We start from the raw sequence: 250,418 nt of genomic DNA, 5'->3' as shown, positions 1-250,418 counted from the left end.
TATCCCACCCTGTAATTCAGTGAACAGTTTGGAAGGTGTATTGACCTTGGAGTGAGAGAAGCAGATTTACTAAAAGGATGCACAGTCAATGGTTAAGGCCACGTGACAGATTACATTGCCTCTCTAGTAAAATGACTTGTTTTAAATTTTCAAGATATTAAGGGGAGCTGGCAAACAATCTGGGATTAGCTCGAGAGCCACAAAAGTTTCTAGACTTGTTCAGATATGTTTTTTTTAAAAGGTGAGAGAGATTTGGATCATTTCTGCAAAAGCAATTGATGCTTGGTCAATTGTATATTTTAATTTGAAGATTGATAGTTCATCCAAAAGTTTGCATGGTCAATCAAAGGCAAATACATGTAGACAGTAGACAAGCTATAATAATCTCATAAACAATGAAACAGACACGAAGAGCTAATTAGCATTAATTCCAGTTCTGATACATTTTACCTGAAAAAATAAGGTTTGTTATGCTGCAATTTTTTGCTGAGGTCTTATTAAAAAATGAGTTAATCCCTTTTTAACAGGGCAGCGAAAACTAATAAAATGGTTTAATGTGTCACATAAGAAATTGCATCTGTGCATAGCATTTGACCCCATTAATACCTTTTGGGGTCTTGTAACAAGAGGTTATTTCTTGCATTTTTCCCCAGGCTTACAGCATGCTGAATCCCGCCTGAAAAGAATTATTTATCTTGAGGCATCCTGCCCATGACCGATTCCTAACCAAAAGCAAGTCTCACACAAATGAGGTTATAACTTAGCAGTTAGCTGATCCAAAAACTGAGCCACGCTTGCACTGCAGAAAAAGCAGGACCCCAATACATTCAATTCATTTATTGTTAAAGGTCATTCAACAAATTATTTTTCTTGTGACTTTATCCTCCTCAATTCGGATAGATGGCCAGGTTGAATTGTTAGTGATAGCTTATTATTCTTCTTGGGCCCCACAGGTTAAAATCTGACTTATTCCACTCTAGTTTTGTGAGTTCTGGGATGGCCAGTGGATATTTCAGTAGATTTTTGGTTATTCTGCTGTTTAAGAGAAGTTTTTGTCTAGGTCAATTAGGAATCCAATTTGAGTTTTAGTATCAAATGTGAGAGACTATTAAGCTTGTAGTTAACTGTCAGCATCAGACTGCACTCTGAAAAGCCTCATGTGATATTATTTTGGAATTTTAAATTATTTTCCACACTTACTTAAAATCAGTTCATTTTTAACATGTTTGTACAAAGTTGTAAAATGGTTCAAAAGAACAAACCTCAAAGCAGCACTTCAAACACACCCAAATCTAACCATTCTTGACTGCTACCAATATTTAGGTGATATTTGCAACATAAAACAGTCTATTTAGGTTTAATGAAGTTTGAGTGCTTGAAGGCATTTGTTGCTGTGTCTGTACTTGTTTTATTTCCCTTTTCAACTTGCAAATATGATGGGCCATTCTGACTGCAGAAATGCAAGAACTGCACATGGTGTAAAAAGAGAACAAAGAGAAGTTAGAGGAGCTAAGCAGAACAGACAGCGTCAACAGATCAAAATAGTCAGACAATATTTCAGGTTTCAACAAAGGGTCCTGTAGTTCACAGACCATTTTTTTCCCTCATTTATGCTGGCTGCCCTGCTGAGTTCCTCCAGCTTCTCTTTGTTCACAGAAGTCATTATGACTGTTCTTTCTCTAGAACTATTCTCTGCATTGTTCATCAACCTTCCTTTGATAAATTTCGTCCAATCTAAATTGCATTTTTGAGCCTTTGGTTGTTGTCCTTGTATGCTTGAACGCCTCATGTTCTTTATAAATGGCTCCCAGGCCCATAAATTTCTTCATAGACTGAAACTCTTCCAATCTAAAGTTTCACGTCTTCCGCATAAAACCACAGACAGACTAACCAACCTTTGGTGAGACCTGACACAAATCAAGGTGGATTTATTTGGTGGACTTCAAAGCTATCTTATTCATGCTTTATCCAGCTATTTATAATTTAATTTTATAACTTAGACATGCAGTAACAGGACCTTCCAGCCCACGAGCCCAAGCCGCCCAATTACACCCAGTTGACCTACAGACCACAGTACGTTTTTGCATGGTGGGAGGAAACCCACGCAGACATAGGGAGAACATACAAACTCCTTTCAGACAGTTTTAGATTCGAGCCCTGCTCGCTAGTGCAGTACCGGCATTGTGCTAACCATGCTGCAAAGCATGCCTAAAAAAGTATGTCTTCTTTCTTTTCCCAAACCCCCCACTAAGAAACGGGTACTGTGGAAGATGGATTAAAATCCAAATGTGTATTTGTAAAAAAATTTTATATTCTTAACTTCAAGGTCAAATACACATACATCAGAGATGGGTGGATTCTTTTGTGGATGATAAAGCAAGAACCGTGAGGTACACTATTTCATTTTGATATATTAGTGAAGAGTCAATCCTGTTCCAAGCTAAAGGATACAAATGTTACAATGAATGTGTAGTTCATTGCCTGGGATCAACTGCTGTTACCAGAAATAATACACGGAATCAGACTGGCTGAATTGAAATTGCTGGTGTGCAGGTGCTTCCGGTTAAGTCAGTTCCAGGCTTATGGGGTAGGCTAAGGATTTGCTGACTGACAGGTGCTAGCAGATCTAAGACCAATTCCATGACTATACTCCAAGCTCAGGAGCATTTACCCCATAGATTTGAATGGGGATTCTCAGCATAGATTATATTGTGTGTGTGGGGGTGGGGGGGGGGGGGGGGGGAGTTGGAATTAGTGACATTATCTTCCATTTAAATCCTTTTTTAATTTTTAATTGTTCTTTGATGTTTCAATTATTCTATTCCTTTTATCTATTTGACTCATTTAATTAAATCTTAAGTTTTATATTCTTAACTCCTATGTCTCTGAACATAGGAGATATAAAACTGTGATGAAGCCAAGTGAGGTTCTACCCCCTCATCAGAATCAGAATTTATTGTCACAAGTAAGTCACAAAATTTGGTGTTTTGAAGCAGCATCATAATGTAAACATTCATATAAACCACCTTACAGCAATAAATTTTTTAAAATAGAGTACGAAAAAGTAAGGCAGTGTCTTTGGTTCATTGATTATTCAGGAATCTGATGGCAGAGGGGAAGAAACTGTCCTTGCATCACTGAGTGCTCGTCTTTAGGCTCCTGTACCTTTTCCCCAATGGTTGCAGAGCGAAGAGGGCATGGACTGGCTGGTGGGGGTCTTTGAAGATGGAGACTGCTTTTTTAAGACACCACCACTTAAAGATGTCCTCTTTAAGTGAGATCTGGTGCCTCTCCCTTCTTTTAAATGCCAACAAGCTATTGTGGAGATGTGGCCTCGGTTTGCCACCTGAAGGTTGCTTGCCATTGAAAGACACAATGCCTCACAAGATTCCTTCTCGGTGTGAAGGTTCTGTTCATTCACCCCAGATACTTGAAGGCAAATGAGGAGCATCATTGGCAAGTCTTGGTTACAGGCAGAATCTGCTTGATTCCACCTATTATTTTATTTCATTATTGAAATTGGGGGTTAGCTAGTGCTTGTTCTTCAATCGTGGAGACCTGAAGTGGGCTTGCAATATATCCTGCAAACTTGGTGCACCAGTGTTGTGTACAACATCAGTGAATAAAAACAAAACCTCATATATTGGGGTGGTTATTGCTAAGGAGCATGAAGGAAATTAGTTAAATGTCAAAAACATTCATTAGTATGCTTTCTCATAACTCGGCAAGTGAGTCTTTGAATTAATGCTTGTTGTACAGACACATTTAATTTGGGTACATGTCCTGTTATTGTTCCTGCTGGCCAGGCTTCTGATCTGTAAAAAGAAGGGAAGAAAAGTTTCTCACCAAGATTAGTTCTCACAATTTCTACTTGCTGCACTCAGTCTTCCTAAAACATTGACACGACTCAATCCAGCTAATTAATTCAAGAGATGGAGAAGCATGAAAGGCAACTACCTCTTCATTTCAGGTGCCCTGGTTCTTTTATTTATTTCATCTGCAGTGGAATGTGTTAGTGAATTAACATGCCCTTAATTATTTTCAGTTCTGCTACTTTCTTTTACATCTCAGAGACACGGCTTCATTTCCAGCTGTTATGGGTTTCCAACCGTACATGCTCTGAAGTCTGCATTGCACGGCTGAATATGTACTAGACCCCTGGAGCTTTTTTGAAAATGATCCTTTTTGTATTCATTCCTGTAACAATTATTTACAGAGAAGACAGGTAAATTCATTTGAGTTACATGACATGTGATTGATTTACATCAGCCTTTTAGATTTGGATCCAGACTTCTGTTGTGTGTTATTAGTGGTCATTGTATGAATAGGTAATTTTTATGATCATTTAAAATAACACACTCTTTCACTTAGCTCCAAGAGATTATTGTGTTCTACAAAAACTTTAATTTCCAACAAATATTCTTTGAAAAATTATTTGTTTTTCATTGTTAATAATTTTGTTTCTTGAACTAATATTTAATGAAAAGCATCTTCAAACCATGTGAACTTTACTCTCTATATAAAACAAGCAACTTCACACTTCTGCCCTGACTTGATCAAAATAAACTGACAACGCCAATGAGTAGTGATGCTTGTGAAATTGGCCACAAATTTTGCTGCCAAGAGGAATTTCCCTCCCCATCATCCAATTTCAGACCCAACACTTTCAAATCTCTTTGCTATCTAGTGAGAGGTAATGTACACAGCCCCATCTTGACTCTGATGAGAGCATATTGCCTTATTTTTGCTTCCTGCAGCTTCACGGTTAAATACACTAACAAAATAAGAATTAAAATTTCAGATTTATTGTCAGGGTACATACACGACATCACACATGACCCTGAGATTCCTGTGGGTGAGACAGAATTGCCACTTATTGGTAGTGCAAAAATATGCTATTCAATATATGTATGTAAACAAACTGCAAAACAGGGAGAAAAAAAAATCATTAATGCAAAAGTAAGAGTCTTTAAAAAGAGTCCCTGATTGAGTTTGTGGTTGGGGAGTCTGATGGTGGAGGGGGAGCAGCTGTTCTTGAATCTGGTAGTCCAAGTCTTGTGGCCCCTATACCTCTTTCCTGATGGTAGCAGTGAGAACAGACCATGTGCTGGGTGATGCGAATCCTTGATGATTGCTGCAGCTCTCCAATGGCAGTGTTCCATTTAAATTTTCTCGATGGTGGAAAAGGTTTTGCCTGTGATGTCCTGGGCTGTATCCACTACCTTTTGCAGGGCTTTTGACTCAGGGGTACTTATGTCCCTATATCAGACCGTCATGCAGGCAGTCAGCACACTTTCCACCACACATCTGTAGAAATGATGCTATTAGTGTGCTAGGACTAGGAAAGATCCTCCAAGGTAGTGACTCCCAAGAACTTAAATTTGCTCACCCTTCTGCTTCTGATCTCCAAAGATCATGAGATCATATACCTCTGGTTTTTCCTTCCTGAAGTCAACAATCAACTCCATGGTCTTGATGACATTTGAGTGTCAGGTTATTGTTGATGTACCATTCAGCCAAATTTTCGATCTCCATCCTATATGCTGATTCATCACCCCTTTTTATACACCCACTACCATGATATTGTTAACAAATTTGCAGATGTTGTTGTACTGAACCACACAGTCATAGGTGTATAGCAAGTAAAGCAGGGGGCTAAGAATGCAGCCTTGTGATGTTCCGGTACTGATGGAGATTGTGGAGAAGATGTCCTTACCAATCCTCACTGATTGTGGACTGGAAGGGAGGAAATCCAGGATCCTATTACACAGTGGGGAGTTGAGTCCTAGATCTTGGAATTTGCTGATCAATTTTGAGGGGATGATGGTCTTAAATGCTGAACTGTAGTCAATAAAGTGCAACCTGATGAATGTGTCTTTGCTGTCCAGGTGTTCCAGAGCTTTGTGTAGAGATAGCATTAGCCATAGACTTGTTGCTGTGATAGGTGATATGTTTCCACACCTTTCAAACACTTCATTGTTGTTGATGTGAATGCCATTGGTTAGTGATCATTTTGGCAGATTACCACACTCTTGGATTTTAGGAAGGGAAGACTGGGAAACCAAGATGGAGAGGGTTTGTACCTTCAAGTTCCTGGGAGTCAACATGTCGGAGGATCTCTCCTGAAGCCAGCACATTGTGGTAACTAAAGAATGTCCAGCAATGCCTCTACTTTCAAAAAAGTTTGAAGAGGGTTTGGCATGTCAGAAAATACACTATTGAACATATATTGGTGTACTATGATAAGTATACTGACTGGTTACATCCTGGCCTAGTTTGGAAACTTGAGTGGCTGGGAACACAAGAGGATGCAGAAGATGGTAAACCTAGCCAAGTCCATCCTGAGCACTGACCTCCCATCCATCGAAAACATGAGGTTTTATGAGGAAGATGTGAGATGTTGTCTCAAGAAGTCAGCCAACATCATAAAGGAGCCCCATCATCCGGGTCACAATCTCTTCTCGCTGCTCCCTTCAGCAAAAGGTACAGAATCCTACACCTCCATTCAGCAACATTGTCTTTCCACCTGCCATCAACCTCTTGAACCTCCCTATGCTACCTTAATTCTAAACATAAGCTATTCTAGGACCACCAAAATATTTCATTGCACGATTGAAATGTCATTTTTTTTTCATGCTACAGTGAATATTTATATTTTTAACCTTTGATATTTGCCATCTTTTTTTCTGTCTCAGCACATTGTAGTTATTTAATTATTACCATTGTAGTTGGTGTATCTTGCATACCTATTCAGTAAGTAAAACATTTTGTACACAAGTACATAGTACTTGTGTAGGTATATGACAATAAAGTCACGCTGACATTGGAAGTGGGATTGCACCTGTCAGGTAATGGATGACTTGGAGAAATCCACTTGCATATGCATAAATCACCAAATACTCTGATCAATGCTAACAAATGAGGCTCAACACATTTTGGCATGGTGTTAACTGCATCTTTTAAGGATATCATTTATTATTGTCCAAGGAGTTAGGCAATGACCTGTCAAGATCTGTTATTGCTGTCCAAGGTTCTGATCTGTATAAACTTATAAAGTCGATCATTTACATGAGTCAGCCACTATCTAAACCTACCAGACTGGTGATAAGTCAGCTGATAATATTAATGTGATCATTTTTCTCAGCAAATAATTATTTTGATCTGAAATGCCAGATATTTATTGATTAAATACTTGAAAAGCATAAGTATGATTGTTGCATATCCTAATTCTCTAGTTCCCTACTTTCTAATTAGCATAGAAAGGAAGTCTCCATTGGCTAATTGTCTAAATATTGGAATTTATATCTTGTTTCAGTCTGGTTCAAAGTTTTACACAAAAATATAAAAATGCTAATGAATTCTCCATCAATCCACAGAACCAGATCAAGGAAAACAAGTCCATCTACACTGTGGCAAGTTCATCTCTCTTTATAGGGAAGGGACAGTCAATGTTTCAGAACAGTAATATAACTGTGTCAGCTGTGGTTCAGATATTAGTGATCTTTCCTAAGTTAGAGGTTTGTGGGTTTGAGTCCCACTCTGGAAACTCGAGCACAAAAATGTAATGATTCCACGTGCAGTCTGTCAAATTAGGCCCTAAACTGAGCATTTTATGGTCACTACAATAGATACCCTGACAGTATCTTGGAGGGAAATGGGAGATCTTCCAGGTATTCTGGAAAATATGTATCCCTCAAATCAACACAGTGAAAAGAGATTGAACAAAGAGAAGCTGAAATAACACTCTAGGTCAGGCAGCATCCACAGAGATAAATGGTCTGTCAAATGTTTCAGGTCAGGGCCCTTTATCAAGGCTAAAGTAGGAAGAGGTGACATTAAGCATAATGTTGAGAGGGAGCAAGGGTGGCATGGTTGGTGCAGTGGTTAGTGTGATGCCTTAACAGCACCACCAATCGGGACAGGTCCATATTTCAAATCCCATGTTGACTGTAATGAGTTTGTATGTTCTCCCTGTGTTTGCTTGTAATTTTTCTGGGGGCTCTGATTTCCTCCAACCATTCAAAAATGTACTGAGTGTGTAGGTTAATTGGGGGTAACATTTGGCCTGTTACCATGCTGTATGAATAAATAAATAAATAGATAAATAGAATTTGACGGGTCCTTGCACAGAAGGTGAGCGAGGTGAAGAGCCACAAAGAAAGTGAGAGAGAACTGGGGTGGGTGTAGGGTGAGAGAAAAAAATGGAAGTAAAAGAAGAAATAATGGAATAAATCTGGGGTTTACATAAAATTGGAAAAATTAATGTTCAAGCCATTGAGTTTAACGTTGTTCTTTAAGCTTATGTTTAGCCTCACCCTGGCAAAGGATGAGGGCCAGGACAAACACGTCTGTGTTGGAATTATTTGGAGAATTAAAATGGTTAGCAACCATTCTAGTTTGGAGACTGTTTCTCTTTCTATTTTTCTGTTTGTCTCAAACAGGTTATCTGGACATTTATCACACTGCTTTTGTGACAATTTGGTATGCTCAATTTGGTTGTTGTACACCCTTAGAAAATAATCCTCAAAAGGTATGCAGTTGGATGTAAAACATTTTGGAATGTCCAATATAAATGTTCTTTCACTGTGTAATGGGTGTGTACAATAAGTGGACATTAATAAAAACTTATGAGGCTGAAATTACAGAATATGCATTCTAGATTCCCTCCATCAGTAGTAGTACTGGGCATTTCTTTTTTTAGTTATTAATGATGCTTGTTCAAAATACTAGATTTCTGTCCCTTTTTCCTTGATGTTTGTGAATCAATGTCCTTAATTTTAATGCATTTTTTTTTACTTGTAAATTGTTGTTGGAAGGCTTTATGCATTTATTCCAAGGGATACGTGAAGGGAAATATCTAACCTTTGCAAGGTAACAAGATAGTAATTCAGGCAACAGCTTTGACTGACCAGATATATTTTTTAAAAATGGCGAAGAAATGGAAATCAGAGGGAAATCTAAACGAAAACTGCATAAATGAGAAAACTGTATAAATGAAAGCAAAAATTGTGATGTACATTCTGCAGATTGTTGTACTGCCGTCACGGTTTGTTACACTGAAGCCAGTGCAGAGAATCACAGAATGAAGGAATTGCTCTTGCTAAAAATATTAAACAGGAAGGAATTTACAGCCATTGTTACACATTCAAATCATGTTAAGAATTGAATGAAAGTAGCAATGTTTTTAATAAAGGAAAAATACCAAGGAAATGCAATTTACAAGGAACCACATTCCAAGATCGCAAACTAGTTGCTAAAGATGCAAAATGAAAGATGCTCCACATCCTTCTTGAGTGATAAAGTTGAAATTGGTGAGGTGGATAAAGTCTGCGTATATGGTTGAATGTTGCTATTTGCATTGTGTTGGAGTTGTGAGCAATGAAGACCATAATTATTATGTTTCTCTTTAGGTGGGATCTACATTGTGGTTCAGGGAGCAACATTTAAACCACTTGGAGGGCACAGTTGAAGAGGGCCCTGCCAATGACTTTCCCTGCTACAGCCATCAAGTACTCACCTCTGTAATCACCATATCTGGACATTTCCTTTCTTGAAGGTGAAGGTTTGAGATTCCCTCATGTGTCCTCTGTTGTAATCTGAGAAATTAGATTTGTATCTGAACTACCTCCACATGTTTTAGTCCATAACCAGGGAAATAATTTGCTGCCAAATACTTGTTTTTTAGATGACATATGACCCTCTCAGCTCTGGTTCAGATTTCAGATCTACCATCAGAGTACATACATGACATCACATACCACCCTGAGATTCTTTTTTCTGTGGGTGAGGCTGAATTACTACTTATTGGTAGTGCAAAAAAAAAATGACAGTGTATACACGTAAACAAATAAAGAACTAAACAGATAACAAATGTAAGCAAACTGACTGCAATAGGGAGAATTTAAAAAATCAATAAAGTGCACAATTAAGAGTCCTTAAATGAGTCCCTGATCGAGTTTGTTGCTGAGGGGTCAGGTGGGAGAGGGGTAGCAGCTGTTCCTGAACCTGGTGGTGTGAGTCTTGTGACACCTATACCTCTTTCCTGATGGTAGCAGGAAGAACAGTGTGCTGGATGATGTGGATCTGCATTTCCTGTCGATATTCTTGATGGACTACCTTTTGCAGTGCTTTACGCTCTGGGGTTTCGTGTCCACGTACCAAACCATGAAGCAGCCAGTCATCGCACTTTCCACTGCACCTCTGTAGAAACTTGCCAGGGTTTCCAGTGACATACCAAACCTCTGCAACTCCTGAGGAAGTAGAGGTGATTATGTGCTTTCTTCACTATGTCATTAGTGTTTTGGGTCCAGGAAAGATTCTCTGAGGTAGTGACTCCCAAGAACTTAAATTTACTCACCCACTTTACCTCTGATCCACCAATGATCACTGGATTGCAAACCTCTGGCTTTCCATTCCTGAAGTCAACAATCAGCTCCTTAGTTTTGGTGATATTAGATGCAAGGTTTCTGTCGGTGCAACATTCAGCCAAGTTTTCAATCTCTATCCTGACTCTTCACCTTTATACATCTCACTATCATGGTATAGTCAGCAAATTTGTAGATGGTGTTATTGTCGTACCGTGCCACACAGATGTAGGTGTCAAGTGAGTAGAGCAGCCCTGTTGTGCTCCGGTACTGATGGAGATTGGGGAGGAGATGTTCTTACCAATCCTCACTGATTGTGGTCTGAAGGTGAGGAAATTCCTGCTTCAATTGCACAGTGGGGAGTTGAATCCTAGGTCTTGGAGTTTGCTGATCAGTTTTGAGGGGATGATCATGTTAAATGCAGAACTTGGTTGATAAAGGTCATCCTGATGAATGCATCTTTACTGACCTGGTGTTCCAGGGTGTGTACAGCCAGTGAAACATCATCCTCCATAGACATGTTGCTACGATAGGCAAACTGGAATGTAACCATGTTATTGCTCAGACAGGAGCTGATATGCTTCAGTACCAGCCTTTCAAAACAATTCATCACTGTTGACGTAAGTGCCACTGATCAGGAGTCATTAAGGACAGGTTACTACACTCTTCTTGGGCACCTGTATGATTGATGCTTGTTTTAAAGAGGTGGATACTATGGCCTGCTGGAGTGAGACATTGAAGATATCAGTGAATACATGGGTAAGTTGGTCAGCACTGATTTTTAATATCTGCCAGGTACTCTGGATGCTTTCCTTGGATTTCCTCTCCTGAAGGCAACAGACATATTATCTTTAGGCATGGAGTGGATGTGGTCATCAAGAGACGTAGAGGTGTGGAAGGGTAGTTCTTTGCTGTTACTGTCATAAAATCCAGTGTAGAAGGCATTGCGTTCCTCTGGGAGCGAAGCTTTACCACCTGCTACTTCACCAGATTTGGTTTTGTAGCAGGTTATGGGATTTAGGCCCTGCCACTGCTATCAGGTGTCCCTTGTTGTTTCCATTTTCATCCGGAATCACCACTTCACCTGGGAGAAAGCTTTTCACAAGTCATACCTCCTCCTTCTATATTGATCCGGATCTCCAGGGTTAAATGCCTGTGATCTGGCTCTCAGCAGGTTCTGGATTTCATTGTTCATCCAGGGTATCTGGTTGGGGAAAACCATGAACAATTTGGTGAGGACACACTCATCCACAGCAGTTTTGATAAAGTCTGTGACGGCCCTGGTTTAATCATTCAGATTCTCAGCTGAGTCCTTGAACACTGCTAACTCAAGGAAGTCCAGCAGTGTAGCCGCCAAAGGAGCTATTGTGACCCCACCCCCCAACCCATGCTAGGGTGGCCAGATGTCCAGTATTAGGTCAGACTCTGGCTTTTGAGTAATCTGACCTCCGTCTGGCACCACCTCGAACTGGACATTAATTTGTCCTCCATTTGGAGGTGTAGGGGCAGAAAGGGGGCACTTAGTGTGGTGTCACACGCTCCATAGGTTGTGTGAAACCATGTTTCTTCTTGAGCGCATGCACTAGTGCCGGCTGGCACATGCGCAATGGATTGGAGTACCAGGGTCACTAGGGTCCCTTGCGTCAGAGGGAGGGGGAAGTGATGCTAGGCCCCGGTACTCCAATCCATTGTGCAAGTGCCAGCCAGCACTAGCGTATGCGCGCAAGAAGAAACATGGTCACACATGGCTTGCGGATCCTGGGATGCAGCATTTAACATGGTAAGTGACCCCTTTCTGCCCACCCCCCACTGAGCATCAGATTATGTACTCTGTGGTTACCCTAATGCCCCCCACTAAGACTTGTTCTGGCACCAATCCTGAAGTCATGTTACTGTTCTTCAGCCTCCTGTGACCACCTTCTAGCTGTCCTGATCTCTTGTTGATCTGGTATAATGGTAAAGTTGGATGTTGGTGGAGTCAAAGGCACTCGTGCCAAGGACAGAGTTCTACCTGGGAAGTTCTTCGAAGTGCTCCAACTTGCAATCTGCCTTTTTTGGTTCTCAGCAAAATAGGCCTTAAGGTTGTAGATGGTCTTGACAATGAGGAAGAAGCCGCATCATGGGTAGCAAAAGTGCTGGACCTCCTATACTCTTTCCACGCACTGTCTATTCCTTGGTTCGTTGGTTTTCTGATGGATCTTGGGCTTCATGTGCCCATAGAACTGTTTCTTTTCTCATGGTGTGTGTGAACTACCAATCCACCAATATCTTGCTTTTGCATTTTATGTCAGACCATATCAAAGAGCTAGGTTCCAAGGACAATGTTCCACATTTGACTGACATTGGTATGAATTTTAACATCTCAAAGGCTTGAAGGAATTGGGTAATTAGCCCGTGAGCATATTCAATTTACACACCAACAGTCCCCATCCATGTGCATTGTTTTATGTCAGAGAAAATAACATCTCAGAAAGCAGCTAATTCAAGGGATCTTTTTAAAATATTAAAGTAGTGGGAAAGTTGTGTTTCAAAAATTCAAGTGTGACATGAAGAAATGTGATGATTTTAACATTATTAAGTACAATCAAAGAAATATTTGTAAAAAGATAAAAGATACTGACTGCTTAGCTGTGTTAAATCTTCTGTAGTGTCTTTCAAAATAGTAAAAGGTGTTAAAAACAAATGTATGAAATGATACAAATATTTTCAAGGGAGCAATTAGCTATGTTTTTTTCACTGAAGAAATCTCAACCTCCTTTCCACAACCTTTTGATAAGGTATATGATCCACAGCTTATGGCATCATTGCCAATGTTTGCATGAGGAGTGTAATGTCACTCGAAAGAATCACATTGCTGGAATCATGTCTGGTGCCTTAAAAGGAAAACATGCAACTTGTGTATTGATGACATTGAGGTGCTCTCATGCCTTCATCAAACACAAATATGCTGTAAATGGTGAAATGACATCATCAAGATGAAATGGGAATTGTTATTTTTGCTAAAGATATAAATGACAACTCTAGATCGCATTTTCATTTTGATATAGAATTGAAATAGTCAAATATGAAAGAATTAATATGAAGCAAACTCCTCCTAAATTCATTCGGGTTTCCTTTGTAATTTAATCAGCCTCCTGTTTAATCTGTTGCTTATGTTTTATAAATACAGGAGTGACGGATAAGAATTTACTGTGGTTTATGCAATTTGCATCTGTGGAATCATTTTTATTATTAACTATCCAGCCCCATCTGGACTCTTGCACTATACCTACTTAAATCTTCATTTTGTGAGATTGAGGCTCAGAATTCAGAATTTGTGCTTGCTCCATTCTGGTTTCTCCTTCATCCAAGATGTCAACAGAACAGGTGCACACATTATAGAGAGCCTGATTTTGTGACTAGCACTGAAGTTCTGCCTTTATGAATTCCTTTTTCGCTTTTCCCTCCCCCTATTTTTCACTCAATGAATGATAACTCTTCACCATCAAGGGAAGAACGACTGGCAGTGCCAACATTCACTCCTCCAATATTTTGAAAACAATATGCTTTTATTGCAAGAACCACTTGTATTAATGAAATACAACCATAGAACTGTAGAACACCATAGAGCAGAAACTGGCCCTTCAGCCCATCTAGTCTGTGCTGAACTTGTATTCTGCCTGATCCCAATGATCTGCATTGCACCATAGCCCTCCCATCCATGTACCTAGTCTGCATTCATCAGAAGAACTGGCAGCTCATTCTACACTTACCATTATTTTCTCTCAATGTTCCTTTTAGATATTTCACCTTTCATCCTTCACCCATGTCCTTTAATTCTTGTCTTACTTAACCTCCAATAGAAAGTGGAAGTTTTCCTGAGCACAAACTTTTATCGACTTGCGTTATTATTCACGAGATTATTTATTTTTATTTTTATCCCTATACGTCAAATTCACATGCATTACACTGTCCCACAAGTCCTGGTTGGGCAAAAAAATCTCTTGAGATTTGTACTAGACTCGGCAAATTTTGCTAGTGAGGGAACTGAGTTAGACGGGAGTGGCTAGGGCCAGCAGTCAATTTCATTGATTTAGCACCAGAGAGTTGTGTAGCTTTTCCAAGGTACTGGCTATTAGACCTTGGAAATTAACCAAAAACAAGAGTTAGAAAGTGGGGGGAAAAAACTGCCAGAAGAATTCAGAAAGTGAAGCAGCATTTGTGGAGGGAAATGGAGGGATGGCATTTCAGGTCAAGTACTTTCATCAGTTACAAGGAGATCTGGCTTTGTGGAACAATGTTCATTATCTACCTGCAACACAGTTAATGTAAATACCATGGAGGCTTTACGTGAAATATTCAGAGACAAGCTGGAAATCAGGTTTATTTCTGGATTCCTTTTTCTTTCTATATTTTTTTTCCTTATGCAGATTACGATAGTGTCCTTTCTAAGTGTAACACAAAATAATGATAATTAAGATTTGACATGCAGGGAAATCTGCAACGTATCATTACTTTATTTGTGTTATGAAGCAAATGGGCAGCTCTGAGCCAAACCACCAGAATCCATGAACTGAGGAAACCCCCAACATTTCCATTAATTTCTTGCTATCTACCAGTACTATGTTAACAATGGTTGTTGATGGGGACTGGTAGATGCCAGATAAATGAATGTTCTGGTTGTTTGACATTGCATGTTGCATGATTTCTGAACTAATAGTGAGGCACACCAATTTTAAACTTCAGTATTTTTAACTATTTATTTTCTGCTTTTTTTCCCATTTGCTTGAGGTTGCCAGTTGCTTGAATTCCAGATAACAGGGGTTTTACTGTATTCTCCTTTATACTATTCTGCTTACGACCTTTGGTACTCATGCAGACATCACTTCCCAACTAGAAATGACCTTCAGGGGCTGTTACAGAACTATTTACCAGGAGCTGTATAGCTGTAAACATGATTGACTGAAGCCAGCCATACTTGCGCAACAGAGAGAGAGGAATGCATTAGCCACTGCCTGTCTTCTACAAGCAGGAAGTGGAAGACCTCCAGCCTGGAGCATCTGACAGGCGTGGCACTTCTGATGCAAATATCATTACTCATTTAGACTTTCATCAGCACCCATGGTTGCAAAATGTAACTGCATTTGGGATAGTGCAAAAGTGCAGAGGCTGGTGATGCAGGGGCCAACAGAACAGTGTGATAACCTCATATGACATGGCTATATTTGAGTCTTTTTCACAGATGTACTTGGGATGTTCTACCCAGCTGATTCCTTTGTTTATATGTCTTTGTTTTGCCGGTTACTGTGGTATACGTGGCATCTGACCCGCCTACACACCTAGAAAAGCCTCAAACCCCTGGTACAATGTCCAGGTGACAAATTCCAGTTTCACCTGATTGTTTTAAACTATCTCCTTCTTTTGGTTCACTTCTCCTATCCTTGCCAACACCTGGTTCCATCTGCCTGTTGTTTTCTTGTATTTCCACTTATCACCTACCAACATATTTCTCAACACTTCCACTTCCTTATTTGGCTTCATCATTCAAGATTCTTTTATTGTCGTGTAATGAAAGAGAACATTTAATATACATGAAATTTCCTTTAGTCACCATCAGCAGAAATTGCCTGGCATCCCTTACAGTCAGAGAAAGAGAAGCAAGAGTGAGCCCCCCCAACCTTCAGTCCAAACCATTGGCAACCTGAGCACCAGATCAGGAAACCCTTAGCATCTTCTCGCATCTCTGTTTCAATACCTCATACCCCTTCAATCTTGAGCCAGTCTCCAGCAGTCCACAGCCTGGTGTGAGTCCCTTGACCACATATGGCCAGCAGCATGCTGCCTACGTGTTCTTAGCCTCATAGTCCCCCGCTCGTACGTGGCCACCATCCCCGGGTCAACTCCTCTGGTTCTCCTCTTCAAATAGGGGGTGATCTCCCCATTTTCTGCTTCCCCTGAGTCTCCAACGCCTCGAGGCTGATGCCGAACATAGGTGACGCCATTTTGGGCCCAGATCCTATGGTTGCAGGATTTTAAAATAAATAATAAGCTGTTTAGAGCCTGTACAGAGCCAACAGCTGTCAGACTGGCTGGTTGAACTCAATCTGGTTCCACCTATCAGCCTCTGTTGCATTTCTCCTACTGTAAGACAGGGGCATTCTTGCGGATTTCAAAATCATTTTAAAATAACGGTTCCTTTAAGCCCGCCCAAGTTGCGCTGCTGACTTCCTGCCATCTCTTCCTCCCCATCTGAGTCACTGCCATCTCTTCCCCCCCCCTCCACCGAGTCACACTGCCATCTTTCTTCCTCGCGCTCACTCACCCAAGTTGCACTTCTGTCTCTTCCCCCCTCGCCTGCCTGCTCAAGTCGCACTGTCATTTCTCTCCCCAACACTGTGCCAGTGCAGGGGAACCGAGAAGGGGACAGTTCTCCTGGCACTGGTTCAGTGGTTTCAGCTGCGTGGTGGATTGTAGGTAGCAACAAGACCATTGATCCAGCATTGAGCTGCTGTCGGGCTGACAGAGCACTGGAATGCTGGATAGGTGACAGTATAGGCGATTTGGAGGTGCTGTAAAGTAGCAAAATGACAAGGGATACTCCAACACGAGTTGAGCAAGGGTCATGACATCACTAACTAGTGACACGGAATGCGACGGGATCCTCATGAGTTGAGCAAACGTCATATTGGGTCATGTTTGGTGTCAAATTCCATCTACCTAAAAAAAAATGCCAGATTTTGGAGGTTGCTAGAATTCGGAATCCCAGATGAAAGGTTAGGCATCTGTATACAAGTTTTCATCCCTCAACACTCTCAGTCCTAATGCAGGGTCTTGACCCAAAATTATGACTATCTCTTTGTCTCCACACATGCTGCTTCACCCACTTAATTTATCCAACAACTTATTTTCCAGGGTCTATAGTCTCTTGTGTCCCAAAATTGGCTTTTTTGTCTCAACACCTCTCTCATTTTTACAGCTCTACTTTAAAAACTGTTCAAATTCACTCTCCCAAATTCGAAGGAAGGACTCCTGACCTAAAATATGAACTGGTTTCTCTTTCCACAGACTTAGCTGGATTGGTTGAGTTCTACCAGTATTAGTTACTGTTTTAGATTCCATCATCAACACTTTTATTTATTTTCTATAAATATGGATTCTTTCAGAATACTTTAAATTTGTGTGTATTGAACTGAGACAAGTAAGTTCAAGGCAGGCTTGGATCAGTATATTTACACAAATGCCATGCTTTCTACTTGATGGAATGGATGAGAGATATTGTCCTGTGTGTTGTAACATAAAGTTTGGTATTGGATAATTAGACAAAGAGCAGAACATTGTTGCAGCCTACTTCACACTTCAAATTGACATGAACTCCATAATACCCTTCTCTCTGACTTGCCTTTCCAGTTTTTTTTCTCTGCAGCTGTAGTGAAATTTCAAAGTCTTCTGTCAATCAGTTCTACTAATGTCAGCTGTACCTGAAGTCTAACACACTTGCTCAGTAACCATCCCGCTTCTATTCAAAATATGACACAAATTATTCTCAGTTATCTTAACAAGTAAAAGCTTGTTTTGTTAGTTTTGCTTTGTACAGAAACGGCTCTTGAAAATATTCCATCCCAGTTTTCTTTTACAATTTCTCCTTGAATTATCTGTGGTTTATTGTTAAATGATCATTCACATAAATACATCAGATAACAGTACAACACAGGAACAGACCCTTCAGCCCATGTATCTGTGCCAGAATTCAACAAAATCTCTTCTGCCTGCACACAATCCCTATCCCTCGGTTCCCTACATAGTCATTTCCATCTAAAAGCCTGTTAAACATTACAATTGCATTTGCTTCCACGTCTACCCTTGCCAGCCAGTTGCAAGTACCTATGGTCGACGTAGTAGTTAGTGCAAAGCCCTTACAGCACCAGCAATTGGTTTCAGAGTTTTGTAAGGAGTTTGTACACTCTCCCTGTGTACGTATGGATTTTCCCTGGGGGGGGGGGAGCGAGCCCTCTGTTTTTTTTCCACCATTCGAAATGTACAAGGTGTTGTAGGTTAATGGGGTGTACATTGAGAAGCACAGACTCGTGGGTCTAAATGGCCTGTTACTGTGCTGTACATCTTTTAAAAAATTTAAATTATCACTCCCTTTTACTCGCTGTGGGAGAAAAAGACTTGCCTTGCACATCTCTTACAACTTTCTTACTCTCCCCTTAAAATCAGATCTTATAGCACTTGACATTTTTTACCTGAGGAACAAGATTCTGACTGTTTACTCTCTCTGCCTCTCATAATTTGATAAATTTCTGTAATTCTCTCTGACGTTCCAGAGAAAGTAACCCCCGTTTGTCCAAGCTCTCCTTATAGTTTGTACCCTTTAATCCAAGCAGCATCCTGGTAAATTTCTTCACTGCATTTTTCAAAGCTGAGTGAGTTGTTCTTTTTTTTTATCTCAGAACAATGGTTAAGTGAAGAGTTGGTTAAATAATTTGATTATTGCTTTCCAGTTTCATCCATTTTTGTTTGTATGTATCTCTCATTTTGTGCAGATCTGTTAGAGTTCTCCGGGAATCCCGCAGGGTTTATTTCTCTCCTCTCCAACTCATTTTTCTCCTTTAGTGAGTATAAAGCTGTTCTTACAATGTAACAGCTGGTTAAATGAGCATGGGAATAAAAGCAATGTTTTAAGGCATGTAGAAACAGTACCATTGTTCATTATTTTGCATTTTTCTGATTTGGGGACATGGAAGGACACACGCCATTCCTGGAATCAATTTGGTGAGCCTTTGGTGCTCTCCCTATATGACTCCTTTGTTTTCATTCTTGAAAATAATCTTTATTTGATCAGAGTCATTTGTAACCTGTAAAATAAGAGGAATGATCACTACCAACAAGGAAATCAGTATTTCTTTGCTTTATAGAACTGCACATTGCAATAGATTGCAATGATGACACGCTATCATGACTTCAACCCTGCAAACAGAGAACTCTCCCTTTCCCTGTGTGCTCATGCACTTACACACAGAAACTTTGTCTCCCTATCTCTGCTCAATTGTTATTGTCCAGCAGAAAAATGAAAAGTTTTGCAAAACATTACCCCCACAAAAATACTAAAAAAATCATGGTCATGGCAGAAAATGTTGTTAACAAGCATCATCTGCAGTGAGAGTTGCAGGTTTGGATTTGCAGTTCTTTGTTTTTCTATAACTGTCTAAAAAGCATGGCTAACTGTTCAAACAGCTTGCAAATACAATTATAGCCTAAGGAATGAAATGTATTCTGCTCAGACTGCATGTTGGGACATCCTCTCTCCTCTCCTGTGAGTTGCAGGTCACTGACGTCTCCGACTGAACTCCTTCAATGAACGAATAATAATTGTGGCGAGAATAATTACTGTTGGTCAAAGATCTTGAAGAAAAGCACAGAGGCTTCATGGAAAAAAGTTTAATTGTACCATTTTAGAAAGTATGCTTATCTTCAAGTGTCTGAAATGGAGGATTACTTTGAATTTCTCCAGAAAACACATTTTCCAAAAGCCCATTGAAAAATATTGGCTTAATTTTTTTTCAATTATGTTTTTTTTTTAGTAGTCAATTTTTCTTTTTATTTTGTTCATTATCTTGACTTTTTTTGAGCGATTTGGTGCATTTTCCTCATGAAAACCAAATTTCAGTTATTGTTCTATGAAATTAGTAAAGGCCAGTCCAATGCTTGGTGCTGAGGCATATTACAATTATAAAGAACAAAGCTGCATCTTGCTTCCACTTTTTAGTTTTTCTGACATCTGTCCATTAATCTTGACTGCTGACTAGCTTCTCAGCTGACAATAGGAGGTGTAGATACAGATCTCAGAGTCCTCCACCCTCTGCATTTTGTTCCATGTGGAATGTGGTAGAGCATTGTTGACAGGAGAATGGAGCAGGCAAGTGATTTGGAGTCTCTTTGCCTTTGCTTTGTGGATGAAGATTTATGGACAGGTAATGTCCACGTCAGCTGCAGGCTCGTTTGTGGCTGACAAGTCCGATGCGGGACAGGCAGACACGGTTGCAGCGGTTGCAAGGAAAAATTGGTTGGTTGGGGTTGGGTGTTGAGTTTTTCCTCCTTTGTCTTTTGACAGTGAGGTTGGCTCTATGGTCTTCTTCAAAGGAGGTTGCTGCCCGCCGAACTGTGAGGCGCCAAGATGCACGGTTTGAGGCGATATCAGCCCACTGGTGATGGTCAATGTGGCAGGCAGCAAGAGATTTCTTTAGGCAGTCATTGTACCTCTTCTTTGGCGCACCTCTGTCTTGGTGGCCAGTGGAGAGCTCGCCATATAACACGATTTTGGGAAGGCGATGGTCCTCCATTCTGGAGACGTGACCTACCCAGCGCAGTTTGATCTTCAGCAGCGTGGATTCGATGCTGTCGCCCTCTGCCATCTCAAGTACTTCGATGTTGGAGATGAAGTCGCTCCAATGAATGTTGAGGATGAAGCGGAGACAACGCTGGTGGAAGCGTTCTAGGAGTCGTAGGTGATGCCGGTAAAGGACCCATGATTCGGAGCCGAACAGGAGTGTGGGTATGACAACGGCTCTGGAAACGCTAATCTTTGTGAGGTTTCTCACATGCAAGGATAATGGATGGTCTTGTCTTTCACCTGCTATAGGTGCACGATAAGATGGCAGAAGAAGACTGCTGCACTTCTCACTCAGTCATGGTAAATGCTGACTAAATGCTTAAGGGAGCATTTTGTGCACGTGAGCAGTAAAAGGCAAGTAAAACAGGCAAAAATTTGGGTAGTAATTCTTCGAAGACTTATTTTGATACGTATTTAAGATCTTTTGTCATGAATCTGATGGTTAAGAACCAGCTGCAGTACTAATTAGCTAGTATTAACTTTGATTCTCTTTCAGCAGGTTTCAAACTCCATGTTCGTTGTCTGTTCAGCAGCATTTGAGTTATTCTGATCTGTTTCAGGGCACTTTTCTGACTCCAGCATGAGAAATACTTGGAAGAAGATGGGATAAAGCTCAGTATTGTGATACCATTCACAAGACAAGGAAGAAGACTAAAACAGTTTATGGAATCTTCCCATGTCAGCCAATCCAAATCTACAGTTAAAAAAGAATTCAACAATGTAGATGTGCCTCAAGGTATTGTATAATTAGCACCAGTCTTGGTTAGATCTCTCACAATTTTACACATTTCACAATTGAACAAACTACAGTTTAATTCAAAGATTTTTTTTAAAGCCTATTTAAATTTTCAGATCTATAAGATCTGTAATCTTTATTTCATGGGACATTAATTATTTAAATGATATATATGATGGACTATATCTTGGACATGCTGCTTATTTTGTGTGCACACTTTCAAGTCATGCACATTTTAAAAAAATCATCTTTCCTTGCATGACACGGTGCAACCTAATTAAATAGAACAAGGTCAAGAGTGAATTGTATGGACCGAGTACTCTTCTTACCAAAGAAATCTTCCTGTGGGAGCAAAGAAGTGGTTATCACAGGTGAAATCATAATTCCTCTTGTTCTCTTGACTAGTAACTGTGCACCTCCTATGGCTTTGATCATTTTAACTTATTTCTACACCAAGCACAGGGACTCTTCATATATGAACTCATGAGTAGAGGACATCCGAACATAATGTCTTAACTTTATTAACGTTTCTTGAAAGGCTCGATCAATGATATCATCACCTCCTAATCATAATGTTGAAGTGTGAGATTGGCTAGCTGACAGAAAACAGGACTTGGAATAAATGGGTGATCAAGTTGGCCAGGTGCCACAGGGATCAGTGCCAGGATTTTAACTAATTGCTAATTACATTAGGTAAGGGTTGAATGCATTATAGCAAAATTTCATATTCCAGTTTCTTGTCACAGTGAGAAGGGATCTTACACAGTCTAGCAAACTAGCATTAGCATTCATGCAGCCATCTAAATTAGTAGGGTACAAGCACAGTTGTGGAACATGGTTATAATCAAAAAGATCAATTCAGATACAAGGTGATTAAAGAGAGTGATATTAGAGATGCAGAAAGTGTTGGAGAGCAGAGTGTAACAAGGTGAGGCATCAATTGCTCAACCTCTTGAAAATGTGTGATCCAGCAGTGCCTTTGTTGGATACTTCAGTGAGAATTTAAGAGTTAACCATCAAAAAAAAACTGCAGGTGCTGAAAATGAGTATTTCCAGCTTTTTCTGTTTTAATTTGAATCAACCACATTTGTAGGTGTAGAATCACCTATGGGCCACAACTGACAAGGGCAACAGGTTTCTTTAACTAAAGGACACCAGTTTTTAAATCAATCTACCAGCTTAACAACCCCTTCAATTATAACCTATTTTTATTTTCAGGATTTCTTTTCAAAACTGAAGGTTGATGAACATGGTACAACATCTTTGCAAATAGAAGCCAAAAGCCAGGGTGTTTGGATTTTGGAAAGCAGATCGAAGTGAAACTTGAAAGGATTTTCCACAGGCTAACACAGACGCAGAGGTTTAAGAGTGGAAACAATGTGAGGAGAATAATGTGAAAGACGAATAAGGAAAGAGAGCTTGAAATGGGTGATGAGATGAAATCATTTAGGTGCAAAAGGAGGAAAATAGTTGTGAGATAAAGTTTATTGTCATTTCACAAGTACAGGTATGCACAAATGCACCAAAACTTTTTCTTACTATAGCCAAATAAGTACATAAGATACACCAGCTACAATAGTATAAATTAAGTTACCACAATGTGCCAAGAAAAAACAAATGATAAATATATAGGATAGATAATTAAATACTCACAGTTGCAGTTAGTGCAAGAAAAAATGTTTTAATTGTGCAGGCAGATTGTTTGGTGGTCTTGGGATAGAATGTGAAGGTTCAAGAACCTAATAGCTGTTGGGGGGTGGGGGGGGGGGAAACTATTCTTGTACTTGGATATGTTGACTTACATTCTGCCCAAAGTAACAGTGAAAGAGAGCATGAATGGGACGAAGGGGATCATACTGCCAACCAGTCAGTTTGTTTCCCACAGTACACCTGTGGAAGTCTGTCAAAAGTAATTGATGATGTCAATTCTCCTCAAGACTTTTTAGAATGTAAAAGAATCGATGTACCTTCTTCAAAGATGCCTTGATGTACTGCTTCCAGGAGAGATTGCCCGATAGGTGGGATCCCAGAAACTTGAAGTTTGTAACGCTCTCCACTACTATTCCATCATTGAAGACAGATGTGTGGCTCCTCAGTTTTCCTTTCCCAAAGTCCACAGTAAGCTCTGTAGTCTCGCTAACAATGAGAGCGAGACTTGTTGTTCTGGCAACACATATCTCAATGTGAAAATATTAAAGATATTTGGATGGCTGATAAAGAATAAGGATTTTTACCGCTGCCAGAGTGAAGCCAAGTGAAATGCCCAAAGAGGAAGAAAGTGCTAGTGAAGAAGAGAAAGGTAGTAAAATGTGAAACCAGGCACAATGCTCCATGTGGTGGTCAGGTCTGGTTATTTGATAATGCATCATTTAGAGAAAAGATACCAGGTAATAATCACTGCAATATTAATTGCATGAAATATCCTGAGGTGATACTGCATAAAGATGACATTTATCATTATCCACACTCTGAATAGGGAGGAGCTAACAAGTTTGGTCAAGTAGAAGAGAGCCAGCTTAATCAGTCTGATCTGGTTATCTTTATAATGCTAGGAATCTGAAATAAAAACAAAAAGTGCTGGAGATACTCAGCAGATCAGGCAGCATCTGTAGATTGAGAAACATGGTTATCTTTTCAGGTCGATGACTTTCCATTGGAGTTGAATGGTGAAAGATTGCCAACATGAGATATAGTCTTTTTCTTTAAATATGCCACATATTTCTGTTCTTTTCCACTATCAGTAATATTGTGTACAAAAATTTAAATAGACAGCATATGATGGGCACCAGATGTATGTATAGTATACACGTACAAGCAAATGTGTCATTGTTTTTAAAGATGAGGAGAATGAGTTTCAAACTACGGTCATGCTCACCTCATCCCCCAAACCCCATCCCATTGTTTGATTTGCAATTAACTAAACATTCCATTACACAAGATTGCTTTGGTTATAGAGTTAAAAATTATGATTCCATAGTTTTGAGAGCCAATGTATCCATTTTCTATAAGTCATGCATCACCAAGCAGGTCCTACCTGTGTCTGGTTATTAAATCAATGAGCTTCACATTCTTTTGTCGTTTCTGTCAGAGTTAACAATCATTCTCCTTTTTGGAAGGGTGCAGAGGAAGTTGCTTTGAGACTTGTGCTTTCATTGTTGCTCCAGAGAAAAATCTTTGGAGGGCTCACAATGGCCATTGTGTTACATGGCACATGGTGAACATGGGACCACAAATACAGTGGCAACAGTAGAGCAGAAAGCTAAGTTGTGAGGGAGATAACAGGACATGAAGCAAGAATGAAAGGTTGTTGTTGCAGCAGCCTGGGTGCAGAATGCACTGATCCTTTGTTCCGCCAGTCATGTCACTTTTCACACCTTTTTTTCCTTTCTTTCCAGTCTGTTTTTTTTTAAAGCAGCAGACACGTTGTCCCAATAGTGAATTAGACTAGAAGCATTAGCTTGCAGAATATATACCCATGAGCTAATGATTCTGACACGTTGACAATACTAGCCTTACAACAATGTACCCACACAGCAAAGCCTGTTTTTGTATCTCATTTTTTTTAATGGCAAAATGTTTGTCAGAAAGAAAGGGATTTACTTTCTGTCAATCCATTCTACAATATCAGGAGTTATCCGGTTCCGGTCCTCAGGGCTTCAGACAACGAACAAAACACATCTTATTTCTGCTCCAATAGTTCCCTGTTATGCCTTTCAGATACAGGAAAAGTAAAAGCATAAAGCAGTTGAATGTGGCAGGGTCGGCTGCCATTCATGGCTTATGAAGAGCCACGTGATATGCTTTCATTTTCAAACAAAACCAAAGAGAAACTGCAAAAATGGGAATAACAAATTTTTAAAAGTTAGAGGTACCTGATTATTTGCAAGTATATAAAAAAATATCAAATAGAAAAGTATTCTCTGAAAATATCCACTTAGATGGGCTTCCAAATAGAAGGAAGACACATTGCTGAAGAGCAAAACTTATCACCCAAAGTGCTGTTCATTAAGCAAGCTCCTGTGCATTAGCAGAATGCTGGAATCTCTCTTGGTTAGTCTATATGTGGTACTGAACTAATCATGAAAATTAAATGTTTGAATGTAAGCGGTTTAATAATTCATATCCACATCTTTTCTTAAAAATATCCAAAAGGAACCATGCCCCATTAAGCAATTAAACTGATTAGGATGATTCACATTTCATTCTCAAGGGTTCCAGTTTATAATATGAATGTTTTACCTACAGTAGGAGACAATCCATACCCTTGGTTATTTTAATTAAGAATAGTTGCTTGATATAATTGTATTCTTAAAGCAGAATATTTGTTTCATATTCTTTATACTAAATATATTTATCAATGCTTTATTGCACTATTTTTGTTCAGTGATATATGGGCCACGACACAACTATTTCCCAAACCTAGAAAATGTTCTCTAAAGGATGAAATTAGGATGATATGCACATGTTTCTTTTCCCCTCTCCTGAATTGGCAAAGTAATGTCTTTGGTTCTTTCAAACTGATGCCACAGCTATTAACAATAGTGCATTGTGCGATTAAGGATGTAATTGAGACACTATATTGAAGGAGAGTCACATTCATTTTGTTCTTGTGTGTAGAGATTTGCAGTTAGAGCAAGAAAAGTTTTGTTCAGCTGATGAATGGGCACCTGTATGCAACATTGTCCAGAGCAGCTACAGGATACTAATGTCCAGTGACCCACCTCCTTGATCTGGTAATCCACCTTCCATGGTATACAAAACCCCTGTTCACTTTGCTACCACTGCTCCCAGGCTAAATGCATGGAAAACTTTTTAGAGCCTTGTCGAAAGAGTACAGCTGTCCCCCACAACTTATCAACCAAAGTCTCCACAGTCACTTTAGGAAATCAGGGGGCCTGTTCTTATCTATGACCAGCTAGATCTTTGCAAAAGCTCCTGAAAGCTGTCGAGTAATTCTCTCCCATCACCCTCCGAGACATGAAGTTGTATCTTTTAATAAATGGAGGATGGTTTTCATTCAGCATTCACTTGGTTCAATTCATGCACATGAAAGGATGTGGTCAGAATTACGACGGCACATGGGGTTAGTGCCACCGACCGGGAATGGGGTTTGAATCCCGCGCTATCTGTGAGGAGTTTGCGCATTCTGCATGGGTTTTCATTGGGGGCTCTGGTTCCTCCAACCATACAAAACCTAGGGGAATTGTGGGTCAATTCAGTGTCATTGGACAGGACAGGCTCATGACCCAAACGGGCCTGTTACTGTGCTCTCTGTCTATTTTTTTTTTAAATTGCAGGGTTATGAACTGGTCCAACTTTCCCACATGATGAATAGTCATTAGCAAATATTTTGACAATCCTAATAATATTTTTGTATAATGTTACATTGACAGGTCTCTCTTATTAAAACAGTTTAAAGTGGACTACTACTTTCACATTCCCACTGGACGCTGACATAGATTTATTGCACTTTTTCTTTCTCCTGTGTCAAAAATAATTGTAATCTTAAAAAATGAAAAATATTCAGATGTAAATTGTTATTGGATATATTATAGTTATTAATATCTAAAAAGTACTTGGGTCAGAAGAGTTGAAGCCTCTGTGAAAATGAACAATAATTTTATGCACTGGAGAGAGTTGGATGTGAATTTGTATTAAAGCTGAATCTTAATTTAATCTGAGCATTCATGTTTGTTTGCCATCCATCTATTCTTTTCAATGGGGAAAAAGTAGAAACACAGTTTACTTCACTAGGGAAGCACAGTTGGTGTAGCCTTTTCAGCCAAGCAGTCGGGACTGGGGTTCAAATCCTGCGCTGACTATAATGAGTTTGTATTGTTCTCTGCGTGTCTGCTTGGGTTTTCCCTGGTGGCTTCGGTTTCCTCTCACCGTTCGAAACATACTGGGGGTGTAGATTAATTGGGTGTAAATTGGGCGGCACAGACTCGTGGGCCGAAATGGCCTGTTACCGTGCTGTATGTCTAAATTAATTCTCTCTTTGGCCAATATATATGAAATAATTGTAAAGATTTTCCAGAAGCAAATTAACTTTGTTATTAAGTGGGAAAATATTGTCAAGGAAAAGCTGTTGCCTTGATGAGGAGATTTGCTATTGGTCTGGCTGGACTTAGACTGCTGAGGGCCACCTGACTGAACTGTTCATTCCGCTAGAAATATTAGCTCCCTCTCTTTGAGAGATCATGGTTCATCTGGAATATGCTTTAGGTATTTTATATCCACTCCTAATGAACCATTTCTCAGACACCAATTGTAATTTTTTTTTTAATGGGCCTGTTGAACTAGGATGTTCAGTTGCAATCCAAGCTGGGATGTCAGATCTCAATGCATTAACAGCACACGTGAAATGGAGTTACATTATCCATGTCCCAACTTTGATCAGACAGCTATCCTGTCTGTCTGTAACTGATAATCAAGGAGCACCACGCACTGAATCCTCAAGGTGACACAAATTAAAGGGTCTCCATTCTGCCATTGATGCTTTGATCACCTGATCCACAGCTAGTGTCTGCTTTGCAGCCCATTTTAATAGGTCCTTGGAAAAGTTTGGAAATCATGCAATAAACTCTTTAGTTAACTTTGAATGATACTGAAGTCAATTGTTCTGCCATGATATGTCACCCTCGACTAGATGAAAGCAAGCTTCAAAATGGATGGAACCAGAGAAAATAAGATGAAAGGACAGTTATTTGGAAATCGAGCTTGCATGATGCAAATGGTTGGTCTTTCCAAATTATTCTATTGTGTAAAAACTTGAGACATCCAGAGAGGAGGAATTGTTGCCAGATACTTCACTTGATGACAATTGTTATATCTTAACGTCATCCCTCAGACCTCCTATTAGATGTAGCAGGGGTCCCTAGTGCTTTGCTGTGCAGCAGTTGATTTCCCAGAGGGCAGTGTTCAATTACCAGCCTTAATTTGACTTCTCGACTCTTAAGATTTCATTTGGGGAATTCCAGGGTTTTTTAAAGCACTCCAGCAGAGGCGTGGCACTTCAAGCATTCCATCGGCAGTAAGATAGGACCCATCAGATTGTCTGCCTTAGCCTAAGTCATGCTAGCCTCCCACTAGGCAAACCTGAAACCCCATTTTCCAGATAAGGAAGGTAACAGTTACCATGGTGAGATGGAGGGAAATCTATTGCATCAAAATTAAAATTTTGCCTGAATTTGTTTAAAAAGATGTGCAGAACTTCAGAACCCAAGGTGTGATTGAATTGTTTGCCCCAATGATGGACCTCAATTTGACAGGCACACAAAATAACACATTTTGCACCACAGAAATAAAAAATAAACAGCTACTGCATCTCTAAATGCATAATGTTTAACTTAATGTTCCAAGCAGAGATGCAAAGCTACATATAGACAAACCAAATGGAAATTGCATTACTGATATTTAGTGAAATATAATACTTGTATTGCAAAAACCAACAGGGCATAATTTCAGCCAGAATCACCTTTTCTAGCATGTCTCCATTCTGCAAATGTAAAATGATACAAGACAACTGAAGAAGCAATACAAATCAAATTAAGTACCAATGCATTGTCCTGGGGTCATAACATTTCCTTAACTATAAAAACATTACTTTTTAATCAATAATTATTGTCAGCCATACCTGTAGCATTTTATGTCCCTTTGTCCCAGCATTCAGGAACTTCCTTTCAAAATAAATTAATATTTTAAAGAGTATTCAAAACAATGAATAGCTTGATATAAATGTTAGAATTTAAACTGTTCATGTATCCCTCAATATCATTCTAGCCACACTTTTTGTTAAACTATCAAGGTGTAAGCAGATTAGTGTCAGAGAAACATTTGGAGAAATATCCAAATTAATGCATTATAGGTCAGGAAATAATCTAACAGGCTTACATTTTAAAAAATTACATTATTGCTACCCGTTAGTGCTTAGATTTGTTCATTCTATAACATAAATAAACTTTTTTTCTAGTATCCAAGTAGCTCCAGTGAGACTGGACAAGATATATATTTAGTCAGTTTCAAACAAAAAAAGCAGATGAATCTGCCCATCTTCCTCCTCTACTCTGGTCCTCTGCTTGTCACTTGGGCAATACAGCCAACATATTTCCAGTCCTGAACAGCTCTGAACAACTGTTTTGTTTCTTCACCATTTGATGACTCCTTTAGTACCCACTTTGTGCTTCACCATTTCTTGTTTTTTTTGTGTGGAAAAAATATTGTTTTTGTTTTCTCAATGTATGATTGTGCTGCGATTGAGCAGAATTTCTTGCACAGATGGTGAAAGTGAGGTGAGATTGTCAAGTGCATGGCATTCTGGAATTGGAGCTTGTTTGCCCATCACTTGCCATACAGATGTCAACTAATACTGCCCGTAGAATGGACTGCAGCTCCCGAGCTCACTGCAACAGTTGTCAGTTTGCACCTACACCAGTTATATCAGACTACAACCAACTCGCGTTTTATTATGATCATGGTGTAGAAACATAAACCAATTAACTTGTGATATGTTTCAAGCAGAGAGGGTTTTTGTAAGTAGATGCTGTGGTGAGTTGATTTTCAATTCCACTCAAATGTTTTGTCGACTCCTCCTTGTTTCTTTCTTCTCATTTCTCTTTTGCTAGGATTCTCCACCCCAAGGACGGAGTATCGATCTGTTTTTCTGTTGGGGTAACTTCCTCACTTACAGGTGAAGACTTCAGTCCTCTCGCTGCATGTGTTGCATTTGACGAAGCAACACCAGTGGAATTTGCAGTTGCATTGCCACTCTTTGGTATACTGGTGTGTATTGTAACCTCGACCGCAGCACATCAGGTCACAGCCATCTCCGTGATGGGATGTGCGATTACATAATCGTCCCTGTGTGCCCACACTCCCTGTGGTGCTGTCCTCCTCACAGTAGTTTGGCGATCGCTCAATATAAACTAGATCTGTGTCCATTGGCTTTCGATAGGTCCTGGGCTTCTTGATTTTAAGGAAAGTGGGCTGGCGCAATCTGCTGGCCCTTACTGCTTCAACATGAACGGCCTCACCGTACTTTTCTTTCAAAATGTATCCGATTTCTCGGAATTTGGGAAGAGTTGTCCAACATGTCTTGGTTGTACATGAGCCAGAGACACCGTGACACTTGCATTCCAACTTCATTCTTTCCTCCAGAATCTATTAGTCAAAGAATAACAGCTGTAACAAATTAGTTCATTGCATCTTGTTCCTTTTCAATGCCTTATTTCAGTTTTGGATTCTTTCAAACTGAAGCTCATGTAGGGAGAATGCAAATAGTTTCAAAATCATAAACTGAATAGTCATAGTTTTTCCTCCACCTTAGGAGAATCTAAAATAGGAGGGCATAAGTTTAAGATGAGGGGCAAACTTTTCATGGAGAGGGGTAGTGTGCATGTGGGCATGTACATGGATAGGAAAGAATCAGAGAGATATTGGCCAAGTGCAGGTAAAAGAGACTTGCTAAGATAGGCAACTTGGATGAGATTGGCTGAAGGGTATGTTTCTATGCTGTTTTAGTTCTATGACTCTTTTTGACTATTCCTTGATGTGGAGGAAATGTGGATCATTTTGCTTGTTTATAGTGGTTGAGAAAAAAAAAGTACAGAATGAGCAGGCCCAGACTGCCACTGAATCTGTTGCTTTGATTTTTAATGAAATTGCCTTTCCATAAACTTAAGTTCTGCTTGCATTTCCAAGAAATACCATGGAAACAGAAGGAAGCTAACCTATGAGATGGTTGGAAAGGTAAGCAGTTTTGCTATTGACTGTGCGGTGGGAGAGAGAACTGCCCACTGCCACAATGTTAAACTGGTTCTGATAATCCTGATTGCTTTCAATTTCAATAAGATTCCTCCTGCATTGAATTCGCCCATCGTTATTGAATGAAGATCTACTGGGACCAATGCCTGAAGAGGGCGCACAAAATCAGTGAACCGGTGCGGACTCGAAAGGCCAACATTGCCTGTTTCCGCTCCGTAAATGGTTATATGTTTATATGGAATGTTCCATTTTAACACACGAGATTGTGTTGAACCCAAGTTTTCAGTAATGTTGACTCTAATCACAGTGATTTGGAAGTTTGTATTGACCAATTTGGTTTCATTTTTGTGTCAATTTGGTGTCTTGTGAAGTTGTCTGACTTGTGATCTGAGGAGCTACATCCAGCATTCCTGAGGCTGAGATACCCTGGCTCTGCTGGAGAGAAAAGCTTAATCTCCAAATACCAGATCTGTGTACAGCAAGTCCCCCGCTTGAGAGCGGAAATGGTTCACTTATTCTGATGCTTGAGGTACTTGTTGACTAACTATTACAAAGCTTGTATTCTGGAGGACCACCTTCTATCCACCTGCTGCTAAATTATATCCATCTATTCCTCCACAGAACCAAGAATCTCAAAAGCAATTAAAGAGAGGTTTTGCCAATTTCCCAGAATATGAATTGAACAAGCTCCCCAAATCATCTTCTGAAAAACTATGTGATGCTGAGACTAAGCCGTCAAAACACAGGTATGTCTGAAGTAAATGACAAAATTATGTAGGCGTCGTGGTTGAAGTAAAAAAAACACACCATGCCGGAGAAGCTCAGCAAGTCAGTCTCCTTAATGTAGCAAAGGTAAAGATACAGAACCGACGTTTCTGGCTTGAGCTCTTCATCAAAGCATGAGAAAATGCAGGAGATGATAGGTGGAGATGATAGGGAGGGGACAGCAGCAATGAGGGGAGGAGGGATGACTAGGTGGATGGAGAAACTGGAAAAACAGGAAAGGGGGAGGGGAAATAAATGTACCCGCTTGGGTCCCAACTATGTCTGCCTGTTTGTGGGCTTTGTGGAGCAATCCATGCTGCAAGCCTACACAGGCAAGACCCCTCAACTCTTCCACCGCTATATTGATGACTATATCAGGGCTGCCTCAGCCCTGGATAGACGATGAGCTTATCAACTTTATCCATTTCGCAGACAGCTTCCACCTTGATCTCCAACTCACCTGGTCTATCTCTGAAAACTTTCTGGATCTCTGTCTCCCTCTCGGGAGACAAGCTGGTCACCGACATACACTAAAAACCCTCCAACTCCCACAACTACCTCGACTACACCTCCTCACACCCTGTTCCATGCAAGGATTCCATCCCCTTCTCCCAATTTCTCTGTCTCTAATGTATCTGTTCCCAAGATGAGACCTTCCAAAATGTCTGCCTTTTTCCATAAGCATAGCTTCCCCTCCAACACCATCAACTCAGCACTCACTAGCATTTCCTTCATTTCCTGCTCATCTGCCCTGGCCCCCGCTGTCCCCACTTGCAACAAACATACAATCCCCATCATCATCCGCTGGAATTTCCAGAACTTAGTACAGGGGACACATTTTCTCCTCCCTTGTCCTTCCATAGGGACTGCACTCATTCCACCCCCCCTCCCACCCCATTGCACCTCCAGCACCTTCCCCTGTGCCCACAGGAGGTGTAACACTTGCACCACACCTCCTCCCTCACCATGATCTAGGGCCACAAACAGGCCTTTCAAGTGAAGCAACATGCCACTTGTACATTCAGAGGACTTATTTACTGCATCTAGTCCACTCTTTGTGGCATTCTCTACATTGGAGCAACCGGCCACAGATTGGGAGATTGCCTTGCTCAGGACCTCCGCTCTGTTCATAACCACAGTGACTTCCCAGTGGCCAACCACTTCAATTCCAAGTCACACTCCCACACTCACATGTCTGTCCACTATCCCACTCTGACCACCTGCAGACTGGTGGAACAACACCTTATTTTTGGACTGGGCAATCTCCAGCAACATGCCATTAACATTTCCTTTACTGCTTTCCACTAAACCTACTCGCCTTTTCTTTCCCCTCCACTTTTCCTGTTTTTCCAGTTCCTACAGCCATCCCTCCTTTCTCCACCTATCGTCAAACACCCCCCCCCCCCCCCTCCACATTTTTTTTTTGTTCGGATGCTTTCCAGCACTTTCTCATATTTCAATGAAGGGCTCAACCCCGAAACATCACTTATGTATCTTTGCCTTTGCTACATAAAGGTCACTGTTTGACCTGCTGAGCTTCTCCAGCACTTTTGTGTTTTCTACAGGTATGTCTGAGATACTTTACAATCAGGGAGAATCTTGTAAGTGTTTCACAGATCCACAAACATTGAGACCACAGTAAAGTTCTGTAAACTAATTAACGGTGTTTTAATCAGAACAACTTCTTCTCACATTCAAACTGGGCCTTGAATTCAAGGTTCATGATAATACAAAAGTGCTGGAGAAATTCAGCAGGTTATGCTGTATCTATATGATGAGATGCTTTCTCAATTAATTCAGCTAAATCGTTTCTATTTCCTGCTTTAAACAGAGTTCCAGTTGGTCATCAGAATGTTACTTTTTTTGTTTTTTTCATTTTGAGGGGTACGTACCGAGGGAACAGTCCCTGAAGAGAAGGGAAAATGTGCCTGGTGGTGGGATAATTTAATTTTAATTTAGATATACAGCACAGTAACAGGCCCTTCCAGCCCACAAGCCTGTACCACCCAAATACCCAGATCAACCTACGATCCCCATATGTTCTGAAGATTGCAAAGGACAATGTGTTGGATGAGGACAAGGGGAATCCTGTCCTTGTTGCATCTTGGTGCAGATGTTCAGGAAATAGAGGAGACATGGGAAATTGCTGCACTGATGGCATTAGAGCAGAAGCCATTTTTGTTTTGAAGGAAACCATCTCAGAGATTCTGGAATGGAAGTTCTCACCCCTGTGACCACAGGAATTGCTACACATGGCCAAATTTCCTACCTCACCACCATTAGGAGCCCCAAAAAGTCCTTCCAATTGAAGCAAAATTCACCTGTGAATCTACAGGGATCATCTACTACCCCTGGTGCTCCCATTATAGCCTCCTCTACAAGGGGCAGCATGGTTGGCATAGCAATTAGCACAAAGTCTTTATAGCACCAGTGATTGGGACTGGGGTTTGGATTCCACACTGTCCATAAGGAGTTTGTACGTTCTCCACGTACATGTGTGGGTTTTCCCCAGGGGCTGTGGTTTTCTCCTATTTTTCAAAACTTCCAGGGGGGTGTAGGTTAATTGGGTGTAAATTGGGCAGCATGGACGTGGTCCAAAATGGTCTGTTGCCATGATGTAGGTCTAAATAATAACATTTAATTCATAAGAGAGACTGAACACAGACTGGGAGATCATTTTGTTGAGCATTTCTGTCTGTTCCAATAGCAGGTCCTCCCAGTGGCCAACCATTTCAATTCACCACCCCATTCCCACACTGATATGTCTGTCCATGACCTCATGCAAACGAAGACCACTTGTAAACTGGAGGAACAGCACCTAATATTCTGCTGGGCCTTCTTCAATCAGATGGCATTAATATAGACTTCTCCAGTTTGCATTAGGCCCCTCCCCTATCCTTCTGCCTTCTTTTCTCCAGCTCCCCGCCCCTTCTCTCTCCATTCAGAGAGATACCCCTCATCCTATCACTTGTCAGCTCTTTTCCCTTCTGTCCTCCCACACATATCCCCTGTGACCTCTTGTTTGTTGGCCTGTGCTCCTCCCCCTGCCCATTGTTCCCTTGTCTCCCTCCCTCCTTTTTATGAAGGGCTCAGGCCTGAAAAGTTGTTCTATCTTTTTCTTTCTTATAGATCCTGCATGACCTGCTGAGTTTCTCCAGTAGCTTTGTTTATTAAACTACAATCACAGAGTCTGCAGACTGTTTAAATACTTGAGATGAATGTGGAGTGAAAAGATAAAAAGAAATCCATTGTTTTGCAAATCCTTGATATGCACACAAACATTTACACAGAAGTGAAACAATCTACATATTCATCACATGGATTAGTATTGAAGTCTCCCTGTTCACTATTCTTGACACAGATACCTTTCTCCCCGCCTCGTTGTTATGCAGATTCATCAGCCTCCTGGCATTTTTTTTGATCTCCCTTGCATCTACGAATTTCCTTGAGAACTCGATTCCATACTTGATGTCTGCAGAGCAGCCTCCCCACTTCCAGCCCTCCTCCTGGTTGTAGTAGCCCTGCTTCTCTCGATCACAGCCACAGTTGCTTAGGTTCCCTTGACTGCAGGCAGCAGTCACTGCATGAGCTACCCCAGCTGCAGTGATGGCATAAGTGAATGCTGCTTCTCGGCTACCTGCACACACAGAACAACAACCATTATGTTAAGAGTACATCCAAGGAATTTTTAAAAATAAAAGTTATTGATTGAAAGACTTTTACAGCATCAATGACACAGTTCATTAAACCAACAGATAAACATAATGACAATAGGAAATTTTTGTCCGTTCTCCCAGAAATTCTTGAAATAAGCCACCTAAAATGAAAATAAGCTCACTCATCACTAAATACACGAGAAGGCTTTTAATCACTGTTCCTTCTAATCTGTGCGTTGTTTTGCAACCAGCACACAAAGGAAATTAATGCACAAAAGGTTCGTTACCTAAAATACTGTAGTAATAATTATACTGAAAATAATCTCTTAGCTAATTGTTTCTGTTAATGCAATCATACCTGTATTATATTTAAAACATGCCAATATAGTTTTATTAGCCCTGAAAGATAGGCTGTGCCAAAATGATCTTGAAACAATTTCAAGTTTATATTTGCCAAAGCATTCAGTGCGCACATACTTTTGTCAGAGGGGGGAAAAAATCTGCACCACATCAGATTTTTGCGCACACTGGCTACTAAAAATTAGAGGGAACATTGCATTTAATCAAAGAGTAAGAAGTGGTTCTTGAGAAGAGCAGAGCATGACCTCTGATCCTTCATAATTATAATGATTCCTGGGTATCTGGTGAAGTTGTCAAGAGGGCCATTGTCAATTGGAAATGTAGAGTTAAATCAATATTTTCACTTGTTCTCTTTCTAAACCAAAGAGATATATTGATTCATTTGGTTAAGACACAGGATGTTAAGGAGGGAAGGTTGGTGAACATATGATGTAATGAGGGAAATCAGAAGTGGTATCATTCAAAACAAGTCTGTTTACAATTCTTTGATCATAACTGATAACCTCAGTCATGTTTAGGCATTCTCTTCTGTCCTGACTGACAGTACAATGTTCATGATTGGCGCTGAAAATTGCAGATGCTGGAGCTCTGAAACAAACAGCAGGTCCATAAACATCAGTGGGGAGAGAAACAGATTTGATATTTCATGTCAAAACTGGAAAAGTGAGAAAAAAATTCTGTTTGAAGTTGCGGATGGAAGAGAGGTGCAGAAAGTAGAGGGAATGCCAGTGATAAGCTGTTGTCATGGTAACAATCACTTTAAAACAAGCAGTTGATAGCAGTAAAGGGAAAAGAGGTACTGGAGTCAAAAAAGGCATAGCCATCCATGTTGATGTACCACCAATAATCCACAAAAGGCTGAGTAGTGAAACAATCAAGCTTTTACTAGCTAAAGACCAGAACATTATCAAACAGCCATCCACCTGCTTGACTGAGCAGAGCAAAAGTAAAAGGGTGGCATGCAAGGGGCTCTGGTAGGATGGGTCTCGGGAGGTGTATCTAGTCAGTAGCAGCCAATCACGGTATAACAGTGATTTACCACATTCACCCCTCCTTTTTATGAAGAACCCTGTGGGGTGAGAAAAAGAGTGAACAACTGGACATAGATACACATTTACAGATTAAGTTTAACAAGGAGCGACCTCCATTGCAGCAAGTGGTGTGGCAAAAGTTTGGGGGGGTGGGGGTATGGGGGCTGCCGTAACATTGTGATCAGGTTGAGAGGTTGCCCTCTTAACAGATCGCTGAGGAACGGGAACAGGTGAGGATGTAAGGGAGTGTGGTGCTGGTATATCATTGGCTGCAATAGTAGATCGAGAGTGTCTCTGGAAAGTCAGTGGTGGTCGGGGGGGGATCCTGATGGTGCCAGATCTCAGAGTGAGACCGTGTCTTCTCGCCTATCAGGGAAGACAATGTAGGCATACAGGGGGTTGACATGGAGGAGGGGGATCCTTTCGACCAGTGGGTCAGTCTTAGATTGCCTGACATGCTTTGTGGAGCAGGACAGGTCCCAGTGAGGTAAGCCAGGTGGGCAGCATAGTCCCTAAAGCTGACTTCCGAGGGAAATGACTGAACGGAGTGAAGTGCATCTGGGAGGGCTTTTTGCCAATGGGAGATGTTGAGACCCCCCCGTGACATCATTCCCAAGAGAATGGGTTTCCAGACCAAGGCATTTTCTCTTTCCACTTGCCCATTACCCCGGGATTGTAACTGCTCATGACCGTGCCCCCAGCCAACAGATTCTGCCGCAGTTCATCGCTCATGAATGATGTACCTTGGTCGCTGTGGATGAAGCTGGGGTACCCAAAGATACTACGAAGAGCCTTGATAACAGTGGCTGTGGTAATGTCAGGGCATATGATGACGAAGGGGAAAACAGGAATCTTCATTGATAACAGTAAGGAAATAAACATTCTGGTTGGAGGAGGTTGAATTTGATGCTGAGGCACTCGAAGAGGTGTGTTGCCTTAATGAGCTGTGCTTTGTCTGGCTGGTAGAACAGCAGCTTGCATTCGGCACAGATCTGACATTTTCTAGACATTGTCCGAATCTCCTTGACAAAGTAAGGTAGATTCCAAGATTGACAAAATGGAAAAAACTGGTAACTCCGGGATGACAGAGGTTATTGTGAAGAGTCTGTAGTCCATCCATTTAAAGACTAACACAGGTTCCACGGGATAGTGCATCTGAGGGTTTGTTAAGTTTGCCGGGTCTGTGGAGGATATCATCATTGTAAGTAGACAGTTCGATTCTCCACCTGAGGATTTTATCATTTTTGATTTTTCCCCTTTGCTTATTATTAAACATGAATGCGACCCTTTGCAGGTCTGTGAGAAGAGTGATCCATTTCCCAGCGAGGCAGTGCCTCCACAATAGCCTGGGCCCACTCCTCTGTCGAGGAGTGGAGAATCTCAAGGCCTTGAGAAAAAGGCAAAGGGCCTGCCCATCTGGTTGAGAGTGGCTGCCAGGGCAAAGTCAGACGCATTTCTGGAATGGTGTTGACTCATCTATGGCATGCATGTTTGCCTTGCCGAAGTCCCCTTTGACCCAGTCGAATGCCTTCTGGGCTTCTCTTGTCAGAGAAACATTGAGGCTTTGAGCAGTGGCTTGTCAACATAGTTGGGGGCTCATTGAGCATAGTAAGAGAAGAGCCCAAGGCATCGCTTCAGTGCTTTTAGGGTATGCAGGAGGAGCAGCTCCGTCAATGGATGCATGCGGTCTGGGTCGAGGCCAATGATGCCATTCTCAACAACACAGCCAAGGATGACCACTCGTGCTGTCTGGAAGACACATTTACCCTTGTTATAAGTCTGGTTCATGCATTTTGCTGATTGAAGGAACTTGTTGAGATTAGCATCATGGTCCTGTGGCTCATGGCTGCAAATGGTAACATTATCTAGGAAGGGAAAAGTGGCCTGTAGATTGGAGCGGTCCACTGTGTGGTCCATTCCCCATTAGAAAGCGGAGACCCCATTTGTGAATCCGAAAGAGACCTGGAGGAACTGATAGAGATGGCTGTCCATCTTGAATGCCATATACTGGCAGTCGGCCAACTTCAAGTCAATCATGGAAAACACTGGTTGACCATATCAGATATGCGGGAAAGGGAGTACGCATCAAGCTGTGTGTACCAGTTGATAGTTTGGCTGTAGTCAATGACCATCCTATTCTTTTCCCCATTCTTGACCATGACAACCTGGGCCCTCCAAGGATAATTACTGACCTCGATGATGCCCTCACCCAATAACCGCTGGACCTCGATTTGATATACACCCAATCAGCAGGCACAGTATTGTCTACTCCTGATGGATACCAGCTTCCAATCGGGAGTGAGGTTGGTGAATAGTGGAGGGGGTAATTTGAGGGTTGCGAGGCCATACATTGCCTGAGGGGGATCATCCAAGAACTGTTTGTCACAGACAGTAAGGAGGGGAAAGGGCCAATCGAATTGCAAGGTGGCCTGCTCCAATTGGCACTGAAAGTCCAGCCCCAATAACGAGGCGGCACAAAGCCGAGGCATGACGAGCACTCTGAAGTGTTTGTACAATGCGTCTCCAACAGTCAGGGTCACCATACAGGACCCATGGATGGCCACGGAGTACGACTTGGATGTGAGAGATATCCTGTGTTTGGCGGGCCAAACTTTAAGGATCTGACCTTTTGCGGTATCGGGATGGATAAAACTTTCTGTACTCCCGTTTTCAGATAAACATTTGATAACATGCCCATTTACCTGGATGTCCATCATGGATCCAGTGAGTTCATGCAGTGTTTCCTGATTCAGTGTGCTGGATGCTATTGTGGATTCAGTGATTGTGTTGGATGCTCCTGCTCCCAAAATGGCTGCCCACAGCCCCAAGATGGCCAGCCTCGACCCCTTCCAATGTTGTTTGCCAGGGAAGATGGCATTTGGTCCACAGCCCAAAATGGCATCACCTATGATTCACAAGTGGCGTCAATGGAGTGACAAGCCCTGCCCACAAAAGAAACAACTGGAGAGATTGCCCATGCCAACAGCCGAGGTCAGGACATTAGAGTAGTGGGTCTGTGTAGTGGGTCACTCGTAGGAGTGCCATCCCAGGATGGCAGTGCTCGTGGTGACCAAACAGTAATCAGAGTTCTGGATGGCCACTTCCAGTGCCTCCGTCAGCTTGACTACCCTCATCAAATCGAGTAACGTTTACTCCAGTAATTGCTGGCTTATGTACCCGGAGTGGAGGCCGGCAACGTAGGTGTCCTTAATAAGGTTCTCAGCACTCTGGGCAGAGGACACAGACTTACAATCACAGGCTCTGCACAGAACCGGAGGGCCCGCAGGAACTCAGCAATAGACTTGTCAAGGCATTGTTTTCTGGTGGCCAGGAGATGCCTGGTGTAGACATCGTTAACCTTTGAGTGATACTGGGCCTTGAGGATCTCCTTCACTGCCTGGTATGAGCTAGCATCGAAGATCATGGGGAAATCCTGAGGCCCAACCTGCGAGAGGAGCAGTCTCAGCTGATTTGCGTCCATGGTGGTGGCATCCGCCGCCAAGTTTTCAAAGCATTGCAGCCACAGGTCAAAGGTGTTTGGGGTGTCCATGACCAGGGGTCGATGTCAAGTTTCTCTGATTTTAGATACTGTTCCATACGCCTTTGAAAATTTTTAGGCTGAGTAGTGAAACAATCAGACTTTTAATAGCTAAAAACTGGAACATTATTAAACAACCATCCACCTCCTTGACTGATCAGAGCAAAAGATGTTTGGCTTCACTTTGTAGGGTGTAATGGCCTGCAATCTGACTGTATCTAGCTTCCCTCAAAATTGCCTCTTTGCTGATAAGACAGCCTTCTGTAGGTCATACCTGGACTTCCTGTAGAGATATGGATCACCAATCTTAAATGCTATCGATCTCACCCTCAGCAGATTGCGAATCTTTTGATTCATCCACAGCTTGATTGAGGTACTCGTATATGTGAGCGTGGGCACACACTCATCCATGCAGGTCTTGATGAAGTCAGTGACAGCCAATGACATAATCCTGCTGTGAAACCTTAGGGTCACTGAGACCCAAATGATGAGCGTCAACTGCCAGTCAAGTGTTATTCTGCTCCCGTCACATCCTCTGAGCTCACTGGCTTTGCCAGTTTTAAGATGAATCCTTGAATATTATCCAGTCCACTGATTCAAAACCGTTCTGCAGGCACTTCTGCTCCTCTCTCGACCATACTTTGGTTGTCTTCACCACCGGTGCAGTCGTCCTCAGTTTCTGCTTATACGCTGGGAGTAGAAGTACAGCCAGGTGATCAGACTTTCCGAAGCTCTGTCTTGGGATGGCTCGGTAGGTGTTCTTCAGGGTGGTGTAAAAGTTGCCAAGTATGATGGCTCCTCTGGTTTCACAGATAATGTGTTGGTGAGTTTGTTAGAGATTTCTTCAGGTTAGCCTGGTTGAAAACATTAATGATGATCAGGATGTGCTGTCTCATGGCTCCTGATCACAGTACTCAACCCCTCCAGTGCTAGTCCAATGTTAGCCTGAGGCAGAATGTACACTGCTACCAGGATGATGGCAATGAACGACACCTGATCACCAGATGTTCCAGGGGAGCAGGACTGGGACATAACAGTCATGTTTGTGCACCACGATGAATTGATGATGAAACAAACACCACTTCTTCTAGTATTTCATGATGCCAGTGTCTGGTCCACGTGGTGGAATGTGAAGCCCTTAACCTGTAGCACGTCCAGAATGCCCACGTTCAGCTGTGCCTCAGTGAAATGATAAAGGACTCAAGCCCGAATCGTCAGTTTTGTGTTTTTACTTCAACCTCGGTGTCTACGGATTTTTGTGTTTTAATCCTGTTCTTGCATGTTAATTTATTAATTTTACTATCCCTTCATTAACAATATTGAAATAATCAACATATCCAACCACATTGCATTGCAATAATCAACCAACTCAGTGATGTAATTAAAACCACAGAGCAATTTATACAAAATTAAGGTCAAACTGTACAATGATCAAGCTGTAATCAGGCCACATGTAGAAAACTAGGCTCTCCTCTGGTCAAGAACTAAGAGATGCATTGAACTAGAACATTACTACACAAGGCTTAGCTCTTTAAAGATCAATGACAGTCAAAATTTGGCTTTTTAATCTGGAGCAGGTTCATACATCATAATGGTTTAGAGATACAAGTGGTGGTTTCTGGAATGGAAAAATAAGTCTGGAAATGTTACTTCATAAATAACATTACTTAATAAATCCTGAGTGATAGAAGGAAATGGAAGTTCAAACTAACAAGAAATTTTTAAAGGTATTAGTTTGGATGCTCTTTCACAGAAAAAAATTATTACAGATTTAAAGATGAAGGTCTCAAATTAATTGACATTTGAATGACTGCTGCAAAAGGGCTGATATTTAGGATCAATTGGTAACTTAGCTTGATCCGCACGACTTTCCTTATCTCTATTTTTAAAACAAAATTGTATATTGCTTCAAAAGCAGGTTCCAGTACCTTCGGTAGACAATTTCTTGTAAAATGCATTAGTCAATAAAATGAAGGATCTGAAGTATTACAAAAAGTTGAGGACAATAATGCAGAACATCAATGAGCAAAATCCTCTTTCAGGTCCACTGACACCACCAGCCAGATGCAACCCAATGACTCACCTGAAGAGAATATCTTCTGATTTGAAACACTAACTTTGTTTTCCTCTCTCCTGAGACTTACTGCCTGACTTCTAAATATTTCCAGCATTTTCTGTTTTATTTCTGTTTATTCAGCAGAGGACATTGAAAAAATAATCTATCCTTATTCTCTGATCTTTCCTTAACACCACAAAGCTCCCTTGTTTCTTGCCGATGAGAACTAGAAATAGTGAAAACATGCTCTGATCAGATCAGAAGTTTGATTTCCACCTCCTCTTATTTATGCTCAACTTATACTGGACTCCTGAATAAATGAGACAGAGGATTGATCAGCTCATGATCAATTATTGTCCCTTTACTGCCTTTTTATTCCCTTTTATTTCATGAGACTAATAGCTGGCTAGTGTTGCAACAGGGTTTGGGGCCAAAAGTTCCGGTCTGGGACTCTTTGAAAGAAAGCAACTGTAAGGATGCCAGCTGGCTCTGTGAGCTATTTTACAGTGAGCTATGTGATTCAATTGAGAGAGCATACAATTGAACAAATAAAACTGCCTGAGCTTCTGGATTTCCAAGGAAGTGAAAACAGGTACGTTGTTTGGTCCTAGGATGTATTCCCAGGAACCAGAACATGAGTGGAATCAGCATTAAACAACGCAATCAAATTTCTTTATTTTTAAATACATACCAGTGAGTGTTTGTGGACTGGAGGACCACACTAAGCAAGGTGGCAGTGTTGAGAGCAGAAAGAAGAGTTTACACAGATCTCGCTATCACAAACCTGAGCAGATATTGTCTCTTATTGGATCACACTGGAAAGGTTTGTATCAGATGCTGAAGGTGTATTTGAGGCACTGAAAACATATTACAAGCCTTGCATTTTTACTTGCAGCCAGGAGCAGTAAGAATTGTTTGAGAGTTTCTTAACTAAAGCACAATGAAGAGATAGTAAAGTTTCATGTCCAAGGTAAACTGCACAAGGACAGAAATAGTTAGATTCAGTTCCAGTTAAAACTATGTACCTCGTGCCAATCCAAAATAATACTGTGAAAAGAGCATCCATTGGATGTATTGACACAAAGAGCAAATTCAACTCATTTCTGGAACAATGTATCATTGTCCTCCTAAAGCAAGACACTGATATCAAGGCAGTGCATTAAGAATAACCAATCCTACACGCTTCATGTACACAAGGTGTAAGAATGTGGCAAACCTAAATCATACTGTTGTACAGCATAGAAACATGCCCTTCAGCCACCTCATTCATGCTGACCTTTTTGTTCACCAACACCAACCTAATAGAAATCAGGGAACTATTGGCATTGATGACAAGGCCACCATGTTTGCCCTTCAGAAGATTTTGATGAGCCATTTTCTTGAACAGTTGCAGTGTAGACATTGCTGGAAATGCCAACATCTGTTGCCAATGTTTATAGTTCTGTACTGCAAAGCAATTAAGAGTTGACCACATTAATGGGTTAAGGAGACAATGATGGAAGAGTCCTTTCCTGAAGGACATTAGATAATTAGATAAACCAATTTTTTAAAAATCATCACTGAGCAATTGATAGAAGAGATCGAGGATATGCTGCCAGATGAGATTGTACAAAATAACCCTTAAAGTGAGTGATTTGGGCAGGAAGGAAAGAGGCAGGGTGTGAGGTTGAACCTGTTCTGCGAAATACTTCTCTGTGACTGAGAGAAGACCTGGGTATTCATGTGTCATAATCAAACAGCATTGCAGAGATCATTATACTAAAGTGTTGAGGCAAGCATGTAGATACAGGACTAAATGAGCTCTTTTCCAACTATGGAGACTCCGTCTAAACCAAAGTATGAGATACCAGGTTGGACGAAACCAAGCCAGTCCCAGTCGAGCAGCCAGTGCACAAAGGCAGGCTTGCCAAAGCAGCAGGGTGCCGCTGGTGCCAGTTTCAGGGTGGGGGGTGATGGTGGGGTTGTGTGGTGACGCACGGTCAGCGGGTGAGTCATGGCAAAGATGGCAATGCGCATCCAACTCTTCCAATCCAGACTGGAAGTTGGCATGGACGCTTGCGTCAGTGTGACGCAAGCCGCAGGATGTACACACGGTCTAACTGGCAGCCTAATAACGGAGCGCGTGACGTTTAAATAAACATTTTGTTGTGATACCAGAGCTAGCAGCCGGCATCTCCAGTCTGTACAAACACTCTCACAATGTGCTATGATACCCTAAATTTGCAGCAAATAGTACTTTTACACTCCATTCTACTAAAGCATCCTGATGTAGTTTTTGATGCGGTTAATAAATAGGAATAATAATTCTGTTACTCTTACTGACCATTCAAAAATAACAAGACTACAAAGATTATTCTGTGCAAATGTATAATTAATCCCCACCCTAAGGTGAAGAATAGTCTTCATCCAAGACCAGTGTGAATTTTTGGTGAAAAATACCAGAGTGACCAACATGCGATTCCGAGGCACAGCAGGCGTGAACACACAATTCAGTTCACTGACCTGATCCTTTCGGCAGAATACACAATACTTTCAATGTCTAAAGGCGGCGACGATGTACAAACTCAATTTCTCAAAAAATTTAACGATGTTAATCAATAGGATCCTTTATTTTTAAAGAAATTGGTTATTATTTAGGGATTGTGTGCATGTATCTTGTCCACAGTTTCAATAAGTACAGCTTGCTGCTCAGAAATACAAACTAAATATTGAAAATAAGAATATTTCATGCATGCAAAAGAGATGGACAATATAATGGCAACAATTAAAGCAAAAAGTATCTTCAGCGACATAGCACAATGTCAGACCTGGACTGAGGCATCAGCCAAGTTAATGTGAGATTGTGGAATCAAATTGAACTCACAAATTTTCCACTCAAACATGATACTCCAAAGAGAGCAAAGACAACAATTAACAATCTGCACATTTTTAAATGTAAATCAGGTGATGTTTGTCCTCTCTGATGTTGTAGCTGATTTCAAGAAAGTCATACATTCAGACTAATTACCTTATTTTAAAAGTTCATCTTACAAAATGAGGCTTTCAGAAACATCACTCATCGGAAAGGTAGTTTTGAAAATTATGATGTTATTAACGGACTTGTCTCTTTAGGTATTGAGTGAAGTAGGTCTGTCCTGTGAAACAGCATTCTCTGGCGGGAGTTTTTTGCAGTTGTCATGGTAACATGTTCAGTGTCAGACAGGAATGACAGCAGAGAGATCAAATCTGATGTGACTGAATAGACTAGACAATAGGATCTTACAGTAATGTAGTGGAGACTGTGACTGTTCTCAGCAGAATTCTTGTCAACTCAACTAAATTTGTGCCAAATTTTGTATTGTGATTAGCTCTCTTCTAAATGCTCATTAAAATTACCACAATGCCCCTGAGGAAGTGACTGGCCCAACAACGTTTTCAGCCTAACTTGAAGTCACCATCTTTAAAATCGACGACAGATATAGTTTTTGTTTTGTTGAAGGGTCTTTATCCTTGTAAAGGTGTAATCACACTGCAACTCTATGTTTTATGTGCTAATTCCAAGTGATTCAGATGAATCAAAGTTTGACTTCTGTTTTTTTATAATCCAATCAAGCATCTATTCCACATAGTGATCACAGACTTGGATAGATCATGGTGAACTTGATCTGTCCCAGCACCTGTGAGTGTAGTTATTGATCACAATGGGACATGGTCTGTCCCAAAGCCCAAGGGCACATTCTGTTGGATTACTTAGATCATAGTCTGAGTCTATGTTTTAAAATCATAATGGTTTCTGTCTATCGGCAAATAATAGGCGTGATCTAGCAAATGGAAGTCAATTTCTTGGGCAAATCATCTTTTCACCAATTGACAGTAATTTATGGTTATGTTGATCCTTCTATTTTTGCAGTGGATGGTTGGAAGTACAGAGGTGGAAATATCCTGAGGGGTGAGGAGTCTGATCTTGTATTCTGTCTCCATGCACTTTCATTCAGGAATCAACAATGAGTAGATGGGAGGTTCTTAACACGGAGAAGGGGGAGTGTTGTAGAACATCACAATTGGCACACTTGGACATGAAGGTTTCGGAGCAACTTGGGATCATTCAGGCAATAATTCCTGTGATAAGAAGAGTGTTCAGATGTTGGGTTTATGGCAAATAACTGCCATTGAATCTTTACCATTCAAATTCAGTACAAATGACCAGCTGTTGATACAAGGATACAGTCAAAGCTCAAAGAGATTTTAGGCACATGAAAAGGATTAATTTTAAAGAATTATTCAAAGGGCAAAATGGAGTTGGTGAGGTATACAGATTTGGTGAGCATTCAGGAGTTTAGGATCTTGTAGACAGTCTGGGTGAGCACTATTGGAATAAAAACACAGAAATGCTGGTCTCACAGCATCCACAGGAAGTAAAGATATATCACTGGCATTTCAAGTCTGAGCCCTTCAAGTAGCATCCTGAATTAAAAGGTTAGGGAGAAGGAAAGAATAGGCAGGGAAAGGACAACAGACCAACAGGTAAAAGGCGTTAATTGTACGGATAGGAGGACAGGAGAGAGGAAAGATGAGAATTGATTGGAGGACAGTTGGGGGGAAGGGTGGGTGGGGTTGCCCATGTGAATGCAGAGTTGAAGGCAAGGAGACAGAGGGCCAAGGAAAGAGAGAAAGAGACAGGGCTAGAGGAAAGGAGACATAGGGATATATGGGGTGAGGTGGGGGGGGGGGGGGTGGTGGCGAGGTGCTAACAGAAACCATTTTCTGTTTGGATGATGTCCAGATAGAATACAAGGTGTTGTTCCATTAATTTGCTGATTGTCTCAGTCTGGCAGTGCATGAGACCAGGGATAGACATGTTGGCAAGGGAATGGGGGTGGGGAAATTGAAATGGGTGGCCAATAGGTGCACTATTTGCAGCACTTATATTTTGGAGAATTAGATGGAATCAAAAACAGGAATGAGAAATTTAAATTGAAGACATTGCTTAATGGTCACCAAGTCAACAAATACAAAACAGATGGATGAAATGATTCAGAGATAGGATCTGGTCAGTAGAATTTCAGATGAAAGCAAAATGAAGGGTGCGAGCTAGTACTAAATTAGAATACTTTATTCAGAGAAAACAAAGTGATGAATAGCAAAATTATATTGCTTGTGCTTTAAATTTGTGTGTAAAATAGGTGGACAGAAGTGATCTGATCAGGAGGTGATTTGTGACACAGATAATTATAGCATGTGAATATCCAGCTAAGAAGGTGGAAATTTTCCTAGCAACTACAAACAACAGGAGTTGTAACTCCAGTTAGAGTTATTACTGTAGTCAAAGATTCAAGCACTAATCTCTTTCTCTTATTACCTTCTGGTTTCTTCTTTAGAACTGCATTGCATCTGGTCATTTAACAGAGGTGTGCTCTCCTCAAACTTTGCTATGTCATTTCTTCCTCCTTCTTAGGATTTGGTAAACAATTACTTTCACACAATTTGCTTTAAATTTCACACAAAGGCTTTAAATTAAATGAAAACATTGGGCTACCATTAAATAGGGTCTGCACTCATTGTTATTGCAGCTGAAGTCAGGTCAGCTTTACAGTGGATGAACACACAGAAAATGACATGCTCAGATAGGGTATGTTTGGAAAGCCTATGGAGATTAGCTGGCGACTGTATTTAATGTGTCGCTGCAACAGGCGGTAGTCTTCACTTGCTTCAGGAAGACCACCATCATACCGCTACTGAATAAAAGTGCAATAATGGATCTAAATTACTACCAGCTGGTTGTTCTGACATCCACCATCATGAAGTGCTTTGAGAGTCAGATCATGTGGACTTGCTTCAATTTGCCTATCAACCAAACAGGTGCTATATCCCTGGTCCTCCACTCATCCCTGGAATACATGAAACTCAAGGTCATGCCAGATTACTGTACATTGACCACAACTCTACCTTCAATACTTGAGACCCTGTCAAACCCATCCCCAATCTTTGGCATCCAGGCCTCTGCATAATGCTGTGCAACAGGACACTTGACTTCCAATTTGACAGAGCACAATTGGTGAAGATGGGCAATAACATCTTCTCCAGCATCACACTCAATACCAGCACTTCACCAGGATGTGTATTTAGTCCTACTATTATACCCCTCTACACCAACAACTGTAGAGCCAAATACTATTCCAACTCCACATTCAAATTCACTGATACCTCCACAGTCATAGGCCAAGTATTAAATAATGGTGAGACTGAAAACAGAAAGGAGATTGAAAATCTAGTGGCATGGAGTCAAGATACAAACTCTCTCAACACCAATAAGATGAAGGTGATCCAAGACTTCAGAAGAGGAAATGGAGACCCCTACCTCTGCCCACATCAATGGTGCTGAAGCAGAGGGAATAGATATCTGGCTGTAAACATTTCTAGTGACCTGACGTGGACCAATCACGTTGATGTAATGGTCAAGACGACACGGCCACACCTTCATTTTCTTGGATTAAAAAAGTTTGATCTATACCCCATGTCTTTCAACAACATCTGCAAGTGCACCATCAAAGGCAAATTTTCTAGATGCATCACAGCAGTGTATGGGAGTTGCTGCTCAAGATTGGTAGTTTAGAGCATCACGTAGACTTCCAAGTTGTGTAGACTTCCATGGGCTCCATCGATATCACCCACTGCCTCAAGGGGCACTCAATAAAATAAAAAGACCCACCACATCCTGCTTATATTCTCGTTTCTTTCTTCCCCTTAGGCAGAAGGCTCTAAAAATCGTGCACCAACTGGCTTAAAGATAGTTTCTTTCCTGCTGTCATCAAGGCTCTTGAATGAACCCCCACAATAGTGCTCTCATGCTGCGCTTGCTAAAGTGATTTTCCTTTCCCAGTGTAACACTACTCTGTGATTGTGCTCTTGCCCCATCTACTTTATATGGCTGCAATTCGAAGGAATAAGAAGGGATTTGGGGAGTATTGAGTGGGACAGGATATTTTCAGGTGAGGGTGTAAATGAAAAATGGAGGATAAGCAAAAAAGAAATTTTGAGAGTACAGAGTAGTTATGTCCCAGTGAGGATCAAAGGAAAGGCTGGAAGTCATAGGGAGGCTTGGTTTTCGAGGAATATTGGAAATTTGATTAGGAGAAAAAGGGAGGTGTTCAAGAGGTATAAAGAACAGGGAGCTGACAATTTGAAGGAGGACTACAAGGAGTGTAGAAGGAATCTTAAGAAAGAAATTAGAAAGGCCAAAAAAAGCACGAAGAGGCTTTGGCAGACAGAGTAAAAATAAATCCAAAAGGTTTCTATAAGTACATTAAAAGTAAAAGATTAGTGAGGGATAAAAATGGACCCCTTGTAGATAGTGAGATAGTGAGGGTAGGCTGAGTGAGAAGTCAGAGGAAATGTGGGAAATTTTGAATGATTTCTTTGCCTCGGTATTCACTAGGGAAAAAAAATATTGAACCAGTTGAGGTAAAGAAAAATAGTGGGGAGGTAATGAAGCATATAAGGATAACCAAGGAGGTAGTTATGGCTGTGTTGAAAAATATAAAGGTGGATAAATCTCCGGGACCGGACAAAATATTCCCAAGGACTCACAGGGAGGCTACTGGACAGATAGTGGGGCCATTAACAGAGATATTTAGGATGCCACTGGCCATGGGGGTAGTGCCAAGGGATTGGAGGGTGGCGCATGTGGTTCCGCTGTTTAAGAAAGGGTCTAAATGTAAACCTGGAAATTATAGGCCCGTGAGCCTGACAACTGTGGTGGGCAAGTTTTTGGAAAGTGTTCTGAGGGATGGTATTTACAAATATTTGGAGGTACAGGGATTGCTAGTGTAAGGTAAAACATCATGAGATGGGAATGTGTAAGGAGTTACCCTGTACAGGGCTGTAACAAGATGTGAATGCATCCTTGTACTTGCAAGATAAGAGAGACATTGATGGATTGAGAGGCAGGAAGCTAGCAGGGAAAGGATAGCAACAGTTTTAGTCATTGGACAAGTAATGATATGATGATGTTCTAAGCACGTATCCAAGGGTATAAAAAATCACCATTTTGCTGATAACGGCAGAATGCATTCTCCGACTAACATGGTTAGTTGCAAGTGTTACAATCCGGTAATAAAGAACAAAGAACCCTGATTTCGACTCAGTCTGGTGTTTGTCTCACTCATTCATGAACAAAGCAGACCTAACACTAGGGAGTAATCAGCATGGTTTTGTCAGGGGTAGATCATGCTTGACAAACCTGATTGAGTTTTTCGAGGGGGTTACAAAAAAAGTTGACGAAGGGAAAGCTGTGGATGTTGTCTATTTAGACTTTAGTAAAGCTTTTGACAAAGTTCCCTACAGGAGGTTAGGAAAAAAGGTGGAGGCATTAGGTATAAATGAGGAGGTAGTGAAATGGATTCAGCAATGGTTGGATGGGAGGTGGTCAGAGAGTAGTGATAGAAAATTGTTTGTCCAATTGGAGGCCAGTGACTAGTGGAGTTCCTCAGGGATCGGTCCTCAGTCCACTATTGTTTGTTATATATATTAACGATCTGGAAGTAGGGGTGGAGAATTGGATAAGCAAGTTTGCAGATGATACAAAGATTGGTGGTGTTGTGGAAAGTGAGGAAGATTACCGTAGATTAAAAGGTGATTTAGGAAGGCTGGAGGTGTGGGCTGAGAAATGGCTGATGGAATTTAATACAGATAAGTGTGAGGTGCTACATTTTGGAAAGGCAAATCTAAATAGGTCATATGCATTAAATGGTAGGCTATTGAGATGTGCAGAGCAACAAAGGGATTTAGGAGTTGTGGTAAATAGTACCCTCAAGGCTGATACTCAGGTAGATGGTGTGGTGAAGAAGGCATTTGGAATGTTGGCCTTCATAAATCGGAGTATTGAATTCAAGAGTAGGGAGGTTATGATGAAATTGAAGGCGGCTCACCAGCAACTGTACTTCATTGGGAGTATGGAGAGATTTGGTACATCACCAAAAACTCCGATATTTTTACAGATATACCGTGGAGCGCATCCTGACTGGTTGAATCACTGTATAGAGATGGCAATGCACAGGACAGGAAAAAGAGTTTTTAACTTGGCCAGCGACATCACAGGCACCAGACTTCACTCCATCGAGGACATACAAGAGGTGATGTCTTAAGAAAACAGCTTCTATCTTCAAGGATCCCTTCCACCAAGGCCACACCCTCTTCCCACTGCTACCATCAGGAAGGAGGTAAAAGAGCCTGAAGATGAACACTCAACGGCACAAGGACAGCCTCTTTCCCTCTGTCATCAGATTTCTGAATGGACAATAAACCACAGACTCTACTTTATTTTCTCTTATTTTTTGCACTACTTAATTATTTTGAAATGGAACTATGTTGCTACTGCAAAACAACAGATTTTGTGACAGATTCATGACCATAAATTCTGATTCAGAGTTGACCTGTTAGACTGCTGGCAGAAGAACCCTTCTCACAGTACAGTACCAGGTATAATGTGACAAATTTAAAAACTTTCAACAAACTTTAAAACTGGACTTAATATATTAGAAATAAAAATCCACCCATGTAGTCTGCACAAATGAGCACATTGGGATTTCAGTGAAAGAACAACTTAGAACTAACAGCTCATTATATTTAAATGTTAAAGAAAGCATTTTTTTTTTTAAAAAACTTGGCATCTGACACCAAAACAATGACAAAGCTAACTTCATGCTGCAAATTACTTGCTTGCACCTGGGAAGTAATTTTTATTGCTGTTTATATGCACCAGGATATCTTCAAATTCCAAACTGGAATGCAAGTCGTTTCTAGTTGGGACAGAAGTAAAAGATCTGCAAATCTTTCACTGTGACATCTAATAATTCTGGAATGCAAACACAAGCAATAGATCAACACTAAAACGATCACCCCAGGCTTTATACAAAGTGAAAGATTGCAGATTGTGCTAGCTTGCAAAGCATATTCAATTTTTAAATTCTAAAAGTTACCCCAAATGATCAAAATTTTAAAAAAATCATATCTCAGAGTTGATTGTTAAGGAAATGTCTTACATGAATAATTTAACTGATTATGAGAAATTCACATAATAAAGATCAAAAAAGGAATCTTATATATTTTGGTAAAATGACATGTTATGAAAATCTAAAAGGTGAGTTAAGTGATGCAGGTATAACAATGGTAAAAAAGCAAACAATTTGGGTTAATGGAATCCTGATGATAAGGCCCCAAAGGATATATAAAGGATATATATTTTGCAAAAATATCATGGAACTATGTCAAGTTTCAATGCTCTTCTGGACTTGACCTTTAGTTTTATTAAAATATATTTGTGTTAAAATAAACAGATGTATATAGATGACGCAGAGAAAGATAATATGTTCAAAGATTACCTCCTATCAACCCCTACCTCCATTTCTTTGTTTAAGGAATAAAGCTTGGATTTTTTTGGAGATGTCATTTTTATTAAGATTTATCTCAATTCAAAGCATTACTTTTACACCAATGACCAGTTCTGGTGATGTAAGTTTTCTGATGTGACATTGAGGAATTATACCTGTTCAAATCTGCCCAGGTGCCACAAATTCTCACTCTTCAATGGTGGTGAGGGGTGAGCATTAGCAAATCTCTCTATTTTTCCATAAAATTTGTACATTCCTCGTTGGATTGCCCTTATATTTTCTGTCAACGAGTCTTGGCCTGAATGAGTTCTATCTCTCAATGCTGCACATTATAAAACATCTGCCTGTTATCAGCATCACATAACAGTAAACTAGTCATCTCAGACATGTTGTGAGTACAGCAAATAAAGGAAATTGCATGGTCAGATAGGAGGCGGCTAAATTGATCTGCAAGGCACAGGTATTTTCACCACTACAAGAACTCATTTGCTTTTCATTCCAATTATGAGGCATCAGGGCACATTTTAGCACAGCTTAAACTACTTAGCAAACCTGCAGTAAAATAGCGGGCACAGATTGAAATTGGGCAGTGGGTGCCAGTCCACTTGCAGAGATGACTTGATGCATGTGTGTCAACACAAGTCTCAATGATACAGCTGGTGGTACATGTTGAGGGTGTTGGAGGAGAGGTCGCAGTATTGCAGTGACTTGCATAAAGCATTACGGCGGCCTCTGTCCCTGCATGCCTAATTCTGAGCTTCTAATTCAGCACTCAAACTTTGACTAGTTTCTGCTGAGCTACATTGGATGCTTAAGGTTTTGACCATTAGACACAGCCTTGTGGTTGGATCTGCTGCACCTTGCATCTTTCTGGAAATTTCACACAACCATTCTAGTTGGCCAGCCAACATGCCAAGTATTTCACTGTTCAACAGAACTGCTCAGCGTCAGTCCCACTGAAATCCTTTTTTGGCCTTCTCTGAAGAATTAGCTGCAGAAATGCCTTGCCTTCTGGACTCAGCTGATGCCTGAGGATTCATCAGTTGCAGATTCTGCCCCAAGTCAACCAGCAGTCAGCACCTGTGCTATCGATGAAAGTGATTGAGTGGCTTGTGGTTCTTTGGTTTGCAGCTGGCTTCACCTGGCCAGGTTTGGGGCATGAAATGGACTATCTATGAGGAATAAAAGTACAGAGGTAAGTTGTGTGAGAAATGTTTGGCAAAGATGGAGAGGTAGGAGTTGTAGGTGCAGTTTTTAAATTAGGAGAGATTGTGGGATGGATGTAAATGGAACTTACAACATTATCCAAGTTAGAGCATCACCTCCAGCTACGCTTTCTCCAATTGCAACTTCAAAACTCCAATTAATTTAATAGATACCCAAGAATTAAAGGATGGAATATGAAAGAGGGATGCAAGAGTTTTATTATAATAATGGATACACAAATTTAAGTTTCAGATTCATGGCCAGTATAATTTTAGATATCCAAGTTGTTTTAGGGTCAAAGGGCTCTAATAACTTATTCATAAAATAATAAACTCTTGGTAGAGAATTGCTAGCTGGAATATGATCAAAGGAATTAGATGCAATTTGATATTTATGACTGTATATCTTCAAAATAGATACCTAAATGTTGTTGGTGAATTTAATTGAAGAATTCAGACAGTTTTAATTCGGAATCATATTAGTGAGATACTGGCTGGAATTTGCATTATACTGTAGTTATAAAGGTATTGATGAGAATTGCAAGATTGTCAAAATTATAGTGAAGAGACAATGCATTCTATCACATCCATGTTGCAGCAAGTTTTAGAATTGGTGGTAGCCTTAAATCTGAAGCGGTTTTCTGTAAATCCATTGTCTTGCTCCTTTCCAATTGTCTCTTTGGTTGTTTCTTGTGAAATAGCTCATTTAATTTTATTTGAATTCCATCTGCATCTCTGCTTCACTGCAAAAGACTTTGACCACAGGAGAAAATATATTTTACTGCAAATAGAGAGTGGCTTGGTGAGACCACATCTATAGTGGCATGCATAGTTTTGGTCTTCTCACTGAAAAGTTTGCTCTCGGTTTTAGTCCCATTACTTTTAGTCCCATTGTATATATATATATATATATATATATATATATATATATATATACATATCCAAGAAAAGCTAAGGGCTCTAAAAACAGAACATGTTTCTTATTTATTTATTCACTCCTATGGGACCTGCCATTGAGCAAGAAGCTGCACATCAGAAGTAATTTATTGGTTGAAAAGTACAAGCATATAACTCATGTTTTTGTAAATGAATGGGCAATGGAAAGTGAATGCTACACCACAGCCGCCTTCAGCAAGAGGTCCTCTTGGTCTCCTCACCCTCTATCCCACCAACCATCCTGCATGCTCAGTCTCCACCACTGTTGCCATCAATAGCATGCCCAGAGATAAACACAGCTTCCCTTCTCTCCTCATTTCTTTGTTTTACCAAAGCAAAATAACGTGTAGCTTAGATTTGTGTATGTGTATCATAAACTAAAGTGGACAGTAATTTGTAAGCAAAGGTAACTAAGGAATTAAAACAGGAATAAAGTGCACAACGTTTGTAAATGAGGAAAACAACCCCAAAACATGAGAGACTGTAAAAATAGACATTGTTTTCCATTAAATGATATGAAAGGGTAATGGGAATTGTTGTAAAATGCCAGAAGATTCAGGTTGTGCAAGTAAATGAAAGGAGAAATTCAGAGACTTTGAAAAGTTTGTAGAGCAAAAAGCAGCCTTTACATCAGAAGTGAAATTATTTAAAAATTGAGTTCTTTGGCAAATAACAATAGAATGATGGGAAATTTTAAACAGGTTCTTTAGTTTTAATTTAAGTAAAACTGATACAGAGACCAAAGTTAATGTCTGAAAAGCTGTTTGAAATGAAATTTATGGAATTAATTTGACAATAACAAAAAAAATTGAAAATCTGAAATGAAAGTAAAATTGGTAGAAATTTTCAGTAAGTCAGTTAATTGCAAAGTTAAATAGCAAATTATAATGATTCATACTTTAATACTAAAATCAGAATTATATATGATGTTAGTAAACCAGGAAGAAAAAATGGCTATTTAAAAAAAAGACATTTATTGTTGAAAAGTAAATTTTATTAAAATGGTCACGGAGAGCTCAGAAAAGAGAGAAAATGGGAGAAGTAGTAGCAAGGCGGAGTCTCCGTTCTAAGGGGGAGAATGGCGCCCGAGAGGAGTATCTATAAAAGATGGTACTAAAGGGAGGGGTTCTTCGAGAGAGAGATTCCGCAGGCTTTTTTCATGGGCTTTCAGGGCTTCCTGTTTACATCACCATCAGGGCAGCAGCATCGTATGTGTTTTTAAAGGGGAATGATCTCTGTTATTTAAATAATCAAAAAGGTTTTATTGTTAAACAATATTTGATTGAAAAATCAATATGGTTAGAATATTAAAATGTATTAGTTTTAATGTTAATGAGATAAACAGAACATTGAAGAGGAGGTGGGACTTGGCACACCTAAAACAATTAAAGGAAGATATAGTCTTTCTACAAGAAATGCATCATACCAAATAAGAACAAGCTAAATTAAAAAGAGGATGGGTGAGACAAGTAATATTATCTTCATTTGGCTCAAAAGCAAGAGGAGTAGTGATTCTAAATAATAAAAATAATCCAATAATAATAGAAGAGACACTGACCAAGCGGGAATATTTGTAATGGCAGATTGTAAAATTTATGCAGGATCATGGACATTTATGAACATCTATGCACCAAATAATGAGGATGAAACCTTAATAAAAGATATATTTTTAAAAACAGCAGAGGGGAAGACAAAATATACTGGATGGAGGACACATCAATTTCTGTCGAGATCCAATAATGGAGAAATCAGCCAAAACAGTGACAACGGCAAAAGCTGCAAAAATGACATGATCATTTATGAAGGATTTAACTTTGATCGATGTATTAACAGAATGGAGAGAAGTTTGAGCTCAGCAGCTTTACATTCAGATGATATTTAATGGAGCATTAACTACAGATAAACTAGGTTTTTTATTGGAATAGCTGAGCGACATCGATAAGGTTATCTTGTGGAGTGCAAAGAAGAGAACACATTGCAGCAGCTAGGTGGAGCTATGTCTTTCAGCACGAGTTGACTCTTACAATAGCAAGAAAATATTGGAAGTCAAATGACAGAATACTGAGTCTGTGCAGCGTGGAAGTTATCGAATAGATTGAGGATGGCAATGCGGACAGGAGGATGTTCCATTGAAGTTCATCGTATAGTGAAAAAAAACTGCAAGCCCACTATTCAGAGTCTTTTGAGGAATTCCAAGGAATCTAATGAATTGCTGGAGGTGTCTGGATAGCATAAAGAGTCCTCAAATTACAAGAGAGACACTGAGGGTCACACAGAAATTACAAAGACCCTGGAATACATGAAGCAAAAAGAGGACAAACAAGGAAGTTTTGAAAGGGTGACCAAGAATCCACTGGAGCCACAATTTGTGACGGGCCAAATGGCCTCATTCTGTATGATCAGAAATATACAATAACAAATTGAAACTTTGTTACCTTGAGTTTATCTGCCATGAATGATAATAGAGAGGTTACAGATATTGCACAAAGTAAAGTAAGACAGAAATGTTCAGAGCACAACTAATGATATTATATATAAAAATTAAAATTGTGAGCAGTTTTCCTTTTCATTCATCCTCTCTCCCATTTCATGGTATCTATTTGAGCAATATAGTTGATATTACAAATTATTGAGATCTCAGCATTATTTTTCCCAACTTGTTTCTTCTCCCTAGTTTCAGAAGAATATAAATTGTCGAATTCTATATGTATTTATTCTTGAAACTCTATTTTCACTTGTTAAATATTCATATCTTTAGTAGGGATGATAACCATTAATGCTTTTCATTTTTGTTGGAAGGTCATTGACGAAACATCAACTACATTTCCTGATTTGCTGAGTATCTCTAGCATTTTGAGTATCAGGATGGATTCATACGTCTACCTGCCAAAAGACTTTGGCCTTGATCAATTTTTGTTCAATGCATTTATTGTAATTATCAATTTTCTTGACAACACTTTCCAAACTTTACTTTGTTTTTAAACACCTTATTACTAGAATGATATCACCTCTAAAATTGTAATTAATAAGGCAGGTGGCTTAAAAGGAATGAGGGAAAAGTTAAAGTAGATGGACGGAAACTATGGACACTGAAGATTAGGCCTAAGATGCTGAATAATCATGCAGAAATTATGGGACTTTTTCTCCCTAAAGATGTTGAGGCCAAGTTAATTGCAAAATCCAAACTGAAGTAGATAGAATTCAGCAAGGCAAAGGTATTGGAGGAATGGAACCAACTGTAATAAATGCACTGAGTGTAGACTTAAGATCAAGATCATCCAACATCTAATTGAATACCTGTATCCTGGATTTACAACACCTCCTCATGAGTCAGGAAGGCAAAGCAGGGCCCACATTTCCTAAGGAGGCAAGGCTACTGGCCCCAGCTTGATAAGCTTTTACAGGAGAACAAATGAGAGTGTCCTGTTTGGCTGCATCTGTGATTGGACATTTTGTAACATCCAAATGGAATTGCGTCCGGTCTTATTTGTGTTCACTGCTTGTTGTTTGAAATCTGGTTTTTGTAGCACAGTTGTTCATTTGAAATTGGGAAGTTATTCATTGCTGTGATCTGGAGGAATGGGTTAGGGTTTAAATAATTAATGTTCTAATTGGACAGTTTAAGTAAAAAGATGGCTGCGCCGGTGTATTTTGGCTGCCTGTCATTGTTTAGATAGTAATCAATTTATTTTTAATTGTATATTCAGCATTTTTGATCATAGACTGGAGGGACATATGTACAATCAGATGCTAATGAACTTGAACTTAAAGGTGCCATTAGGCCTGTTCTGAATGTTTACATCTAAAAACATTGGCCTTTCTAGCATCCTGTTTCCTACTGCACCTTGGACCACTGGATCAGGATGACAAATCTCCATTCTTTTTCCATTTTCATACTTATATAATTCACAAACACAAATAACAACATCATGGCTGGTTTTATTTGGCTTCTGTGAGAACATCAACACCTTGGGTGTTCAGTGCTGCCTTTAGTGACTTGTGGTAATGTGGCTCCACATTAGGGATCACATTTAAGGCCCCAGAGACACGATATGAGCTGATACACTATGCTGCTTGGTATCAATTTCATGCTGGAGATAATTTTCAGCTGATTTGATAGAAATGCTGAAAATTATGAAGGCATGAGGTAGGTTGAATTGAATTAAGTGGTTGGGGTTTTAACGATGAGACATAGCCCCTTTTTCACTAATTCTTGTCCTTAGAATTAACGGTCAATTTACTGGTTAAGGATCCAGTGGAAAAGTGAATCAATTGGCATGCCGGCATCAAATCACGAAAATCACACTGGGGATTTTCGTCCTCGACCCCTACTCACATCCCCGGTGTCAGCTGACACCAGCATTCCGATTAACCCAATGAAAGGACAAGTTGCATCCTGAGACATCCTGGTTGAAGGTCGAGTCTCCTATCCCCAGGGATGGCTTGTGGTCAATGTGAAAGCAGGTAGTGTCAGAGTTAAAAGTGGCCCAGAGGGAACAGCAAAAACAGACACTGAACAGGCAATTAACTGGAATGCCAGTAAAAAAAAGGGGTATAGATTTAATATTATAAGAAAAAGATCAAGGACAAAAACAGCTGAAACTTTTCTATGTAGAAAGTTATAAATATACTGAGTTGTTAAATGAAACAATAAACACAGGAATAGGTTAGATATGCAAATAATAAATGGTGTATGAAGTATTATTGGAACAAATCATACAACAATTCCAACGCTGCTGAGATTCAGAGTAAATAACTACATCGAAGTAAAAAAACCAAAGTCTGCAAACACTGTGATTGAAGTAAAAACACAATGCTGGAGAACCTCAGCAGGTCAGACAGTGTACTTTATATTCCAAAAATAAAGATAAATAACCAATGTTTTGGGCTTGAGCTCTTCATCGAGATAGGAGCAAAATGTAGGCAGGTGTCTGAACTAAATGGTGGGGGAGAGGGGCAGGGGAGGAACACAGGCAGGAACACAGGCAGGAGGCAATGGGTGAATAAGGAAAGGAGGGTACACCAGCAAACAGGAGGAGGGGGGTGGCTCTGTGAATGGAGAGAGAAGGGGATGGGGAGCTGGAAGAAAGAAGGCAGAGGATAGGGAAGAGAGGGAGAAGGGGCTGTAGGTTAGCGGAAACCGGATATGTTAAATGACATCTGGTTGGAGATGATGTTGCTCCTCCAATTTACGGATGGTCTTTGTCTGGCAGCATGAGGACAAAAACAGGATTCCCCTTGTCCTCACATACCTTGTCCACCAGCCTCCACAACCAACACATTATCTATCCTCCGTAATTTCCATCACCCACAGTGGGCTAGCAGCATCAGACACCCACCGCCTTCTGTAGGAACTACTCCCTCCATGACTCCATCGTCTACTCATCTCTTCCCATTAATCACCCCCTTGGTACCTTCTCCTGTGGCTGCAGGAAGTGCCACACTTCCACCCATATCTTCTCTCTCACCAACTTTCAAGGCCCCAAACAGTCCTTCCAGGTAAAGCAACACTTCACTTGTGAGTCTGGTGGAGTCAACTACGGCATCTAGTACTCCTGTTGTGGCCTTCTCTTTTTTAAAATTTTTTATTAATATATTAGAGGTAAACAATGCATGAGAACAGGAGTACATAATCAAAAAGGGGGGAAAAAAATCACTATATGACATCATATAACATTCATATGCATTACAGCACAATTAACAAATATGTTCTCATTTCCTCAAACTGAAATCTTCAAAAAAAAATTATAGAAAAGCCCACCTAATCTAAGAAAAAAAAGTAAAAGATTTGGTAGCCAATCCTGAGAATTTATTAATAAAAATTAATCATCTGGTCTTCACCAACAGAAAGAAACAAAGTAAAATTAAATATAGTCCGGAAGGTAAAATAATTACACTAAGTCATGTGGAAATAATTTATAAAAGGTTGCCAAGTCTCTTCATATTTAACAGAAGTATCAAATGTATGACTCCTAATTTTCTCTAAACTTAAACATGACATAATTTGAGAGCCACTGAATCAAAGTTGGTGGATTAGAATCTTTCCATTTTAATAAGATAGCTCTTCTAGCCAACAATGTTGAAAAGGCTAAAACCCAATGTGAACTCTTCCTACTTCTGGAAATATAATTTCAAAAAGAGCACTCAAAGGGTTAGGATGCAAATTCACAAAGTCTTAAAAATATCTATCCTATACCTCTCCAAAATATGAATTAAAGAGGCCTTCTCCACATCAAAGGTCATGGACGCTGACTGGGAGATCACTTCGCTGAGCTCCTTCGCTCTGTCCACATTAGTGACAGGGATCTCCCAATGACCAATGATTCCAATTCTGTGCTCCACGGACACATCTGTCCATGGCCTCATGTACCGTCAAACAAAGATAATCTGTAAATTGTAGAATCCACACTTAATTTTCTGTCTGGACACTCTCCAACCAGGTGGTATTAACATGGACTTCTCTGGTTTCTGCTAGCTTTCTTCCCATTCTTCCTCTCTTTGCCATCTTTTGGAATTCTTTCCTCCAGCTCTTCACCCCTTACTTCTCTATTCATCGAGCCATCTCCCTCCTGTTTGCTGGTGTGTCTTCCCTCCCTTATCCACCTATTACCTCCTGTCCCCACACCACCCCCCCCACACCATTTTGTTCAGGCATCTGCCCACATTTTGCTCATACCTTGATGAAGGGATAAAGCCCGAAACGTTGGTTATGTATCTTTATCTTTGCTATATAAAGTACACTCTTTAACCGGCTTGGTTTTTCAGCCTTGTGTTTTTACTTAAAAAAAAAATCATTTTACATCTGTTGGGTTAAAAAGATTATTTCTGCATTGCATTGTACTGTTGTTGTGCATTGCAGATCAACAGCAATTTGCATCGAAGCAATACGTGTCACATTGTGCACTAAACCAAGGTGTTTCAATGAATTATAATCTGGGAAAAAAATAACACCAAGCTAAAGAAAGAAAAAATGTGACAGGTGACTAAAAAGTTGCCTGATTTTAAGTGATGTTGTAAGAGGCAAGGAACTTGAAGACAAAATTCCAAAGTGTAGAATCTAGACATCAGAAGACATGTAGATCAATGGCTCAAAATACAGAATTTTTGAAGAATTTAAGGGCTTGATTAGGTTTTAAACATAAGAGCAAGTTGGACTCCAAAGGGAGGATGAAGAAATGATGGACCAGCAGTCACTGAAGGACTGATTTTTTATTTTTATTTTTTTTTAATTTAAATTTTTTTATTTTTCACACCATAAATCACATTAGCCATGATATACACTTTCTTTTTCACACATATACAGTGACTTTTTCCCCCCCCCCTCCCTCCTCCCAACCCCCCCCCCCCCCACCCCCCCCCCCATCCATTTTAGGTATACAATCTAGGTTGCATTAATTCAGTCAGACAACGTTGTCATTCAACAAAAATACACCAGAAATTCTACAGAGTCCATTCTTTTCTTTCATTCTCCTTCCATCAACTTAGGTAATGTTTGTCCCCGGTAGGTTTTCGCTATTGTATTTAATGTAAGGCTCCCATACTTGTTCGAATATTTCAATATTATTTCTTAAACTACATGTTATTTTTTCTAATGGAATACATTTATTAATTTCTATATACCATTGTTGTATTTTCAAATTATCTTCCAATTTCCAGGTTGACATAATACATTTTTTAGCTACGGCTAGGGCGATCTTAACAAATCTTTTTTGTGCATCCTCCAAATCAATTCCAAATTCTTTGTTTTTTATGTTACTTAGGAGAAAGATCTGAAGGACTGATTGAAGGAGATGATGATACAAGTTAAAACATGCACACCAGAATTTTGGTCAAATTTATAAGTATTTGAAGGTGTGAGAATGGGGATTATGGATTACAGAAAAACTTTACAGTAAAGAATGAACCACAGCTATTGTTATTGGGTAGTCACCTTAAATGGGGTGAGCAGGGTAAACCCTCTGTAATCAGCTGTATTATCTAAGATACTAGCATTCCATGCAGCCAGCAAGTATGAAAGTGAAATGACCATGTATATCACCATAGCTACCGTAGTAAGCCACACAATTCTCACTTCTGGCACCTTCACCACCAAAGAAAGTGACCTTTACAAGAGTGGTCTGAGACATCTATGTGGCTTACACCATCAATTCCACCATCAGGCTTCCGAGTTTCTATGCAATAGGAACAAGGAAAGAGATACACTTTGAAATATAAATATTGTCTGTTGACTGAGAATGTTCAACTTCTCGTCACAAAAAAGCACTGGACACTTTGAGGCTGGAAAGGTTATTGTTCAAGTTCTTCTTCATGTTTTATGTGAAATTGCAAAGTTAAGTTGGAACCCAAATGAAACATGCAAGGACTAATTGTAAATGTGTTTTTCACAGTGATGAATAAAACTCTTCTCTAATATGGTGGGAGGTGTATCAGTATAAACAAAGATATACTTCTAAATATCGGTGATAGCACTTATGATTCAGGTTCATCATTTCCACCCTTGCACTGCATCACCTAAGATGACACCAAGCCATTGCTTAGGGACATCTGCATTCCACGACTACACATGTCAGAGTAAGGCCTACCTGCCACTTCCAAAGACAGAAAAGATTATATATGACAATTTTATGTACATACTTTATTCAAGATCCATCCCCTTATTTATAATTATTCATTTTCCAAGATCCAGGTACCAGAAGCAAGACCATCATGAATTCCCAATGAGAAGGTGCTGATGAGACACTCTCAAATTGAAGTCAACCTTATCAAGATGATTTGGAGTTCTACTTTAGCCAGACATGTATTGCAGATGCTATCCCTTGAAGGAAACAGAACAATGGAAAGACACAAGTTTAACACTAGAGACCAAAAGACTGGTGAGTCAATTAACTCAGACTTCAGTGATTTGAAAATCAGGGCAAAGACTTGTAACTTTGAAGTGCTCTGTAAATAATTAATTAAAGACAAGATGGTCTGTGCCATTCGTGACGACAGTATGAGGAAGGCACTTCTGCACGACAATGACTTAATACTAGCAAATGCTATCTTCAGCTGTTTGGCTTATGAAACCATGGAGGAGAATAGTAGGGAGCTAGCCCCTCCACAGCATCATGTCATGAGTGTTGATGCAGTCCAGGCAGGACCTGTGAACAGACAATGGCTGGAGGCAGGAGGAAAAACCAGCCAGGCCACGTCACACTCTCATCCAGGACTGAGTGTGACAACTGCAGAGGCGACCATGTGGCAAGACAAGAAATGTGCCCAGCATTCAGCCAGGAGTGTAGAGCCTGCAGAAAATGGAACCATTTCAGCAGATCCTGCAGAGCTAGGCAGAAAACCAAAGCTCGGCCCAGACCTAGGAGGATGATTGACCAGCTGGAGCCGAAGCAAGGGGAAAGCAACCCAGATGATGAGTACTACGTCAATGGGCTGACTCTGCAGAAGGTAGAGAACTCAGTGTAAATGCAATTCAGAGGAAACAACAAAGCCTTTAAAAGTATGAAAGCCAATGGCAAGATGGCAGAAATGAAGATCGACACAGGAGCAAAATGCAACATTATATCGCAGAAGACATTCAGTCGGCTGAGGAAAATGGAACAGATTAAGACATGTTAGGTCAACGAGTCTAATGGCATCTGGAGGCAGAGGATCAGAATCAACGGCACGGATTGGCTGCAGTGCTACATATAGGGACAGTTACACATACTAATGTTCTTCGTAGTCCACAAAAATGTCCCACATCTGTTGGACCCCTGAGCACATGTCTTGTTTAGCAGAGAAGTATACCAAATAAGCCCCTCCAAAGATGATTTGTCCCAGAGAATTTTTTCAGGATATGGCAACATTTTTTTGTAGACAAGCTGGGGAAGTTGCTAGTAATGTACTCCATGCTGCTTGATGCAAAAGTGAGACTAGTGGTTTGTCCGGCACACCATATACCAGTGGCAATGAAAGACAAGGTCAAGGCCGAGCTGGACAGTCTCTGAGCCAACAAGAAGAAAGATGGACAAGAGATCCGGATATGTATAAACCTGCAAGACCTAAATACAGCCCTGAAGCGTCTGCACCATCCGCTGGACACCGTGGAGGAAGTTGCTGCTCAAATAGATGGTGCAACTGTGTTCTCATTTCTAGATGCAAAAAACTCCTTCTGGCAGATCAAGCTCGACTACAAATCATCTCTATTGACCACATTCAGCACTGGGTTCAGTCGATACAGATTTCTGCAGATGGCATTTGGGATTAATTCAGCCAGTAAAATATTCCAGAGATCTATGGAGCAAATTTTTGCCAGTTACCCCTGTGCCATCATAGTCATGGACGACAAGAATTTAGAGGTACACAGCTCAAATTTAAAGAAGACACTTGACCAAGTCAGAAAGCTCCTATTGTCTATTGACCCCTCAAAAAGCCAAGGCAATCAGTGAGGTGCCAGTGCCGGTGGATGTGACAGCCCCAAAGATTCCTTGATATGGTAATCTACCTGGACAAGTTCATCCTGAACTCAAGCGAACTCACAGCTCCACTACGACAGCCGACGCATAAAGATGTGGTGTGGACGTGGCACGAGTAGCAACAGAATGCATTCAATGCTTTAAAGAGGCACATGTCAAGCCCCCCAGTTTTGTTGTTCTACGACATACGAAGACTAGTGCTGCTGACCTGTGATGCATCGCAGCATGCCTGCAATATGGGACACCCGTAGCCTATGCATCAAGGTCACTCACTGACACGGAAACCAGGTATGTGCAGATCGAAAAGGAGTTATTAGCAGTGGATTTTGCCTGTTCCAGGTTCAATGACTAGGTCTATAGTATACCAGTGACCATAGAGACCAACCACCTACCCCTGGTCACGATATTGAAGAAGCCGATACGCCCACCTTCCCCTGGTCACGATATTGAAGAAGCTGATACGCGCAGCACCAGCAAGGTTGCAAAGAATGATGGATACTCAGACTTCAGAAGCGCAATATCACTTTGGTATACAAGTGTGGAAAAGAGATGCACCCAGCCAATGGGCTATCCCGTGCCTCCAGAACATGCACAGTACAACAGGTCAAGGAAGTGAACGGTCATGCACATTTCCTCGTCCCAGTTGGAGGAACTAAGGCACTTTAAGGATCCTAAGTGCTTTTACAAGCAACGCAGCCTGCCACCCCTACTTCCCAATCCGGGATGAGCTACTTATCAATGAAGGAATTGTAATGAAGGGCCAAAGAGTGGTAATCCTGAGTTCACTGCTCCCTCTCCTCTGTGTACAAAGTAAACAGTTTGTTTAATATTACTCTCAGTAATAGTCTTGTTATTCAGCACACAATAACAAACATATCCCATAACAACAGTCAGGCCTTTATAAGTACAAGAACCCCATGAGTGTTTTGCAAAGTTAACCAATGGATGAGAACTTTTATAATGCAGGTAAATGGAAGAACATTGGAAAAGAGAATGGCTTTCACCTGCTAGATGTCACCAGTACACTTAATGAGCATACTGGACCATTAAGATATGATTATCTGTGGAAATATTGAGTACATAATATGACTTCACCATCAGAATGTCTAACACAAGAGTGAAATTATAGCACATACCAAGCAGTTTGATTTCTCCATTGCTAGGGAAACTGCAATTAATGTGTGCCGTAGCAGAACTTTACAGAAAATGCATGGTTTCTTTATCATAGAGTTTTTGATGAAATCATTGTGTGATTACACTATTCACCACAATATGCTAATTCAGTGATGGGCACAATTTAGTTTTGTTTGTGAGAGCATTGCACTAAGCAACTTTTACAAGGCTCTCCTGCAGTGCTTCTCCAAAATGCTCCATGATATAGACTGTGTCTGCAATTTGCAATGTGTTAAGTTATTCTGAGCAGAGGCTAAGCACTTAACCCCATTAACAAAGTAAGGAAAGTAATAACAAGCTCCAAAATTAGTTGTATAAATGGAATGATTTATCTTAGGTTGTAATGATGTGAGTCTTTCATATGCCATCTGGGTGATTTTATTTCTTTGTTTTATCTGCCAGAAGAATAAGAGGGGAAAGAGCAGCAATGATTTTACTTCTGGTGCTATCAAACAGGCTGGCTGCAGAAAATCCCGCCAAACCCTGTCAAAGAGCACAGGACGGGAGAGAGAGACAGTAGAAATGTAGCTGTAAATGAATCAAAGGTCCCATTGTGAGTGCTACTGCAATAATTATTTTGCTTCCCTGACTTTCACATACTCACTCTCCCCTCTCACACGAGGGATATGGGAACAGTTCTAAGGATTAAAGACTGCTCAGTTAAAGGTTAAGACTGATTTTTACAAACAGAATACAACTGTTTGTTTAAAGGATCTTTTTAGAATCCAGATACCTTTTTTCTATTTAAAAAAAAACAGAATTCTAAAAATATTTGCAGAAAACCCTAATTAATATAAAAAATTATTTAACTATACGATTGCAGTGACTCAGACCTTTTGTTTGCTTTTCAGGGTGTCAGTTAATGATCACCACTGGAGGAAACACAACAGCAACCCCACTGCACCCAAACAATTGATTGATAGCTCTTTATGTATACAAACACAGGAAACTGAACTGCAATGCAACCAAATGTACAAAAAAATGGAGAGAATAAGTAAGTGGAGGCTGGATGCCCTGAAAGCTATCCTTTGCCATCTCTTAATCCACTGATCAGGTGCAGAGATTTTTCCAAACAGTTATTATGCTCACATTATATTCCAGAATTGATCTAAAATAGGATTTATTTTCATCTATTGAAAATAGAATCCACTCATACATTTCCAGGGAGATTTCAGTGGAACGAAACACTGAAGTCTCCTGGACCGACCTTCTCAGGCCCAGTTGTTGCAGTATTGAGAATTCCTTTTCTTTTTAAAATATTTTTATTAGTATTTCAAATATGAACAATTGAACAATACAATTATACATAATTAAAATAAAAGGAAAAAATGAATACAATTCAAAAATCAAAGCACATTAGTATTAGTATATCAAAGCATAACATTAAAAAAACCAACCCAAAGAATAAGAGAAAAAAAGGAAAGATGAAATTATAAATCCTTTTCAAGTTATAAAATTTATTTTTATTAAAAAAGGATTTAAATTCTCTTCTCCTTCTATAATAATTTTATTAATGTTTACATTATTCACAGTTGAACAGTTATCTATATTATCAAAATCAACAGAAAAAAAAATACCAAACAAAAAAAAATTTTTTTTAAAAAACCTTATAAATCCAAGCCGCAACCACTGACCAAGATTTAAACAAAAGATATATGGGAATCAAGTGACATCAACGCGGAACCAGACCGCACAGCATCAGAGCACCTAAACACCCTAATTCTTTAGGTTAGGGTAATAGTTCATACATGGGCCCCACGTTTTTTGGAAGTTAATATTCGAATCTTTAATAGCATATCTAATTTTTTCAAGACTTAGATAAGACATGATACTATTTAATCATTGTGTATGTATAGGTGGAGTATTGTCTTTCCATTGAATCAAAATTGCACATGTGGCCATCAATGACGTAAAAGATAAAATTTGGTTTTGAGTTGGAGTCAGTAAAACATCATCTTTTTGAAATTATCCGAATAAAGCAATTAAAGGGCAAGGTTCTAACTTGACCTTGAGAATCAGAGATAAAGTTTGAAAGATGTCGTTCCAAAATTTTTCTATACTAGGGCAAGTTCAGAACATGCGAATCAATGAAGCATCAAAAATTTTCAATTTTTCACATAGAAGATTTATATCTGAATAAAAACAAGATAATTTAACTTTAGACATATGTACTCTATGGACCACTTTAAATTGCAACAAACAATGTAATGCAGAAAAAGTGGTAGTATTAATTAGATTACAAATAGAGTCCTGAAAATTATGAAAGCGATAAATTCAAATCCTGTTCCCAATCATTCTTGATCTTAACTAGTGAGGCTATTCTTAAGTCCAACAACTTGTTATAAATAACTGATATTGAACCTTTATGAGAAAACTGTAAATCAAAAAGTATATAAAGAATATTTGCCTCAGGAATTTGCAGAAAGTCAAGGATCTTTGATTGAACAAAATGGTCTAACTTTTAAATATCTAAAAAAAAATGAGTGTTTGTTAAGTTAAATTTTACCACCAGTTGTTCAAAGGAAGCAAAATTGTTTTGAATGAAAAAGTCTTTAAAACCTAATCTATGCCAGTTCTTAATCTATGCCAGTATTGAGAATTCCAATTGGGAAATCTGTCTGGGTCATGTTCCTTAACATTGGTACCAATACTCTGAGATGCTGCCAGCCTACTCAGGCGGAGCAATCCATGCAGCAAGTCTACACAGGCAAGGTCCCTCAACTCTTTCTCCGTTATATTGATGACTACATCGGGGCTGCCTCATGCACCTGTGATGACCTTGTCAACTTTATTCACTTCACTGCCCACTTCCACCCTGGTCCATCTCCGACAATACTCTCCCCTTCCTGGATCTCTCTGTCTCCATCACGAGAGACAAGCTTTCAACTGACATATAATTACAAACCCACCAACTCCCACAACTACCTCGACTACACTTCCTCACACCCTGTCCCCTGCAAGGACTCTATTCCAGTCTCAAAATTTCTCCATCTCCACCACATAGTTCCCAAGATGAGGTCTTGCAGTCCAGATCATCTGAAATGTCTGCCTTCTTCCACCACCATCTACTTAGCCCTCACCCGCATCTCCTCCATTTCCCGCTCATCTACCCTGGCCCACTCTGCTCCTAGATGCAGCAAACACAAGATTCCCCCTTGACCTCACCTACAACCCTACCAGCCTCCGCATCCAATACATTATCCTTTGGAATTTCTGGCACTTACAACAGGATTCCACTACCAGACACATCTTCCCCTCTCTGCCTTCTGTAGGGACTGCTCCCTCCATATTCCCTCATGCACTCATCTCTCCCTACCGATCGTCTTCTACCCCCCCCCCACACGGCACCTTCCGCTGTGACCACAGGAGGTGCCACAGGCCCACACCTCCTCCCTCACCACAGTCCGGGGGCCCAAACAGGCCTTTAAAGTGAAGTAACAATTCATTTGTGCATCCGCAGGATTGATTTACTACATCCAACAGCCCCTTTGTGGCCTTCTCTACATCAGAGAGACTGAATGCAGACTGAGAGATTATTTCACTGACTATCTTCACTCTGTCCACACCAGTGACAGGGTCCTCCCTATGGCCAACTATTTCAGTTCTATGTCCCACTCCTATACTTACATGCCTGTCCATGGCCTCATGTACTCTCCAACCAAGCCCACCTGATTTTTCCATATGGGGACTCTCAAGCAAATAGAATTAACATAGACCTGCTAATCTGCTCTCCTTTCCCCCTCCCTTCCCTTCCCCCCATCTTCTTTCCCTCAGTTCTCTATCCCTTCCCCCTCTATTCACCCAATCATCCCTCCTCTCCCTGCTTGCTGCTGTGCCCTGCCCCTCCCTTCTCCCCTATTATCTCCTGGCTTTGCTTCCATGCTCCTCCATACCACCCCCCCCCCCCATGCTTCCCTGTACCTTTTATTTGGGTGCTTGCTTCAAGCCCAAACATCAGTGATGTTACTTTATCTTTGCTACATAAAGAACACAGTTTGACCTGCTGAGCTTCTCCAGCATTGAGTTTTTACTTCAACCATTCAACCACGGTGTCTGCAGACTTTCGTGTTTTACCTCAGAGAAGTGATGCCCTATTCTTTAAAGTTTGTGAGGGGAGGTCAATGATGTTGGGACAGGGTTAGATTTGAGATGGAGGTTTGTCTAAAGCTCTATTGCCAGCAATTTTTAAGGGTAACCATTTCTCCTGAAACATTCCACTAATGCCCAACCTGCTCAATGCTTCAAAATATTTCTGTTTTTATTTCTCTTCAGGGCCTTTATAACATTAAATAAATCCACACAGGCTCAATCAAGTTACTCAAATATAACAGCCAACATAGCAAAGCCACATAATCTTTTGCTAATTTGCCACTAAATCCTCGAACGAATGCCATTTGAGGTGGAAATGCTGAGATTGGGAAGTAGAGGAAACCCTTACCCAGTTTTCTAACCATCCTGTCTGCAACCTACTTGGAAACAATGGTAATTATGCACAGAGTACAAAATTTTACAAAGGTCTTACTCAGGGTGGGAGGCCATTTTAGGAATCTGTCCCAGCTCTATGTAATCCAGCAAGTCTCACTCCCCTACCCTTTCCCAACTGTCCTGCCAATCATCTCTAATCTTAAACAGTCTCCATTTTTTTTCCCCCAATGCTAGCCATTCAGACAAAGAATGCTGGTAATTGAAGCAGTGTTAATTCCTATCTCAAGACTAAATATAGAAAACTGATGGAACCCTGACTGCAAATCCAAAACAACAATGTTCAGTTGTTTAGCCATGCAACTGAAAGATACCAGCAGAATTGTTTACTACTTTCACTGACTGAGATTGATGTTGAGACATAAAAATCATAAAACCATACAGCATGGAAACAGGCCATTTGGCCCAACTTGTCCATGTCCTGTTGACAATCTTCCCTATTATCCCTAATGGATGCACTCCAAGGATCTTCTGTTCCTCATTTCTTCCTACCATTTATCCTAGCCTCATTAGTACTGCCAAAATGTATTAGCTCATTGGCCTGGATTAAACTTTTCTTTCCACACAGAGGGTGGTAAAGTGCAAGGGAAAGGATACCAGAGATGGCAGGTATTATTGCAATGCTTAGGAAAAATATGGATGGAAACATCAATGAGATATGTTCAGAGGGATATGGGTCAAATGCAGGCAGGTGGGACAGACTAACATGAGTAGGACATTTTGGTTGGTGTGGCCCGGTTGCCTGTTTGCATGATATAGGATTCAATGCCTTTTTAAGACCATTTCACCTAAACGTTCATATTGATATTGAAGACCATCTTATGCAATATCAACAATTCTGCCATCCTTCATGTCATCATGTTATCCACAAACCTATCAATCATGCTTCCCACATCTACATCCAAATATTTTACACTACATTGTGGACAGAAAAGATCCTTTGGAACACCAATAATTACAGATATGCAATGACAAAAACACTCTCTACCCTTGCTGTTTGTCTCCTATTGTTTTGGATCCAGTTTATCCTGAATCGCATAATCCTCATCTTTTGAACCACATCTCCTGTCCTCACACTGTTACCTCTTCTAAGAACTCTACAAAATTGGTCAGATAGCCACCTTGGCTGTCTCCCATTTGTCCCTGCCTTTTCAAGTGATTATCATTCCTCTCCATCAGAACTTGTTTTCCCAGCATCTTCCATACCACTGTGGATTACGCTTATAGGACTATCATTATCAGGCTTTTCCCTTTGCCTGTCATGAAACCAAGGACCATGATTGCAGCATTTGATACGTCACTCATAATGCACTGTAACTGAGAAAGCCATGACAACCCTCCACTTTAAATAGTTTGATGGCATCAACAAGGAGTGTTACTCAAACATAAATGCAGTTTGTATCAAGGTAAAACATTAACCAACAATTACATTTGAGTGACATGAATGTTGGACCTGCTGAGTAGAATCATCTTAAATGCAGTCTGATTTTTTTTTTCCCCTGGTACAAATCCAAACAGTTAGGACCACGAATATATTAAGATGGAATGTCCAATTCAAAGTTCCAATATTTCCCCCTGAAAGTACTGTGGTTAAAGCTAGCACCACACATGGCATTGGGACATGCGAAGTCTTAGAGTCAAGATTTACCTCTCGTTACCTGATTTGTGGCAGTATAGCAGTAGTGAGCACAAAGCAGGATTTACTTTGGTAAGGATTATTCCTTCGTGATTAAACCTTCGTGATTAAATCATGATTCCTCATATCTACAGGATTGCACCCCACATGGAACAAGCAGCAGCTAAATTAGCACAGACCTATGCAAGAACCAGAGCACACCCTCATCTAAATTATGCAATGCTAAGGTTGACCAAAAGGATTAGACATGCTTTTTTGCACTAACATGAAAAAAGGGTTTGGTCACAGGTCTGATGTTCCAGATTGTATTGTCACAAACTAGCTTACAAATCAATTTGATTATCAAATAAATAAAATTTAGAAAACGGACATGTCACAATCACTCCTGGCACTACACTCAGCTCTGGATTACATTGAAAACAGCTGCTCTTCATTGACTACAGCTCAGCTTTCAATACCATTATTCCCTCAGCAGTGGTCAAGAAGCTACAAACTCCAGCCTCTGTGCCCCACCCCCCCCCCCCCCCCCCCACTACAACTGGATCCCTGACTTTCTCATTGGAAGACCACAATCTCCTCACTGATTATCAACACAGGTGCACCCCAAGGATGCATGCTTAGCCCACTTCTCTACTCGTTATACACCCATGACCGTGCGGGCAGGCACAATTCCAAGGCCATCTACATGTTCGCCAATGGCACCACAGTTGTGGACAGAATCACAAACGGCAATGAGGAAGCATACAGGAGGGAGATAGATCAGCTCATTGAATGATGTAACGACAACAACCTTGTGCACAATGTCAGCAAAACCAAGGAGATGATGGGAGGAAGTCAGGGGAACAAAGGCCAATCTTCATCAAGGGCTCAGTAGTGGAAGGGTCAAGAATTTCAAATTCCTGGGGGGGGGTTCAACATCAGCGAGGATCTGACCTGGAGCCTCCACATTGATGCAATCACAAAGAAGGCTCGCCAGTGGCTACAGTTTGTGAGGTATCTGAGGAGACTCGGTATCTCACCAAAGACTCTTGTAAACTTCTACAGGTGTGCCATGGAGAGCATTCTGGCTGGTTGCATCACTGGCTGGTATGGAGGCACCAACTCTCAGGACAAGAAAAAACTCCAGAAAGTTGTGAACTTGGTCTGCAACATCACAGGCACCAGACCACTTCATTGAGGACATCTATCTACAAGAGACAGCAGCTTAAAAAAAGCATCCTCTATCCTCAAAGACCCCCACCACCCAGGCCACGCCTTCTTTACTCTGCTACTATCGGAAAAAAAGGTTCAGGAGCCGAAAGACAAGTACTCAATGGCACAAGGACAGCTTCTTTCCTGCTGCCATCAGATTCCTGAATAGTCGATGAACCAGACACCCGCCTTACTTTTCGTTCACTATTATTTTTATTTTTTAATAGGAGTGTTTGCACTGTGATGTTGCCACAAAACACCGAATTTCATGACAAAAAAAATTCTGATTCTGAGTTTTGTGATTAATTTACAGGAAAATCATGAACATTTGCCCAACTGCAAATGACTTTGAGACATTAAGTAAATTACTCATTCATTGCTGCCTTTCACGTGGAGTGCATTGCACCATTATTTCTGCATGCTGTAGGGACCAGCCCCCCCACATCTCCATCGGGCACACAAAACTCAAAACGGTCAACCAGTTTACCTATCTCGGCTGCACCATTTCATCAGATGCAAGGATCGACAACGAGATAGACAACAGACTCGCCAAGGCAAATAGCGCCTTTGGAAGACTACACAAAAGAGTCTGGAAAAACAACCAACTGAAAAACCTCACAAAGATAAGCGTATACAGAGCCGTTGTCATACCCACACTCCTGATCGGCTCCAAATCATGGGTCCTCTACCGGCATCACCTACGGCTCCTAGAACACTTCCACCAGCGTTGTCTCCGCTCCATCCTCAACATTCATTGGAGCGCTTTCATCCCTAACGTCGAAGTACTCGAGATGGCAGAGGTCGACAGCATCGAGTCCACGCTGCTGAAGATCCAGCTGCGCTGGGTGGGTCACGTCTCCAGAATGGAGGACCATCGCCTTCCCAAGATCGTGTTATATGGCGAGCTCTCCACTGGCCACCGTGACAGAGGTGCACCAAAGAAAAGGTACAAGGACTGCCTAAAGAAATCTCTTGGTGCCTGCCACATTGACCACCACCAGTGGGCTGATATCGCCTCAAACCGTGCATCTTGGCGCCTCACAGTTTGGCGGGCAGCAACCTCCTTTGAAGAAGACCGCAGAGCCCACCTCACTGACAAAAGGCAAAGGAGGAAAAACCCAACACCCAACCCCACCAACCAATTTTCCCCTGCAACCGCTGCAACCGTGTCTGCCTGTCCCGCATCAGACTTGTCAGCCACAAACGAGCCTGCAGCTGATGTGGACATTTACCCCCTCCATAAATCTTCGTCCGCGAAGCCAAGCCAAAGATAAGAAGATGTAGGGACACTAGACATTGACCATTCAGGATGTCTCTTAATAAAAATTCCAAGGCAGCCACAAAACAAAACACTAATAAAGCAGAAACAGAATTAAATGAAAATAAGCCTCAGGTCTTGATGAGACAACATACAAGATAATCTGCATGCCGCCCACTTCAATATTATAATGTTTATTGATATTAAAAAGATCATGATTACTTATGAAGCAATTGGATAGGATAAACATACCAATGTTTTTGATTGTGCTGAGGCCACTCTAGAGGTGATGAATTAGTAAATTTCACAATTGATGTTTTTTTAACCCAAAGAATGAGAAGTGCAAGACACACTGTGGTAAGTAATTAAGATCAATTGTATTACAGGAAGAAGAAAAATATAGTGACTGGGTGAGTTAATGAGAGGAAAGAGGGGACTATAGAACTTAAATAATTGCATAAACTAACTGGGATGAATGGCCAATTTATTTGTTGTACCCTCTGCAATTCTTTGTAATGTTGGAATACATGAAAATTTTTATTTTCAATATTATAAGTATTCAATAAAAGTCCCTTTATTACTGTTCCTTTAAGAAAGTTTGAACTTGCAATCAAGTTCTCAAAATGGAGTTGGAGATTGATGCCTGCTGACCAGCCAATTGGACCACTGGAATAAATTATCCTCACCTATAGGAAAATACCATCACAGCCCTGAACAAATGGACGTGAAAGGACTGAAGTTTTTAAAACCGGTTTTGCCACATTTATTTCAAACAAGATTACCTCAACTTACTTTGAATCTAACAAGGAAGTAGACATTGGAAACAATAACTTGCAATCTGCAAACTGGCTGGCTCCACTCCCTGGGAAACTTTGATCTTGTTCAGGCTTCACTGCCTCAGACCAAAAAGACCACAACAGCGGTGCATCACAATTGGTCATTTTTCAACCTATTTGCCACCCTTTCTCTAACTTTCTTGCATTAAATGCCCTGTTCTGAGTGAATGAATTTTCCCTTTTCCCTCCCCCAATCCCACTGGATTTTATCATAACAAGTAACCATGGATCTTTGAGCTGCTGAGCTTTGAAGTTATGGGCAGAATCTGGATTGAAACCAGCCCTCCAGATAAGGAGGGCTCAGTCCAAGGGCCCATCTCTCAGTCCAAGACTTTTAGCTTTTCCTTTACAACCAACATTAGACCAGCATTTTTAACCTAGTCGCCAAATTTCATTCTTTTCTCTACCCCACTCCAAACCCTGTCTTCAACTGGTGATAGCATATGTCAGATTTAAAGGTGGGGGGGGGGGGGTGGGAAGAGAAAACCACTGCAATCAGAATCATTGCCACAGGCCTTCACTGAGACACAGTTCTACAAGAAACTGGTTTTCAATACAACAGTGTTTCAAATAAATGTGAAAGACCCTTTAAATCTCAATACACTGGACAACAGCAGTGCCCCTTTTTCACATTAATGGAAAGCCACTTTCATGATTCCCTCCACCCCCCTCCCAACACTATGTTTAATTTCACCAGAGAATTATTTTCAAGGCAGCACAGTTGGCGTAGTGGTTAGCTCAACACCTTTTCAGTCCCAGTGGTCGGGACCAGGATTTGAATCCCGTGCAGTCTGTGAGGAGTTTGTATGTTCTTCCCTTGTCTGCATTGATTTTCCCCAGGGGCTCTGGTCGAAACATACTGGGGGGTGCAGGTGAATTGGGTAGCACAGACTTGTGGGCCAAAATGGCCTGAAAATTTAGAAACCAAGCCACTGGGCTCTCAGTTGACACTTTAAAAATAAAGGGGGAGGAGCTTCCTAAATTAAAGTGCATTAACAGGTGAAACACCTACCAACTCTTCGGAAATAGTATTAGAATCCCACTAAAATAGGAAATTGTGTCTAGAGTGTCCAAATAGGGTTCAGAGAAACATGCTGATTTTAAACTTTCTGTCGCGAGCACAGACAGAATAGATTTTATTGTTATCGCTCCAACTTAATCACACACAAATTAAAAACCATGGCTGGTGATGTGAACTGATTTGGCAATCTTTGTGACCGGAGGATCTCTCAAAACATTGCACAGAAAAAGAAGTACGAAGGGTCTTCAATGGTATGTACTCACAACAACACACGGATTAGAAAGTCATGGTCATGTAATGGGATGATGATCTGTATATCCACAGTACCCATGGACAACACTCCAGAGCATCTTAATATTAAGTACACGACCACTTAGGCAATATTACACTTGTAGCAGTGTGTTCTTTCTGGGTATAGTTCGAATATACCGAGCTCAACACAGGTTCCATGTGAAGACAGAAAAATTATGAATGTCAAAAGAAAAAAAAGATGGGTTTTCAGCTAAGGCAAATGGGATTAGATATAAATTAAAAGGAAAAATGTTCCAAGCAATATGGTGCTTGGAATATTGTGTTTTGATCTGGTCACCTCACTACAGAAAAGATGTGGATGCGATAGAGAGGGTGTAGAGAAGATTTACGAGGATGTTGCCTGGATTGCAGAGCATGCCTTATTAGATAGATTGAGCGAACTTGGTCTTTTGTCCTTGGAATGACAGAGAATGAGGAATGACCTGTTGGAGGTGTTCAAGATGATGAAAAGCTTTTTCCCAGGGCTATAATAGTTAACAAGAGGGGGCATAGTTTTAAAGTGCTTGAGAGTAAGTGCAGGGGGCTGTGGGGGAATGCAAGAGGCAGGTTTTTCCACACAGAGAGGTGGGTGCATGCAATGTGCTGCTGGCAACAGGTACCATAGGATCTTTTAAGAGACTACTATATAGGTTCATGGAACTGAGAAAAATGGAGGAATATGAAATCCAAAAGGTAGTTATTAAGAGTAGGTTATTAGGTTGGCAGAACACTATGGGCCAAAATGCCTGTAGAGTCTTGTTTGAATAGATGAATGGATTACAAATTAGTTACATTTTCCTAAATGGAGGATGCAAATATTTCCCTAGGTCAGGGGGGACAGCGATGGATGGAGGTCATCAACTTTGTATTGTCACTAAGGGGGAGTGGAAAAGGGAGCTTAATGTAAAGGACATTTTCTCACTGAGGAAGAGACAACTACATAGTTTAAATATGAAGGTTAAATATATGTTTAAACCAGGAAAAGATTGAAGGACAGACAGAGGAGAAGTTCAGTGTGATTATCTCTGGATTGTTCAGGAAAATAACTGGTACAGTGTTGGGTAAAGCCCCCTTTTCAAACCAAATATCTATGACAGAGACACTTCCAAAACTTGTCAGTGTATAGAATCAAGACCATTGTTTTTTTTCCACCTCCAGCATTGATTTACTGGAATGCATTGTCTCTTAATAATTCTGGTGGCATTGAACGCACTTCTGGAAATGATGGCTTTCGATAGATATTGTTTACAGACCATAAAAGCTTACATTTATCATAGTATAATGCATCAGAGCACATCACAAAAGTGTAATCAAAACAAAATGCATGTGAAGCCAAAAAATGAGGGGGATTATTTATCATCATGTGTACTGAGATATAATGAAAAGCTTAATTCTGTGTGCTATCCAAGCTTATCAATAAGTTGCCACACTTTGGGTAGGAGGAATAGGTCCTAAATGAGTGTGAAACAGGTTTGATTCAAATTTCTGGACATATTATCCAAACCCTTTTTATAAGTAGGTTTACAATTAAATATGATGTAATAATTATTTTAGCACAATTTACTTTGGTGTACCTACAATGCACCGCAGGCAGGAGAGCTAAAACCAGTTAGCAAAAGCAAGCGGCCAACATCCAATTCTGTGACCTTATTGAAGCCTATCTTTGCAAAGGGGTTGACAGAGGCATTCACTGTAGTGAGTATAAATGTGCATGGAGGCAAATAAAAAGAGTCCAAAACTTTAACGATGACATCAGATACTCTGAATGAAATCCCGCAAAGTAGAGAAAGACTAGTAAATGTGCGTATTTGGTGGAGAAACTAAGCAAGTCCCAGTGTCCCTGCAGGAGGCTGCAGGACCTGTTAAGTTTCTCCAGCAATTTTGTGAATGTACTACAATCACTGCTTCTCCAGACTTTCTGGTTTCACTCAAGAAAAAGAACTGGGGTGAACGGCATGGGGGGGGGGGGGGGGGGGGGGAGGGCAGAGGCCGCCGCGCCCTCAGCAAGATTGTGGACACAGATTAGTTTCTTATGTTGATCTTGATGAAAGAGCCATTGATGCCCTCAGAGAGTTCAATGAAGAAGGAGCATTGTCAGTACTGCAGCAGTTTAAAGAAAGTGACCTATCACACGTGCAGAATAAAAGTGCCTTCCTGTGCGGAGTAATGAAGACCTACAGACAACGAGAAAAGCAAGGTAGCAAAGTACAGGATGCTACAAAGGGTTCTGATGAATCAAAACTTAAGGCACTGCTAGAACGGACAGGGTACACTTTGGATGTAACCACAGGGCAAAGGAAGAATGGTGGCCCTCCTCCTGATGGTGTGCATTCAGGGCCACAACCTGGAATTGGAACAGAGGTATTTGTCAGGAAAATACCCAGGGATTTGTATGAAGATGAGCTTGTTCCGTTGTTTGAAAAAGCTGGTTCTATTTGGGACTTGCGACTTATGATGGACCCTTTGTCAGGCCAGAACCGTGGTTATGCATTTGTGACATTCTGCATCAAGGATGCAGCCCAAGAAGCTGTCAAACTGTGTGATAATTACGAAATCCATCCTGGAAAACACATTGGAGTTTGTATTTCTATAGCCAATAATAGACTGTTTGTTGGTTCAATTCCAAAGGACAAAACCAAGGAAAACATAATGGAAGAATTCAGCAAAGTCACAGAGGGTCTCACTGATCTTATTCTATATCATCAAACCTGAGGATAAGAAGAAAAACAAGGGCTTCTGTTTTCTCGAATTTGAGGATCACAAATCTGATGCACAGGCAAGGCGAAGATTAATGAGTGGAAAAGTCAAGGTCTGGAGAAATGTTGTCACAGTTGAATGGGCACATCCAGTAGAGGAACCAGATCCAGAGGTGATGGCAAGGGTCAAAGTATTGTATGTAAGAAACTTGGCCAGCTCTGTTACAGAAGAAATCCTAGAAAAGACCTTTAGTCAATTGGAAAACTGGAACGAGTGAAAAAATTAAAAGACTATGCATTTGTTCATTTTGAGGACCACGATGCAGCAGTGAAGGCAATGAATCAAATGAATGGAAGAGAAATTGAAGGCGAAGACATTGAAATAGTTCTTGCAAAGCCACCAGACAAGAAGAAGGAACATCAAGTTCAAAGACAGGCTACAAGGACTCAAGTGTATCAAGACTATTATTACTACCCCCCACCCCGTACGCCACCCCCAATAAGGGGCAGAGTTAGCGGAAGCAGAGGAGGTAGTTACGGCTACCCCCCAGATTATTATGGCTATGAAGATTACTATGGCTATGATTACCAAGATTATCGTGGTGGATATGAAGATCCATACTATGGTTATGATGATGGATACCCAGTCCAGAGAGGAAGAGGTGGAAGGGGTGGTAGAAGTGCAATTCCCCCTCCCAGAGGCCGTGGTGTACCCCCACCCAGAGGAAGGGCAGGATACCCTCAATGTGGAGCACCAATGAGTCCTCCAAGGGGTGCTCAGAGTGGCAGAGGGGGCCCACAGCCACCACCAAGAGGGCGTGGTGCTCATGGAGGCAGAGGTAATCGTGGTGGCAACGTAGGAGGAAAGCGAAAAGCCAATGGGTACAACCAGCCAGATTCCAAACGACGCCAGACCAACAACCAACAGAATTGGGGCTCCCAACCCATCGCTCAGCAGCCTCTTCATTATTCTGGTAACTATGGTTACCAGGAGTTTTATCAGGATACTTATGGGCAGCAATGGAAATAAACAAATTGGCATTTCAGTGAAACTGTTGAGACCTGATTGGCTAAACTCTGCATCCTTCAGTACAGATTGGCTTAACTCGACATCCTTCAGTACAGATTGGCTTAACTCGACATCCTTCAGTACAGATTGGCTTAACTCGACATCCTTCAGTACAGATTGGCTGCCACTTGCATTTTGCTGACATCAAGAATCACTATTGTATATACCAGATTTTTTTTCCATAAATGCACTTGGACATTTCTGGCTTATTTTCCCATACCAATTCTTTGGGGAAAAGATGCTTTTTATTTTGTTTTTAAGCTACTTTTTAGCAGTTTGAAAGGAAACTTTGGACTTTGCTTTCAGATGTTGGGCACAATTTTCAATCATGGTTTTGCAGAATTGACTGATATTGGACAGTTTCTCTAGTTTGCAGTTTTGGGATTAGATTGCCGTTGGAGTATGCTGTATATACAGTAAATGCTAGTGTTTTGTCTTAGTAGTTTTAAGATGAGCTTGCAGTTTAACCATTTTTAACTTTTCTTGTACTGAAAGTAACATTTAACTGTTTTGCAGTTAAATTGTGTTTTTTAAAAAAAATTGTTAGCTTCACACCTTTAAGAATCTGACCTACAAAATTTGGTTTGGCTTAATCGTACAACCCGTGGTGTTTTGTTCATTGATGTAATTGTATTTACAATTTATTGTTCATGTCAAATTTCAATAAAACTTAAAACTATATAAAAAAAAAAGAAAAAAGAACTGCTGGGTCCTCATGGAAGAAACATCAACTGCAGTGATAAATGCTGGAAAATATTTAATTGACCAAACAAGCTGAAAAGGGTCTTTCTTGGATAGTATATGTATTTGCTCATTCTTCATTTACTAAAATCAGTAACTTTCCTTAAATATCCTTCAACATAGAGAGGAGCTGTTCCCTGCTTTGTTCTCCAAGTCCCTCCAAGTAGGGACTCCCATTACCTCACCACTCATAACTCTATTCCCACTCAACAAGCTGCTCAGAAAATCGGTGGCGTTCTCCATAAGTCAATGCTGCCCTGTTTCAAAGATGACATGTTACATCTAGTAAGGATAATTCAACTGACGACATTGGTTTTGTACAGGTTAAGGCTTAATCTCAGTCATCTTATGAGTTCATATTGTTTTTCTCCATTCTTTAACTTTCCACTCTCAGTCACAATTTTTAAATTTAGACCTACTAGTCTGTGCTGCCCAATTGACACCCCATTAACCCCTACATTTTTGAAGGGTGGGAGGAAGCTGGAGCCCCTAGAGAAAATCCCTACAGACACAGGGAAAATGTACAAATTCCTTACAGACAGTGCAGGATTGGAACCCAGGTCCGGTCCCAACTGCTGGCCCTGTAAAAGCATTATGCTAAACGCTACACCAACCATGTAATAATGTATGAAAACTAATAAAGAAAATCAGTATTCCTCAGCAATATCGAGTCACTGAAGGCACATTGTGCAGAAAAGCTCGAGCCCTTTGTGCATATTTTTGTACATCAGGCAACACCATGCCAACAACACCTTGGGCCATGGGTGCAATAGCTGACATAGATCCTTCCTCAAAACCAGTGCTGACCCTTAGAACTCACTCACATTTCAACTGCTTCAAAGAATAGGTAAAAGATTAAAGTTGTGTGGCTGGATAATCCATTCACATGTCATAAAACTAAAATGACTCCATGTATTTCTATAAATACTTTCATCTATTGTAGAGACTATTTATAAAATAGATTCGTGCCAAAAATCAAGGTGTATTTTTGTCACTTTAATAATACAGTATCATAAATTTTAATATTGAGGTATAGGCACATGCACTACAGAAAATATTTTCTAAGCCAATTATTATATCATATTGCTGAATGCATTACTATACTACTTATTACAACATTACACGCTCAAAGGAGTATTACAGTATTTAACAATGTACTAAGCATGCAAGTTTTATTGGTTGATACAAAAATCATGCTGTTGGCAACCAGAGAAGTCTCATTAATGCCATCCAGTTGGACTACCAGATTGAGACCATCCACAAACACAATCCCCCCACTACACAATCTATCCCCATTTCTCTTTCCTTTAGCTTTGCCTCTCCCTCCATCTCCTTTCCTCCTGCTCTGTATACACAGAGACACCCGCTCTCCCGATCAATTCTCACCTTTCCTCTTCTGTCTTCCTATCCATGTCAATTATCACCTTCTGTATGTTGGTCTGCACTCCTCCCCCTGCTCTTTCTTTCCTTCTCCCCAGTCTTTTAATTTCGGCACCTACCTGCTATTTACTCATACCTTGAAGAGCTCAGGCCCAAAACACCTTTATTTCCAATGGACATGGTGAGACCTTCTGAGTTCCTCCAGCATTTGTCTTTTCACTTTAAAATAACTCAGACACCAAAGAGGCAGAAAGTTTAGTGTGGTGGTTAGGGCAGTGCTGTTACAGCGTCAGCGATAGGGACTTGGGTTCGAATCCCGTGCTGTCTGAAAGAAGTTTGTATGTTTTCCATGTGTCTGCGTGGGTTTTCCCCGGGGGCTCTGGTTCCCTTCCACCATTCAAAACATACTGGGGGCTGTAGGACAATTTGGTGTAATTGGGTGACATGGGCTCGTGAGCCAAGGGGGCCTTTTACTCTGCTGTAGGTCTAAAAAAAATCTATAGTCCTCTTCCTGGCATCTGTTTGAAACCTAAACTGACAATACTGGCATGATATTTAATTCCAATCGCCATCATAAGATTGTCTCCATAACATTGCCACAGCTCATCGACAACTGAAATTCTCATCCAAGGAGTTAGACTACTCAATGCTTTTATGAAACTTTCTGCTGTGTTTTCAATTGCCAAGTGGCAGAATTATCTGAATCCTCATCCATGCCTTTGTTTAGACTGCATGCAACTATTTCAACTCACTCCTCACAGACTTACTCAGCACAGAAAATGTGCTTTCGCCCATCTCACTGAAGCTTTGTTTCTCTGTACTAATCCCATTTGGGCACTCCTCTACATTGGAGAGACTGGACGCAGACTGGGAGATCGCTTTGTTGAGCACCTCAGCTCCATCCGCCGCCATAGCGTGGATCTCCCAGTGGCCACCCATTTCAATTCTCCATCCCATTCTCTTGCCGACACGCCTGTCCATGGTCTCGTTCTGCCAGAATGAGGCCACCCATAAATTGCAGTAACAGCCCCTCACCTTCTGACTGGGCACCTTCCAATCAAATGGCATTAATATCGATTTCTCTGGCTTTTGTTAAATCCCCCACCCCTTTCTTCCCCATTGTCTCTCCTTTCCCTCTCTCCTTTCACATGGACATGATAAATTCTACCTAGTCCCTTATCATATCCAATTAACACCTTTTGTTGGTCTGGATTCCTCCTCCCCACCAGGTGTTTGAATTCTAAGACTTTCTGATGTATCCTGTTTCTGCCTTTTCTGATTTTTCCTTGAAGAAGGGCTCAGGCCCAAAATGTCAGCGATATACCTGTCTCCTATAGATGCTAAAAAAACCCCGACTGAGTTCCTCCAGCATTTCGGTGTGTTTACTACAATTACAACATCTGCAGCGTATCGTGTTTAATTTTGGTGCACATGAGTATTGCATAATATATCTGACAATAAACTCATTATTATTTAAATGTCTCAAACATAATAATTGTATCTGACTTCACTACCTTCTAAGGTAACACATGCCAATTCTCAACCAATCTTGGCTAAAAGATTCTCCCTTCAAATCCCTCTTTTAAACTCTTTCCTCTCACCTTAAACCTATGCACTTTAAAAAAAACACTACCATGGGAGTAGGATTCTGACAATATATAGTACAACTCTTAGAATTTTATATACTCTGTCAGGTCACCCCTCAGCCTCCTTCACTTCAAGGAAATCAACCCCAACCTATCTCACCATAACCAAGGTCCTCCAATTGAGGCAATTTATTGTGAATCCAATCTGCACTCTCTTGAGCACAGTAACATCCATCCTATAGTGTCGTGACCAGAACTGCATACAATACTCCTTGCAGTTTAATCAGTGTTTGGTAAAGTTGCAACACAACATCCCAACATTTATGTTCTGTGCTCCTATTGACGAAGGTAAGCACGCCAAAATGCATCATTGATGAGGATTTCAGTTGTCGATGAGCTGTAGCAATGTTACGGAGACAATCTTATGATGGCGATTGGAATTAAATATCATGCCAGTATTGTCTGTTTAGGTTTCAAACAGATGCCAGGAAGAGGACTATAGATTTATTTTTTTTTGACCTACAGCAGAGTATAACAGGCCCCCTTGGCTCACGAGCCCATGAAACCCAATTACACCAAATTGTCCTACAACCCCCCGATATTCATTGTGCACATTGTTTGAATTATGTTGTCAATGCTCTGCTCAATTTTTCCATCTCATCTCTATCCTGCTGTAGCCTTAGATCAGTGCTTCTCAACCTTTTTCTTTCCAATCACATACCACCTTAAGTATTCCCTATGCCATAGGTGCTCTGTAAGGGATTGCTTAAGTGGAAAGAAAAAGGTTGAGAAGCATTGATCTAAGGCTACAGCAGGATAGAGATGAGATGGAAAAATTGAGCAGAGCATTAAAACCACTGTTTTAATTGTACCATATTGACTCATTATGTGCATGGTTTCATAACTCCAAAGGAAATGGGCCAATGACAATTTTTCTCATGCAAAATATTTCAGTAACAATTGGGACGAGCAGTGATTCTCAGGCTTCCCTTCCCACTCATATACCGCCTTAAGGAATCCCTTACTAATCACAGAGCACTTATGGCATAGGGATTCCTTAAAGTGGTTTGTCTTTGGCTTGGCTTCGCGGACGAAGATTTATGGAGGGGGTAAAAGTCCACGTCAGCTGCAGGCTCGTTTGTGGCTGACAAGTCCAATGCAGGACAGGCAGACATGGTTGCAGCGGCTGCAGGGGAAAATTGGTTGGTTGGGGTTGGGTGTTGGGTTTTTCCTCCTTTGCCTTTTGTCAGTGAGGTGGGCTCTGCGGTCTTCTTCAAAGAAGGTTGCTGCCCGCCAAACTGTGAGGCGCCAAGATGCACGGTTTGAGGCGATATCAGCCCACTGGCGGTGGTCAATGTGGCAGGCACCAAGAGATTTCTTTAGGCAGTCCTTGTACCTTTTCTTTGGTGCACCTCTGTCATGGTGGCCAGTGAAGAGCTCGCCATATAACACGATCTTGGGAAGGCGATGGTCCTCCATTCTGGAGATGTGACCCACTCAGCGCAGCTGGATCTTCAGCAGCGTGGACTTAATGCTGTCGACCTCAGCCATCTCGAGTACTTCGACGTTAGGGATGAAAGCGCTCCAATGGATGTTGAGGATGAAGCGGAGACGACGCTGGTGGAAGCGTTCTAGGAGCCGTAGGTGATGCCGGTAGAGGACCCATGACTCGGAGCCGAACAGGAGTGTGGGTATGACAACGGCTCTGTATACGCTTATCTTTGTGAGGTTTTTCAGTTGGTTGTTTTTCCAGACTCTTTTGTGTAGTCTTCCAAAGGCGCTATTTGCCTTGGCGAGTCTGTTGTCTATCTCATTGTCGATCCTTGCATCTGATGAAATGGTGCAGCCGAGATAGGTAAACTGGTTGACCATTTTGAGTTTTGTGTGCCCGATGGAGATGTGGGGGGGCTGGTAGTCATGGTGGGGAGCTGGCTGATGGAGTACCTCAGTTTTCTTCAGGCTGACTTCCAGGCCAAACATTTTGGCAGTTTCCGCAAAGCAGGACGTCAAGCGCTGAAGAGCTGGCTCTGAATGGGCAACTAAAGCGGCATCGTCTGCAAAGAGTAGTTCACGGACAAGTTGCTCTTGTGTCTTGGTGTGAGCTTGCAGGGGCCTCAGATTGAAGAGACTGCCATCCGTGCAGTACCGGATGTAAACAGCGTCTTCATTGTTGGGGTCTTTCATGGCTTGGTTCAGCATCATGCTGAAGAAGATTGAAAAGAGGGTTGGTGCGAGAACACAGCCTTGCTTCACGCCATTGTTAATGGAGAAGGGTTCAGAGAGCTCATTGCTGTATCTGACCCGACCTTGTTGGTTTTCGAGCAGTTGGATAATCATGTTGAGGAACTTTGGGGGACATCCGATGCGCTCTAGTATTTGCCAAAGCCCTTTCCTGCTCACGGTGTCGAAGGCTTTGGTGAGGTCAACAAAGGTGATGTGTGAGTAGAAAGAATTAGGTTGAGAACCACTGCTTAGATAAACCTCATCTCAAAACATACCATCACTGTTTTTGAAATCCACAAGCCTACTAATCAAACCACTGACATTCACACAATGCAGTTGATATATATCACAATCAACTAGAACATGGATTTCATCATCAATCCCTGCAGTTTACCACTTCCAATCAGAAAATCATCCATCCACTACTAGCCTGTCTCTCATCACCAAACCAAATTTGGATCCAATTAGCCATCGTGCACCAGATCTCATACGCCTTAACCTACTAGACCAGACTATATGTAGGATTTGTCACCTTTATACTAACCTCCACTAACTTGGAGTTTGAAACTCTCCTCCCCAGATGTTAACTCACCAAGGACATTTACCCATCACCCCTGGGCACAATGACCTATATTGGTTCTTGATTATGCAATATAAAAATTCTCTTCCTTCTTTTCAAATCCTTCCATAATCTTTCCAATGTATAGTCACTATCATGAAAAATTCCCAAATATCCATGATCTTTCATTGTGCACCTCGATTTGAAAGCTTCACCAGTTGCCATGATTTCAGCTCCCTCGGCGCGAACCTTTAGAATATCCCTCTTAATGATCCATTTCTCTGTTTTCTCCCCTCACTCTCTTTTAAGGCACGCCATAAAATCTCTTCTTTGACCAGTTATTGTTTGCCTGACTTTTTCTTTATATAGTTCAATATCTAATTTAATTTGATAATGTTCCTGTCAAGTTGTTAACTTCACCTATAAATGTTTTGGGTTTATTTTGTTTATCATTCACTTATAACTAACAATAATTTAGGAGGTTTCTAATACAAGAATTGCTGATACAATTATAAATCCTGAATTCAGTGGGAAGATTTTACAATGCAAAAGGTAAGAAAAAATATTGTTGAGCTCCTGTTAATCTGTAACTCTCAAGTGCTAATGAGTCTAAGTAAAGGAATTTTCTTTGTATTCTGTTATTTAATGATAGAATACTTAGTAATCGGGAAACTGAACAAATTGGGGTTTTAAATAATCAGGAAACAGGTCCTAAACCAGAGTCCTGATTTTAATGTTGTATTTCGCTCATTGATGTGGGCAGAAAGCTTTACATAGATCACATTTTCTAAGCTACTGCATTTAATATAGTGCTGCTGATGCATTATTTAGGGGTTAACTACAGGTCAATTGTTGTCCGGTTCACCCTCTTAACCACCATGAATTACTATCCTTCACCAGCACAATTGGCAATCCAGTGCAATGTCAAATACCTTTACTGTACAATCTCTTCATTCCTTTAACATCCAAAATTTCCCTCTTCAGCCACAGAATATTTGCACAGCTCTCTATTAGAGCACTCAAGAGATTAACTCTGAGTGAAGGAATGTCTTCTAATTTCAGTTCTGAATGGATGAGCCTTTATTCTAAAACTTTAACCTCAAATTCTATACACCAAGTTCTATATACAAGGAGTAAAAGAGACAAAAATAGACATAGGACCAATAGATAATGATGCTGGAGAAATTGTAATTGGAGACAAGGAGATGGCAGAGGAACAAGTTAATCATTTGGATCAGTCTTCTGTGTGGAAGATATCAGTGGCATACCGCACTCTCAAGGGTCTCTGGGAAGAGAAGTAAGTGCTGTCAAGATCGCAAGAGAGAAGGTACTTGGGAAGCTAAATTGTCTAAGGGTAGATAAGTCTCACAAAGTGGATGGCATGCTCCCTCAGGTTCTGAAGGAGATAGCTGTAGAGATTGTGGAGGCAATCCACAATGGATTTTGGCATGGTTCCAGTAGACTGGAGGATTCCAAATGTCACTTAGCTATTTAAGAGGGGAGGAAGCAAAATGGAAGATCTATCTGCCTGATGTTGGTAGTTGGGAAGCTGATGGAGTTGATTGTCAAGGGTGAGGTTACAGTGTACTTAGAGGTGCATGAAAAGATAGGCTCAAATCACCATACCAGCATTAAAGACAATCCTAAAAGATTGACAAGGCTAATCTCAGAGTTGAGAGAGTTGTCCAAGATGCTTCCACTAGTGAGAGAATCTTGATCAAAAGGATATGGTCACAAGGAAAAGGAGAAGTCACCTAAACCAGAAGTGCAAAGTTGTATCACACTGTAAATTTTCAGCTTCCTTCAACTAATTTTGCACCTCCATAAATTTATAGCACATAGAGTTGAGTACCATTCCTTAGAAAATTGCACATAATGCTCTAAGGCTGTTCAGAGCTCTAATTACATAAATTAAACCATAAAATAAGGAGATGAACTGATGACTATTCTGTAACAATTGCATGACTGGAGAAAACATCACCAAATAATAATGTCTTCGATCTTAAAAGGTTAAAAATTCATAATGAAAGATAGATCTTTATAATATGAAGCTGATATGGATTTTTACAAATGTAACCATCTAATATAGTGTAGTTACATTTAATAAACAATAACATAGTTTAATATTGCATTAATTATTGTGATCAAACATTTTAAACATAATATCAGTATGCATATTTCAAAGACTAAATGTAAAGTTCTAAGAACAGAAGGAGAAATAGGTCTCTTTGCCTCTCAAGTTTGCTTCACTATTCAATATGACCATGGTTGATCTGCCCTAGGCCTCATCTCCCATTCTGTGCCAGTTCTCCATATCTCTCCATTCCTTAATATTTTCAAAAATCTAATTATTTTTAAAAAATACCTCTAAAATGAAAGAGCCTCTGCAGTAGAGAATTCTGGAGATTTGCCATAATGATACATTTTGCTTCTGCATTAAATAATAATGGTTTTCATTTTATCCATTTAAGTTATGTTATTGAAGCATTCTATCAGATTCAGCATTAGCTAATAGACAACATGAACATATGAATTAGGATCAGGATCAGGCCATTTAGTCTCATAGCCTTGCTTTGTCATTCACTAAGATTATAGCTTATTTAATTGTAGACTCAATTCTTCATTTCTGCCTATCCCCAGTAAACCTTCACCCCCTTTTTTTTAAAATCAAGAATCTCATTACTACTAACTTTAAAAATTCTAATATCTCCTCCCACCAAATTTCAAAGTTCAGATTTATTGCTAGAGTACATACATGACATCCCATACAATCCTGAGATTTCCCGAAGTACAGGCGCAATCAGTTGTGCAAAAAAACTGTACTCAAGAAAAGTACTGTATACAAAAGAGAAAATGTGAACAAAGGAAGAAATGTAAACAAACTGTGCAATACAGAAAATAAATATTCAATAATATATAATGTGCAAAGTAAAAATTCTTAAATGAGTTTCTGATTGAGTTTGTTGTTTAAGAGTCAAATAGTGGAGGAGTAGAAACTGTTCCTGAACCTGGTGGTGCACATAGTGTGGAACCTATACCTCTTTCCTGATGACAGAAGCAAGAACAGAGCATGTGCTGTGTGGTATGAATTCTTAATGATTGCTGCAGCTCTCCAATGGTAGCATTCCATGTAGATTTTCTCTATGGTGGGGAGAGTTTTTCCTGTGATGTACTCGACTGTATCCACTACCTTTTGCAGGGCTTTCCACTCAGAGATACTGGTGCCACCATACCAGGCCATGATGCAGCTGGTCAACATACTTTCGACTACACATCTGTAGAAGTTTGCAAAGGTTTTGGACATTATATCCAACCTCTCCAAACTCCTGAGGAAGTAGAGACACTGATGTGCTTTCTTCATGATGCCATTAGTGTGTTGGGTCCAGGAAAGAACCTCCAAGATAATGACTCCCAAGATCACCTCTTGACCTCTGATCCCCCAATGATCACTAAATTGTATACCTCTGGTTTTCTCCTCCTAATGTCCACAATCAGCTCTTTGATTTTGGGGACATTGAGTGTGAGCTTGTTGTTAGTACACCATTCAGTCTAGTTTCAATCTCTCTCTTGTAAGGCTAACTCATTTCCCCTTTTATACAACCCACTACCCATTAAATCATCAGCAAATTTGTAGATGGTGTGGACGTACCAAGTCTCAAAGTCATATGTGTAAAGCGAGTAGAGCAGGGGGCTAAGAATGCAGCCCTCTGCTGGTCCAATACCGATGGAGAATGTAGAAGAGATGTTCTTACCATTCCTCACTGATTGAGGTCTGGAGATGAGGAAATCCAGGATCCAATTACATATTGGGATAGACTCCTTAGTTTTACACAAGGATCCATCTCTCTCGCTTTCTGCAAGAGGAAGGATCTTCTCTGTGTCCTGTCTGTTAAGCTTCAAGTCCACTCTCGTTTTCCTAAACTTCAAAGGATACTGAATATGCTCCTTCATTATTTCTCCTGCCAAAATGGGCAATTTCACATTTTCCTGGAATTATTCCCCTTGGTAGCCACCATGTGTTCTCTTCACAATTTATTTTCCTACCTCCTTATATCATCACCAAATTAAGTCAACATTGCTTCAGTTCCTTTTTTCCCAGTAATTTATATTGATAGTAAAACTTGGGGCCTCTGCACAAATTCCTGTGCCAAACTACTTTATGACTTTCCAAACAGAAAAAGACCTATCAACACCCAGTCTTGGTTTCCTGTTAGCTAGCCAATGTTCTATCCATACCTATATGTTACCTCCTCGACCCAACCTTTTATTTTATGTGATAACCTCTGATATGACCAAACCAAATTCCTGCTGGAATTATGTATAGTTTATCTACCAGTTCCCTTTATCTACAGCACATGTTACTTCACACAAAATCAATAAATTAGTTAAACCCGATGTCTCTTCCCTAAATCATGAAAATGATCTTGATTATTTTCTAAGTGTCTTTCCATTTTCTAACATTTCCCAATGACAAATGTTTAGTGATTTGGCCTGTAGATTCTTGCATTCAATCTCCCTCTCTTCTTGAATGCAACCTGAATTTCAATTACTCTACACTCTCTTATCATGGATAATGGAATGTACTTGTGTGTTATTTCATGCCATGAAGCAAATCAAATATTAAAACAGGTTTTATGTAAAAGGATCGTTTCTGCATATTTTTGTTACCAAAGATGTTTGTATGTGAATTGTATGCATCAAACAGCTTGGTTTCATGCCCAGTGAGGAATTTTTTTATAACAAACAAAAGTACTTGTCACAGTGATTACCAAAAATGTTTGAGCCTTGGCACTGATGGATTAAAAAAGATTTTGAAATGTCATTGAATTAGTTACCATGTGGTTTTATGCCAATGACAAAAACTTTTATAAAGAGATTGGGAGGGGGCGTGGAAAGATGGCGTAGAGAGTAGACGTGTGGTTCCACCCTTCCCCAGTTAGACTATTAAATGCCTAATTTTAAAAGTTGTAAAAGTGATTAAAAATACTGTTTATAGACTTTGGAATAGTGGAGGACCGAAATGGCTGCAAAATGTGAAAAAAATCAAAAACTCAGCTACAGAAGAAATTACCCTTCAAAAGTGATGAAGAATTGAGGCCTACCTATCAAGTTGAAGCCACGGAGTCATCGACTGGAGTCCCAAAACCTCAGAGGACTCCTGGTTGGCTAAGTATTAAGTGGGCGCCACTTGCGCAATCGCATGATGGCGCCGGCTCAGCAAGGAGTTCAGCTGGGTCTGACTCAGGCGCTCATGAGTCCAGGCACGCGGGTGGGCTGGCTGAGTGAGGACAGACTTGCGAACCCGCGGCGTTGCCTGGTGGTCCAGGGGCGCACAGTGTAGAGTCGAAAGACACACCTGTGCGGTCAGTGGCCCTACTGGGCATGCGCGGTGCGTCGCGGGTCAGTGAACTTTTGGAGAAGATGTGGGCTGTGGGGGGAGCCCGAGCAGCGGTGGGCTGACGAGATCAGCACACTGTCATCAAGTGTCCAGACCTGCAGCCGCATCGGAAAAGGAACCATTGCTTTGGAAGAAGAAGAGAGCTCAACTTTATTAGAATTTGAAGAACTGGGGACTGTGACTAAAGAAGGTAGGCCTCAAAGGGAGGTAATGGAACATAAGTCAAATACGTCAATGCAAATGACTAACCAAATGACTCAAGGATTTTTGGAAATGAAAAATAAACTGAACACTGTTAAGAAATAACTTTTGTGAAGCAAGATATCAATGTAGTTAAGAGTGATGTTAATCGATGTATACGGTCAATGGATACCGTACAAGATAACTTTAAAAAGATTGAAGAGGCTTTTCTTGAATGTAAGAATCAAGTGGAATGTAATAGAGAAAAAAATGGAAAAAGTGGAAGATTCTTTTGTAGATTGGGGGATTCAGAAGAAGGACTTATTGAAGAAGATTGATTCATTAGAAAACCAAAGTCGTAGAAATAATGTTAAGATAGTAGGTCTTCCGGAAGATATGGAAGGTTCGGATCCAGTGAAGTTTTTTAAGAAATGAATCTTAAGAAATAAGTCACCAGGAGATTATGGTCTTTCAGTTGAATTTTATAAAGTATTTTTATGAAGATTTATCTTCTGTATTTTGAGATATTTTACAGCAAGTAACTGAAAAACAGTCATTACCTGAATCTTGTTTGAGTGCTATAATTACAGTGATTCCTAAGAAAGATAGAGATCCGTTGAAAGTATCCTCGTATAGGCAAGGAATTCTTTCTGGATGGTCTGGAATTAGACCGAGTGCATAGAGCGTTAAGGAAGAAACCATTTCCAGGCCAATTACCATGAGCAGTTTTGATTCACTTTTTGAAATATCAGGATAGAGAAATGATACTCCGACTGGCGGTGAAGAAAGCACAGCAAAATCAGGCTCCAATGATGGTTCAAAATAACAGGGTGTTTTTTTTTTATGCAGATCTGAGTCAAGAAATTATTAGAAGATGCCGAGAATTTAATTCGCCTAAAAAAGTATCGTGGCGAAAGGGATATAAATTTGCTTTTCGTTACCTGGCAGTATTGAAATTTTTTTTTTTTTAATGGCAATTTTCAATCTCAGTTTTTTGAAAATGACCATGATGCATTAATTTTTGCTAATTCATTGCCAGATCTACGAGGAAATGGCCAATCGTCATCACTGTCACCTAAGAGAAGAGTCAATGGTAATGAAAATGGGAAGAATGGAAAATATGAAAAGAATGGGAAAAAAGCTGAATTGATGTCTTCTCGATATTGAAGATCTTGAACAATCTTTGGGACTGGAATCACTGGGTTGAATGTTTCTGTACTTTGTGAAGTCTGACTGGGGGGGGTGGGGGTGGGTGACACTGAGACCTTTAGTCACCTGCCACTTGTAGACTTGACCACACCCAGATTTTTAGGGAACTACTACTTTTTAGTAGTTTGTTTCGGGAATTTTCTTTCTTTTTTTTTTGGATTTTTTTAGTGAGGGGATTAGAATATTGTGAGATTTAGAAGGGGAGCATTATTTTATAGCAGTGTGATATATTATTAGATTTTGTGATGTCTAATTTGAATTTTGCAACATTTAATGTCCAGAGTTTGAATAACCCGATTAAGCGTAAACGAGTTTTAGCCTATATATAAAAAAAAAGAAATTTGATATTGTTTTTTTGCAAGAAACACATTTAACTGAAAAAGAACATTTGAAGTTAAAGAGAGAATGGGTTGGGCATGTGTTTTCTTCTTCTTTTAATTCTAAGGTGAGGGGAGTAGCGATATTAGTTCATAAGAAATTACCATTCGAGTTGGAATCATTTGAAGAAAATGTGGGTAGAGTTTTGATGGTCAATTGTAAAATTTTTGCTGAATCATGGACTTTGTTAAATATTTATGCACCTAATGTGGATGATGAACGGTTTATGTCAGAGACTTTTCGGTTGTTAAATCTGGCTAATAATAATATTTTGGTAGGGGGAGATTTTAATTGTGTTTTGGATCCTTTATTAGATAGATCTCTGAAAAGTATAAGAAAATCAAAGCCAGCAATACAAATAGGGGCTTTGATGAAAGATTTGAATTTGGTTGATGTTTGGAGGAGAGTGAATCCTACCGAGAAAGATTTTTCTTTTTATTCGTCTAGACATGATCCATTTTCTAGAATAGATTTTTTTTGATTTCAGCACATTTGTTGGGTAGAGTAGTGCAGGCTGAATATAAAAGCCGGGTTATATCGGACCATTCAATGTTATATTTCTCTTCTGTGAGTTCAGGTACAGTCGTCTTATAGATGGAGATTTAATACAATGCTATTGAAGAAACTTGAATTTATTACTTTTGTTAAGGAGAAAATTGCATTATCTTTGGCTGAGAATGTTAACTCAGGCGTCGTAATTTTGTATTGTGGGATACTTTGAAAGCATATTTACGAGCGTAAATTATCAGTTATATTATGAAAGTTAAAAAGCAATATGTTGTGGAAAGTTCAATGTTAGAGAAACAAATTAATGAATTGGAAAAGGAATTTCAGAAAGATGTTACAGAGGATAAAAAAGCTGCTTTAATGAAGTTGAAGTTGCGTTATAATACATTACAAACCTTTCAGTGTGAGCGAAATGGCTGCAAATGTCTTAATCGATCTAAGCAACGTTATTATGAATTAGGTGAGAGACCTCAAAGTATTAGTATGGCAATTAAAAAAAGAACAGGCATCGCGAACTACTAATGCTGTGAAAAAGAGCTCAATAGTTACCTATAAACCTCAGGAAATTAATGACCAATTTTATTTATTTTAGCAAAAGTTATATACTTCTGAGGGAAAGCAGGATGTCAGTTCTATCCAATCTTATTTATCTAAATTAAATTTATCTGTTTTAGGGGAGGTGCAGATTAGAGAATTAGAAGTTCCATTTACAGATTTTGAGATTAAAGAGGCTATACAGGAGATGCCAAATGTAAAGTCACCAGGAGATGATGGTCTTTCAGTTGAATTTTATAAAGTATTTTATGAAGATTTATCTTCTGTATTTGGAGATATTTTACACCAAGTAACTAAAAAAGTCATTACCTGAATCTTGTTTGAGTGCTATAATTACAGTGATTCCTAAGAAAGATAGAGATCCATTGAAAGTATCCTCGTATAGGCCTATTTCTTTATTAAATGTTGACTATAAAATCTTAGCAAAAGTGTTCGCAAATAGACTTGCTAAGTATTTACCTTAGTTGATACATATAGACCAAACAGGTTTTATTAAAAATATAAAGCATCTGACAATATTCTTAGATTGTTAATTCTGGTCAATGCATTTAGACGGCAACCCATTGCGCTGGATGCGGAAAAAGCCTTGTATAGGGTTGAGTGGAATTTTTTATTTAAGGTATTAGAGAAGTTTAATTTCAGCGCTCATTTTATTGGCTGGGTTAAGGCTTTAAATAAAAATGGCCAAATTTCCCCATCATTTAAATTAACGCGATCGACCCGACAAGGTTGTCCATTGTCACCAGCCTTATTCGCATTGGCTATTGAACTGTTAGCTCAGACAATACAACAGAATGATAAGATTAAAAGAATGAAAATTGCGGATGATGAATACAAGATTAATTTATTTTCAGATGATTGTGTTGGTATATTTGACAGAGCCTGAACAGTCTTTGAAACATTTACAAGATTATTTGTTAAAGTTTGAAGAATTGTCTGGATATAAAGTAAATTGGGATAAGAGTGAAATATTGACAGTTGGGGACGGGGATTATTCAGTGTATAAAAGTATTATAAAATTAAAATGGTCTGATAAGATTAAATACTTAGGAGTGGTAGTAAGTGCTGATTATCAGTCCCTTATACAAATTAAATTATGTTCCTTTATTAAAAAAGATTAAAGTGGATTTGATTAAGTGGAAAGATTTACCGTTGACATTAATTGATTGAGTAAATTGCATTAAAATGAATATCTTTCCTCGAATTCAATATTTGTTCAGGCCATACCTTGTTCACTTTCAAAGGTTTTTTTTTCAATATTTGAATAGAGCAGTGCGGGAGTTTTTGTGGAAAGGGAAATTAGTTTGTGTAGCTTTATTTAAACTTACATGGAAATATGCCCTAGGTGGATTGCAGTTACCTCATTTTCAAAATTATTATAACGTAGCTCAGTTGAAATTGATTAGCAGATTGATGGATATGGATCAACCTCCGAGTTGGGCAAAGGTGGAAATGGCTTGTATATTTGAAGCTGAGATACATCAGTTTATATTTAAGTGGGATTTGAATTTGTTGCGAGGATGTAATATGCCAGTATTAAAACACTTGTTAAAGATATGGGTTAAAAGAAATAGGGTTTTAGGATCAAAGGGTAAAGTTTCAATTCAAACTTCATTATATCATAATCGGATTATTCCTTTTTCAATCTTTAATAATCATTTGAAGAGATGGAATTCTAAGGGTATAAAGATAAATCAGGATTGTTTTGAAGATGGTCAATTCCTTTCTTTTAATCAATTGTGGGAGAAATTTGATATTTCAGTAAATTCCTTATTTGTGTATTATCAAGTTAGAGCTTTGATAAAAGAGAATTATGGTACAGAGATGTATTTATCTATGTTGACGAAATTTGAGTCTTTGATTTCTTCTGTACCTAAGAAAGGTTATATTTCGGATATGTACCATTTGATACAGGAAGTTTTAGATAAGCCGGGCTGGGAGAAATCTAGACTTAAATGGGAAAGTGATTTAATTTGTATTTTCCTGGAAGATAACTGGGAGGCTATGTATCATGATAGTGTAACTAAAGTGACCAATGTACGATATGGAATGGTCAATTATAATTTTTTACATCAGTTATATTTGACTCCAGAGAAATTGAAAAAGTATGGGTTTAGTAATTCGGATTCTTGTTTTAGATGTGGATTATGTACTGGAACTTTTTTTTTTTACATGCAATCTGGTTTTGTGTTGAAGTACAACCATTTTGGGAAGGAATTAGGTTGATTTTGGGAAAATTATTTAAAATTAAATTACCATTAGATCCATCGATTTTTTTTGTTGGGATTTATGGTTTCTTTGAAAGGATTAGGGTTGATAAATTTCAAATTGCTTTTGTACATTTGGTACTATCTGTAGCACAGAAGTATGTAGCTAGTACCTGGAAAGATAATGTGGAGATTAATATTTCACATTGGCATAATGAATTGAGAACTTGTATTATTGAAAAAATTACATGTAATTTGCATAATTATCCATTTGTTGTTCAAATGTGGTCTCCTTATTTGGAGTATACTTTAAAATATTTTTATATTTACTGTATTTTTTTTATAATTGGCTGCCCTTAAGGGAGCTGGCTGAAGGGGTGGGAGGTTTTTTTAATATTATGTTTAAAAAATGTTTAAAAGATAACAATCTACAGAATGATAACAAAGTTTTCCAAAAAAAAAAGAGATTGTCCTTCTAAAGGCTAAGTGTGTATAGTGGAAAAAAAGGATGCTCATTTAACTTTATATCCATCATCTAATAACCATCAGTGATACCTCCTTGATCCTTACAGAAAATAGACTTCATGGCTATAAACACAGCAGCAAAACAACACATTGCATTTGAAGGTAGGCTTTATCTAATTAATTGATTCATTAGTCCAACCATGCCAATCTTACAGCCAAGAAAGGGTTTTGAAGGATATGGCTCAAATGCAGAAAATTAGTATTAGCCCAGAGTTCCAACTTGATGGCATGGGCAAAGAGTCATACACATGGAAAAGGCTTTGTGACTTGGTGTAAAATATTGTAGGATACAGAGAACAGTTTGACAATGCCTGGATAGAGTAAAGTACTGTTAAAAGCCGTGAAAGAACATTATCTTTTTCAAGTGAGACATCCATTTGACTCTAATCACAGCAGGAAAGAAACTATCCTTGAGTCAGGAGGTTCATGTTTTCAAGCACATGCATCTTCTGTCCAATTGAAAGGAGAAAGGACAGTATCACCTGGATGGGATGAGTCCTTTGATACGCAAGCAGCTTTCTCAAGTATAGATGGAGTCGGAGGAGAGGTTGGTTTGCGCAATGGTCTGAGCTGTGTTTATAACTCTACAGTTTCCTGTGGCCTGGGCACAACAGTTCCATTACCAAACTGTGAAGCATCTGATCAGGATACTTTCTATGGTGCTTGTGTAAAGGAACCCGATAAATAAATATAAAATTATGTTAGAGCAGATAGTCAAAGTGTTTTTCACAGGATAGAGATATCAAATATCAGAGGACATAGCTTAAGGAGACATTTGAAGGAGATGAGCAAGGTGTTTATTTTAAACACAGAGTGGTAGGTGACTACAATGCGCAGCTAGAAAGGTAGTTGAAGCTGATACCAAGAAGCATTTAGACAGGCATATGAACATTAGATGTGGATTATGTGTAAGCTGATGATTTTAATTTGGTATCATGCTTGACAGAGACATCATGGACCAAAAGGCTTGTTTTGGCACTGTACTGTTCTGTGAAAGGGTAGTGTAATAAAGACTGAGGTACCTAGAACTCCTGTGACCTGTGCCACAATCCTCTTTTCTCTGTCTTTTTCTGACATGTGCATTCTAAATATGTTTGTCTGATTTTCTGGCTTCCAGCAAGTTACATTGTATCCATAATATATCTTTCACTGTGTCCAATAAAAGAGATGGAGATCAGAGTTAATTTAAATCAGATGTTGCTTCATTGGGTTTACTGGGTCTCCATGGAGTGAATGAAAATCACTCTCCAGCACCTTCTGAAGACACTTCTGCCGCATTGTCACAGCAATAGAGGGATTTTCCATTCAATCAGTTAATTGTGCTATAATACAAAGAATGGAAAGTAAAAGATTGATGTAGAAATCCCTGTATAACTACAGTTTTTGAATGTAAGAACTAGTGAACATGATTCCTCTTCTGTCTTTATGAATAAGTGAAGTAACCAAAGGCTTAACATAGGTGATACAAGAGTACTGGAGATTCAGTTTATCCTGTGATGATGAAATACAAAAAGCCCAAGTGCAATAGAAAGGAGGGAATGAACTTTTTGTTTTTCTCTATGAAATGTTTTTTATGTTGTTTAGGAACAAGTCTATAATCACTCTGATTTGTTCCAGTGACTTAGGCTGATGACATTCTGGGAAAATGAATTGATATGCTTAACTGCTTAGAAAAAAACCCAGCTGTTTCTGCCAATATTTTTTCCCCGACTTCAGTAGTTAATTGGTATCAGTAATAGATGCATCGTCTCAGCGACATCATGAATTTAAAAGATAATACCAAAGAATCTGGTCCCAATGCAATAGTTAATTTCCATATAGTCAATAATTATTTGATTGAAAAGAATTCAAGACTAGCACTGATGGACATTCAGAAAATGGCAACCAATTATATGGTGCCTTTAAATGATCTGAGCTGGTCCCAAAGCATTATTGCTAATGAAGTAATTTTGTAAAGTAGTCACAATTGCAAGTTGGAAACACAACAACCAATCTGGACAAACCAAACTCCCACACGTGAAAATTGCCTGGTATTTCATTTTCATTCTCTACACCACTCAACCTTAGGGTGGCCATTTCCAAATAGAAGAGGGGGGGGGGGAAAGAGAGAGAGAGAGAGAGAGAGAGAGAGAGGGAGAGAGAGAGAGAGAAGAGGGAGGGGGAGGGAGAGAGGGAGAGGGAGAGATTTAAAAACTTTTAAAATAAAATTTAAACTGTATTGCAAAAATAACAAATACAAACACACATATATGGTAACCTATGACCATGTCCTCCTTTTGGAACAGCCATCCGACTCAACCTCCACTGAAGAAAATGCAAAGATTTGGGGAATTATGACTATTGCAATGCTCAGTAGGCAGTAATCATTTTAAATTGTTAGGGGGAGATATTTTGCAGCAAAAAAAAATCGTGTGATCTATTGTCTGGTTTTAATGCATATATGTTCCTTTTAAAAAAAATTAAACAAACATTTGTCACTTATTAACACTAGCATCTAATGATTTAAGCCCAGATAAACATTTTAACATTAAGTTGCCTAATATAAAGTTATATTTGATACATGACTCTCATACTGCCTTTTTAATACTTAAAAAAAAGTTGCTTGTGCAGGCAAAAGCTCTGTTCTGCCGGCATACCAAATAGTCTCTGTTGCCATGAGTCTTTGCTTCTTGCTGTGAAATGGAAGCAAAAAGCCATCATTCCCAATCTGCTGGTTCATGGCACTTTGCTTATCACTTGGACATACTGAGTCCAAGCAGCCTTTATGGTCAGACACTACCCAACAGTGGAGGAAATCTATCAGAATATAAAATTGGAGCACACAAAATGATAAGGAATAGCTTAACCTCAGACTTAGGAGACATTCCTGATCTACATCTTGCTATTTTTCAACCTTCAAAATTAAATGAACACTAGAAAATAATGGATACTCAACAAGGCACTAATGTAACAAGACTAAATTGAAAATTTGATGAGGAAGATACTTTATATATATCACCCACCTCCAATTTACACTTGGCCTAGAATTATTATGGAGTAATTTAGTTATTCCAGCACCTCAATATTTTTAAGAATTATATTTAAAAAAGGTGATTAATTCAATTCAAACTTCGAAAGATTTTCCCAAATGATTGGCAATATATACAGGAAATACTCACTGGACCAGAATTTATTGGGCCCAATTCATCAAGCAGAATCAGCACTCCTGCTCTTATCTGGGCCACATGTATGGGGCTTACCTTACTGGCTCTCTGCAATTTTGAGATGGTGAGGAGTTCTTGACCATGACAAAACCTTAGGCTTAGTGCTGTGCGAAGATTGTATCTTCATCTCAACAACATTGACAGAAAGGCAGGCAAAGAATTGATCGAGGAACATAGCTGGCCAGTCATTGTTTTGAGTCTGAATCCTTTATCAAGACTAATATAGGCAAAATTATATGCATAAAAAGGGAGGAAGAAGCAGAGGATAGGACCAGGACAGGAGGTGCGAGAGGTGGAGAGACAGGTAGGGAGAGAAAACATTAGGAAATGGAGGGTAAGAATGTTAGAGAGAAAAAAATATATAGGAGTATGCTAAGGAGCAATGGAAACAGTTGAATAATTGAGGTTGGGGGTTACCAAAAAGTAAATAAATTGATGTTCTTGCTAGCATGTATAAGGATGGCTGAATACGAATAAGGGTCGGCACGGTTTGCATAGTTGTTACCACAATGCTGTTACAGTGTCAGTAATCGGGATTTGACTCCGGCGCTGCCTGTAAGGAGTTGGTACGATCTTCCTGTGTTTGCTTGGGTTTGCCCCGGGGGCTCTGGTTTCCTCCCACTGTTCAAAATGTACTGGGGGTTCGTACATCAATTGGGTGTAATTGGCCAGTATGGCTTATGGGCTGAAATGGCCTGTTACCATGCTATATGGCTAAATTTAAAAATTCAAGTTTATGTTTATTAGCCTTGCCCCATAATGGATGAAGCCAATGATGCCATTGCAGGAATGATTAGGGGCATTGACGTGGTTGGCTTCAGGAAGCTCAAGTTTAGACCCACAAACAGAGTGTTAGTGTTCGGGAAAGCAGTCACCCAATTTGCGTTTGGCTCACTGTAGAAGAGGTCACACAGAGTACACTGAATGCAGTAGATTAGCTTAGCTGATGTGAATGTAAAGCTCTGCTTCACCTGGAAGGCCCCTCCTTGTGGCCTTGGATTGAAATGAGAGAGATGTAGGGACAAGTTTTGCACTTTCTGCAGTTTCAGTAGGAAGTGCCTCAGGGTGGGAAGAGTGGGTGTGGGGGGGTGGGGGGGGGGTAATCAAAGAGACATCCCTGTGAAAAGTGGAGAGGGGAATATGTGGCTAATATTGGGATCACACTGAAGTTAGCAGAAGTGTCAGAAGATTATTTGACAGATGCAGAGTTTGTTGGAGTGGAAAGTGAGGACCAGAGGGAATTGTTCTGCCAGGGAGGAAGTAGGGCAAGGACAGTGAGGGCTGATTCAATGATAGTAAGAGGGAATCCACATTTATTAAAGAAGCATCTCTGATGACCTGAAGTGGAAAGCCTCATCCTGGGAACAGATAGGATGAAGGTGGAGGAATTGTGAGAAAGGGATGGTATCTTTATTAGGGACAGGATAGGAAGAGGTATAATCCAGGTAGCTACAGGAGTCGGTGGGTTTGTAAGAAATATCCATGAATAGTTTGTCCTCCAAGATGGAAATAGAAAGGTCAAGAGGAGAGAGCTGTCAGAAACAGTCTAGGTAAATCAATGGGCAGATTGAATTTAATAAAATGATCAAGTTCTGCATTGGTACAGGATGGAGAACCAATACAGTCGATGTAGTGGAAGGAGAGTTGGGAGTGGTATCTGAATAGGGTTAGAACAGGAACTATTCTTTATACCAGACAAAAAGACTGCCTTAGCTGGAGCTGATATATGTGCCTTGTGGCACACCCTGTTTCTGAAGAAATGGGAGGTCAAAGTCGTTAAATGTGAGGACAGGAGAGTGTTATTGATGAGGACTGAATGGCTTTGGTTCAAGAAAAAAATCTATTCAAGATTCCATAATCTGCAGCTTTTGTGATTATTAGCAGAAGGTCTATGACTTCCCTCAAAGTTGTCTTTAAATGTATTAGTTTTTACATTACTAACATTTTGAGATATTTAATAATGAATATATTTTAAGTAAATGTAATTTTAATTGTTCAGAAGTTGATTATGTTACATCACCTAATTAAGAAGAAGTCACAACCTCATCTCACTGTTACCTTCTGGAAGAAGGTATGGAAGCCTCTAGGTTCCCCAACAGCTATCAGGCTGTTGAACTTCCCCTTATTACCTGAATTATAACTACTCCAATGCCACAAAAACCTTTCTGCATATTGAAACAACTCTTTTCTTGCGCTACTGTAACTGTGAAAATTTATTATCTTTGATATGATCTTTTTCCTTACTGTAAGTGGAGTTTTTCCTAAGTTCCTGCTTGGCTGAATTTCAATGCATATGTATGCCATAGAAAATCCAGTAAATGTCCAAATATATATTTAGCTGGAGACATACAGGTGCTTGAATCTAAAGTAAAACACAATCTGCAGGAGGATTGCAGTAGGGCAAGTTAGGAGAAAAAGAATGGTCAACATTTCAGGCCAAAATCCTTCATCAATAGATTTTTGGCTTGAATAGTCAATCATTAGTTCTTCCAGCAGATTCTGATAGATGTAATCCCTAGAATCTATCAATATATCTTCTATTTGCCACACATGAATATGTTTGAATGGCTGGACATCTGCAGTTTCCTTTGGAACCACTGGCCATATCCAGCAAGATATGACCCACTGTCTCAACAGCACTATTAGTTGCTGGTGTGTAACAGACTGAAAGATTGTGTTTTATTCCAGTCAAACTTTGTTGCCTTACGTCAATGCTTTTGTTACAAATGGGGCCCTCAAGAAAAGATCTATAATTGGCCTATGTTGTTGCTCATTCTTGTTACTCGTCACTTGTTATTCCGTTGTTTACTCAATAAATTTAGACCTACAGCAGTTACAGGCAATTTTGGCCCACAAGTCCATGCTGCCCAATGTACACCCAATTAATCTACACCCCTGGAAAATTTCAAATGGTGGGAAGAAACCGGAGACCCCAGAGAAAACCCACGCGGACACTGGGAGAATGTACCAACTCCTTACAGACAGCATAGGATTCGAACCCGGGCCCCAATCGCTAGCGCTGTAAAGGCATTCCGCTAACCACTAAGCCAAACATGCCACCCCACCGTGTATCACAACAAAAAAAAATGCCATAGTTGGACAGTAACAAAACAGCCCTCTAGCCAACAAATGTGCACCAACCTTGCAGAAACCTTAATCTGTATGTTAGAAATACTAGCATGGATAAGATTCAAATTTGAAGATTGGTACTAGTGCAAAAAAGTATAGCTATTCAATTGACAAATTCAGAATATATTGCATATATAGCAAACTGCATTCCGTGTTTCAAATCATGTACAGTAAGTCTTTATGTGGAGGAGTATTATTTATAATAATTATTACAGGACTAGAGTACAATTAAAGCTCAAATTTTAATCCATTCTGATATGTTTAAATTAATTATGTGACCACAGCTCAGGCCCCAAGAATTAATATACATGACGAATTAGCTTCAAGATGTTGTAATTCATGATTGTGAAGTAATTTGGGCCCACTTGTGGCTTGCCTTGATACATGCAGATAGTGTTTTACAAGTGTCATACAATGGCTGGTACCATCAAGAGAATCTAATCATTTTTACATTTTTTGGCGTCATCAAAGACAAAGTCATCATAGAAACAGAATCATAATACACTTTAGCACAGAAACGAGCCCCTTCAGCCCTTCTAGTCTGTGCAGAACCATTTTTTTTGCCTAGTCCCACTGACCTGTACCCAACCCATAACCCTCTATACCTCTCCCATCCACAGACCTGTCCAAATTCTTCTTAATTGTTAAAATTCATCCTAAATTCCCACCTCAGTTGGCAGCTTGTTCCACAATCCTACAATTCTCTGTGTGAAGAGGTTTCCCCTCACATTCCCCCTAAACTTTTCCCCTTTCACTCTAACTCATGTCCTCTGGTTTGTTGCTCACCTACCCTCAGTGGAAAAAGTCTGTCTACATTTAGTTTGTCTATCCCTTCATAATTTTAAATACCACTATCAAGTCTCCACTCATTCTTCTATGCTCCAGGGAATAAAGTCCTAACCTATTTAACCTTTCCTTGTAACTCAGTTCCTGAAGTCCAGACAACATCCTAATAAATCTCCCTGCACTCTTTCTATCTTATTGATATTTTTTCCTGTAGTTAAGTGATCAAAATTGCACACAATACTCAAAATTTGGCTTCACCAATATCTTATACAACTTTACTATAACATTCTAGCTCCTATACTCAATACTTTGATTTACAATGGCCAATATGCCAAAGTTCTCTTTACAAACCTATGTACTTTCGATGCCATTTTCAGGGAATTATATATCTCTATTCCAAGGTCCCTTTGTTCTACTCTACTCCTCAGTGCTCTACCATTGAGAGTGTATGTCCTTTCTTGGTTTGTCCTTCCAAAATGCAACACTTCACACTTATCTGCATGAAATTCCATCTGCCATTTTTACAGCTGGTCCAGATCCCTCTGCAAGCTTCGAAAACCTTCTTCGCTGTCCACAACACCTCCAATCGTAGTGTCATCTCCAAACATGCTGATCCAATCTACCACATTATCATCCACGTCATTGATATAGACAACAAACAACAATGGTCCAGCACCAATTCCTGAGGCACACCACTTGTCACAAGCCTCCAGTCTGTGAAGCAATCTTCTACCACTACTCTCTGGCTTCTCTCATCCAGCCATTGTCAAATCCAGTTCATTACTTAAACATGAATACCTAGCATCTGAACCTTCCTGACTAATCTCCCAAGTAAGACTTTGACAAAGGCCTTACTAAAGTCCATGTAGACAACATCCACAGCCTTTCCTTTACCAATTTTCCTAGTAACCTCCTCAAAAAACTCTATAAGATGATTAAACACGACCTACCACACACCAAGCCATGTTGACCATCTCTTATCAGTTTCTGGCTATCCAAATAATTGTCTATCTGATCTCTTAGAATACCTTCCAATAATTTACCTCCTACTGATGTCAGGCTCACCAGCCTATAATTTCCTGCGTTACTTTTGGAGCATTTTTTAAAACAATGGAACAATGTGAGCTACCCTTCAATCCTCTGGCATCATACCTGTAGTTAAGGACATTTTAAGTATTTCTGCCAGAGCCCTGCAATTTCTACACTAGCCTCCTGCAACGTCAGAGGAATATCTTGTCAGGTCATGGGGATTTGTCCACTCTTATTTGCTTTAAGGCAGCAAGCACTTCTTCCTCTTTAATCTTTATAGGTTCCATGACCTCACTACTTGCTTTCCTTACTTCCCACAACTTGGTGCCTGTATCCTGAGTGAATACTGATTTTTAAAAGAAAACACATTTAAGATCTCCCCCATCTCTTTTGGCTCCAGTCAGAGACAAAAACTCTGATCTTCAAGGGGCCAAATTTTGTCCCTATCCTTTTGCTGTTAATATACCTATAGAAACTCTTAGGATTTTCCTTCATATTGTCTGCCAAAGCAACCTCATGTCTTTTTTTTTGTGCCTTCCTGCATTTTTTATACTCAAGTACCTCATTTGCTCTATGTTGCCTATACCTGCTTTACACCTCTCTCTTCTTCTGAATCAGATCCTCAATGTCCATCAAAAAACAAGGTTCTGCTAACCTGACAGGAAACTCTGTACTCTCAAAATTTCACCTTTGAAAGTCCTCCACTTACCTTGCACATCCTTACCTGAAATCAACTTATCCCAATCCACGTATTCTAGATCATTTTTCATTTTCTCAAAATTAGCCTTTCTCCAATTTAGAATTTCAACCAAAGTACCAGACCTATCCTTCTCCACAATTAACTTGCAATATGATCACTGGGCACAAAATGTTCCCCAACACATTCTTCTGTCACCTGTTCTGTCTTGTTCCCTGCAAGAAAATCCAGTATTGCATTTTCCCTGATGACCAATGCCAATCCTCCCCATTTTGCGCCTGCTTCCCCCCACCCCCCCACAACCCCCACCCTGTTCTTATGTGTCTAAAGCAACAAAAGCTTGGAATACTGAGCTGCCAATCCTGTCCTTCCTGCAACCAAGTTTCACTAATGGCCACATTGTCATAATTTCATGTGCCAATCCATGCTCTAAGCTTGTCTGCCTTTCCTGCAATACACTTTGCATTGAAATAGTTGTACTTTAGAAAATTTCCACCATGTGCAACCTGTTGACTTCTAACAGTGGATGTCATTTTCACATATTTTCTCTCTATATATGTTCTGGGGTATAGGGAGCTCTGAGGAGAGGGAGTACCTTTGGTGCTGATAGCTGCGCCTCACTAAGGTGGGGATGGTAGACATCCCTGGACCTCACTCATCTCCCAAATCTCTGCCTTGTTGGCTCCTCGTGCCACACCCTGCAAACCACTTCAGCGAACAGGCAAAAACAAGGTAGTGTCATTACTACACCACTAGATGATCATCCCAATGGCAGAGCAGGCAGAAGAGGAGAAATCCCCCAATGATTGCAAAGGCGGATGAAGATGCCCAACAATGGGTAGGAGGCTTGTGAGCACACAGCAAGAACTGCCGTGGACTCACAACACTCAGGACCCATCTACCTAGCACGTGAAGCCTGGATTCGGTGGACTGTGCGGAAGAAACCATCGGGCAGAAAAGCAATTCTCAGCAATGCGTCGTGGAGCGCTAAGAGGGCACATATACAGGACACTGCTAGTCATCCACTGCATCCTGACCTGTCTCCAGCCATCTCGACTATGTCTTGCCCACTGGGTCCAGATAGGCCAGGGCGAGAGAGAGTGAGGCTGACAACCTGCGCAACCCTCCCTCACTTTAATCCAAGTCAAGCGCAAGTCATGACTTCAAATATGTTCTGGCACTCTGGCTCCCATCCCCCTGCAAATCTAATTTAAACCCCACATCCAGGGGTGGAGAGGAGTCTTGACGACAAGAAATGTAATTGGAACAATCAATTAAATCTACGAGTTATACATTAGTAAAATGCTAACTATCACAATATCAGCAGGCCAAAAGGTGCAACATCTCCCCAACTCCCTAAAATCATCCAGAGACAACTTTGGATGCAATGGATCCATAGTGGGTCAACACAGCTGCAACAATACTGAAAAAGCATGATGCAGCCCTGCTTGCTTACCATCCCTTCCATCATCTTCAACCGTTATTCCTTCCTGTCGTGTATATTCTCTGCATAATGCAGTGCAACTTTGCCAGCACCTACTTGACCACCTAGAATGAATAGGACAGGTTGCCTGCTACAAGTTCTCCAACAAGTCGCACACACTGTTTTTCCCCCGCAGTTCATTGTATAATTATCCTAGAGCTGGTCACCTAACAGGATTGGGGTTATACCTTCAATATCTTTTGAGAGCATGCAGGGATGGGCATCTGTGTTGGCTTTGCCAATGACGCACAACTCGCATGAAAGAATAAGAGAGTTGTATTCTTTATTTTCTTTTGAACACGATGATTATCAATCCTATCTCTAAACAAATTACACTTATTTAAAAAAAGGTTGCGCAATCTAGATACACCGAAATCTTTAAACAGGTGCCTCACATTTTATAACCGGAAATTGTAATTTTACCTCTGGGAGCTGGGCAGAGCCTTTCGCGGCGAATGTATTACAGTTTCACCCTGTTTGAAGTCGTCCGACCGCATCTCTATTCTTTATAAATCATTGAACTTAATTTAGCAACAGTTCGCAACTCTGCAGATACAAAAGACACTAAAAGTCGATATGTTCCACGTTTGGGTGGGCAGGGTACGGAAGCCGAGAATATCACATTGATCAGATTGGTACACCTTCACTGCGAACAATAGCCCTTTTGTTTTAAAGGGCGTGTGATGCCATTACAGTAGCTGTTGCAGCAACACCTGAGTTCCGCGTTCACATTATCAACATAATTTTGAAATCTACAACGCGCATCATCCAAGTTCTAAACCACAGTATTTTTTTAAACTTTATTTATTCGTTCAAAAAAACAAATATGACATATACAGCAATTAAACATGAACATTTTTTAGCGCCTGATACATCAGTAATGTTTTCACACTGTACTCCTGTTTATACAATTCCTCTCTTGCTTTTATATATGTGTGTGTGTGTGTGTGTGTGTGTGTGTGTGTGTGTGTGTGTGTGTGTGTGTGTGTGTGTGTATATATATATAAAAAGAGAGAACACCCCCCCCCCCCTCCTTCAGCCAACTCTCCAAAGGAGAGCTAAGCCACAGTATTTAAAATGATTATCAACATGAAATGTGCAACACAGAATGGTCACAACCACGCAGGGTTATGGTCACGGTGTAAAAATAAAGTGAACTCAAGAGCAAATAGGTAGAAGCCTGCAAGGCACTTGAGGCCGGGACAACACTGGCCTTCATTCGTTGCACTCTCGGACGCTGACATCGGGGTCATTGGTTTGACTTACCCACTCTTAGCTCCTGTCCGAAGACGGTTTTCTCTCCAAGGGCTGAGCAGTTCCATCGGCCGTACCTGAACTGATACTGACACTCGTTGATCCCCATCTGCGCGCCTTCCCCGATCACGATGATGGCATCCGGGCGGCTCTGACAGATTGCCCGCTGCCGGGGCGCCAGTCCTGGGATCTTGTTGCAAATGATATTCGCTCCCAAGGCCACAACGGATGATAACGCTCTGAAATAGAAGAGCGACAGAGAACAATGAAAACAAATCACAGCATAAACATCATCAAATCTAGAAGGCTACTGCATGAATGGGCTCTCTGGGCAAAAAAAAAATCACATCTGCAAGTGTTTCCAAATAACTTGGTTCAATTGGCGCCCGTCCACTTTCTGCCCAGAACTACATTGCACTGGACGGAAAGCCGCCAGAAGGTCTGCAGTCATGTAATCCTTTCCCGGTTTGACACGGAACTACAGGATGAAGGGGTTAAACCAGAGAGCAGGTCCTACAACGTAGAGAGTTCCATTCTCTCCCCTCTCGCGAAACGCCTGCCGTTTCCGTCCCCCCTTTGAGAAAAATAAACAGCCACAGCTTTTCTGAAGCACCCGACTGAACAACGTATAATTAGGGCCAGTGAGGAGGGTGAGAATGTGTAAATGTGGATTAATTTTAAACGGATGAATTTCAGAACGGGATTTTAGACGCAGGGAAGGACGGGACCTAATTTAGTATCAGAGAGAACCAAAGCAACACGCACTTTGCCCTGCCTAGATCAGAAAGCAGGGCTGAGCGAAACCCTTTCCAGATAACGAATGCAACGTGCTTTTACACTTTTCCTCCCTATTCTGGCAAGAAGCAAGTGCCAGTTTGACAGATTTATTTAAACATTTTAGGGGGAGGGGAGAAACTACCAGCTCAATAACTGGCGGTGTAAGTGGTAGTAGGACTGTAGTAAGTGTCAGTCTTTGGAACAACTAAAGAGCAGAGTAACGCAAAGGTATGAATGACCAGGCATTTGATGAAGACCCGACAACAGGAAAAAAAAATGCAAAGCATTCTTTCTTCCGAGTGTTAGAACTTACAGGCGAAACGACAAAGTTACGGCGTAAATTGACTTTAAGATATCTGAGGACTTATTTTAAACAAAATGTTTGTTCCGACTTACAGGTAACTTCCGCTGGTGAGGATAAGAAACATCTGCGGGTAATAAACTGACAGAAGCACACTGCGGGATAAAAAGATGATCATGGTCGCCCTCTGCTTCAATTCCTGCTGGTACTGTTTGTTTTATTAAAATGAAAATGCTAGATGCTATGTGTGAGCTCGTTCTTTGTGAAATTCCTCGGATATCAGATTTGTCCAATGTCTTGCCGCTAGATTGGTGTTTTTGCCTCTCTTTCATGACGGAGCAGTGGTTTGTAGTTGGGAGTTGCTGTTCAAATGGTTGAGTGTTTTGTGAGAGTTCATCTGCTCTCAGGAGACCGCCTGTTGCAATTGGGCAGACAGGCTAATCCCAGCCACTGCAATCCGCCCACTCCCTTTCAAAGCACAATGGGGTAAAAATGACAATGAAAATCGCCCTGATCTGCTTAGAGGCAGCTAGATAAATACCACGACCATCTTACTTTAAAAATGGGAAAAAAAATGACGAATAAGTTCTACAATTCTGAGCAACAAAGTGGAATTGACCACAATTAAAGGGGGGAGGGGGGAGATTTTCCTCGGGTTCGGAGTAATATGATCTGTTTGTAGCAATATGTTTGTTACTGAGAGGAAAAGGTGATTTCTGTATGGAAAGATGCATCACTTTATAAATGTTCCAGATGCTACCGGTAATATATGCTTATTATTTGTTTTAAAGCTGACGATGCTTTTGTTGGTTTGGAATCTTAGAGTGTGAGGGATTCTTGTGAATGTAGTGTTGTGAGTGCAGTTGTGATGAATTGCGAATGTTGTTGACCCTCCACACACATTTACCGCCAATCATTGGGGTGGCCACGAAATGACACTGATATTCAGTACAGTGGGAGGTACTCAATGATCAGACAGAATGTCAACATATTTTAAAATATCGGATGGCCCTACCTGGACATTGAGTCGCGAGATGTGACCATGGTGAGAGTCTGTGGGATATCATTATCGTTTGGATCTTTCATCTGAAAAGAAATTGTTCCAACCATTTTGACTCGGATGAGTTGCCACTAAGAGAAGAAAAAAGTCCCTGGTGTTTTGTAGTCAGGGAGCACCACGTGTGGGTACATACGTAGCACTTGGTGCGGTAACGCACCACAGATTATTCAGAAAAGGGTATCTGTGGTAATGACCAAGGAGGGCGTCAAGGGCTTCACAGCGGGAAAGGTTAGGCGAGTAGCAGACATTTTTGTTCCAAAACAGAAAAAGGTGCTCTTTTGGCGAAGAGGCCAATTTGGGATGGGGAGAGGAAATGGATTTTTAGAACACTTAAAAAAAAATGATACCATATACTGGGCTACCTATGAGGAAGAGATGGATTCCTTAGAACACAAGGAGTAGGAGGAGAAATAAGACACCCTCCCTTGCTCCATGGCTAATCTGAGCTGGCCTCAAATTCACTTTCCCGCCAGTTCTCCACAACGAAACACGCGACCGCTGATCAAAACATGAGAATGCCCATCTTAAAAATATTCAGTGATTTGGCTTCCACAACTATCTGGCGCAGAACACATGAACACAGTATGGCAAGATCAAAGGTGTAAAACATTGACAAGTTGACTCTAATGTTGATACAGAGTTATTTCCAAGCGGGTGCATACGGAATTGTTTAAAAGGGGCTGATTTCACACCAATCGTCTAAAGCACGACGGGCTTTAAGTCAGAGTGAAGTGGTAAACACAATGCTGGAGAAACTCAGCAAAGTACCTTGATGAAGAGCTCAAGTCTGAAATGTTGGTTCTGTATCCTTATCTCTGCAATTCAAAGTGCACTGTTTGATCTGCTGAGTTTCTCCTGCATTGTTTTTACTTCGACCTCAGTGTCCGCAGACTTTCTTGTTTTATGACTGAGAAGTGTGTCCACCCAGCAGTCAAGACGAAGCGCTTTCAAACTTTGCGAGCGATGTTGGCATTAGAACTTCACATTCCCAGGATTTAACCGGGCAGTCTACATTTTCTAGATATCGTGCCACTTTGCAAACATACTTTAAATATCACAATGCGGGGCGGGGACATCTACACACGCATTTAAGCGCACATTTAGGCAAGATAAGATTTGGAGGGTTTCGGCCTGGTCTCAGATTAGCTCTGCATTCTAACTTCCCAAAGAAAACACGGAGCCGAGGCCCTGTGGGAGTTTCGTGGTTGAATCTTTCCTCAGAGTGGATCTAACGGGCTGGAATGGATCGAATTCTATTCGAGCACGTGGTATTTTTGAATTGAAACTGTAATTAATATAGGGTGACATTGCCAGTGGAAACAATGCACCTGCGAATTGGAATTAGATTTCCTGAACTCAGTCTCCACACCAATGTTTTAACTGGTTCCTGGGCACCCACCCACGTGCTGCGTGCAACAGGTGAGTTGACAAACCACGCTGGCAATGATGCGGCTGGAGAGAGCCGATCAGAGACAAATAAAACTGTGGTTGGAATTATGATCACAGCCCTTGGTGGTTTCACGTAACCTATCAAATAACACGACTGAAACACGAAAGTCTGCAGATGCAGGAATTGAAGTAAAATCACAGTTGCTGGAGAAACTCAGCAGGTCACACAGCGTTTCGCGCTGGAGCACTTCATCACGAGACCAGTTTTATTAAGTTGTGTTACTCTTATCGGGCTTTGGCAATTGAGACACTTTACCTTTCATCAACATTTGGGGCAACATGAATCGGAATCTATTTACATTCCTCTCCAGCTCTGTTCCATCTTGAATACAAAACGCTGCTAAGTGGCTGCATATAATAAATAGAAGTACTTTCATTCAAACCTAATAATTTCACAGAAAAACTTGTATAACCTCTTAGCACAAACACAGTTAATTTTTTACAATCAATACTTTTGTTTGTTACAGTGAAACTTGCAATTTTTTTTTATTATGAAGCGCCACGTGCTGAATACTTTAATTCGAAGCATGAAAGGGGGTTTGATGGGGTATGCATGTAGCAATTTCCTACCGCCATAGGTTCTTCTCATCGGTTACACGCTACTTAAATGCATACCACAGCACGTACTCTTACACCTTGGTGTGTTCCAGTCGGCAACACTTGGTGATGGATGAGAACAAGACCAACAAGTCTGTCAATAACCGTACGTTTAATGTAATTAAGAGGTGCAGAGGGGAATATGAATATTTTTTTCAAGCAGAGGCTGATTGGAATTTGGAATGTACTACACGAGAGGGTAATGGAGGCTCGGACTGACATAAATGTAAGTACAGATATATTGACGAGCACTTGAAATGCCAAAACTGGTAAATGGGATAAACTACGGGGTTTGTTGGTTAATTGGTGTATTTGCACGGACTCGAGGGCCAGAAAGGCCTGTTATCTCGCTGTATCTCTAAATTTAACATTAAAATTTAAAGTATACATGCGCACTTGATAATCTCATAGATATGGAGGGCCAAAAGGTCTGTTTCAGTGGCATGGCTTCATAATTCGAAGTTTCTGGTAGCAACAATGCCCTTTTCACAGATTCGATAGTCCTCCCACACGATTTTGTCTGTACACCTCTCTGGGGACACACCTCTCTGGGGACACACCTCTCTGGGGACACACCTCTCTGGGGACACACCTCTCTGGGGACACACCTCTCTGGGGACACACCTCTCTGGGGACACACCTCTCTGGGGACACACCTCTCTGGGGACACACCTCTCTGGGGACACACCTCTCTGGGGACACACCTCTCTGGGGACACACCTCTCTGGGGACACACCTCTCTGGGGACACACCTCTCTGGGGACACACCTCTCTGGGGACACACCTCTCTGGGGACACACCTCTCTGGGGACACACCTCTCTGGGGACACACCTCTCTGGGGACAGTTAGTACAGCATAAGTCAACGGAAATGTGAGTGACCATGAGCTCATCTGGTGTACTATTCAGCAATATTATCACAGGAGAAGGACAGAGGATTAAATGCCACTCTCATAACCCTGAACCTAAAGAGAGAGCATCTCACATGTAAATACAAGGCGTTCTTTCCAAATCAGGGCTCAGAAAGTCATTAGATTTGGTAGCTTTATGATCAAATACAAGACAGTCCTAATCAAAAGCAGAAAGGCTGTCGATGTTTGGAGCCTGAAAGCTTCTTCAGAATCTTAGGCCTGAAAGGTTGACTGCCTTTTACTGCACTAGACTGCAGTTTTTCCTGTTGACCTCTGAGGGGTGATAGAGTATTGGACAGAAGATGGACTGAGTTCCTCCACCTCCTTCCTAGTGTCAGAGCCAGGTTGGGAATTCTAGTTAACAGGAATTTAACTCGCCCTGCCAGGTTGGGGCGTTTCACACCGCATGATTACCAGGAGTAAATTAGCCAGTTAATCCTCAGGGAATTGATGGTGTGAAGGGTTTTTTTTTGTCAATAATAGAGTCTAAACAACAGAGGCAGTTAGGTTAATTCTATTCCTGTATGGCATTACTCTCTTTATTAGGCTGTGAACATTTCTGACAAGATATGCATTTATGCTCACCTCCAGTTACTCTTGAGTAAATGGCAGTGAGCATATTCTTGGAAAACTATAGTATTGTAGTAGTTAGGACAACTGAATAACTTTCTGGGTCATTTTAAAGGGGAGTTGAAAGCCAAACATATTACTGTGCAACTGTAGTAACAAAGACTTAACTAAATAAGAGCAGATTATTTAAATTTCCTATCCTGGATGGCATTAATTAACCAATGAGTTTTTATACCTGATAATTTTTATGATCACCATTATTAAACTAGTTTTTCAATTTTTATTATTTAATTAATCTTAATTTAAATTTCTCAGATGGCAACATGTAAACCCATGTCTCTGGATTGTTAGTCTAAGCCTCTGGGAATGCCTGTTTGGTCATTTAACCATTGCAGCAGTCATTGACTAATACTCAGTGCTCAACCATTAATCACCATTTCAAACTGATGCTGGGAGCTGCAATGAACCAACACAAGAGGGCAATGCCATGATCCTGGACAAGCCAGTGAACCACTACTCTGTTCTTATCATGATTGTCAAATACATAGAGGTGCTGTTTATACAGTTCAGGTGCAAAAGTCTAAACCAAAAATTGGTAGGACAAATTATTAAAGCAAGTAGAAACAAGTGGGTGCAAACTTCCTTCAACATAACTGCAGGAACTTGCTGATTGGGTGCAAAATATTCATGGTGTCTAGGCAGCCCTAGTCTGGTTTATTCCTCACAACACCATTACTGTAAGTATTTTGTCTGGAAATGAACAGGGACACAATGCATAGAGCTCCAGCCAAATAGGGAAGGATGTGTTCTCATTAGCCATTTTTGCATGTAGCTACTTCAAGAGATGTTTTAAACCTTTTAATGTAAACTTAATGTACTTGTGTGTGCTGAAGTTTTACCTGTCCTCCACCGTGAAAGAAAGGTGAGTTTTGCCTCACTAATCAGACATAAACATCCAGATAATCTAAAACTTTACATTCTCACACCACCAACTCTTCCAAATACACCACTGGCTTGTCCCTACAGATGCTCCCTGTAGCATCAAGCTGCTGGGCAATGGTCAGCTCAGAAAATAAAGCATCCTGAAAAGGGGAGAAGAAATTAACCCAGTTGGTTTACTATCCAACAAGATGACCCACACCATTTGACCAGATCAATCCTCACCTGTAAATAGCACTAGTCGTCACAACTCTCAAAACGAATGGTACCCATGATCACACAGGTGGCCCACTTCATGACATTAAATGAAGCTCTTAACAATGAGTTTGATTCATTCTCCTGTTCGACTTGGTCAATTACTATTGTAAAGGTGTTAAAGTAATTTGTATTTGTAACCAATTATGAATGTGCATGCTGGTTGTCAATTGGCATTGAACCCCAGATGTCTGCCAAATGTTAGACCATAAATTCAAGAGCCTTTCATTCAAAAGACTCATTGCACAGGAAAGGACAACGGTGGATGTTGGGACCTTTGAACTAAAAGTAGGAAATTCAGATTTTTTTTAAAATTGGGCTTCAGAGTCATTTCTATAAATTGTTTGTTGGCCTTAAGTCACCATCGAACAACATTGTTAAAATTGATGGTAAAGCACAACTGAATTATGAATCAATTATCCAACACAAACATGATATGTCTGCCGCGAAATAGTTCACAAATTAAAATTATGCAAGGTTTTGGTGAGATGTAAACGTTACAATGGAATATCGCACCAAAAATTCAAATTTTAGTTGTGAATTCTGGAGGTTCCTTACCAGAACGCAATAAAGAATTCAATCATTAATATACGCTTGACGTTTATCAACAGGTAGGAATTCATGAAACTTGCAATGATTCGGTTTATAGGACCAGCAAAAAGCCACATTTAAACACGTGGAATAATAAGATACAGAAAAAGATTCGTAATTTTGCGCATCCGAGAACAAACTTCAGGTGGAACTACTCCCTCAACCGACCATTAAAGGAATGCCTAACCAAGGATTGCCTTCCTATTCTCTCGTGACATTAGAAAGCTTTGACATTGGAAGGCATCGTTTCTGGAATTGTTTGCTCCGAAACAGAAACGCTCCTGAACCTAACGGACATCTTTACGTCTTTATTCCGCAGGATCTGACCGGAATTATGTTTGGAAAAACGCAATCATTTCAAAGGACTATATTATTTTAATTGCTGTACTTTTTGGAGACGGCTCGCTCTGTCTCTAAGATTTCACCACACGCCCCCCCCCCCCCCACACATTTAAAACTGAAATTCATTGAAATGATCTTGATTTGTAAATGATGCGAATGTAAATGATCGATACACAGCCAATGCAAATACTGTTTTAATCTACAACCTTCGGTTCATCTCCCGTCAAGTGTGGAATCTTTTTTTAGCCAGGTTATTGCCAATTCACAAAATTTAAAACGTGCTTTTGGATAAATCAAATAAGACCGTTTTGAACACATTATCAAACAAATTTGGCTTTTTAGATATTGATCTTGAAGAGGGAAGTGTTTAACTAGAAAACTGGCTCAACAATTAAAAAAAATAAACTGAAACATGGAATGGTTTCAGCACTTGATAATAAATGTTCTTCGTTACAAGTCAACAGATAACCGCCTGGTAGAACATCAAGCCTCAGAAGACTGTGGAAAGACATATCATTTGCGTTAAGTACTTCTGATTGCAACACAAAAGTTTCCTATGGTGAAAACCGAGTGCAAATAAACTCGTCGCTCGGCATTTTTAAGATAAAAGCCAGAATATACAGAAATCTGAAATTAAATAAAGAAAATTTAAAAAAGTTTCAAGAGACATTGTATTTTCGTTTAAACCCCTAGTAGCTCTCTTAACTAACTTAATATATCAGTTATAAACAACTGTTTTTGAAATTTGGAAGTAATTGCTTCAGATTCAGGTCCAATATGTGATATCTGCACACCCATCGTTACCAAGGAAGAAAACTTTTTCTGATTGGAAAATACTGTGAGATTTAATCTTACTTCATAATTAGCAGGACTATATAACAGCCACACGTTGGATGAATGTGACAGGAACGAACCTCAGTTATCAGATAATGAAAACCGATCTGCTAATTTAATGCAGACGCGATTTGCGTTGTAAACGGGAAGTTACAATGAATGAACTGCGAAGGAAGTTTAACGGGCTGGATACACGGAGTCTACCGATTTATACATGTTCAGATATTAGTTTCCAATTAGATGGGACCCAAAAAAGTCAAAGCTGTCTTTAGACGGGCACTCTGAGTGCGTATCGCTTGATTTTCAGTATCGAACACTATATCAATTATCTATCACAAATGACCAGGCATGCAACCCGAGAAAGTTTTGGAGAACGGAAAGCCCCTCCCCACCCCGAGTGTGTAACCTATCTTTTGGGAAGATGCAAGGTCCCATTAATCTGTCACGCTTAATCCCTGTAAATGTATACGCAACATACAGAAAACCCGTCAACTTTGCAGTTGGTATCAAAACATACCTGAAAAGAGCTCATAAATTAGAAGGGCGAAATCAAGACATTCATCGTGCACTCAATCCATCACTACAACCAGCCATTCAGATATCTGCCAACATTATGGTTCAGGTCTGAGCCACAGGAACAGAATCAGCAACTCGCAACCCATCCTTCCAAACGTGGCACTTGCCTCCGCGCTATACAAAGTGACGTGCCAACTCCAGCTTCCCTGAAGTACATGTAAATATGGCCCAAACTCTGTTATCCATCCCAACATGTCCCACCCCGTCTGACAACAGTTAGCCTTCCAGAATTCCTTCCAGAATTGAAACGAGAGAAATGGACAACACGAAAACCGAGTTAAGTCCCTCTGGCGCTCAGGTGGCTACTTTCGGCAAGGATTAGTTTTGCTAACAGGAAGATTGTTGTGTTATCCAGTTCAGGGGAGGGAAGTAACTCTCTGTGGATCAGAGCGAACACGATCTTGCATAAACTTTTAAAAATTGACAATTGATCTAAATTTGCCACGGTTCAGTCCTGATCCTTGAATCGGGGCTGTTAAAATCTGTGCCTTAGGTTTTTTTTGCGATACGATATTTTGGTTTTGATCTAGGTTGCGAACCTATCTGCCTCCCCCCCCCCCCCCCCCACCCCCCTCCATTTCAACCGCTGAACTCGGAACGCATCCAGCAATTATCAGAAGCATCGACTGCCCTTCTTAAGAGATGGGGATTTAGCCGATTCTCAAAAAAAAGTCGTGCATTCTTCATACAAAAATCCTACAACTATGCAGTGGCCAAAAATATTTGAGTTCAGAGAGGATAACAGGTAGCAGCGCATTCTAACAAACCGGGACTGTTGGGTTAGTGCTGAGGAATGTGGAAATACAACTTAGCCTTGCAACTAATAAGGGCATAGAGGCAAAGAAGTTGCCAAATATTCATAAAAGCGCAATCGGTCTACTGTGAGAAAACAACGCATTAAAACAATAATCTGAAGAACCCGACGTTGCAATAGCAGGTGTTGTCCGCGTACTCAATTCGACAATTTCGGCCTTTTATTTCGATTCTGTTCTTTCTTCTCCGGCGGTCTACATGCGCTAAACGCGGCCGTATTCCAATCTATTACATCAGAGAAGGGCAGGCAAACCAGTTGTCAGATAATTTCAACACGTTTGCATGATGGATAGCATCGGTGATTCTGCCCAGGCCTGCAAGCTCGCTATGCTTTGAAAATGACTGCTTAAGAATCTTATATCAAGTGATTCATATTTTAAGATCTTTAAAGGGGAAGTCAATATAAATTCTTCTCAGGCCCAACGTTATAGATAGATGAGTCCAGCCCCCAAACATCCCCACACAAACTATCCAGAATTTACAATAGAATGTAACATGTTCCCTTTGGCATTCAAAGCCAGTGAAACCGTCCGCCTATAACGTGATGTTTTTGTACAAAATACAAGATTAAATCACCCTCCCCCACATATGTTGGTTTCCTCCTTCCAACAAAATATTAGTTTCTCTACTTACCCTAACTTGACGTAGATGAGACCCAGGCAGAGGAAGACAAATAGAATCCACCGTCGAAAGTTCCTGTGCATGTTCTAGAATCAGGGATTCGCCGAAAAGTTCAAATTCTGCGATTTTGTCGATTTAAAAAGAGATTCACAAAACCACAAGCAAACTCAAAAGAATTTGCAACCCTGCTTCATCGGTCGGGCGAGACTCAGATCATTGCAGTTCATGCTCCCTTGCGTAGTATCTATGATGGGACACTCATATCTTTCCAATTCCATGTGGATACCTTCCCCATTTATATTCAGCTCACATAAAGATAGGGAAACAGACCGACTCCGCTGTGTAACCAAGGGAGGACACCAGAGGGGTAGTCCGAGTTTGCTCAGGCATTGCATTGCATGTGTTGTTAACTTGTCCAGAATTCTCCAGTGCTCAGCTACCTTCTATCATTGTTGAACGGTTGGATTATCGTTAACGATAGCCTGATGGAGTTGGTTTAAAATATCTCGAACTTCGTTCACCTCGCCCTCCGTCTGATGACATCCATTTACCTGCCCGATATGGTTTGCTGCCGAGCGACACGATCGTCACCAAAGAGGAAAAAGAGGGAGATGCAGACAGAGAGATACGCCTCCAATAAATCAAGATAGCAAAACGATGTCTGAGCAAGCTGTTGCCCATAGCTCACGAAAACACGTGTTGCTTTTGTTCAGAAAAGCTCTTCGCTGCCAACTAAAAGATAAAATGCGACAGGTTGTGCGAGATAAACGCGAAAGGGGGATTCGCATTAACACCCCTCTCTGTCTCCCTACTTTTTCTAACACGTTTATGAAAACATCCACGATTTAAAATAGTACATAAAGCCTTCTCTTTCATGCTCTTGTATTGAAAACAAATAATCCTGACACTGACATTTCAGAGCCGCACGTATACCTTGTGGCAAATAGGGAGAACACAGAGACTTGTGTTTTCTGGGTTGGGTTGTTTTGCAAATTATTTCATTTCGAATGAGAGATTCTGAAAGCCCTCTAACTTCTCAACATTGACTATTGCGATAAATCTGGAAACAAGCATAAACGAGCTATGGTTTCAGATTATTGCTCTTCAAGATAATTAACCCAGTTTCAGTAAATAGAGCACTGTATTCTCAGCACGTTCCCGCAGTTCCACATATAAATGGTGGTCAGGATATCCTTCAACAAATGTCCATTCGGGACAAATACCCACAGATGCATTTCTGCAGTTACTTATTTCCATTAGATTTGTTCAGGGAAGGTAAGAAAATTGACACTGTTCCAAATTCATAATACGCTTGTTTTAACTTCAATTTCACTTGAATGTTCCCATTCATCTATCACAATAACTCCCAGAGAAAGGAATGGAAATATTGACTATCTTAAAAGAAAAAAAATCAAATTGCGATCAATATTCGTTTAGCAATCTGTCACAAACTGCGCCAGATACACTGAAATTATGGTTTTGACGAGGTCACATTTGTTGTCCCCATGTCTGCACATGTGCACAGTTCACACCATCTCAGAAAGCGCAATTCATGAACAGCCCCAATTATTATGTAGCCCGTTACTGGACATCTCATTGATCTTATAAAACGTGTCATTCTGAATATGATCCCCAACCCCTGGAGTTCGCAGTCACACATCATCTGTAGTTAATCTCCAGCACTGACATACAAATTGCTTCTTAACATGAGCAACATGTACTTTCTATCTGAGCGTTATCTTGGCCGGTCACCTGAATTGTAGTAGATTGAATTTTGCAAGATCAGAGACGGTGGTTATATTTTGCAGTATGTGCTTGTATGTATCTGTAGTATGCGTGTGCGTGCACATCCATGTACTAAGTAAACCCCCCACCCAGGTTCAACCTGCTGTCCGCACAGCCGTTCCCTGATTCTCCCAGAGTTCCCATTCAATTCTCTGTGATATTTTCATCTGGATTTGCCGTATGGACTGACATTTGTTATCGTAAACTGTTGATCAATTTTAGCCTATGTTACACTGGAAACGAAAAAGATAGACCTCAAACATCTTTTGCCCTCTCACTTTTACATATTTATTTGCTCCAATTTTATTCTTTGGCAGTCGCTTTGGGCCACAGTCACCTATCCAAAAATGTACTCTCCTCCAATACGTTCTTGCCCATCCTGGCACGAGTTCACGTTTTCCCGTTGCCATTTCTACGTTGTCTATTCTCTGCATTCTGCAACCCTGACATCTCATTGCACCCTTCCCCTTCTATTTTCTTCCACCACCAGATGTTGGTTATCCATACACACCATCAGAGCTATTTCCTCTCGGCCCTTGAGTTTGGTTTCCACATGGCCACTTCCAGAATCAATTGTCTACTATCACGATTTTTTTTCTTTTTAACAACCCAACCTGTTTGTTGTTCCACGACCTTTTTACAGGTTTCTCAAGTTGCAATGTTGCACACTTTGTTTGGATGCAATTTCACAGGATCTCGCATATCTGAAGGGTGTTTCACCAATTAGTCGGAAGAACCAGGTCACTTTTCTTTTAATTCGAACAAAAAATTCCGTGGAAATGTTTAAATTCCCCACTGTAAGGTCTTCAGCGAAAAAGAGTACATACATTTTACGGTAGCAAAAAAAATAGAAGTTTATTTTTAATTGCTACGTTTAAGAGGCGATCAAACTATGTAACGGGCTCTGACGAACGAGCTATTTGCTCTGATATTTGTTTTAATTTCCCATTCAAGACAATCTTCACTGAGTTAGGGTATCTTAAAGCACACGAAGCGGGGAGCATTGGGATAGAATGGATTCTGATTACTGAACGCTACGCCCTCCTGTTGCCTCAAACGCAACTGCAGAAATTTGGCTTTCAGGACTGCTTGCGAGTCAACACTGCCATCTAGCAACTAAACGCTGTGCATTTTGTTTTGAGTTCGCAATCTGCAATTGGACGCGTTTCAAGTATATCATTTAAATCCTATTGGAGATTTACTGCAAATAGACTTTCTTCTGGAGGTTGAGAAGCCAGCGTACCTCCTCACAGCTGGTTAAGATTGAACAGTGGAGTTCTTGACGCCTATTCCATCTCAGTTAACTAACTGACCTGCTTTCCAGTTTTTCATGGTTAACACCCCCTTGCCACCCTCCTCAACAACACGGTTGTCAGCAACTTTACCAATTAATGAAAGACTACTTGTTCAGACCACACACACCTTCAATCCCTCCTCTTTTTTTTCCTTCAGCACTTAACAGCAACTTTGCCCATTAACACTTTCTACTCATCTACATCGAAACACCGATTTTGCTTACATCAAGATTGTTTTGTCATTACATGTACACTTCATTCATTTTATCAAATGCCTTACAAATGTTGCACTCATTTTACTAACCAAACCAAATAAGCAATTTATTCAAGGGAAAATGACAGCTGAAAGCTAAAATGAAAATAAAAACAGAAAATGGTGGAAATACCCAGTAGGTCAGGTTGCAATAAACCGTTGTTGTTTTAGGTCAAATGTAATCAGTTCAGTTATTGTGAGTTTGAGATGACCCCATGATGTTTTTTTTTATCATTTGACCATGCTAAAATTAGACTTGGGTGGATCAGTAGCTAAAAAATGGAATGCATTTCAAATACCAAAATAATTCCAAAATTTCCAGTACCTTATCCCATTGCTCGCACCAGAGCCAGCTATTTCTAGTCAACAAACAACTCCATAAATTACAGCTTTGGGAGAGAACAACTTTGGCAATGTTAGATTAGGGGAGCCTGTTGCCCTGAACACCAGAATTGGATTCAAAAAATCTAATTCACCCAGGAGGAGACAGGGGTTAGATTTACGACATAGAAATAAACTTGAATTATAGTCCAGCTAACCATGGAGTCCAAGTATGAAAAAGGACTGATTATATTTAATCAATTAATTGGTTGGATCATCTGAATGATCTGGGCAGGATCCCCTTACTGAAAGATCACTGGCAGAAGGCATAGAGTGAAACTGGAAAATTATTTCCAGTGACTGAAGTAAAAACACAAGGTTGGAGAAACTTATCAAGTCAAACAGCGTACTTTATATAGCAACGATAAAGATACATAATCATCATTTTGGGCTTTAGCCTTTCTGAGCCAAATGTAAGCAGCACCTGAATAAAATAGTGGGGAGGAGGGGCAAGGGGCGAAGCACAGGCTAGAGTAATGTGGATAAGAAAAAAAAACAGGGAGGGGGATAGTTCTGTGAATGGAAAGGGAAGAGGGTGGAGAGCTGAAGGAAAGTATAGCAATGAAAAAGTTACATAAAAAAGATAGATATATAACCAATGTTATAGCAAAGATAAGCCAACCAGATGGCATTATACCATCACCTACAACATGATCCCACCACCAGACACATCTGTCCCTCTCTTCCCCTCTCCACCTTCCGTAGGGATTGTCCACTCATCCCTTCCCACTAATTTTCCTCTTGGCACCTTCCCCAATGACTGCAGGAAGTGCCACAGTTGTGGTGACTCCTTCCCCCTCACTATCATTAGGGGTCCAAAACAATCCTTCCAAGTGAAGCGAGTCTGCTGGAGTCATCTTCTGCATCCATTGTGGTCTACTCTACATTAAAGAGAGTGGATGCAGACTGAGAGATTCCTTTGCTGAGCACCTTTGCTCTGTCCACATCAATGACAGGGATCTCCCAGTGGCTTCCCATTTCATTTTCTGTGGCCCACTCCCATGCTGACATACCTATCTATGGACTCAATCACTGCCAAACCAAGGCCACCCATAAATTAGAAGAGCAACATCTAATATTCCATCTGGGCCCTCTACAACCTGATGGCATTAGCATTGACTTCTCCAGTTTCTCAGACCATTCCCCATTCTCCCAGTCTTCCCTACCCTTTGTCTCTTTTCCTCCAGCTCTTCATCCCTTTTCTCTCCATTCACTCTACCCCTTGCCCATTTTCTCTTGTGCTCTCCCTCTCTCATCCACCTATTACCTCTTGCCTGTGCTCCTCACCTTACCCCTCCCCTCCACGATTTTTTTGGGGCACTTGCCTACATTTTGCTCTTAACTTGAAGGTATGACTTACTGAGTTTCTTTTGACAGTGGCAGTTAGGGATGGGTGGAGCTTTGCTTTCTCTCAAAACCGTCACGTTTTTTAAAAAATGTCTAAAAACTAATATTTTTAAAAATCTTAATGATCTGTAGGACTAGTAACATTAAAATTAATGGGGCCCACAGATCCTACACTCTGTCATCCTACACTGATTCAGATACAAGAGGATACAAAAAGCAAATCCTTACTAATAGTCGCATGGGGGTTGCACAGCATGGAAACAGGCTATTTGGCACAACCTGTCAAAATTGTCTACCCAAACAACCGCAATTTGCCTGCATTTCACCCATATCCTTTTGGACCTTTTCTAATCACGCATCATCTAAATGTTTTATTTAAAACATTGTAATTCTACCCACCTCTCCCATTTACTTGGCAGCTCATTCCACATTGCCTTCCCATCTGCATGAAATCATTGCAGCTCAGGTTTCCCTTTAAATCAGCCATTCTCAATGGAGATCACATGGTCCCCCTGGGGGCCACAGCACATTTAAAAGGGGAGGGGGGTTCACTGAAATCATATTTTTAAAGTGTTTTTAATGTTGTCAGTTTGTAAGAATCCAACTAAACTTGACAGTTTCACAGGGAAGGGATTCCATAAACTTTGAGCAGACTCCTAAGGGGGCAACAGACAAAACAAGGTTCAAAATGGCTGCTTTAAATTTCTCACTACATTTTAATTTATAACATTCAAAATTTTGTGTATCGCCATGAGGTCACCTCTCAGTCTCCTAGGTTGCAGGAATAAATTTCCCAGTCTATCCAGTTTCTCCCTACAACTCAAGTCCTGCAGTCCCAGTAACATCATTGGATCTTTTCTTCATCCTTTCCAGCTTAATAACGCTTTTCTTATAACAAAGTGACCGGCAATACCCACAATATTCAAGAATGGTCTCATTATCTTGAACAGTTGTAATATGATGTCTCAAGTCATGTTCTCAATGCCCTCACTGATGAGGGCAAGTGTGCCAAGTGCATTCTTAACCACTCTGTCCACCCATGTTTTCACTTTCAGGGAACTATATATTTATACCCCAAGGTCTTACTGTTCAACAACATCCTCCAGGGCACTGTCATATACTGTGTAGGTCCTGCCTTCATCTAAATGCCCAAAGGACCTCATATTGGTCCAAGTTAAATTCCATGTGCCATTCCTTGGTACATCTTTCCAATTGATCCAAATCCTTTTGTAATATTAAATAACTTCTTTCTTTATCAGTCATACCAAGTTTGGTGTCATTAGCAAACTTATTAACCATGCCAAATGCATTGTGTGACAGAGTATATAGATATATTTTGGGAGATAAATTGGGAAAGGTTTGTTAGTGTAGGTCACATTCAAACACTTTAAAACAGATCTTATTTAAAATACTGGAGCTCTGCTACTGCTAGACATGTTGACCCCACAGCCTTTGCAAGAGCTTTGGAGAATACCCAAGAGATTTCACTAATGGATTGCTATTTACAAAAAGGCAACAGATGAAAGAGCCTGTCGGAGCCGCCTTCTGTCTGGAGGGGAACTTGCTGTTCTAAGAGGGTCATGTGGTTTTGCAAGCAGAGAGAGTCAAACGGGCTTTCTCTCAGAGAGAGACACACACAGATCACTTCTACAGTGTTACAGTCAGCAACAACAGCTGGAACTGGTACAGGACAAGCTGGCAAGCTTGTGGAAAACCCCATTTGGAAGATGGGCTGTAAGTGCTTAGTTTGGCCTGGTCAAAGCCCTTGTGGTTGATGCAAGAGGAGAGGACTGGCTGTCTAATATTTCACTTGAAATAAGAGAAACAAGAAGGAAGTCTATGGTGGCCTGAAAGAAAGGTGTTATCATCTGGAGAACCCTGAGGGGAAAGTTTCATCAGCATGACACTGGAGTGGCTGATTAGAAAGGTATCAGTTGTGGATGTCCTGGAACAAAAATCTCTCCCTGAAAATGGACAAGAACCTTACTGAGTGGTAACCATTTAACTTTCAAGCACCAAAGCCTGGTGAACTTTATAAATGTTAAATTCTGTGCACAGTATAAGAATTGCCTGCATCTTGGAAGAATGAGAAGTGAGATTGGACTGTGAACCAAAGAACTTTTCTGAACTTACATACACATTTTATACACATGCGGTTAGAATTAGAAGGGGGTTAAGTTAGGTTAGTTAAGTCAACAGTGATAAGTTAAAGTGTGATTCTATTTTCATGTTTAAAGATAATTAAAAGCAACTTTTGTCTAAGTAACCATTTGTCTGGTGAATATCCATTGCTGCTGGGTTATGGGTCCTCTGGGTTCATAACAATTGCAACTTATTACAATAGATCATGAACAACAGTGGACCCAGCACCATTCCATGTAGCGCACCACTGGTCACAGACCTCCACTCTAAAACATAACAATACCATACACCAAGCCAATTTTGTATCCAATTGGCTAGTTCACCCTGGATCTTATGTGATCTAACCTTCTGGACAAACCTACTAACTAGTATCTTCTCAAAGATCCTGCTAAAGTCTATGTAGACAATGCAAACTGCCCAACCCTCATAAATTTTCTTGGTTGCCTCTTAAAAAAACCTCAATTAAATTAATGGAACAAAATTTCTCAAACATAAAGCCACATATAATCCATAATCAATCCTTGCCTTTTCAAATGCAGGCAGATCCTGGGTGTCAGAATCCCCTCCAGTAACATCTCCACCACAGGCCTGTAGTTCACTGGCTTGTCCTCACAGCCTCTCTTTAAATAAATTCATAACATTAGACAGTGTCCAATCTTCCAGCACTTCACCTGTGGCTAATACTGATACAAATAGCTTTGCCAAGATCCCAGTACTTTTTTCCTCTAGCTTTCCACAATGTTCTCAGATATACTTGCTCTGGCCGCAAATATTTATTCACCTTTTTGTGCTTCAAAGTCACTAGCATTTCCTGTTTTGTAATATTTCAAGACATCACTAATCTCTTCCCCAAATTTCCTACCTTTCAAAACCTTCTCCATGGTAAACACCAACAAGAAATATTCACTTAAGGTCTCATCCTTCTCCTGTAGCTGCACACATAGACAACCACATTGATCTTTAAGAGGGTCAATTCTCTCTTTATATACCACCTTGTTTATAATATACTGGTAGAATCTTAGGATGTTCCTTTACCTCATCTCCCAAATTGTAGTGACTATTTTGCTTTATAATCGTATGGAGGATATTAGAATGTTGTTTATGACTCATTCAAACAAATCCGCATTACAGTTGAGTTGAGTTTTCCAGAGATCATTAAACATTGCCAACTTTATTATCTGTTGCTATACATTGTTACAAGCTGTTAAGCATTGTTAAATGGTCAATAAAATTGTTGGATCATTCTAACTCCTTACCATTTTGTAAAACAAAGGAAACTAAACTAATATGTAATATTTAGCAAGCCATAAGACGTTGACTTGAAGACACTGCTAGGAGGCACTAAAAAGAATATGTAAACAACAACTCAAAAGCTGCATAGAGAATTTGCTTGCAACTTGCAATTCATTTTAACCCTTACAATACCAGCCCTAATTATTGACTGAAAAATAATAATTACCATCACAAAAAGAAAAAAAAAAATCAAACATAGTACATAATAGTATTGATTAAGTTCCGACATAAAGCTTTCAGAATCTTCTTGGCAGACAGGACAACTGGTGCCAATATTGCTAGAAGATTATATATAGAACTATATATAGAGTGACCCTTCTTCTGAGAGGTTGGACTTTCAAAATGATTTTGAATTTAAAAACATTATCTGACACCTCTCAACAGGAAGGTGGTCATGGTCATGGTCCAAGTCCAAATTCTTCATTTCTTTTGCTCTCTCTTTCAGGTATGGCAGCCAATACCTGGCGTCCATTTGGAAAGTAGAAAGCCTCTTTTGTTGCAGATCACCCTTAACTCAAAATAAAGAAGTATTGCTTCTTTTACTGTAGCTACAGAAGAAAGACAGTCATCCACATAGAAATTATTCCTGAAAGTGCTTATAGCTTGGGAGCTAAATTGTTCCATATGGTCCTCAGCACACTTCCCAAAGGCAGAATTCATACAACTTGGTGTTGAAGACACTCCAAATAGATCACCTGTCATTCTGCATTCTACTATGTTCTGACCACAATCTCCATCAGGCCACAACAGGGATCATAACAAGTCATTGTCTTCATTTGGTACTTTCACCTGGTGACTGCAGTGATGATGACAGGTTCTTTATGGAATCTAGTACTGGTAAAATCAGGTCTCTTTAAGAGTTGCAAAGTTAGTGAAACTCCCCAAAAGTTTGTTCCACAATCAAACACCTCACAAAGTTTTTTTTTCCTGTGGATGCAAAACCCCATGGTGTGGTAAGTAACATTTTTTTAACCAAGATATCATCCGGTACTTTCTCTGCATAACCTTTGGATATCACATCAGACGCACATTTGGTATAGTCTGAATGAAAGGAAGAATCTTTCTCGAATCTTTTCTTCAAATTTAGTGGACGACAATGCTTCTATTATCAGGCATGCATATTTCCATTTACTTCAAAGGTAATCCAATGCAATAATGATTATTAATTAACTTGGCAGTTTTTGTAACCAATTCCAAGAACTGATGGTCTTGCTTTGAAGGTTCCTGGTTGTCCCTAATGCATTCATGAAAATCATTCTTGAACTGCTGCTCCCACAGCCTATCAAGCTCAACAATCGATATCTTGTTGACACTTCTTCTGACTTATTTTGAACCTCTTTTCTTCCTCCTAATGGTCCATTAATTATCCAACCAAGCATAGGTTTGACAGCATAAGGTCCATCTCCCACACTCCTTATCATATCTAGTGGTCCCAGAGCTTTTAGTACATCTAAACCAATCAGCAACTCAATCTCAGAATTGATTTCACCTCCACAAACATTTTGAAATGTGTCCATGGTTCTGAGTGTGTATACCTGGAATTTCACAAAAATTATTACTATCCAGCCCAGCAATCTCTAGGCCTGAAACAACACTGGGTTCAATGTGTTTAACTTGATCTATAGTTCTCAATAAAATTTTTGAGATTTTCCATTAAGCTTATTCATTAATGAAATGGTGCAAAATGATGCAGTGCTTCCTGGGTCAAGAAATGTATAAGTATGCACGATTGCTTTTCCTTTCTTGGCCTTGACTTGCACAGGTACTATTAAAAGTTTGCAGTTGTTCTCACCAGCCCCATGAAGACCATTTGTCTGTACCAAGGTTTCAACACTATTTTCACCTGCTTCTTTTCTTGTCGTTTGTTCCTTTTCTTTTCCTGGAAGATATGTAGCATTTTGGGATGATTTTGACTCCATATGTCACAGCTGAGTTGCTTTTTGCAATTTTTGCTGATGTGTCCTTTACACAGACAGGCAAAACATACCCCATTTTCCTTCAAAAGAGCAAATTTCTCACCATGCATCTTCTTTTCCAACTGTGCACACTTTTCCAAAGCATGCTTATCGTTACAGAACAAACATTTCTTCCCAGCAGGCAAACTTTCATTTTCCTTAATTTCTTTATCCACCACTGAAGTTATCCAATTAAAACAGAGAGGAGGAAGAACTTCTTTAGTTAGCAGATCATGGATCTGTGGAACTCACTGCCGCATAAAGCAGTGGAGGCCAGATCACTGGGAGTATTTAAACAGAAAATGGATAAGTATCTCATTAGTAAGGGTATTAAGGGATATTGGGAAAAGGCTGGAAATTGGAACTAGGTGTGAGCATAGTTTAGCTTAATGTAGAGTCATGGAACAGACTCAATAGGCCTAGTGGCCTGCTTCTGTTCCTTTATCGTGTGATTTTGCCAGGGTGGTGACAAATATACTTCTAAAAATTTTGGCTGAGGGTATGATTTGGATCTCTCAACTTCTTTACTTAATGTTTGAGTGCCTTTAATATTTTCATACACTGGATCTGTGACAACATCCACTTGCCCTTCAATGAACTCCAACAAATCCTTAAAAGAAGATTTTCTTTTCTGGTATTCATCTGGTAGGGTTATTTATTTAAAATGATTAGCATATTATTAATTATGCCAAGCTCTCGTAAATGGCTGATCTCCATCGTAATGATGCAACATTCTCTGAGAAGGAGAACATAATCTTGTAAAACTTTCATACTATCCAATTTTATTGACGACCATGAAAGAGACTTCTGTACACAAGCTGTAGCAATTTCAAGCTTGTTGCCAAAATGCTTCTTTGGCAAACACTTTTTGAATACTTCATTTGGGTCGATATGATGGCAACTCTTTACAAGATCTTGTGGTTGTCCACTCGTGAACTTCTCCAAATAATATAGACAATCCTCCAATTTTTGGCTCTTGATTTCAATTCTACGCTGAAAGTTTTTCATAAATGCTTGAAATTGAAGTTGGTCACCATCAAAAACTGGAATCTTTCTCATGGGCAGGGAAGAGAGAGACTGTAACTGCATTAATGATGCAGCCATTTCACCTTGCCTTCTCATGTCTGGGCGTAAGTTACTTTGTGTTTTTTTTTTTTTTTTTTTGTTTTTTTTTTTTTTCGATGAACAAGTCAAGTTTAATGTCATCTGACTACAAGTACAACCTGATAAAACAGCGTTCTCCGGTCCTCGGTGCACAACATGCAGACACACAACAAGACAAAATACACAAACAGACAAACAGTACATATCCAGGACAAGTATTTCATATACACAAATAAATGTTGTTTCATGAATATGAGCATCTTGGATGGTCAGTGTGAGCAGTTCCTTGGGTCATTCAGCATTCTCACTGCCCATGGAAGAAGGTGTTCCTCAGCCTGGTGGTGCTGGTTCTGATCCTCCTGGATCTCTTCCCCGACGGGGGCAACTGAAAGACGCTGTGTGTGGGGAGGCAAAGGGGTCCTCAATGATTTTGCACCCCCTCTTCAGACAACGATCCTGGTAAATCACATCGACTGAGGGGAAGGGAGACTCCAGTGATCCTTTCTGCTGCTTTTACGGTCCTGTGGATTGGCCTGTGATCCATTTCTCTCCAGTGACCGTACCCGCACTGTGATGCAGCCGGCCAGGACGTTCTCAATAGAGCTCCTGCAGAAGGTTGGCATGACGGTGGCCGATAGACTTGCCCGCTTCAGTCTTCTCAGGAAGTGCAGTCGCTGTTGTGTCTTCCTGACCAGTAAGGAGATGTTGAGTGTCCACGATAGGTCACTAGTTAAGTGAACTCCAAGGAACTTGGTTCAACCGAGTTGTTTTTTTTTTTTTTTTTTTTTTTTTTTTGCGTAAGTTACTTTGTTCACCCAGATTTCTATTACCCGTCAGCAGTGGGTAGTATTCTGCTTCATAAGATAGCATTAGGCTCACACCTCTGTCCATTGGGATCAATATTGGGGTTTGAGATTTGGCACCTCCGCACCATAACCTGGCTAGTTTTGGACCATGCAAGTCTTGTAACTGTAACACTGAATCTTCTTTGGTACTAAATATTTCTTTTCTCTGTGTCCTTCCTCCAAACGTAACTCCAAAATGTTAGAGACTTTAGATAATTTACTTCGAGCACAAAATATTTCAGAGCCTTCTAATGCCCTTGACCTGCCTTGATTAACAGCAATTTTTTTGTCCAGTTCCAGTTGCTCCTTTGCCTTTTTAGCTGCTCCTCCTCCCACTCCTGTTCCACCTACAGCTGCTCCTCTTCTCTCCGTAGCTGCTCCCATCTCATTTTTATCCGCTCCTCCCACTCTTCTAAGGCCAATTTAATTTGAAGCATTTCTTTATTCGCTTCAGCCGGAACCTTTAAACATGTAGATGCAATACTTGAAAGTCTGGAGCCTGCTCTAGAACTCCTCTTGATTCTCGTGCTTTCAGAATTTGACGCACCATCACTTGGTAGTTCTTCATCCTTTATGTCAGGTGTTGCCTTAATATCGGACTTTGTCTCCACTCTGGATTGCCCATCCTCCTCACCACCATCTGGTGGCACATCTTCAACCATTTCCATGTGGCTGATCTTAGTTTTTATTGATGTTTTTTGCAGTAATTCTGTGGTATTTGTAATCCCAGCAGCCGTAACCTTCTGGTTTTCTATTGCCTCGATCAGCCTCACAAAAAGAACAGCTGTATTTCCACCTGTACCTAAATGTCACCTTTGCAATTCTTCTCTAAGTTCTGTGACCTTCAACTTCTCAACATGTAGCTCCTTAGGGGCAGCAGGTCAGTGGCAGCTGCCATATTAACCATTCAACTGACTGTAGCACTCAGACATCAATCATGCACAACAATAACTCCAAAACCAAAACAGTCCTCAAAGATAATGCTAACATTTTGATAAATTGTCAATAAAATTGGTGGATCATTCTAATTCCTTACCATTTCATAGAACAAAGGAAACTAAACTAATAGGTGTAATCTCTAACAAGTCATAAGACCCCGTCTTGAAGACATTGTTAAGAGACACTCAAAAGAATATGTAAACAACATCTTGAAAGCTGCATACAGAATTTGCTTGCAACTTGCAATTCATTTTAACCTTTACAATTGCATCCTGATTTCTCTCAAATATACTCTTACATCTCCTAAAATTCAGAATCCCAGCTGCCTATAAGCAAAATATGCCTCCTCCATTTTTCTGACCAGAGCATCAATATCAGTCATCAACCAGGGTTCATTAATGCTACGAGCCTTGCCTTTCACTAATAGGAACAAGCTGGCCCAGACTTTCCCTATCTCACCTTCAAAACCTCCTACATGCAAGAGGTTCTTTAACTACAAAAAGCCTTTCCCAATCAACCTTTGCAAGCTTTTATCTAATGTCATCAAAATTAGGCTTGCCCCAATATAAGACTTTAATTTATGGTCCAGTCCTAATTTAAAAAAAATAGATATGGAAGAAGATATGGCCATTGTTCTGAAGGTGCTTCCCCTCTGACTCTTCAGCCACTTACCCTGCATCATTTCCAAAGAAGTTGCTTTTGCTCTGGTAAATTCATCCACATACTGATACGAAAGATTTCCTGGATACTCAAGTTCTGCTCCATCCAAGCTCTTTGAACTAAGGCAGCCCAAATTTCAGTGAAGTTAAAAATCACCTTCTAGTGCAACTCTGTAATTCTTATAGCTATCTGTGATTTCCCAACAATTTGGTCCTCTAATTCTCCTAACTATTTGAGGGAATGTATTGTGCAATCCCAAAGTGATTAACCACTTCTTTATTTCTAAATGCAACCCATATAGCCTCACTGGATAATCCCTCAGGAATATTTTCTTCAAGTACTGTTGTGAAGTTCTCTCTAACCAAAAATGCAACTCTCGCTCCCCCCCACTTTCTATCATTCGTGCAGCATCTGTATCCCAGAACACTGACCTGCTAGTTTTTTCCCAACATTTGATCATGTTTCTGTAATAGCTACAATATCCCAGTCCAACATACCTACCCATGCCCCAAGTTCATCTATCTTATCTGTCAGGCTTCTTGCATTAAAGTAGATATAGGTCAGTCTATTCAAACCTTCTCCACTCTGTGTCCTACAAACTGGCCTTGCTTGCTTTAACTTCTAAATTTTCTTCAATGTTCTCATCTTCCATACTCATCTTTCCAAACTAATTTAATCTCTGCTAAGTAGCATAAGCAAATCTCTCTTCCAGAATATTGGTTGCCTTCTAGTTCAGATAGATTTCATCTCTCACATCAGTCAGCAAGACCTTGAAGCACAGTTTATACAGTAGTGGATATATTTACATTTGAAAAATTGATCTACTGAAATGGAAATCACCAAATATATTTTAAGATGTTTAAGTATGTCAGAAAGCAAATGACAAAAGTTTCGAATACATTCTTTCAAATTTTTTGAGGAAAAGGAACAATGTCAGAGGACCGAAAGCTTTTCAACACAGTACATCTGTAAAACAAAAAATGTGGGGGAGAAGCTCAGCAAGTCAGGCAGCATTTATGGAATAAAATCAGGAGTTAATATTTCAGGTCAAAGATCCTTTGATGGAAGTGGGGAAGAGAAAAGATGTTCGATACTTTTTTATTTGATTTTTCCAAGATCTGACAAGTGATCTTTGACCTGAAACATTAAACTGAAAAGAAGTGGAAAATCTCATGATATGGTGAGAGAATAACAACCCGCGTCTCAATGTGGATAAAACAAATGAGATGATTGTGGATTTCAGGAGGACTAGGGATGACCACCCTCCACAACACATCAATAACTCTGTAATGGAGAGAGTAGAGAGCACAAATGTCCTTGGTGTCCACTTAAGTAGTGACCTATCCTGGACACTCATCTCCTCATTTGGCAGGAAGGAACAACAGCAACTGCACTTCCTGAAAAGACTGAGGTGTGCAAGGCTACAAGTCAACATCCTGTTGACCTTCTACAGGAGCTCCATCAAGAGCATCCTGGCTGGCTGCATCACAGTCTGGTGCAGATGCTGTAGATCACTGGATCAGAGGTCAATCCACAAGATCATAAGAGCAGCAGAGAGGATCACTGGGATTTACCGCTCCTCCATCTATGTGATCTACTGGAATCGTTGTCTGAAGGAGGCACACAAAATTTTTTTAAGGACCATTACCACTCTTCATATAGCACCTTCCAGCTACTCTGATACAGAAGTATCAGAGCCAGAACTACCAGGCTTAGAAACAGCTTTTTTCCACAAATAGAGACTGCTGAATAACTGCTCATATAATCCTTCCAAGAATCTACTTTTAGCAATATTTCTTTATTTTTATGTTGTACTCCATATAAATCACTTGAAAATATGTGTTCTAGCCTATATATAGAATGTGCTTGAAAGTTTTTACATCAAGGACCGAAGGCCATTTCATCCAATTGTACTTTATAATTGTATGATATTAAACTTGAACATGAATTATTTCTCTTTCCACAGGGATTTGCCTGACCTTCCCAACATATTCTGTTGTGGTTTCAAGTTTGCAGTATTTGCAAGTTTTTTTTTTATTTTCAAAAGATTAAATTAGCTGATTATAGACCATAACCATTTAAACATTAATGTGGTCAAGCCAGTTTAGATTACATTATGGAATAAAATTAGCACCCACTCATCGCAAATGCATTTAAGAATTAACACAAATTTCTAAAGGGTAAATTATATCTGAAAATTCATAATTTAGGAATAATAAAGAACATTAAATAAATAGGATCTGAAGTCAAATCAAAGGCATTTCCTAAAATATAATACAACAAGTTTCCTACCCAGACTGCCACATTCTTTCAACAGATGTTTAGTTTTTCCTAAATGGCCTCCCTTCCTTTACCCTCTATAAACTTCAGGTTATCTTGGGGAAAAAAAGATAACCATATCCTGAATCAGGTCAAATCCTTTATTTGTCAGCCTTGTTCGCATGATGCACATTGAATCCTGGCTCTTCCTGCTCAACAAATGATTATTGAAAATATTCATCTTCTCATACAAGAACATAAAAAATAGGAGCTCGTCAAGCCTGCTCCACTATTCAATGAGATGATGGCTAATCTGATGATAGGCTCATCTCCACCTACCTACCCTTTCCCCAAATTCCTTCGTTCCCCAAAGATATTAAAAATCTATCCAACCTTGTCTTAAATATAAAGGTAAAGGCTCCATTATTGTCATGTAATACTACATTTAGAATGTTACATACATGAAATTCTTTAACATTGTCTACTGTAAGGAAGAAAGAGTCACCACTTTGTCAAGAGCCCCTCACAGAAATGAGGCCCTAGCGAGGAATGAACTTGTGACCCCTGATTTACAAGATCAGTGCTCTAACCACTGAGCATATTTACTGAGGTCACTTCCATTGCTTCAAAGGGCAGTGAATTCCATAGATTCACCACCCTCTGGGAAAAGCAGTTCCTCTCATCTCTGTCCTACACCTACTATCCTGACACTTGAGGCTATGTCCCCTAGTTCTAGTCTCCTCCATTGTGCCTCTCGTGGCTCAGCCAAGGAACTATATTCTGATCAGTGAATATTTTTGGCTGTGCTGAGCAGTTTTGAAGAGAATTGTCAACCTCCTGTCAGTCCATTCTTCTAAAGTCCTGCAATAACATTGACCAAGATTTAGCTCCAAGTTAAGATGCAACTGAGGAGCTTCAGAAGTGGCAGTCTGGGAAGTTAAGTATGTTACTACTGTCGATATTAGCAGCCATTTTAGAATTTCATGTACAGTGCACAGGTTTCATAGCTTTCTGGAACATATCTGTGAAATCAAGGGCAAAACCTAGAGGGGCAGATGTATTTACTGTCTATGCCTTTCAAAACAACCCCAGAAATGACAGAATTTATCAATCATAAAAGCCATCACTTCATTAATCTTCAGTTGATCTGTAACCACATGAAGATCCTTCTGTTAGAGTACATATGATTCCACAGCAGCTACAATGATTTGTTCTTCTGTCTTTTGGCTCTTTGCTCTTTTCACACATCTTAGCACATCTCAGGATTGGCTGATGACTCCACTGAGAAATACAGAAGGATCAAGGTACATTTTAATCAAAAGAACCTGTACTCCTTAAATACCACTGAGCAAGCCAAGTTCAATTTGAAATTGTGCCAAGACATATCTGGAAATTCCATTTGATTCCCATTTTACACTTCTTTAGAAAGGTTGCACATGGCAGAATAATGCATAACATTATCTAATGATATGGTTTGGTCGCACAAGTTAAGGTTGACACAGCTTCTTTGGACAAGGAGCAGAAAGGAGACGAAAAGTCAAGGTTGCACAAAATGCCCTCACTTCCATCAGTTTAACCATTTAAAAAGAAAGCAACCTTTTTCGTTTTTCATCCCTTTGACCAAGACAAATCAGGTAGATCTAATAGACTTTGGCCACATCCCATTGCTTGGGACAATTCACAATCTCACTATTTTGCACTAGCTAAAAGGCCTATTGCTAGTCAAATGTTCTGGACAAGATAAATATTATACCCAATATAATCTGTCCAAAGAACTGAAACCTGCTAATAATGTGTAAAAACTCTTGTGCCATTACACACCTTGACTTATGGCTCCAATGGAGTCAAGCTGCTCTGATGCATGCATCCCTGAGCTTTGGAGGAATTTAGAGAAGGACAGGGGGACAAATATCATCCTTGCAGACTGAATGAGATAATCTGCAAATCTAACAGAAATTTGGGCTTAGTTTTGCTGAAGTGGACAGGTCCATATTGTGAGCACTGAATGCAGTCTACTAATCTGGAACAAATACAAGTGAATTGCTGTTTCACCTATACAATTTGCAAGATGCTAGGGAGGGGAAGAGGTAAAACTATACTTGGGTGTTGCATCTCCTTTAGTACCATGGGAAGATGCTGCTAAAAGTGGAATAGGGATTGGCAGAGATGGAAAATTGAATGGAGAAATCAGAGAGGTAAGGGTGAACCAGGGAATTAGAGAATGAATGGTTCCTTCAGAGTGCTGATATTTGAGGTGAAGAGAAAATGGTGTTGGTGGCATTTTATTTGCAGGTTGCACAAAAGTATGATTTGTTGGATATGGGACAGGTGGAGAGGAAAATGAGGAACCCTGTTCTTTCTTTGGGCAGAAGGAAAAAGGGTGAGAACAGAAATTAAAGAGGCCAGAGATTGCCCATTTGAGTGAGAAAGTGCTAAAAAATTTCACATTGCTGTTAATTGGATGTGATCCATTTCTGACTTCCACTAAACATTTTGCAATTTCTCTATTTCCATCTTAGTGAATATGTTAGTTACAAATATATATTCCAAGCCTAGATTCAAAGTTAGCTTGAATACACATTTTCCCACCTTGCTTCTGGCAAGGGCTCCATTCCCCTTATGCAGTTTCTCCAACTTTATTGCATCTATTCTGAAGAAGAGACTTTCCACACGAGTACTTCAGAGATCTCTTCCTCTTTCTTTAACCCCTCTGGTACAATTGATAGACCTCTCAAATACATACTCCAGTTCCCACACTTCTGCTGTCAGCCATCCACCCCCACCGGTCCAAATCATGGATAGGATTTTATTTTGCCTCATTTTCCAACCTTCCAAATTCTTTGTTCAGCATGTTATCTTCCATAATTTCCACCACTTTCCCCTCTTCTTTCTGCATTATTAAAGGGGACTGTTATCTCTGCAGTTTTCTGATCTTTCTTCTATTCCCACCAATGATCAATCATTTTTCTCATGGCCCTTCACCATACAAGTGCAGGAGATGCAGCACTTTCCCTTTTATCTCTTCCCTTCCTGCAATAAAGGAATACAAATGTTCTTCCAGGTGAAACAGAAATTCACTTGCATTTCATTCAGTTTAGAGTACTAAATGTGGTTCTCACAAAAAACTAAACACTGATTGGATGATCATTTTGCAGAACACCTCTGTTCAGTACACAAACATAATCCTGACTTGCAATTGCCTTTCACTTTAATTCTCTAATTAAACAAGGAAGTCCACAAACATTGTGACTATAGTTTACTTAAAAATGCTGGAGAAACTCAACAAGTCAAGCAGTGTTCACTTATGATCTCTTGCCTGTGAGCCTGTGCTCACCCGCCTACCATTTCATTCTGGTGCCTGTCTGCTTTTTGATCATACCTTGATGAAGAGCTCGGGCCCGGAACTTTGGTTATCTATTGGTAAGAATGTTGCTGAGTTTCTCCAGCATTTTTATGTAAACTTTAATTTTCCATCCCACTTCATGCTCACTACTTTTGATTTCCTGCATTGCTCTAATAAATCCAATGCAAGCTCAAGGAGGAATATCTTGTCTGTCAAAGGGCAGCACAATGGGGATAACAGTTAGTACAATGCCTTTATAGCACCAGCAATTAGGACTTGGGTTCGAATCCCTCGCTGTCCGTAAGAAGATTGTACTTTCTCCCGGTGTCTGTGTGGGTTTTCCCTGGGGGCTCCAGTTTCCTCCCACCATTTGAAACATACTGAAGGTGTAAGTTAATTGGGTGTAAATTGGGCAGCATGGACTCATGGGCTGAAATGCCCTGTTACTAAGCTGTATGTCTAAATTTAAAAAAATTAAGATGGATGTTGCTTTTCAGTTTAGAACACAGAGTTCAGCAATTTCAGATAACCAACATCTCCATTTTGTTCTGAGAACAGGTCAGTGCTGGTGTTGGAACAGAGAACATTGGAGGTATAAAATGGGTCAAACAGTACATTTGCAGGGTTCAGTACAGGGAAGGGTGGGTTTAATGTTTCAGGTTGATGGCCGTGTAATGTTGTGAGAAGTGATCATTAGCCAGCAGTTGATGACTTTGTTTCGGTCTCCATGAGTGTTTCCAGCATTTTTTTTAGATTTCTAGTATATGCAGTTTTTTTTGCTTTTCAATCTCTAGTTATTTTTGAAACTCCTTCTGGAGTGCTATCTGCCTTCATATTTTCAGCATTTTCTGTTTTGCTCCACATTAATTGGTCACTTAAAGGTAGATGGTACCAGAGGGAGTGTGATAATGTGCAGATAGCGGGTGGATTGAAGCAGGAAGGAGATGAAAATAGTTGATGGGAAAAAGTGGAAAAATTGACTTAAACAAAGATGGATCCAACAGAGAGAAAAAGGAGAAACACAGGAAGACAGGGTTACATGAAATTGGAACATTTAATGTTCATATAATTGGGTTATAGATTATCCAAATGGAATACAAGGCTTGTTTCTCATGTTTGTGTTGGGTCTCATCCTGCCAGTGGAGAAGGCAGAAGACAGACAGGTCATTTTGAGGGTAGAAGGGGAGGTGAAACAGCATGCAATCAAAGGCTAAGAATGGCCACTGTTTACAGATCTCAGGGGCCCTGGAAATAGGTCATGTAGTCTGCATTTAGTTTTATTGATATAGAAGAGATAACATTAGGATCACCAAATTTTGTATATATATAGTTGGAGGTGGTGCATGTTAATCTTGGAAAAGCTGTTTAGGTCCCTGTATGTTGGAGAGGAAGAAAATATAGGAACAAGTGCTGCACCTCCTGCCACAGCAGGGGAAGATACCAGGGGTCAGTGAGGGATGAGTAGACTAAGGTTCTAATTATTCTACATAGCTGCTGGTAAGGAATTTCAATGTGCACTGAATAAATTACTTTGATTTGGGGTGGCTGCACTGTATTGACCCACATTTACCATTAATAACAAATTTGAAGCCACTGAAGTTCAGGTAGAGCAGAATACATCAGTCAACATTTGGATGTCCACAATGAAGTGCAGAAAACCAGCAGTTACTGTTTCATTGCTATTGCTCTACAGCAAGGGTTGCCAAGCTTTTTTTGGTTGTGAGCCACATACAGAAAAATATAAAGGCTCATAGTCAAACAATATTAATCCCAACAGTTTTCAACCAGTTACACTGCCAAAAAAATGGCATTTTTAGACTAGAAAACCCATGTGCCATCGAAAATTCATTTTCTATCAAAATAACTATATGACTCTATTGAACAGTTTAAGTGTTGACATCATGGTTTACTGACATGCTCACATATTACAGTAGACATTCTGTATCTGTGACTTTTATATTTAATTGAATACAATAAAACTATTTAAAACTCATTCAAAAAGCAGATCAAAAAGCTGGATACAAAATAAGAACAGGAGAAAAGAATAAGGGACATTTCTCCACAACTCTCAGTGAATACAATTCATGGTCCAAGTGTCAGCCTTAATGACTATAATGCAATGCATAAATCTGTAGATAGGCTATTAAAGATAACAAATTCCTGGCAAATCAAAAAAAGCACAATTTCCCTCGACTTTCCTACCATAACTAAAATTTTCAGCATTCCCTTGCTATTTTCCATCTTTTTTTGGTTCCACCGTGTATATGAAACATTTTTTTTTAAATTGAGGTAAACATTTTCAAGGAGTAACATTGCAATGGTCGGTCTAATACAGTGGTTCTCAACCGTTTTTATTTTGAAAAAAACTCACTACCTGAAGTAACCATAGGTGCTCTGTGGTTATTTAAGGTGGTATGTAATTGTTCAAAATGGCAGTGATATCCAGTGTTGAAACTAAGAAGTGCACCCCACCAATCACCCCCTTGAGACCTACCTCTGTGACTACAGGAGATTATCTACTTATGCACACACCTCCTCCATCATCACCATTTGGGGCCTCAAACAGTCCTTCCAAGTGAAGCAACATTTCACTTGTGAATCTGCAGGGGTCATCTACTTCATCTGGTGCTCCCAGGTTGGTCTCTTCTACACCAGAGAGACTGGATGCAGACTGGGAGATTGCTTTGTTGAGCACCTTGGCACTGTCTGCCACAATAGCATGGATCTCCCAGTGGCCACCCATTTCCATTCTCCATCCCATTCCCTTGCTGACATGTCTGTCCATGGTTTCATGCACTGCCAGGCTGATACCACAAATAAAATTGGAGAAACAACACCTCATCTTCCAACTTGGCACCCTTCAACCATATGGCATTAATATCAACTTCTCTGGCTTTCATTAATCCCCGCCTCTCCTACTTCCTACCCCATCGCCTTTTCCTATTTGTCTCTCCATTCTATCACCTTTTGATCAATTCTTACCTTGTCCCTTATCTTGTCCAAATAACACCGTTTGTTGGTCTAGATTTCTTCCACATTGTTTGAATTCTGAGATTTTCTGCTTCTGGCTTATTCGTTGAAGAAGGGCTCAGGCCCGAAATGTCAGTAATATATCTTTGTCTCCTATAAATGCTGAAAAGACCAGCTGAGCTTCTCCAGCATCTCGGTGTGTTTTTACTACAAACACAGAAACTGCAGACTTTCGTGTTTCACTCTATCATTATCTCCCTGGGAAATTCAACATTATATAATCAGGGCAATGTTGCTCTCTTTTAACTATGTCATCTAGTAAGGGTAGTAGATGATATTTAGGACTGTTACTTGCAATGGATGTGAATTTTAATCACCCTGAAAATATTTCAAATATGTGGAGTTTCAGAATTTAATATTCAATGAAATTTTTCTCACTTGCTATATCTTATTCATGTAATATAGGTTTTGTAACATTTGAAATTCCCACTGCACATTGAAGTGCATTTTTGTGTTTAAGTAGCCACATGGCTTTCACTTAGGAAAGCAGATATTGAAAAGAAGAGTGTTATAGACCATAACACCATGGAAATGTGTTTTGGACTATGGACTGTCATCATAAAGAATAGAATTCTGCTGGGAACAGTGTGCGACCTGTGGAACAGCTAAGTCAAGCTGTGCAGACAAAGTGGTGGAGACCAACTGGAGAGCTGTGTGAAAGGCATTTGCCTCATAAGTTAATGAAGGGTTAAAAACCACAATTTGACGACCAAGTGAAGTCATCTAAGGAAGTGAAAAAGGACTTGTAAGCTTACGGCAACGCAACATCAGCCATTTCTCTCTCCAACGTTCAGTACGACATCCTTTTGTTATTCAGTTAAAGAACTGAATTTTGACATTGAGTTTTGGGATTGAGTTCTGTGGACTGAGTTTTTGGACTGGCTTATGTGACTGAATGACCTGGCATTTTTTTTGAGGATTTTTCTCTTTTTGAATATTGGGTACAGACTGTAATGGTCTGAGTTTACTTTTACATACACTGTTTATGAAGATATGATATCTGTATATTTGTTATAGATACTTAGAGTGGGGTTGATAGTCATTAACAAATTTAGAGTTAAAATTTAACCCTGTTGAATTGCATCTTCTGCTATTGCTGGTTTTATGCATAGCAAAACGTGTTTTCAGTTTAACTCAAGTTACCCTCAGTATTCCACTTCCAAGCAAAGGCCTTTCTTTTGATTGCTCTGTTGTTTCCCTGGAAATGCACAATTACCACCTCAATGCTCAATTGTTCACCAGAGACAGAAAGTGGGAGTTTCATCTCTGTACTACATGAATTCAATTCAAGCCCACTGCTCAAAGAAGTGTTTCACCTTTAAGACAACCACTAAAAACTCCCATCATGATCCAGGAGATCCAGCAAGCTTGCACCTTGCCTTTGCAGATGGTGAGTACATCAAACATAATGAACATCCAGGATTTATAATATTTCTACAAAAGTCATATTGCTTCCATGCAATACTGCAGGACATGATCACAAGTCCAATGTTCCAAAATTATTTTTTTTAAGCAAACTATTCCTACATGTTGCACCTTTTTTGCCCATTGTGTCATTTTCTGCATTTTGTGTCTAAAACTGATTTATAATACAGTATTGTACTGAAAATTAAATTACAATTTAGTAATCCCTCATAGAGTCACTGGAACGTTTTCCACATAGTCTGGACAAGCCAATGATCTTGACTTTTAAAAAAATATAACTAACATAATAAAAACAACAAATCAAATTCTTTGACTCATGCACTTCCAGTTCAAGTTCTAGAAATTTCAATAATAGAATCCCCAAATACTCTGAATTTAGCAGCAGTGATTTAAGCATTACCACATAAAAGAGCATTATGAAATTTTCAAAGTGCACTCACCTCCTTAGAATACTGGTTCCTATTAAATATGTTACCACATGAATCTCTAGATATTGAATGGTGAAGAAAGCTGTGATTCTATTACCCCATGTGCAATAGATTGAACAATCCTGATTGATTTTTAATTCTCCTTAACTTGAAGCCACTGCTAGTCAAACTCAAATTAATTAATTAAGCACCTAATAAGGTTCAAACCTACTATTCCTTGAGTTGTGTAACAGGCAAGATTATTGGTGTAATTCCCATAACTACGTGGGGAAGTGAAAGAAGGATAAGATCTTAAAATATGGCATTTATTTATTAAATGCTGTATTGTGGTTTGAAATCTTAGGAATACCCTTCCTGACTGAGACTGTCAATAGTTGTAGTTAAAAGGTTTGGAATAATTTTGGTACTAAAGCAATATTTTAGTACCTTTGGTGACCATCTTGATAAGGAAATAGAATACAATGGATGCAATGGAATGTTTTTACACAGTTTTGGTGCTCTATTTTCATTGTGACAGGCGGAAAGTGAAGAGCTTAGATGGATGGTCAGCCTTTTTCTGTACTATAGAGTTCTATGGTTCTAGGTCAGTGGGACTAGGCAAAACAAAAAGGTTCAGCACAGACTACAAGGGCCAAAGGGGCCTGTTTCTGTGCTGTACTGTTCTTGTGTTCTCTAGTCAGATGGGCAGCCTTAATTAATTAAGTTATTAGGTTCAGGTGGACATGTGTGAAGGTTGGAGCTAGGGAAGTCTCTTCAATAGGTTATTGGAACCTACACAATTATATTTTTGTGGGATAAAGCATTTATTAAATTAGAGGATGTGTGGTGAAAGGAAAAAGTCAATTGAGTTACATTTTGACAAAATGGAAGGACAGAGGTGAATGAAAAATCTCAAAGTTTAGTTTCAATAAACTATACTCCTCTTAAATGAATCACATTTAGTTTGTCTGAAATGGTATACAGAAAAATGATAATTTGCTTGCATTCAGCATTGTCTGGTTGCACCATTTTTATTGAACACAAAACATACAAGCTAAAAAATTACTTTGCATAAATCTGACAAAAATTGAGCAGATGGAAATCCTCTCCAAGAAATTCAATCCCTAACTTTGCATCAGGATTTTCATTGTATTACCATAATTTTTCCATCATTATATTCTTCCAAGTGACAGCAACAATAATGCAAAGTTCAAAATATATTTTCTATATGATTTTTTTAACCGCACTTTTCTGAAAAACAGTTTGTGGCAGGCTGCACCAAAGGAAAACACATAAATATCTAGTTGGCTGCTAGCTGTGCTCACAATGTGATCCCGGGGAGAAAGAGAGAGCAAATGGTCGGGACCTCGGCTTTATACCATGGGCCCTCTGGGCTCACCTGGTGGTCGGATGTCATTAGGCTGGGTGCCATATCTCTAGGCCACCTGTTGACTGAGTGATGCACCATAGCATATCGCCAGACAGTTCTTACTTATTGAGAGGCTAACCATATTTTACTAATCCCGTTTTCCTCAAAACCAAGCTTTTCATCCACCAGCAGCTTGCTACACCATTGAACAAAATGTTTGCTGAATTTCTATCTTAAGATGAATTTCCTATTTTATACATCCCTTAATTAATATGCAATTAATAACTGAGCTCCAGACAACTCCAGGGTTCAGAATTCCAAAGGTTCACCGCCTTATAAGTGAAGACAGTTTTCCTCTTTTTGGTCATACATCTAGATTGATTATCCTCTGAGTCTACCCTGCTGAGCTGTCTAAATATCTTGTTTATCTCAAAGCGGTCACCTCTCATTCTTTGAAATTCTAAATGGCAGTCAGGTCTATTTTTGCTTTCCTTGTATGATAGACCCACAATCCCAGGAACAGACTGGTGAACCACAAAACTCCTCCATAGCAAGTATGTCCTTTCATTGGATGAGAAAAATAAACATATTAACACTACTCCAGATAAACACAAGACTCCATATATTTGCAGTAAGACATTTTTATTCTTCTCAGATCCTCTTGAAATAAAAGTCAACATCCTATCTATCCTCCTAATTGGTTGCTACCCTTGCACATTAGCTTTCAATCACTTGTGTACAAGGAAACTGAGGCTCTGTGAACATCAAAAATTTCTAATCTTTCATCATTTAAAAAGTAATTGGCATTTTAAATGTTACATTGGTGTTCAACCTCACATTGTGCTTCATTGTATTAATTCTGCCATGTTATTAAGTTGTTATCCAGTTTGTCTATTTTCCTTGCAGTCTCTTTGCATCCTTATCAGTAGTTGGAATATGGATTGTAATATGCAGCATAATTCTATCACTTGTATTTAAGATAATTCGCCATTGATCCATCTCTACTCTTGCCAGCCACAGTCAGCATCTTGAAAATTGCATGTTCTTCCCCATTCAGTTTATTCATTTCCTATTTAACACACTATTGCTAATCAAATCACAATTTTAACAATGTTTATGATGGTGTAGATTTTCACAAGTGAGATTCAATCCTGTGGATTCAGATAACATGGCATTTCCAATTTTGCTTAGATTTTACATCTTAATTAAGATTCAGTAATTGCTTAAAGATTTTTTTTATAGCTTAGTGTTTTCAATGATAAATACATGGATAAAGATTAAAAAATAGAGTAAGAATTTATGCTTGAGGGACTCTATAATACTGTAGTGGACAGAGTGGGTTAATGGCAAAGATATTTTCAGCTTGGATAAGGTGACTGGATGAGGTAAGAGAGAAACCCATGTATTTTACTAATTGTTTTATGAACCCAGTGGCAATTTAGACTACATTTGTAATCTACTGACAATGGTATTTTATCCTCCTTTAATAAGGATGCCTGTCCCGCATCGGACTTGTCAACCACAAACGAGCCTGCAGCTGACGTGGACTTTTTACCCCCTCCATAAATCTTCGTCCGCGAAGCCAAGCCAAAGAATAAGGTTAAATAAGAAAGATTTTGGGGACTGGAATGCAAATAAATAGATGTTCCAATGCAGTTAATGGACATTCCTGAACATGTCAAAGTAAGGTTGAACTCCGCTATGAAACACATTTAATCATCTGTTCACAAATCTGTTTAATTTCACTCAATGCTACCACATTTACAAAGGACTAAAACAGTATTACTTCCGTGATGTAAATACAGAAGAAACAAATGCAGAAGCTGAATATTATAAGCCATGTTTATGGTTCCTCAGGGAGAGCTGTCAAGAGCCAGAAGCATGGAACTGCAAGTGGCTCAACTGTGCAGAGGGCAAGCTGGCTGGGGGGGGGTTGGGGAAGATGGTGTTGTGGAGAAAGATAAGTGAGAAGCAAAATATTAGGGATTCAATTGTTAGGACAAGAAACAAATATTCTTTTGAGTGTACAAGTAAATATTGGGTGGTGTGTTAACTCCCAGTTTAGAGAGATAAGAACATTACTTTATGGCCACAGAACATCCAGAAAGGGGTAGGTTAAGAATCAGAAGTTGTGGTCCATGTCAGTAAAATACCATTGGTGGAAAGAAGGTGAAATCCTGCAAACAGATTTTAAAGATGTAAATGTATGACTTTGAAGGATTACTTCCAGGGCCACAATTGTTAGTTTCCAATCTGATTAGCACAATTTTGTCTGGAAATGATCACTCATGTGCTCTGGGTGAAGCCAATTTCAGATGGCATCACATTTAATAATGTTTACTTTTCTTTAAGCAGGCTTGAATGATTCCTGGAATGTTCACAATGTATTGACAGTTCCAGTTAAGCCATGGAGTTTAACTTAGTCTCTTTTTTTTCAATCCTCTCATGGGCAAACCTTGTGACGGACCCACCTACATTAAGTACCAATATCATGGAAGCCCTTGTCAATGCATAGGGCTGCACTGTAAACTTTATAGCAGCCTTAGGCCATCTTTGATGTATACAGTACAAGCAATTTGCCACAGATCACATCTTAAAAGCCAAAGGGACCTGGGGAAAATTACCCTGGAGTCATTCAGTATTGAATTTGAATTTAATCTTTGTAAATCAGGAAAGAACTGACCAAATACAGATGGTTGGTCATTCCTATAGCAATTCACCTGTCACTCCTATGCATGTCTTTGTCACTGCCATGCTCAATCATTCAAAATGTTGTCCTTAAACATCATTTCATTCAAAACTCTTCCCCATCTTTGCTGATCCTCATTGGCACCATCGCCAATGTAAATTTATTATCCTGCCCTTTATATCCCTTACTGATCTTGTTCCTTCTCTGAAAGCTTCTCTACCCTACAAATGCTTGAAATGTTCATATTCCAAATTCTAACAATTTGTGGTGTTCCCAATACATTCCTGCAACCAATGGCAATCTTGTGCTCTGAAATTTGCTTAATAAACCTTCTACCTCCTAACCTCTATCTTCTGACATATATTTTATTCCAATTTTAATTTTTCTCTAATTATTTTTGCATTTCTATATTGTATTAGCATAATGGTTAATTTAGACATTCAGCCCTTCGACCCACAAGCCCATGCTGCCCAAATACCCCAATTAACCTAACCCCAGAACACCCAGAGTAAACCCATGCAAACACAGGGAGAACGTGCAAACTTCTTACAGACAACACCAGATACAAATCCATATCTCTGGCACTGTAATAGAGTTACGTTAACTGCTAATGCTAACCATGTCATTACTGGAGAAGTAGCCAGATGTCCATATCATTGACTCAAATATAAGTTCAAACGTTTCAATAGTAAGTGCAGAATTTAAATTCAAGTAATTCAATTCATCAAGATTTTTTGGGTGGCATAATAGTGAAGTTAGGTTAGAGTTGCTGCCTCGCACTTCCACTAACCTGCTTTCAGTCTTGACCTCCAGTGCTGCCTGTGTTAAGTTTGAATGTTCTTCCTATGACCACATGAAATGTATCCAATTTCCTCCCACAACACCAAATATGTATCAGTTGTTAGGTTAAAAACACAATCCTGGAGAAACTCAGCAGGTCAGGATCCTTTATAGTATCAAAGGTAAAAATACATAACCAATGTTTTGGGCTGGAGCCTTCATCAAGGTATGAAAAAATGTCAACAGGCAATGTCAATCTGAACAAAAGAGTGGGGGGGGGGGGGTATGGTCGCAAAGGCTAGAGAAGGGAAGGAGGGGACAGCAGTAATCAAGGGGAGGAGGGATGGCTAGGTGAATAGAGAGGGAAGGGAGGGAGGAGAACTGGATTGGGGAAAGGAAAGAGGAGGTGAAAGAGGAGACCAGGTTAACAGAAACTGGAAAAGTTGGTATTAATGCCATTTGGATGGCAAATCAGGCATTGTTCCTCCAATTTATGGGTGGTCTTGGTGGGTTAGTACATAAGGCCATGGACAGACATGTGAGTATGAGAGTGTGACACAGAACTGAAATGGTTGGCTACTGGGAGGTCTCTGTCACTGGTGCGGACAGAATGAAAGTGCTCAACAAAGTGATCTCCCAATCTGCACCCAGTCTCTCCGATGTAAAGAAGGCCACAAAGGGAACACTGGTACAGTAAATCAGACTGTGTTGCTTCACTTGGAAGGCCTATTTGGGGCCCTGGACTGTGGTGAGAGAAGAGATGTGGGCACGTGAGAGATCTTCTGCGGCCACAGGGGAAGATGCCAGGTGGGAGGAGTGGGGATTGGTAGGGAGGGATGAGTGCACGAGGGAGTCACAGAGGGAGTGGTCCTTATAGAAAGTGGAGGAGAGGGGAAAATGTGTCTGGTGATTGAATCCTGTTGTAACTGCCGGAAATTTCAGAGGATAATATGTTGGATGCAGATGCTGGTGGAGTGGTAGATGAGGATGAGGGGGATTCTATGTTTGTTGTGTCTGGGGAAGAGGGGGCCAGGGCAGATGAGTGGGAAATGGAGGAGATGCAGATGAGGGCTGAGTTTATGGTGGTGGAGAGGAAGCCACGTTTGTGGAAGAAGGCAGACATTTCGGAAGATCTGGACTGGAGGACCTCATCTTGGGAACAGATGCGGCAGAGGAGACATTGATAGAAGGGAATAGAATCCAGTTCTCTTCCCTCCTTTCCCCCTCTATTCACCCAGCCATCCCTCCTACCCTTGCTTGCTGCTGTCCCCTTCCTCCCTTCTCCACCTATCACCTCCAGTCTTTGCGATCATACCTCCCCCTTTACTCTTTTGTTCAGATGCCTGCTGACATTTTTCCATACCTTGATTAAGGGTTATATATTTTTACCTTTGTTATATAAAGGTCACTGCTTGACCTGCTGAGTTTCTCTAGCTTTGTGTTTTTACTTCAACCACAGTGTCTGCAAACATTTGCGTTTTACTTGGTTGTTAGGTTAATTAGATGAAGAATTTTTATGTTAGATGGAATTGATAGTTAAATCAAGATTTTTTTCCCCACAGGAATCAGGGGATGTGTTAAGTTGATTTCTGGCAGTTGCATGGAGGGAAGTAGTGCTGGCTCGTACTTGTTGGGGAGAGATTTTTTTTTCCCTTTTCTCTTTTTTTCTTTAATAATCAAACATGTTGTATTTAATCTGAACTATTTGAATGCTTTTGGATTACAGCTGATGATGCTCAGGACCAAATATTTTGTGGGAATTCTTCCTGGATGCCAGTGATGAAAAGGGATTTTTTAAAAAGGGAAAATTAATAAAGCAATTAAGATTATGAGTTTTATTATTAATGGGATTAATGGGTCAATAAAAAAAAAGAAAATATTGTCTTATAATAAGAAATTTTGAGTTTTGTTAAAACAAGAGACCCATCTAACCAAAAAAGAACATCTAAAACTGAAAAAGAGATTGGGTAGATCAAGTAGTTTTTTCTTCAATCAATTCTAAAGCCAGGGGAGTGGTGATTTTTATTAAAAATTTACCAATTAAAGTTCAGAGTGTGACTACGGAACCTGCAGGTAGATATATAAATGTAAATTGTCAAATATTTTCTGAGGAATGGACTTTATTAAATATATATGCACCGAATTTAGATTATGAAAAATTTATACAAGATTTTTTTAAAATCTGGCAGGTGTTTATGAAAATATTTTAGTAGGAGAGGATTTAAATTTTTGTTTAGATCCTTTATTAGATAGATCACCAAAAACAATAGTTAAATCTAAGGAAGATAAAGCTATGTTATATTTAATGAAGGATTTAAATTTAATTAGTATATTGGGAAGGGAACATCCTAGAGATAGAGATTATTCTTTTTATTCTAATACTGGGGTGTCAAACTCAAATTCACGGAGGGCCAAAATTAAAAACTTGGACTAAGTCGAGGGCCGAACTAAATATTTATTGAAAATTTTCAACAACATCTGCATGTTTTCTCTTCTTTCAACATATGTAATGTTAAACTTTTTCTTATTAAAATAAATGTTTAATAATAGTTTTGGATAAACTCTTTCCAGAAGCATTAACAAATGAGAAATAAAATATTCAATAAATAATATTTCTCTATAGAGGATTTGTCAAATGTTGCTAGTGTGCTGTCGAATAGTAAAATCTGAGGGCTATTGAGAATGTGGGAGAATAACATGATTCCTGAAACAATCAAATGGGTGACTGATTGTGGGCATGAACTCTAGCAGGGTTATTTGCCATGCCCTTTTTCCATTGGTACAGATATCCTTTGATTTACACACTTTTCAAGTTTTATGCCTAATGAGCTTGTATCCAGGTGCAGGACCATTTTTAACCAGGAATATATTTATCACTGTGACATGAAACTATTGGAAGATCGTTTTATCCTGAGATTAAAGTTCATAATCCTTACTCAGGCCTGTGTGCGGGAGGGCGGGGTTTGCGGGCGATCGGGTTGGACAACGACAGTGCGGGGGGATCGGCTCTCGCTGCAGGGCGGCATCTCGGCGGATCAGCGGCCCCGTCACCGTGAGTCGCGGGTCGGCCTGCGGCAGGGACGGGGAGTGGGCAACGGTCCTGGCGAGGTCAGGCCCGAGGCCTCCGGTTCCTGGCACTGGGAAGCAGCCTTGGCTTCCCCTGACACCGGCCAGGCCCCAAAACCAGAGTCCACGGTGAGACCCTGCAACATAAACAGAGGAGGTGGGGAGCGATTAGCGGGCTGACGCCAATGCATTCTGGGATTTATAGTATTAGCTGTGCATGTGCTATACTGGCGCGGCGGCCAGCAGGCCACCTCTAATACATTTTTGAAATGATCTTGCGGGCCAAATATAATTATATCACGGGCCAAATTTGGCCCATGGGCCAGAGTTTGACATGTGTGTTCTAATAGATTTGATACATACTCTAGAATAGATTTCTTTCTACTTTCAGCTCAAAATCAATCAAGAGTTTTGAACATTGATTACAAAGCAAGAATAATATCTGATCATTCGCCATTGTTGATGGAATTGGAATTTACTGAAAAATAGCAGTCAGTATATAGGTGGAGATTAAATTCTTTGTTATTAAAAATTGAAGATTGTGCTTTTATAAGTTAACATATTGAATTATTTTGTGATACAAATTTACATTCAACAGAGGATAAGTTTATTATTTGGCATGTATTTGCGCTGACAGATTACGTTTTACTTCAAAAATTAAAAAGGATTAAATGAGAGATACAGATAAATTAGAAAAAGGAATAAATTAGATTTGTTTAAGTTAAGAGATAAATGGGAACAAGATTTAAATATATCAATAGATCAACAAATTTGGCAAAATTTATGTTAAGAGGCTATGTCTAATTCAATTAATGTAAGTATTGGAAAAAGATATTCAAAAATTACCATCAGAGGATAAAAATAGGTGTTTAATTAAAAAGAAGTTACAATATAATACAATGTCGATTTATACAATAAATAAAATGATTCTTAGATCTAAACAGAAATATAATGAATTAGGGGAAAGATCTCATAAAGTTTTAGCTTGGCAATTAAAGGCAGAACAGATTTCATAAAAGATTAATGCAATACAATGAGATAATAACAAAGAAATACATGAAACTTTTAGGGAATTTTATGAAAAATTATATACTTCAGAATCATTACAGGATGAAACTATTATAGATAATTATTTGTCACAAATAACATTACTGGGATTAAATACTTAGGAATACGTAGAGATAATAATTTGAAACATTTACATAAATTAAATTATATTCCATTATTTAAGAAAATAAATGGGGAATTGAAAAATAACTTTAATTGGAAGGGTTAATCATAATAAAATGAATATTTTCCCAAGAATTCAATAATTGTTTCAGACTTTACCAATCTCTGTACCTCAATTTTTTTTTCAGGATTTTATTAAACAAGTTAGGAAACTTTTTTGGAAAGGTAAGATGGCAAAAATATCATCAGAAAAATTAACATGGAACTATGAATAAGGCGAACTACAACTTCTTAATTTTAATAATTATTATAAAGCAGCACAAATAAGGTTTCTTGTTTCCTTATTTGGGAATATTAAACCATCATGAGTTGAAATTGAATTAAACAAGATTGGAGAAACTATACATGAGTTTGGCAGCGCACATCCTCATGGTAAACCAGCCCCGCTTGTAATGCCATGTGGCGCGGCAGCCATGGGGAAATGGCATCATCAGAGGTTTCTCTCTGACTCCAGCATCCCTTCCAGTGATGGGCAGCGATTATGATGTCACAATGCACCAGGTGACTGAGCTCATGCTGCCCTTAAAGGGGCGCACTGAATTTGAATAAAAACAGTTGTTAATGACCCTCAACGTGGTGGCTATGTTTCTTCCACTGCTCACACTGCCACAATCAATGGGTTAATGGTTAATGGTTATTGACAGAGATGCTCCATTATTGAAACATTTGATTAATGTTTGGAATAAGGTTAAGTTAGAAAATTATGGAAGTCTTTTGTCATCAAAAACACCATTAATCCTCATAATGTTTTAAAAAGATAATCCTCTTTAAAATATTTGGCATACTAAAGGAATTTCTAAAATAGGGGATTGTTATGAAAATGGTAGATTGATGTCATTTGATCAGTTAAAAATTAAGTATGATATCCCACCTAATGCACTTTTTTGTTATTTTCAATTAAGATCTTATTTAAGAGAGAAATTAGGACCAGATATGGTATTATAAGATCCTACAGATTTAGAACAGTTGATTGTTGATGGAATAGTCAAAAAGTTTAATGCAATGGCATATATGATGAAACAAGAAAAAATGCCTAAATTAGATTTGTTTAAGTTAAGAGATAAACAGGAACAAGATTTAAATATATCAATAGATCAACAAATTTGGCAAAATTTATGTAAAGAGGCTATGTCTAATTAAATTAATGTAAGATATAGATTATTTAATTATAATTTTTTACATCAGTTATATTTTATACCTCTGAAATTAAATCGATGGTAATTGAATAAATTGGATCAATGTTTTAGATATGATGAAGATATTTGAACATTTAGTCATTCCACATAGTCTTGTTCAAAAGTTAAACCTTTTCGGATTTCTTTTAGTAAGTTTTTTATAACAGGTTATACAGGTGTTGTTTTTCCATTGAACCCTGTGTTACTATTGATGGGAAATTTTGAAAATATAACTCCAAAACTACGTTTATCGGATTTTCAGTTGAAATTTGTTAAATTAGCTTTGATGATAGCAAGGAAATATATTGCAGTTACTTGGAAATCAGATGTTTCATTAACATTATGATGGTGGCAGAGATTCAAAGTTGTATTCCATTAGAAAAAAAAATAACATATAATTTGAGAAATAAATATTCTGTATTTTTACAGATTTGGAGCCTATATACTCCAACATTGGGTTTGAAATTATAAATAATTCCTCTGAATCCTCCAGATCAGAGAAGTCTTCCCTTAATAAATAAGTAATGTTCTCTTGTGAAATGTTTTAGTGATCTTTGAGCATTTTCTGAAGCAATCCAATGTAATATATAATTATATTCATTATGTATTTTAGTAATTTAGTTTTTTTTAGGGGGGTTAGGGGTTGGGAGGGGGGTTTAGTCAGGGTTTGGTTTTATGTAGTTTTTTTTCCTTTTTCCTCTTTTACTTTATATAAATCAACATGTATTTAATTAAGTTTTATAATAATGTGATATATTCCACCAGCGTTGTCTCCGCTCCATCCTCAACATCCATTGGAGCGCTTACATCCCTAATGTCGAAGTACTCGAGATGGCAGAGGTCGACAGCATCGAGTCCACGCTGCTGAAGATCCAGCTGCGCTGGATGGGTCACGTCTCCAGAATGGAGGACCATCGCCTTCCCAAGATCGTGTTATATGGCGAGCTCTCCACTGGCCACCGTGACAGAGGTGCACCAAAGAAAAGGTACAAGGACTGCCTAAAGAAATCTCTTGGTGCCTGCCACATTGACCACCGCCAGTGGGCTGATAACGCCTCAAACCGTGCATCTTGGCGCCTCACAGTTTGGCGGGCAGCAACCTCCTTTGAAGAAGACCGCAGTGCCCACCTCACTGACAAAAGGCAAAGGAGGAAAAACCCAACACCCAACCCCAACCAACCAATTTTCCCCTGCAACCGCTGCAATCGTGTCTGCCTGTCCCGCATCGGACTGGTCAGCCACAAACGAGCCTGCAGCTGACGTGGACTTTTTACCCCCTCCATAAATCTTCGTCCGCGAAGCCAAGCCAAAGATATGGTCTTTGTTGTTTGTTATATATGTGTTGACTTTAAAAAAATATTCAAAAAAAGTAAAATGCTTTAAGATTTATACTGTATATTCATGCAAGTGAAGTTTGTTTAGTGTAAGTTTAGTATACTATTTTTGTCTTTTAAACGGTTTATTCTTAATACATGAATGTAAGTTAGCCATTATAAGATTAAGTCTCAAGCAACCGAAAAATACACTTATCTGGCATTACCAATCCCCATAGGTGCCAGATACCACAAGTTTATCTGTATAAAGGCTGTGTGATGGCCACCATGGATTCAGTGGAATGAAGGACCTGTTTCTGTGCTATGTGACTCAGGCACATTGAGGTGTTATACTACATTAAAGCTGTTATATAAATTTAAGTTGCTGTTTTTTGTACCAAGCACCTATCTTTCACACTCTGTAATGCATTTAGTCTGTCATGCATTTGTATCAGACGTAGGTGTCACATCTGACAGCAACATCTTGACTTTTCCACACAGTAAGTACACTTACCTTTCAGTTCCCCTAATGCTTGGAATACTCATGTCTCCTTTTTTAATTTTACCTTTAGGTGGCAGTGCAGATACAGTAAGTTTCATGAGTCTATCTATAATACATGTTTCTAGGTCCTTTAGGTTTTGTGTTTTATTTATAATGTATTAACTTTTATAACTTTAAGTCCTCCATTGTGTTTTCCTCTCATAATATACCTGTCAATCCACAATTCTTAACCAGAGCACTGATCCCTGTCTTTCAGCTTACTTTTAAACATATTGTTGCTGCAGGCCAGATGTGAGTTGAAAAAGAAATTGGATGGGAGAGGCAATAAAGTAAATTTGGGGAAAGGAAGTAGAGAGAGTATAAAATTAATGAGAATCTGCTTTGTGGAGATAGAGTAGTGACTGGAAGCAAAGTTTGATCAGGGAATGGATAAAGAGAAGCAAAAGGAGCCCTGAGTGTGATCATGAGGAGTAGAGTTGCCACATGCACTGAATAAATAAGGGAGAAAGTGTAGAAAAGTGTCTCCCAAAGTGGGTTTCACGGAAGAAATGGGTAGTAATAACTAAAACTTGTAAAAACTGCTTATATTTAAATTTAGAACAGTTGCCTCGACTCTAACAAAACAAAATGGAGTCTTGAGGCCTGACATTGGATTTCTTTTGGTGTGAGGTTAGCCACATTTTTAAAATTCAAACTGCTTCCCCCACTCTCGCTCACTCACTTCCTCCCTCTCACTGAGGTTGAGTGGGAAATGGTGATGGAGTCAGCATGGGTGCTGGAACAGTGCTGGTTGGGACCAGGACCTGCATTGATAGAGGCATCGGAGGCTATGGTATGCTTGCAGTCGGGGTCACCAGTGGAGGTGATGGTAGCTCCAGCACCTGGTCAGCAGGGATGGGGGTTAGTGATGGAAGTGTCTGCTGGAAGCTCAGGCAGCAGGGGCCAGAATGCAAACCCACGTTGGCAGCATCAGGAGCTCCCCCTTCAGGCAACCGAGACCAAGATGGATACTCACATCAGAGGAGTTGGGCAATCTGGCCTATAGGTGGCTGGGGATGGGTTGGAAACCTGCTTCTGGAACGTAGGTGATGGTGGGTACTTGGGGTCTGGTAGATTGGTGATATTTGTATTTGCAATTTGGTTAATGTTCAGTTGAAACAAAATGATAAAATTCTGAAGTAATTGTATTTTGCAAGCACTCCCTCAAATTGCTTACTGTTTAAGAAAAATAATTTAATTTAAATTAGGCCAACGACACTTGAACCAGAAGTTGACACCATTCTACTTCCTGCCAGCTTTCGGCTCGTAACTACAGTATTCCATGATTTCCAAGTGCTCCCCAAAATAGTTCTGTAAGCTAAAAAGTTTGGGAAGCCCTGGTGTAGAATAAACCTGGATTTGAAAGATGAAGAAAGATTAAACTTCCACCACTTTCCAATGTTACTACACACCAGCCATTTTATTCATCTCAGCCCTGGTTGGATTCCTTCTCTGAAAGGTAACCTAGAAATTTGCCTGATACCCTTGAAAAATCTTTCCCCATAATTGCTGCCACCACATGTGCTCCAATGCTATGTTGTAACTCTTGCCATGAAAGAAACTCAGGATATTCTTTTCTATTTTAGACCCTCATCTCTATCTTTGGAGTCCATTGTTTTGAGAGATTCAACAAATTGGTTGTCCATAGCTTCCTTCCTACCCAATCAGCAACATTTACCATCTGCTGAACCATCCAAAACTCTTTCCAACAACTCATCATGATTACTCCTAGATAAAAAATAAAAATAAATAAAATCACATGTAGGTGTTAATCCATTTGTGTTCACATTTATTAAAAGTAGATCTTGTGTTTTTATCAATATTTGTATGTCTATATAGGTACGAAACCATTAATAGACTGAAAAATTAAGTGGGAGCACATGAATTAAGGGTAAGAAAAACAAATCAGTGAAGTGTGACTGGAAATGAAAATGGGCAATATTGTATAAGTAGTTTAGAGAATAACAAAAAAAAGTAAATGCAATCAAATGGATTTTTGAAGGGTTTAACTATTTCTAACATTACACATTGCATAACAGCATAAATAAATTCATACTAACCTTGGTATCTCTCCTTTGATTAAAGTCTTTCTATTTTAACCTTCAGATGACCAAAATTGATCATTAACCTTACATTTTTGAATGCTGGTTAAAGAGTCTGAGAGCATTTCATTTTTGAGGAGAACAAAAGAGAATCACATGATCATTATGACCAGAAAATTATTCTATTCAACTAAAAAAAAGTCCATTCTGGCTCCTTTTAGAGCAATCTATTACCCTGTTCCTTCTTCATCACTCTGCAAATTATTTTCCAATTGCCGAGTCAATTCCACTTTAAAAACCCTCATTGACTTCATTTCCACCACTCTTACAAGAGTTCTAGATCAACACTACTTCTTGCATTTTCATCACATCTTTATCCCTACAAACTCCACGCCTATTGTCATTACTTTGAATCTGTAAATTATGTTGTTCGAACTATCTGTTAATGGAAATAGTTTATCTTTTTTTGGTATCTAAGCCCAATAAGATTTATGCCCTTCTTTCAAATTGCTGCTCAACTTTTTTGATTCAAAGATGCAAAATCTAGAAGCTGAACTAGTGTCAGGTTAGACCCAAAGGAGAGAGCTGTTTATTGTACTTTATAATATTTTAAAAAATATATATCTTTATTATATTGCAAGCTCCCCTTTGCATGCTATTTCAATTTTTCTTCCTATCTGTCCTCAGCCTCCTTCCACTGCAAACTTAAGGAACAACACCATGTATTTCACCAGGATAGTCTATAAACAAATGGCATGAACATTGAATTTTGAAATTTCAGATAACCCTTTGATATTTCAATCTCTCTCTCCTTCTTACCCATCTCCTATCCTATTTTTTCCCCCTTTCCCACAACACTTCCCTCCTCCAACCCACTGTAATGCGTGTCAAAAGAACCAAAGACTTGTTGATCTAAACCAAGGCTTTTATTAACTAAAAGACTGGAGCATATCACAAGTAGGTCGACCAGTCCAGAATGACATGGTCTGGCTAGGAGCAATCCTTTAAGACCTGCCAGTAGGTGTGGCTACACTTTCAGCCAATCACAGTCATCCTACACTACCATATACACATTGGTGATAGAATCTGTACTATCACACCCACCATCACCCGTTTTCATCTCACTCTGCTCTTGGGTCTGTCCCCCTCTTCTATCATCTCTCCACTTGTTCCATTATCACCTACCTTATTAGACTTCAGCACTGGCTGCTTTTGTATTCCAGCTTGTCATTGAACAAGTATCTCCACCTTCAACCCCTCCTTCCACCTGTCCTCCTCTCTCTCTCTGCTACCAATCACTCATCTGCCTGGCTCCTTCTGTTGGTCAAGCTACACGCTTACTAATGGCCCACCTCTCCCCTCCTCCTCTCATCTTTATACTGGCTATCTTCCCTCAGTCTTGATCTGAAATGTTGACTCTCCTTTTCCTTCCACATTTGCTGCTGAGTTCCTCTCTGCCCTGCTGAGTTCCTCTAACTTGTTTTTTTTTGTGCTCCATATCCCAGTGTCTGTAACAATTTTTTGCTTGTAATTTTTAAAATCTGCTCATTTGTTGTCTTTTAATTTGTAAATAATGTATATATTTCAATAGTAGATTATCCTTTAATCGTTTTAATGTTTGCAGGTATTTAAGCCAAAAGTCTGGTCTCAATAAGTTGTCAAAAGCACTGAGTGTTTATTTGAAATACACATTAATGAAGTGAGGTGTCTTCCAGGTTACCTGGATTTGATTTTGTACAAACCTCAAACAGCTAAACTCTATATGTGTTTTGTTTCAACCCCTTGGAAAAATGTGGTACCCAAAACGTCTCAGTGAATTGAATAAATTGGTGACACCTTCCAATATATTTTATATACCAGCCCCTGATGCATTTTTGCTGAAATCATTTCAGTAACATTAAGCATCCCCATTCGAGTAGCATCAATTTGGCTTAGTACTCTTTAGCTCCTAGAATCTGACCTGATTGATACTCCGATGCATTAATGAGGTAACACCTCATGCTGCAGGGCTCGCCCTTCGATTAAAACTGATCATTCTTGAAATTGACGGAACCAGCGATTCTTCCCCCTTCATCGAATCATCAGCGTTTGATCATTTAATGAACCAAGCTTTCCCTTCGTTTATCATTGTAATGTCAGCAGTAGTTGCCAGAAGTTACCAGCAGAGGACATCGGAACGTTAAAAAAATGTTTTTCGCCCGGCACGCGTGACAAGCGCCCATCGAATGACGTACAAGTGACCTCGTGACTCAAACGCTCCCCCCCCCCCCCCCATTCCATCCAACAACGTGGTGAGATCACGGGACCTGCAATCGCGGCGTGTGATTTGCTGAAGGGCCGGGCCCAGATTCCACGTTCTCCCAGGCAGGAGGAAAGGAGTGGATTCCTTTCTGCGGAGCAAATGATAAACTCACTGCGATGCTCATCGCCTACATGTTTATACGTTTATTTATTGTGCTCATCTTTCAGCACGAATAAGAACTATTTCTTGTGAGGCAAAACAGAATTTAAACAAGCGCTACGTTAAATATAAAATTATGACCCACTAATGATACTGTCAAGCAATATCTTGATTAATTCCAAGATGCATTTTCATCGACAAAATCAAATAGTTTCAGAATAATTCGAAGTGGAGACAGTTGCTTTCGAATTAACAGTATGGTGGATTCTTATTGTGTTAAAAGCCTTGACAATATTTAACATCCGCAATAATAATTTTTAATTGTGAAATATTGTTGAATTTTCTCATTCCAATTTCCCTTCCTTTTAGCCAGTAAAATACTATACAGCTTCTACAGTACATTATTAATTATAACCTTTGACTCAAAACCAGCCTACTAACATGCTGTGCAAAAAAAAGAACTTTTTTTTTGTTTCTGTACACAAACTCACAAAAATGTATTTACAAATTAAGTAGAATGGAATAAATTGATCTGAACTAAAGTTTTAATCTCGGTTTGCCGATATATTATTTTAGACAAAGAATATCAAGTTTAGACCCGTCTTTACAATGTTTACATCACAAATTTTAAATGTACAAATTATTTAAATAAAATTGAGTTGCATTAATTTCAATTTTACAGCAGGCAATTAAACTAGCGCTGAGAACTATTCAAGAGAAACAAAATTTGTTTCATTTTTAGCCGAAAAACCAATAATTTAAAATAATACCAATAAACATAAAAAACGAAGTCATCCCGTTATTTTCGTGAGTGCGTAATTCGTACAATACAAAAGTATTTTATAATTAACACAGACTTTAAAAATGTATAGCTGAAGTGTTCTACCATTACGCTTCGCTTGCCACGAACGAGACGATCGATCAAGGGTGCAGTTGTACTTGGGTAAGAAAAAAAAATGTTGAAACATTCTTCACTGCGGTAACATTTTGTTGTTACATTTTAATACAGAATTGACAGAGAATCTGAATTTGAAAAATATATTTACATATAATGAGGTCAAGCATCTACTTGCATACAAAATGTTTATTTCTTGTTCAAATGATTAGCTGAACAATTATTAATGCAATGTTATTTTTCAGCTATTTTGTATTAATTCAATATTAAATAACTACCGCAGGGAGGTGATTTATTGTAACAAAGTAGTAACTGATTAAGGATAATATGGTAAACTGGGTAGGGAGCCACACACTTCTCATACCAAGAGGATTTTACTTTCAAATAAAGTCGGCAGTTATTTAAGCAGTCTGTGACTGACACTCCTTCCTTTTGCCGCGTTTTGTGGGAGAAGGCATCAGTTTCAAACAAAAAAAAGTAACGATTGCATCAATTAAAGGGTTACGACATAATGTGCATTTCCTGTGTCATTTTAGGTCACTGTATGCAGGTCAGTAACTGCTCCTCGCTCTCTCCAACCTATTCCCCCCCCCCCCCCACCCCTGTTTATTGCCACATCACACAGGTTGAGTTCCAAGTTCGATTATGCAAGAACTATTTCTTCACAGAAAAATCCTTAAAAGTACAGTACATTGACCGCTCTCATCACCGATCCCCAGCAACCCCCTCCCCACCCCGACATAGAAGAATGACAGCTTCAATTCGGTATTTCCTGGCACTGGGCTCTTGTGGAAAAAGTTAGACATTATTGCAAATTAAGAGCAGAATCTGACTGTTTCGAGGATTGATGCAATGTGATTATTTTTTACATTTTGCATTCAACCTTTTAAGGTGTCTGCATTTCATTTCCAAAAGACCAACTGCGTGGGGGTGGGGGGGGGGGGGGCAGAGAGAGAGAGAGAGAGAGAGAGTGCGAAGAGAATAATGTCAGCAACTGAAACAACATTTAAAATGGTCTTGTTCTCTCCATATATGACGATAAGATTTAAAATATTACATGCATGATTTTTTAATGTTAAAATACTTGTCCGACACCACTTTACATATTTGATAAAAGTATAAAGAACAAAAGGGCAAAGTGTACGCTCCCCGACCCAATTAATCTCGACTCAAATAAATTTAGTAATTAGTGAACAGAATGCCTTAAAATTAAGAGAAAAAAATCCGTCCCTTAACTCATGCAAGCTGAGGATTCAGAAACAGAATCTCACCAAGAGGTTGGCACGGGTAAAGCCACAGCCTGTCACTGCCAACGAGAATTGATATTCTAAACAGCCAGTAATTTCACTAAGACTACGATTTTATATACCTCAGGGATACCTAATAATTCTAAATGTTTGTAATTATAACATGCATCAATTATATTTTAAAAAGTAAATCTACTGTTGACAGATTACTAACTTCACTTAGCTCCTGCTGGGATAAGAGTTTTGGGCAAAATTGAGTGCTGTAAAGAAATCGACATTGAAATATTAAGAAGCATTAAATGAAAGAATGAACCAAACTGCGAAGCTGACAAATGTCCAAGATCAATCCCCCTTCCTGTGTATTTAGTACTTGGTGTGGCAGGTTCGGGCAAGTAAGATGTAATACGCTGTAATCCTGCCTTCAGTAAATAATTTTAACACTAGCCTATCTCATATGCATTGGCTATCCGGATTAAAAATAAAACTGCGAGATTCGAAAATAACGTTTAGAAAGTGCTGAGAATATTTTAAGGGCTGCTTTATAATAATATACTCGTTGCAGCCCCTTCAGAAGAACTTTTGAGCCCAAATAGACCCTAATTGTATTGAAAAATGTATAGTACAGAGTAATAGGACCCAGAGACAGTATTTTGTATGTAGCCTTTATTCACCTTCACATATCTACATCTGACAAAATCGAAGTGACTCTTAACGGCTCCGATTTATTGTTCATGTTCAAAGGAAACACTCATAGTCAGCATTTGGCAAACGTTTTCACAGATTGAATGGATAAATTTCTAAATAAAGTGGATCCGTTGATTAATTGTTTTGACTTGTAACGCCATATTTACATGTTTACAGAAATGACCAACAATGGAAGCGTCGGATTCCGAAAATAAATCCACTGGCATTATAAACAAAATATTGATCTTGTAACTTTATCGACTCTCCAGTAAAAACGGCAATAATTACAAACATAAACAGACTGTGCTGGACTGTATTATAGCAAAGCTGCCGTAAAAGAACTTGATTTAAAATACAGTTCCGAATGAATTACCAACAGTTTAAAATAGTTAATGAAAACGATGGTTTTGTGGGATATGCCTACAGATTATTTCAGGATATTCTTTCACTTCATAAAATATTAATTTTAACTGTTTCCAATTTTTGAACTGTTATCATTATTTAAATATTCAATTTAAGTTGACAAATAAACACATCAAAGCCAGAAACACAACAGGACATCAGTCTGTATATGAGATTCCTAAAGTGGTTTGAAAACTGAAGTACATTTAAGCACATTTCATTTTTTTCCCCTTTATCCCTAATATATAATTTGTAAACGATACAACCAATATAAAATAATGTGTACTCATTAAAAGCTTAACCCAAGAGGTTTTATTTTTAAAAGGTGCAAATTGTCCTAGTTTCTATGGGCAAGAGATCCATTTGCTGCACTGCAGAAGAATTCTTCAAATATAATCTTGAACGGGAGATTGAACCACAGGATTTTTTTTCTTCGTTTGGCAATTTAATTTTGCTATTTATTTATTTTTTTACGAACTTCCTATGGGCAGAAAGACAACATTAATCTCCACGTGTAACCCAAGGCCAATGTTAATTTATCTTGTATCTCCTTTTTCTCGGGATCTCCTGGGCCATATCAAATTCATCCCCAATGTAACTATTCTTCATTGTTGATACAAGGTATCGCGCCTTTGTTAATTACGTTTCATGTTGAATATACGAACACGTTTTTTGCCTACTTTCACATTTAAAGAGAAAAAAAGACAAAATATTTTGACAGTTTCAAGTTTGAAAACGAAATAGAATTATTCAAAGTTTCAAATTGAAAACTCAAGGGAGTTAAAAGTAACCCACAAGGTCGTCCTGTTTTTGTAAATGTCAGTTTAAATAGCGATATGGGTGCTGGGATTAAAAAAATACAATGTATACGTTCTCCACAGTCGTGATAAAACAGATACTCATCAAAATCTATCGGTCAAAAATGTGCTTTAAATTTAATTCTACTTTAGACTTAACTATACAATCACTCCTTTTAGATTATTGCACTATAACTATCTTGAATTGTTTGTTTCGTATTGAGCAGTACATTAAACTAGATTCAGATGGCCATACAAAATCATTTGTGTCATTGTTTATAAACGCAATAGTTACATACTCCCGATTTTGTTAATTGTTGATTTCGTGCTTTCAGAAAATAAAACGTTTTGAGCAAATGCAGCAGAAAGAGTTAAACCATGAAATTGGTGAAACAAAGGAAACTGAAGGAAGTCTGTAGTTAATATATTGCACATCTTTAAACGGCCCGTTTAATTTCGAAGATCTTTCACTTAAAAAAAAAGGCTTAACCATATATTAGCACAAACAGGGCTACTCTACTAATGAAAATTATTCTGCAAAATTACAGACAGGAGTTTTCAATTTTTCTACTGCAGTGTTCCTTGGTAGAAATATTATTTCAATTGATCATTTCAATGCAAATTTTACAGCTTGTTTAAAAAGCACATCTCAGTAAAATTATAGGAAATTAATGTTACCCTTTGGTGTGAAAGAGGAAATTAACAGTTTACTTTTTAGATAGAATTATGAAAAACAACAGGACTTGTTTTAAGCTAAGATTGAGCAAGAGAGAATGTAATATTTTCAATTTTAAAAAAGGGAAATACTATTGAATTATTATGTTGAATATTTCATTTTTGTAGTGAAATTCAATCTTTAGATAAGAATTCTGATTTTTTATGTTTATAGCTGAGAACAGAACTAATAGATTAAGAATGGGGAAATTAAATTAATTGGATAATTCATATTTTTCATATGAGAATGTGGTTTTTTCCCTGTTTGAGTAAGGAGAAATTTATGTTACTTCACAACAAAATAATGAGAAATGCTTGTCATATTTCATTGAAATTCAAATAAATTAAACTACACAGGTGGGAAAAGAAAATTAATGTTACAATTTTGAATAAGAATAGTGGAATTAATATTACACTTTGAAAGAGGGGATGGATTCCCTTTTGCACGAGGATTAAAATTATATATTGTAGTTTAGTCAATGTTCTATTTTTTGACAGGAAATGTAAATTATATTTTCAGAGTGAGTACGAGCAATTTTCCTATTGGGAGAAATTGTTATTACCTGTTTGATTAAGATTAAATTAATTAATGCTACACTTAAAAAAATAATTTAGGAAATTAGATATACATTATATTTTGTTGATGAGATTTTGAACCATATAAATAATGCAAATCTAACATTATATTTCTGCACAAAGACTTAGGAATCAATATTATTGTTCTGAGTGGGAAATATGAAATTAATAATTATCCTAGCGAAAAAATGTTACATTTTTGAATAAGGATGATAAAGAATTTTCTTTATAAATATTAAATTACTGCAACTCTTTTGTAGCTATTTTTATGGATTAAAAATTCTTATTCAAGAAAATGTGAAAATTAAAGAAAGAGTTTAATCCATCTCAATATTTTTTTCAAAACAGTATTTCAACAGAATAAACCCTGGCAAGTTTCAATTTGTCTTTGCGATAGTCAAACATTTGTAAAGAAAGTCTGGGTGTATAAAAATACAGTAAAAACTACAAGGCATAAAAGAAAAGAAAGATTAATGAGAAACTAGGAACTTCAGATTGGAAGTGTCATGTTGCCTCACATATAATTAATTTTTTTGTGTTACAGTGGAGAGAAAAGGAGAGTAAACAATTTTCCCTCTTTATTGAGGAAAAAAATCAGTATGTCTTTATCATTTGTAAATATGAAGTATTTTAAAATAACAGAAATATTGATAATCTAGTATTTTTAGAAAGTCGTATCACATTTACAACTCTTGGTGAGGAATGTTATACAAAATACAATATTTATTTTGATCAACTTGTAACCATATTAAACAACTTAAATCACAATGTATATTCATGCCACATTTTACATTAAATCATTATTTCAAAAGAGATATTCGGATATCTTTAATTTTGTCTATCATATTAATCCTATAAAATTGCCACTCAAATAATATAACATTTACTTTTGTAATCTCACAAGGAAAATTAATAATACTTTGTGATTTTCCAATATAATGAGTACTTTTTATAGAAAATACATTGTTTTGATATTTTAATGCAATATATAATGCATTTTAAATATCTGTGGTGGAAATTTATTTCAGCCATGATTTGGACATAAATGCAAAGCACACTGGGACTGCATGTCAGTACATGGAGATTTCAGGATCATTTTTAATGTACTTCACTGGTGCCACAAAAGTTATTTGATGCCAAGAGGCAGTTAGTTCTACAGCTTTGTAATTAGATCAAGTACAACTGGAAGAATCAACTGAAAAGAGACAAGTTGGAGGGGTCAAATAAAGGTTGGTACTCACTTTCTCAGCTGGCTAGGACACGTGAAGGCATATTTATCCTGCACCCAGTACAAATCATCTGAAAGCAGGTTTAGATCCCTATTTATGAAAGGGGGATATTCGTTTTAGGAGTGGTAACTGAAAGCCTACTCTGGATGCCATAGATAGGATAGCTTCAGACTTCTTCCCATGGTAGCCGTCTAAAACTGGAAGGCATAGTTTTAAGATGAGAGGGATAGATTTAAAGGAAATCTGATGGGTAATTATTTCCACACAGAGGGTGCTGTCAGAGGTGGCAGAGACAGTAAAATGACATTTTCAAGACATTTGGACAGGTATATGCACGGAAAGCAGGAAATGGTCCAAATACAGGTAAATGAGGTTAGCTTGAGTAGACACCTTGTTTGGCACAGATGAGTTGAGTTAAAGGGTTTCCTTCCATTCTATTTAACTCCACTCTGAGCACTCCTTCCAGCAAGCGCTGATTGCCTCTTTGCCCTTAATAACGTGTTTTTATTCCCTTGAAAGTTGGTCAAGTTTCCAATCCTTGCTCTTGAGAATTTGCTTCTGGATTGCCTGGGCACCTTCATTGAACCAGTTTTGTTGTTTTCGGGTTGTAGATCACATTATGGCAGTACAGATGCTGTGGTCTCATACTGGTTGAGCCTTTCAACATTGATTTTCTTGTGGCAGCGCTTCTATTGAAACTACTGTTTGGGGGCCTGGCTGATGAGGTGGCAGTTAGTCTAAGTCATTAGGCACTTTCAGGTGGCCAATTGCCCCGCTTGTAAAGCCGCATATTTTGGCAATATGCGGCTGTTGGGAGGCCATGTGAATGTGCAGGAGGCGCTTGCAAGGTGAACTTTGTAACCCTCCTCCGAGAGGGATAATCGCCGCAGCACAGTGGCCTCCCCAGCCATCTGAATGATACTTGTCAGGATAAGGGCATTGTGGACATTCTTGCGGTTACTTGCTTGGATAAGGGTGTTGCACGAGGTATTATACTCATCTGTCTGATGAAATAGGAATGCCAATCCTTTCTGACTCTGGCTTTGAAAGTACCCAGAATGAGCATTGTCTCATTTGGGCCACAACAGAATTCATCCTTCTGCTCATCAAAATTTCCACAGTTAACCCTATGGGTTAGTTTTTTTTTTGCACTGAATGAAAATGACACATCTCATTATTCCACAGGGAGAATTACTTGATGCCTGACCAGCTCACAATTGACAGTAAAATCCACCAGATGAAGACAGCAATCCTTTTTAAGCTTTTTCTTCTAGTCAAACCACTGCTCTGTTCTTTGAGTTGGCCGTGTCCTTCCATGTGTGTTTCACTCAGGACAGTGAAAACATTCAAGTTTTCTCCAGATCTGATATCTCCAGATCTGATATCAATGGGTTCAGATCTCAAATTTATATATCAAAAAGTGAAAGTTGCCTGTACATGATTTCTTTCACCATGCAACAGCCATTGAATATTAACAACCACATTGGCTTGACAGAGTAAGGATTTTAGGTGACTGAAGACCAAGACCATATTCATTCCTCCTTCTCACAGTCTATCACTCATATAATTTTCCATTAATCTTTTTAACTATCAATCTTTAATCTTTCAGTGTCTACCTGACTCCCTTATTCCTTCCTTCTCTCAGAAATACTATACCTTCTCTCTTCCACCTTCCCAACCATATGGCTCTTTCTTTTCTTCCTTCATGTATCCTTTGCTGTTTTTCATCTGATACTTCACTCTCTCATCCCTGAAACTTCTCTTCTCATCCCGATCCCAAATTTCAGAAAGGTCATCAACCTGAAATGTTTATCCTGTTTCTCCCTCCAAAAATGCTGCCAGCATTTTCTATTTTTATTTCAGATTTACAGTATATGTAGTTTTCTTTTGCTTTTACATACCTCCAAAATCTTATGTTAGACTGATAATTTACCATTGCTTTTGTTTCCTAGCATTCTTTTGTTAAATATATCATTTCATACTTGAGTATATTGTTGCCATTACCTTTGCTGTTTCAAACATGCAGTACAACTTAAACATGCTTGAGTTCAGTTGCAAAGTCGAGTGCTTTTACTATTTTTTTATCTACCTGTTTTAGTAAGTTGATTATGTGCATGAACATAGATTATTTTGTTGACCATTTATGAGTCTAGAAAGGCAGCAATGATTTCCCACGTGCGACACATATGTCTGAGGAGAGAATTGTGATAAATGTTGCCTCTCCAAACATTTTTTGATCTGTGTATCTAAAATAAATCCACTCTGTTCTTAAATGGAATTCATAATTAGAAATGATGCAAACAATTTGAAACTTTTCTTACTTCACTTTTCTTCACAAAACTTCTTTGCTGTTATCTTCCTTGAGATTAATTATTTGCAAAGTTCTAGTTTAATTGCTCTGAGCCTTTCTGCTACCTCAACTGACAATCAACCTTGAGTGACTTTTAACAGACTATTCAACATGAAGGACTTTGCAGCTGAACTAGATCCTGTCCTCATTTGACTCCACAAATACACAGCTGGGATTTCTATAAAGAACAAATGCCAATCAAATTTTTCCTTTAGTCCAACGTCACTAAGGCCTCCACACAAGCTGGGATCAGTTAACTCAGTGCAAACCATATCTGGAACTTTCTTGGCCCTTTTTAACTTGCATTTCTGCGAAGGGAGTAGGAAATGTTTAAAATATGTTCAAGTTTAAACAAATGTTTAAAAATTTTAGAACGTGTCTCCGTTGTTCTTCAAGATATTGTTTCACAGCCAAACTTCAAATTCAGCCACCAATCAGGCTGGTGAAATCTTGAACTTGCTCCACCATCAATAGAAATGTTTAAAACAGATTTTTGTTGATTAGAATGTCAAAAGATATGGGGATAAAGATAGGTGAGTAAAAAAGATCATTCATAATCTAAATGAATTACAGAATTTTTGCAACGGTCTGAATGACTTACTTACTACAGTTCCTATATTTCCATGTTCCTATCTAGATCTTAGTGGATTTCATGTTTGCAAGTATTCAAGCATCAAATTATTTTCCTGTCAGTGAGGAATGTAGGTGTTTGAACCAACTTGGGACTGTCATGACTTGTACAATAGCAAATCACTTGGAATTCCTTTTCCTTTCTCCTTGTGTTCTGGTATAAGCAATTTAATTCATACTTAAATATATTTTTCTCCATTGAAAATAACGAAATGTTGTTGAACTAAAGAATCATTTTTTCCTGATAACCAGATTTAACATTTGTGCTATGCTTTACTTTTGTCTTATAAACGGGTGAATGATTAGTCCAGAATATAAAAAATGTCACTACATATATCTCCAGGATGTTGTGACAGAATGAAATACTGCAACAATAATTTTCTTTGTGATATATCGAGTTTGAAAGCCTTTAATATGTAATGCTCAAGATAAAGAAATACACTTTGATAAACATACAGTTCTGAAAATCATTAATAATCCAATTCTCAGCACAAAATGGAAAACGGAAGCAGGGAAGCCTCCAGTGGTTGTTGCTGTAAATTAGGCTGCTGGTGGAAATAAATTTTTGTCTGCCACACAGTAGAGACTAAAGGAAATTGCATGTGATATCACATTCTCTATTTTATTACATGACAATAAGTAAAATAATCCTGAATCTTTAAAAGTTGCTGAATTTGGTGCAAGATTATCAACAAATAGATTGATTCAGTACAGATTGATAGAACATTGTTTCAAGGCAGTTTTTTCTTGAAAACAACCACTGACCATCTTTGTAGCCATGATTTAATTTAAAAAAAAAATTAAATTTAGACATGGCAAGATCACAGGCCCTTTTGGCACGAGCATGTGCCACCCGAGTACATCGAATTGTCCTACGACCCCTTGGTATATTTTGAATGGTGGGAGGAAGGCACAGTCCACAGGGAAAACTCACGCAGACACGGGGAGAACATACCAACTCTTTACAGACAGTGCGGGAATTTGAACCCCGGGCCTGATCACTGGCGCTATAACAGTGTTGCATTAGCTGCTCTGCCAACTGTGCTGCCCATACTTTTCAGTTATTGTTTTTTGTCATTTCTCTGAGTTTTAATATAATTATAGCCTAAATTATCTTCACATATTATTATCTGATTTTCCAAACAATCAATACTACCAGCTCCTTTAGAAATGACACTGACAATGTGGCTTCAGAGACCAAACTTATGAATCCCAGTTGTTTTTTTATATACATTTTGACATCACATTTACCAGAAATGTACAGAAATAGGTGCCTCTATTTATATACTCACTTCAGAAATGCATCCTTTATAAATTTCCTTTATTCATTCATCTGATTTAAATTTGCATTTTTTGTTTTAAATTTCACCTGCCACAAATCTGGCATCCACCAGCTGTTTTTAATGTCCTCTTGAAATCCTTCTATTCTCTTCAATGTTCAGACATCCAAATTATCACTTACTCATCCAGATCCAAGTCATCTATAAAGGAGGAAAAAAAGATCTCATTTATAATCTATAGAAAACACCAATCTTTGGTATGGAGAGTGACATACCAAAGGAATAGTTTCCAGTCCCTAAATCAATTCCTTATCTGCAATGCCACTGGCTCTTTTATTTCACAAGCTTCACCTTGCAGACAAGCCTATTACTTAAAAACTTAACATAAGAACTAAAAGGAAAAGTAGTTACCTTGCCCAATGAGCCCGCTCTGCCATTTAATAAGATTGTGGCTGATTTGGCTGTGGATTCAGATCCATTTACCGGCCCATTATGCTGAATTCCAGGACTATTCAAAACAATCAATGTCTTAAATACACTGGGCAGAGAATTCCATAGATTAACTACTGGTGCTCTTTGAGAGAGGCAGTTTCTCCCTTTTTCTATCTTAAATAGTCTCCCCCGATTCTTGCAATTATGTTGCCAAGTTTTGAATCTTTAAATTTAGACATGGCAAGATCACAGGCCCTTTTGCCCTTTTCCACCTGCCAGTGGAAACAACCTCTCGGCTTATGTATTATCTATTCCTTTCATAATGTTATTGTTTCTATAAGATTCCCCCTTCATCCTTCCAAACTCTAAAGAGCATAGTCCCAGGCCACACAATTTCTCCTCATAAACTCAGCCCCTCAATTTGGAATCAAACTGAAAAGCCAGTCTAACCTTTCTCAAGTGAGAAAACCAGAAGCAGTTCTCCAGATGCAGCCTCACCAGGACCCTGTACAGTTGCAGCAGAACCTCCCTGCTTCTAAATTCAATCCCTCTGCCAATGAAAACTAGCATCCCAGTTGCCTTCTGCTGCACCTACTAATTAACCTTTTGTGATTCATGTGCCCCCATGCACAACAGTATACTGACATTTTTCATCATTTAAACAGGTCCAATTCACAATTTATCCTTCTGAAGTGGATGACCTCACATTTGCCACTTTCATATTTGCCACTCACTCTGCAACTGGATCCTTGATTTTCTCATCGGGAGACCAGTCAATATGAATTGAAAGGAACGTCCCCTGCTCAATAATCCTCAAGGATGCATGCTTAGTCCACTGCTCTACTGGGTGGCCAGGCACAATTCCAAAGCTATTTGGAATTGCACTACTATTTTTATATTATTGTAAGATGGTTCATAATATGAATGTTTGCACTATGATCCTGCCTCAAAACAACGAATTTCGTGACTTGTTCATGATAATAAATTCTGATTTATCAACACTGTACTCAATCCTTGCCCACTCACTTAACCTATCTATATCTCTGCAGGCTATCTGTGTCACTTACAAATCTTACCTTTTCTACTCAATTTGGTGCTATCTGTAAACATAGATACATGACACTTGGTCCCCTGCTAAATCATTAGCATATATTGTGAACAGTAGCACCAACCTCTGCTCACCACTGATTGCCAAGCAGAAACAGCCATATATCCCAATCCTGTAACCATGTTAATATATTATACACAACTCTATGCATCCTCAAATTATGCAGGTCTTTACTATGCCATCTTAATGAATGCCTTCTTTACATTCAAATACACCACATCCACCTGTTCCCTTCTATCAACTCTGCTTACAAATGCTTTCATGAATTACAGTTCCCTTTTAACTTATCTCAAAAAAAATTTAAACAGATGCGTTGAACACAATTTACTTTTTACAAACCCATGCTAGCTTCCATTGATTAATCCTCATTTGTCCAACTAACTTCTAGATTTGTCTGGGATTGTTTATTAAAGCTCACTGCCACCAAGTTTGACTGATCTACAGCTGCTGGGTTAAATCAAGCCCCTTTTTGAAGAAAGGTGTAATTTTCACTTTTTTACTGTGGCATCTAATCTGTTATACATTGACTGAAAGATTATGGCCAGTAAATTTGTAATTTCCATTTTACTTCCTTCAAGAAATTTAAAAAAAAAATTCAGTAATTATTCAATTTAAATATCTGGCCGATTCTTGAATAATCTGAGGGGAGCTGATGAGAATGTGGGGAGAATAGGATTGATTTGAATAGATGGCTGCTGTTTGGCATGGGCCCAGTGGTTGGGGCTGTTTCTCTGTGACTCTGGACTTGGGGCAAGGAGAATTGGTGGACGAAAGTTCCAGGTCCATGTGCAAAACTGAAGGGTCAATTTTCTCTCTGCAAGCTGATAGCAAGGCTCATTAATTTCAATGATGCATCTCTGTAGGAATGGTTTGTGTCCTTTAAAATCTAATAAAATGTGATCAGCAATGAATGTTTATATCTTGAGGTATAGCCATGTTCATAGGTTATTTTTTATTTTTCCTTCTCTGTATTACAGTCAATTTGATTGCATTTCTTTATTTGTTTATATGTCTACTTTGCATACAGTTTTTTATTGCATGACCAATAAGTAATTCTGCCTCTCCCGCAGGAAAAAATTCTTAGGGTTGTACGTGATGTCATCCATGTACTCTGACAATAAATCTAAAATCTGAATATTTGTTTCTAACATTGCCAACAACAGGAACAATGGAGTTCTGACATTTCAACCACCCCTACATATCCTATGCAGGTAGTTTACAAAAAAAAATTAACATTACACATGGCATCCATCTTGTCTCAAACATTCTGGACAACTTTGCATTTTTTAAAAAATATACAAAAACATTTATACAAGTTACTTTACAGTTAACTGAAATTGTTTATTCTTGGCAAACATCTCTTGTGCTGATCTTTAACATTAGTTTTCAAATTACTTTTGGAAGTCCCTTAATCTGATCTTTGCAATAAATAGTTTAAGAAAACTATCCAGCTTGATGTAGAATTGGCTTTGCTCCTGCTCCATTCTGAATGCAACAAAATATAGCTTGCATAACTTTCACATCTGTAAAATGTATTATAATCACCATTCTCAACTTAAATAGGCTTCAGCAAAACTGTTGCCAATTATCTTCCTGGGCGCACCTTTTTTTGGGTTGGCCAATTTCTAAACAATAAAATTGGTTGTCAGAAGTGATTTATCTCTTTACTTTCTGTTATGATGATTCAAATTTCTATGGGGATTATTTGCAAATTGTTTACATTGTATGCACTAGTACTTAGTGGCAGATAGATCCTCTTCAGAAGATGATGCAAAGATTAAGTGTCTGTGATTTTCTTGCATAGTTTATTTTGCAACCGTAAACTTACATTTTTTGAAAGTTGAGAATTTATAATTTTCATATAGCTGTGCAGGGGTAGAAAAATACAGTTAAGATAATGTAAGTATGAATAAATTTGCTATGTCCAAATAATTAACATATACCATCTGTACATTTGCGTATTCATACCTGTGAACATACTGCACAATTTGGATTGTGCAGATTTGGACGTAGAGATGAGTGTGTAAATAGACTCAATATATATATATATCTGTAAAGTTCAATGTATTTGTGTTTATGCAGAGTCCAAAACAGTCATATTTGCTTATATTGTCATGTGTGCAGATTATTTTGAAAATCTATTTGTGTAGATTGGCATTATATTACTTGAATGGTTTTGTTGTCAAACAAGCATGTATTTATCCATGTAACATCAAGCATTAATTTGCTGCAAGCAGCAAATTTTTTGCAAGCATGCATCCATAACTCAAAATTAATGAAAAGGACCACCTCAGAGTATCTAAAAGTGCTTCACAGCCATTGATGTTCTTTAAAAAATGCAAACATGGCTTTAATGTTGGGGAAATAGCAGATAATATCCAGAACAACATCCCACATAAACCAAATTTTCTATAATTTTTTTGTTAGTTTACAAGACATTGAGATATCAATAAATTGGCTAAATTAATGAGATATTAAAATCTGTGTCTAGATGAGATGTTCTATTGCAAATTAGTAGCGAACATTGACTGATGGAGAAACATCAATTGAGATGTATACCTATGCACTTGTTGCATTGTTTCTCCAAAATTTGCGGGTTTTTTTCAGAATCTTGGGTTTTACCCCCAAGTTTTGACATTACTTTTACTTCTTAGGTCTGTTATATCATTATCTTCATCAAAATAAGGGCTTAAGAAACATTTCACCATTCCTATTTTCTTAATGCAATTTTAATGGCCAAACTGTTTTCAAATATATTTCACTGCAACACAAGTTCAATTATTTTTGAAATTTTGTTCAGAACTGCACCTAGTTTCACAAGATTTTTGAAACCTAATAGCAATTTGTGTTAATATAAAGTTTTTGCAAGTGTTTAGATAAAAGTTTGTTTTGAACATTTATAATTTAGCATATAAATTCAGGTGAAATGGAGCAATTTAAAAAAAAATGAAATGTTGACATTGCTGGCAGTCCTGGAACTCATGAAGCGTCGAGTCAACCAAGGGGTGCATCCAGTTTCACTCAAAGACATTTGTGTATCATTTTTTGTGGTTCCTTTTTTGACAGCCGTCTGGAACTTAAATATTCTCTTAGGGATTGTTGCTGGTTGTCTTTTTTTTAAAAAAAAACTAGCTGTATTGAAGTTTTGGATTTACTTTCTCCAACGTGCATCTCTGGACCAGGTGAGAAAAGACCATGCTTGTTCTTTCAAGAATGACTCTACGTGGGGTTATCATTTAAAACCTACTTTATTTCCATCGTGTGGCTTCCACCGCAACGCGTTTAACCGAACACAGCGAGAGTGTTGCAGACGTGGGAGCGACAGACATCTTTAGGGCCGTGTCCCTGGAGAGGGAATACGAAGTGAGGTTGGTCGAGCATTAATAGAATTGTTTGCGATGGGACGGACCACATGTCGTTTCCATTGGTTACATTCCGCAGGAAAGTGGCACCTGAGAGAACGGTTGCATCAAGCAGCAGCCGTTTGTAAATGTACGATGCGAATGATATTGCTGCAGTAAATTCGGGGGGAGGGGGGGGGGTTCCGGTAAACACCAACCTGGTCCAACGCCTCCCGTCTGCTCGTCACCCGCGCGCCCTCTTCCCCAGCCCCATTTTTTTTTGAAAACCGGCTGCCAACGGCCGTGCGCGCGAGGTGTTCCGCCTCCTTCCGCTTCCGCTCTCCAGGTGAGCGAGAAAGGCACCAAGAAGCGCCCTAGAGCGACAAAATGGCGTCAGGTTGAAAGATTTTCCCCGATGAAGACCACCTTCCTCCTCCTCCTCCCCACTCTCCCCGGCTTCTGGAATCTTAACTCCCACCGCGAATTTAAACTAGCAGGGAGGACTGGATTTTTTTTAAGGCTTTGCCCGATTTCTACCCTCCTCTGATGGGCAAAACAGGCCAAGGAGGGGGGGGGGGGAAGAGTCAAGTTCAAGTTCAGTGTTAGGTTGAACCAAGTTCGCACGGCCCCAACCCCCACCATCTATACGGGAAGGGAGAGAAATAAACTGAGAGTGAAAATCGCAAGCTAGTTCTCGAAGAAGGAATGATTTCTGTGGCGAGAGAATAGAAGATTTTTTTTGGGGGGGGGGGGCAGTTGATGGACTTCGCCTCGAGCGCGTCATTTTCATCGAGGATCAGAAGAACAGCCAAGCTGAAGTCTGTCGGATCCTTCCCTTAACATTGAACGAAATCCAAAAATCAAAACTTGGTGGCGGAAAAAAAAATGAACTTCTGAAGGAAACTGCTTTTTAACTTGGTGACTTTCGCCCCCCCCCCCCCCAACCCCCAACCCCCAACCCCCCTGTGGACAGACGTGCTAGATTTTGGTTTTAAAAACTATTTGTTTTCATTGTTCCCCGTGCTCCTCGCCGCCATTTTCCACAGTGAAGTTGTCTCCAAGTTCAAGCGCGTCGCCGGCGGATCTATTTGCCCACGAGTGAAACTCCCGAGATTTCCTTCTCGGCGCGGCATCACCGCGACACTCTCCAAGGAAGAGAACCTGCCCTGACCACTCGATTGCAATCTGTCAATAAACGATCCACTGCCACATTTTGTATAAATAACTTCGACGAGTTTTGTCTTTCCAAGTCACAAGTTCGGGGGTGCGAAAACCCAGAATTGGAAGGACAACAAAAAAAAGTTATTATACAACGACAGCGTAAATCGTGATTTAATGTTACTACTTGACAATTAAACTTTTTAAAAGTGGCGGAAGCCGAGATGAACCGCAGTAATGAGAACCTGTCAGCGATCCGTCTACTTTTTTACTTGCTTTTATTAGTGACCCCCCCCCCCACCCCCCCAGCAAAAAAATATAAACATTGCATCTTATGGTACAGCACGGAGCGTGGACTCGCTTTAGAATCCAATCTCGATTTTGCATTGTTGATTTCTACAAACGGTAAGGCGATGTAATCCAAGTCTGATTTGAGCACGGAACGCAGTAATTTATGTTTCTTTTCTACATCAGTTGCCACATTCAGGGAAACAGGCATGCACCACCATAATTCAAGTGTTGTGAAATTTATCCGATTTATTTCCCGTTGATACCACATACCTTTGCAGTCTTTTCGTTTCTTTTTAAGAAAAAACAAAGCATTGAGATAAATCCAGTCGACATTTAATTTTTTTTTATTCGTTTACGAACCGAATTGAACTACAGTGGACATAAAAGCGAATTGTAGAGTATATTGTAAAACATAATTGGGCGACTGTACTGACGATCGTTTTTACATAATAGCTGTCATTATTATGTAATTTTCATGTGTAACCTCTGTTTAGCAAAGTGCAAAAGAATATTCTAGTTTAGAGGTGGTTCAAATAAGGTTGATGTTTATGTATGGAAATTTAAGAATATAATTGTTAGATTTTCAATTAACTATCAATCCCAAGTTTGCAATAATTGCCATGGAATTTTGTTGTACTTTATGAAAAGCTCTGTTCCTTCTGAGCATTTTTGCCCATGTTTTGAAACTTTGTTCACTTTCTTATTCCCCACTGTTCCTTTAGAATAAGTGTAACAATTCAGGATTATGAAGCTCATTGTAGCCATTCTTAGTACCTCATTTGGCGGGGTAGCCTTTTTTAATGGGAGGATAGATTCAAATGGGGGGGGGGGGGTCTTGGCACCTTTAGATTGTCATCCATTTGGAGTTCCAGTAGAACCAGAATTTATTAAATCCTGTTTTTTTGAAATTGACTTGCTAATCTATATCCAACTGTTGTTTGAGCTCAGCTGGGAATAAACATAACATAACGTAATAAGAGATCAATAGTTGTTAAAATCCAGACATCGCTGTTCTGTTAACAGGAAATCTCACTATGATCAATGTGAATTGACATGTTTTTACTTGTGTTTTGGTTTTAAGTAGTAATTAAAGGTTTTGTCTGTCAAATAATGGTTTCAACACACTTCAGTTAAATTTGGTTGAAAAAACTGAGAATATAATTTAAATGAACTTGATTGAATTTATTGAAAGGATCAACAGAAAACAAATGTATATAATCATACTTTTTGATTGATAGGTGGTAGAGATAAATCCCTTCTTGTTAATTTCATTGTTGTATTGAGATTACTATTATGTTTGTACATACCTTTACTTTTAAGACCAAATTTGTTATTTATTTTCTGAGTTTTTTAAAAGCTTATCTCCTAAGCTAGTCTTTTCATTTAACTTCTTTGGAGACTACAACAAACTTTTACACCACATTTAAACAATGAGCTCTATTCATGCTAAACAAGATGATGAAGATTTTTTTTCTTACACTTTTTGAATCATAATTTATATTCTCAAAATACCACATTGGAATTGAACATTGTTTGGATTATTCTTTTTGGATTAATATTGCCAATTGCTCATCTCATAGTTTCTTTGTGTCAAATTTATTCAAAATACTGATAACCTGACATCATTAAATATCCAATTTAACAGCATGTGCTCCAAGTTGGCTGAAAATTGGCTGAATTTTATACTGCTCCTTGATTTTTGCTTCTCGTAAATAAAACTCACCATTTCCCTTTTGTAATACATGCACCATTGAAGTTCAAGAAAGTATTGTAATTTTCTAAATCTGGCCCCATATTATGTTGATCTATATTTAAGTTTCTCCAATCAGAAGAATTATTGTTCCTGTCATAAAAAATGGTAGAAATGGAAGAAATAAAAATCAGAAACAACAATCAAGTGTACATGATTGAGGTGCATAACCCCTCTTCAAATTACTTTTCTGCTTTCCACTTTATTGAGACTCATTGAGTCCAATATTACTGATCTGAGGGTAGCCAGGGCAAGGCCAAAACTGGATTATTTTTGTACACCTGTATTGTCTTTCGCTAGAACCTTTCATGGGGCATTGTCTCATAACTGCGAACATGCTTCCCTTGGTGATGTCATCCCCAGATATGATATCACGACTAACCTCTCCCTCCATTCTTCTTTGATATCATTGTTTTCTAATGGCCAGATGTATATAATTATAGTTGCCTTCAGTTAGAGGACATTCATTTGAAGCCATTGCTTCACCCCAGCAAAAGATATCATCTCATGTTCTCTTCCACAAAAAAAAACTATTGACATTCTTCAGTAACATCATGCCTGTCATGATCTATACAAGGGTATATAATATATAAGGCTAGGGCTTTAATCTTTGGAGTGCAAGAGGATGAGAGGTGATCTTATAGAGGTATACAAAATCATGAGAGGAATAGATAGAGGGTGGGACAGGGATCTCATGGAATTCATGATCCAGGTAGAGGTCAAAAATAATTGCCAGAGGCAGTAGATTGGCAGGCATCAGACAAAGCAAGGAAAAGAGAGAGACGCAAGAAAAATTAAGGGATTAGGTGGAGTAGGTGATTAGAAGACAAAGCTTGGCAGTGTTGGAATTTGTTTTAAAGAAAATAGAAAGTGAGATTGGAAATGTAAAGAGAGACCAGGAAGTGGGGGAGGTGAAGTGCAAGACTGCAGAAGAATCCATTTAGAAGATAGGGGTAGCGGAAGATGCAGCCAAAGAGAGGGATGAGAATGGGAGGGGGCGAAGAGGAAAAGAGGACAAAAAGGGAAGTGTGAAGGGGAAAAGCAGAAGTGGTACAGATAATTATCATTATCTGTGAACATTATCTGGAATTATACAATTCTAATTTATAGTATTAGGTTGTCAACTACCTTGGCAGAATATGAAGTGTTGCTCTTTTACATTGGCTGCACTGCTCTTTCACATGCCAGCGGAAAAGCCCCAGGAATAGGATGGACAGATATAGGAATGGGAAGCGGAGTTGAAATGGCATGTAAACGGGTTCTCAGGATGGCCATTATGGACAGAGCATAGATTCTCTGCAAAACAGTCCCCAAGCCTGGGTTTCATATCACTGATATAGACCATATCAAGACTGGTCTGGAAGGTTAGATCATATGGGATTCCGGGCAAGCTAGCCAATTGGATACAAAACTGGCTTGATAGTAGGAGTCAGAGGAGACCTTGAACAGTGGTGTGCCACAGGAATTTGTGCTGGATCTACTGTTGTTCAACATTTGTATCAATGATTTGGATGAGAAAGTAGATGACATTGTTAGTAGTTCGCAAGTGACATTCAAATTAGAAATTAGAAATATAATGGATAATGAAGAAGGATATGCAAGATTATGTCAGAATCTTGGTCAACTTAGTCAGTGGAATGGCAGATAGAGTTTAATTTGTAAAAGTGTAAGATTTGCATTTTGACAAGTCAAACCAGCACTTACACAATAAATGATGGGGCCTTGTGAAAAGGGTTTAGGGATTCAGGGACATATTTCCTTGAAAGAAGTGACATGGTATGTTTGCCTTCATCAGTCAGGACACTGAGCATAAAAAATGAGAAATCATGTTGCAGTTACTAAAATGTTAGTTACACCACATTTGGAGAATTGTGTGCTGTTCTGCTTGCCAGACTAAATGAAGGGCGTGGAGACTTTGGGGAGGGTACAGAAATGGTTTATTAGGATGTTGTATGGATTGGGGTGTATTAACTACAAGGAGAGGTAAGACAATGGCTGAGAGGTAAACTGGTATAAAATTATGAGTTGAGAATGGGAATTTTTGAAGGTGTGAGAGGAAAATTTTCACACAGAGTGAAAAGTGACTATGGTATACTGCCAGAGGGGGTGAGATATGCAGATGCAATAGACATTTTATATTCCCTGTCATATAAATAGATAGAGAGTATAGGGATATGGACCATGTGCAAGCAGATGGGGGTAGTTTTAGCTTGGCATTATGGTCTGTGCAGACACGTTGGGCTAAAGGGCATGTTCTATGTTGTACTGTTTGATGTTCTGTGAAATGCTCGTTGTTTAAGGTGTACTCTTTTCCAGTCATTTTAATCTGAATTCCATCAAGGTTCATTGTTGTATTCTGTTACAAAGAATTGCTTTAGTGATTGTTCTTCTACTTAGAGGTTTCCGGTCTACAAGCACATTTAACTAAATGCCAGGAATGGAACTCGTTCCAATTACATTTGGATATTTGTCGATCTAAAGCAGTGGTTTTCAAACTTTTTCTTTCTACTCACATACTGCGTTTATTTTAATTTTTGAAATATTTTTATTGAGTTTAACAAAAATTCTTTACACAAAGTATACTAATGATATCAAATCATATCATATACATATCACATATCAATTGTAAATTAGAAGCATAACCATAATTATTACATAACTTATTTCATTCAGAACATAAAATTCTATAATTATAGTAATTAAACAATTAAATTATAACTCATACTACGTCCAAAAATAATATTGAATACAAAAATTATACAAATAATACACGTAAAATTCCCTTGTATAAAATATTTTATGCTTCTATGATGTGATAATTTTGTTCTGTGATATGATCCATAATCTGTAGTTAACCCCTTCCCTTTACTTACCAGTATTTATCTTAATAATTAAAAAGGGGAAAAATTAAAAAAAAATTCCCCCTACTAATCGATCCGTCCCTCTAAACAAGGTTTTTTGTATATATTGTAAATATGAATTGAATAACAGCCCCAGACACCACTCAGGGAATCCCTGGAGCATCCACATCACTTAAATCCTTAGATTATGATAACAATCCATGAATGGACCCCACATCTTATCAAATTTAGACTTTGCATCTTAAATATTATATCTAATATTTTTCAAACTTAAATAAGATACGATATCATGTAACCATTGAATGTGAGTGGGTGAAATATTATCTTTCCACTTCAGCAAAATTGCTCATCAAGCTATCAACAAAGCAAAAGCTAGGATTCTCTTCTGGCTTGAAGTCAGAGATATATCCTCTTTTAGAGAAAAAACAAATAAAGCAATCAAAGAGCAAGGTTCTAATTTAGTCTTAAGAATCGTTAATAAAGTTTGGAAATTATCTTTCCAAAAATGTTTTACACATCACATAATCCAATCCATATCAGGATAAAAATGAGATAATTTAACTTTAGACATATGTATTCTGTGCACCACCTTAAATTGTAGCAAACAATGCCATACACAAAATGAAGACTCATTGATAAAATTAAGACTTGTGTCTCAATTCGCGTCTGAAATGCTCTATTCAAATCACACTCCCAATCATTTTTAATCGTGCCCATTGAGGCCATTCTTAAATCCATTAAATTTTTATAAATATTTTGTATTAATCCTCCATGGGAAAATTACAAACCAAAAATACATAAAGAATATTCACTTCAGGGGTGGTCACCAGTAGAACCAGCCCTCTCCAGAAAAAAAGTTAATAAAAAGTGTTAGAAAAACAAAGCTTTAATTTACAATACTTAAAAATCATTAGTTAAACATTGGAATAAAAGCCTGAAGATGGCACCAAAGAAGGACAAACTCTCAATGATTAATAAAAAAGGAGTAAAGAAAATGGCCGAAGACAAAACGGCCAAAGCCCCTGTCCTGTGCTCGGGATCCGGGAGCTCTCCTAAGGAAAGCAGCTGATGGGCGATGTCACGCCGGTGGAGCAAGGGAAAGAGATGCCAATGTGCATGCTCGAGGAGTTGTGCATGCGCTAAATGCATTTCAAACAAGGCATGGAAGAATGCAGACATCAGCAGCAAGCCGCTGCAAGCATAATGGAAACAAATACAGAAGAAATGGCTGCGAAAACAGGCTCAATATCGCGTGAAGAAATGGATCAAGAGACAAAGGTTTTGAAGAAACAAAAAAGATACAGAAGAAAATAAATGGTAAAAGCCAAATGCAAATGGTAGATATAAAGTACTTTGATGACCAGATGAGAGAATACTGATGGAAACACTGATGTCAGAGATTAAAGTTAATAGAAACTGTACTGGAAACAGATGTAAAAATTCAACACATGGAAAATGTAATGATTGATATGAAAAAATAATTTGAAGAGTGAAAGGCGAGGAAAAGGACATTACTTTTTTAAAAGAAAAAGTGGAAGCTATAAATAAAGAGGTTATGAAGTCACAGGATTTATTGGCCCAGAAAAATGATGTTCTTGAAAATTTTAGCAAACGTAATAATATAAAAATAGTGGGACTCAAAGAAGGTGAGGAAGGCACAGATATAAAAAGATTCTTAAAACAATGGATCCTGCAAATTTTAGGAACAAAAGAACTTCAAGAGATTGAAGTTGAAAGAGCCCATAGGGCTTTGGCACCGAAACCGCAATTGCAGCAAAAACCACACTCCATGTTGATTAAGCTTCTACGATATCCAACAAGGAAAGAAATGTTGGAGCTGGCTGCTAGAGGAGCAAAAGAAATTAAGGGGCCATTGGAATATAATGAGAATAAAATATTTTTTATCCAAACATAAGCTTTGAACTTTTAAAAAAGCGCAAAGAGTTTAACTCAACAAAAGCTATATTATGGAGAAAAGGCTACAATTTTGTCTTGTGTCACCCAGCAATTTTAAAGATATTTATTCCTGGCGGACAAAATTGACTGTTTTGTTGACCCAGGAAAACCTCGTTACTTTGCTGAACAACTGCCAAATAATCAGCAAGAAAAAGAGTAATTGATATAACAAAAAGACAGTTAAAGATAATATATAGAAATATGTTTGAATGTTAATAGCTTGATTACATGAAAGTTTTATTTAATTTTTTTAGAAAAATATGTTGTAAATTCTCTGGGGGAGGCAGGGGATGGGGAGGGATGGTCTGTTGCAAAATCAGTTGACAATTGCATTTATACCGCAACCCACGAAGTTAAGGTTGTTGCGGCTGTATTGCAAGTTAACAAAGTGTAGAGCTCGTCGAAAGAACCAAAGACTTGTTGATCCAAACCAAGGCTTTTATTAGCAAAAGACAGGAGCTCTTCACAGGTGGCCGACCAGTCCGGAATGATCCGACCTGGCTAGGGACACAACCCTTTAAGGCCCAGACAATAGGCGTGGCTTAGCTCTCAGCCAATCGCTGTAAGCACAGTCTAGATACAGTAACTGTATACACTATGTACATTGGTGATAGATCTGTACTATCACACAAAGACAACTCAATTAGGGGGGTTTTCTTCAAAGTTCTTTAGTCTTCTTATAGTTTTTATATTTTTCATGTTATTTGTGTCATCAACTATTGTAAAAAAATAATAACTCTCAAAGGTATAATTTTAGAGGAAGAGATTTGGAGGATTTGAGGGGGTGGTATATAGGAAAATATGGGTTAACAAAAATAATGCATTGAGGTTTGTGACTATTATTATTAATGGAATACACAACCAAATTAAAAGGAAAAAAATATTGATATTACTAAAAAGGAAGAAATTTCATTTGTACAAGAAACATCTGAAACTGAAGAGAGACTGGGAAGGTCATGTATTAGCATCATCTTACAATTCAAAAGCTAGAGATGTAGCTATCTTAATTAATAAAAAATTGCCTATTAAAATAGAAAAAGTAGTCACAGACCCAGCTGATAGATATGTTATAATAGCATGCCAGATTTACTCAGAATCTTGGAACTTATTTAATATGTATGCGCCTAACGAGGATGATCAGAAATTCATGCAAGACATTTTTTTTAAGTTATCAAACACCAGGGGCATATTTTATTAGGTGGAGATTTTAATTTTAGCTTTGACCTGTTATTAGATAAAACCAGGGGAAATACCACAAAAAATAAAGCAACTAAATTCACATTAAGCTCAATGCAGGATATGAGCTAACAGATATATGGAGAAGACAACACACAAAGGAAAGAGATTATTCATATTATTCCAACAGGCATAAGACTTACTCTAGTATTGATATGTTTTCATTGTCATCCCAAGTACAAGGGAGAGTTCAAAATATTGAATATGAAGTAAGATGTTTCTTGGATCATTTACCCTTACTGTTATCAATTGTTCTGGAGGATATTCCACCTAAAGGATATAGGTGGAGACTTAATCCCAGGCTGCTAAATAGACAAGATTTTCGGGAGTTAATAGAACAACAAATTAAAATATATTTTGATATGAATTCTAATTCTGTAACAGCTAAATTTATATTATGGGATGCGATGAAAGCTTTTATTAAAGGGCAAATAATTAGTTATACAACCAAAATTTAAAAAGAACACTGCGAGGAAATAGAACAATTGGAAAAAAGATGTAGTAATTTTAGAAAAAGATTTAATGAAGCTAGATGATATGGAAAAAAAGAAAATTGATGGAAAAAAATCTTCTGTTAAGCAATATAATGGATAAAGTGTCACAATTAAAATTAGATAGATCTCAAAAATGATTTATTATGATTGCATTAGTGATAGCAAAAAAGTATAATGATAACTTGGAAAATGGAAACACCTTTGAAAATACAATGGTGGTACATAGAAATGAACAAGTGTATTCCATTAGAAAAAAATTACCTATAATTTAAGAGACAGTTATGCTCAATTTTAACAAATTTTGGGACCCATATATAAAGTTTATTATAAACTGCCAATTTCAAACCTCCAACTCTTAATGAGATGTTATACTTATGGAAATAGTGAAACGAAAGATTTAGATTACATGCTTTTTCTTCATTTTTTTTCTTCCCTTCTTTCTGTTCTGTTTCCTTTTTATATAGTTAATTGAGGATTGAAGAGGTAGGGGGGCTGGGGAGAAAATGGAAAATGTCAATGTATATATATATATATATATATATATATAAGTACTGAGTCTGTGAATATATCTTTACTGATTTGATATATTGTGACATATTAAATAAAAATTTTAAAAGAAGAATATTCACTTCAGAAATTCGAAGAAGATCAGAAAGTTTGGACTGAACAAAATGCCTAATTTGTAAATATCTAAAAAATTGTCTATTAGAAAGATTAAACTTTGCTGTTAGTTGTTAAAAGAAGCAAAATTATCTCAAATAAAAAGATCTTTAAAACTTTTATTGCCCAATCTATACCATTTCTTAAAACCTGTATCTAACAAAGAGGGTTGGAAAAGATTATTAGTTATAATAGGAATGAGAAGTGAAAAAGTATAATAACAAAAAAATTCCTAAACTGAGTCCTTATCCTCAATCTATTGAATGGCCTTGGTCCAGAGATCTATGACAGATTCAATCAGAGACTCATTTAAGGACTCTTATTTTGCACATTATTTATTATTGAATATTTATTTTCTATATTGCACAATTTCTCTTTTTTTTCCAGATTTTGTCCCGAGTACAGTTCTATTTTGCACTGCCCATGAGTAAAAATTCTGCCTAGCCTGCAGGGAAAAAGATCTCAAGGTTGTATATCATGTATGTACTCTGTGACAATAAACCTGAACTTTGATAAAGGTGCTGGATGACCACCCTCTCATAATCTTGAATACCTCTATTAAGTCATCTCCCACCCTTCTTTGCTCAGAATAGCCCAAGTTCTGTTAACATTGCCTCATAAGATACTTTCTCCAATCCAGGCAAAGTCCTGATAAATCTCAGGAAGGATTCGACAAGGCTCCAGCAATCTTCTCACTTACAAAAACTTTGTTTTATTCCTGGTGGAATTCCTGAACATTATGTTGTTATCCAAAACTTCAAAAAATATCAGAACAAGAGTTAACCTTTTAAAGATGGCATGAATATAGTAAACTGTTGCAGAATTAAATAGATGTACTGCAGATAGCTATCCATAAACTCTTTGAAGCATCAGCTCTAAGGGACTGCTACTTAGTTTAGAAATGCCCTAAACACCAGATATATTAAAGAAGAAAGTAAACTATTATCTTCCTGTTGTAACATTGACTTGCCAAGATCAATATTACAGCGTTTTTATTCACTTTACTCCCTAAAGTTAATGAAATATTTAGCCCTGCAATTATACATGTGCTATTGCTCTTTGTTTATTTATTTTTAATTTTCAGGATTTTAGTCTCATTAGACCACTTTTTAAATCTTGTTATAGTTTCTTTTCATAGATGTACTATAATCAGTGGTATAATGGTCCTACAGATTCTTTATAACTTTTTGAACAGTACATATATTTTTTATAAATGGATTGTATGGATTAGTCATTTAAGTTGAGATTGTTGCTTTGGTTAAGTTAACCGGATATTAGAAGGAGATCAAAATTTTGCTGCATTGTAACTTCTTAGAAAATATTCCAGTTTTTACATTTTGATAAAGCAGTCCATAACAATTTAAGGTGGGAAAGATTTTGCAACATTGGGTGATGTTGGAACTATGGGGAACAGGCATAGAAACTATAATAGATGAGAAAATCAGATCAGCATATTGATTTATTGTCAGAATTCATACGTGACATAACATAGAAGCCTGAGATTCTTCTTCCAGCTGGCCAGGCAAAATTTCTACTTATTAGAGGTGCAAAAAACTGTACTCAAGAAAAGCTATGTATACAAAAGAGAGAAATGTAAACAAATTGTGCAATATAGGAAATAAATATTCACTAATAAATAATGTGCAAAATAAGAATCCTTAAATGTGCCTCTGATAGAATTTGTTGTTTATGTGTCTGATGGTGGAGGAGTAGCAACTGTTCCTGAATCTGGTGGTATGAGTACTGTAGCACCTATACTTTCCGATTGCAGTAGCAAGAAAAGAACATATCTTGAGAAGTGTGGATCCTTAATGATTGCTGCTACTCTCTGACAGCAACATTCCATGTAGATTTTCTCAATGGTGGAGAGAGTTTTGCCTATGATGTATTAGTCTGTGTCCAGTATATCATGCATAGTTTTCCACTCAGAGGTATTGGTGTTCCCATACCAGGCTGAGATGCAGCCAATCAGCACACATCTATAGATGTTTGCCAAAGTTTTCAATATCATACCATACCTCTGCAAACTCCTGAGGAAGTAGAGGCGCTAATGTGCTTTCTTCACAATGACATTCATGTGATAGGTCCAGGAATGGTCCTCCGAGATAGTAATTCCCAGGAATTTAAATTAGCTCACCCTCTCCACCTCTGATCTCCCAATGATCACTGGATTGTACACCTCGGTATTCCACCCCTGGAGTCCACAATCAGCTCATTGGTTTTGGTGACATTGTGGGCAAGATTGTTGTTAGTACACCATTCTGTCAAATTTTCAATCTCCCTCATTATGCTGACTTATCACTCCTTTTTAAACAACCCACTCCCTTTTAAACAACCCTCTCCTGTGGTATTATCAACAAATTTGTAATGGTGCTATTGTCATACCGAGCCAAAAAAAATCAGGTGTAAAGTGAGTAGAGCAGGGAGCTAAGAACACAACTCTACGGAGCTCCAGTACTGATGGAGATTTTGAAGGAGATGTTCTTACAAATCCAGACTGATTGTAGTCTAGAGGTGAGGAAATCCAGGATCCAATTACACAGTGGGGTATTGAGGCCCAGGTCTTGGAGTTAGCTAATCAGTTTTGAAGGGTTGATGGAGTTTAATGCTGAATTGTAGTCAATAAAGACCATCCTGATGTATGCATCTTTGCTATCCAAGTGTTCAAGGGCTTTGGAGAGAGCCAGTGAGATGGCATCTGCCGTCGATCTGTTGCTGCAGTAGGCAAATTGGAACAGATCCATGTCGCTGCTCAGACAGGAGGTGATGTGCTTCAACATCAGCCTCTGAACACACTTCATCACTGTGGGTGAGTACCACTGTTCAGTAGTCATTTAGGCATGTTACCACACTCTTCTGGAGCACCAATATGATTGAGGCCTGCCGAAGTGAGATGTTGAAGATATCCGTGAATACATTGGCAAGTTGTTCCGCACAGATTTTCATTACTCAGCCGGGTACTCCATCCAGTCTGAATGCTTTCTTTAAATTCACTCTCCTGAAGGCAGCTCACATGTCATCCTCAGATACTGACAGTAGACGATCATCAAGGGATGTGGGGATGGGCAGTTCTAGTGGTCAAAATGGGCGTAGGAGGTATTGAGTTCATCTGTGAGTGATGTTTTGTTGCGTCCTACTGCACCAGATTTGGTTTTGTAGCAGGTAATGTCATTTAGGCCCTTCCACAGCTGCCAGGTATCCTTCGCTGTTTCCATTCTCGTTCCGAATATCCACTTCGCCTGGGAGAACAGCATACCATGTTCAATGCTGAGTTTGCCGGTGCCGATTTCTTTGAAGTATACAATTGTGTGGCACAGTAAAAGATAGATGTTTGATAATTGACGTGGACATAATCAATGTACACCAATCCTCCACTCATCCCATTTTCCTCTTGCCTCTACATCAATTTCTCTTCCTCCTCCCCAATCTCCCGCTACCTAGCTATGCTGAAGTCAATTTACAGATTTATAATAGCCAATTCATCTGCTTCCCAACATGTCTTTGGCATAAGGAGGGAACTCCCGCATGGTCACAAAGAGAATGTGCTTGTTACACAGACAGCAATAAAGATTATGATCAAATCCACATCTCTGGAACTATGAGGCAGCAGTACTAACAACCCTAGTCTAATAGGCAATTTCATAACTTGTTTTTAATCTTAGCTAGTAAAGCAGTTTACTGTCCATAATAGATAACAAATGAGAAAAAATTATACTAGTAGTCAATATTTTCTGGATAGATTATCTGGTCACAATCGCATTACCATTGATGGCAGCTTGCAATATTATTAACTGTTAGCTTTCTTCAATTTCAGCAGTGATTCCTAAATAATTTGTTGTAGGTTATGAATTTCTAGTGTTTGTGAATGGTATAATATAAATATGGCCTCTTTTTGTAGCCACAAACAAAATTAAATTATTATCCAAATTATGATGTAATTCATAATCTAAGTGTTTACAATGAAAAAATCACTCCTTCGTAATTTGCTTGTTACCTTGAACAATAATATTATACAATAATATTCCTTCTGGTCACGCTCTTACCTTTACATACGGTTTCTTTTTAAAAAAAACTAACATTGAGATAATTTTAAAGACAGGTGTTTAATGTTCTGCTTCTATTTGGGAACTCTTTCCAAATAACCTTTGATTTCCTGTGAACATTTATCAATCACAATGGTGATTTTATACTAAATTGAAATTTTACAGCCTTGACATCTTACTGAAAAATATGAGGTTTACAGTTAGATTTGTTTGCTTATTGTGTAACTAGTTTCCTGATGTACATTTTCCTTCCTGGTAAACTCATAAAATTCCTTCTCAAAGGATGAACTTCACAAAACAAAATTGTTTCTCATTGCTGCATGCAAAAAACAGTCATTTTTCCAGGTGCAAGCTCTTTCATGCTGTCACCACTTGCAATTGCTGAGAGAATTCTTAGAATTTGTTTATTGTTTCTGCTTTACCATAACTTGTAAGAAGTGTCTTAAAGTGCAGAATCAAGAGGAAGGGCCTGTGAGAGGAAAATGTCTTAATAAAGATTTCCGGCCCAAAATGTTGACTGACCATTTCTAGCCATGGATGCTATCTGATGCAATGAGTTACAATTTCTCAAGGAAAGGTCTGTGCTGAATTTCCTCATGATTCAATGACAAAGCAGTGTCTGTGGAAGTGTTGTGGTCCAGCAATGTATGACAAAGGAATCCAGAAAATCAGGATTAAAGCAAAGAAGAATTATTTGACTTCTGCACGTGCACAGAGCTTTTAATCACTGTAAACTACCCGAGCTAGATTATGGTGAAATGATCATATATTGAAATAAATGCTGGAAATCAGATACAAAAAGACAATAATGAAAAAATACAAGTCTTATTTCAGGTATGATCATTAGCACAAAATGTGACAAATGACAAATTTCTTCCTTATATATGTTGAAGGATCTGCTGTGCCATTCTAGAATCTTGGAGGCTTGATTGATTTAATTTTCAACAGAATGTCTCCATTATTCACATCAGCCTCTGGCAGTGCCCCTGAATGACCAGGAGGCTGCTGGTTTGGATAGTAATGTGTTTTAGACTTGCTTTCACAAATAACCAAACTAAGATACCTGAACCTTTTTGTTTGGAATCTTTCCACCAGTTGATAAAGATAAAGGTTTCACATGAGGTTTAAATACTTTTTCTACAGCTGCCCTCACTACTCTTCAATTGCTGACTGAAACTGTTTAGAAACATAAAATGATCACAGTTTGCTTGGATACAGTAAATGTTAATGCATACATTCAATTTTTTATAGTTTAAGGCTAGAGGATCTGCAACAAAGGGGGAACTATATCCATTGAGGCATTTAATATGAAAAAGCAAAAAAAAAAAAGAAATCCAGGATGACTAATGGATTTAAAGATGAAACGGAAAACTTTACAAAGTGAGCATTTCCTGCTTGAGCCTAAGATAATAATATCATTTTCTGAAAGTAGTTGTAAATAAAAAACTCAACAGAGTCTACCCTTGAAAGTCTCAAAATCTTGAAATTTGTACCTAAATTTGTACAAAAATGGCTGTGAAGGTATCTAAATAATTATAGTGCTTTGCGGTCATACAGGCACAAAGGCATTATGTTGGCTCTTTGCTTCTGTAACTAATAATAACTGTGACTAGTTTTGTGTTGCACTATAAGACAATTATTTGAATTAAAAAGTCATTTGTGTTTTGTGTATTATTTATTTCATTCCATGCCAGTAGCTGTCTTTTATTGCTTAAATGGCTGTCATTATTAGAAAACCAATTTATGTAAGATTAATATTAATTCTGTATTGTTTCACAATAAAAATTATATCCAGGGGAACCATGTCTTCTCTTTGGAAAGATTGATGGTTAATTATCCATTATCAGAACATAGTGACAATGGATGGACTAACTGAAAAAAAATCTAGACTCTCTGTTTAACAAAATTAAATTGTAACTTTATATTGTGTATAATTTTAAAGATTGTATCATAAAATAACATTTTCAATCTTCCTCATATAATGAGTACAGTGAATGAGTTATCTGAGTCCAGCAAGAACTACAGTAAAATACTACAAAGTATAAACATAGTTTTTAAATGGCTGTTTAGAGTGACAATATTTTATGGTCCGACAATGACTCAATGGTGATCAAATGCTACACAGCCATGGCAAATCAGAAACCATGGCTAGATGCAAAGGTTCACACATTGCTCAGAGCTCGTGACATTAAGATCAGCAAGGGCTGAACTCTCTGAGTGATCAGGAAGGCATACACAGAGAATCCACGGATATCTGTGTGACTCTGGCAATGTGAAACTTATGTGGCAGGGTATTCAAATCATAACTGACGATAAGACAGCCTTGCGTGTCACAACAATAATTCCTCCCTTCTTGACAGGTTGAATATCTTCCATTCGTGGTTTGACGTGACACCAAAGAAAGCCCCATCTTCCTCTGAAGAACAAGCACCTTTCAAAGCCATGGCTGAGATGAGAAGGATCCACGCTAAACAGCAGGACCATCGTATCTGTTCCCAAGATGAAGTCTTTCAGTCCAGATCATCCAAAATGTCCTCCTTCTTCCAAAAACATGGCTTCCCCTCCACCAACATCAATTCACCTTTACCTACATCTCCTCCATTTCCCACTCATCTGCCCAGGCCTCCTCTTCCCCTAGATGCAACAAACACAGCATTATCCTTGTCCTCACCTACTACCTTACCAGCCTCTGCATTCAACACATTGTCCTCCATAATTTCCGCCATCTATAGCATTATCCCAGCACCAGACAGATCTTCTCCTCTCTGCCTTCCATTGGAACCACTCCCTCATTAACTCCCTCGTCAACTCTTCCCTCCCCACCAATCATCCCCTTGGCACCTTCCCTTGTGTCTGCAGTAAATGTCACATTTGTGCCCACACGTCCTCCCTCTCCACTATTCAGAGCTCCAAACAGTCCTTTCAAGTGAAGCAACACTTCACTCGTGTATCTGTGGAGTTATCTGGTGCTCCCGTCGTGGCCTTCTCTACATTGGTGAGACTGGATGCAGACTAGGAGGTTACCTCGCTGAGCACCTTCGCTCTGTCTGCAGCAATGGCAGGGATCTCCCAGCGGACAACCATTTCAACTTTGCATCCCTCTCCCATGCTGATGTGTCTGACCATGGACTCATACTGTCATACCAAGGCCGGCCACAATGAATTTCTGACTGAGCACTCTCCAACTAGATGACATTAACATTGATTCCTCTGGGTTTCTGCTAGCCTACTCCTTGTTCTCCCTCCCTTGCCATTCCCCCTGCCTTCTTTCCTCCAATTCTCCACCTGCTTCCCTCTCTCCCTGCTTGTTTGTGTGCCCTCTCTCCTTTATCCACCTATGACCTCCTGTCTATGGGACTGGGCTCTTCTCCCTGCCCCTCCCTCCCATGATTTTGTTCAAGCACCTGCCTACATTTTGCCACACCTTGATGAAGAGTGCAAGCCTGAAGCAGAAAGAACACAGTTTGGCCCACTGAGTTTCTCCAGCATTGTGTTTTTACTCAGTTACAGGGTCTGCAGACTTTTGTGTTTTTCTCCATACATAGATGGGCACTGAGGGACTGTGTGGCCCAGCTGACGGAGGTCCTAATGGACGTCTTCATCATTTCTCTGCAGCTGTCCACTGTCTCTCCATGATTCAAAGGAGCCACCATCACCTCATTGGCCAAGAGAGTGACATTAACTGGACTAACTGATTACCGTCCAGTGGCACTGACATCTACCATCATGAAGTGCTTTTACCGACTGGTGGAATGCATCAAATCACACCTTCCAATGACATTGGACTGATTCTAATGTGTCTACTATCCAAACTGGTCCACAGATGATACTATTGCTTTGACCCTCCACTCTGTTCTGATCCACCTAGAGAATGATGCCTCATTCTCCAGGTTGTTGTTCATTGATTTCAGCTCTGCATTCAACATGATCAGTCTTCAAAACCCCCTCTCTGCAATTGGATCCTGAACTCCTTGATCAAAAGACCACAGTCAGACCAGCATGGCAGCAAAACCTCAAGTCTCATCATACTGAGCATGAAGGGCTTTGAGTTCAGCCTACTGCTGCTCACACTACTGACTCAAGACTGCATTGCCAGATTCAATTCAAACAGAAACATCAAGTTTGTGGATGATACAAAAGCAGTTGGCCTCGTTGGTGAAAATAATTCAGCTTACAGAGAGGAGGTTGGGAGGCTCATCAAATGGCTTGCAAACAACAACTTGAATCGCAATATTGTGGACTTCAGGGGGATGAAAATCAAGCACTCTTCATGACATATCACTGCCTCCATGATTGAGAGAGTGAAGAGCACAAAATGTATTGGTGTGCATACAATACTTGACCTATACACACAGTGCCTCATTAGTCAGGAAGACGCAGCAGAGCTTACACTTCCTAAGGAGAATGAGGAGGGTAAACACTACCAGCCCTATCTTGACAACATTTTACAGGAGCATAATTGAGAGTGTCCTGTTGGGCTGAATCATGTGTGGTATGTAGCTGCAAAGCATCGGACTGGAAGTCAATACAGAGGATAATCAAAACAGCTGAGAAGATCACTTGGGTCTCCCTTTGCTACATTGATGACATTCACTGGGAACATTGCTTAAATAGGGGTCAAAGAATTATTGAGGACTTGTTCCATCTGGGACACAGTATCTTTGATCTTTTGAGATAAAGGAGCATCAAAATTGTGACTGCAAGCTAAGAAATAACTTCTTCCCACAGGCCATGAGACTGTGAATGCTATCCTGTAAATGAGTATAAATTATTACAAAATATTTACATATGTATATTTTATATTATATCTATGTATATACAGTTCCCTCCATAATATTTGGGACAAAGACACATTTTTCTTTTATTTTCCCCTGCGCTCCACAGTTTTAAATTGAAATCAAACAATTCACATGCGATTTAAGTGCACCTTCCAGATTTTATTCAAGGTTATTTGTATACAATTTGGTTTGACCATGTAGAAATTACAACATTTTTTATGCATGATCTCCTGATTTCAGGGCACCATAATGTTTGGGACATTTGGCTTCACACATGTTTGTGATTACTTAGTTATGTTTAATTGCTTCATTGGTGCAGGTATAAGAGAGCTAGGCTTGCTTCTAAGCTTTTGATCACTTTTGGAGTCACATTTTGATCACATTTGGAATCTGTAGTTGCATTTCACAACATGAGGACAGAGTTATACCAATGAAAATTAAAAAAGGCATTTTGAGGCTGAAAAACAAGAATCAAACAATAAGAGACATTGTCCAAACTTTAATGTTACCTAAATCAACAGTTTGGAACATCATTAAGAGGAAAGAGCATACTGGTGAGGTCAGTAATTGCATTGGGACTGGTATTCCAAAGAAGACCACCATTGATGTGACAGAAGAATCCTCATCATAATGAAGAAAAATCCCCAAATGTATGTCTTGCAGATCAGAAACACTCTTCAGGAAGCAGTTGTGGATATGTCAATGGCTATTGTTTTCAGAAGACTTCATGAACAGAAATACAGAGACTACACTGTAAGATACAAACTATGCAAAGGTGGTATGCTTTGGATCTTGGGCAGTTCCTTTATGCCTCCACACTTTGCTCTTGCATCACTCTGATACAGATTAAAATTGGTCTCATCAGCCCGCAAGAGCTTTTTCCAGAATTTTGCAGGCTCTTTTAAATGCTTCTTGGCAAACTAATCTGGCCATCCTTTCTATTGCTAACTAGCAGTTTGCATCTTGAGGTGAGGTGCCGGAGGATTGGAGGGTAGCTCATGTTGTTTCATTGTTTAAAAAGACTCCAAACGTAAACCAGAAAATTACAGGCTGGTGAGCCTGATGTCAGTAGTAGGTAAATTGTTGGAGGGTGTTCTGAGAGATCAGGTACACAAGTATTTGGACAGCCAAGGGCTGATTAAGGATAGTCAGCATTGACTTTGTGCATGGTAGGTCATGTTTAATGAATTTTATAGTTTTTTGAGGAGGTTACTAAGAAAGTAGTTGAAGGAAAGGCTGTGGATGTTGCCTACATGGACTTTAGTAAGGCCTTTGACAAGGTCCCACATGGGAGATTAGTTCAGAAGGTTCAGACACTAGGTATCTTTGGAGAGATTGTAAACTGGATTCGAAATTTGCTGAATGGGAGAAGATGGAGACTGGAGTGGATGATTGCTTCTTAGATTGGAGGCCTGTGATTAGTGATTGGTGTTTTTTGTCCATATCAATGATTGGATGATAATGCTGTAAATTGGATCAGCAAGTTTGCTGATGACACTAAGATTGGAGGCATTGTGGATAGCGAGGAAAGCTTTCAAAGCTTGCAGAGGGATCTGGACCAGCTGAAAAAATGGGCCAGAAAATGGCAGATGGAATTTAATGCAGACAAGTGTGAAGTGTTGTATTTTGGAAGGTACAACATGTATAGTAAATGGAAGGGCACAGAGGAGTGTGGAGGAATACATAATTCCCTGAAAATGACATCACAGGTAGACAGGGTTGTGAAGAAAGCTTTTTGGCACTTGGCCTTCATCAATCAAAGATGGGCTGTTATGGAGAGGTTGGATAAGTCATTGGTGAGGTCAAATTTGGAGTATTGTATACAGTTCTGGTTGCTAAACTACAGAAAGGATATCAGTAAGATTAAGATCTTACTTAAGATTTACTGGATGTTGCTGGGTCTTCAGGGCTTGAGTTACAGGGAAAGATTAAAGTTTACATTAAAGTTTGGACTTTATTCCTTGGAACGTAGAATAATGAGGGAAATTTGAGAGTTTACAAAATTATGAGGAATAGAAAGAGTAAATGCGAGTAGGCTCTTCCACAGGCTTAGGGTGAAAGGGAAAAGGCTTAGGGGAACATTAGAGGGAACTTCACTCAGTGGTGGCAGTGTGGAACAAGCTGCCATCTGACGTGGTAAATGTGGGCTCACTTTTAAGAATGCATTGGATAGTTACAAGGATGGGAGTGGTCTGGAGGGTTATCAAATGGGTGCAGCTCAGTGAGACTAGCGGAATGATGCTTTGACACATGCTTGAAGGGCCGAATGACTTGTATTCTGTGCTGTAGTGTTCTTTGGTTCTAATCTTGAATAAAATCTGCAATATGTGCTTTAATTCCATGTGAATTGTTTAATGACTAATTTAAAACTGTGGTGCACTGAGCAAATAAAGGAAAAAAGTTTCTTTGTCCCAAACATTATGGGAGTGTGTGTGTGTGTGTGTGTGTGTGTGTGTGTGTGTGTGTGTGTGTGTGTGTGTGTGTGTGTGTGTGTGTGTGTGTGTGTGTGTGTGTGTGTGTGCACGCGTACGCATCATTGTCCCGAGAAATGCTCTGGTTGTACATGTAAAGTCAGATCTTAAAGCCTCATACTTGAAGGTTTGCAATTCAGAACTCTCTTATTTTTACTTCTGTATTTTACTCAGTCACTATATACTCTTAAGAAGTAGCACACCACAGGTTCAGGAAAATACTGATCTCCTTCTTTGCATCAATTGATAAGCCATAAGATTTTATATTTTATAAAAGGGCTATTAATGAATTAGAGAATTCGAGTTTTTCTTGTTTCCTCACAAAGTTCTTGGTCCAATCATTTTGTTTTAAATTAAGACATTAAATGTTTACTGCTGTGAAAAAATTTCCTTTGACATTGAATTTCTGAGAGTTTATCTTATCAGTGAGGATGTCATTATTCACTCTTTATAACCATTCGTGTTCTGACACTGTGCTTTAATCAAATAAGCAGGAAAAATAACTTGCATTTAAATTGTCTAATGAGCATGGAATTTTTCTGCTGATGTGAAATCTTCTGAAATATTCGCAACAATTTTTCACATTTTAATATTTTATCATCATGTTACTAATGAAAATTGACTGAATAAATCTGTATGATGTAAAGACACTTTGCTGTAATTGAATTTTGACTAGATTTATTTTCTGAATTTCAAAAAGGAAATATTATATTTAAAGGCCATCAAATGATGCTGAGTTTATTGTCATATACATTGTAATATATATATGTACACAAGAATTTTTGCTTGCTGCTGTTGAGCAGGTACTTCGTAAAATATAAACAAAAAAACTGCAGTTAATTGTGAACAATTTTTCAATATATGTATTATATTGAAGGAATCACTAATTCTGTGACACAGCCATTGTTGCTCAGTGCCACAGTATCTAAAATAGCCGCAGTTTTATTTTCACTTTCAAATGCTCAACTTCAAGTGGTCAGGAACTGGAGCAAGGTTCAAATCCTCTACCTTTGGCAAAGATTTCTGCTCAGAGGTATTGGCATTTCCATACCAGGCTGTGATGCAGATGGTCAAAACACATCTTTAGAAGTTTGCCAAGGTTTCTGATATCACACCAAACCTCTGCAAACTCCTGAACAAGTAGAGGCACTGGCACGCTTTCTTAAAATTTAAGTTGTTTTTTTTAAATTAAAAAAAAATTAATAAAAAAAAATTAGACATACAGCATAGTTACAGGCCATTTTGGTCCACAAGTCTTTGCTGCCCAATTAACCATACATTTTGAATGGTGGGAGGAAACCCGAGCCCCCAGGGAAAACCCATGCGACACGGGGAGAACGTAAACTCCTTACAGACAGCATAAGATTGAAACCCCGGTCCTGATCGCTGGCTCTGTAAAGACATTAAGCTAACTGCTATGCCAACCGTGCCACCAAATGACATTAGTATGGAGACTCCAGGAAAGGTAGTCCTATATTGTGACTCCCAGGAATTTATTTTGCTTACCTCTTCACCTTTGATTGCCCCAATGATAACTGGATCATACACCTCTGACTTTTCTTTCATAAAGTCTACAATCTGCTCTTTGGTTTATGTTTTCAGTCTCTCTCCTGTCTGCTGAATCATCGCCCTTTTTTATACAGCCCACTACTGTGGTATCATCAGCAAATTTGTGAATGGTGCTGTTGTCGTACCAAGCCGACAGCCATAGGTGTAAATCGAGTAGATCGGGGGCTAAGTACACGGCACTATGGTGCTCCAGTGCTGACGGAGATTGTGGAGGATATGTTCTTGCCAATCAACACTGATTAGGATGTAGAGGTGAGGAAATCTAGGATTCAATTTCACAGTGGGGTATTGAGGCCTAGGTCTTGAAGTTTGCTGATCAATTTTGAGAGGATGATGGAGTTGACTGCTGAACTGTAGTCAATCAAGTACATCCTGATGTATACATCTTTGTTGTCTATGTGTAAGAGGGCTTTGTGCAGAGCCAATAAGATGGCATCTGGTGTAGACCTGCATTTTGGTGGGCAAATTGGAATGGATCCAAGTCACTGCTTCAGCACTGACCTCTGAATACACCATCACTGTTGATGTGAGTACCACAGTTAGTATCATTTAGGCAGGTTATCACACTCTTCTTGAGCACTAGTACAATTGAGGCTTGTTTGAAACAGATGAGTGCCACATCCTGTCAGAATGAGATGTTAAAGATATCTGTGAATACATTGGCCAGTTTAACAGCACAGGTTTTAAGTACTCGGCCAGGTACTCTGTCTGGACCAAGTGCTTTCCTTGGATTCACTCTTCTGAAGGCACCCCACATGCCTTCTTCAGATACTGACAGTAGAGGATCAACAGGGAACATGGGGTATGCAATTAACTTCTCCCTGTTCCAGTGGTTAAATTGGGTGTACAAGGCATTGAGTTCATCTGGGAGTGAAAGTTTATGGTCTCCTATTGCACAGGATTTAGTTTTGCAGCAGATTAGGTCATTTCGGCCCTGCCACATCTGTCGAGTATCCTCATATTTTCCAGATTCAGACACTTCATGTCTCCTGGAAGATGGGTTTCTGTAGTTCATACCTGCTCCTAGTATAGTGGAGTAGATTCCTGAATCTTAATGCTTGTAATCTGGCTCTCAGCAGGATCTGTATTTCATGGTTCATCTGGGAAAACCCCTGAAAGATTTGGTGACGACACAAGCATCCACAGCTGATTTGCAGAAGTTCAGCACAGTCCTGGTGTAATCATTCCGATCCTCAGCTGAGTTCTTGAACACTGACAACCATTAGCCTCCTGCAATAACCTTCTGGCTGTTGTGATGCCTGGAATTTCTCTTTTTCAGCTGTCTGTATGCTGGCAGAAGGTGCACTGCCAGGTGACTTGACTTGCCAAAATGCAGACTTGGGAAAGAACTATAGGCTTTCCTTATCTAGTGTAGCAGTGATCACGTGGGCTTGGACCACTGGTATAGCAGGTCATGTGCTGATGATAATTGGGCAGGATTGACTTAAAGCAAGCCTGGTTAAAGTTACTGATTATGATTTGTAGTGCATCTGGGTAGGCCATCTCTTGTTCACTGAAGTTCACTGCAGCTCTGTGAGTGGCTGTTTATAATCTGCATTGGTATGTATATAAGCTCTGGTGAGAATCACTGATGAGAACTCTCGGGGAAGATAGAAGGGTTTGCATTTAATCAATATTTGTCCTAAGGCAGTGGAGCAGGAGGCAAACTTAACTCCAATATCCATGCACTAGCACTGCGGTATTAACTAAAAACAACAGCTCTGTACACGCTGATCTTTGTGTGTTTCTTCAGGTGGTTGTTTTTCCAGACTCTTTTGTGTAGTCTTCCAAAGGCGCTATTTGCCTTGGCGAGTCTGTTGTCTATCTCGTTGTCAATCCTTGCATCCGATGAAATGGTGCAGCCGAGGTAGGTAAACTGGTTGACCGTTTTGAGTTCTGTGTGCTCGATGGAGATGTGGGGGAGCTGGTAGTCATGGTGGGGAACTGGCTGATGGAGGACCTCAGTTTTCTTCAGGATGACTTCCAGGCCAAACGTTTTGGCAGTTTTGCGCAAAACAGGACGTTATGCGCTGGAGAGCTGGCTCTGAATGGGCAACTAAAGCGGCATCGTCTGCAAAGAGTAGTTCATGGACAAGTCGCTCCTGTTTGGCTCCGAATCGTGGGTCCTCTACCGGCATCACCTACGGCTCCTAGGACACTTCCATCAGCGGTGTTTCCGCTCCATCCTCAACATTCATTGGAGTGACTTCATCACCAACATCGAAGTACTCGAGCTGGCAGAGTCCGCAAGCATCGAATCCACGCTGCTGAAGACCCAACTGCACTGGGTGGGTCACATCTCCAGAATGGAGGACCATCGCCTTCCCAAGATTGTGTTATATGGCGAGCTCTCCACTGGCCATCGTGTCAGAGGTGCACCAAAGAAGAGGTACAAGGACTGCTTAAAGAAATCTCTTGGTGCCTGCCACATTGACCACTGCCAGTGGGCTGATATCGCCTCCAGCCGTGCATCTTGGTGCCTCACAGTTTGGCGGGCAGCAACCTCCTTTGAAGAAGACTGCAGAGCCCACCTCACTGACAAAAGACAAAGGAGGAAAAACCCAACACCCAACCCCAACCAACCAATTTTCCCTTGCAACCGATGCAACCATGCCTGCCTGTCCTGCATCGGACTTGTCAGTCACCAACAAGCCTGCAGCAGACGTGGACATACCCCTCCATAAATCTTCATCCACGAAGCCAACCCAAAAAAGAAAAGAAAAATTAACTAAAAAGCAAACACTTACCCCTCTGTCTTTGCTCAAATGATGAAATGGTCTGGTTGGATCACCACATTGGATGTGTTCTCCATTAGCCAAGTCTCGATGCAGCAAACAACTATGTTTCAATGTATTATTTCCTGAGGATGATGAGATGGTGATGAGGAATAGCTATTCAATAGAAAACTTTTGAAACGACCCATCTTATGGCCTGGTTTTGGGTTTCTAACCTGGTCAATCAGTCTTCAAAACCATAGTACCATTGGATAGGATTTGAACCCAGCAAGGCTGAAGGAATTGTTATATATTTCCAAGTCAGGATGATAATGGCTTGACTCATCAGGGTCAATAATCAAGTATCAAAATGTAGACCTTCAGTTTGGAATCTGGTGAAATCAGTAGTGAACTCAAGTGGAGTCCTGAATCTCCTGGCCTCTGCTACTGTTTTTCCAGGCAGCAACCTGCAGAGTGGCATGGTTAAAGCAATGCTATTATAGTACCAGCATCATGGGTTTGAAACTGGCTGTCTAGAAGGAGTCTGTATGTACTACCTGTGAACTCCGTAGGTTTCTTCCGGGTGCTTTGGTTTCCTCCCATCCTTCAAAATGTATGGGGATAATAGGTGAATTGGAGAATTTGGACGGCATGGGCCAGTGGGCCAAAAGGGCCTATGTCTAATTTAAATAAAAAATAAAACCACATTTCTTCAGTATGCCAGGACTCTTGAATGGTGGGCATACTGATTTAAACACTAGGAAGGAACAGGGTCCCTAGCTCAGTCTACAAATCAAAGAACACGCAGTTCAGTTAGATGACAGTGGATGCAAGTGTGACCTCTCCTGCAGGGGAGATTATTGACTTTTAAATTAAAACATTGATAATTGTGTTGTGCTCTGTTAGAACACGAATTGCCTTAAGATCTAACTGGATATGCTTGGGGCAATCTCTGACCTATGGTATTAATTTTTAAAAGAGCAACTTGTGTGGCTAACTGCCTGCAGATGTGCCATTGCCATCCAACCAATGATTGATAAGAAACCACAGGAATAGAAAGAAAGAATAGGGGTTGATTTTTGATATTATATTGACTATGTAATGCAAAAATGTATTGCATCTGCAAAAGATTCTTACTACAATATCTCAGTTGTTTTTATAATCCCTGCTTTCATTTATTTTGGAAATCGTATGTGACCTGCGTTTCTGTATAATTCAGGCACACTTCACTCATCTATAAAACCACCTCCCAAGTTCTTTTAAATAAGATAGCACTTACTTTCCTTTTCCAAAAAAGAGATTTTCAGTGGAGCCCAAATTTATAAAAAGATAACTATCCACATCCCTCATTAACTCTCACCCTTGATTCTCAATGTATAATTAACAGGCAAAAACAACATCATAAATACATATGAAGATTAATCGTAGTGACAATGTGATTCATCAGACAAGCTTGTAAAACTCTTTTGAGAGTTCAATGAGGTCAGGAAGGGGCATGCTGCTACCACAAGTATGCAGAAATTAGTCAATGATTGGGGCACCTGGTGCAATGGTTTAGGTGAATGGAGCAAGCAGCAAGCATCCACCTTTGCTGATGAGACAAAAGTAGGTGATTAAGAGGAGACAAAAATTTTGCAAAAGGATATAGACTAGTTTTGTAAGGACAAAGCAATGATATATAATAATGAGGACAGATGTGGATTATACACCCTGGTAGGCAGAGTAGGAAGCAAATATTATTTAAATGATAAATCAAATGTCTTCTCACAAGCAATACACATCATCAGGCATACTTAGCAAGTAATTAGGAAGGGAAAGGTGTGTCTTGTAAGAGCAGGGTGGAATGCAGGAATGGTAAACTGCAAGGGTAAGAAAGTTTTGTACCGTCTGTACAGAGAAAGCTTTGATGAGACCACACCTGGACTATCTGTACGATTTTTCTCTTCTTTCTTAAGAGGGACTGTAGTTGTTTCCATGAGATGGGTTTCATATTGTAGAATTCCCTTATGAAAAAAAAATTGAACAGAATATTTTTCTTAATGAAAATTGAAGATGACAATTGATCTCATTGAGCCACATGATGCTGTGATGTTTCTTTCCCCTCTTGGGAGAGTCCAAAATTTGGAATATTGTCCCATATTAAGTGATTGCCCAACTGAAATGAGGAGTTTTTTTGTTGAGGATTCTAAATTTTTGGATTTCTCAACCATGGAGAACTGTTGATACTTAAATGTTAAATATATCAAAGCTGGAAATGACTTTGGGCTGCGGGGAAATTGAGATTTATAGGGAATAGCCAGTAAAATAATTGAGTTGAAGCCAATTATCAGATTACCCATGATCTTGTTGAATGGTGGAACAGGCTCAAGGAGCCAAATGGCTTACTTTGGTTCCTATATTTGAAGCTGTTATGATTATTTCACAGTAATCCTGTTTTTTGGAGAGAAGGTTTTTGAAAATTAAGTTTCTTGCCCAGGACCATCTAGTGTCCAACCTCCTTTAGCCTATTTAAATTATCTGCCCATTGGTGAACTCCCATAATCTGATCTCCGAGGATGGTCATATCTGACACTATTGAGAATACTGTGTCGATGATAAACTGAGTGATGCTATGAACAATGAATGTTATTTGACTGATCTGGAAATAAATTGTTTTGTCTGTAACTTCTCTCTTTCTTTCATTTTATTAAACTGATAATGAATTTCTCATCTTATTGAGTTGATAACAATTAGTTCTCAGTTTAAAGTCAAGGAATGTGTAAGCTTAAATGATGCTCATATTTTTCAGTCTTTTCATTTTAAATTCATGCACTCAGATATTTATTTTCAAAATGATGACTTCTGTTTGTATTTGTAAGAAAAATTGTTATCGCTGTAACACTGGGATAAATTTCTCTTAAATTTTGTGATAATGCACTGGATTCATAGGGAGATAGGGTGGATGTAATTAAAGTGTGTCAAGGTAATTTCTATTAAAAATCCAAATACAGATATTTGTAATTGAAACCATTGATGGAAAGTACATGTTTTTAATATAGATATAGAGAAGTATTGATTATAACAAGTTAGGTGTAATGTATTGTCACCTTGATATCCATGAAAACCAATCTCTAAATATCATACAGTATTTGATAATGTGTCACTGCAGCAATAAATGCACATTATAATTACTACTATTTTGGGATTGAACCCATATTAGAAGTAACTGAGAATTTAATCATGACTGTATATTATGTATGTCATGGAAATAATTTAATCTTGTTCACAATTCTTGAGATAATGAGTACATTTGTATCTAATGCTCAAAGGTGTTTTCATTTTTGACCATGATTATTCCCATGGAAGAACTTGTAAACTAATTTCCCAAAATATTTAATTATTTCACTGAGGAAATACTATAAACTTCTCCTCACTTTACTTTCATTTTTAATCCTAGTGTGTTTCTGTTAGCTAGTAGTGAAATGGTTCTAATACACATGAAACTGTTGATTTTAGCAACCTTTCTTAGCACACATATATTCTAATAATCCTTAACAATTTGTTCATTTATAAAAAAAAAAGATTACTGTTTTCTGAAATAATGAATACTTTGCACAGAGTGCTTAAAGACATTACGGTCTTTGTCAAAAGTTATTTCTGCAGAAATACTTTCAAACTAATTTCCAAAAACATTTACTTGTTTCTCAGAATACAGTATAAACTCCTTGTGGTCTTGCTTTCATATTTCAACCCAGTGTTGTCTTGTCAGCAGAATGTTAATTAGTTGTACAGTATATACATATTAAGCTATTCATCTAGCACCTTTTACATTGCTCTTGCTATTCTAATAAAAGTTTTAAAATGGTGACATTTCAATGACTGTTCTGAGTCAATACAATTAAGCTTAGAGGGGGATTGGAGATAGTGGATAGGAAATGTTTCAAATAAACTAATTTGCGTACCCATAAACCCTAGCTTTTAATGCTTTGTGTTTTTCTTTTAAAATACTTAACAACTTACAGTCACTTCAAAGCAATTTGGCATATATTGAGATTTTACTGAATGGAAAAGATTCAATAAAATTTAACTCATTTGAAATGCTTACAATAAGGCTCATTTCCATGTGATCGAGACTACAGTTTGTGCATTTTTAAACTGGAAGTTTTTTTTTGTTTTCAGCCACAAATGGTAGCTATTTACATAAAACAAGGAATCCTTTGTACTCTGTTGTGTTTTAGAAACATTTAACAAGTCAGACTGGGTTTTTATTGATCTTCTGTAGACTAAAATGGCTACACACAGTTTAATTTCTGGAAGCATAAGCATTGCTTGAGGACAGTGGGGAATATTTTGTGCAAAGGATATTAAATTAAAAACCTGGCCAGACAGAATTTGAAATAATTATACAAGCTTTCCTTTAGTTTGCTGCTTTGTGAGTTTGGGTTGGGAGGTAGAATTGTCCAAACATCCAGCCGACTCTGTCTGGAATAAAGCCACTGCAGAACAATGAAGCTGTTTGTAATTGGTGAGCTCTGTGGCTATAAATTATTGGATTCTTTAATTATATATTTAAATACTGTTACAACCATAAGGCCACCACTTACTAAAACAAAGGAAGTGTTCAGCTAGAACTACCCTAGAGTTAATGTCTATTTCAGTATGTTAAATAACAACAGGTAAGTTCTTAAACTTTTTCTATATTGCCTACCCTGCATTCGCTGAAAAAAGATTTTGGTTAACAGCTAGGCTGTGTTTGAACATAATAAAAATTAGCTACCACTAGAACATATACCTTTGGTATTAAAATAGATACATGATACATTTAGTCCATGTTTTGGGGAAAATGGAGAAAGGAAAATGTTTTCTGCATAATGGTACTGAACATCTGTGTACTGTTTATCATTAATGAACTAATAGCACAACATTCTGTCTCATTGTGTAGTTTTTAGCCAGCTTGAATAATATGCTTCAGTGGATTATGAAGGCTAATTTCAAACTGCAAGCTGATCATCTCTCTGTAATATGACAGACCTTACAGTGTGATTTGCCTTTATTTGAAAGCTTATTTTGAGACAACCATTTTTTAACATAACTATCCACATATTGCAAAAAATGAACAATCAAATTGCAAAGAACAATAATATATTTTAGTTCACAAACCTGATATGTAAGAATTCACAATGAGTTAATATATTTTTTAAATTGTGAGAAATAATATCCCAAAAATTATATTTTGGAATAAGAGAGCTTCATAGAACTTTTATCAATATGACATGAATAAACAGCAGTAATTTTGCCAATAGGTTGGCAGAGAAGGGGCAGTGATCATGACCATTCAAAGTGGTTGATTGGTGGCCAGTTCTATGGCATATTTGAATGCACTTATTTTGCCTTCTAATTTGTAAGAATGTAGAATTTTAATGTTTCTGCTGATCTCTATACTAGGAAAGGTTACAGTATGAAATTTGGAAGGAGGAGGTTCTAGAAATTAATGTGAATTACAGAGCAAAATTTGTCTACACTAATGTTTGTATATGAAACAAGCACAAGAGTGGTGTGACTTCTCTTGTCCAATCTTTATTCAAAGAGTTGCATGTATTTTATCTATGCCATTTTCTGTTCAGCAAGCCAGAATGCAGTGCAGCAGAATGGGAAGAGATCCTCTTTGCTAACAAGTTTCATCTTATCCCATTGCAACTGAGTAAAGAGCAGACATGATCAATAAAAATTGTAAGTATTGAAGAGAAACCATTTTTTGTGATTAAAGCATTTGGTCTTTGGCCATACTGAGCAGAGTCAGAAGTAAATCATGAAAATCTGTAGACACTGGCTGAAGTAAGAAACACAAAATGCTGGAGAAGCTCAGCAGATCAAACAGTGTCCTTTACATAGCAAAGGTAGAAATACATACCCAATGTTTAGGCTGGAGTCCTTCATCAAGGTATGAGAGAATGCCAGCAGGTGTCCAACAAAAGGGGAGGGGGGGAAAAGGGGGTTGAAAAGGCAGGAGATGATAGGTGGATGAGGGGAGGGAGGGGACAGCAGCAATGAGGGGGAGGAGGGATGGCTGGGTGGGTAAGCTGAGACACATGGTTTTAAAAATAGAAATCTCGCATTAGATTTGAGTTCACTAATCTCGTCTGGGATGGAGGTAGGGATTCCACATTTGACATTAAACTCTCAGATTCAGGAAGGCAAATGTCAAAACTCTTGTAGCAGACCAGCAGGGATTTTATCTGAAGGCTGTACCTGGCAATTGGAGTCAAGTGACTCAGGCAGTTGGAGTTAAAAAACTCAGAGCAGCAGGAAGCTGATTAGGCAATTGAGATCAATTGATCTTGTGACACAGGGTGGTATTAATTCACTTCAACCCTGCAGTCAAGGGAGAAGGCTGGATTTATATATAGCAGTGAGTAAGAAATTTACATCTAATTATTTTTTATACACTCTTATTCAGGATAATTTCCAAACTGATCTAGTATTTACATAAACAAATTTGCATTGATTTTGTGTTAAAATTGTGCCCATTAATGATTATTAAAATGTATGGATAATAGGTTTGTACATTTTATTCTGGATAGTGTCTGCCATGTAGATTCCCCAATGCAATCTCCCCTTTTGCCTGTAATAATCTAGTGGCTAATGAAGATCTAAACATTGTCAGCAGTGATTGAACCTGGATTGATATCCTTGCTAAGGCTCCACAAAAAAGTAAAAATAATTTAATATATTACAATGCTTTCAAATTATTCATAACACTACAGTAAAGTTAAATGGCATGAGGTTATTTAGTCCAATGCCTTCACATGCTTTTCGCGTGTGTGTGTGTGTGTGTGTGTGTGTGTGTGTGTGTGTGTGTGTGTGTGTGTGTGTGTGTGTGTGTGTGTGTGTGTGTGTGTGTGTGTGTGTGTGTGTGTGTGTGTGTGTGTGTGTGTGTGTGTACACACACTAGGAATCCTAACCAAAGTCAAATTTCTTTTATTTTCATCATTCTCTGCATTATATTAATTTCTAATTGGAGTACACCATTTTGTCATACATTATGTGTGACTGTTTGCTTTCCTTGAACAATGCTATGATGGAATACATTATCCTAATGTAATTGAGCAACACAGAAGTAATGACTTTTGGGAACAGATAATATGAGGATAAGTCATAGATGACAAAGCACTCTAGATAATGGTATGAACAAAATTAATCTTGTTAAGTTTGGGACTTCTAACAAGTACATATTTCTCAGATGAATTCAGATTTGAAGCCAAAAGTGGTTTAGTAATGAACTATGATCTTGCATTGCGGTGAAGCCCTCTTCTACTTTACCTGAAACCGAAGATTTTTGAAATAGGCTAAAACATAAATATATTTTGCAACATAATTGAAGAATTACAGCACCCGAAAATATAGAAGCCCATGAAATGCATCAAGAAAGTGCAAATTAAGCTTTTAGCCAGAAAGTTTTAGAATCCCAAGACAACTTTTATTACTTACCTTTTCAGGATTTGTCAAGGTATTACATGAAGTGCCACTGATAATTAGCTGTTTATTTGAGGTAAGAGCCTACAGAACCAGATACAATCTTCAATAGCAGGTTAAGAATGGGTAATGGTGAAATTCACAGCACACTTTATTCTCTTCTTGCTGCAGAGGTCGAGGGCTATCGACCAGTAGCACTCATATCCACAGTGATGAAGTGTTTTGAGAGGATGGTGTTGAAGCAAATCAGCTCCTGCCTGAGCAATGATTATGGACCTGTTCCAATGAGGCAACTGGCCTATGGCGGATGCCATCTCACTGGCTGTATAGAAAGTCTGGAACATCTGGACAGCAAAGGTGCTTACATCAGGATGCTCTTTATCAACTACAGTTCAGCATTCATCACCATCATCCTTTCAAAATTGATCAGCAAACCCCAAGGCCTGGGTCTTAATGCCCACTGTGTCACGGGATCCTGGATTTCCTCCCCTCCAGACCACAATCAGAGAGGACTGGTAAGAACATCTCCTCCACTATCTCCATCAGTATTGGAGCATCATAGACCCCTGCTATACACCTATAACTCTGTGGCTCATATGACAACAACTCCATTTACAAATTTGCTGATGATGCCATGGAAAGGGGTTGTATAAAAATAGCGATGAGTTAGCATATAGGAGGAAGATTGAAAACTTGGCTGAATGGTGGTTCAACAACAACCACACACTCAGTGTTACCAAAACCAAGAAGCTAATTCAGGAAGGGAAAACCAGAGGTGTGTGATCCAGTGATCATCAGAGGTGGAGAGGGTGAGCAAATTTAAGTTCTTGGGAGTCACTATCTCAGAGGATATTTCTGGGACCCAACACACTAATAGTATTGTGAAGAAAGCACAACAGAATCTCTACTTCCTCGGGTTTGCAGAGGTTTGCTATGACATTGGAATCTCTGGCAAATTTCTACAGATGTTTGGTGGAAAGTGTGCTGACCAGCTACATCATGGTCTGATATGGGAACGCCAATACCCCTGAGTGGAAATCCTGCCAAAGTTAGTGGACGTGACCCAGGACATCTCTGGCCAAACCACCCCCACCATTGAGAACATCTACAGGGAATGCTGCCATCTGGGAGCAGCAGCAATCATCAAGGATTCACACCACCCAACACACACTCTGTTCTCACTGCTGTCCTCAGGAAAGAGATATAGGTGCCACAAGACTTGCACTTCCAGGTTCAAGAGCAGCTGCTACCCCTCCACCATCAGACTCCTCAACAACAAACTCAATCAGGGATTCTTATTTTTATACTTTTTTTTCTCTCTCTGAACTGCACAGTCAGATTGTTTACATTTCTTTATTTGTTTACATGTATACTTGAATATAGTTCTTTGCACTACCAATAAGTAATAATTCTGCCTCAACTGCAGGAAAAAGAATCTCATGGGTTATGTGATGTCATGTATATACTCTGATAATAAATCTGAACTTGGAATTTTATAAGGTATGGTGTACAAGCACAAACTTGATGGAGTATTGAATTGATCAAATGTGCGTTTTTTTTCAGGAATGTAATATAAACTCAGTCGTAAATAGAAAATATTAAACAGTGAAGTTATGGATGGATTAAGGATTAATTTCTGGGAGGTAGATTTTATCAGTAATATGTGATTTAATTGCTGAAGGATGACTTCATTTTGAATTGAGAAATGTTGTTTAAATTGTAATTGAAATTTTTTTGCATAAACCGGGAAAATATTTTTGTGCTTAAGATGCTCTTGTGGGAATTGTACTGAGTTAGTTCACCCTTGGGATATGTATTTAAGAACCTTTTTATTGCCCTCCATAATGTTTGTGGGAAAATGCACATTTTTTTTCCTTTATTTGCCCCTGTGCTCCACAGTTTTAAATTCACGTGATTAAAGTGTACATTCCATATTTTATTAAAGGTTATTTGTATACATTTTGTTTTGACCATGTAGAAATTGCATCACTTTTTATACATAGTTCCTCCATTTCAGGGGACCATAACATTTGGGACATAGCAATAATTTGTACATTAAGAGTCACATTTAGTACTTTGTTGCATATTCCTTGCATGCAATGACTGCTTGAAATCTGTGGTTCATGACATCACCAGGTGCTGAGTATTTGCTTTGGTGATTCCCTGCCAGGCTTCTTCTGCAGCCATCTTCAGCTTCTACATGTTTCGGGGACTTGTTTCGTTAAGTTTTCTCTTCAGCATATGATAGGAATACTCAATTGGGTTTTGATCAGGTGACTGACTTGGCTATTCAGGAATTATTCCAGTATTTAGCTTTAATAAACTCCTTCGTTGCTTTAGCAGTAAATTTGAAATCATTGTCTTGCTGCAGGTTGAAGTGCCATCCAATAAGTTTTTAAACTTTTACTCAAACTTGAGCAGATAAGATGATTCTATACACTTCAGAATTCATTTTGGTACTGTCTTCAGTTGCATAATCAATGAAGATTATCAATGAAGATAAGTCCACCAGTACCTGTAAAAGTCATAACACCCAGGCCATAACACCTTCACCCTCATATTTCACAGATGAGGTAGTGTGCTTTGGATCTTGGGTAATTCCTTTATGCCTCCACACTTTGCTCTTGCCATCACTCTGATTCAGATTAATCTTGGTTTCATCTGTCCACAAGACCATTTTCCAAAATTTTGCAGGTTTTTTTAAATACTTCTTGGCAAACTGTAATCTGGCCATCCTGTTACTGTGGCCAACTAGTGGTTTGCATCTTGTGTAGCCTCTATATTTCTGTTAATGAAGTCTTCTTCAGACAGTAGTCACTGACACACACACCTGTTTGCTCTTTCTTCTTTATGATGTTCCAAACAGTTGATTTGGACAATGTCTCCTATGGTTTATTCTTGTTTTTCAGCTTCTTTCATTGGCACAACTCTGGTCCTCATGTTGAAAAATGGCAACTACAGACATCAAAGCCTAGCTCTCTTATATCTGCACCAGTGAAGCAATTAAACATACCTGAGTACTCACAAATACCTGTGAAGCCAAATGTTCCAAACATTATGCTGCCCTGAAATGGGGGAACTATGCATAAAAAGTATTGTAATTTTTACATGGTCAAACCAAATTGTATACAAATAACCTTGAATAAAATCTGGAATGTGCACTTTAATCACATGTTAATAGTTTGATTACAAATGTAAAACTGTGGAGCACGGACAAATAAAGAAAAAATTGTCTTTTTCACTGTACAGATGAATGAGGGCCTTTATCTAACACTTTAATGATTACAAGGGTGAATTACATGTGTATTTGTTATTTATAATGTAAATCCCTAAATTTAAAAACTTCCTGATTATCAGTATCTTTTCCCAGAAAAAACAGTTATTTCATAAATACTAGGTAGTAGGAATTAAATATTGATCTGGAAAATTACAAATTTCAGATGTGTATTAGGAATGCAAATCAACAACTGCATAAATAAAATCAAAGTTTAAATTATCCTCGGAATAAGAGTGCTTCATAAGTTTGGAATTGTTATTTGACATTATTACTTTCTGACAGGTAGCCTTGACATGATCTGCAAAATTCACAATCGACCACTAATTTCCAAAATCATTAATAGTTTATAATATATTCACAGGTCAGTATTATATATATTGACACCAGCCGTAATCTGTTAAAAGATCCAAATCCATTATGAATTTATTCAGTTGACAGCCAGCATGAGATGTCCTGTAATCACACTGCCTGTAATTCGATCACAGCTGTTTTTGTGTACTTTTGTTCACCCACATCTTTCAGAATTCTCTATATTTTTAATAACATTTATAAAGTGTTTTTTAAATCATTTTGATAGGTTCCTCTAAGCATTTTAAATGTAGGTAACATATTTGGATATTCTAACTCATTTTGCATAAGACTTGAAATATAATTCACTGTTTGATCTTATTTTCACAAAGAAAATTTCTGGTTGCATCTTCTGATAATCGAGAGTTTACTGGACATATAGAGATGACATTTTCCAGCATGTTGAATAGATCAATAATTTAGCTTAATTTGTGGTCTAATGGAGAAAGTGTGGGTCAGAACAAGGATAACTTCCACAAGCCATTGGCAAGAGTCTTCTGTTCAAAACATGCACAGAATTTATTTTTAGTATGAGTTGGTAGAACTGAGAATCCTTTTTTTGATTATTTATCTAGTGTTGGAGAAGGTCATTCATGGTTGGACCCCTACTTTAAAAGCATTTAATATTCTGGGAATAATTTGAAAGCATCAGTTATTGTAAAGCCTGTCTTAGAAAGGAATCATTTGAACAAGGCTAGGGCATTGTGTTGGTGAAAATTCATGTTTGAAATTCATTAGAGGTACATAATGGCCAGAATCCTCCTTGTGGGGTCATACAAAATTGAACAGGTCCTTCAGTCCATTTGTCCATGCTGATCAAATTGGCATAAGAGGCTAGTCCTATTTTCTTGCATTTGGTCCATATCCTAATCTTCTTTGATCCACATATCTGTCTAATTGTCATTGAAGCTTTGCACTCGTACCAACTTGAATAACTTATACCAACACATTCTGGACATGCACTAGCTCTAGGTGCAAAATTTGCCCTCTGGTCTTTATATTTCTCCACTCACTGTAAATCTATGCCCTAGAATCATCTTCCCTAGGAAATAGATTGAAAATACTCCTTTTGCATGTTCCTCATGGAAGTGAGGGAAGAGATAGCTAGGGCAGTGACTATGATCTTTGAGTCCTCTTTGGCCACAGGGGAGGTGCCGGAGGATTGGAGAATGGCAAATGTAAAGTCTCCCCTCAGCCTCCTTTGCTTCAGGAAATAAAGACCCAGCCAATTCAGCTTCTCCCTAAAATTAAAGCTCTCATCCCAGCAACATCCTGGTGATTCTCTTCAGCACCTTTCAAATTTAATTACATCCTTCCAATAGCTGTGTGACTAGAACTGCATGGAGTAATCCATATGCAATCTCACCAATGACCTGTACAGATGTATTATTATGTTCCAATTTTTGTACTCCACACATTGCCCAAATCAAGCATGTGAAGTGCCTTCAACACCCAGGGAACTTATTCACCTGTACCCCTACGTGTGTTCTTCAGTCCAACTATTTACTATGCAAGTTCTGCTCTGATTTCACTTGCCAAAGTACAACACATCAGACTTGTTTGAATTAAATTCTCTTTATATGGTAGATGAGAAGTATATGGTAGCCAGAAAAGAACTGAGGAGAGCTTGAAGAGGGCATGAGAAAGGCTTGGCATGTAGGATTAAGGAGAATTCTAAGGCATTCTATGTGAATGTGAAGAACAGAACAGAAGGACGAGGAGAATGAAAGTGGAGTTGTTAAAGGATAAAGGAGGCAACGAGTCTGGGGGCAGAGGAGGTTGGGGTGGTCCTAAATGAATACTTTGCTTCAGGTTTCATAAGAAAAAAGGATTTTGATCAGGGTGATGTCAGAATAGTACAGACGTGTGCTGGATGTTGTGCGATTAAGGAAGAGGAAGTGTTGGATTTTACAAACATTAAGTCCCCGGGGCTGGATGCAATATTAGCCCAGGCTGCAGTGGGAAGTGAGGGAAGACATAAACCGCTTTCAGATGGCCACAATACCCGACTGTAAAGCCACACATTATACGCCTGTGCGGCTGTCGGGCAGCCATCTGAAACCGGAAAAGCCGGCCAAGATGTCTACTTAACCCTTCTCTGAGAGGTATAACTATCCTGCTTGGAGTATCGATTGTTGAAGCTGAAAGCAGCTATCGACTCCTGAGACAAGGAAGTCAGATATTATCTGTTGAAGGCTGTTGTGTTACATTCTGAATTTGAAATAAATGTTCTTTCATAATGTTCGCAATTTTTCTGACCAGGCAGGTGTTCAGTAACTAAAGTAAGTTAGACTTCCTCAATTTTTTTTTTGCACCCTCTCCCACTGCCAGTCTCTTCCCGCCCCCCCAGTCACTGTCCCGACTGCTGCTGCCACTTTGGGGGGGGGGGGGGGGGGAGGGAGACCAACAGCGGGAGTCAGGCGGGATGGAGCATTAAACCTGTTGACTGGGAAACAAGGATAGGGATTCAGTTGAAACCAGGATTTGCAAGAATTGAGAATGAGATTAATCAAGTGAAATGACCAACTCAATTTTGATCTTGAGGAACAGGAAATCATATATTGAAGACAAAAAAAATTCAAATATAGTTTATTCAGTGGCCCAATGAAAATATAGGGTATGATTATAACATTTGAAATGAGCATTAGAATTAAAGTATTGGTATAAGAAACTTGTGATAAATCTGTCAATCTGACTTTGAATTCAGTTATGAAACTACATGTTGATTATCAAGTGAAAAACACAGCAGAAATTCCCAACTGGATTGCATTGTATTAAATAGCATGGTCTTTTACAGTAATTAAAATTGTTAATTATTTGCAGACAATCCTATGTATAAAATGGAATGAAACCCATTTCTGTCTGACTGCACTGAGAAAGTGCATGTGGCAAATACATGACATTCACCAAGTCTGGTATGGGTAAAGCGAAGCAGTTTCTGAAGATCCTGTATGAGTCTCGAACTGTTTGATGGAAATATAATGAGAATTGCCTTTAGTAGGTAGTCAGTCACACTCCATATTGTTGAGACACTAAAATCATTGTATTAAAATCATTGTCTGTAGAGATCGGTCAGCATTGATTCTGAGAGGTGTGGTGTTATCATGGGAACACAATTCGAAAGATTTTCTGCCAGGCAGAAAAACTGGGGGAAGTGCATTCATGTGGTTTATATAAGAATTGATGCAATTGATCAACTTGGTATTACAGATTAAATAAATTTGAATCAGTGAATTTCATACTTATGGTGAACGTTTATCACAATTTGCAAAGTAGTTAAGAATGAGCTTTTGGAGCAGCTGTTTCTGAATTTCAAACAGGGAACCTGTAGCAATATAAAATCCATACAATTATCATGACTTCAGCATTGGTAAGAGTTACAGATGTGAGTTGCACAAACTGATGACAGGGCGGGTGGGGTGGGGTGGGGGAGAGACCGGCACGGGAGTTGGGTGGGCGAGGTGGGGGAGGGAGACCGGCAGCACAAGTCAAGTCATGCCTGAGTTGTTTGTCAGGCATGCCTTGACGCGCTGCTATGACATGAGGTCAGCGTGAGCAGGACGAGGCACCTGTTCGAGTAGCCGGCTTTCGCTGCTAGGTGGCTAGCAGTCAGCAGGCACGTTTGGTGCCAGAAAGCTGTCCATTCCATGGCCACCTAAACATGCCAGCTGAACTCTGCTAGCCACACCTACAGGCGGGTAATCTTTATCGGAACATCTGAAAGCAGCTATAGCTAGGGCAGTGGCTATGATCTTTGAGTCCTCTTTGGTCACGGGGTGGTGCCAGAGGATTGGAGAATGGTAAATGTAGTTGCCTTGTTTAAAATAGGTAACGGGGAGATTCCTGGGAATGAAAGACTTGCATCAGTGGTGTGCAAACTATTGGAGAGCATTCTTAAGGATAGGATCTATGAGCATTTGGAGAAGTACAGTCAACAAGTTCAGACTTGTTCAGAAAGTCATGAGGCATGGGATCCATGAAACCTTGGCTGTGTGAATAAATTATTGACTTGCATGTAGAAAGAAGGAAGTAGTAGTGGAAGGAAAGTATTCTGCCTGGAGGTCAGTAACTAGGAGTGCCACAGGACCTCCAGTTCTGGGACCCCTGCTCTTGATGATTTTTTATAAATGACCTAGATGAAGAGGCAGAAGGATGGGCCATAACTTTTGCAGATGATATGAAGGTTGGAGGAGTTCTGGAAGATTGACATAATGGTGATTGGTACCCTCATCTGCTTCAGTCTTCAGAATGTGCAGTTGCTGTTGTGCTTTCCTGACAAATGAGAGTGTGTTGAGTGTCCACAATAAGACACTAGTTTAATGAACTACAGATTCTTTATCAAGGGCGCACTGGCTGGTTGCATTTCAGTGTGGTATATTTGCTGGAGTGAAATGGAGTGGAGTTCAATCCTTAGGACCATAAAAGTGGCAGAGAGGATCACTAGAGTCTCCCTCCCTCCCACCCCCCACCATGGATATGATCTATCGGTATCTTTGACTGAAGAAGGAACACAAAATCATTGAGGACCCCTTCCACCCTGCACACAACATCTTTCAGCTGCTCTCATTAGGAAAGAGATCCAGGAATATCAGAACCAGCATCACCAGGCTGAAGAACAGCTTCTTCCCACAGGCAGTGAGAATGCTGAACAACCAAAGGAACTGCTCATACTAACCATCCATATATTTGCATATTCAAGAAACTATATATCTATTTGTATATATTAAATGCTTGTTCTGGATATGTATTGTTTGTGTGTTATGGCTGGTTGTATGGTTCTGTGTTTTGCACTGAGGACCGGAGAATGCTGTTATCTGATTGTACTTGTGCAATCAGATGACAATACATGTGACTTGAGCGAATGAAAATTTATGTTTTAAAAAGAGGCTGGCAAATATGTATTCTGCAGAGTTGCAAATATCGTGGCATTGGCCAATTCTTCACAGCATAAAAGTCTTAAATGTTTAATGCATGAAATAATATCAACCATTAACTACCATAAGGAGCAAACATCTCTAAATTTAAAAAATCTAAGCCATTATTAAGAATACAGCCAACTAGGAAAAAAAATTAATTTCTTCATTTAGTGAGAGATACATTAATGAAGGAAATATGCTGAATATGGCATCGTGCAACTTGTTTCATTTATTGAATAAAGTTTTGGGGGGAAAAAAATGATCTGACTGTAACCAAACAATAACCAGACAAAACTGACAGTGTTCATTTACTGCCCTTCTGTAAACCATTCTTCCAAATGTGACATTTTAGTCTGGTTTTGAATTTTGCTTTTGAAAGTTGTAACCTCGATAACAATGAGGACTATATTGACAAACAAGTTGAACCTGAAAGAATACATGAGTTAATCATCAAAATGGGCATACATTTGTCTTAGTTAACGCAATATGTACAAAAAGCCGCCTTGAACAAAATGCTTTTTTAGTAGCCAATTAGTTTAGATCCCCTTTCTGGACATTGGCATCATGCAATGAGATAGCTTGGTTATTACAAAATACACACTTCAGTGGTGATTGGGATGGGGGTCAATGGGGATGGAAGTGAAGGGATTTTATTAATTGTGTATGAGTACTAGATACCAGACCAACATGGCTGAAGGCAATTAAACTTCTACACACAGTGGAGATCTTTTTCTTAAAATCCTTAAGAAGTGAGATTGTTGACATTATGTCTGCAAACTACAGTGCAGCCTTTGTTATAACATTTTCTAAGAAATGTCTTATTTGTTTATAGGAAAAGTTTAAATTTTTGCACACCAATGCATTTTCAGTATATTGAATGAGTTAATTCAAACTGTAAAGGAAATTGTTCATTTAGCTTCTTTCCTACATGCCAAAGTAATTTTAATAGGATTTTACTGATCACATACTGTACAATGAGGATTGTACAGCTTCATGTTATCGTCAATGTTCAAATATAAAAGTGGTTCAGTTGCAGCAAGTAAAGCTTTAAACATTATGAAATAAACACAGATGTGAATCTGAAGCTACAATATGATTTATCGTAAAGTTAGTAATTTGCTTCTGCATGATAGCTGAAAAGTAAGCCCAAACCAGCTTAAAAAATTGTGATAAACTGTTTTGCACATTGTTAGCAAGAAGAATACTGAAAGCAGCGCTGCAAATGATCTTCTGATTCTGCTTTCATATGGAAATGTAGTATCAAGGCAAGTAAAAACATAAAGCTGGGAAGTTCTTGGGTTCCATCACTTGGTCTGGTCAAATCCAACAAAAAGCCATCTCAGCCCTCCTTTAGTTATAGAAAATAAAAAAACAATTAAATGAACAATCAAAATTTTGTGTTTACTGCAGTTGTATGAATTTCATGAGGAGTAAAATAGATTGATTGTGCCATCTGCCCCAGTCCCATCTGCCATTGAATAGCTGGCTGATCAAAATGCTGGCTTTGGACTGCCATCTCCTAAAGTGATAAGAAGATCAACATGATTAGATTTAATGTGCAAAAGTAGACAACATGATTTTCTTTGTTTTTTTTGTGTGAAGATGGTATTTTCTTGTATTTTGTATGTTTAATATTTATTGGTTTTTGAGGGGGGTGGGAAAGGGGAGTAGGGGGAGAAAAGAGGGAAAATGTCACTGTATATTTAATGAAAAACATTTGTATATATTGTTGATACAGTTCATAGTGCGATAAATAAAAAGTTACCAAAAAAAAGCTGGCTAATCGATATCGAAGGAAAATGCTAGGTGTGGTAGAAACCCCAAAACATGACAAATATAGAATCTGATTATCTATTGGATTAGGTGGTTAAAAGACATTGACTAATTCCTTGTTTTGATTTGCTGTCCTAGAATAATTTCCTTTTTTTAACATTTTTTCTCATGAGGAGTTGATTCATTCATGTGCACAGTCTGCACTTGCTTTGAATATGGCAGCAATGTGTGAAAATATTTTAACTATCCATCGAATAATTGATGTGAAACAGTATTTTTATGAATCATTTTGACATTCAATGATGAAATGTTTCAGCATACCTTCATTTATATTTGAGGTATATTTTTTCACTGCCAACTAAATTATTTTTTGCATAATGGCCTATTATACAGAATGAACTTAATTTTATTAAGCATGGAGTGACTATTTCTCTCTGTAGCATCTAAAAGTGAGGGTCAATGGGGTCCCAATCCTTTATTTATTCGAACAAAGCCAGTTTTGTGGTTCTCATTTACAGTTTATTTTCTCTTGTATACAGTGTTTTTTTAATAATTTTTTAAATTTTTCACACTGTGAACCATAATCAACCAAAATACATACAAACATTTCCCTCTTAAATATACATAGTGGGATTTTCTCCCCCTTTCCCCCCTTCCCACCCCCTCCAAAACCAATAAACATTCAACATATACAATATAATAAAACCATTAAACAATGTCATCACACAATGGAAAAATAAACAAGAAAAATGTGTCATCTATTTTTTACATACTGGATCAAGTCATTTTGTCTTATCATTTTAGGGGGTGGAGGTCCGAGGCGAGCCCTCTCTGTTATGTTCCATGTATGGTTCCCAAATTTGTTCAAATAATGTGACTTCATTTTTTAAATTATGTGTTATTTTTTTCCAATGGAATACATTTATTGATTTCCATGTACCATTGCTGTGTTCTCAGGTTCTCTTCTGATTTCCAAGTTGACATTATACATTTTTTTTGCTACAGCTAAGGCTATCATAATAAATCTTTTTTGCACTTCATCCAGTTTGAGGTCTAATTCCTTACTATTTAGATTACTTAGAAGAAAGATCTCTGGATTTTTTGGTATGTTCATATGCCCAAATTGCATGTAATGTTGTTCCCATTTCTTTCTTACAGCGAAAACATCTATCTGATAATGTTGGATCCCATTTTTTTTTTTAACTTTTGTAGCATGATATATAACCACTGTAACCAATACTGTAATTATACTGTATCATGCCTAACCTTGTGTTTATTATATTCTTCATAGTTCCAGAACATTACTTTTCCCATGTTTCATTTTTTATCTTTGTTTAAATCTTTTTCCCACTTTTGTTTGGGTTTATAGCTTACTTCATAATTTTCCTTCTCTTGTAGCTTGATGTACATGTTCGTTATAAATCTTTTAATTATCATTGTGTCTGTAATCACATATTCAAAGCTGCTTCCTTCTGGAAATCTCAGTCTGTTTCCCAATGTATCCTTTAAATAGGCTTTCAGTATTCAAACATTGTACCATGAGTTATTCCATATTTGTACTTCATTTATTCAAATGTTAATAAATTATTTCCCAAAAAACAATTTTCTATTCTTTTAATTCTTTTTCTCTCCCATTCTCTAAAGGAAAGATTATCTATTGTAAAAGCGATTAGCTGATTTTGCGTCAATAATAATTTTGGTATTTGGTCATTTGCTTTTTTCCTTTCTAAGTGAATCTTCCATATATTGAGTAAATGATGCAATATTGGTGGGCTTTTATATCGTACCAACTTTTCATCCCACTTATAAAGTATATGTTCCGGTACCTTCTCCCCTATTTTATCTAGCCCTATCTTAGTCCAATCTGGTTTTTCCCTCGTCTGATAAAAATCTGATAAATACCTTAATTGTGCTGCTCTATAATAATTTTTAAAGTTTGGTAACTGCAAACCACCTTGGTTGTACCTCTCTGTTAATTTATCTAATGCTATCCTCAGTTTCCCCCCTTTCCATTAAAAAATTCCTTATTATTCTCTTTAGTTCATTAAAGAATTTCTCTGTTAAGGGAATTGGTAATGATTGAAATAGGTATTGTATCCTTGGGAAGACATTCATTTTAATGCAATTTACCCTCCCTATCAACGTTAGCGGTAATTCTTTCCAATGTTCTAAGTCTTCCTGCAATTTCTTTATTAGTGGCTGATAATTTAATTTGTACAAGTGGCTTAAATAATTTGACCTAATACATAGGTATTGGATTGCTTGTATTTTCCATTTAAATAGTGATTCTTTTTTAAATTCTGTATAATCTGCATTACTCATTGGCATCACTTCACTTTTACTTGCGTTGATCTTGTAGCCCAATATTTCTCCATATTCCTTCAATTTCTTATGTAATTATTTTATTGATATTTCTGGTTCTGTTAAATATACTATGATGTCATCTGCAAATAAACTGATTTTATACTCCTTCTCCTTTATTTTTATCCCTTTTATTTTCTGTTAATATCAGTTCTGCCAATGGTTCTATTGATAAAGCAAAGAGTGAGGGAGATAATGGACATCCCTGCCTAGTTGACCTACTTAATTTAAATTGGTTCAATATATATCCATTTACTGTTACCTTCACCAATTGTCCCTTATATAAAGCTTTAATCCAATTAATATATTTTTCTGGTAGATTAAACCTCTGTAGTACTTTGAATAAATAATTCCATTCTACCCTGTCAAAGGCTTTTTCTGCATCTAAAGCAACAGCCACTGTTAGCTTCTTATTTCCTTGAACTGCATGAATTAGATTAATAAATTTATAGACATTATCTGCTGTTCGTCTTTTCTTAATAAATCCAGTTTGATCTTGTTTTACTATTTTTGGTACACAGTCGGCCAATCTGTTTGCTAATAATTTTGCTATTATCTTATAATCTGAATTAAGTAGAGATATTGGTCTATATGATGCTGGTGTTAGTGGATCTTTCCCCGTCTTTGGTATTACTGTAATTATTGCTGTTTTACATGAATCTGGCAAGTTTTGTTTTTTTCCTATCTGGTTCATTACTTCCAGGAGAGGTGGAATTGATAACTCTTTAAATGTTTTATAGAATTCTATTGGGAATCCATCCTCTCCAGGCGCTTTATTGTTCGACAGCTTTTTTAATATATCCTTTACTTCCTCGATTTCAAATGGTTTTATCAGTTTGTTTTGTTCCTCTTGCAATTTCGGCAGTTCAATTTTAGCTAAAAACTCTTCTATTTTATCATCTTTCCCCTCATTCTCAGTTTGGTATAATTGTTCATAAAATTCCTTAACGTTCTCATTAATCTCCATTGGATTATATGTAATTTGTTTGTTCTTTTTCCTTGATGTCAATACAGTTCTTTTAGCTTGTTCTAAGTTGCCAGGCTAATATTTTGTTTTTTTTTTCTCCTAGTTCATAATACTTTTGCTTTTTTTTCATTGTTCTTCTCCATCTTATTCATTTGTAATGTTTCGTATATTTTTTTGTCCACCAATTCTCTTTTTGTTATATTATCCCTTGTTGCTAGTTCCTTTTCTGTACTTACTATCTCCCTTTCCAACTGTTCTATTTCCCATTCATAGTCCTTTTTCATCAGTTACATAACTTATTATCTGCCCTCTAATGAAGGCTTTCATTGCATCCCATAATATAATTTGTCTTTCACTGATTCCGTATTTATTTCAAAGTACATTTTAATTTGGCGTTCAATAAACTCTCTAAATTCCTGCCTTTTAAGTAGCATGGAATTTAACCGCCATCTATATGTTCTTGGTGGGATGTCCTCCAGTTCTATTGCTAATAACAGGGGTGAATGATCAGATAGCAATCTAGCTTTATATTCAGTTTACCTAACTCTCCCTTGAATATAAACATATCAATCCTTGAGTATGTTTTATGCCTACTTGAATAATATGAGTATTCCTTCTCCCTTAGGTGCTGCCTCCTCCATATATCCATAAGTTTCATTTCCTGCTTTGATTTAACCATAAATTTGGCCACTTTATTCTTTTTGCTTGTCTTTTGTCCAATTTTATCCAACATTGGATCCAAATTAAGGTTAAAATCCCCTCCTATCAATTTATTCCCTTGTGTATCTACAATCTTCAAAAAAAATCTTGCATAAACTTTTGATCCCCTTCATTAGGTGCATATATATTGAGCAAATTCCAAAATTCTGAATATATCTGACACTTTATCATTACATACCTCTCTGCTGGATCTATTATCTCCTCCTCTATTTTGATTGGTACATTTTTATTAATTAATTTAGCTGCACCTCAGGCTTTTGAATTGTATGATGCTTTTGCTACATGCCCTACCCTGTCTCTCTTTAATATATTATGTTCCACTTCATTTAGATGCATTTCCTGGACAAATGCTATGTCTATTTTTTCTTCAGTAAACTTAATAGCCTCTTCTGTTTAATTTGGTTATGTATTCCATTAATATTTATAGTCATATAATTCAACATGGCCATCTCATACACTATTTACACCTCATTTCCACTTCCTCACCACCACCATCCCCCTTTTCCCCATTTTCATCTGTTTTCCCTTTTTAAACTCAATGTATGACAACACATTTAAAACATAAAATACTTGTAGAACTCGTCAAAAGAATCAAAGACGTTGATCCAAACCAAGGCATTTATTAGCAAAAGACAGGAGCTCTTCACAGGTGGCCAACCAGTCTGGAATGATCCGACCTGGCTAGGGACACAACCCTTTAAGGCCCAGACAGTAGGCGTGGCTTAGCTCTCAGCCAATCGCTGTAAGCACAGTCTAGATACTGTAACTATATACACTATATACATTGGTGATAGATCTGTACTATCACAATACTTCAACAACTCCATCCAATATTCCCTTAGCCCCAAATGCCCCCCCTCTCTGAGTTGCCTCTTATCACTTGCTGGGCAACCACAACTCCCCTCTCAATTTGGATTGCGAACCTGATCGCAAGCGTCAACTGATTTCCCAGTGACAGTTATTCTCTCCCACCCCACCCAGAAAAGACTTTTTTTAAACACGTATAACAAAGCTCACCCTCTTCCCCCCTACTTCCTTTCTTCCCTTCTTTCTCTTCTTTAGTTCTTACATATACATTATTTTTACATCTTTATATGTATTTTATTGCAGTTCTTCATTCTTGTTACATCTTTTCATCTCTCCTTCTGTCCTGCAGGCGTTCTGCACATTCTTGTGCTTCCTCTGGATCTGAGAACAGTCTGTTTTGCTCCCCAGGGATAAATATTTTGAGCACAGCTGGACGTTTATAACCTTTTTTCCAAAGAATCGATTTTGCTGTATTAAACTCCTTCCTCTTCTTTAAGAGTTCAAAACTTGTCTGGGTAAAAAAATATTTTTTGACCCTTGTATTCCAATGGTTTTTTTGTCTTCTCTAATTTTATTCCTTGCCCTCTCCAGTATATTTTCTCTTGTGTATCTCAGAAATTTTACTAAAACGGATCTTGGTTTATGTTGTGACTGTGGTTTTGGGGCTAGTGTTCTGTGTGCCCTTTCTATTTCCATTCCTTCCTGTATTTCTGGCATTCCCAGGACCTTTGGGATCCATTCTTGTTATAAATTCCTTCATATCTGTGCCTTCTTCATTTTCCTTTAGGCCCACTATCTTTATATTGTTTCGCCTACTATAGTTTTCCATTATATCAATTTTCTGAGCTAAGAATTCTTATGACTCTTTAACTTTTTTATCACTTTCTTCCAATTTTCTTTTTAAGTCATTCACTTCCATTTCTACAGCCATTTTTCGTTCTTTCACATTTTCTAATCTTTTCCCTATTTCTGTCATGACCAGCTCTATTCTATTCACTTCTGTACTTTTCACTCTTCATTTTCTAATGTGAACCATTCTTTTAATGCTCTCATGTGTTCTTGAAAAAAAAACTTTATCTATATTCTGTTCATCTGTTTTACCTTCTATTTCTCTGTACAGCTCTTGGTCTTCTTCCTCTTCTTCTGTGTCTGCACCTGTGTTTGTGTCTTCTTCTCTTCCTTGTATGTGTCTCTTCTGACTTTCCTTTTTTATTTTTTTTTATTTTATTTTTCACACCATAAATCACATTAACCATGGTACACACTTTTTCCTTTTCACACATATACAGTGCCATTTTCTCCCCCCCCCCTCCTCCCATCCCACCCTCCCTACCTCCCCCCTCCCGTCCATTTAAGGTATACAATCTAGGATACATTAAACCAGTCAGACAATGTTGTCATTCAATAAAAATGCACCAGAAATTCTACTGAGTCCATTCTTTTCATTTCCTTTTCCTTCCATTAACTTAGGTAATGATTGTCCCCGGTAGGTTTTCGCTATTGTATTTAATGTAAGGCTCCCATATTTGTTCGAATATTTCAGTATTATTTCTTAAACTATATGTTATTTTTTCTAATGGAATACATTTATTCATTTCTATATACCATTGTTGTATTTTCAAATTATCTTCCAATTTCCAGGTTGACATAATACATTTTTTTGCTACGGCTAGAGCTATCTTAACAAATCTTTTTTGTGCATCCTCCAAATCAATTACAAATTCTTTATTTTTTATGTTACTTAGGAGGAAGATCTCTGGATTCTTTGGTATATAGTTTTCTGTTATTTTATTTAATATCTGATTTAGATCTTCCCAAAATTTTTTTACTTTCTCACATGTCCAGATTGCATGAATTGTTGTTCCCATTTCTTTTTTACATCGAAAACATCTATCAGATACTGTTGGGTCCCATTTATTTAACTTTTGAGGTGTAATGTATAGCCTGTGTATCCAGTTATATTGTATCATACGTAACCTCGTATTTATTGTATTTCTCATCGTTCCAGAGCATAACTTCTCCCATGTTTCCTTTTTTATCTTTATATTTAAATCTTGTTCCCATTTTTGTTTAGTTTTACTATTTGTTTCCTCATTCTCCTTTTCTTGCAGTTTAATATACATATTTGTTATAAATCTTTTGATTAACATTGTATCTGTAATCACATATTCAAGGTTACTTCCCTCTGGCAAACTCAAACTGCTTCCTAATTTATCCTTCAAGTAGGATCTCAATTGGTAATATGCCAGCGCTGTATCTCGAGTTATATTGTACTTATCTTTCATTTGTTCAAAGGATAAGAATCTATTTCCTGAAAAACAATTTTCTATTCTTTTAATCCCTTTTTTTTCCCATTCTCTAAAGGAAAGGTTATCTATTGTAAAAGGGAGTAACTTGTTTTGCGTCAACATTAGTTTTGGTAATTGATAATTTGTTTTATTTCTTTCTAAATGAATCTTCTTCCAAATATTGAGGAGATGATGTAATACTGGAGAACTTCTATATTGTACCAATTTTTCATCCCATTTATATAATATGTGTTCAGGTATCTTTTCCCCTATTCTAATCTCGTCCAATCTGGCTTTTCCCTTTTTTGATAAAAATCTGATAGGTATCTTAATTGTGCGGCTCTATAATAATTTTTAAAGTTTGGCAGTTGTAAGCCTCCTTGTTTATACCATTCTGTTAATTTATCTAATGCTATCCTCGGTTTCCCCCCTCTCCATAAAAAATTTCCTTATTATTTTCTTTAACTCCTTGAAGAATTTCTCTGTCAGTTGTATTGGCAATGCCTGAAATAAGTATAATATCCTTGGAAAAATGTTCATTTTAATACAGTTTATCCTTCCTATTAGTGTTAGTGGTAAATCTTTCCAATGCTCTAAATCGTTCTGTAATTTTTTCATTAGTGGATAATAATTGAGTTTATATAGTTGGCCGAGATTTTTGTTTATTTGTACACATAGGTATCTTATTGCTTGCATTTGCCATCTAAATGGTGATTCCTTCTTAAATTTTGAGAAATCCGCATTATTCATAGGCATTGCTTCACTTTTATTTACGTTTATCTTGTAACCTGACACTTCTCCATATTCCTTCAATTTCTTATATAATTCTTTTATTGATAGTTCTGGTTCTGTTAAGTACACTATAACATCATCCGCAAATAAACTGATTTTATATTCCTTGTCTTTTATTTTTATTCCTTTTATATTATTATCTGTTCTTATCAATTCTGCTAACGCAAACAATAAAGGTGATAGTGGGCATTCCTGTCGTGTTGACCTGCTTAAGTTAAATTGTTTTGATACATGTCCATTTACTGTCACTTTCGCTAATGGTCCCTTATATAATGCTTTAATCCAATTAATATACTTCTCCGGTAATCTTCTGACTTTACTGATGAGTTGTTTGTCTCACTTTGCTGGGCTTCTTCTTGTTTGGCTTCTTGCTGATGGTCCTCTTCTTCTGGGCTACTTATCTGTTGGGCCTCCTGCTGCTGCTCTTCTTTCCTTTCACTCCCTTTCCTATCACTTTCCTCTTCAGGCTGAAAGCCCTGTTGTCGGGCATCCCTCAGCTGGTTGCGTTGTGTTTGCCCGCTTCTCATCTGAGCCCCCCTCCCGTTGTGTTCTCCTTCTCCTTAATAAGCGCACTTTTGTTTGGCTCAGAGCTATATTTACAGTCCAGCGGTCGGAGGGTCGCGACTCTGCGGGGTTGTTACCAACCTCTGAGAACGGGCTCTCTTCTCCACGACTGCTCCCTGTTTCTTCATGCAGTTAAGGCCTTTTCCTTTCTCTTCCGGCGTCTTTTTTTTTTTTCCGTTGTTTTTACTTTTTCCTTCTTGGGTGCCATTTTCTTTTTCTCTACAACTTTATCTTTTATTTGTTATGTTTTGTATTTCTTGAACTTTGTATTTTATTTCTTCTTTTCTGGAGAGGGTTGGTATTCCCCGACCGGCCACTACTCCATCACGTGACTCCTCTGTATACCGTGTTCATGATGATTATTTTACACTGAATAATCTTCATGCACAAACAACAAAAGAAAGAACCTCAAATTAGCGGGCATAATTTGTTAAAATTGATTACAAACTTATTACTGTCATGTAAGCAAATAATATAAACTAAGAAATCTTAGCAGAGCAAGTTTTCTTGTATTGATTTCAGTTTCTCAAATTTATTATTTTCTGCTATAAACCCTTCTTTGAAGTTTTGAAACCCATCCTCTGAAGACATGCAAATTTGTAATTGAGGAAATGCTGGCAGTTGTCCTGTATCCAATACAGAGGCTACACTGCAAGATGCAAACCACTAGTTAGCCACAGAAGGGATGGCCGGATTACAGTTTGCCAAGAAGTATTTTTAAAAGCCTGCAGAGTTCTGGAAAAAATGTCTTACGAACAGATGAGTCCAAGATTAACCCATATCAGAGTGATGGCAAGAGCAAAGTGTGGAGACTTTAAGAAACTGCCCTTGCAGTGTAGCGTCCACACTTTGCTCTTGCCATCACTAATACAGATTAATATTGGTCTCACCTGACCTTTTAATTGAATTCTGCAGGCTCTTTTAATACTTCTTGGCAAACTGTAATCTGGCCCTCCTGTTTCTGTGGCTAACCAGTGGTTTGCATCTTGCAGTGTAGCCTCTGTATTTCTGTTCATAAAGTCTTCTGCGGGCGGTAGTTATTGACATATCCACACCTGCCTCCTGGAGAGTGTTCCTGATCTATCAGACGTACATTTGAAGGTTTTGTGGTAAAACTAAGGTTTGGGCGATGTCTCTTACTATTTATTCTTGTTTTTCAGTCTCATAATGGCCTCTTTGATTTTCTTAGCCCAACTCTGGTCCTTATGCTGAAAAATGACAACCACAGACTCCAAAAGTGATGAAAAGCTTAGAAGCAAGTCTAGCTTGCTTATACCCACACAAATGAAGTGACTAAACCTACATGAGTAATCACAAATGCCTATGAAACCAAATGTCCCAAACAATATGGTGCCCTGAAATAAAGGGACTATGTATAAAAAGTGCTGTAATTTTTTAATGGTCAAACCAAAATGTAAACAAATAACTGTTAATTAAATTGGAATGTGCACTTTAATTACATGTGAATTGTTTGATTACAAATTTAAAAGTGTGGTACGCAGGGGCAAATAAAAGAAAAATATGTCGTTGTCCCAAATATTATGGTGGTTACTGTAAATGAGGTGAAAATTAGCAGGTATTGTGAATTATTGAAACTATCTTCCTCAAAAGATGGTGTAAGCAGAGTCTTAGAATTTTTTAAATGTTTAAGAACATATAATCTTGATAAACAAGGTAAAAATTGCCATAGCAAGATATAGAACAGCTACAGTTTTATTTGAATGGCAGAGTATACTTGAGGGCCAAGTGGACAAATTCTGCTCCTAATTCTTATGTTTGAATGTTCCCTTAATGATAAGGGAGAGGATACTGATGTTGGTTTGCTTATACTGATAGATTTTGGAGGATTATTTTGAAAATGGTTTTGGAAGAACTTATCCAGTAGTTTGAGGTCCATTCTCCAGTTTGTCAATATCTTTAACACATTCATTATTCCATGCATTTATATCAAGTTTCAAGCTGCCTTCAAATGTTTTTTCTCTCTGATGCCCAAAGGTGGTAAAGAGAGCTTTTGGGATTTTGACCTTGATAAATCAAAGTATTGAGTATAGCGGGTAGGATGTTATGGTAAAGCTGTATCAGATATTGATGAGGCTAAATTTGTAGTATTGTGCAATTTTGGTCACCTAACTACAGGGAAAATATCAATAAGATTGAAAGAACGCAGAGGATTTACTAGGATCTTGCTGGGACTTCAGGAATGGAGTTACAGGAAAAGGTTATACAGGTTAGGACTTTATTCCCTGGAGAAGAATAAGGGGGGATTTGATAGAGGTATTCAAAATTATGTAGATAGAGTAAATGTAGATATGCTTTTTCCACTGAGGTTAGGTGAGGTACAAACCGGAGGACATGGGTTAAGGGTGAAAGTAAGGGGAAAAGTTTAGGGAGCACATTGGGGGGAAACTATTTCACACAGAGAGTAATGAGAGTGTGGAACTAGCTGCTGGCTAAAGTGGTGAAGACTGGCTCAATTTTCACATAAGAAAATTTGGACAGGAACATGGATGGGAGGGCTATGGAGGACTGTGGACTGGGTATAGGTCAGTGGGACTGGCAGAATAATAGTTCAGTACAGACTAGAAGGTCAAAGGCGCCCGTTTCTTTGCTGTAATGTTTTATGATTCTCAATCACTTCATTCCTCAGTCACTTCTTCTATAATCTCCAAAAACAATTAAGTAAACCTTATGGAGTACAATAACATCATATCAATAATTGTCTGGCTTTGGGTACCATTTGGGTAAATTGTGAACTATCCCCCTTCTCCACGTTTCTCTCCCAATCCTTGAATGTAATATATCCTTCCAAATTTTGTCCATCTCTCCTGATATTGCTTGTTTGGATCTCTACAATTATATTTTTGACATTCCCATTGTTCTGAAGCAACTCTTAACCAAATCACCAATAACACCTCATTTGATATCACGAAGATATTGTATTCTACCTAAAATTTCTCAATCAGTCTATAGCATTTCACATTGCCTATTCCTGGATGTGCCTTTTCAAGTAAGCTGGATGGGCCATACTTGCCTAATTCGATTCTTCCCTCTGGTCAACTGCCAGAGAAACATATGCCAAGATCTTTCCTTTTATTTCTACATGGCTGCCCTAATGCTTGAAGCCTGTATGAAGTCCTTCCTGTTTCTCATCAGTATTCTGCTTCCCAGGTCTATTATTTGATAATATAGCATTGTCCAATGTGGTTATATTTGAAAATATAACCACCACCACAGACTTCAGTATATCAACCCCACCACTGTTTCAATGCTTGTCTGACATTCAACATTTGATGAAAGGAAATTTATTCCAGCTAAATAATTTAAAATGAACTAAAAAGTCTTCAGCAGAGGGAGAAATAGAGTTGGCGATGAGCTCATGATGCTGCCTTCATGACAGGGGATAGGATGGCACTAAGATCAGCCAGGGCTGAACTCTCCCTTGCCATCCAGAAAGCAAATTGAGGGAATGCACAGAAGATCCCCAGAGAGCTGTGAGACACTGGCGACACGAGGCACATGTGGCAAGGGATCAAGGCTATTATGGATCATAAGTTAACCTTGCATATTAAGAACAATGACACCTCCCTTCTGGACAGACTGAACACCTTCTATGCACAGTTGAATGAGAAGAACCAGATGATGCTAAAGAAAGCTCTGTATCCTCCCCGATGAACATGTTCCCCCGCACAGCTGCTGCTGAGGTGAAGAGAATCCTATCCAAGGTGAACCCAGACAAGGCAGTGGGACCAGACAACATACCTGGTCGGGTACTGACATTTTCAACACTTTACTGCATCAGTTTATCATTTACACAGGGTTCAAGATGGCCACCATCATCCAAGAGGGCAACAATAAGAGGAGTCGATGACTACCACCCTGTGGCACTGATCTCCACCATTATGAAATGCTTCGAGTGTCTGATGATGGAACTCATCAAAGCATACCTCCCAGGGATGCTGGATCCATTTTGATTTGACTATAGAAGAAACCATTCCATAGACAATACTATAGCCTTGTTGCTTCACTCCATCCTGGAGAATGACACTTGTACATCAGGCTCTTGTTCATTGACTTCAGCTCAGCTTTTAATATGTTATTCTCCAGAGGCTGGTGGAGAAGCAGTCCTCGCTGGGTCGTAACATCACAGTCTGTCCAGGTCAGTAGCAGAATATTGAGCACTGACATGCTGAGCACTGGCGTGCCTCAGAGCTGTGTGCTCAGCCTACTCCTGTTCATGCTACTGACCCACAACTGCACATCGCCAGATCCAGCTCCAACAGTATCATCAGGTTTACAGGTGACACAATGTTAATTGGCCTCATCAGCAATAGCGATGAATCACATTACCGAGAAGAGGTGGAAAATCTCATGAAATGGTGTGAGTAATAACCTGAGTCTCATGGTCAAGACAAAGGAGATTGTGGGCTTGAGGAGGTCCAGCAATGTCCACTCCATTAAATGGAGAGCACCAAGTTCCTTGGAGTTCACTTAACTAGTGACCTTTTGTGAAAACACATCTCTTCCTGAGAAGACTGAAGCGGGCAAGGCTACTGGCCACCAATATGTCAATGTTTTATAGGAGCTCTATCAACAGATTCTGGCTGGTTACATCAGAGTGTGGTATGGTTGTTGCAGAGAAATGGATTGGAGGTTGATCCACAGGACCATAAGAGTAGCAGAAAGGATTGCTGAAATCTCCCTCCTACCCAATGTGTTTTACTGGGATCGTTGTCTGAAGAGGGTGCGCAAAATCATTGAGGACCTCTTCCACCTTGCACACAGCATCTTTCAGCTGCTCCCATCAGGGAAGAGAAATAGGAGGCTGAGGAACAGTTTCTTTCTACAGGCAGTGAGAATGGTGAACAACCAAAGGAACTGCTCACTTTGTACAAAATAACATTTATTTAGTTTTATAGATAAAATACTTGTTCTGCATATGTATTATTTGTCTGTATGTGTCCTATGTCTGGTTGTGTGCATGTTTTGCACCAAGGACCGGACAATACTGTTTTTGTCAGGTTGTACTTATACAATCAGATGACAGTAAACTTGACGGTGTTTCAGGTCAAGGACTGTTCATTCTAACTGAATAAGTTGTGGAGAAGGATGGAAAGAGAGAATATATGTGATGGGGTGTGAATCACAGATGTCAGGGTAACAATTACTTTAAAAGTAGGTGTTGGGTATGGAAGAAAAAAAATTAATTGAAACCGTGTGGAGAAAGGGGGGGGGGGGGGCGGGGAGCTGAGAATTTCAAATCTCATCCCAAACCTAATTGTGAACTCTAAAACAATGCAATTTTGCATTTCCAATCTCTGCGACTTTATTAATCTGCACTTATACAAAATGTAACACTGTTTCAAGTTAAAATCACAAAATAAAAACCCTAATGCTGATGGGCTTATTTTCAGTTTGTTTATTTAATGCCTTTTGTGCCATTTCCATCTGAACTTTCAGGGACTTTTAAATCTTGGCAGAAGCTTGCCAGACTACACACTTCCAACAGATTTACACGAATCAGGAACTGTACTGCACTATTATTGAGATGCAAATGACGGTATTTGCATAATGCTCTATAGCAGGGTTCTTGTTCATTCCACCTGTTTGCCATAACAGTGAACACAGTGTTTTAAAGCTTTTACTTCAAGAACAAGCAGATACTGTAAAACACTAAGTCTTCTCGACTCAGCTTTTAGGTGGGCCATTCTTTAAGGGGGTGAGTGAAAGTGACGGATACGAATGCACTGAACTTTCTGACAGCAAGACCAAGACCATCTGTGCAGTGATGGGTGCAACATAAAGGCTGTCTGTGTGAATCGTGGGAAAGATAGAGGCTGCCCTGCGAATGTACTGCCATGAATTGAACTAATTGAAGATCATGACGTGGAGTTTGCCGTGGCTCAGCGAAGGGATAATCCCTCATGGACTGCGGTCACCACCAGTAATTGGAGCATATTACAGGGAGGTGTTCCCCTGCAGCGCCTCCGCAAACTGAGAAGCTCGTTGTTTAATTACGACTCTCTATAGAAACTAAAAAAATAAGAGCGGCCACAGGGGAAAAATGTGATGCAAGGTTCTGGCAATCTGATTGACAAAGGAGATTTTATTTTGCCTTCCTGCTGCATCAGATTATCATTCTTGATCACATTTAGGCATGAGATGAAAAGCTTGTTTAAAAAAAAAGTAATGAAGTAGCGTCATTTTTCGGTACAGTCTTGATGAAGCAGACATGATAGCCAGAAAATCGGATTCCAGAAAATGTCGGTCCAAAATGTTAAGACACAAACCTGAATGTCTATTGAAAGATGTAGGAAGGGACTATAGTCGAGAGCGTTTCCATCACGAGGTGAAGGAAGAGTCGGTGTCACGAAGTCCATTTGATCTGTCAAAGGGATGCACTCCCCACCCATGCAAATGCAGCCCAATGCAGTTTTCTCGGTAAAGTATTTCCAGTGATTTCATCCTAGTGCAGACGACCCAGTTTCCGAGGGAAATTCCATTACGCTATCGTGACCTTCCACCGGGTGAATTCAGCCCATCACAGCATAACCATCGTCCGAAATTGTTATTTTCAGAATGACGGAAGATCATCGACCAACTCCTGACCCACACGTTTCTTGACGTACTGAATACTTTCGCGGTTTTTTCCTGGTGTTTATTTCTGATTTGTCGGCATGTTGTTTTCTGTTCGGCAATGTATCCACATTTTTCAATCTTGCTTTAGCAAAAGATGATACCATTACGGGTTTAATCAAGAAAGGAATCGTGGCCTTTACATTTCTGTTACCATATACATTTTGCCTCCAGAATATTTGAGCATTCCAATTACAGGTTGAATTCCAAATACACTTTCATTAAATTGCCGAGGTTTTCATGCGCATTTTTGATGCTTTTCGAGGAATGACCCATAGAAAACTGGACAGTTGGAAATTATCCCTCACCATTGCCCTTCCCAGCAACTTTGCAGTATCTGTCAGGCTTCTTTCTGTAAAGTCCTTTGATTTCAAGGTTAGAATGTCCAGGTATTTCAGGTGACCACATCTTAATTCACACAATACTGAGTGGTGAGTTCTGTGACATAACTAGTTTTGAACTCTAATTTGCAATTCTATATAACTTGCTGCAGTTTTTTTGGTTCTACCGCTTTTTCAGTGCAAATAAACCATATGTGCAATTTTAATCCACTGTAAAATCCTACAATTATGAAGGTATGTTGATGTAAATCGCTAGGAATCACATAATTGACCTAATATTTTCCTTAGCACTATACCTCAAGTTAAACTATTTAGCTATCTGCAGGGATTTTTTTTGAAGTTATAACAGCTTTGGTTTATTAGTGTGTTTTTGAAAACTTTCTCCATCTGTCAGTGATTTTCGAAGTTGCCAATTACACTTAAAGCCAATTGCAGACTTTTAAAAAAAAAAAAAAAAAAAAAATTTGTTACAAATACAGAGTTGAATGTTTTATAAATTGAAAAGAACTTGGAGCATGTGCTCTAAGTGCAAATCTGAAATGGGAAACATTTGGCTTTTGTAGCAATAATAGTTAAATTTTATTTGGCATTGGCATTTCAAATAAATTAAAATACATTTTTCTTGAAACCTATTACAATGAGATAGCCTTATTCTGCCTTATGGTATGTTGAAAAATCATTTAAAAAGCTAGTTCAATAACCTTTTCAAAGAATGGGTGATATACTATATGCACATTTACCAAATATAGCCATGAGAGAACTATAAAGAAGCTATTGAATGACCTAATGCTGTGCTGCATATACTTTGCATGCAATCAATATATTTGTTTACAAGGTTGAGGACGTTGTCCATGAATTGGGTCTCTAGAAGTTAAAATCTCTTTGCAAATAGATTTGTATGATGATTGGCTAAATATAGTGACATATTTCGAATCAGAATATTGCGTAAGAAACATTTTGACACAGATCATGTCCAGTAAAGAGAAAGTCTAAACAATTTCAAGCCAAACAGATGTTTCTAATGACCATAGAACTGTCAATTTAACACAATAGTACAGTATATGAATCATAGAGTTTTACAGCATGGAAATAGACAATAGAATTTGGTCCATGGTGACCAAGTTGTCTCTCTTTGCTAGTCCCATTTGCTTGTGTTTGGCCCAAAATTCTCTAAGACTTTCCTAACCATGTATCTGTCTAAATGTCTCTTGAATGTAACAAATATACCCAGCCCGACCACTTACTATGGCAGCTCAATCTACATGGCTCCCACCTTCTATGCGCAAAAGGAGCCTCTCAGGTTATTTTTCAAATCTTTCTCCTCTTAAAATCATGCCCTCTATTTTTAGACTTCCCTGCCCTGTGTAGGGAAAAAGATTATGACAGTTATCTTCTTTATGCTCCTAATGATTCCATGTACCTCTATAACATCACACCTCAGTATCCTAAGCTAGGGAGAAAAGTTCCAACATATCATCCTCACCTTACAACTCGAACACTCCAGTACCAGCAAGATCGCCGTGAATCTTTTCTGCAGTTTAACAGCAATAGAGATAAGCCAACAGTTGGTTGAGGACAATATAAATTTTAGAACAGCATGGAAGTTGTTAGGGTCTTTCTGTATTTCTTCTACCTTATTACTGAGCCTCAGATCTTGCATCCTGCAGATTTTTTTGAACACTTCAGCACAGATTGAGCTAACTGGTTTAGTATGATGTTCTCAGAAATACTCTCTGATACCTTCCAGAATAAAGAAAATAGAATCACCTTTGGATACAGGACTGACAGTGGTCTTTTCATCCGAAGGAGACTCTCAACCAAGACCAAAGTACAAATAACTACTTTCAGGGATTTCCTCTTTGCTGACGACTAACGAATGCAAGGTCAAAAACTATTGTACAGGAAAGCTTGGAGAATTTTTTTCAGAGTCGCTTGCAATTTTGGCCTCATAATTAGAATAAAGAAAACAGAAAATGTAATCTGCACCAAATTCCCTGAACAACACCAAACATCCTTGTGAATTGTCAAAGGCAATTACATGTTTACAGACCAGTTTACATACTTGAAAGTGGATCTAGATCAGCTAACAACAGAATAGCAAAATCCAACACTGTTTTTGGAAAACTGAGAAAGCATGAAAACAAAGAAAAATCAGCAAAAATATCAAGCAGAAAAATGCATCATGCTGTTGCCATACCAATCTTACTTTGTGGCTGCAGAGTTAGCAGGGGCACCTTATGTCTTGGAAGGGTCTCCATTTTGCTTCTCTTTCTCTGTATAGTGGAGGAATGAATGAGAGGCACCTCTTTCATGCATTTATTGTAAGCAAAAGTTGACAAATTTTGTGTATTTATTGCATGACAATAGAGTTATCTTGAGATTGTGAGTTTGAGACATGGACAGTGTTCCTACAACAGACATGCCGAATAGTTTAACTGCTTAGAAATGACTTGTCTGCATAGAATACTTCTCATCAAGTAGCAAGAAAATATTCAAGACATGCAGATTCTATCCCAGACGAAACTCCCCAGAAGTGACACATGATGTAAATAATCACAGGTCTGATGGGCAAGACAGGTTAGAGCAATTTAGAAAACCAAAGCAGCTGCTTTATGGAGAGATGACTGAGGAAAATGGGTCATGTGGTGAACAGAAAGAGATTAAAAGTCGTTCTTTAAACATCCCTGAAGAGGTTCGATATTGAGATGCAAACTGTGGACGGCAAGCATTGAATCATCATGTTTGGGTTTTCTCCGGGGCCTCCAGTTTCCTCCCACTGTTCAAAAACATACCGGGGCTATAGGTTAATTGGGGATAAATTGGGCGACACAGACTTGTGGGCTGAAATGACCAGTTACTGTGCTGTATGTCTAAAAAAAAGTTTGAAGAAAAGCAGTGATCTTTCATTTGAGCAAACTAGAATGACAGAAGCAAAGAGAAAAACTTTAAAAATCAAGGACCTCTGATGCTACAGCATTCCTGAACCTCTGTCACCTGCTTGAAAAGAACTTTCAAGCCCAGATTAATCAAATTATCCACTGTCAAATATGTGCAATACTAATGACTAGATGTCATAGTCTTACTGGAGAACTAGGAGCCAACAAAATAATTGCATCTGATGCAGCAGAGTGTGTCACTACTTCATCACAAATGAGCTGATAGTCATCACCATTGTTTATAATAATTCCAGAGTTAGAAGAACAAGGTCTGTAATCAATTTAGGACAACACAAGAGCTGCAGCTAATCCTTGAATCTAACCTAAAAAAAAAACCCCAAAATATTAGTAATAAACCAGGAGTTGATAATGTGTGGTTAACCATCAGTTAAGGTCCTCAAAGAGCTAAGAGTTGTCAAAACAACAGCTGTGACGAAGCCGTGTTACAGTGTCACATCTGAAAACCATGTGGAGAATCTTTATGCCCCACCTGTAGTGCAACACCTGCAGAGAATTTGGAGTTCACCGTATGGTGTTTGTAAAGTTTACCTTGAGATCATAGCATTTAGTTGTTTTTAAAATGGTTCACAATTATGCATTGATAGCTGCCTAAGGGTGTAATTATGCTGCTGTTTTCATATAAACACAATGTGGTATTGCAGGATGTATTGGAAAAAAAAGAGGCACTGATATCAAAATGAACAAGATTCGAGGATTGTGAAATCATTGCTAATTATGCATAACTTCTATCTACATTGAATTAGCTAGGAGTTTGTCAACTTTGGTTGGCATTTACTCATGAAGATAAGGCAGCAAATCCACACATGCTAACAGTGGGAAAGATTTCTATGCATTTGTTAAGCACATAGTGAAAACCTCTTGTGGCATTCAGGTATCAATCTGACTAGTTAATGTGTGATATATTGATAGTGAGTTACTTCTTGGGAGCTGGAAAACACAGACTCTAGATTTTCTATTGATGTAACATCTCTTCTTGGGTATCCACAGTCAGTTGCATCTCATGGTCCACATAATGCTTCAAATCATACCAGAATATTTCCACATTTAAGTTGGTGGATGATGAATATTTCTGTCTACATTCCTGACTTTTTTGTTCAAACATTTGATTTCAAAATGAGGATCCATATTTAATCACGCTGCTTTTTGCTCCACTGATTTCTGTGATCGGCCTTGCACCCATCAAGCAAGATGGTGTAGTGTCGATAGACGTCTTTGATTGATTCGCACCTGGTTCCTGTGTGTTTCTGATGAGGTGTTAAATGTCATCTCAGCATTTTCTTTACCACTTTGAACAGTTATATGCCAGGGATTTCCACATCAATAATATTACTTTTTTTTGGCGTTGGTGATCTCATGCTGATAAAGCGTGTAATTTGTAGCTCTGGTGTAGAATGTGCCTTCCAAATAGAGCCAGCGACGTAACTAGGGCCTCGATACAGGGAATGCTTCCTTAGGGAGGAAGACACTATTGTTCGTTCATTTACCCTTTCAGTGGACGAGAATGACGGTGGCATTGGTGGAATGTCGCCGGGACTGCTGCAATGATTCCATGCTTTAGGTCTGAACTAAAACCAGAAAATGCTGGAATCACTGAGTTGGTGGGCTTTGATCCGAAATATTTTGCTTCTCTTCCCCGCATGTTACCTGATCTGCTGAGTGATTCCAGCATTTTCCATTTTCTTCCACCATACCACTAAAACCTCCCAGCTTTCCTCCCGTTTTTACCGTTCGCCTCGTCCGCCCTCCTTTCTCCGAAAGCGCATTAAGTTAAAGTTCGGGGAACTTGTCAAACGCGCCGAAACTCTGGCTACTGAGGCCAGGGGGAGTTCCAGCTGTAAATCATACCGCTGTTTTACATAATCAAGGGGCTAATGATTGTGTTAAATACACTTGAAAGGTTTTTTTTACAATATACAATCGTTTACAGAAGGAAGCTGCTGAGACACAATGAATGCTCGAAGAAGTGTGAACTTTCCAGGTATTGGCGGGGAGGCGATGTGGATCTGCTGTTAGCTGTGGTGCCCTTTTGTGTATTGCGGAAATCACATCGAAACAAATGACTTTGAATGAACATTTTGATACGAATTAATTTTGAGCGCTTCATTAAAAGTTTGCATTTTTGTTCTTAATAAGTAGCTTAATCTGCACAGAACAGAAACATTTTTAAATAATATCCGCGTGTTGTTCGATCCGTTTCTTTTAAAACGCTTGTTTTAAAAACACGAATTCGTTTTCTTGTGTGAGACAGGAAAGTCTGGAGACGCTGTGATTGCAGTGCAATGTACAAAAGTGCTGGAGAAACTCCGGAGGATTGGCCTGAGCCCTTTTATTTTACTCAGCTGCGCGACCTGCCGAGCTTCTCCCGAACTTTTATGTATTGCACTAAGAGTAGCTAATACCCTGCCGTAATTTACGAATTCAAATGTAATGCATTTTGGATAATTACCATAAATGGTTAATTTACAGTCAATCGATTCTGATTATGAAATGTTTGAAATAAAGTAACCTGTTTCACAACCACGTCTGAAACAAACGGCTGTTCATTCGGTATCTGAATGAGAAAGTGGGTTAACCAAGATGTATGTTTGGGGAATTTACTCAAGAGTTCAATCATTTAGTGAGATTAGCTCCATATTACCTACTTTTTTTTTGTTCCTTAAATTTTTTTGAACGATTTTTATGAATTGGTCTCAGATTAAAACCCACAGTCACCTGGAATAGAGATCCAAATTTATACCAGCCTTTTCTTCTGAAAACCATTGCTCTCATTATATTTTCCAAAGACACGTTGATTGGTAGGTTCAATTACAATTTTAAATGAGCTCTACTGTAAGTGATCATATAATCATGGCGTTAATGGATTTGTAGAGAGTGGATTTAAGGGAAATGTGAGGAAATGCCCACAGAGCTGGCACAGACTTGAGGGCCCAAATGATGGTATATTTTATCAAAGAAAATATAAAATATCTATCTTGAATACTTGAATCAGATTATCTCAATCATCTGTGCAATTTCGCCTTGTTCTTATGTCTTTCCTGTGTTTTTTTTTCCATGTGAGTGTATCATTCTTGAGATGTGCCACCCAGAACTGCTCGGGGTATCAGAGCATGATTAATTATAACTTGAATAGCCATTGCAAAACTTTTGTCAAGTTGTATTTTAGTTGTTTCAATGAGGTGTCTATCTTACCATTTGCCATTCTTCATTGATTCTTTTTGACTTATCCACAATAAATCAACGATCTATCTATCTACAGATTTTAGTTACAGATTTTCTTGGGACTTCTGCTTCTTCTAGCTCTTCCTAGTTTAGAAATCAATCTAATCTAGATATGTCTACATTGAAATTCAATTTTTATAATTTTTCCATCTAATTATTCTGTTGCCATAGACAAAATTTCTGGAGAAGTCAAGTTTATTGTGATCTGATTGTACAAGTGCAACCTGATGAAGCAGTGTTCTCTAGTCCTTGGTGCAAAACATGCAGACTCACAACCAGACATAACACACATACAGACAAATAATACATATGCAGGACAAGTATTTTATCTATAAAAATAAATGTGTTGATTTGTACAAATGAGAGTCTCAAGTGGTTAGTGTGAGTAATTCCTTTGGTCGTTCAGCATTCTTACTGCCTGTGGGAAGAAGCTGTTCCTCAGCCTGGTGGTGGTGGCTCTGATACTCCTGTATCTCTTCCCTGACGGGAGCAGCTGAAAGATGCTATATGCAGGATAGAAGTGGTACTCAATGTTTTTGTTTGCCCTCTAATAGACAACGATAAAGTTGATGAAGAGGATAATCCAGTGATCCTCTCTGCCACTCTTATAGTCCTCTGATTGACCTCCAATCCATTTCTCTGGAGCAACTGTACATATGCTGTTGCAGCTAGCCATGACACTCGTGATGGTGCTCCTACAGAAGGTTGACATAATGGGGGCTAGTAGCTTTTCCTGCTTCAGTCTTCTCAGGAAGTGCTGTTGCACCTTCCTGACAAGTGAAGAAATGTTGAGGTCACTAGTTAAGTGGACTCCAAGGAACTTGGTGCTCTCCATTCTCTCTACTATAGAGTTGTTGATGTATAATGGAGAGTGGTCATTGCTGGTCCTCCTCAAGCCCATAATCATCTCCTTTGTCTTGACCATGTTGAGACTCGGGTTGTTACTCTCATACCATTTCATGAGATTTTCCACCTCTTCTCTGTAATGTGACTCATCATTGTTGCTGATGAGACCAACTAACGTTGTGTCAAACTTGGTGGCGATGCAGCTGTGGGTCAGTAGTGTGAACAGGAGTGGGCTGAGCACACAGCCCTGAGATGCACCAGTGCTCAACGCTACGGTGCTCTAACAGATCAGCAGGCCATATAGAATCCATGAAAAGTAAAAGGCAGTTGATATTTCAGGCCCGAGTCCTTCAAGAGTGCTGACACCTGATTAAAAAGGTGGTGGGGAAGGGGAGAAACACAGGCGAAAAGTCAAGTGCTGATAGATGGTTAAAGGTGGAAGGGTAGAAGAGAAAAAAAAACCTGAGAAGTGGTAGTGGGAAAGGACAAAGGGCTTGGAAAGATAGCTTTCTGATAGAGGAGGAAGGAGACTCCCTTCTTCCAGCTCCCTACCCTCTTCCCTTCCTTCTATCAGAGAGCTACTTTTCTTTGCCCTCTGCCCTCTCCTCATCACTTTTTCTTTCTTTCTTCCCTTTCTCCTGCATCCATCTTGCATGTCAACTTGTAAACACCCCCTTCCCCTCCCCCCACTTTTAAATTCAGGCATCTGCTTGATTGGCTGCACTCCTGAAAAATGGCTCAGGCCATTACATTGACGCTTTTTACTTTTTACGGATGCTGTGTGATCTGCTGAGTTTCTTCAGCAATTTTATATACTGCACTAGACCCCAGCTTTTGCAGATGATCTTGTTTACCTCTACTTAGTTGTTCAATATTTTATGTCATTTAATGTTCTCCTATGCATTGTTAATAATGGGTGTGACATTAGCAAAGCTGAGTGTGTGATTTTTTTTTTTTTGCCCCTCTATAAACTCAAATATTTGTGGGACACAAGTAGGGCAGTCACAAGGGTATGTGCTAAGGGGGCGATTGGTGGGTAGGCAGGAGTGGATGGTGTCATGGATCCTGCAGAAGGAGGAGAGGGGAGGAGCAGGGAATATGTGTCTGGTTGTGGGATCATGTAGTAGATAGCAGAAATGGTGGAGGATGATATGTTGGATGCGGAGGCTAGTGGGGTGGAGGGGGCCAGAGCAGATGTGTGGGTAATGAGGATATGTGGGTGAGGACAGAGTTGATGGTGATAGAGGGGAAGCCACGTTGTTTGAAGAAGGAAGACATCTCTAATGATCTGGTATGGAAGACCTCGTCCTGTAAACAGATGTGACAGAGGCGGAGGAATTGAGAGAAAGGAATGGAATTCTTACAGAAGAGGTGTAGTCGAGGTGGGAGTTAGTGGATTTGTAGAAGATGTATGCTGAGAGTTTGAGATGGAGTCAGATTGAGAAAAGGAGCATGTTGCTAGAGATTGGCCAAATATATTTGACATCTGAGTGGAAGTTAGCAGCAAGATGGATAAAGTTGACGAGCTCATCATGGGTGCATGAGGCAACACCAAAATAGTTGTCAATATAACGGAGGAAGATTTGAAGGGTCTTGCTTGTGAAGGCTTGTAGCATGGATTGCTCCATGCAGCCAACAAAAAGGCAGGCATATCTGGGGCATATCTACCCCTTTAACTTGGAATCCTGTCTCCTTTCTTCTAGATTCTCTCTCTCACATTTCCATTTTTCCTCTGTCTCCTTTCACAGATCCCAAATCAATTTACTCGTTTCCAAATAAATTGCACCAAATAATTTCTTTTGTCTCTCCGTCTGTACTCCTTCCCCTTTCATCCTTCCCTCTTTCTTTCCCCAGCCTTTAATTCAGATGATTGTCTTTTTTCACTCACACCTTCAGAAGTAGCTCATGCCTGAAACATCAGTAATTTATCTTTACTTCCAATGGATGCTACAACACTAGCTGAGTTCCTCCAGAATTTCTGTTTTTACTACTGATGTGTATATTTGGGATGAAAAATCAGGTTGTGCAGAGAAAGTACAATAAATAATCTTAAATCCTGCCCAAACAGAAAGCTCACATTTTCTTCCAGCTTATATTTATGAATGATAACTTTGTTTTAGAAGATGACTGATATTATTTTGTGTTCACAGCATTAGCCCTCCTTTTCAGACTATTGTGCAAAAAGAGGACTTATCATTTAATATGGCTCCTTGGCCATCAATGCCTTGTCAGAAATACAGTAAGTGTTCTTTAGCAATAACATTGACAAGGTAACCCCCAAGAGAGAGACAGGAGCCAAATAAATATTTTAGAAGCAAGTACAGATGCTGAAAAAGGAAAGCAAAAAAATTATTTAAATTAAGTGATTAAAATGATTAAATATTGTAATTTGTCATCTCTCTGCATACAGTTAATTCCTTACTAATTTCATAATTTGTTATCAAATAATATATGTAATCTTTGAGGATCTGTTCTGGAGCCTCCATGTTGATGCAATCACAAAGATGGCTCATACTTTTTGAGGTGCCTAAGGAGATTCGATATGTCTCCGAAGACTCCTGAAAACTTCTATGGTGTACCATGGAGAGCGTTCTGGCTGGTTACATCACTGCCAAAACGCTAGAGGGTTGTTAACTCGGCCTGCGACTTCACAGGCACCAAACTTCACTCCATCGAGGACATCTACATGAGGTGTGTCTTAAAAACAGCCTCTATCCTCAAAGACCCCCACCACCCAGCCCATGCCCTCTACCATCCTGCTACCATTGGGAGAAAGGATTTTTCATCCCAAATATACCTCGCCTAACGACGAGCACTCAGTAGCACAAGGACAGTTTCTTCCCTGCTGCCATCAGATTCCTGAATAATCAATGTACCACAGACACTGCCTTATTTTTTTGTGCACTATTTTTATATTTTTTATGTATATTATTGTCAGATGGTTCATAATATGAATGTTTGAACAATAATGCTGCTGTGAGTCATTGAATTTTATGACTTGTTCATGACAATAAATTCTGAATCTGTTTTCTGTCTTCAGGTGGGCAATCAAATGAGCAAGATATTCTATATGATGCTTCCATTGAATCTGTCCCCAAAATGCATTTGTAAATTCAGGTAAGATGGTTTAATTATCACCACTTTTAAAAAAATTTACTTCTATTTCAGAGCTTGGTTGAAAGTTCTCATTAGTACAAAGAGGATGCAAATCTTTATTGATTAATGAACCATGCTAAGGGACAGTATGATCTCTTCACCTGTTTTTTTTCAAGACTTTGTTTCACAGGATGCTGCTGCCAGCTGGGTGCACATCCCCGGCAATTCAATGAAGGTTAAAATAATTAATGGTAGTTTTTAAACAAGCAAAGCCAAACTGTTTTGCACAAGACAAAATTTCAAGTTATAATTAATTTTATTTCAGAAATAACTAATTCACAAACTGAACATACGTGCAGTGTTTGATTATTTTTGTGACGCTTGGAACCAGATGGCTTCAGTTGGAGATACCTTCAAATGAATATTCCAAATAATTAATGAGATTCTTTTCAATGACTGTTACTACAAGAATGACGATCACCAACTTCATTATTTTTTCTGTGTTTTGAAAAATTGTTCTTCTCTCCACGTCTGCTAAGTAGAAAGACCGATGGACATCTTTGTCGGAGGGTTTTCACCCATTTCATCTTCAGACTCTGCCAAGACCTTTTTTCCCATCCCAGAATGGGAAAAATGTCCCTGACCAAGCTCCTCGTTCTATCTATTCTTCCTCTCCCAGAGCTCATCTTGTTCATCAGACCTTCTTTCTGCTCCCCAAACCTATTCTGAGCACCTATCCACACTTTAGTGCCACATTGGTAGTTTTGTCAACAGTTATCTCTTGCCAAGTATCATCCCTCTCCTTGAAATCTTCTGTTATCTTTCCTTTCTCAAAACAAAAAACATACATTTGTCCTTCTAGTTTTCCAAATTATTTCCTATTAAAACTCTGAGACATGATGACACCTCTGGAATGCATTTCTATCTTTTCCGAAAACACATCATTTGAAATTTTCCCACAGATTCGCCTTTCTGCCATATATAGGAGTGTAATATTACTTATTTATTGAACTCTTTGACACAATGGATTAAATCATCCATCTATAAAGATTTTCTATTTCACCCAGTTGGATGATAATACACTTAGCTCATTATTCACATGTTGCCACAGAATCACTTGCAATAGTTTCTCATCTTATTTTTGATCTATTGCCTTTGGTATTTTCCAGTGAGTTATATTTGAGTTTCCATTATTTCTCATCTATTCTCTACCTCTAGGCACCATCTGTCAAGAATACATGTATTTTTAAAATGGATCCTAATGCCACCCAAGTTAGCATAAGAAATAGGAACAAAATTGCTCATTTCCTTCTTTGAGCTAACATTCCATTTGGTAAGATCAATGCTGATTTGCCATCACAGCACCATCCCCAAATCTTTTGACACCCTTAATGTCCAGTAATCTATTTTGAATCAACACAGCAATTGAGTCCTCCTGTCTCTCTAGGGTAGATAATTTCAAAGGTTCACCAGATTCTGAGTGAAGAAATTCTTCTTCATCTTGGTTCTAAGTGGCCTGCACTTGCTCTGAAATGATGGACGCTGATCTTATATTTCTTAGCCAGGGGAATATCTTCCCTAATCTATCCTGTAAGGCTCTAAGAATTTGAATATTTCAATGAGATCTCTCCTCATTCTTCTGAACGCCAGAGGATACAGTCCCAATCTCAAATCTCAACTCATCTGGAAACCCACCAGTTCTGGAATCATAAATCTATACATTTAAAATTTAATTTTGAATATCTTTTATAAATTTAATTTTTAAAAAAATTTAGACATACAGCATGGTAACAGGCCCTTTTGGCCCATGAGCCCATTGCTGCCTAATTAACTTACAACCCCTACTACATTTTGAACAATGGGAGGAAACCAGAGCCCTCAGGGAAACTCCATGTAGACAAGGAAAGAATGTACAAAGTCCTTACAGACATTGTGGGATTCAAACTCCTGTCCTAATCACTGGCGCTGTAACAGTGTTGCGCGAACTGCTACGCTAACCGTGCTGTATAGCAACTAAATCCTTTCTTAGTTAAGAAGGCCAGAGTTCTTCTCAGTATTCCAGAAGCATTCTCACCAAGGCCGGATACAACTATAATGAGACTCCTTACTCCTATATTAAAATTTTCTTGTAATAAAAGCCAGCATAGAATTTGCCGCCTTATTTTCTTCTTTCTCCTGATATTTAGTAACTTGAGTGAAAGTATATCCAGGTCCCTATGAACATCAGTATTTTCAGTTTCTCACAATAACAAACATTAACCTGACTCTTTTCCACATTATATTCCATCTGCCATGTTCTTGCCAAATTTATTAACTTTATAGAGTCACATCTATTCTTAGTATCATCAAAAAACATGCACATAATTTATTTGCATCCCATGTTTAATCAAAATCATTGATATCGATTGTGAATTGCTGAGGTCCATTGATCCATGCAATTGCAGTGTATCCTGCGATCCTACAATAGTCATAGCAAGTCAATCTGAAAACAACATATTTATTCTTTTACTTCCTGCCCAATTCTGTCATCAACAGTATTCCATGTTTAATATTGTCAACTGACCTGTATAGGTTATTACTGAATGCTTATCAAGAATCCAAAACACAGCATCCACTGCCTCCCCATTATTTATTATAATAGTAACACCCTTAAAGAACTTCCTGTGCAATATTTACATTCCTTAAGTTCTTGATTCAAAAGCATCTCTGAAATTAGTAGTTGAATCATTGATAGCAATGTGTTCAGCTCCAAGATCCTGAGCTTTGGAACTTCCTAATAAAAATTCACAATTTCTCTTACCTATTTCTTCATTTAAAAATAATGTTTCTTAAAGCTAACCTTTGAATGATTTGCCTAGCGTTAGATCTATTTTTCAGTTGCCTAACAATTTTGAAGATGTATATGGTCATCTGAGGTGATGACCATATTTGAAACAGGCTTGTGAGAAAATCTGTTATTCTTTTAAAAAAAAAAAAAAAAAAAAAAATCTGAAATACTTTAATTTGAAAGTTTGCTGTGAGTGGGAATATTTTTGCTTATTTATGACCGTGGAAGGAGGGAGCTGTTGAGTCAGGTCGGTTAAAGCGAGAGATGTTAGAAAATCTCCACAGAGAGCTGAAGGAGAATACACAAAGATGTAGCCTTGGTGGATGAAATATTATTTGTCCCTATTGATACATTTTTAACCACATAAGGTCCTATAGACATACATTATTTGTGTTTCACTGTGCAGGTTCCAGATGGAAAATTTCTGTTAGCACAGGTCACACTAAGAGATCAATCGACCATTTCAATATTAAGACAAACCAGATACTCACACAGAAGGAAGTGCTACCGCTACATCTGATGCCTCTAGTCTTCTGTTCTTTCCCCCCCAATATCCATAGTTTCTGAGCTTCATGCTATTTTT

The 250,418-nt window shown here is 38.9% G+C and overlaps 1 protein-coding gene, 6 long non-coding RNA genes and 1 pseudogene across 13 annotated transcripts; 5 read left to right on the top strand and 3 right to left on the bottom strand.

Annotated features, from left to right (window-relative positions):
* Positions 1-8,446: 8,446 nt before the first annotated feature.
* On the top strand, positions 8,447-23,194 carry LOC138745942 (uncharacterized). Its single transcript, XR_011346610.1, has 4 exons — positions 8,447-8,530; positions 9,411-9,556; positions 21,297-21,472; positions 22,691-23,194. It is a non-coding gene; the product is annotated as an uncharacterized lncRNA (long non-coding RNA).
* Positions 23,195-25,013: 1,819 nt separating this feature from the next.
* On the bottom strand, positions 25,014-179,404 carry LOC138745936 (protein Wnt-7b). 7 transcript variants are annotated; one of them, XM_069903489.1, is made up of 5 exons: positions 113,188-113,630; positions 112,375-112,445; positions 110,294-110,520; positions 35,365-35,636; positions 25,014-30,631 (listed from the first exon to the last, which is right to left on the bottom strand). In XM_069903489.1, exons 2-5 carry the CDS (start codon positions 112,443-112,445, stop codon positions 30,152-30,154), a joined length of 1,050 nt encoding a protein of 349 aa, XP_069759590.1. In that variant the 5' UTR covers positions 113,188-113,630; the 3' UTR covers positions 25,014-30,151. The 7 variants fall into 7 exon arrangements, 4 of the variants coding, with proteins under 4 accessions (XP_069759590.1, XP_069759589.1, XP_069759587.1 ...); XR_011346605.1 differs by lacking the exons at positions 25,014-30,631; positions 35,365-35,636; positions 112,375-112,445; positions 113,188-113,630 and adding exons at positions 172,802-172,990; positions 177,577-177,674; positions 177,889-178,044; positions 179,390-179,404 and having other exon boundaries at positions 110,506-110,520; XR_011346603.1 differs by lacking the exons at positions 25,014-30,631; positions 35,365-35,636; positions 110,294-110,520; positions 112,375-112,445; positions 113,188-113,630 and adding exons at positions 162,015-162,923; positions 172,802-172,990; positions 177,577-177,674; positions 177,889-178,044; positions 179,390-179,404.
* Positions 31,363-66,398, top strand: LOC138745943 (uncharacterized). The gene is made up of 3 exons (XR_011346611.1): positions 31,363-31,763; positions 31,856-31,980; positions 63,829-66,398. It is a non-coding gene; the product is annotated as an uncharacterized lncRNA (long non-coding RNA).
* Positions 79,470-81,213, top strand: LOC138745935 (heterogeneous nuclear ribonucleoprotein R pseudogene; annotated as a pseudogene).
* On the top strand, positions 110,780-111,596 carry LOC138745941 (uncharacterized). The gene is made up of 2 exons (XR_011346609.1): positions 110,780-110,931; positions 111,457-111,596. It is a non-coding gene; the product is annotated as an uncharacterized lncRNA (long non-coding RNA).
* LOC138745938 (uncharacterized) lies at positions 163,480-165,281 on the top strand. The gene is made up of 2 exons (XR_011346606.1): positions 163,480-163,645; positions 164,989-165,281. It is a non-coding gene; the product is annotated as an uncharacterized lncRNA (long non-coding RNA).
* A 17,645-nt stretch (positions 179,405-197,049) lies between the features above and the next one.
* LOC138745944 (uncharacterized) lies at positions 197,050-209,606 on the bottom strand. The gene is made up of 3 exons (XR_011346612.1): positions 209,542-209,606; positions 205,570-205,654; positions 197,050-197,354 (listed from the first exon to the last, which is right to left on the bottom strand). It is a non-coding gene; the product is annotated as an uncharacterized lncRNA (long non-coding RNA).
* A 19,841-nt stretch (positions 209,607-229,447) lies between these two features.
* On the bottom strand, positions 229,448-236,676 carry LOC138745939 (uncharacterized). The gene is made up of 2 exons (XR_011346607.1): positions 236,204-236,676; positions 229,448-230,294 (listed from the first exon to the last, which is right to left on the bottom strand). It is a non-coding gene; the product is annotated as an uncharacterized lncRNA (long non-coding RNA).
* Positions 236,677-250,418: the final 13,742 nt, after the last annotated feature.

The sequence above is a fragment of the Narcine bancroftii genome, chromosome 11, assembly GCF_036971445.1.
Source record: "Narcine bancroftii isolate sNarBan1 chromosome 11, sNarBan1.hap1, whole genome shotgun sequence".
Classification (NCBI taxonomy): Eukaryota; Metazoa; Chordata; class Chondrichthyes; order Torpediniformes; family Narcinidae; genus Narcine; species Narcine bancroftii.
This window is presented reverse-complemented; position numbering and strand designations above follow the sequence as displayed.

Excerpts from the sequence above, each read along its gene's own strand:
- LOC138745936 (XM_069903486.1), bottom strand. The coding sequence starts at position 112,469 with ATGGTTGGAACAATTTCTTTTCAGATGAAAGATCCAAACGATAATGAT. Across the intron at positions 110,521-112,374 it reads TCTCGCGACTCAATGTCCAG|AGCGTTATCATCCGTTGTGG; the intron begins GTAGGGCCATCC and ends CTTCTATTTCAG. Across the intron at positions 35,637-110,293 it reads CGGACAGGAGCTAAGAGTGG|GTAGCCGAGAAGCAGCATTC; the intron begins GTAAGTCAAACC and ends CTGTGTGTGCAG.